The following is a 288,358-nucleotide window of genomic DNA, read 5'->3' as shown; positions in this document are numbered from 1 at the left end:
ATTTTGATATTATTATGTGGAGTAGAGAACATCTGGTCTTGAGAACACATGGTCCCAGGTTTTATTTTTTTATTTTTTTTTTAATTAATAAATTTTATTTTTATATTCCCCATACAATTGCAATCCCCCCATTCTGACCCCAATCCCTCCCCTCCCGCCCCCCACCCCCAAAAAGTGTCTCTGGTTCATAGTTTTTGTTGATTTTGATTTTCACTTTCTTATAGTTATTCATTTTCCTGGTCCCTTATTTAAGTTTTCTAGATCCCTGCTATGAGTGAGACCATCCGGTATTTTTCTTTTTCTTTTTGGCTTATTTCACTGAGCATGATCCCTTCCAGCGTCATCCATGTTGCTGCAAATTGCATGTGTTCTCTAGGATCGATCATATACTGGGGCACAAGACAAACATCAACAGATACACCAAGATTGAAATCATACCAACCATCTTTTCTGACCATGAAGGCATCAAACTAGAAATAAACCATAAAGAGAAGGCAAGGTATTCTCCTACCTCGTGGAGATTGAAACCCACACTACTGGAAGTCCACTGGACTAACGAGGAGATAAAAGAAGAAATTAAAAAATTCTTTGAATTGAATGACAAGGAGGACACCAATTTCCTAAATGTATGGGATGCAGCAAAAGCAGTAATAAGAGGAAAATATATAGCAATAGATGCTCACATCGAGAAACAAGAAAGAACTCAAAGAAACAACCTAATCTCGAAACTCAAAGATCTAGAAAAAGAACAACAAAAAAGCCCCAAAACCAGTAGAAGAAAAGAAATAATAAAAACCAAAGCAGAAATAAATGAAATCGAAACTAAAAAAACAATCCAAAAGATCAATGAAACCAAGAGCTGGTTCTTCGAAAAAATAAATAAAATAGATAAACCCCTTGCCAGGTCCCAGGTTTTAAATGATTTAACTTATGATTGTTTGATTTTGTGATGGTGCGAAGGCAAAATGCATTCAGTAGAACACATACTTGGAATTTTTATTTTTTCCCAGGTTAGTGATATGCCATACGATAGTGTGTCATGATGCTGACCAGTCAGCGATGGAACTGTGCCAAACAAGCTTCTATGGGTTATTTTTGAGCTGCTTCAGAAGAGAGAAATTGTGGACTCTGGTGCTATAGTAGCCCCATCATCTGGCAATTATTTTTTTTTAAAGATTTATTTATTTATTTATTTATTTATTTATTTATTTATTTATTTATTTATTTATTTATACAAGCACTGGGTACAGTCAGAAGTGCGGGAGGGTGAGAGAACTCACCAGAGCCAGAGCGGGGAGCAAAACAGGCAGACTGACAAAGTACAAAGCTGAGGGGAGCAGCGGGCAGCAGGTGAGGTCTGTGTGCCATGTGGGACCCTCCTCCGGTGGCTGGGGAGCAGCCGGGGATCAAACCGGCACTGCAGAGGCTGAGGGCAGCTTCGCAACCCAGCGCTCAACCGCTGCGTCACCGGGGAGGCCCAATTAATTTTAGTTGAATGTTTCAAACATTTTTCAGACCAAGAGTTCTTTCAGTAAATGGAAGCGCACATTTAAAGTAGACTGGGCAAAGTTACAGTGTTCAGAGGTTAGGAGTTTTAAATGCATTTTTGACATAGGATATTTTCAAATTGTCATTGGGATAAAACCCAATTGTACCCTAAGGAAAATCTGCACTTGACATAGCTGTGTCCCACCTTTAAGCGGGTGTTTGACAACTATGTGGAAATGAGCGAGGTCTGGGATGGAGAGGATGGTGGGGACCCATCAGTGAACCAATTTTGGTTGAACAGAACAATTAACATTAACATTCAACTAAACATTCAATCAACTAAAATGAATGCTCTGGGTGTTAAACAGAACACTTAACACTGTGACACAGTGCTTGCTCAATAAATGTTTAATTTTATTAAAAAATATTTAATCAGGGCTTCCCCGGTGGCGCAGCAGTTGAGCGCTGGGTTGCGAAGCTGCCCGCAGCCTCTGCAGCGCCTTTTCCATCCCCTGCTGCTCCCCAGTCACCAGAGGAGGGTCCCACATGGCGCGCAGACCTCTCCTGCTGCCCGCTGCTCCCCTCAGCAGTGGACCTCGGTTCTTCTGCCTGCTCTGCTCCCAGCTCTGGCTCTGGTGAATTCTCTCACCTTCCCGCGCTTCTGACTGTACCCAGTGCTTGTATAAATAAAAATAAATAAATCTTTAAAAAAAATTAATCAAAAATGCCAGGGCCTCCCTGGTGGAGCAAGGGTTGTTAAGGCTCAACCTATGAAGCTATCCGCAGCCACTGCAGCACAAATTCGATCCCTGGCCAGGGAGCAACCCTCATGGCACAGCAGACCTCTCCTCACTTGCCCGCTGCTCCCCTCAGCAGTGCATTTCAGTCAGTCTGCCTGTTCTGTTCCCCACTCTCTCTCTGGTGAATCCTCTCACCACCCCTACACCTCTGGCCTGTACCTCAGCTCTTATATGCATAAATAAATAAATCTTTTTTTAAAATGCCAAACTGTGACATAAGGAGGACCAGGTATTGCATTATATTGAAATTTCTGGGTTTAATAAAGTGAATAAGTGTTATATCACACTTATTGCAGTTGAAATATAAGTTTCAGATGTTTCAAACAGAGCTATAAATTGGGTGCTTTTGGGGAAATTGCTCATCTCCTCTGAGATGTTTGCCCAGTTAGTTTGTAACAGGATTTTTAAAGACCTCAGAAATTCTGTGCAGATCACCTGAGATAATGTGTGAGGAAGAGATTTTTAAGCCTTAAAATACTTTAGTCATATAAAGTGTATTAAGTGAGCAGCCAGGAGGAAAATTGTATGAAGGAAATGTTAAATATCCTAAAATCATAATCCAGGCATTGAGGCTGCACAGGAGGATCTTCTGGGTCAATTTAGCATTTTTATTTGCCAAAAATGGCTTCAGCTGTTGTCACTTTTGGTTCCCAGTAACAAAAGGTATTTCTTTCTGAAATTGATTTTATTTAGCAAGTTTAGCATTTCAAATGGAAAATTATCAGTTATTTTTCTTAATTCTCTAATAATTTCTGATTTGCCAATATTTGGTTGTGTTTTTCAAATTTAGGTTACTTCTCTTGGAGTTTATTATTATAAACTTTTCTTTCTACTTCTTTGTATTATCTCCGCATTGAGTGAAATCTGTATGACCTGACCAGACTAGATTTCTTCACATACCTGTTGTTCAATGTTAGCATTTTATAAGTAGCGAAAGATTTCTGGAAATTTATGTTTTTCTTCCTGATGATTTTTAATTTAACTTCAACATAACTGAAATTTAAATTTAATTTAGTTGTAAAAGCACATTCCTTTAAGATGCTTATGAATGAAATGTAACATTTCATTCACTTAAGTTAAAAGTAATTAAAATTAGTTGTATTTAAAGATTTCATTTGGATAAAATACTTTAGTTCCTCATTTGAATATATTATCAATTTAATTTTTTGTTTGTTTTACACTTTGTGTTTCTGGAGATTTAAATAAAGTAAACCTAATATTTGAGAAATTGTCAAAACAATATTAGAATTATGTGTTTTCTGAATAAATAGACATAAAATTTTAAATTTTACAAACAAATGAGATATCTGGAATTAATATTTCAAGTGGAGTGCCAAGATTTAGGTTAAAAAATGTCCTGTGAATATTTAATGTCATATATTTCTGCTTAGAGTTTTTTCTATGATTTTATGTGTATCTATCAGTTTAGTTAATATTCAGAATTTTAGTTTCAATGATTAAAATTTGAACATTGTGTCAATGCTGCTAAAACCACAGTAAGGAAATCTGGTTAATATGGAGATTTTTCATTTACTTAATTTGGAGATTTTATTTTATTTTTTTTTAAATAATAAATTTTATTTTTATATTCCCCATACAATTGCAGCCCCCCCATTCTGACCCCAATCCCTCCCCTCCCGGAGATTTTATATTCACTAACTAGAGATAATTCGATGTGGCCACCAGGGGGCGACAGAGTCAATGTTCTCAGATTGGCCCTGTTTCATTCTATTGGGTACATGCAAATGCAAGGACAGTTCATACCACAGATTACCATATTTTTGTAATTGAATGACCTCATCAAATTTCAGGATATTCAATTTCTAATCTATCACTCTGAAGTTAACTGTTTTAACCATTTTACTTGCTAAAAATTATAAGCCAAAGCTAAAGCTTTAAAAAGATAAAGGAAAGTTTGACTAATAGTCCTTAGATGGCTCTAAGTTCATTATATTCATAACTAAATCATTCTATAGTGCTGCCCACCAGCTAGAGGAAGATGTAAGAATCCATTTAAAGCTGTATTTTGGCTGAAATAGTGTTCTCGGGCTTAGGGAAAAATAGCCCTGTCGATGCACAATTTAGGACACAAAGAAGAAAAGTCCCACACACCTTCCCAGTGAGGGAAAGTGTTGTATCAGTATCTCGCACATCTCCCACTAATTGTTGGTTGAGAATTAACCAAATCCACTCACACTCTCTGAGCCCATGAGTACAACATTCAAAGTTCAACATAAATTTACTGTAGCATTGTAATTTCATGAAATGTTTTAAGAGAAATGAGAATCCCTTGAACAGGGTGAGTGTCAGACTGGAAGGATCTACCAACATCCAAAATAGGATAAAAATTCAAGGTGTCTCTGCACTATTGCCTCTATGGCCTAACTTGGATCCCTCACAAGGGGAGCTAACCCACACATGGGCACAGCAGACCTCTCCTGTCTCACCTGCTGCTCCCCTCAGTGGTGTATTTTGGTCAGTCTGCCTGTTCTGCTCTCTACTCTGTCTCTGGTGAATCCTCTCACACTACCCCTCTCCCCAAGCTCTGGCCTACACCCTAGTTTTTTGATGCAAAAAAAAAAAAAATCCTGCAAATTAATAAATAAATAATAAATAATGCCATTCATTGGATCCATATTATTAAAAAAAAAAAAGTTGGGTAGCATGACACATTGTGGTGGAAAGACTAGGATTTCTGATAGAGTCCTGATTAATGTTTTCACTTGAATCTAGGTGTGAGAAGACATATTTCATTTTCAAATATTCCATTTCTCTTTCTTTCTGCATTCTTCATTTTACCATCCCATGAAGCAGCTGTCATTTTTAAGTAAATGCATGTGATGAATAGGAATGTGTCCATAGGATTGGCCAGGACTGAGCAGGTGTGATAATTTTGAAGAATGGAGAGGTCTCTAAGTCATTCAATTCCTCTACATTTAATGCCTTCTTTGTCATAGAGAGAAGCTGAAAGGTACAGGACAGGCCAAATATGGTATGGAAATCATGGCAGCAATTGAAAGGAAAATCCCTTCTAGTAGCTTTTCCTGTCTTCCCTTGTCTCCACTCCTGAGTTATCTTTTATTCCTGACATTAAAACCTCCTTGCCATTTTAAGAAAGGGTACACAGGAACAGAAGGAAGTCAGACATAGGCCCTTGTGAATGATTACATATAAAGTGCATAGCATTGCCTTAAAAAAAGTATTAATTTTACCATTTATAGTATACAAGCCTTCCTTTCAAAAACAAATATCTGCATGCCATGTACACACTCAGATTTATTACCTGTTGCAGTTTCAACCTTTCCCCAAAGTATAATCTTTTTTTTTGTAAAGATTTATTTATTTATACAAGAACTGGGGTACAGTACAGAAGGGTGAAAGGATTCACCAGAGACAGAGTGGGGAACAGAACAGGCAGACTGACTGAAGTATACTGCTGAGGGGAGCAGCGGATGAGTCAGGAAAGGTCTGCTGTGCTATGTGGGTTGCTCCCTGGCCGGCCTGGGATGGAAGTCCTGCTACAGAGCACGTGGACAGCTTCACAGGCTGTGTCTTAACCCCTTGTGCCACCAGGGAAGCCCTCATTTAGTAACATCTTATAGTTCTTTTTGTTTACGTCTTTGACTTCCTTTACTAGTTGATTCTGAGGTTGATTCTGAGGTTCTTTTTGAAACAGTTACAAATGGAGATATTTCCTTAAATTCCTTTGCTTCTTGTATGTTGTTTGTATACAAATAAAAGCTATGCATTTTTGCATGTTGATTCTATGTCTTACTAGTTTGCTGTATTCTTTTATTGTCTCTAATAACTTTTGATGGAGACCCTTGATTTTCTACATATAATATCATATCATCTGTGAATAATGATAGATTTACTTCTTTTCCATCTTGGATTGCCTTCACTTGTGGTAGTTCTGGCTAAAATCTCTAATACCAATTTAAACAAAAGTGATGACGAACAAGTATTTTTGTCTCATGCTGGATCTTATGAGAAAACCTTGCAGTTTTTCAGCATTAAGTATTTTGTTGGTTGTTGGTTTGTGATATGGTCCTTATTATGTTGAGGTAGCTACCTTCTATTCTCATCTTGGTTACAGTTTTTATCATAAGTGAATGTCAAATTTTATCAAATATTTTTTCTGCATCTATTGATAGTATCATATAATTTTAGTCTTTACTTCTGTTGATATGATGTTATATTAATTGATTTACATGTATTAAATCATCCTTGCATCCCTGGATAAATCCAATTTTACCATGGTATAGAATCATTTGTGACTTATTGCTGAATTGGATTTACGAGTATTTAGTTTAAAAATTTTGCATTGACTTTCGTTAAGGATATTGGTCTTTAATTTTCTTGTGTTGCCCTTGATTGGTTTTTGAAATAATGATAATGTTAGTATCAATAGATATGTTATGGAACATTCCTTCCTATTGTATTTTAAAATCAATGAGCAAGGTAGACATTAAATCTTTAAATGTTTGATAAAATTAATTTATAAAACCATCTAGTCCAGGGCCTCCCCTGGTGGTGCAGCAGTTGAGCGCTGGGCTGCAAAGCTGCCTGCAGCCTCTGCAACACCTTTTCGATCCCCGGCTGCTGGCGAGGGTCCCACATTGCATGACAGACCTCTTCTGCCACGCCCGCTGCTCCTCTCAGCAGTGTATTTCGTCAGTCTGCCTATTCTGTTCCCTGCTCTGTCTCTAATGAATTCTCTCACCCTCCCGCGCTTCTTACTGTACCCAGTGCTTGTATAAATAAATAAATAAATCTAACAAAAAAAAAAAAAAAAAACAAACCTGGTCCAGTGTTTTGCTTTTCAGAAGAGATTTATTACTCTTTCAATTCCCATGTTGATGATCAGTTTGCTCAATTCATCTGTTTCTTCCTGCATTTTTTATTTAAATTTTAATTTTATATTCCCCATACAATTACAACCCCCTTACTTTGACTCCAATCCCTTCTTTCCCCGCTCCCCCACCCCCCATAGAGTGTCTCTGGTTCATAGTTGTTTGTTGATTTTGATATTTTCTTTCTTATAGTTATTCATTTTCCTGGTCCCTTATTTAAGTTTTCTAGATTCCTGCTATGAGTGAGACCATCCGGTATTTTTCTTTTTCTTTCTGACTTATTTCGCTGAGCATGATCCCTTCCAGCGCCATCCATGTTGCTACAAATTGCATGTGTTTATCTTTTTTGAATGCTGAGTAATATTCCATGGTGTATATGTACCACATCTTCTTGATCCAGTCATCTATTTTTGGGCATTTGGGTTGTTTCCAAAGCTTAGCTATTGTCAATAGTGCTGCTATAAACATAGGGGTGCAGGTGTTCTTTGGAATTGATGTTTCTGTGTCCTTTGGGTAAATACCTAGGAGTGGAATTGCTGGATCATATGGAAGCTCTATGTTTAGTAGGTCCAGAAATCTCCACACAGCTCTCCATAGTGGTTGGACCAGTTTGCACTCCCACCAACAGTGTATCTTCCTACATTATTCTTAGTACACTATATGGTTGTAGAAATTATCCAGCTTTTCAGGGTTATCAAATTTATTGGCATCTTGTTGCTCCTAGTAAACTCTTATGATCTTTTATTTATTTCCATGCTAAATGTAGTGACTTCTACACTTTCATTTGTGATTCTGTTTATTAATGTTTTCTCTCTTTTTTTTTTTGTTATATTAGCTAGAGGTTTGTCTATCTTGTTTATCTTTTACAAGAACAATCTCTTGGTTTTATTGATTTTTTGTATAATATGTTTAATCTCTAATTTATTTCCAAACTTATTTTTATTATTTAATTCCTTCAGTTAACATTTGTTCTTATTTGATCCTTTTCAAGTTACTACAGGTATAATATTAAATTGTTTATTTGGAATTTTTCTTGTTTTTTAATGTGGGCCTGTACTACAATATCTTCCTAAGACTGATTTTACTCTTTCCCATAGATTCTGGTAGCTTATATCATCATTTTCATTCATCTTAAAGCATTTTTTCATTTCTGCTTTGATTTTCTCTATTACCCAATCGTTACTAAGCAGCATGCTTTTTTAAAAGATTTATTTTTTATTTATTTATGCATACAATAGCTAGGTGCAGGCCAGAAGTGCAAGAGTGAGAGGATTCACCAAAGACAAAGTGGGGAGCAGAACAGGCAGACTGACTGAAATACACTGCTGAGGAGAAGAGCAGGTAAGCCAGGAGAGGTCCACTGAGCCATGTGGGTCAGCTCCCTGGCCAGGGATCAAACTCAGGCTGCAGTAGCTGGCAATAGCTTGATAGCACTGAGATTTAATCCCTGCACCACCAGGGAGGCCCAAGTAGTATGCTTTTTTTATAATTAGTTATAGCATTAAGTCTGACATAAGAGCAGAAACATCACAATAGCTGCTGCAGAAATTCAGACAACAGAGATTACTGTGACCATCTATCGGCTAACAAATTCAGTAACATAGAAGAGATGGACAAATTCTTAGACTTATACAATCATCAGAGACTAAATAGGGAAGAAATAGAAAGCTTGAACAAACCAATCACAGGCAATGAAATTGAAACAGTAATCACCATATTCAATAATTAATGAAAAATAGATTAAAGACTTGAATATAAAATCTGAAACAATAAAATTCCTAGAAGAAAACATATGTGGCAAGCTCTTTGACATCAATCTTAGCAATGCTTTTTTCTGAACTTGACCCCAAAGACAAGGGCAACAAAAGCAAAACATAAATAAATGGTACTATATCAAATTAAAAATCTTTTGCACAGCAAAGGAATCATCAGTGAGACAAAAAGGCAAGCTATTGAGTTGGAGATCATCACAAATCATATATCTGATAAAGGGTTAATATCCAAATTATACAAAAAACTCATACAACTCAAAAACAAATAGTAATTGGATATACATTTTTCCAAAGAAGACATATACATGACCAACAGTAACATGAAAAGATATCCAGCATCACTAATCAATAAGTTAATGAAAATCAAAACCACAACGAAATGTAACCTCACTCCTGTCAAAGTGGTTGTTATCAAAAAAGATAAGAAAAACAAATGTTGGTAAGGATGTGGAGAAAAGAGAACCCTTCTACACTATTGGAATGTAAATGTGTACAGCCACCCTGGAAAACAATATGTAGATTTTTCAACAACAACAAAAAAAGCCATTTATGTGGAACACTTCTCAGGCATAAGAAGGAATGGAATCTTGCCACTTAGTACAATAGGGATAGACCTTGAAGGCATTACACTAAGTGAAATGTCAGATAGAAAGAGCCAAATATTGTATATATTGTATGATTTCACTTATTTGTAGAATCTAAACAAACACAACAAAAATCATAGAGATAAAACCAGAGTGCTGGTTACCAAATGGGTGTAAGGTTGGGAGTGTAAATTTTACTCACTTCAAAATGAGTAAAGGGAAATAGGAGGTGTAATATATAACATGGGACTGTAGTCAATAACATGGTGTTGCAAATTAGAAAGGTGCTCAAAAAAGATGATACTTATTTTGATGCACATTTCACAATGTATGTGAATGTTGATTCATTATGTTGTACACTTGAAACTACAATGTTTGTGAATTATACTTTAAAAACCTTCAAAATAAAAGAACTAAAATGGTTTGCATTCACTTGGAATAGCTAATAACATTCATTAATCAACTTGCTCCAAGACTGTTACTATTCTTACCCTTTGTCATATTATAGTCCAAGGAAAAATAGGTTGCCTAGACATCCCTAACAACATGGTGTATTGTGCCAGTGATAGCTGGATCCACAATGATGTTGATCCAACTAAGGAACAAGAAGTGGCAAGTACATTGGAAACCTTTGTAAAGAGCATACAATCCAGAGGTGGTACGTAAATCTTTTAGTGATTCAGGGATCAACTAATCAATGGACTGGGCATGTTGAACATCTTGAAAGTCAAAAACAAAATATTGAATATCACATCTCCTGGTATTCAGAAGGAAATGCAATGCCAGTTAGAGTTTTGGGGTTCTACATACAGCATATTCCACACCTAAGAATACTGCTTCTACCCATATTCTAGCAGACACAAATGTTTACCAGCTTTGAGTGAGACCCAGAGAAAGAATCAATTCTGTTTCAAGCAGCCATGCCACTTAGGCCACATGACAAGATAGACCTCAAGACACAGGGGTATGTGATGTGGAAAGAGATGGTGTGTTGGGTTTACAGTAAGTCCCAATAATAGAATCCCAATAATAGAATCACAGTGCTGATTCCTAGGGTTTCAAAGCATAGCTTTGACATTTGCATTAGAGAATGAGTCATCTTTCAAATATTAGCTGATCATGGAATTTAAGAAGCAATGTGGCCAAAGTTGGTGATTATCAGCTAAATTTTGTTAGACCCATAAAATTATTGGAAGCAGCAATCCATCATAAAATGAAAGTGATCCATTTAGGATAAGATATTTGCAAAGCCAAAGTAAATTGCATTAGTGGGTGACCTAGACTTCCATTTGATTCACTAATAACACCTTCATGTTCTCCGTTTAGTCACTCTAATGCACATTGTGGTGGTGGGTCCTTTATAACCTGCTGACATGAGGAAAAGCCTAAATTCAATTCACAGATGAGTACCGAATGGACATAATGGACACAGTATATGGACTCAAAAAATGGGAGCACTAAAACCCCACTCAAAGTGTCCCTGAAAGTCAGTTGTGAGGGGGTATCCTTTCAGGCAATATACACAGTCATTCCTTTTGGGTAAATCTAGACACATGGACATCAGTACTTGTCTTGGTTGATTGACCAGGAACTGTATAAAGGCAACTTTAAAATTGGGGACTAGTAAACATAGGAAAGAGGTATGAGTTATACCTGTGGGCAAGACATGAAGAATAAAAAATTTATATAATACGCTAATGCTCACCTGTGAACATCCACTAGATTGATTTGGCCAGTTAAACAGCTAACTGACCATCACTACCCACCAAATCTAGGACTGGAACAATGAATGGTTGAAGGAATATTCATGTGGTAGGGGTGGGGGTGATTTATGGGATCAGCAGCATGGATTCCACCTTACCAGGTATGATGTAGCTAGCACTGCACTGTTACCCAACGTCCAATCACCTATCAAATGAAACTGAAGTCCTAATAATAGCACAGTTCCAATGAGACTAACCAGTCAGTGGAACTAGATAACAATGATTTCAAGGGCCTCCCTGGTGGCGCAGTGGGTTGAGTACAATGGGTTGAGTGCAGCGCTGGGAAGCTGTCCACAGCCTCTGCAGCGCAGGTTTGATTCCGTACTGGCCAAGGAGATACCCACATGGTGCAGCAGACCTCTCCTATCTCACCTGCTGCTACCCTCAGCAGTATCTTCTGTCTGTCTGTCTGTTCTGCTCCCCATTCTGTCTCTGATGAATTCTCTCACCCTCCTATGCCTCTCGCCCATAACCCAACTCGAGGTGTCCCTGAAAGTCAGTAGTGAGGGGGAATCCTTCCATTGAACAGAGTTTCAGGCAATATACCCAGTCATTCCCTTTGGGTAAATCTAGACACATGGACATTGTGGCAAGTACAGTTCTCATATAAATAAAATAAAATAAATCTTAAAAAAAATAATGATTTCAATTCATTCTGGAAGGAGCCAAATTCACCTTGACTGTAACAAACACAAAGGCATTCTATATATATATTTGTCTTTCTTGTGTGCAAGGCTTGGAAGGTACAACACCATATTGTAGTTGGGTACATTTCTATGTTAGCAGTTTGTATTTAACTTTTACAGAGAATGAATTATCTGCCTAGTGTTATGCTAGCTACTGGGGATGCACAGACGGGTAAGGTCTTGCCCTCAGTCATTTAATAACTACTGTGTGTTGCTTTTGTTTTTGGACTAGGAAAGCAAAACTGTCAGAATTACACTCATTTTGCAAGTTAACTAAGAAAATTGTGAGCTGAAATAATTTCATAATTCAGTGGCTAGTTAGGGACTGGGAACAAGAATAATTAATTTCCTTGATAATCTGTTTTCTTCCATGTTGACTAGATAAATAAGGTCTAACTGGAAAGTTGGTAGCATCTTAAAGTTTACTTGATGGTGCAAGTAAAAAATAAAATGGCATGAGAAAACTTTGAATTTCATCTTTTACCTTGAGATTGTAAGCTTTGCCTTCCCACCTGAGTGAGCCATGTCTGTGGGTCTGCTACTCCTAAGCAGCCTATTCAGCCATCATTTTGTCACCTAAACAAGGTCAAAATGGCCCAGCCAGTTAGGTACAGGCGCCCAACCCTTCAGCCTTTCAAATCAAAGAAGAGCACAAAGCTGGATCACGCTGGGAAGGTTATGCATCACGAGGTATGTCCGGAAAGCCTGGGATGCTGAGCACCTGATGCATAACGTGTGCCTCAAGAGGTAGGTCTGGAACGCGTGGGGAGGGAGGCTGAGGACTGATGCATAACATGTACTCCCAACCGGGAACACCCAGTGGGCCAAGGACAGATGTATAAGGGACCCCAGAAGCTGATCAGTGGAATGCCTTGTTGAGAAGATTAGAACCATGGCTGGGTATTAGGGTGTGTCATCAAGTAGATAAGAAGTGCCTGGAGGGCAGACTCACAATCCCTAATCTTCTACACCCTTCCCCTTTATTTAATCTCCTTCTCCTTAATCTCCTTTTGCTCCTCCCCTTTATAACCAATCCATGTGTTAATAAAAGGGCCAGGATCTTGCCTTTCAGCAGCATCCTGCATTATGTAGCTTGCTCCACGACTCCCGTTTCTTTATCAGTGTGGTGTTGCCTGATGCAACACATGTCGAAGCTGGGAGGTTTCAGACCTCTCTATGGTAGAAAGAGTACGTGTCTCCCACCTCTCCCATCAACCCCTTATGAAATCACAAAAATCCAAAGTTTACTGGAAGTCAGGTGACATTCTTTGGCAACCTTCAGAAACTCTCCTCTCTTAAATGGACACACTAAATCTCTTTGTTCAACTCAGTCCTCCAAGCTAGAGCTGCCTTTTATTGTAGATGTATGTATTCACTTCTATGTTGTTCTCTCGTGTTATTAGTTTCCACACCTCTTTGCTGTGAGAATCAGAGCTTGTAACCAGGAGGGATTGGGACAGGAAGGGTCCAAGGATAAGGACAGGGCAGGACTCAAAGACAAAGTTTTGTTGTCCCCATGGGATGATAAACAAGAGGTTAAAAAAGAAGAATCTGATGACTCGAGGACCAGACACCTTCTGCCACAAATTGTCCACTGTTTTTTATTACTACCATCCCTCCAACCTGGGCGTTATTTAGCTACCTTACTGCAGCTTATCAAGTTGACTATACGGGGCAAGGTAGGTACAGCACCAGAAGAGAACAGTCTCATATCTTGAAACCAGATTGTATCAAACTGGATTTGCAGGCAGGCAGCCTCCATGAGATGCACATCTTGGAGACGGTCACTAGCCCTGAACAACCACAAGACTAAGTTGACTTGTATCCACAATTAGTCACAATAAATGGAACTGAGCCACTTTCCTTGCTTTCTCAGCCAATAACCAAAGTCCTTTGTTCTCAAACCCCAACATTAAAATCTACATAGTGGGCCTCCCTGGTGGTGCAAAGGGTTAAAGCACAGCACTGTGACTCTATCTGCAGCCTCTGCAGCACGAGTTCAAGCCCCAGACTGCCAGGGAGATAACCACATGGTGCAGCAGACCTCTCCTCTCTCTCCTGCAGCTCCCCTCAGCAGTGTTTTCAGTTGGTCTGCCTGTTCTGCTCCCCACTCTGTTTCTGGTGAATCCTCTCATCCTCCCGCACCTCTGGCCTGTACCCCAGTTATTGTATGCATAAATAAATAAATATTTAAAAAAATAAAATAAAATCTACATGGCCACTAGTCCTGGCAACTTTAAAAGTCTCTCAAGCCCACAGAGGTCTCCCCAGGGGTATCTTTCTTGCTCTTTTGCTAGTCAATAAATGCTGACGCCTTGACTGCCCTCACTGAGGTGTGTGGTGTCCTCTTCAATTTTCATCTCAGTGGGGTCTCAGACTTAAGAGCCAGGGCCTTTGGTCCATCCCTCTAATTTCCAGCAGGTATAACAGTGGACAATGAGGTAGCTCTTACAAATCCTGCATAAGAAATGATTAACTTGTGAATAGTTTTGTGCAACAGACTGAAGATGTATTCTATGTTTATTCTGGAGTGGAAGTGGACATGAATACATGTGTGCTCAGTCATGGGTGAACTCCGGCCTGTGGAAGAGTGGACTAAATGGAGCCAGTGTAAATTTCATCAGGCTCATGGGGAGGAGGTGTGTATTGGAGAGCTTAATAGTACAGTTCCACAGCATTCACTTGATTTGATTATTCATCTTCTTTTTGGTCTGTCTATGCCACACAGAATTATGTCAATGTTGTAATTCTCAATATAGTGTTACTTAATCTACTTCAATGTTTACTATTTCCCCTTAGCTGTAGCTAGGTAAGCTTTTTTCTATTTGGTCCCCAGGATCCTTATTCATGGAGCGTTCCTCCTATATGAGCATCTGGCCAGAGCAGGGTAACTTCAGTTGCCTTGCTTGTGGTGGGTGGTGTTGGATTTCCTGCTGATGTATGACCAACCAGCTAAAACGCAGTGTTTAAAACCATCTCCACTTTATTATGTTCATGGAGTCTGTGGGCAAGAATTTCACACAAAGTTCACGGTTTCTGGGGATTCAGTGGGGGAGGCTAGAAAATGTGGGAGTAACTTGCACGCTGGGACCTGGTATCATCTGGAGACTTCTTCATTCCCTTAACTGGGTCCCAGGCTGGGTGACCCAATGGTGGACCCTGCAAGGACTGTAGACTCTCAGCAGGGATTTCATGAACAGCGGGAGACCACAAGATCAAAACAAACAAACAAACAACAAAGAGGCTAACCTATCTACAGGTATTAATTTCAGTGGGTTTTTATCTGAAATTTTTTACTTTATTTTCTTAGTCTCTAGTCAGGTACTTAAAATTAATTGGCAATTTGTACTATCAATTACAGTCATTTTATTTTAGGCTATTCATCATTGCCTAATGATTTTTTAAAAAGATTTATTTATTTATGGACACAAGAGCTGCAGTGTAGGCCAGAGGTGCAGAGAGGTGAGAGGATTCACCAGAGACAGAGTGGGGAGCAGAATAGGGCAGAACAGGCAGATGTACAGAACAGGCAGATATACTGCTGAGGGGAGCAGCAGGTGAGACAGGAAAGGTCTGGCCATGTGGGTTAGCTCCCTGGCCAGGGATCAAACTGTTGCAGTGGCTGCAGATAGCTTCACAGTGCTGAGATTTAACCCCTTGCACCACCAAGGAGGCCTGTTTTTTCTATTGATTTTTATAAACTCACAAGGTTGAATAATTAAGTTTGCATGCCATGTGCATTCAAAATGATTACTCAGTACCTTTGGATCTTGTTCATGGCAAACTTCCTCATGTAGATGATTTTTATTCCTGTGATCTTCTCTTTTGTGGCTTCTGAGGTTTACGATGTCCTTAAAAAGAATCTCTCAACTTCAATAAAACCATATGCTCATCCTTTATTTACTTCTAAACACTATGGTTTCATTTTGTTAATGAACAACTGGAATTTATTTTGGTAATAGAAGAAAATACCCAGTTTCCATTTTCCCAAATGCCTAACAAATTATCTATCATATGTACCTTTAATGAATGATCTATCCATGAGTATTTGAATTTGTGATTGTGTGTCTATGTCTTATTGATAAACCTCTCCTTCTAAGAACATGAACTGTGACTTTTTTTTTTTGGATTCCCCATGGCTTCCTGTAATGCTAAGCAAATGTGGTTAATTATGCTGGTGATAAAATTAGAGAAATTGCTTTGTCAACTTCAGAGGGAGGTAATAGATATTTTAGATTGTGCTATGAGTTGATAAATTGTTATTTTCACAGTGATTAACTCAGACAGGGAAACCATAAATCAAAGGAAATGAAATGATTCAGGACAAACCTCCCTCAAATGTGCCATTTTGCAATGTGGATTATTTTGATTTGAAGGCAATTAAGATCAGAAGACTCTAGTGCAAATCTTTATATCTCCCTTAATTACCTAAAATAATTTAGATAGGAAAGTTGACCCAGAAAAAGAGTGCTTACCCCAGATAACTTCTATCTTTCTGGAGGAACAACATCAAATTACTGAACATCAGCTTTTCTTATTGCTCTGTGAATTACCCTTCTCCCCTTTGAAATCCTAGACCCTTACCTCATTCCTTGACTTAAGATGGCATATAGGGCCTCCTGGTGGAGCAAGGGGTTAAGACCCAACCTATGAAGCAATCCACAGCCACTGCAGCACAACTTCCATCCCCGGCCGACCAGGGAGCTACCCACATGGCGTGGAAAACCTCTCCTGTCTCGCCCGCTGCTCCCCTCAGTGTATTTCAGTCAGTCTGCCTGTACTGCTCCCCACTCTGTCTCTGGTGAATCCTCGCACCTCCCACACCTCTGACCTGTACCCCAGTTCTTGTATGCATAAATAAATAAATATTTTTTAAAAAGATAGCATGTAAATTTACTTTTGCCTCATTGTCTTTGGCTCTGTCATGTGTATGTGAGGTTCTCATATATATATAGTTACATTTGTTTCTCTCTTAGTTAATCTCTCTATGTAAATTTAATTATTAGATCAACCAAAAGAAACTTCAAGGGTAGAGGATGATTCTTCCTTCCCTACTGTGTTACAGCAGATTTTCATTAGAGAAGCAGACAGCACTCAGACAGGAAGAGGGAAGCTCTTTATTTACTATGGCGGGTTTTATACCAGCAGGCCCAGAGGAGATCTCTCTCCAAAGTCTGAGCTCTGAGCATCTAAGGTATAGAGAATTTATTGACTAAAGCAAGGGGTACAGTCATCTGGAAATGCATGAATCAGGGTGCATGTGGCCTTGAGGGCATTTATCAGTTGTTCCCAAAAACTTTCAGTCTACAGGCTAGGTCCCAATTTTAGTTAATCAACAGGTCAGCCTGACATTTTCCACTTCATCAGGAACCAGATAAAAAATGCAACTGTGTTTACACCACAGTTCACCTGTATCTATAGCACCTCTACCAGTACCAGGAGGTCAGCAAACTACTGCTAGATCATCTGATTGGGGGCCCATTTTATAAATCAAGTATTGTTGGAAAACACTAATGCCTATTTGCTTACTATTGTCTCTGACTGTCTAAGAGTCGAATACTTGTGATACAGATAACTTGCAAAATCTAACATATTTACTGATCTTTAAGAGAAAGAGTTTGCTGACCCCCTACCCTAAGTTTACCTTGATAATTGTATCAAGATAACCTAATAAAATCACATAAATTTGCCTTCAGGTCATTAGACTACACAACAGCTACTGTAATTCAACATATCTAACTTCCCTTTTAATGTTCGTTTTCCAGAGGCAACTAAATTGCACATCCCTATCAGATGCAACTAAGTTAAAACACAAGATAAACATGTGCTAACATGTCTAACCAGCTGAATTTTTCCAAGTCATCCCTAGCTTTTCCCCTCTTTGACCCCTAGAAAACCAATCTTAGCCCACAGATTAAGATACAAATGCAGACTTGTCTCCTCTCCCCTTGTTAGTTAGCTTTACAATAAAATTCTTTTCTGAAATGCTGGCATGCCTGAGTGAAACGAGATCCCACAGCACAAGCCTCAGTTCAAGATCAGCTCTTTCCCACCCCCCTACCGGTGGCACGTGCCGCCATCTTGGTTGGCATGGCAAGCACCCAGCCCCCAAGCAAGTGCAGGCACTGGGAAAGGGCCAGATTTGCCTGGAGGCTTGTGCCCCAGGGATTTGGTTTCTTTAGGTACAAAGGTGTCTCAACAATGGCACTGTTGTCTCAAGTCTCCTCCATTACATTTCCTTTGCCTCTAAAATATACGTGGGACATTTCTATTGTGTGTTGTTTTCTTTCAAGAACAAAAGGAGCCATCACAGCAAATAGGTCCACATTATAAGAACAGAATTAGTGAGTCCAAGAGCAAGTTATGGTCAAGTAGGCAGCTTCAGGGACAGTACAGACAGGAAAAGGACAGTAAATTCTAAGAGATGCTAGCCAGAACTTACTCCAGAGATGAGGCCAGAAATCCAGGAGGGATAATGAGGGCAGTAAATTTTAAAGCTAAATTTTAAGGCTGATGAGAACAGTAGATTTTAAGAGACCTTGGACAAGGGAGGTAAAAGGAGAAACTCTAAGTTAGGGACCTCCTTGGTGGATCAGGGGTTAGGCTCAGCACTATCACTGCCACTGCCTGAGTTCCATCTCCAGGCAGGGAGCAATCAACATGGCGCAGCAGACCTCTCCTGTCTCGCCTGCTGCTCCCCTTAGCAGTTATTTCAGTCAATTGTCCTGTTATGTTCCCCACTCTCTCTGGTGAATTCGCTCAGCACCTCTGGCCTACACTCTAGTTCTTATATGCATAAATAAATAAAAATAATTTTTTTAATTTTTTTTTATTTTGTGCATACAAGAACTGGGGTACAGCCCAGAGATGGGGAGTAGTGAGAGGATTCACCAGAGACAGAATGCGGAACAGAACAGGTGGATTGATTGAAATACACTGCTGAGGGGAGCAGCCTGTGAGATAGGAGAGGTCTGCTGTACCATGTGTGTATCTCCCTGGCCCGGGATCAAACTCATGCTGCAGAGGCTGCGGACAGCTTCACAGCATTGTGCTTAACCCCTTGCACCACTGGGGAGGCCAAAAAATAAATCTTAAAAAAAAAAAAGAAAGAAACTCTCAGGTAAGAGCTGGGAAAATGGGCACATCTAGGAGAAAGAGCCAATCACAAAGAGGATGATGAGATTTTAGAACAGAGAAAACAGTTTGAATACCCCCAAGACATGAACCTGTATGATGTCTTTTGCCCTTCCTTGGCATTGCTGCCTTGGAGCCATTGCTTTTGTTCTTTTTCCTCTAAATAAACTTTTCTTTACTCTCTAAATAAAGATTTGCTTCTCTCCACCTGTTTATCTGAAGATTTGTCTATGATTCCTCTCTAAGGCTTCGTGGGACAAGAACCCATGGTGGTTCAAGGGCTAACACACTGGCTTCACTAGCAGTTTCTCAACCCTGTGATTGACATTTGAGCAAGTTTTGTGGTGGAGGCTGTGGTGGACGTTGCAGAATGTTCAGCAGTATCCCCAGCTTTTACCTACTAGGTTCCAGGAGCTTGCCTCCCCAAGCCCAGCAGTGACACCCAAAAGGTGTCCAGACATTGTCAGAGGTGTGGGGGTGGTGAGAGGGTAAAATAGCCTCCCCAGCTTGAAACTCTCTGAATATGGGGGATTATTTATGTCTGCAGTCGTGTTCTTGTAGTTGAATCTGCCCCTCCCTACCCTCCCTGCCCAATTTGTAGCTTAAACTTGTAGTTGGAAAAGTAGAAAGCAGAATTAAATACTAAAAACCATTTTTTCTCAGTTCTCCCTCACCCCTTGTGATTTATTCTCCAAAAGCATTCCTCGGAACATTGAGAACAGATTGCATTACATCTCTAACAAACTTCTCTGTGCCTCTCTGCACTTGATAATGTTAGGGGGAAAGGATGTCCTGAGCTAATCCCATGCAGGCTTTGTGGACTCCACTCCCACTCCAGACCAAAGCCATCAGGACATTGGGAAAGACAAATCCCATCACCACCAAAGGGAAGGTGGCTGGGACCTGAGGGTGGAGTTAAGCAGCCAGGTTTGGTATAAAAACCAGACACGTGGGCCTTGGGGTCTGGCTCTCACCTCTCGGCTTCACGGCTCGTGGCTCACCGCCAGCTCTCAGAGCGCCACTGGGATTCCAGATCGGCGGAACAGGTAGGACGCATTTAAGACTTTATCTCCCTGAGTTGTACATTTCCTCATTTCCCCTTCCCTTGTGAATAAATCTTTTATTAACCTATTGTGTGTGCCTGCAGCAGAGTATTAAGTCCCTTTTAAGCATGCAGGTGAGGACCCACAGTCAGGCAGCCCGTTTTCTATCGGGGCTGCCCTGTAACAATAACAATGGGGGGGGATAACATCTTCTGGGCTGCTAACCCAAAGGAACACTCTCTGCTGACAATGTAACTCATGAGCGGGATTTTCTGGCACCTTCTTGGACCTGGACTGCAAAGCTCCTACCTCCCTTCATATCTTGCACCTCCTCATATTCCTTTCCCCCATGTATAATCACAGCACCACTGCCATTTTGGATGATTTATTTTATGGTCTTAGCCCTCTTGACTCCCTTGATGGCTGCTTCATATAATAAACTCCTTTGTGTAAAAGTTTCTAGTGGTTCAGTTTGGATTTCTGGGCAGCCAGTAAAAGATATGGTTTGAACTTTTACATTCTTTATAAAAAAAATAAATCTCTAATTTGTACTTCAGAACATGAAGACCTACATCAGCACACTTTTGAAGTTTTTACATTATTTATTTAAGTTTCTCATAAGTGATGAAATTGCAGCAGATGCAATTTTCCAACTTACAGGACTATATTAGGATTTGTTTCCTTAACCCAGGAAACTGAGTTCAGTAGACTCCATTGACATTGAAGTCACAGCTGACAAAGTCCACCAGGTGGCACTGACCCCCCTCCCTTAGAATTAAATGTGGCCAGTTTGTTGTCAGTAAATATAAACCCCCAATCTCAAAGTTACTAATGAGTGTATCTGAAAGTTTGGAAAGGCTAACTTTAGACAACCAGGAGATGAGATATAGGTGTTGGAAGAAAGAGTAGTTATAGAACATTAAATGGGCCTTCCTGTCATGAATGCAAACTAGCCTGTAGAAAAGAGCAGCTGAGAGAATAAGAGAATCAAAACATTAGTAAAACCTTCCCCAATCCTGGTGCTACCATGGCAACTAGAGCCATCCTAAAAGCTTAAGTGACCTAGGTAGATTCTGGCTAGTGAGTACGGACTGCAGACTAGCACGTGGGAGAGGAAGTCAGGACAGGGATAGAGATTTTCTTCTAGCAGAAATTAAATTAAGTGCCAGATGTTGTTATATTACATTTATAATACTTTACCAAAAGATAAATGCCACATCAATTTTATTCATCATGAAGCTCCCAATTCAGATAGTACAGCTAAACTATGGCATTAGAATGGCTTTTCAGTTACCAAAATTTGATTAAAACTTGAAAGTCAATAGTGGAGACTCCTGGGACAATGGAAAAGAGGAATCTGAATGAGATGGGAGATCAGTGGGCACAAATCCTCTTTGAATTGATTCAGTTTACACAGAAATTTGAAATTAAGAAATGTCCTAGGTGGTAGACAGAAGATTTTCAATTATTGAAAATGACCAGGTCCGATCCCTAGCCAAATTGACAGTCTTGTGAATTTAAGTATTATGGTTGCTTCTCAGTACCCTAGCCTTCTGGAAGCAAGTCTTTGCTTTGGCCTTTAAACACATTGCCTTTTCTTCTAATTTCATATCTTTGTCTGCCACTTCCCATCAAACATTCCATGCATTGACTCATATTTTCTTGCTTGTGTTCTATTATTACTACTCTAATATTTCAGTATAATTGTTCATGTTTTTTATGGCTTGATTGTCCCTTCTACTTATCCTTTAACATTCAAGCCAGTCTCTTGACAGCATGTGCTATTCTTCTTCCAATTCTTCCTATTTTAAGGCTGAAGAAATCAAGATTAAGAAAAATAAAATAATGTCACTAAAGGCACACAGCCAATAAATCTACAGATTTGTATCATTCTTTGCCCCAAATATGATATGGAACAAACTTATACTAAATTAATAATAATAAAGTTAATCTGAAAATTAATTTAGCTGGGTATCCTGTGTTTTTACTTTATAAATTTGGCAATGCCATATGTGGTTCTAACATGGGCTGTGGATGACTTTATCCCTCAGGATTCTAACCCTTGCCAATGAGCATCAGGCCCCACCAGTTACGCTGGCAGAGAATGGGCAGGTACTGGCTGGGGAGACCCTGGACATAAATGTGGATGGAGACCCCAAGTCCAACAGACCCAAGGGGTTAAAGAAAACAGCATCTGCACCTACGGAGCCAAAGACAGCCTGCAATGACCATGCCTTTGACTGTGATTACTACCAGGACTCCTTCTAGGACAGGATTCTTTGATTGTCAAGGCCACCGGTCACTGGCACCCACAGTAGTCTCCATGAAGTAACCCCGGTCAGAGTGCCTGCCTGCCATGAGAGATCAAATGGACACAAAGAGACACAAGGGTCAAAGGGAAGATTGTGGTGGGGTGGGGAGAGGGAAGGGGTGGTAGAGGGTGTTAATGAAATAATTCACCAGAGACAGTATGGAAAGTAGAAAATGCAGATCTGTTGATTACCCAGTGTTGTGCAAGCAATGCACAAGGCAGGTTCTCTATGGATCCAGGCAGATGGGAAAAGTAGAGTCCTGGAGCCTCAGTGGCTTTTTCAGACTTATAATGATCTTTTTCAGACTTATAATGATCTTTCTACACCATTTATAGTGAGGCAACTGGGTGCAGGGCAGGCAGGGAGGCTGTGGGTGCTGGGAGGCTGGCAGGCTTCCCAGCCCTCAACTAATCTTTACTCTCTCTGGGCTTGCTCTGGTGTTTTCTTGTGGTCCCTCTGCTGCTCCCTGCCACTGTCTGCTGCACTCCACCAATCCATCCCCTGTTAAACCACCCTTAATGCTCAGCCTCCAGGTTCAGGTGTGCCCACTGAAAAACGGTCACACCACACTCCAGGTGCCCACTATCAGGCAAGCAACCCAAGCCCACGCTCCCAAGCACATCCTGTATTCAAGGCCACAGTGATTGCCACAGAGGCTAATGGCGTAAAAGCCTGAGCAATCTTCACTTACCCTATACCCCGTAGAGAAACAGGGGGCGAGATGAAGGTATCTGCGCAGCAAGGGAAGTTTGAAGCAGTTTTTAATACTCTGAACATGTGGGCTTTCTAAGATTAGGACACCGGTCTATGCTGGCTGCTGTCAGCACTGTGATTAGTCCCTGCATTTTTTTAGAATTTACTACAGCCTTTAACGACCACAGGTGGTCTTCATAGCCCTGATTCAGTAATAATCATTTGGTTCCCCTGTCTACCCAAGATCCCAGTCCTGGTTTCAAAGGTAACTCTTCAGTTCCCCTTACCTATTCAAAACATTCCATCCCTGTCTGCCAGGCAAGGTAGAGACTGAGTTTTTAACACAAAACCCCAACATTCCCCTTGGTCCAATGTATCAAAACTACCAACATGTCAAGCTCTTTGTCTGATCCACAACAGCTTAACCACAATCAATTATAGAGAAGTAAAAGCTACAGATCATCCAGAGATGATGCAGATTAAGTCCAACATGAAGACCTTATCTGGCCTCCTGGAGCAGATTTCTACCAACTCAGATGGCCTGAGAAGAAAGTGACAATTTATTACAGCATAGTGGTAATACTGGTGGCAGAAAATGTCCAATGCCCCCCTCCCAAGAGGACTAGAGTTCTGAGTTGGAAACACCCCAGGAAGAAGTTTGGAGACTAGATGACAATGGTGAGGATAAGCTATAGAAACATAGCATGGAATAGCTGGAGAACAGCCAAGACACAGCCAGAACACAAAGGATAGACCCTTGTAGAAAACAGCCTGACAAGAGTGATGACCGCCAGCAGGAGAAGAGGGCACGCTGTCCAAGCCTCAAGCAGAGTACCCCCACTGGATGCCAGGCCTACAGGCCCCAGAAAAGAGGCAGCAGCCTCCCCTTCCCAGGCATCTTCCCTGCCGTCACTGCCCAGGACAAAGACTCCTTGGACTCTGCCTCCCTGCCCAGGACACTCACAAACTAAGTGGAGGTGAGGGGTTCATAAATTTGGAGAGAGGAACCATATGGAGGTGACCCTGATAATAGAGATTAGACTCTCCCAGTCTCTCTTTTAACACTTAAAACGACTGAAAAAGACATGATAATCATTATCTCAGATTTAAAAATAGAAATTAAAAAAACAGAAACGGTACTAGTAGTAAATCTACGTGCCAATGCAACTGCAAGTGTATTACCCATATTATCTCATTTAATCCTCTCGAGACCCCTTTGACACAAGTACAATTGCTCTCTCCATTTTTTTTTTTAAGATTTATTTATTTATTTACACAAGCACTGGGTATAGTCAGAAGCGTGGGTGGGTGAGAGAATTCGCCAGAGCAGGGAACAGAACAGGCAGACTGATGAAATACACTGCTGAGGGGAGCAGCGGGCATGGCAGGAGAGGTCTGCGCGCCATGTTGGACCCTCACCAGCAGCTGGGGATTGAACCAGCACTGCAGAGGCTGCGGGCAGCTTCGCAGCCCAGCGCTCAATTGCTGTGCCACCAGGGGATGCCCTCTATCTCCATTTTAAAGATGAGCAAAGAAAAACAAAAACAAAAAAAATGAGCAGAAAAAGTAGAGATTCAAGTGAAAAGCACACACCGCAGACTGGTGACCTTCTCATAATCAGTAAATTGTCATGTGGACTTTATTCCTGGCAGTTCTCTCTGTACTCCCTCCCTTCCAGGTCCCAGGTGGGTGACTGCTGTAGGTGACTGATCTTGTCCCTTTGAGGGTCTTTCCAAATCTCATGTTCAGGTTTTACAGAGGAGCAAACTGACTCAAAGATGAAGTAACTTTTCAGGTCCATCTTTTAAAATTAGATCTGTTTGTTCTCAAAGCCCTGGCTCTTTACAGGCTCCTTCAACCACCCAGGACAATCTGGGTCAAGGATTTGCTCAAAATGCACTTGTTAAGTTGGTTTATTCAGAAATGACACTTAATGAGCCCAGATCCACTATAAATAGGGTACTTCTCCAATGTGTGGGAGGAAAAATAGGAGTAATAATACCATCCAGTACAGTCTAGAAATTCTGGGAAAGTTGTGTCAGGCAACACCACACTGACAAAGAAAAGGGAGTCTGTGGAGCAGGCTACACAATGCAGGATGCTGCTGAAAAGCAAGATCCTGGCCTTTTTTATTGACACACAGTATCATTTATAAGGGGGAGGCTCAAAAGGAGATAAAGGGGAAGGAGATTAAATAAAGGGGAAGGATGTAGAAGATTAGGGATTGTGAGTCTGCCCTCCAGGCACTTCTTATCTACTTGATGATTTGGTATTGTCATTGAGATCACACCCTAATCCCCAGCCATGGTTTTAGTCTTATCAATAAGATGTTCCACTGATCAGCTTCTGGGGCCCCTTGTCATACATGGGTCCTCGCGGCACCTCTCCCCTCTGCCCCCCCCACCGCCCCGTGTTCCCAGTCGTACTGTAACAGGGTGGTCTCCAGGAAAGGGGGAGGTTCCAGGTTTCCTGCCCCACCCAAGGGAGGGTAGAGCTGAGCAGAGAGAAGAAGCTGCAGAAGAGACTGAGGAAGGAAGGAAGCAGGATGGAGAGCCAGAAGGAGACCTGGAGGAGGCACATGGAGCAGAGAAACATGTGAAGAAACTATGCTTGCCTTTTGGTTGTGGATTGGTTGAAACAGATGTGGGTGAGAGACCCCTGGGGAGGTGACAATGACAGCTTTTGTCTTGATGTTGAATTTGCTCTTTTCCCTCCAGACTTGTCTGGTTGTTTCTGATCCTTTTCTGTGGAAAGGGATGCCACTGGAAGATGCCTTAGACTTGTGGCAGGCTTTAGGGCCTTGCTCTGGGCCAATCCCATTTGGATGGACTTTTACCCATGAGGGGACGGGTAACTTTGGGTGCTTGATTTAGAAACCATATTCTTTGTCTTTTCTGTATTGTTTCCTAATTGTATTAAAATTCCTTCCCATTAAAGTCTCATGTTTTGTGTTGATGCAATGCAGTGGATGGCAGAACCTGTTTAGAGCAGGCAGGTTTTTGGGGTCTGGAGTGCCCCTCTCCCTGCCCTGTAACAATACCTTGTGACACATAGCCTTCCCAGTGTGATCCAGCTTTGTGCTCTTCTTTGATTTGAAGGGCACCTTGAAGGATTGGGCTCCTGTATCCAACTGACCAGGCCATTTTGACCTTGCTTAGCATTTAGAACTCTAGGTGATAAAATGGTTGTCGAACAGGCTGCTTAGGAGTAGCAGACCCACACGGGAATAACTGGAAAGCAGGCAGAGTCTGAAGTGACAAAGAGTACCTGTTTAGAAATCTCATTGTGTTGCAGGGCAGGGAGAGGGTCAGCCCAGACCCCACAAACATGCCTGCTCTAAATAGGTTCTGCCATCTGCTGCATCAACACAAAACATATGAAACTTTAATGGGAAGGAACTTTAATACAGTTAGGAAACAATACAGGAAAGGCAAAGAATATAGTTTCTAAATCAAGCACCCAAACTTACCCGTCCCCTCATGGGTAAAAAGTCCATCCAAATGGGATTGGCCCAGAGCAAGGCCCTAAAGCCTGCCACAAGTCTAAGGCATCTTCCAGTGGAGACCCACAGAAAAGGATCAGAAACAACCAGACACATCTGGAAGGAACAGAGCAAAATCAAGACAAAAACCACCACTGTCACCTCTCCACGGGTCTCTCACCCACATTTGTGTTACCCAGTCCACGACCAAAAGGCAATCGCAGTTTCTTCATGTGTCTCTTGGCTCCATGTGCCTCCTCCAGGTCTCCTTCTGGCTCCATCCTGCTTCCTTCTTCAGTCTCTTCTGCAGCTTCTCTCTCTGCTCAGCTCCACCCTCCTTTTTGGGTGAGGCAGGAAACTTGGAACCTCCCCCTTTCCCGGGGGACCACCCTGTTACAATTGCAGGCCTTGACCCAGTGAAATTAACAAAGCGAGGGTTACATTTCTGTAAATATGACATCAACACGGGCTTTGAAAAAGTTTTTTCTTCATTTTTCAAATTTTTAACAAAATCAAGCAAATAAAAATTTTTTGTTGTGTTTTATCCCACTTGCCCAAGAAACTATTGATCATGACAGTAAGTCTTGTGAATGAAAAAACAGAAGAGTTTCTGAAGTAAACAGGAGCCACTAAGTTGGTTGTGGCTCACAGCTGTTGACTGGCTCACCATTGCGTGGTTTGGGGAGGATGAGGGTGGGGAGGAAAGAAGTGATACGTGCATTCAGCAAGGAAGGAAAGAGTCCATTCACCAAAAAGGTAATGTTAGGGGGAAAGGATGTCCTGAGTTAATCCCATACAGGCTTTGTGGACCCCACCCCCACTCCAGACTAAAGTCATCAAGACATTGGGAAAGACAAATCCCGTCACCACCAAAGGGAAGGTGGCTGGGACCTGAGGGTGGAGTTGGGCAGCCAGGTTTGGTATAAAAACCAAACACGTGGGCCTTGGGGGGCTCGCGATCGCTCGCCTCCTGGCTTCACGGCTCCTGGCTTGCGGCCAGCTCTCAGTGAGCCATTTGGGATTCCAGATCGGCGGATCGGGTAGGACTCATTTAAAACTTTGTCTCCCACTTTTCTCCCTGAGCTTTACATTTCCTCATTTCCCCTTCCCTTGTAAATAAACCTTTTATTAACCTTTCACATGTGCCTGCTATAGAGCATTGATAAGTCCTTTTAAGCGCGCGGGTGAGGACCCACAGTCAGGCACCCCGTTTTGTATCGGGGTTGCGCTACAACAGTAATACCCATTCTTCTTTTTAATATATTGTTAATACCATTGTTAAATAAAGCATTATACATACATTTTTTGAAAAGCTTTCTAAAAATAATTACTTTTAGTACATTAATACATGACAGTGCTATCCTTCAACCTTATAGATATGATCATTTCATCATCACAATAACCACTTTCTCTCTAGATGACAGCAAATTCTCAAATTTTACACCTGAGTACTTTTTGAATGCCTGAGATCTGCCTACTAACATGGAAACCCCAAGAGAAATATGAGACACTCTCATCCTTGAGGATTTTAGAAAGTTAAAGAGACAAAATATGATTATACCACATGTAAGTCATACTATCTATGTCAAAGGATGGATTATTTCATAATTACAGTTAAGAAAATGAGTTTGCCATTTGGAATAAAAGGGAAGCATGAGACCCAAAATCAAATCTTACTTTAAAATAAATTTCAGATGGATCAAATACTTTAATGTAAAAACAATGAAACTACAATGGCACTAGAAGAAAACAAAGCATGATAGGTGTATAATTTTACAATCTTGGAAGGGATATATTTCTCACCATGACACAAATGCTTGAAGGAAAAGACTACCAATCCTGAACACAAAAATTAAAAATTAAAACTCCAAGGTGAAAACCCTATGTTAAATACAATCAAAAGGAGGGCCTCCCTGAAGGTGCAAGGGGTTAAGATGCAACCTATGAAGCTATCTGCAGCCACTGCAGCACAAGTTCTATCCCTGGCCAGGGAGCAACACACATGGTGCAGCAGACCTCTCCTGACTCACCCGCTGCTCCCCTCAGCAGTGTATTTCACTCAATCTGCCTGTTCTGCTTCTTCAGTCTGTCTCTGGTGAATCCTCTCACCCCCCATGCCTCTGGCCTGTACCCCAGTTCTTGTTTGAATAAAAAAATAAATCTTTAAAAAATAAATAAATAAATACAATCAAAAGGAAATCCAGTAGGAGGCTGTGTTTATAACTTGTGAGATAAACTGCTCATTTCCATAATATACAAAAATTCAATTCAATTCAATAGAAACAACTTAAAAATTAAAGTTGTCTTAGTTCACAAAAGAAATCTGGATGGACAGCAAACACCAAAATGATTAATAATAATTGTAAAAATTCACGTTGAAATAATACTATGATTTTTCACATAATAATCTGGTAAATTCTTTTGAAATTGATAATATTCAGTTTTAATTATGGTGATGGAATAGGCACTTTTTTATTTTAAAGATTTTTAATTTTTTTATTTTATGCATACAAGAGCTGGGTAGCTCCCTGGCCGGCCAGGGAGCAAACTTGTGCTGCAGAGACTGCAGACAGCTTCATAGGTTGCGTCTTAACCTCTTGCGCTACTAGGGAAGCCCGGAATAGGCACTTTTGATGAGAATAGAAAATGATAAAACCAGTGCCTCCTTAAACATGAGCAAGAGAGGCCTCACTGTAGCTAAGAGGCCCTGGCCCTCATATGCAGCAGCCTTCCCTATTGGAAAGATGTTTCTGTGGGATTAAAACAGACCCACCTGAGGCCCACGTCCCCTTCTCTCTTTTAGATCACACTCCAGACATCTAGGACATCCTACTTCCCTGTGCGAAGGGCTTGGTATCCACATAAGGAATTATACAGGCTTCTTGTCTTTGTCCAGCTAGCCTGGAATGGCTAACTACAGGGCCATAGATGAAGCTCGGGTGTGATCCTTGAAGCTAGATGTGTTCACATGGAAATCTGGGTCTCTCTGACTTGTGAGATAGAGTCCGGGGAGAGAAGAGAATGGCAGACTGACTGAAATACACTACTGTGGGGAGCAGTTGGTGAGACAGGAATGGCTTGCTGAGCCATGTGGGTAGCTCCCTGGCCGGGATCAAACTAGTACTGCAGAGGCTGCAGATTGCTTCATAGTCCTGTGCTTAACCTCTTGCACCACCAGGGAGGCCCCAGTAATGTTCTCTTGTTTTCAGTGTAGAGATTTTATATTTCAGGTGGCATTATTTCTGAAATATTTGGTGACTCTTGGTGTTGTTACAAATGAGTTTGTTTCTTATTTCATTGTCTGTATGTGTTTCTAGCACCTCTAAGTTGGAGCAGCTGCTCAAGGATGTCATCAAGGACCAGTCTCTTGTTTTCCATAATCCTTTGCATGTCCAGGTCACAAAGGAACTCCTGTATCTCCAAGTTTGAAACCTGCTTTCCTGGGAGTGTTACAGGGCAGCCCCAATGTAAAACGGATTGCCTGACTGTGGGTCCTCACTCGCATGCTTGAAAGGGACTTAATACTCCACTGCAGGCACACACAATAGGTTAATAAAAGATTTATTCACAAGGGAAGGGGAAATGAGGAAATGTACAACTCAGGGAGATAAAGTCTTAAATGCGTCCTACCCGTTCGGCCGATCTGGAATCCCAAGTGGCACTCTGAGAGCTGGCGGTGAGCCACGAGCCGTGAAGCCGAGAGGTGAGAGCCAGACCCCAAGGCCCACGTGTCTGGTTTTTATACCAAACCTGGCTGCTTAACTCCACCCTCAGGTCCCAGCAACCTTCCCTTGCTGGTGATGGGATTTGTCATTACCAATGTCTTGGTAGCTTTGGTCTGGAGTGGGGGTGGAGTGCACAAAGCCTGTATGGGATTAGCTCAGGACATCCTTTCCCCCTAACAGGAGGATGAAGTACGTGACAAAGTGGAATGGATGTGTGGGACCCAGATCAGAAGAGAAAACCTTCGGAGAAAAACTCTACAAACTTTGTGAAATGGGGGCAATGTGAAATGTAGCAGACCATGCAAGGCCTAAGCTTGAGCCATCTTAGGAAGACAATTTAGGACTGAGGGAAAATTCCAGTCCAAAACAATAGAGGCTGGGTTCCCGTTAGAAAAATAAGATGTGTGTACCCTTTGTACTTGGAACCTGGGATGTGGTGAAATGCTTTGCTGCTTATAGCAGCACATATTGGCTTCTGTACTCCCACTTGCTCTGGCACCTGCAAACTCCCGGATGCGATTTCGGAAGGAAAAAGAAAAATATTGTATGGTTTCACTTATAGCAGGAATATAGGGAAATCAAATAAGACATCAGTGTTAAAAAATAGTAACAGTGCAAAACACAACAAAGCAAAAACAGACAATTATAAATCAGAGACACCCTGCAGGGGAGGAGGAGGGAGAGGGATCAGAGGGAGGGAGGAGCACAGGGGACTGAGGTGATGGTGCACGGGTGCCTTGGGGAAGGAAATTCTATGGGGACTACACCTGAGGGGGTGGGGGAAAGCAAATATTGTTTAAAATGAATAATGATGTAAAAAATTAATAATAATAATAAAAAACCCTTGTCACCCCCTGCTGGGGGCTGCCCCCCCCCCTCCCCACCACCCACCCCAAGAGGGACAGTCGCTGGCTGGCTAATAAAGACTTTCTCTAAAACTGATTCAGACTCCTCGGGTCTGTGTCTAGGGGGAGTCTCTCAATTTCTATTCCATTCCAGTCATTAGAACTGTGTCAGCTCTTCCTTGGTGCAAGGGCACAATGACTTTCTGAATATATTTTTTAATTTGCTGAATCATTTCAAAGCACATTGAAGACACATCTTAACCCTAAATATATCACCACACACCAAAACTGTATTCTCCAACATAACCACAGTACTCTTACTATATCTACAAAAATTCACAATTCCCTAAATATCACCTAAAATTAGACTATCTTCAAATTCCAGTAATTTTCCCCCCAAATGTCCTTACAACTATCTTTCACATTTTTTCAAACCATGATCTAATCAAAGTTGTAGCCACTCTTCAGCAAAAGACTCCTTGGAAACACACCTGGAATAAAGTTGGATAAGAAGGCTTCTTGGTAAGGTATTGAGGGACTAGAGCTTGACAAAAAGATAGGATTGGGGCCCTGGGAGACATGGGACTCCCCAGAGACATGGCAAGAGGGAAAAGTCAATAACAAGAGAAAAGCCCATGACACTGTCTCCGGTTCATCTATGTCTAGACATTGGCCAAGGTTGATTAGCCAAGAAACTGCACAGTCTCCAAGATTCATACCCTAGATCCAAAATATGAGCATAACTATAAAAACCCTGAAATTGTTTTCGCCAATGGCAACCCACTCAGGACCCCTCCCTATCAGGAGCTGTGCTATTATCTGTCCCTGTATAAATCTCCTCAGGCTCACTAGCTCTGACAGGAGTTAGCCTGATCTTTGACCCTGGGGACTTTGCTCCCAGGAGTTGGCCTGTGTCTTCAAACCTCCTGCTTGCTTGCTGCTATTTGCATGCAGCTTTTCAGGTTTGGTATATCAAGGCACATCTCATATTTGGGGGCTCATCCACAACAACCTGGGTACAACAGTGCCAGGAATATGGTGTTTTGCTCTGGAATGGGCATTCTCAAAAAAACAAGAGCAATCCTTTTGTTACCATATTTTTTTTTCCTAAAAATAATGGAGCAAAGCAGGAAAGATGGATGCATGGCCATCTTGTGGTTGGAACAATGTTCTTGTTTTTGTCCATTTTTGGACATAATTACAGTGGTTTTGTTTATGTTTCGCTCCTCATAGTCACAGAGTGACCTGATTTTTGGTGTTCTGTGACATTTTTTATGTTTTATAGGAAAACTGGTAGCTTGACCTGGATATTAGTCAGGCCAGCTCAGTTGACAGCAGCCAGTGGCTGCTTTTTTCTTTCTTAAATTTCATATTATATTTGGTTTTTATGTCTCGATGGCCAATATAATTTTGCCTACTTTTTAAAACATATTGACTTGGAAACCTGGCCTAGTTACCTTGTAGAAAATCTCATTCTCATTAATCTGATAATTTCTTTGTGATGGGATTTCACTTGTTCCAGTAAACTGGAAATTTGTTCTAGTAAATTCTCTGAGCTCCAAAGCTAAAGCTTTAAGGCAGTTTATAGTTTTGTGAGAAGGTCCTGACACACAGGAGAGAGCTCAGGCAAAAGACAGAGGAGAGACTAGGGATATCTTGGAACAGAAAGAAGTAGGGTAGAGGAGGGGGTGGTGTGGGGATGGGAGCGGTGAGGGGTAGTATGAAGTAAGCCTGGAGAGGCTGACAGGGACAGATATCCTGAAATCTGAAAAGCCATGGTAAGGATTAGAGATTTTATCAGAGAGCAATGGAGAAGCAGATGAATAAATTGGTCTAAGTTGCATAAATAGTCCTCTGACTGACTCCTTTTCAATTTTCAGCTCTCAGTATGGGTCACCTCATCATCCTTACTGGCCCATGGGATTGAGCTATCAGTGGAAACATCCCCAGTTCACCTTGGGTACCACACCCCCTCACCTCCAGGATAATCTCAACATAATGGCACAGCCTAATGTGACAAAACTTCTCACTCTAAATCATCAAAGGAATGCTTAGAAATTTATTGAAAGTTTCTTAGAGACAAAACAGGGGGTTATATGATACAATCACAACAAAAAGGAATGAATACTGCCTCCCCCAAAGTTCAAAGACATGCATCAGTGTGCAAACACTTCTATTTTCTCATTAAAAAATTGAAGATTTAACTTTTTTTTTTTTTTTTAATCACCCTCTCCTCTCACCTCTAGTTCTTTCCTTTGGCATCCCTTAGACTTAATCCCTTTTCAAAGTAGCAGTAATCTCATCATCCTGTAATTTAACCTTTGCTATCATTTTGAATTTGTCCTGGTGGGACAAGAGAGAACAGGGAGGAGAAAGCTGCCAGTCTTCCTGGGGAGACAGCAATGACTTTTGGTTTGCCCTGGATAAATAATAAATTAATGCTGTCTCACAATCACTTTTTAAATTATATATTCTCTTTTTCAATATAATTTATTTTCCTGTTTTATTGATATATAATTGATAAATACCACTGTGTAAGTTTTACAGTGTACAGCCCTGTATTTGACTTATATTTATCATGAAATGCTTACTTAACATCCATTATCTATATAGATACAAAAAAGAAAAACAGTATTTTTCTCCTTGTGAGCAAAACTCTCTTAGGATTTATTCTCTAACAACCTTCATGTATATCATAAGACAGTCATATTGTACATTACATCCAAGTCTGTCCCTTTTGACCATCTTCACCCAATTCCCTCTCCCCACCCCCTGCACATCATCCCAGACTCTGGTGAATGAAAATCTGCCCTTTTCTGTTGTTTACCTTTTACAGGTGTCTACATATACGTGAGACCATACAGTATGTGTCTTCCTCTGTCTGATACTTCCCTTAGCTTGGCACCTTCAAGGTCTACCTGTAGATGTACTATATTCTTCAGTTTTACACTTTATTTGATACTATTTTTACAAATGAAATATTTTAAGACAAAAAAAAATTCCTCTCTCCCTCACAAAAGTTATTTTTAACACATCCTTCAATTACAAAAAGTTATTTTTGATACCTTAAGGAAACCCAATCAAGACTCCACTTAAAATTGGTAAGCATGAGCTTGAGTGCCTTTGTCCACTGTTCCTCAGTGTTGCGGTGGGTTCTGATAGAATAGAATTTACCGCTGCCTCCAGGATCTTCCAACAGGCCTTTCTCTACATGAATCCTATAGGGGAAGCAGAGACCCAACTCGCCTTTCCCTGCCTCTTCCTTAAACTGCTGCATGCAGTCCAAAAAAGCCGTCATGGCCTGGTCAAATTTGTCATCCATAGAATTAGTCTTGCCCCCACCACAAAACAATGGCAGTTCAACGGAGTCCTCTGTCAGAGACTTCAGATAGGAATGGTCCCCGCAGGGCATAAGTTGATACCTCTGAAACTTCAGCCCAATTGTGTTGGACAGGGCAAGGAGCAGCAAGGCTGTCTGTCCCCAGGCTGCATTAATTTCACTCCAGCACACAGGGACAGTGGGCAGGGAGCCCAATCTGAAGTTATTGATGACGCCCAAGGGGCCATCCTGCCAGATCTCAAAGGTGGCCCTGAAAATGTTGGTTTTCTTCAGCCGGGCCTGCTGGTTTTGGGCACGACATAGCTGATTCTCCACACTATTCAGCTCGTCCAGCAGTTGCAGCTGTTGCCATTGCAAAAAGCTGTGCTCCCTCTGGTACAGTATTTCCTGCTGTTCCAGCATCTCTGTCTCAGCCCGGGCTGCCTTGAGACCTGCTGCTGCTCTATCACGGTTCCTCTCCACCTCCCCCAGCTCCTGGACCAGTCTTGCTTCCTTCAGCTCTAGCCCCTTCAGCTGGTCCTGCAGGGTCTCTATCTCACCCTCACCTATCTCCTCCCTGCTCTCCAAACAGCATCTATAGTTCTGACTCTCAGATTCTGTGATAGTAATTTCGGAGTCAAGTTGCTCTAGAAGTTTGTCAGTACATTTCTCACACAGGGGATGGTCCACATCTTTTTCACTAGAGAGGATATCAAAAAAGTCCCCTGTGAACTTCTGGATGCTATTAAGAGTTGTCATGGAGTCAAACTTTCCAAGCAGGATGTATTTTTGGGGTTTGTCCCTGGAGATCCTTCCACTGCCAGAGAAGGTCCTACCAGAGGCATCATATTGTATGTTTTCAATACCTGAATCTCTCCAGGAGATAGAGCCTCCCTCCTGGGCTTGTCCCGACTCCCACTGAGCTGAGGTGAGCTTCCAAGTTGCAGTTTTCCGGGTGGTTTTGAGACCCATCATCTCCAGGGACTGATTCAGCATCAGAGGCTGGTGGCAATGCTGGCAAATGAAGCGAATGGAGGACATGGTGGACTCTCTCTTGATTCTAATTTTCCTTTTGTTAGGGGGAAATGATGTCCTGAGTTAATCCCATGCAGGCTTTGTGGACCCCACCCCCACTCCAGACTAAAGCCATCAAGACATTGGGAAAGACAAATCCCATCACCACCAAGGGAGGGTGGCTGGGACCTGAGGGTGGAGTTGGGCAGCCAGGTTGGATATAAAAATCAAACATGTGGGCCTTAGGGGCTCTCTGGCTCGTGATCGCTCGCCTCCTGGCTTCACCGCTCCTGGCTGGCGGCCAGCTCTGAGAGCGCCATTTTGGGATTCCTGATCGGCGGATTGGGTAGGACTCATTTAAAACTTTGTCTCCCACTTTTCTCCCAGAGCTGTACATTTCCTCATTTCCCCTTCCCTTGTAAATAAACCTTTTATGAACCTTTCACGTATGCCTGCAGTGGAGCATTGATAAGTCCTTTTAAGCGTGCGGGTGAGGACCCACAGTCAGGCACCCCGTTTTGTAGCGGGGTTGCTCTACAACACTTTGGTTCCCCAGTACTATATATATATATAATATATATATATATATATATATATATATATGTATTTTTAAGCTCCTTCTAGAAACGCATATCCCATTTTGCCACTTTCCTACTTAAAATCTTATTTAACCTACTTAACCCTACTTAAAACCTTCATCCTTCATGCATTTTCCTATATAAAACTCTTATAACTCCTTTAACTCCTATGAAGAGTGATTCTTTCTAAAAGAGAAATGTGATCTCATTCCCCTTAAAGTTTTCAAGGCTTATCTTAATAGCAATCTTTCTATAACTAAATCTGATCTTAGTATCTCTCTCCTTAAAATGTTTAATGCCCTTATCTTCACTTAGATAAAATCCCATCATCTTAGCCTGATACAAAATCTGCCCATCTTTCCTGCTCTCCCCCCACCCCATTTCTGCCATTCTCACCCATGGACTCCTCCTTGTTCCTGCTAACAAATCATTCCAATTTTTTTTTTTTTTCTGACTTCCAGAATTTTATTTTTTTATTTTTTTTCATTTTTAGGACTTTATTTTTTTTTTTATTTTATTTTTATAAATAATAAATTTTATTTTTATATTCCCCATACAATTGCAACCCCCCCATTTTGACACCAATCCCTCCCCTCCCGCCACCCACCCCCCCAAAAGTGTCTCTGGTTCATAGTTTTTGTTGATTTTGATTTTCACTTTCTTATAGTTATTCATTTTCCTGGTCCCTTATTTAAGTTTTCTAGATTCCTGCTATGAGTGAGACCATCCGGTATTTTTCTTTTTCTTTCTGGCTTATTTCGCTGAGCATGATCCCTTCCAGCGCCATCCATGCTGCTGCAAATTGCATGTGCTTATCTTTTTTGAATGCTGAGTAATATTCCATGGTATATATGTACCACATCTTCTTGATCCAGTCATCTGTTTTTGGGCATTTGGGCTGTTTCCAAAGCTTAGCTATTGTAAATAGTGCTGCTATAAACATAGGGGTGCAGGTGGTCTTTGGAATTGATGTTTCTGTGTCCTTTGGGTAAATACCAAGGAGTGGAATTGCTGGATCATATGGAAGCTCTATGTTTAGTAGGTCCAGAAATCTCCACACAGCTCTCCACAGTGGTTGGACCAGTTTGCACTCCCACCAACAATGCAGAAGAGTTCCTTTTTCTCTACACCCTCGCCAACATTTGCTGTTGCTAGTTTTTTTAATAGTGCCATTCTCACTGGTGTAAGATGGTATCTCATGGTAGTTTTGATTTGCATTTCCCTGATTACAAGTGATGTTGAACATTTTTTCATATGCCTGTTGGCCATTTGCATTTCTTCTTCAGAGAAGTTTCTTTTTAGCTCTTCTGCCCATTTTTTGACTGGATTATTTTCTTTGTTGTTGTTGAGTCTCATCAGCTCTTTGCAGATTTTTGTGATCAGTCCTTTATCATTAGTGTTGGGTGCAAAAATGTTCTCCCAGTTGGTGGGGTTTCTCTTTGTTTTTGTTATTGTCTCTTTTGCTGTGCAGAAGCTCTTTAATTTGATGTAGTCCCAGCTGTTTATCTTTGCCTTCACTATCACTGCTTTGGGTGATGTGTCTGTAAAGATGTCTTTGATGTGCAAATCACGTAGTGTTTCGCTTATATTTCCTTCTATGTATTTTATGGTTTCAGGTTTTATGTCTAGTTCTTTAATCCATTTTGAGTTGGTTTTTGTGTATGGTGTGAGGTAGTAGTCAAGCTTCATTCTTTTGCATGTAGCGGCCCAGTTTTCCCAGCACCATTTATTGAACAGACTTTCTTTGCTCCAATGCATATTCTTTGCTCCTTTCTCAAATATTAGTTGACCATAAATCTGTGGGTTTATTTCTGGATTTTCTATTCGATTCCTTTGGTCCGTGTGTCTGTTCTTGTTCCAATACCATGCAGTTTTGATGATTATGGCTTTGTAGTATAGCCTGAAATCTGGGAGTGTGATGCCTCCATTCCCTTCTTTTTTTTCAGGAGAGCTTTGGCTATTCGGGGTTTTTGGTGATTCCATATGAATTTCATCAATAATTGTTCTATTTCTTTGAAGAATAACATTGAAATTTTTATTGGAATAGCATTGAATCGGTATATTGCTTTTGGTAGGATGGCCATTTTAATAATGTTTATTCTTCCAATCCATGAGTAGGGGATGTCTTTCCATTTCTTTGTATCTTCTTCTATTTCTTTTAACAGTGTTTTATAGTTTTCTTTGTAAAGGTCCTTTACCTCTTTTGTTAGATTTATTCCCAAGTATTTGATTTTTTTTTTGTTTCGATAATAGTGATAGTTTGACTTCTTCTTTTCCTATTTGGATTCCTTGTATGTCTTTCTCTTGTCTTATTGCTCTGGCTAGGACTTCCAGTATTATATTGAAAAGCAGTGGTGAGAGTGGACATCCTTGTCTTGTTCCAGATCTTAATGGAAATGCTTTCAGCTTTTCACCATTGAGAATGATACTGGCTGTTGGCTTGTCGTATATGGCCTTTATGATGTTGAGGTATGTTCCTTGTATCCCAAGAATTTCAAGGGCTTTTATCATGAATGGGTGTTGCACTTTGTCGAAAGCTTTCTCGGCATCTATTGATATTATCATATGGTTTTTATATTTCCTTTTGTTGATGTGTTGGATAACGTTGATTGATTTTCGGATGTTGAACCATCCTTGTGTCCCTGGAATGAATCCTACTTGGTTGTGGTGAATTACCTTATGGATACACTGTTGGATTCTGATAGCTAAAATTTTATTGAGGATTTTTGCATCAGTGTTCATTAGGGAGATTGGCCTATAGTTTTCTTTTTTTGTGTTGTCCTTGTTCGGTTTTGGTATTAGTGTAATGTTGGCTTCATAGAACGTGTTAGGTATTATACCTTCCTTCTCAATTTTTTGGAAGAGTTTGTGAAGGATAGGCACCAATTCGTCTCTGAATGTTTGGTAGAATTCATTTGTAAATCCATCAGGTCCTGGGCTTTTGTTTTTGGGGAGGTTTTTGATTACCATTTCAATTTCGCTAATTGTAATTGGTCTGTTTAGGTGTTCTATTTCTTCTTTATCTAGCTTTGGGTGATTGTAGAGTTGTAGGAATTTGTCCATCTCCTCTAGATTGTTGAACTTGTTTCCATATAACTGTTCATAGTAGTTATTAATTATTCTTTTGATTTCTGCTGTGTCCGTTGTGATTTCTCCTCTTTCATTTATTATCCTATTTATTTGTGCTTTCTCCCTTTTTGCCCTTGTGAGCCTGGCTAGGGGTTTATCTATTTTATTTATTTTTTTGAAGAACCAGCTCTTGGTTTCATTGATCTTTTGGATTGTTTTTTTTAGTTTCAATTTCATTTATTTCTGCTTTGGTTTTTATTATTTCTTTTCTTCTACTGGTTTCGGGGTTTTTTTGTTGTTCTTTTTCTAGATCTTTGAGCTTCGAGATTAGGTTGTTTCTTTGAGTTCTTTCTTGTTTCTTGATGTGAGCATCTATTGCTATATATTTTCCTCTTATTACTGCTTTTGCTGCATCCCATACATTTAGGAAATTGGTGTCCTCCTTGTCATTCAATTCAAAGAATTTTTTAATTTCTTCTTTTATCTCCTCGTTAGTCCAGTGGACTTCCAGTAGTGTAGGTTTCAATCTCCACGAGGTAAGAGAGTACCTTGCCTTCTTTTTATGGTTTATTTCTAGTTTGATGCCTTCATGGTCAGAAAAGATGGTTGGTATGATTTCAATCTTGATGTATCTGTTGATGTTTGTCTTGTGCCCCAGTATATGATCGATCCTAGAGAATGATCCGTGTGCGCTTGAGAAAAATGTATACTCAGATTTTTTGGGGTTTAGTGTTCTATATATGTCTGTTAAGCCCAAGCACTCTAGATCCTTATTTAGAGCTTTAGTGTCCTTACTTATATTTTGTCTTGTTGATCTATCCATTGTTGATAGTGGTGTGTTGAAGTCTCCCACTACGTATGTGTTTTCTCTGATGTCTGTTTTCAGAGATGCCAATAGTTGTCTGATATATTTTGGTGCTCCTTCGTTTGGTGAATATATGTTAATGATTGTTATTTCTTCCTGAAGTATTGTCCCCTTGATCATAATGTAATGACCACTGGGGTCTCTTTTTATCTTTTTAAGTTTGAAATCTGTTTTATCTGATATGAGTATAGCTGTTCCTGCCTTCTTTTTTGGTCCATTTGCTTGTAGAATTGTTTTCCATCCTTTAACTTTGAGTCTATTTTTATCTTTTGCAGCTAAATGTGTTTTCCGGAGACAGCAAAAGGTTGGGTTTTGTTTCTTAATCCTGCCTGCAACTCTGTGTCTTTTTATTGAAGAGTTTAGTCCATTTACATTTAGAGTTAGTGTTTGATATGTTAGCATCTGTATTTGCCATTGTGTTTGTCTTTCCTTTGATTTTATTTATTTATTCTTTTAATAACTTTCTTTGGCCTTCTTTTGTTGTTATTCGTCCCTCTGAGGTTCTGGCTTTAGGATTCCTTGTAGTATTTTTTGGAGTGGGGGTTTAGTCGTAATAAAATTCCGGAGTTTATGTTTGTCTGGGAAGGTCCTTATTCTTTCTTCAAAGAGGAAGGAGAGCTTTGCGGGATAGAGTATTCTTGGTTGGCATCTGTTTTCTTGGAGTCTGTTGACTATGTCCTTCCACTCTCTCCTTGCCCGTAGTGTTTCTTCAGAGAAATCTGATGTCAGTCTGATTGGTTTCCCTTTGAATGTTATCTGTTTCTTCCCTCTTGTTAGTTTCATTATTTTTTCCTTGTCTTGGATTCTTGGGAGCTTTACTATTATGTGTCTTGCTGTATTTTTCCTTTCGTCATGGAAGTTTGGTGTTCTTCTTGCTTCTTGTATATCAATTTTCAGCTCCTTCTTCGCGTTTGGGAAGTTCTCTTCAATTATATCCATGAATATTTTCTCTGTTCCTACGTCTCTCTCCTCTCGTTCTGGGATTCCTATAACTCTTATATTTCCTTTCCTCATGGAGTCAGATAGTTCCCGAAGTCTTTCTTCGGTCTTTTTCCTTTGTACTTCTCCTTCCTTTTCTGTTTTAGTTCTTTTTATTTCTGTGTCTTCAAGAGTACTTATTCGTTCTTCCATTTCATCTATTCTGCTTTCATTGCTTTTCCCAGAGTTCTTTAGCGTCTCCATTAATTCTTTGATCTCCTGCATTTCTTTTACTTCCCTCTTTAGGGACTCAATTTCATTCTTCTGGGATCTATTCTGGGATCTCATCTGGCGATGATGGTCATGAGGTTGGGTAGAGTTTATGACTGAGAATTCCATGGATGGGAGTGAGTTAGGGGCAGGGCTTCTGTGCCCTACTCTATGCAAGCACCTAGATGAATGGTCTTGTCCCCACTTTCCTTCCCAAACATGGCTCATTTTCTTGGGCTTTTGTGTAATCCTCCAGGAAATACTTATCTAAGCACACTTACTGTCTCCTGTTCTGCCTTCCTGTCTCCTATTCTATCTTAAACCCACCCAAATCTGACTTTCTTTTCTGTACTCCAAGAAACAACTCTGATCAAAGTATAAATGCTAACTGTGTTGCTAAATTTAATCTCAGAGGAACAGGATGCAAGGTCTTCAGCTAACAGTGAGATGGAGAAGAGGAAAATATATGTTGGGGGTTAAGGAGGAGTGGAGGGCACTGTACCTAGTATAGGAATCTGCGCACACAGCAAGGGCACATACACACCCAATTGTAATTGGTGGCTGAAGTCAATGACTGTTACAGGTGGTGCCCCCTGGAGGTGGGTTGCTGGTGAGGATAGATAGCCCCAGGGAAAATGCTGTAAAGTATCACATTTTGGGGTGGAACAACTAATAAGAAATATAAAAGACTGCAGAAGGGACTTTGGATTATTCAGTGTACCAGATTTGGCATTTGAAAATTCAGTGTTCTGAATTCAGAAGGCTGTTTGAGCCTCTGAAGGTGGAGGCCTCCAGCAGTCAATCTCAGAGAGAAATAGATTGGAGGCTTTGCAGGAAGCCTAGTGACTGAAACTGTTCCCATTTTGCTGCTGTTAGGGTCTGACAGAGGTGAAGACCTGGAGCCAGGCACCTTGCTGAGATATGTGAGTATGGCTGTTTGTTGGGTCATTTGGCTGCTACCGCTGCTGTTTTGAGTGTTGCTTGCCTGGTGATGTGCTGGGAGCATCTCCTGTTGTGTGTTGTGTCTTCTGTTGTTTTTGTGAGTTGGAACCTGAGCTATATTCTGGCTGCCATGTGTCCACAGAGGCACATGGCCTATTGTTTGGAAGAGGAGCTCTGCATCCTCAGTTGCAGGAAGACGCCATCTTAGATGCTTTTCTTTAGGACTGGAACATACTGGACACTGCTTTGGGTGAGGTAAGGGCTATTTTTGGCCTCAATAACTCTTTGTTTTCCCTGGTTTGTTAAATAAATCCCATTGTTATTGTTCTCTGAGCCTGAGTACTCTAGCAACTGTGCATGAGGGTGAAGAACTTAGACAGAGACCAGTAAATTATTTGGGCAGTGTCCTTGTCCTATTTTAGTGCCCCTTTCTGCCCTGTATCATATAATAAATGGTCAGTTTTCTTTGCACTAAAACTCTTCCTTTGAACTGAGATTCCTGCCCCAATGATGCCTGGGGAAGTGCTAAATATTGATGCCATCAGAAATTAACCAGGATCTACAGACTAGGTCAGACAACTGGGAGGCTAATAACAAGTTCTTGGGACTGAATGTGATGAATACTAGAAATATTGACTGTGGCAGATTGTTCTGATGGGCTGTTTGCTTATAAGTGTCTGTTTCTAACCCATTATAAAAAGACCAGCTTGAGACAAGATGTCAGAATGGTTTCTTCTGAAAAGCAAAAGTGCTTGTAGATTCGATACCTAGCTCTGCTTATAGGACAGGCAGCAAACCCCAGTCATTTCTGGTAATAGAGGAGATGGATGTGTGGCACCCATCTGCATGAGAGAAGTAGGACGCTTGCTCTTCGGCTGTGACTTGCCCTCATGAGCAGATGTACACTTTCTCCAGTCACTGTCACTTGCATGAGTGTCCTCAAGAACGTAAGGCAAAACCAGGGAGACAGGGAAGAGAAGGTGCTGGTAGGAAAATGGTTATGAAGATTGACTCTGAAGTGATACTAGAAAAGAGAGATGGTTTAAAAAGGAGAAACAGTATAGAGGCCATAGGGGCATTGTATTCCCGTGGGGTGGGGCATGTAATGTTAGCACTGGGGTACTGAAGCAGGAAGTTGCTAAGTCTGCTGCTTGGAGTCTGGGTCTTGGGTCAGATAGGCTTGGGTTTTGTTAACTCTCTACTTAGCCCATTTGACATTTGCATTCTTCATTTGCAAATGAATGAAACAGTGACCATTTCCCCCTGCATGAGTGTTCCCAGGCATGCAAGGCAAAACTAGGGAGGCAGGGAAGAGGATCGCTTTGATGACTAAACAAGATGATGTTTCAAAACTCAAATATTACTTTCCTCTCAATGCCAATTTCTCCCATTTACCCAATACCTGGATTACTCTGTCTCATATTCCTTGAAACTTCTCAAAAGAGGAGTCTCTACTCATTATTCTCAGACAGTCATCAAACATTTCTTAAATCTTTGCAAGCTCACATCTGTCTCCATAATTAATGGAATAAAATATTTCTTGCTAAGGTCATCAATTAACTCATATAGTCATCCTAGAACAATTCAGTCCTCTTCCTAATTAGCTTTATATTCTTTAATATTTGAGGTAATTTTCATATTCTCTTCATTAAAAGAAAAAAATATGAATCCTTATTTGAATTCCAGAGAATTGTTGCTTCACAATCTCCTAGATCTCTTACTTTCCTTTCCAGCTACAGCCTCTTCCTCCTTCAGCCACTAAAGACTTTTTTTTAAGATTTATTTATTTATTTATATTATTTTATTTATTATTTATTTATTTATTTATTAAGATTTATTTATTTATATTTATACAATATTTATTTATTTATTTATTTATTTATTTATTTATTTATGCAAGAACCAGGGTATAGGCCAGATGCACGGGAGGGTGAGAGGATTCACCAGAGACAGAGCGGGGAACAGAACAGGCAGACAGACGAAATACACTGCTGATGGGAGCAGCGGGCGAGACAGGAGAGTTCTGCCGCGTCAGGTCGGACCCTTGCTGGCCTGCCGGGATCGAACGGGCACTGCAGAGGCTGTGGACAGCTTCACAGTGCTGCGCTCAACCGCCTGAGCCACCAGAGGAGGCCCTAAAGACTTTATATTTAAAAATATGAAAATATTCCTCAGGTATGGACAACTAACTTCTTTGGGAGCTTGTAAAATCTAGACAAAAGTTTTTGTTTTCTTTAAAAATTCAAATTGTACACCCACATTTGTTCATAGATGCATTACTCACAAAAATTAAAAGGTAGAAGAAATTCAAATGTCTACCAATGAATGAGTGGATGAACAAAATGTATATTCATACAGTAGAATACCATTCAGCTTTAAAAGGAAAGTAGATTTTTATTCATATGACATGGATAAAACTTGAGGACAATATGTTAAGTGTAATAAAGGACAAATATTATATGATTCCCTTATATGAAGTATCTACAATAGTCAAATTTATGGAGACAGAAAGTAGGATGGTGGCAGGGGTGTGGGGAGGACTGGGGTCATAGTGTTTAATGAGCACAGAGTTTTAATTTGGGAGATTGAAAAGTCCTGGAGAAGGAAGGTGGTGATGGTTGCATAACAAAGTGAATGTTATTAATACCATTCATTCAATTGCACCTTAAAAATAATTAAAATGAAAATTTTCACATCATGCATATCTCATCACACTTAAAAAAAAAAAACAAAACAACAATCTTACACTGGCTTATGGCCTTTAGGATGCCTCCTATTTCCTTTATAAACTCCCACAGATTTTGACTGTGGTTTCACACAGGTCAGTGTGGAAGATTTGAGGTGTGTGTGTGTGGAAGGACTACTGCTTCTGGCAGAGGCTGGGCACCCCCAGACACAGACAGGACTCCGATAGGATGGGAAGATAATTACAAGGGAGTCAACTGTATGGTTCACAAAAAAAAAAAAAAAAAAGAAAAAAAGAAAAAATTTTAAACAAAAAAACTAAGTTTTATTTTGTTTCTGCTTCAGATTAACCAAGTGTCCTTTCAGGTCTTCCTTACTAAGCGTACATGAGCTAATTGAATCAAGGTATTGATAGAATGAGAATATTTTCTTCAAGACTCAAACCATTAAAGACTCCAGATCCTGCCAATCCACACCAGGGCAGTGCTCATTTAGGAAATCATGTAAACTCTCAGTCAGTTTAATAAACTTCTGTAGAATGGGTTTAATGCTAGCAATTAAAAATTCATACTAGCTACTAAGCAGTTGTAAGCAGAGCCATGTATACTGTGGCCCTCCATGTTTGACACAGCTTGTGGTGTTAAGTAAGTGTTCAAGAAATGATCCACAGGTTACCATCACTAAAGTGTAGAAGGAAATCAGGGACTGGAGCACCCACTTCCTGCCACTTATTATATCTAATCCATACCAGGACAATAAAATGCAAATTTACAACAAAGTAATGACCTTAAGGAAATTGTACACAGAAGATACATATTCTTTATCCAAAAAGAGTCACAGAATTACTAAAACTAGATTATTGGAGAATGGGTATTACAGACAACTGTGTCTTTACAATCAATATTAAAATATTGAGAGTAAAGGGGGCCTCCCTGGTGGCCTAGAAGTTAATTCTCAGTGCTATCACCATGAGTTTGATCCTGGCCAGGGGGCTAACCCACATATGGTACAGCAGACCTCACATGTTGCTCCCCTCAGCAGTGTATTTCAGTAGACCTGCCTGTTCTGTTCCCTACTCTGTCTCTGGTGAATCTCTCACCCCATGCACCTCTGGCCTACACCCCAGTTCTTCTACACACAAATAAAATGGAGCAGAGAGACATGTGAAGAAACTATGCTTGCTTCTTGGTCCTGGACTGGTTGAGAGACTTGAAGGGAGGTTAACAATGGCAGCTTTCATCTTGATTTTGATTTTGCTCTTTTCCCCCCAGACTTGTCTAACTGTTTCTGACCCTTTTCTAGGGGTCCCTAATGGAAGGTACTTTAGACTCGTGACAGGCTTTCGGCCTTGCTCTGGGCCAATCCCATTTGGGTGGACTTTTACCCACGAGGGGATGGGTAACCTTGGGTGCTGGATTTGGAAACTATATTCTTTGTTTTTTCTGTATTGTTCACTAATTGTATTAAAGTTCCTTTCCATTAAGGGTCTTTTATGTTTTGTCTTATAGAGGCAGATGGCAAAACCTATTTAGAACAGGCAGGTTTGGGGGTGCTGGGGTGCCCTCTCCCTGCCATATAACAGATTCTGATACTATCTCCAGTTACAAAGGGCTAATCTTCAGGCAAAGGGGAGGTTCCAAAATTTCTGCCTCACCCCTAAGGAAGGTAGAGCTGGGCAAGGAGGTGAAACTAGAAAAGACTGAAAGCAGAAAGACTGAAAAAGAGAGAGGACCTGGCTGAGAAGAGGCAGAGAGAGATGGAGAGCAAGAAGGAAACCTAGAGGAGGCACATGGAGCAATGTGACATGTTGAAAAGGCTTTGCTTGCTTGGCCTTGGACTTGTACCAGGAACTGGAGGGTATAGAAGGAGACACTTGAGGGCCTCCCCCAGTAGCGCAGTGGTTGAGCGCTGGGCTGCGAAGCTGCCCGCAGCCTCTGCAGCACCGGTTCGATGCCCAGCCACCGGCAAGGGTCCCACATGGTGCGCAGACCTCTCCTGCCACGCCTGCTGCTCCCCTCAGCAGTATATTTCGTCAGTCTGCCTGTTCTGTTCCCCGCTCTGGTGAATTCTCTCACCCTCCCGCGATTCTGACTATATCCAGTGCTTGTATAAATAAATAATCTTTTTTTTTTTAAAAAAAGAGACACTTGAAAGAGACTGACATGGGTGTGCGATCTGTGGGTATACTGACAATGGCAGCATTTATCTTGACTTGGGTTTTGATTTTGCTCTTCTTCTAGACTTGCCTGGCCCTTTCTGCTCCTTTCCTATGGGTTTCCATCAGAAGCTGCCTTAAGCTTTTAGCAAGCTTTTGGTTCTCAGCAGTTCCACTTTGGGCCAATCATCTTTGCCTGGGCATTTACCTATGAGGGGATGGGTCATTTTGGGTGTTGGAAACTATATTTTCTCTTCTCCCTATTGCACACTAGTTAGTTGTATTAAGTTATTTTCTATTGAAGGTCATACTAGAGTATGCTTTTTCTTGATGCAGCAGACGGCAGAACCCATTTAGAGCAGGCAGGTTTGGGAATCCAGGTTAACCCCCCTCCTGCTCTATAACACAGGTAGTGTCAAAAATGAATAGAATTGTAGGACACTTGGCTGGTGTCAGAGAATTTCTTGTTGGTATTATTCAGGCTCACATGATGGGGTTCGGTGTGTGGGGTTCCCGGGCCCCTCTGAGAAAGAATGCAGCAGACATTCCCTTTTATTAGCACACAGAAAGTTTATTGAGGAAAGGAGAAAAGGAAAGTGGAACACCCACATAGACACAGACAAGTGCTCTTAAAAGACAAGAAACTGCGGTTTTGGAAATGTTAAGAAAGAAACACACCTAAAAAGAGGGGGGAAAAAGAAAGAGACACCTGCATAGACACAGGTAGACAGTCTTAAAGAACAAAAACTGCATTTTGCCAGAGCAAGGGGTATAGTGTTCTTGGATGGAATTATTGTGGAAAATATTGCCTTGGGTTCAGATTGGATTGGTCCTCTAAGATCCATAATCTTCTCTGACCCCACCTCTGGAAAAATATAAGGGCTGGGACGCAGAGATTTTGTTCTGGGCACAGAGACATTCAGGCAGTGAGTGAGACCAGCAAGAACTAACCAATCACAGAGAGATTGATGGAGCTTTAGAGTAATTAGGGGAAGAAAGTATATATTCCCTGAGGCACAACTCCACTTTGGGTCCCTTGCCCCTCCCTGGCCTGGTTCCACTGGACTGGGAGTCCCACTTTATTTCTGTTCCTTTTCTCCTCAATAAATTTTTCTTTCTCCAAACAAATCTGCCTCTTTGTTTGCTTGCTTGCACGTCTGCGAAGTTCCTGCTGCAGCTTCATAAGACACCAGCCTGTGGTGGTCTAGTGGCTGGGATTCAGCTTGGGATCCATTCCTGGCTGGGAGACTAGGCCTGAAAACCTGCAATTTCGGTGTCAAGACCACCATTCTAAATTTTTCTACTCTAAGTTTCCATCACAATGGGTGGGAAACACTACCTCCCAAACACACAGTTTGGGACTGGATATAGAAAATTCACTGACCTTTTATTTTGCTATGTACTTACATATATGTGGTACATAGAGATATTCTTTAATGTAAATGAGTTTTACTTTTTTTTTTTAATAATGATTGGAACCCTCCAATGTTTGACACAGTGCTTATTATAGATGAATCATAATTTGTTCCACCAGTTCCCTCTGGATGGAAAACTAATGAATGGTAACGGAACAATTCTGTTCTATTTCTTTTTGATTTTTTAGAATTAGCTTTCATGTATTAAGAAAAATACAGCAGAGGAATTTGAAGACCTAATTGGCTTTATTATTTATGAATTTGGCAGCTTCCCATGTAGCAATGAGAAAAGAACTTCAAAGAGCTACAGATAGTGTAACAGGGTGGTGCCCAGGAAAAGGAGAGGTGCCAAGTTCCCTGAGCAGGGAGGGGAAGCTGGAGAGGAGACTAGAGGAGGAAGGAAGCAGGATGGAGAGCCAGAAGGAGACCTGGAGGAGGCGCAGGGGACAGAGAGACATGTGAAGAAACTGCTCTTGCTTCTTGGTCCTGGACTGGTTGAGAGACCCAGGGGGAGGTTAAGGATGGCAGCTTTTATCTTGATTTTGCTCTTTCCCCCCAGACTTGTCTGACTGTTTCTGACCCTTTTCTATGAGTCCCCAACAGAAGGTGCTTTAGACTCGTGGCAGGTTTTCGGGCCTTGCTCTGGGCCAATCCCATTAGGGTGGACTTTTACCCATGAGGGGATGGGTAACCTCGGGTGCTTGATTTAGAAACTATATTCTTTCTTTTCTGCATTGTACCCTAATTGTATTAAAGTTCTTTAAAAATCTCAATATGTTTTGTCTTGATGTGGTGGAGGGCAGAACCTTTTTAGAGCAGGCAGGTTTGAGAGTTCTGGGTGCCCTGTCCCTGTCCTGTAACAAAAGTACAAAATATATACCACCGAAATACTAATTTCCCCAAACCTGTATAGTTACATTAATACCAGACAAAATTGACCTGCTGCTCCCCTCAGCAGTGTATTTCGTCGGTCTGCCTGTTCTGTTCCCTGCTCTGGCTTTGGTGAATTCTCTCACTCTCCTGCACTTCTGACTATACCCAGTGCTTGTATAAAATAAAAACTTAAAAAAAAAAAAAAAAGAGACATACCTTTGTTATAGGGCAGGGAGACCTCTTCCCTGTAACATGAATGTTTCAACCATGCAGTCCTCTTAGCAAACCTGTCCCTTTGGGACAGCTCTTCCTGCCCGCCTGTGTCTATATACATATATATATATATGTATATGTGTGTGTGTGGGTGTATATGAAATCCTTGCTTTTGTTCATAGATTGCCTTTTTATCTTCTGGTCATTTGAACGTGTTATCATAAAGGTGTAACAGGGTGGTCCCCAGGAAAAGGGGAGGTTCCAGGTTCCCTGCTCACCCAAAGGAGGGTGGAACTAAAGAGAAAAGAAGCAGCAGAAGAGATGAAAGAAGGAAGCAGGATGGAGAGCCTTGAGGAGTGGCCTCCGCTGAGGGAGGTCAGAGAAGTGCTGGCAAGAACAGGTCATGGGCAGGCAGGAAGCTGCTGCCCTGCAGAGGGAGAGAGTTGGTGAAAAGAGGCACCTGCATAGTCACAGGTGGGCATACGGAGTGCTGCCAGTAAAGAAGGATTTATAAAAGCAAACTTGAGTCTTGGAACAAAACCTTTCTCCCAACCCATATTGCTGTCCTCCTGGACACACTTGTAGTTAAAGTTGAGTTTATTAACTTCTTGCCCCAGGGAGAATTCACACCAACCGGAGAAATGCAAAAACTCTAAAAGTGATAAAAGCAGGTCTAAGAGTGATAAAAACAGGTCTAAGGGTTGTGCTGGGTAATTGGTGAGTGTTCCAGGAAGCAGGGCTTTGCTATGTATTGGAACTATCTAAGTAATTATTATTTAGAAATTGGAAAAATAGATTGTTACTAAAACTATAGCTGATCTCAAAAAGCAGCAGTCACATTAGCCAGGATTAGGATATATCTGGTCATTTTTGTAGTTGGAGGACACCCTTGCTTTTATCTATTCAAACATGACTATGGAGTGGTCTTGGTTTTGTCTTTATCAAACTCTGTCATAGAGTAGTCTCTTTAGACGATCGATCCATACAATTGTGTTCACTGTAGAGAGTCACAGCCTCATTTTGTGTATGCAAACTGACTGCTCGTTGTCAGGGCTGCTCTTACACTGAAAGCTATCAAGGAGCAGAGAAGAGTTCTCAGGCAGGGTAATTTCAGTTGTGTTTTCCAGGAAATCTTGTGATTTCAGTGACAGCAGTGATATAATATACCTCTGTTTGTATCTTGCCTTGTCCTCTCCCTTACATAAGCCAGTTCTGCACCAAGACCTCATTTACATTTAATTTTTTTAATGCAATTAATTTTTCTTCAATCTTGCAGCATTTTTTTAATGAGGTTAACAACAATTGTGGTAAAACAATTTGGAAGGCTAAAATGAGTTTGCAGATATTTAGTATTATTACTGGCAGTATTATTATTAAGCTTGGGTTCTGGTGTTGGATTCTGCTCACTACAGAAAAGCAATGCGCAGAGACAGGACTTGAATCTATATTCTATTTTTCAGATCACTGGCCACTGACCTGAGAGAACTGTGGACACAGCACACTGAAGAAACTGTTCTGGCATCTAATCTCAAGCTGACCTTTTTACAATGAATTAGAAAGTGACAGTTGTACTCAGAACAGCCTATCATAGCTGTTTCTGGTATTTGTCATGTTCAGTCCCCAGAACTTCGTATCAGTTTCTAGGCCATCTTAACCTGGGCATGACTAATAGCATCAATGTCTGGCACTCATTCAGGCATCATGGGTTAGGACTCTCACTTCAAAATAAGTTTTAGTTCAAAGAAAACCAGTCATTATTCATATAGTGTGTACATGCTGCCTATGCTAGTTGTGTATGTGAAGATTCCTATAGTAGGTATGTTGGAACAGTATGTCCTGAAAAGACCCCACCCACTGATATTTTATGAACTCCATTCCTACGTCCACGCCAAAAAGATGCCAGGCGCTGGGCCTCCCTGGTGGCGCAAAGGGTTGGGACACAAACTATGAAGCTGACCACAGCCTCTGCAGCACAAGTTCTATCCCTGGCCAGCTAGGGAGCAACCCACATGGCACAGCAGTCCTCCCCTGTCTCGCCTGCTGCTCCCCTCAGCAGTGTATTTCTTCAGTCTGCCTGTTCTGCTCCCCATTCTGTCTCTGGTGAATCCTCTCACTTCCCGCATCTCTGGCCTGTACCCCCCATTCTTGTGTGCATAATTAAATAAATCTTTAAAAAGAAAAAACGATGCCAGGCACCAAGGACTACAACTCCCATCATGCCGAGAATGTCATTAATCTTGACTTCCTGAAGGGGGTGCTGCTGGAAACTCAGGGTGGAGTTAAGCATCCATGCTTGGTATAGAACAAACACATGTGGGTCTGTATTCACCTGGCGTTGCCTGCCTTCAGCATGCTCTCAGGGCCCCAGCTCAGACAGCATTACTGGTAGGAAGTATCGACCAACTGATCTCTTTCTGTGATCTCCCTCTTCTCATTTCCCTTGTAAATAAACCTTTTCATTAAGTTTTGCCTGTATTCTGTTCTTTGAGTATTGTCCTGAGTCCTTAAGAGTGTGGGTGAGGACTCGCACCCAGGATACCATTTCCCTTTGTGGCTGCCTGCAACAGGCCTAGTGCCCGGCCCTCCTTCCCTAGCCCTGTCAGTGCCAGCATCGTTCCTCATGCTAGGTCTCTCCCAGTATACTCTGTTCTCCATCAACATGAATGCTGACTCCACGGCAATGCTCCTAAGACAGGGCAACTGCTCCCTGAACGAGGAACTCTGTGAACAGTGTTGTGAAACCCTCTGATAAAAGACATATGCAGAAGTAAAATGAATTGTCTATTCCAGCCAAACTTCTGTTCAAGATTCTGTGGCTATAGCTGCTACTGACTATTCTGTTACCAGAAATCCTCTGCTTTTCTCTAGCCTTTCCCATTTCCTTCCTGGTGATTTGAGTCTTCACTCCAGACCCTGCTCCACCTGTCACTTGGGTCACTCCACTCACTGCCTCTGAGGTGACCTCATTTAGGTTCCAGTTGCCTTAACAGAAAGTGTTGAAAGGGCTCTATTGAAATTATGGACTTTCTTACTCTAAAGTCAGTGGTTCTTTTCTCTGGGTGACTAATTTAGAAACTTCTTCATTAGCATTCACATCAAAGACCCACGTTTAATGTTCCTAGTTACTCTAATCATATAGCTGTAAGTAATCACCCCTGCCCCATACCAGCCTTTCTGAGGATTCAGATACCCCATTAAGAGGTTTAAAATGGTTTCAGTCTTTAAAAACTGTTTGCTGGCCTACAATCTACAAAAGCTGGACAGGCGCCACCTGGTGATGGTGATTGAGTAGTTTCACCAAGAAAAAAAAACCGGCAACTATACAGAGACAAAATGACATTTTTCTCAAGGGAGATTTGAAAGAAGCAATTGCAATATCTCAGTTGAAGATACAGAGGCCCAGGGAGCCCTGTTCTTTTATCTAAGGTGTTATCATGACGTAGAACCAACTTGTAAAATGCATAAGGTATAATAACAGTGTAGTCTAAAAAGGGGAGGTTCTGTGTTCCCTGCCCCACCTACTAAATGGTAGAGCTGAGTGTTGAGGAGGCACTAAAAAGCATTTGGAAGAGAAGACTTGATGGGAAGACTTGGAGGGGGCACGTGGAGTAGAAGACATATGAAGAAGCTGTGCTTGCTTCACAGCCTTGGATTTGAACCAGGGACTTGGGGGACATGGAAGGAAATACTTGGAAAAGACATGGGTATGAGACTTAGGACATGTTGGGAGGTTGACAATGGCAGCTTTTATCTTGACTTGTATTTTGATTTCGCTACTTTACTTCTGGTCTTATCTGGCCCTTTTGGCCCATTTTACGGATCCCCACCAGAACGAGCCCTACACTTATGACAAGCTTTCAGGCCTCAGTGGCCCTGCTATAGTTCAACACTGTTTGACTGGGCATTTATCCACAAGGTTATGGGTAACTTTGAGTATTCACTGGAAAATTATATAATTTCTCTTCTATGCACAGTGATTCTATTAAAGCTCTTTTCTGTTGAAGGTCTTGTCTTATGCACTAAGAATATACTTTGGGGCCTCCCTGGTGGCGCAAGGGGTTAAGCACCACATTATGAAGCAATCTGCAGCCTCTGCAGCACAAGTTCGATCCCAGGCCAGCCAGGGTGAGGCAGACCTCTCCTGAATCACCTGCTGCATCCCTCATCAGTGTGTTTCAGTCAGCCTGCATTTTCTGTTCCCTGCTGTCTCTGGTGATCTTCTCACCCCCAGCATCTCTGGCCTGTACCCCAGCTCTTGTATGCATAAATAAATAAATCTTAAAAAAAAAATATATACTTTGTCTTTATGTGGTGAGTGGAAGAACATATTAAGAGCATGCATGTTGGGGGTCTTGAGCTGCCCTCAGTCTGCCAACTAACACAGGGACAGGAAATATAGACAGTTTTGTTAGATCTGATTTTATAAAAGATGGATAGGAAAAAGAAAATCCCATATGATTTGATCAGAGAAATAAAATATAAACTAGAAAAGGAGGTCAGTATCTAAATCACCCAGATAATTCCTTTGGCTATTGGGGACTCTTTCTGTGATTTATAAATTCTATAATACTTGTGTGTTGTCTTCAATTATTCTCTATGACCTCCATGACTATCTTTTTCTCACAGTGCATTGTAACTCCCTTGTAGAAGAGCCCTAAGATAATAACTGTAGGCAAATATAAGACTACTTTTCCTCCTTGATCTCTTTAAAATATAAATGACTTTTTAGAGCAAGGATTTATAACTGCATTATGTGGTGTAAAATATGCAGATTTATACATGTGACAACTGCAGAAAAGAAGTGGCTGGGAATGACCCTGCACAGCTTTAGGGTTTTTATACTTTATATGTAACACACATTACTAATTCTAGGTAGACTTGAAGTGTTGACTTTTTTTTAAGGATCACCAGGAGTTCACTGATAAAGGAATTGGGGCCTCAAAACTTCAAAAGCGAGCCCAGGTACAGATTAGTATGTTTGATTAGGGCCTCTCACAGTCTTAAGGCCATGGGGCTTTCACCTGGACACAGATGGCTAGTAGCTAGTTTGGTATAATTGATGCATTTGTCTGCTATTTTTCATTCCATCTAGTAAGCAAGTGAGGTTATCTCAGGCCCATACTCCTGCAGCAGTTAGAATCTGAGCAGGTCGGGTGTGAACACTGCTACTGTTTCCACTGGGTGTTGGGCATTTGACATGTGCAGTCAGTCCAGAAACTGTATGCCCACTTCAACTATCTGTCCTTCCAGGATAGGGTCTGATTAAGCAGTACTAAGACATCCCTCCAATTAAGGTCAAAGGAGATGCAGTTTTTAAAATCCTTTTATATTATCTGGATTGTCTGAGCACTTTCCAAGACTACTATAACTGTGGTTAGATCACTTAGAAAAGGGCACATTTACTTGGACTCGTCCATTTGGGCCAGATGCCTCTTGGAGAGGGCAGAGAAGGGAGTGAGAGGGCAACCTGGGAAGGATGCTAAGTTGGAGAGGGAGAAGGCGGCATGCAGAGGTGGCAGGAAAATGACTAAGCTAGTGCTTTTCATTCTCAGCAAGGCCTGGGGTAGGGAGGTTGCCTGAGAGGGGTCAGGGGTCTCTTCTGGGGCAGGTCCAAGGAGAGCCAAGGTATCGACACCAACCCGACAATCCTTACATAAGTCCAGGTTAGCCCTAGGGCCAAGAAGTTTCGAAAATAGAGACATCAGACCATTTTCCCTCATTAAAAAAAAAGATCAAGCTGCAAGATGGTGTAATACTCTAGGGTTCCATTTAGTGGCCACAATTTTCTCTCTGGCACTTTGTATAGAGGTTAGTTATAGTTGGGGGTCAGAGGTGTCCCAATGAAGGAGGATGCATCTCACAGGCATACCAAGGTATGGAAGTTGATCTTCCAACAAGGGAGAAAAGAGCACGTGGAGTGTATGGAGAATTAGTGGCGTCCCTTCAGGATTCTGCGGTACATGATCCTAGGTGGGGACAGGCACCCTTTCCTGGGCCCCTCAGCCTTAGCTGCCCCTTCTAGAGGGGGTTACCAAAGCAGTCTCTTTCCCGGATGAGAGGGACCACCCTGACCTGGAAAACAGTGACCAGAGAAATCATTCACTAATCCAGCAGTAGTTATACTGATAAAGAGACGATGTGACCAAATTATAAAGGAAGGGGGGCTGGGGGCCTCAGAGGAGAGGGGAGGAGGCGAGGGTTTTTGTGAAACTGGCAACATGTAAGTTGTTCTAAAGCTCTAAGAGTCCCTATGAAGGCAGGGGGCAGAGAGGTGGGATGAAGGGATTGGCAATGAGTCTGACAGTGCCCCGAGATTCAGCCGCCAACTTACAGGACCTCAGAGGACAGGAAACTGTGGAAAGGCAACAAGAGCGTGCAATTAGCAAGCCCAGACTATGAGGACAGGTGGATTAAATGCTCTGAGGCTGTAAGGCAAAGAAATGAGGGAAATTCCAGTTAAAAAAATGGACAAAGCTAGATCATGTAAGAAGGTACACTTTAGTGATAAAACAGAAATACACAACGAAGTACGCATTTCAGAATAGTGGTGGGGGTGGGTATTGACAGGACAAAGCACCTAGTGGAGGAGGCGTGGTGGGGATGGGATTCTGGGAATGGCTGGCAAATTTTTATGACCAAGGTGGTGTTTGCAAAGTTAATCTAGTAACAATATAATAACTTATTAACAATCTATAGCAAAAGCTAGGGCATTAGGGACTTAGTAATTTAAGCAATTAGCTGTTTTGTGAGGTTTTCCATATTTTAAAAATAATACTAGTATTAAGCTGAAGTTATATTTGATTGTAAGATGAATTATGTTATGTACCATTGAAAGAAAAAATGACATTCCATTAACTTCAAGACACAAACCTATACTTTTTTGAAAATTGTTACATTGTGTACCTCAGAATAGATGAAATGTAGTGATTAGACACCCAAATCCAGCATATTTCAAGCAACTATCTTCACTTTCAATGACTTGAAGTTTTTTTTTTTTTTAAATAGAGGCATGTTATTTATTTATTTATTTGTTCATTTTGTTTATACATGCACTGGGTACAGTCAGAAGCGCGGGAGGGTGAGAGAATTCACCAGAGCCAGAGCAGGGAGCAGAGCAGGCAGAAGACCGAAGTACACTGCTGAGGGGAGCAGCGGGCGGCAGGAGAGGTCTGCGCGCCATGTGGGACCCTCCTCTGGTGGCCGGGGAGCAGCCGGGGATCGAACCGGCGCCGCAGAGGCCGCGGGCAGGTTCGCAACCCAACGCTCAACCGCTGCGCCACTGGGGAGGCCCGACTTGAAGTTTTTTTGACAGTTGGCACCAGCAGGCTTGGTGGTGAAATTTTACAGGGACTACACCTGAGAGGAGAAAGCATACATTGTACAAAAATGAATGATGTAAAATATATATAAATAAAATATACTATATGAAAGAAACTAGACTTAAAAATCTACATATTATATGACTCCATTTACATGAAATGCACAGAACAGAAAAAAAAAAAAAGACACAAGGCACAACTAAGGGGAAGGTGAGGCAGGCACTGAAGAGAAGGGATAGAGCTTGAGTCTCAGCCCCATCTCCCTATTTAATGCTCTCTCTTTTGGGTTTGTTTTTTTTTTAAATTTATGCATACAAGAGCTGGAGTACAGGCCAGAGATGCAAGGGGTGATAGGATTCACCAGAGACAGAGTGGGGAACATAACAGGAAGATTAACTGAAATACACTGCCAAGGGGAGCAGTGGGTGAGACAGGAGAGGTCTGCTGTGCCATGTGGGTTGCTCCCTGGCCAGCGATTGAACTCGTGCTGCACAGGCTGCTGATTGCTTCATAGGGCAGTGCTCAACCCCTTGCGCCACCAGGAAGGCCCTCTTTCTGGGTTTTTAAAGCACATCTATCAGTCTGCTCAAATTGCCCTATAGCTCTTAATGCTGCAGTGTTTACATTCTACTGTTTTTCAATTTGTGTAATTTCTATTGATCATTTTCTTTTTTTTTTAAGATTCATTTATTTATTTATTTAGACAAGCACTGGGTACAGTCAGAAGCGCGGGAGGGTGAGAGAATTCACCAGAGCCAGAGCGGAGAGCAGAGCAGGCAGACTGATGAAGTACACTGCTGAGGGGAGCAGCGGGTGGCAGGAGAGGTCTGTCGCACCATGTGGGACACTCGCCCAATGGCCGGGGATAGAACCGGCGCTGCAGAGGCTGCAGGCAGCTTTGCAGCCCAGCGCTCAACCGCTGGGCCACCAGAGAAGCCCTATTGATCATTTCCAAGTTTACTGGTTCTTTCCTTGGCTCTTCATCTATGCTACTATATTTGTATTTCTAGCTTTTTTATTTTACTTACTGTTTCTGTGTCTTACTGACATTCCCTCATCTGCTCATACATCTTATTCACCTTTACCATGAGAACCATATCTATTTAAAGTTGTTTCTGGAATTTCCACTCTCTGGGTTATCTCGGAGTCTAGTTCTGCACCTTGTCTTAACAGTGCTTTCTTTTTTGTCTGTGTGTGTTTCAGTTTTTGATTGAGTGCCATCGGTTGATATGGAACATGAATGACTGAGGTGAACAGTATTTATGCATGGAGGTGAGCAAGACTCTCCAAGGTGGTTCGTGTGGGGCATTAGTAAAGTTCAGCAACAGGTTTAATTGGGTTTGTAGTTGCTGTAAGTTCTTCCTGTGTGACCTTTAGGAGAGGGCTGTGGTGCAGAAGTTTTATTTTGTTTTTTTGTATTCCAGCTCTCTCTTCAGTGCTCAGCCTTCTTCACGCACCTGTGGCTCACAGCCTTGCCCCTCTCCAATGGTGGGCGGTGGTTGCGCATCACTTGCTATTTATTTAATGATTAGCTTCAGTTTTGAGGGTAATATTGTTATGAACATATTAGTAATATTAAATTTTACAACCCACTGCACAATAGAAGCATTATTTTGTTTCTCAAATCCCAGGAAAATCCTACCAATCTGGTAGGATTTTTCTTCTTAAATTTGGTCTTCTCCACATTGACATTATTTTAATTTTTTTAAAAAACCTTCGATTACATTTTTTGTTCCATTCTGTCCTCTTTATTCAAGAGTCCTCTACTATATTTCATTTAAAAATTAAAATACTTTGGGGTCCCCTTCCTTTATCCTCTACATCTCATAAAACTTTTTGTAATTCCTCTACCAACTCTAACTTCACATCTTCCCTCGTGTAGTCAGTTTTCTCTCCAGGCATTCAGGCAAGATGTATGTAACAATGACTCTATGGCTTTAGTATCTTAAGTCACACATAGGGCAGTAGTCTTAAATACAGTGCACGTTTCAAAAAGATACATTAAGAAAAACACTATTATCAAGTTTAGGAATATTAATATAAGAATTAATATGAGAATTACTTTTGCTGAAAGTAATTTTCTTTCACTGTTTACCTATAACCCAGCCAAACTCTTGAGGGGTAACACCACTGTCCCATGTGTGCAATGGTCTATACCCTTCCCAACTACCCCTCCACCCCTAGCAACTTCATTTTCAATTCTACCCTGAAAGAGGACAAGCAAACAGAAAAAATTAAAGCTAGGAGAAAAACAGCGAATTCCTCTAAATAACATGATTACAGAATTGTGTTTTTTTCATTTACTCTCCTTGTACTTAACAAATATTTAGAGTAGATTTTTTATAAATTCCAGGAGACTTGCCTCGGTAATATTAACATTTTCAAAAACTGTCAATGATAAAATTAATTCTCTATGATCTTATGAAAATATGAAAAGAACATAAAAAACAATTATACAGCTAATATTAAAAATGTATTCTATTTTAAAATTGGCATAGATCTCAGAAGAAATCTTTCAGGCTGGTAACTGTCTCATTTCCAAACAGAGACTTCAAGTTGATAGAAATTCTCTTATAATAAGCAGTAGACTGCATTTATTGAAATATTGCTCTCTGAATATGCATACACTCAGATTTGTTAAATATATTCTCATCTGTTTCTGGAGTTAGTTGAATATTATCTTTGACTGGTGACAGGGGTTCTGGCTTCTTACAAGAAGGAAGTTTTTCTGAATTTCTGCAAAATAAAATGAAAAAATAAATTTAGTATTTTTTGGATCATGATTTTTAGAAAATAATCTCCCTGAACAAAATAAAAGGAATATGAAGCGAATAAAATTCTTTACTGTATCATCTGTTTCAACGTATTATATAATACATTTAAATTTTCCCCTGACCATGAAGAATAAAATATGAGTTCTTCTTCTTAGTGTCCCTTTCTGTTTTCAAAATAAGTACTAGACCATCACTATACATAGTAGCTATGAAAGAATGATTCCATTAAAGAAACTTTAGTTCTTTTCTCCTTAGTGGCCTTCTCAAGTCAAGCTAAGAACCAATATAACTGAAGCATGCACAAAAGTCTCTCCCCTCCCCTGCCATTCTCCTTTTTGCTGAACTGAAGCTCTATGCTTATACAAATTAATTCTATTTTAAAAACAACACAGGTAATTCTATCTCCTGTCAACAAGAATTCAACCTCAGTACGTCTTATTTTCTAAAAAGGATTTAAGAAAACTGTTGTTGTTCTCACCAATACTAACTATCACCAAGGCCCTTTTAGAGAGTTTGTAAGATCAACTCTATTTTCATATTTCACTTTATTTGCCTTTGCACTGACCATAATTGTATTCATGATCCAAAAGCAGAACCAAGTAAAGCTGCTAGCAGTTTAGCATGAATTAAGACAGTAGTACCAAACTGTACAAGGTACTAGTAGCATTTGTATTCTTCACTTGCGTGCATGTGTAGTTTTTTTTTTTTTAAAAAGGCATTCTCACCCTTAAGAACATTCTTGATGAAGTTTAGAAAAAATCATTAATTTTGTTAAATTGCAACCCTCTCAATGTCATAATACTCTGATAATATGGGAAACACATAAGTCACTTTTGTTGTATACTTAAGTATGATGGTTATCTCAAATGAAAGCATGTATATAACACTACGGTTACTCAAATTTAAATATCTGGCAAAGGACTTCTCTAAAATGAACAAAGATAACCAATTTGTTACAGCAAAGAAAACAACTAACAGATTTGTTACCAGGTATAAAATTCAAACTTTCAAGTGAAAACCAGAATTTTGGAGCATGTGTACTTGACAACTTCTCAATCTGGAAGCTAAACAGAATTAAACAAACCAATATTTTCCCAATGACAAATGCATGGCATAACAAAATCATGCATGAATGAAAGATGCAAGGTGCAAGAGAAACCAATGGATTATAATGTTACACAGAGTGAGACATTTCCAATTGAGGTGGTTTCACCTTCTACATTGCAATTAGCCTTTCAGAAACCACCAATTGTAAAATTTTACTTTAATAATGTAAAGGAAAATTTACAATTAGTCATTAAAACATACAGTTTCAACTACAAATATGTATAGAGCCAGATTTACTTCACATACTTTAACCAAAACATGTAATGCCCAAAAGATCAAAGACAAAAGCAGATAAAAGAATACAACTGAGCTCTATTAAACTAGACAGTAAACAAACAAACAAAAAAAGCAACTAGGCAATAAAGATTTGTAAATGACATTTCTATTAAGGGTTAATCCTATTATCATGTAATTTTTTCTTTTTTCTTTCATTTTTATTCTCAGCATATTTTCTTTACTGAGATCAAGAAAATTAACTATAAACCAGTGCCACTCTGTGGCTAATTTATAGTCTACCTGAAGGAAATATTGTGATTCAAAAAATAATGCAGATATATAGAAGGTCAATTATTTCAAAACAGCACTTGCTATATATAAGAAATCTGGTAAATTCATTATAGAAATTCTCCCCCTTTTAGATGTGATAGAGAAGCAAATTGCTTTAAATTCAGAAGTGTGCTTCTTACCCCAATGCCTAAAACAACTTTATTTTCACTATTTTCCTGAGAGATAAGAAAGCCTAGAAAAGAAATTTGCTTGACAATAAAGAGACTCCAAAGTCAGATTAAGAATTGAGAATTTTCAGTTTGCCATCCTCTTACTAAAAGAAGGTATAAAACTGAAGAGAAATGGATTCATATGAAATAGAAAGACAGGATTAAATCTACAGAGAAAAATAAATTATTGTATTTCAGAATAAGTAACAAGAAAACTCACTTTTTGAATCCAAAATTTTTCCAGAGCTCATTGATTTTTATCTGCAATCCTGGCGTGTTCTCAATATCATGATTTCTCTTCTGGATGTTGGCGGGCTTCTTACTCAGTCCACTGACTCTGGCAGGTACTAGAGGTTTTATCTTGGTTGTAGAAAGACTGTCCAGAGAACTTGATTTATACAGCCCAGGAATCTGAGGATTAAATGCCCATTTAAATACTATTATAACAACCATATTTAGTTAATTTAAAATTATTCTTTAGCCATTGGATAGAAAAATAAGCTATAAGTGATGTAAAAAATGTCATTTATAAATGTCTACTACAAAAATTGTCATAATAATTTTAACAGGCTATACATGAACCTTGCCCTAAATTTAAGTTATGGGAGTCCTGTTAGTTGGTAGCAGAGTGAAACCACAGAAGCTTGTCTCCTCCATATACTCACAACTAAACTGCAGCAGAACAAAGTCAATTCTTGAAGGAAAAACATATGACCACAGTATATACTTGGAACTAAGGTCCAGAAGAAAGGAGTAGGAAAAATTGTAAGGGAATGGTATTTATAGTAAATGCCGGGGCAGTACAACCACAAGAGCAGTGGCTATGGGAACCCCCTAGAGCTGCTGACTCAGGGGCATGTAACATCGGGGACTCGAGATCTGGCACTGCACTGAATAAGGGGTATGTGGAGTTAGTGCTCAAAACTAAGGGTGCACTTTTGGAGAGCTATAGGAGCGCAGGGGTGCAGTGTGAGGATTACTGACTTGAATCTGACTGGCTTAAAAAAAAAAAAAAATGCTGGATCACCTCACAGAGGAGGCTACTATTTGAAGTCTAGACTGGATTATTCAAAACACCTCCCATCTACTACTTCAGGGCTAAATCCACAAACATTCCATTATATCCAAACCTCATCAGAAACCCTCAAACAAAGGAAATAACACGAGACAGCTGAAAGGGAAACTAAACAAAACATAAAAGGAAGACCTCAAAAAACAAAACAAAAAAACCACCAAAAATCACAAATAGGTACTATTTCTCAATAATCACTTTAAATGTTAACAGCTTGAATTCACCAGTAAAAAGGTGTAGACCAGTTGAATAGATTTCAAAATGAAGTCCAACTCTTGTTTACAAGAAACCCATAATACCAACAAAGAAAAGCACAGATTTAAAGACTGGAAGATAATCCTACAAGAAAATGGCAACCAAAAAAAATCAGTAACAACTAAACTTAACATCAGATAAAGTAGATCTCTAGTTAACAGAGACAATAAAAGAGGACACTATATATTATAATTAAGGGCTTAATATAAGAATAAATAACACATTCATATATATGGAGCATTAGAATGGAGCACCAAGATACGGAAGACAAGTAGTAACATAACCAAACGGAGATATTGACAACACAATAACCCTACTAAGGCAAATTTACCATGTACAAAATGGACAGATCAAAAAAGACAAAGAATAAATAAGGAAACAGTATCTTTAAATGAAGAGTTTGATCAAACAGGCTTAACAGATACTTAACACTCCACCCAAAAACTGCTGCAAACACTTTTTTTTCAAGTGCACTTGGAATATTTTCAAGAATAGATCACATGATGGGACACAAATCAAATGTCAAAAATGCTATAAAGAGGGCCTCCCCTGGTGGCGCAGCGGTTGAGCACTGGGCTACGAAGTTGCCTGCAGCCTCTGCAGTGCCGGTTCAATCCCAGGCCTCAGGGCAAGGGTCCCACATGGCACGCAGACCTCTCCTGCCGCCCGCTGCTCCCCTCAGCAGTGTATTTCTTCGTCAGTCTGCCTGTTCTGCTCCCCATTCTGGCTCTGGTGAATTCTCTCAACCTCCCACGCTTCTGACTGTACCCAGTGCTTGTATAAATAAATTAATTAATTTTAAAAAAATAGCTGTACTTCATATCACACCTTTAAAAAAAAAACTATAAAGATTAAAATGATTATCAAGTACTGTCTCTGATCATAATGCCATAATAAAGTTAGAAATCAATTATAAAAAATAGCAACAGGAAAAGCTATTAATACATGGAAACTAAACATGCTACTAATAGCAACTGGATAAAAGAAATTAAAGCAGAAATAAAAAATTGCCTTGAGACAAATAATTCTGCTGAGGATACAGAGAAAAGGGAGCCCTATTATGCTATTGGTGGAAATGTGAACTAGTGAAACCATTATGGAAAGCAATTTGGGTTTATGTCAAAAAATTAAACATGGAAATACCCTATCACCTGGCAACTGCTCTGTTGGGCACATAACCACATACCATCAACAAAAATAATCCCACATAATCCACAATTTCACAGCAGGATTATTTACAATAGCCGGGGCATAGGAGCAACCTAAATTCCATCAATGAATAACAGGATGAAGAATATGTGGTATATCCACAATATGTATCCACATTAAGGCATAAAGAAAGATAAAATGTGACCATTGTCAATAAGTGGAGGGTATTTGAAAGAATGTGTAGTAAAGTATAGAAGAATGATAAAGACAAATATTGAACATTTACATAACAGATGATTCAATAAAGGAATATACTTACAGAAACTAGTGGACATCAATAAACACCATAAGGTTAGGAGAGGGGAACAGATACAGGGATAAAGGGATAGTGGTCAGGGAATAAAGTCAAAGAGTAAATAGTCTCCACTGGAGTAGTGGGAGATTTTGAAACCAAAGGAGCAGGCAAAGGTCCAAACCACGCAGACATGCCAAAATACAGCACGTGCAGTCAGGAGCAAATACAAGTAAGTCAAAGGCAGGTAAGAAATCTATCCCCCACCCTCCAAATTTAAATACCCACATTAAATTTTTGAGTGTATGAAAACATTTATAATAGGACTACTTTTTTCTTTAACCATATGCTGTATGTACTTTCACATCCATATTAAAAAGAAAAAGTTATAACAGAATAGGAAAAAGTCAGTCTCTTGCTCCCTCATTGCCTTTGTATTTTTTCTCATCTAACAATGTATTTTCTACTTAACAATGTATTTTGGAGATTTTTCCATTTCACATATAGGATGGAATTTTGTTTTGTATAGGCTGCCTTTTCTTTCATTTTATAAATGTGCCGTGATTAACTTCAGGGGTCTTTACTAACATATAGGTTGTTTCCATTGAAAGACTGATTTTTCTCCTATGGGAAATATGAAGTCATTAAAGTTTTGTTACTGTATTTTAGGACAGTAAGAGTGAGATATATAAAACAAGGGTTTAAAATTGAATCTGGAAGAGTGTATACAAAGAATGGAAAGGTTAAATATAAAAGATAAACTCTTGAATTAGAATGTTAGTTATGGAAAAAAGGGGAGAAAGCAAGAAACAAGGCAGAAAGAAACATTAGAATTTGGACAGGTACAGCTGTTTGGTTTATTATCTTTACCACGTGCAAGATAATGGAGGTGGTGGTTATAAAGATCAATCTTAAGATTTTGAAAGTAAACGACCAATAAAATAATATAGTTTCATATAACAAAACAATAAAAATGCTCTAAGAACTAGTTAGAGGTAAGAAAAACACAAGTGTGATTTTTAGATATTAAGATGGATATTGGAGATGAAGGGAGTGGAGTATTAGAGTTTTCACCAAAACAGTTAAAATTTTGACAATGTAAATTTCTGAGATCAAGAATAAGAGTAAAAAGATGATAATTAAGTCTCTAGACAAAACATCTTTTGGGGGCCTCCCTAGTGTGCAGGGATTAAGACACAACCTATGAAGCTATCCACAGCCAGTGCAGTACAAGTTCAATCCCAGGCCAGGGAGAAACCCACATGGCGCAGCAGACCTCTCCTGACTCACTCGCTGCTCCCCTCAGCAGTGTGTTTCAGTCAATCTGCCTGTTCTGTCCCCCACTCTGTCTCTGGTGAATCCTCTCACCCCCAATACCTCTGGCCTGTACCCCAGTTCTTGTATGCATAAATAAAATAAATCTTCAAAATGTTAAAAAAAAATTCTTTTGGGAAAGTTCCTTCTACGTCTGTAACTCTGTCACTGAAGGAAAACATACCATGCTACACCTATTATTTAATAACATAACTTTTCCTTTTCAAAGATTTTAAAGATGGTCTTATATTTACATATCTTAAATTTATATCTCTAATATATTTGGGATTTATATTTATACAATATGAGCTGGGGATCATCTTTCAAATAAATATAGACAATTTACTGAAAAATTTTAAAACTTCCATATGCTATTAGAAAAATAGTACAGGTTCACTAAAGAAAAGCATGAAAGATAAAAATGACAGGAAAAATTCACCTAAATCCCAACCACTTAAGAGTTAAAGTCAGTAATTTATTTGATAGTTGATTCCCTTATTTTTTTTAAGATTTATTTATTTATTTATGCATACAAGAGCTAGGGCCAGAGGTGCAGGGGGTGAGGGGACTCACCACCAGAGACAGAGTGGAGAACAGAACAGGGGGATTCACTGAAATTCAATGCTGAGGCGGGCAGCAAGTGAGACAGGAGAGTCTGCTGAGCCATGTGGGTTAACTTCCTGGCCAGAGATCGAATTCTTGCTGCAATAGCTGGTAATAGCTTGATAGCGCTGAGACTTTAATCCCTGTGTCACCAGGCAGGCCCTTCATTCCCTGATTTTTTAATAATTTCCAACTGTTCTAATTTTGCTATTGTAACCAGAGCAGGAATAAGTGTTCTTGTAGTTCTCATTATTTCCTTAGGCTTAAGTTCTAGAATGCACTTAACTAGGTTAAATTACTTGAACTCTTTCAAAATGCTTTCCAGAAATGGCAGACCAATATATACTCTTTTAAATATGTGATTATTCATTTCACTATATTCATTAAAAATAGTTCTCGGCGCCTCCCCGGTGGTGCTGCGGTTGAGCGCTGGGTTGCGAAGCTGCCTGCAGCCTCAGCTGCGCCAGTTCAATCCCAGGTCACCAGGCGAGGGTCCCACATGGCGCGCAGACCTCTCCTGCCGCCCGCTCCTCCCCTCAGCAGTGTGCTTCGTCACTCTGCCTGTTCTACTCTCCGCTCTGGCTCTGGTGAATTCTCTCACCCTCCGGCGCTTCTGACTGTACCCAGCGCTTGTATAAATAAATAAATATATCTTTAAAAAAAAAAGTTCTGAAAAATCTGAGGTAAGAAATTACATGTAATTATTAAAATTTGAAAATTTATTATGAATAAGATTAGGTATGCTTTTTATATGTTAATCAACCACTTGTTCTTTCTTTTATAGTCATATAGTTATATATATATTTTAAATATATATAGTTATATATTTTTTAAAAAACTAGCTTATCAATTTCTAGAAGACATTTTGGCAATATATATTCAAGGTTTTACATCACACATTCCTTTGGGCTAGAATTATCAATCCACTGAATTTATCCTTACAGAATAATAAAGAATGTACTCAAATATTTACCTCCAAGATCTCTACTGCAGTACTGTTTGCTATAGTAAAAAAATTTTAGGATAAATGACAAACACGAAAGGACTAGCTAATTCATATAGTGTCATATTACATAGCTATTATATATTTAGCTATGTAAGAACACAGATAAAGATTTTCATAATGCAGGAGTTTTCCTAATTTAAACATCTACACTTAAGAACATGGTCCTAGAAGATTTGAAAGTAGACGTTAAAATAAGAATACAGGCATTTCGATTTTTAATTATAGTTTTTTTTTTCTGGTAATAAGCATGCACTGCTTCTGAAGTTTAAAAATAATTGAATATTTTACCTTCTTCCTTAGAAGTATGTCCTTTTTTGAAAAATGAGATGAATGTAGCTTGGATTTCTGATTATCTTGATCACTAAGTGATTTAAAATTGCAATCAGACTCCTAGATCCCCCAGATCAAAAAATAAAATAAAATTAATTTTTATAACAAATTAATATTCAATAAAACAAAATAAAAACAGATCAAAGAAAAAGCACTGGATACAATCAAAGAAAATGAATCAAATGTAGAAAGAAAAAAATGCTATCAGTTTTACTTTAAGTTTTTTTAACTGAAGAACCCAACAAGATGTTTTAGCTAGAGAAGTAAATTGTATAAAACAAAGTATACATTTAAAATTGAAGGCTGGGCCTCCCCAGTGGTGCAGCGGTTGAGCACTGGGCTGCAAAGCTGCCCGCAGTCTCTGCAGAGCCAGTTCGATCCCCGGCCACGGGCGAGGGTCCCACATGGTGTGCAGAACTCTCCTGTTGTGCCTACTGCTCCCCTCAACAGTGTACTTCGTCAATCTGCCTGTTCTGCTCCCCGCTCTGGCTCTGGTAAATTCTCTCACCCTCCTGCGCTCCTGACTGTACCCAGTTCTTGTATAAATAAATCAATAAAATAAATAAAATAAAATTGAAGGCTTTTCTAAATTATTTCAGAAGTCTGTCAAATGTTATTTCAGATAACACAAGAGTCTCTTCCTGTAATACTGAGGCTTCTTTCACATTCAGCTAATAGTTTTCATAAATTATTAGCTACTGAAAGGCTAAACCAGTAATTCTATAGCTCTTTTTAATTGTATGACACATTCAGCATTAAAGAGATAAAAGGCACCGAACACTTTGAAGCAGAATAATATTGCACCAATGCACATTTACCTTTAACAATGACTTAAGACCTACTGTCTGCCTCATGGAGGGCTTTCCTATACAGAATAACCTGTATACAGAATAATCTATACAGAATAACCCATGAAATCAAGCAATAAAATAAAAAGACTATGAATAGAAATTCAGAAGACTTTACATTTCTGTATTTTTTAAGAGGGTTTCTTTTAAAATAATTGTACACAGCATTATATGTCTTAAAAACAATCCCATAGTGAAAAATACTCCATTAATTTAGAGTACTTTAATACTCGCTCACAGCTAACAGTAGTGGTGATGCTGGGCGAAATGGTTTCTTAAAATAATGATCATGATTGAGAGCCTAAGATTAATTTACCTCAAACATGGTCAATGAATTCAATGTATATAGAATCTATGGTTGTTGCTTTTTGATGAACTATCAATGGAAGTCTTGTATAGAGAAATATCTTCTTTAAAACTATACAATAAAAACTGATACTCTAAATGAAGCTCCAATGGTATGATGACTTTCTGAAACATTTTCTACATCAAAGAAAGATTACTTAGTTTTTAGGTTAACTGCCAGTGTGCCAACTCTTTGAGAATAATTGATTTATCCCAGTAGACATTTTCACATCTGACAGAAAGAGATGACTTAATGATTCCTAGTTCAGTGAAGTTTGCGTGTTTGTTTCGTGGAGCTAATACAAAATAATTAGTACAATAATTAATGATTAGCCCAGAAGACAGTGTGTGGAGAGTTCTGTCAACTTGCTCAGTCCATAGGCTGTGAACTTGGTAAGGTTTTCAACACGTGGTTAAAAACTTACAAAGTAAATGAAACAGGAAGATGTCTGCTGGCGGTATTTTTTGAAATAAAGAGGTTCAAAAGAAAGCATCTGGTGTGGTACCAAGATGTGATGATGCAGTATGAAGTGAAAAAATGAAAAAGATGATATAAAAATGGAGGAATCTATTAAAAGGAACAGTCTTCTAGACTAGTATGCATGAACTAAAGGCAAAGTGAGTGGGGGGGGGGGGAAAGCAAAAGCCTCAAAGGCAGCCAAGGATTTGGGTTGATACACTTACAAAAATTTAATAAAACTTACTACATGAGACAGATTTGGGATTCAAAAAATTGATCTGTTTTCTCCAAGCAAAAACAATGTTCCCACATTCTCACATGATATTTTCCTTCAATAAGGCCAATACAACTTGGGTTTCTTTTGTGAAAATATGTTCCTTTCGATAAGTACAATTCATACTGATTTATTATCATGCTGCTTGATATTCAGTATTATCAGGTATCAAAATCCTATTAAGTATTACCACAGCCATAATAGTCCTTACAACTTGGTAATTACAGTTGATAAAGATAAAATGAAGTATGCAATACTGCTAAATTTAAGATAATTCAGATTTAAAGAAAACTATGATGGTGTCATGTCTTTTTAAAATGTAGTATCATTGGGTCTTATGACTAGTACGTAGTTTTGATTTTATTTAAATCAGTATAAAAATTTTCTAAATAAGAAAAATGGTTAAGGTCTTTTTATAAAAAGTAAAAATGTAAAATTACTTGTATTAGTTTTGTTTCATTACAAAGGGGAAGCTTATCAAGAGTATGATTAGGGTGTTCCTGGTGGTGCAGGGGTTAAAGACAGCTCTATCAAGCTACTGCCAGCCACTACAGATGAGTTCAATCTCTGGTCAGTCAGGGAGCTAACCCTTGTGGCGCAGCAGACCTCTCCTGTCTCGCCTGCTGCTCTCCTCAGCAGTATATTTCAGTAGATTTATCTGTTCTGCTCCCCACTCTCTGGTGAATCCTCTCACCCACCCCCACCTCTGGCTTACACCCCTGTTCTTATATGCATAAATAAATAAATCTTAAAAAAATGTATGATTAAATAAATTTATAACAAGTTTTCATTCATAGCCTATCATTCTGTGATAATTATGAGTCAATTAAATGTACAAGGGTTTAGATATGATAGATATAAAGTCCCTCAGCGGAATAAAAAAGGAAATTCCAACAAAATATGATCTATAATAAAAATTTGAATAGCAAATTACTTAGAATGTAGGCAAAATTTCCTTGTCTGAATAGCACCCTATTTTCTCTTACATATGAATTTGAAAACAAAGACTTCATAATGTGACTTACCTCTGAATCTGAATCTTTATTAGAACACTGGGAAAGATTTGATGTATTTAGGCTTTCTTGAGATTGTAAAGAACAATCCACTTCATGTAAGTGATAAAATTCATCAGATGACTCATCACTCTTTGACTGGGATACATCAGACATCTTATGCTCAGGCAGCAAGGTGGGGGAATCACTCTTTCTACGGAAATGCTGCAGGGTTGTGCTTGGAGAGGAGTTTGAAGTTCTTGAAATATCTCCAAGATTCCCAGACCAACTAAAACAACTTCTTAGTGTCCCCAAAGTGGGTGGTGAAATGGTCCTTGTGAATCTGCTGGTCTTCAAAGACTGAGACTCTTCATTAGTAACCCCACTTATATCATCTGGAATCTGATCAGTTAAATTATGTGCTACATTTGTATCAATTAGCTTATCATTTAAGCAACCTGATTCATTCAGATTGGTCACTTTATCTGTGACAGCAGTTTCATTTAGAGGCTGACTACTTGTTTCCTTTGATGCACAGTCTGCAGAGTCTGGAGAACTGCAAAAAAACCTAAAAAAAAAACAGAAAAAAAACATTAGAAAGAATGCTAAGCTTTTTTAAGTGTTTTCTCACAAAGGTGACAAATTTCCAAATGGAAATTCAAGTCTTGTGAATTCATTATTTCATAAAGGCAAAATATATCTAAATTTTACTAATAGTTTAAAAATTGATTGTGCCAAATACACATATTTAAAAATTTATTTCATACAGTGAATTTTTAGATGAGACTTTCTAAACACACTCATCTATATATAAATGTATGCAGAGCTGGAGTATTTGTCATCATTATCTTATTTTTTATTAATTTTTTGTCTTTTCTTACATCATTGTAGTCCCTATAGCTCTCCCACCACCTTATCACCCATGAACTATCACCATATTCCCTTGTGTTTATCCCTTCCCTGTTTTGCTCCCTCCTGCCCCGTCTTTTATTGTATGCCTCAGATCTATGGTCAGCTTGTTAGTTCTGACTTTTTCTTGAGTTTGTTTGGTTTCTCGGTATTTCACATATAAGTGAGACCATCCAGAATTTATTTCCTTCTGACTAATTTCGGCTAGCAAAATCCCTTCCACCTCCACCTTTCTGACCCCAAAGAGACAATATAATTCTTGAGGACAGGTAATATCCATTCCTTTGTAACCTCTACAATACCTGAAACAGTGGCTTACACATGGCTGATTGTCAAATATTTAACAGATGTTGACATATGCAAAAGAAAGGACAATGCACAACTACTTCCTCTTATTTTGTAAAAGCAAGATGAAAGAAATAAACCATTTGCCTTTCATTTTTAGCAGAAATGCTAGTAGCAAATCATCTGGTATATTGTAGTATTATACTAATCCACTAGCTTTTTATGTACCCTATGAACATTACATTATTTAAAAAATTGAGGTAAATATTTTCAAATCAATTATTATATCCTGATTCACTGAAGAGGTATTTAGTGTAGCACCTTTTAAAAAATACTTAAGAACACTCCAATACAAATGAAAGATCAGTGTCATTATAGGGAATTATTCAAGGATAGTTTTTATGTCTAAAAAGAAAATCCTGGACCTCCCCGGTGGCGCAGTGGTTGAGCACTGGGCTGCGAAGCTGCCCACTGCCTCTGCAGCGCCAGTTCAATCCCCGGCCACCAGTGAGGGGCCCACATGGTGTGCAGACCTCTCCTGCCATGCCCGCTGCTCCCCTCAGCAGTGTATTTCATCAGTCTGCCTATTCTGCTCCCTGCTCTGGCTCTGGTGAATTCTCTCACCCTGCAGTGCTCTGACTGTACACAGTGCTTGTATAAATAAATAAATAAATCTAGAAAATAAATAAATAAAAGAAAAAGACAATCCTACAACTTATTAAAACATCTAACTATAAAAAGCATTATAGATATGTGAATGAAGATTTAAGCTTCCACAGGATATCATTAAGGTTGTGCAAGTCCTATAAAGACAAAAAATATTATTTATTTAAAGTCCTCCAAAGAAGAATAAAACATTAAGAAGTAGAAAATGGAAATTCTACTTTCACCCAAATGGAAAAAATGAAACACAGTTCCAAATATTTCTCCAAATGTGAGAAGTCAATTTTCTAAAAATGTATTAATCACATAGATCATGTAGGATGTTGCTTTCCATTTTGTGTGACCTACTTTTTTATCATTCCACTGTTAACAAGCACTATTAATGAGGAAGAATCAAAATGATGGAACAGGGTCTGAAACATCTCCTAATGTGAGATTATGGGATTACTGATGTTGTTCACCCCTTCATGCCCATTTCCCACCATCATGAGTAGACAAAACTGGTTACAGTCTGGTTTAAAAAACTTGAAAAACAGAAAATATGTATCGTTAAGTCTGCCAGAGAAATATAGGGGCTGATAAAGGTTCTCTTCTTTAGATTTACTATATTATGGCAAAATAAATTCTATCACTTAAAATAAGAGCTATTATTACATGTATGTTTACCACCGAACAGATGCTGTTTTAGGAACTTCACTTATAGAGCAATTTAATTTACTCAACATCTTGAGGTTGCTCAGGTCAAACATCTCATTAATGAAGACTATAAGATTCAAACCCAAGTAGTCTGACCAACCCCAGGCTCCAAATTCCTAACCAGTTATACTGCCTCTTCAAATTCTCATCACTGCTCACAGGGATAATGCTAACAGCCTAACCCCATATTTCCATCTTCATTATTTATTTATTTATTTGTTTGTTTGTTTGAGATTTATTTATTTATTTATACAAGCACTGGGTACAGTCAGAAGTGCAGGAGGGTGAGAGAATTCACCAGAGCCAGAGCAGGGAGCAGAGCAGGCAGATGGACGAAGCATACTGCTGAGGGGAGCAGCCAGGCAGCAGGAGAGGACTGCGCGCCATGTGGGACCCTCGCCTGGCGGCTGGGGATAGAACCAGCACTGCAGAGGCTGCGGGCAGCTTCGCAACCCAGCGCTCAACCGCTGCGCCACCAGGGAAGGCCCATCTTTCCATTCTTCTTTTGTGGTCTACAATTCATACTTCTCAGTGTACTCAGAGTGGTCTATCTAAACTAGGTAATTAAGACAATTAATACATCTTTTGGCTCTGATGGGTGAAAGTTACATCTTTTTACAAGCAATAAGAATGATAGAATTTTTCATTTCTTAGAAATAAAACCAAACAAAACGGTAGCGAGACAAACAAGAGTCTCCTCCTAATACCATAATACCGGAAAGCAATTAAGAATTCAATTGAATAAACCTAATCAAGTGCAGTAAAAGCATATAAATTCAGACTAAAACACTCCTAATAAAACTCCCATCTATATTTTATAGCCATTTTAATTCCGTTTTCTATATTTACTTTCTTTTTAAAAAAAAACTAGTATGTATGATAATATGCAAAATAATCTGCACATTCTACAAATGTACATTTATAACATTTGAGAATGAAGATGGTTTCTGAAAACCATCTTCACTTAACACATTCATTTAACATCTAACTGAATGTTAGAATAGTATTATGTCCAATGTGTCTCCTTACTAGAAAATACTAGACTGTTTGACTTCCATATGCAATCTGAAAATAGCTGTGTCTGGCATGACCTAGGATTTTTAAAATAGGAAAAGAAATGAATAAAAAACAAACCAGGATAAAAAAACAAACACACATCATGCCCTCATCATGCCCACATCATGCCCTGTGATTAAAAACCCTATTTTCATCCCTAATCTTCATCTCTAAAGACAAACAGTTCCTTAGCTTACAAGGAAGGCTATCATTCTTTTCCTGACCTACATTCTGAGAGTGGTAATAACAGCAGCAGCAATCAACAGCAAACAATTGCCCCCATGCCTCATGATGCCACCATCTCCATGTCTCTGCTTGGTCTGTTGGACCCCACCGGTTATTTAAACCCAGTAATGGCACCTAACACTTCTTCCTTCCCTCTCACCTTTCCAACCACTGATTCAGCATTAGATCCCCCTTTAGAGCCCTCAAAACACCTCATGGATGCTTTTATCACTATACTCACCGCAGTATATGAAGGAAATTTGCTTAGGAACCTACTTTTCTCTTTACCATCTTCTTAAGACCAGATGTTTTTCACATTTTTGTATCCCAAAAAGCTAGTATGTTGCTAGGGTATTAGAACACTACAACCATCTATATATATATCTATTTCCAAAAATACTTTGAAAATTATACTTAGCTCTTAAAAGAGACCGAGTAAAAACAAAAGAGGAGGCTCCCCAAAATTAGAGAATTTTTCTAATGTCAAATGTAATAGTATCTACAATTCTTGCATTTTGGCTCTGTATGGAAATTATGAAAGTAATGTAAGTTCAAGAAAACTGCAGGGCATTAAGTCACAACTAAGGCAACACATGATAAAAACAGCAACTAGATTATGGTATCTCCATTAGATTCAATGTTTATTCATGATAATTAAAATAAATATCAACAGAGTACAAAAGGCAAACTGTACCTGCTTCTGGTCCCTGGAACCACAACTGTACCACTTGCTTCATTTTTTCTCTGTAAAAATGTTGCAAATTTATTTCTTGTCGTAGATGGTGTGCTTATGTTTTTTTTATTAGTAGTTCCATTTATCAGGTCAGGCATGAACACTTCAGAAGAGTTCAATGATTTATTACCTTCACTACTATTTTTTTTGGCCTTCTTAGTAAATGAAGGAGAATACTGACTCAGCAGATCATCTTCTGAAAGTTCTTCTAAATAAAAACAAAATCAATTCTATAAATCATTGTTTCAAGTGCAATTAGAGATTTAGCTTAACATCATAGCCCATGTTCCATTGTCCTAGGAATGAAGTCTTATTAATTTTTTAAACTGTGTATGACAAAAGGAAACAAAAAAATTCCCTTAAGTCTATTTATAATTTCATAAATTAGTTGAGGCGTAATGCCAATATTTTTTATGATTTTATGTAAAATTACCAACATCAAAATTCCAGGATACAAACAATTCTGTAAGGTTTTATACTCATTATACTAAGGACCCAATTTTAAATGTGAAAAACAAATATAAGGCAGTGTTTAAACAGTGGTTAACTCACCGGTTTTTAGAAAGTTCTAATAAAACCAGCAGCTATTTATAGAGAACATCTATGTGATGTTGTTTGAAGTATGTGATCTCTGTAGCCACACGTCACTGTGTTCTACTTCTGATCCTCATTATCTATCTATAAAGCCCTAGAAATTGTTGGGCAGCAAATATTCTTTATAGTATTAGAATAAATCGTAAGGTTAAGCAGAAAGGCTAAAGCATGACACAGGCAAAAATACACAGATAGCAGTAGGGTTCAACTAATCCCTGGTCTGAGTAGGTTCTACTCCAGCAGGACTAAATAGTCACTATGCTAAGAGGTTGATAAAATGGTTGTGGGGGCGGGTACCAAATATTAGAGAAAAGAACAGCAAAAGTGATTCCGATCCTGACAAAAGCCTAAACATGTTTATTGTACAGGGAATTGTGCATCCTGACAAAGAAAAAAAGTAAATATCGGATTCAGGAAGGCTTCATCAAGAAGAAACACCAGACAAACCTCATTTTCTTTTCATTGTAAGGTTGTTAGCATAGTTATTTGGGGAAATTCCATAAATTTAGCTTATCTTTAATAAGCAAGACTCTTCTGCATTTCTCATTTTAGCCCAGGAGACAATGTGGAGCAAAATCTATACGTGGATTTGCAACAAGTTGAATAGTCTTAAAAAAACTACTGATGATTGTTAAGTTGAAAGGCCTTTCTGTCTCTAGTCTAATGCTTGCTCTGATTCAGCTTAACATTACATAAGAAAATACATTTTAACCAAAACTTATACACAAAGCCATACTTCTCAAATTTCTAGGTAACATGGATAATACCAAAATATTGGAACATGAGGATTCCAAAAATGAAAGAAAAAACTAATAGAATAATAGACTAAAATCAAAGATCACCTCAATAATGGATACTTCTTTCAGGGATAATCTACAGCAAATTAAAACAACTAAAATTTGGAAAAGGTTTTCATTTGTTTTTATTACTAGTCTTTCATAGATGTCTGAAGGAATCAAGAGAGAAGGAATAGATTACAAATACTCTTTATGATTTTAAACATGTTCTTTGGGAAAAAACCTTTTTCCAATACCTAGAATTCCACTCTCTGCACCTCTGTTAAATATTGTACTGGAGGTTCCAGCAGGCAAGAGTAAGAAATAAAAGGCATCCAGACTAGGGAAGGAGAAGCAAGACAATTTTTAGTTGAGGGTGACATAAAAAGAAGCTTCCGCAGAGTCCATGAAAAGGTTGAAACTAATATGTAAATTAGGCAAGGCTGCAGAATACAGAAATTAAATATATAAAAATCATATCATGCTTTTTTCTATAGACTGTGAGTAACTAGGAATCAAAATAATAAATATTTTCAACATCAAAAACCTGAAAGAAAGAAATTCGACAACAGATGTGTAAGACAATAAATGGTACATTGAAAAATTCAAAGTGTTGATGAAGTCTTAAAAAAAAAAATCAGAAAACTCAGTATCGTGAAGATGTCAATTCTCCCCAAACTGATCTACCGATTAAAAATCCTAGCAGAGGGCGGAGCAACATGGCGGCGAGTAGATGCTGCGAGTTAAGATCTCCCATTAAAAAAAGTTAATAGGGAGGAAAAGCGGCAGGTCCCCAGTGAGAACTGGGACACGGAAGATAAATGGACGACTCCAGCAAACTACCCGAAGAAGAAAGTTGCCATAAAAGAGGACTAGAAGGGAGGAAAGCGCAGAACCCTGCTCTCCTCCCCAACCCACAGAGTTGGCACTCTCCGACCAGCAGAGAGGAGGAAAAAAACAAACCAAAACGACCAACAAGAACAAACTAAGCATCAGGCAGGACTGTGAGTGGAAAGGAACTATTGCAGCCACCACACCCCATGAACTGGAGGTGTGGAGAACCCTGCAGGATTCACCACTGCGGTGAGCAAACGGCTCCGGGCGCCATTAGAGAATAGCAGAGACCCCCGGAGGAGACCTGCACACAGCCCAGGGCCGGCCCGTAAGCTTGCGCTGAAAAGCGGTGCGCTTGAAAAGCAAACGCGGATCGGGATCGCTGCTGCCCAGGTCCCCGCACCTGCGACCTAGGCTTGCGGGGAGACACGCGGGGGCCCTCACTGAGGTGAAAATCCCTCACTGAGTAATCAGAAACCAGGCGCCCAGACACGGAAGCGGGGTGCAAAAGGCGCCATTGCTGCAGCCACTGAACTGGGCTACAGCCCGCGTCCTGGACCTGAGGCTTCGGAGCGTGGGTCCTCCACATCGGTGGGGCACAAGGCAGACACAGCACCCCAAAGCCGTTGAGGTTTTCCCAACCATTCCCATTCTGTTCCCTGTCCCACGGGGTGAAGAAAAACAGCCCCCCACGGACTAGGAGAGATCTCTGCCGCCACCTAGTGACCAGAAAAAAAGTCACTAACACCCCATAGAACAGGGACCTTTCTTGAAACCTGCAGAAGGCTCCTGGAGGAACCCGTGGCCAGCTGGGAAGTTAGCCTACCCCAGGCCCTTTCAGACCAGCAGTCTGAGCCCACAGAGGGAGCGGGCACCCACAGCCGGGGCAGACCGGGCACGTAGAAGAGTGTGCCTGAGACCGGACGCACAGGGAGTGCATCCCACATTGCCATTTTAGAACAGGGATATTTCTTCAGGAAAGACTGCATGCAGAAGGCTCCCTCAGGAGCCAGAGGTAAGCGGGGAAGCTCGCCCACGCCAGGCCACTTCTGGCCTGCAGTCCAAACCCAGAGGGGGAGCGGGAACCCACTGCCGGGGCAGACCAAGCACACAGGGGTGTGTGTCCCCACATCGGCATTTTAGAACAGGGACCTTTCTTCAGTAAAGACTGCTTGAAACTGACAGATGGCTCCTGGAGGAGCCAGAGGGGAGCAGAGAAGCTCACCCAAGATGCCGGCCAGTCCCAGCAACACAGTGTCCCAATACATACGACAAATTAGAAAACAGACAGTAGGGAGATTTCTTAAGACTTCTTAAGAAATTTAAGATTTCTTAAATTTAAGATTTTAAGAAATTTAAGATTTCTTAAGAAAATTAAGATTTCTTAAGAAATTTCTTAAGACTGCTTGAAAAGGGCAGAAGGCTCCTGGAGGAGACAGTGGCCAGCTGGGAAGTTAGCCCACGCCAGGCCCCTTCCGACCACCAGTCTGAGCCCACAGAGGGAACAGGTACCCACGGCTGGGGCAGACCGGGCGCGCAGAAGAGTGTGCCTGAGACCGGATGCTCAGGGACTGAGTAACGCGTTGCCATTTTAGAACAGGGACATTTCTTCAGTAAAGACTTCCTGAAACCAGCAGAAAGCTCCCTCAGAAGCCAGAGATGGCTCCTGGAGGAGCCAGAGGGGAGCGGAGAAGTTCACCCAAGATGCCGGCCAGTCCGAGCAACACAATGTCCCAATGCATACGACAAATTAGAAAACAGACAGTAGGGAGTAGAAGAACCACACGCAACCTAACAACGCCTCAGGAAAAAAGCACACCACAAAAAGAAAACCACGCCCCAGATTGCAACGACAGTAACTTGGAAGAACTTCTGAGCCTTCCAGAAAGAGAATTTAAAATTGCCGTGATTAAAAAAATGACAGAACTCATAAAGGAAAACAATGATCAGAAGAAGGAAATTGAGTCCCTAAAGAGGGAAGAAAAAGAAATGCAGGAGATCAAAGAATTAATGGAAGAACTAAAGAACTCTGGGAAAAGCAATGAAAGCAGAATAGATGCAATGGAAGAACGAATAAGTACTCTTGAAGACACAGAAATAAAAAGAACCAAAACAGAAAAGGAAAGAGAAGTACGAAGGAAAAAGAACGAAGAAAGACTTCGGGAACTATCTGACTCCATGAGGAAAGGAAATATAAGAGTTATAGGAATTCCAGAAGGAGAGGAGAGAGATGTAGGAACAGAGAAAATATTCCAGGAGTTAATTGAAGAGAACTTCCCAAATGTGAAGAAGGAGCTGAAAATTGATATACAAGAAGCAAGAAGAACATCAAACTTCCATGACGAAAGGAAAAATACAGCAAGACACATAATAGTAAAGCTCCCAAGAATCCAGGACAAGGAAAAAATAATGAAGCTGACAAGAGGGAAGAAACAGATAACATTCAAAGGAAAACCAATCAGGCTGACATCAGACTTCTCCGAAGAAACACTACGGGCAAGGAAAGAGTGGAGGGACATAGTCAACAGACTCCAAGAAAACAGATGCCAACCAAGAATACTCTATCCCGCAAAGCTCTCCTTCCTCTATGAAGAAAGAATAAGGACCTTCCCAGACAAACAGAAACTCTGGAATTTCATTACGACTCAACCCCACTCCAAAAAATACTACAAGGAATCCTAAAGCCAGAACCTCAGAGGGATGAATAACAACGAAAGAAGGCCAAAAAAAAAAAAAAAAAAAAAAGTTATTAAAAGAATAAATAAATAAAATCAAAGGAAAGACAAACACAATGGCAAATACAGATGCTAACATATCAATATTAACTCTAAATGTAAATGGACTGAACTCTTCAATAAAAAGACACAGAGTTGCAGCCTGGATTAAGAAACAAAACCCAAACTTTTGCTGTCTCCAGGAAACACATTTAGCTACAAAAGATAAAAATAGGCTCAAAGTTAAAGGATGGAAAACAATCCTACAAGCAAATGGACCAAAATAGAAAGCTGGAACAGCTATACTTATATCAGATAAAACAGACCTCAAACACAAAAAAATAAAAAGAGACCCCAATGGTCACTACATTATGATCAAGGGGACAATACTTCAAGAAGAAATAACACTCATTAACATATACTCACCAAACGAAGGAGCACCAAAATATATCAGACAACTGTTGTCCTCTCTGAAAACAGACATCAGAGAAAACACCATACGTAGTGGGAGACTTCAACACACCATTATCAACAATGGATAGATCAACAAGACAAAAAATAAGTAAAGAAACTGAAGCTCTAAATAAGGACCTAGAGCATTTGGGCTTAACAGACATCTATAGAACACTAAACCCCCCAAAAACGGAGTACACATTTTTCTCAAGCGCACACAGATCATTCTCCAGGATCGATCACATACTGGGGCACAAGACAAATATCAACAGATACACCAATATGGAAATCATACCAATCATCTTTTCTGACCATGAAGGCATCAAACTGGAAATAAACCATAAAAAGAAGGAAGGAACTTTCCTACCTCATGGAGATTAAAAACCACACTAGTGGAAGACCACTGGACTAATGAGGAGATCAAAGAAGAAATTAAAAAATTCTTTGAATTGAACGACAAGGAGGACACCAATATCCTAAATGTATGGGATGCAGCAAAAGCAGTAATAAGAGGAAAATATATAGCAATAGAAGCTCACATCAAGAAACAAGAAAGAACTCAAAGAAACAACCTAATCTCGAAGCTCAAAGATCTAGAAAAAGAACCACAAAAAAAACCCAAAACCAGTAGAAGAAAAGAAATAATAAAAACCAAAGCAGAAATAAATGAAATTGAAACTAAAAAAACAATCCAAAAGATCAATGAAACCAAGAGCTGGTTCTTTGAAAAAAATCAATAAAATAGACAAACCCCTAGCCAGGCTCACAAAGGAAAAAAGGGAGAAAGCACAAATAAACAGGATCATAAATGAAAGAGGGGAAATCACAACGGACACAGCAGAAATCAAAAGAATAATCAGTAACTACTATGAACAATTATATGGAAACAAGTTCAACAATCTAGAGGAGATGGACAAATTCCTACAACTCTACAATCACCCAAAGCTAGATAAAGAAGAAATAGAACACCTAAACAGACCAATTACAAGCAGCGAAATTGAAATGGTAATCAAAAACCTCCCCAAATACAAAAGCCCAGGACCTGATGGATTTACAAATGAATTCTACCAAACATTCAGAGACGAATTAGTGCCTATCCTTCACAAACTCTTCCAAAAAATTGAGAATGAAGGGACAATACCAAACATGTTCTATGAAGCCAACATTACACTAATACCAAAACCAAACAAAGACAACACAAAAAAGGAAAACTATAGGCCAATCTCCCTAATGAACACTGATGCAAAAATCCTCAATAAAATTTTAGCTATCAGAATCCAACAATGTATCCATAAGATAATTCACCACAACCAAGTAGGATTCATTCCAGGGACACAAGGATGGTTCAACATCCGAAAATCAATCAACGTTATCCAACACATCAACAAAAAGAAATATAAAAACCATATGATAATATCAATAGATGCCGAGAAAGCTTTCGACAAAGTGCAACACCCATTCATGATAAAAGCCCTTGAAATTCTTGGGATACAAGGAACATACCTCAACATCATAAAGGCCATCTATGACAAGCCAACAGCCAGTATCATTCTCAATGGTGAAAAGCTGAAAGCAATTCCATTAAGATCTGGAACAAGACAAGGATGTCCACTTTCACCACTGCTTTTCAATATAATACTGGAAGTCCTCGCCAGAGCAATAAGACCAGAGAAAGACATACAAGGAATCCAAATAGGAAAAGAAGAAGTCAAACTATCACTATTTGCAGATGATATGATAATATACATAGAGAACCCCAAAAACTCCACAGAAAAACTAATTCAACTCATCAATCAGTTCAGCAAAGTGGCAGTATACAAAATCAACACGCACAAGTCAGTAGCCTTCCTATACACAAACAATAAATCTGAAGAAGAAATAAAAAAAAACATCCCTTTTATTATCGAAACAAAAAAAATCAAATATTTGGGAATAAATCTAACAAAAGAGGTAAAGGACCTATACAAAGAGAACTATAAAACACTGTTAAAAGAAATAGAAGAAGACACAAAGAAATGGAAAGACATCCCCTGCTCATGGATTGGGAGAATAAACATTATTAAAATGGCCATCCTACAAAAGCAATATACAGATTCAATGCTATTCCAATCAAAATTTCAATGTCATTCTTCAAAGAAATAGAACAATTATTGATGAAATTCATATGGAATCACAAAAAAACCCGAATAGCCAAAGCTCTCCTGAAAAAAAAGAAGGGAATGGAGGCATCACACTCCCAGACTTCAAACTATACTACAAAGCCATAATCATCAAAACTGCATGGTATTGGAACAAGAACAGACATACAGACCAATGGAATCGAATAGAAAATCCAGAAATAAACCCACAGATTTATGGTCAACTAATATTTGACAAAGGAGCAAAGACTATGCATTGGAGCAAAGAAAGTTTGTTCAATAAATGGTGCTGGGAAAACTGGGTCACTACATGCAAAAGAATGAAGCTTGACCACTACCTCACACCATACACAAAAATCAACTCAAAATGGATTAAAGAACTAGACATAAGACCTGAAGCCATAAAATACATAGAAGGAAATATAGGCGAAACACTACGTGATCTGCACATCAAAGAATTCTTTACAGACACATCACCCAAAGCAGTGATAGTGAAGGCAAAGATAAACAGCTGGGACTACATCAAATTAAAGAGCTTCTGCATAGCAAAAGAGACAATAACAAAAACAAAGAGAAACCCCACCAACTGGGAGAACATTTTTGCACACAACACTAATGATAAAGGACTGATCACAAAAATCTGCAAAGAGCTGATGAGTCTCAACAACAAAGAAAATAATCCAGTCAAAAAATGGGCTGAAGAGCTAAAAAGAAACTTCTCTGAAGAGGAAATGCAAATGGCCAACAGGCATATGAAAAAATGTTCAACATCACTTGTAATCAGGGAAATGCAAATCAAAACTACCATGAGATACCATCTTACACCAGTGAGAATGGCACATATTAAAAAAACTAGCAACAACAAATGTTGGTGAGGGTGTGGAGAAAAAGGAACTCTTCTGCATTGTTGGTGGGAGTGCAAACTGGTCCAACCACTATGGAGAGCTGTGTGGAGATTTCTGGACCTACTAAACATAGAGCTTCCATATGATCCAGCAATTCCACTCCTAGGTATTTACCCAAAGGACACAGAAACATCAATTCCAAAGAACACCTGCACCCCTATGTTTATAGCAGCACTATTTACAATAGCTAAGGTCTTGTAACAGCCCAAATGCCCAAAAACAGATGACTGGATCAAGAAGATGTGGTACATATATACCATGGAATATTACTCAGCATTCAAAAAAGATAAACACATGCAATTTGCAGCAACATGGATGGCGCTGGAAGGGATCATGCTCAGCGAAATAAGCCAAAAAGAAAAAGAAAAATACCAGATGGTCTCACTCATAGCAGGAATCTAGAAAACTTAAATAAGGGACCAGGAAAATGAATAACTATAAGAAAGTGAAAATCAAAATCAACAAAAAACTATGAACCAGAGACACTTTTTGGGGGGTGGGGGGCGGGACGGGAGGGATTGGGGTCAGAATGGGGGGGTTGCAACTGTATGGGGAATATAAAAGTAAAATTTATTATTAAAAAACATAAAATAAATAAAATAAAAATCCTGGCAGACAGTTTTTGTTTTCAAAAACTTGCAAGTTGATTCTAAAATTCATGTGGAAATGTGAAGAATACAAAATAGCCAAAACAACTTTTAAAAAAAAAAGAATCAGGGACTTATAGTACTTGATATAAAGACATGGTATACATCTACATTAATCAGGAATAAAGACAGGAAAATAGATGCATGGTATAGAATAAACAGACTGATACATAATATGGTCAACTGACTAAAAAATTGCCCAGGTAATAAATGGGTAATGGATCTTTTTTAACAACTGGATTATCATATACAACACAAATGACCCTTAATCCTTATCTTACATTATACTGAAAAAAATTAATTCAACTGAATCATATGCCTATACGTAGAAACCAAAAATAAAATTTTTAGAAGTCAAAGGAGAAACTATTAGTGACCTTGGGTTTAAATGTTACAAATACTGATGAGTATTTTATAAAACATGAAATACATACCATTTCTTGGTCTTTTTACAATTGATGACTTTCTTGGAAGATTTAACCCTTTAGTACTAATCACTTGTTCAATGCCCAGGGTACTTGGATTTTTTCTTGACCTTGTAGCATCTGAAATAATATCCAGTTCATGTCTAGGGCAATAATTCCTATGCCAAATGCTATTAACATTAGATGACTTTTGATCTGTTTTGTCATTCCAACTATGATGCCTTGATTGGGTAAGCTAAAATGGTAAAAATAAAAAGGTTACTTGAAGAAAGGTTAATTCATTTTCCTCTGTGTCAATATAAATTATAAGTAAATAAATTATCCTCAAAAAGAGTAGTTCTGGATGAAATATCTGTCCCCTAAATATATGTTCTACTTTCCCATTAAATGAGTTTAGTATTTATATGTTTTATATTTCTAGGTGTGCCTTTCCTAATAAGGGTCAAGAAAACTTGCTAGCTCATTTCTATATTCATACCATCACTAATAAGCAACACACAGAGACAGAAAACTGCTTGCTCTACACTGAGTTTTGTATAAGACTTTTTCTGAGAGAGGGCTATTGGCAGTATTAGTAAGCAATCATTTTTAAGACTAATATATTCACAATTACAACCTGTTTTGCATAACAACAACCTGTTAAGAAGATATCAATGATATTCCAAGAGAGCAGCGTAGTCAAAAGGAAAAATTAACAAAGGTATAAAAAATGTTACAGCATGAATTCCACCTTACAAAAATCCCACCTGAATTTGGAACCTAATCTTCCACTTAAAGATAAAAGTAAATAAAGTAAGATGATATTATTCAGTATCTGCTTTGAAAATTAATGAGGGGGCCTCCCCTGGTGGCACAACAGTTGAGTGCTGGGCTGCAAAGCTGCCCGCAGCCTCTGCAGCGCCAGTTTGATCCCCGGCCACCAGTGAGGGTCCCACATGGCACAGACCTCTCCTGCCATGCCCGCTGTTCCCCTCAGCAATGTATTTCATCGGTCTGCCTGTGCTGTTCCCTGCTCTGGCTCTGGTGAATTCTCTCACCCTCCGGCACTTCTGATTGTACCCAGTGCTTGTATAAATAAATAAATCTTAAAAAAAAAAAAAAAGAAAATTAATGAGGAATGTAATTTAAATAATTGAGGGAATGAGTTATGGAATGCAGTAAAAGCAGCACCAGGGAACCTTGTTGAAAGATAGGCCCATATGAAAACAAAAAAAATTTCAAACAATCTGAACTATAGCTGAAGAAACTTGGAAAAGATGAAAAAATGAATCCAAAAATAAACAGAAGGAAATAATAAAAATTAGAGCAAAAATAAATGAAATAGAAAATAAAAAAGACAACCCAAAAGATCAGTGAATTCAAGACCTGGTTCTTTGAAAAAATAAACAAAATTGATAAGCCTTTAACTAGGCATACTAAAAATAAGTGAAAACCCAAATAAATAGAATCAGAAATTAAAGAAGTGAAATTAAAACAGATGCTGAAGAAATAACAAGTATCCTAAGAACCTACTATGGCCATCTCTATGCAAACAAACTGGGCAACCTAGAGCAAATGGACAAATCATTAGATTCATATCCTTTCAAGAGTGAACCAGAATGAAATAGTTTAAATAGTAAATCACAAGTGTAGAAAATGAAAGAGTAACAAAAAACTCACTAAGAAGAAAAGCCCAGGACCAGAGAACTTCTCTAGTTAATTCTACCAAACCCAAACCCCAAATCCTTAAAGAGGAGACTTAATACCTATCCCAAACTCTTCAAAGAAAAACTGAAGCAGGTGGAAAGCTCATTAGCACATTGTTTTCCATTTTATTTTATTTTATAAAATTGAGTTAACATTGGTTTACAACATTCTATTAGAGTTACAGGATCATGTCCTCAGGCATACGTTACATCTCACCCACCAAGGCACAAAAAGTCATCCACCTAGTACAAAGTGCCCCCTCCCTACTCTGCACAAGCCTTTCCCTTGCTCCTCTGGAAGCCTCAATTTCACAAGGTTCTTGGCTTGGATGGATCTGACACTTTGTTTGGTTTCTCTATATTCAACATGGGGGAAACCCACGCAGTATTTGTCTTTTTCCTTCTGATTTATTTTTCTGAGCATAACCCCCTTCGGATCCAGTCAATGTGATGCAAAGCTCAGTTCTATCTTTTTTTATAGCTAACCATTGTGCATATATACATTTTCCTAATCTACTCATCTGTCTTTGGAAACTTAAGTTGTTTCCTTAGCTTGGTTATTGTAAATAGAGCTGCAATGAACATAGAAGTGCGTATGTCCCTTGAAATTAGTATTGTTCTCAGCTAGATGCCTAGGAATATAAATACTGGATCATATGGTAGATCTATTTTTAGTATTTTGAGAAATCTCCATACTATATTCCATTACGGGCTGGACATTGCACCAGGGTTTCTTTTTCTTCTCTGTAGCCTCTGTTCTTTTTGATATGGGCCTATCTCACAGGTGTGATGGCATTTCACTTATGTAGAGCTTCAAGAGAGATTTATGGCAGGGGGAGGGAGAAGTAAGGGGGCTGTTGCAGAGACTAGAATGGGTTAAAGCTGTTCGAATTCTTTGCATAAATGGCATAACTGAAGTCAAAAGAACTTACATAAGTAATAAATATGAACAGAAAAGAGAATGGTGAAAGAGAATACCTTAAGAAATACATATAATAGTGAAAAAGTGGAAGAAATGACAAAGGGCTCCATGACACATAGCAAGAAGAAATATTTGCTAAACTGCGAATGAGTCAAACAGCAGCTTTTATTCCAAAGAGCAATGTTTCTAGGTTTGAGTCTCTGACAATGCTGAATGTCAGAGGCTGAATACGCTGAGATGAGAAAATAGGCATTGGTATATATATATATATATCCTAAATGTTTGCTAATATAAACAATTACTTTTTAAGAAAATTAACCAGTATGCCTATATTTTAAGAGATAATTTCTTCAGCAAGAAGTTGTTTCCAAGTTATACTCTGCATAAGGCATGGCTACAGAAATGCTAAAGAGCTGTTTACTAAATGAAAATTTGCATTTAATCACTGTTCCTTACTGATTTAGTCTCTAACTAAAATGTGCTCTTTTACAAGGAAGTTATTAAAATGTTACCATAACAGTGTCTGGATTGTAGTCATCGATCTGTTCAAAAGTATTTATATCTTTATTTCCAAGTGCTATCTGAAGAGCTATAGAATCATCAACATACCTAAGTTGGCAACATTAAGGAAAACAGTTTTATTAACAACTTAATAAGCATAGTAAAATAGAAAAAAATACTTTCTATTGTTACTGAAAACTTTCAGATTTATTACTTAATTAATCTTATTTACTTGTTAAATTCAGTATTACTAAAACAACAGGCATTATTTATTAGTCTACTGGCCACCACAGGAGGTGACTGTTTTCTGAGGCAAAGCCCAAGTCATCGCTTAATCCCTTTCAAGGGAGATAGAGAGAAAAGATCTGGTCATCACCCAGAGTGCACAAGGCCACTGTGGGAAGGGTTTCTTTTCCTGATGATTTTACATACCCAAAAACACTATTATTAATAAATTAAGTTGCTTGCCACAAGGGCTTCATTTTAAATCCACCTTTGAAATATGTACCTTAAGTGACCACCTATGTTTCTGTCAAGCCAATTTAAGTAATTAGCAAATTATAGTGATTGAGTTTCAAATTTGGAAACTTGAAACAAAGTTATTCCAAATTCCCCCTAGTAGAAATTAATATATATACATATATAAATATATATACACACACATTCCCCAAAAAAACCAAACATAAAGGCAAACAAATAATTTGCAAGTTTTTTACCAAATGTTTTGCAAAAAAAATAGTACCATAAAATCACGTAAGTCATATAAAATTCTAACATTCAGGTTCAGAAAGGATACTGCCCAGCATAGCTTAGTGTTTCTGGATCAATGTCATCTTCATAGGCATTCAGAGGGATAAGTTTTCTTTGGATGGGATCAAAAACTAGCTGATAAAGGAAGGTATTGTTAGCCCGAATAAACCCTGTGATGTAATCTTCTGGTACTGTTATATTCATTTTCAGATAATGTCCAATTTTCTTGATAACCTAATAATGAATGTAAAAAAAAAAAAAAAAGAGTTATCTTCAAATAACAAATGGAGTATGTATATCCCCTGAGATAAATCAGTTTATATCAAAAGAGGACAAGGAAGTTCAGAAAAATCAATTGCTTTTGCCTACATTAAAAAATTTTACTGGTAAGGGGCCTCCCTGGAGGCACAGGGGTTAAACACAGCGCTAGCAAGCTATCGCCAGCAACTGCAGCATGAGTTTGATCCCTGGTCAGCCACCGCCAGGGAGCAATCCACATGGCACAGCAGACCTCTCCTGCCTTGCCCGCTGCTCCCCTCAGTAGTGTATTTCAGTAGTATCTACCTATTCTGCTCCCCACTCTCTCTGGTGAATCCTCTCATTCCCCCATACCTCTAGTCTGTACCCCAGTTCTTGTATGCATAAATAAATAAATCTTGAAAAAAAAAAAAACTTTACTGGTAAACATAATCATACACTAAAATGTCATATCACTTAAAATTGTAAATCTCTGTAACAGTATTTTCTTTGGTTTTTGCAATATGAATCCAAAGAATGAAAAATACAGTTAAATACAAGTTTCTATTACTAGGTGTAACTTTAAGATATAATCTTTACTTTCAGAGTTCCTTTTATCCAGAAAGCAAAAAGCAAACAACATACAAAACCCAAGAATTAAAAAACCCAAATATTCTTATATTTATAAGACTAAGATGATATTCTAACTTCTGTTAGAGTCATGGATGTGTATAGCTGGAAGGGATTTCAAGTATTTTAGGTCAAATTCATAGATGAAGGGAAGCTCCAGAGAACTGTAGTTATCCTGGAGTCATAGACTCTGTCACTATCACCAATCTTGAGATCCTATTATACTATATCACCCTTAGCCACGAGGACTCACACTTTGTATGCTTGGAGATAGAAAACTGGAATTATGCTCTGCAAATTCTAAAGGTGTTAGGGAACTTTGCAACAGGTATGGAAGTGGGGGAGATGAGAATCTTTAATGCATGATTATTTCTTTAAGGTAAAAATATGACAGAAATGGCAGTTCACTGCCCGCCTGTGTCTATGTAGGCTTCTCTTTTTTCTTTCCTTAATAAACTTGCCATGTCCTGATTTAAAAAAAAAAAGATGAGATAAATTATAGAGCACTAATACGTAGTGTCAGTTTTTCCAGTGTATACATGACACGATTTTCTATCAGATTAAACAAAGGAGTAGAATGAGAACCCAGCTGTCTTTGATTAAGTCTCATTAAAGCAATCTGGATAGGGCCTTCCTAGTGGTGCAGAGGTTAAAGTCTCAGCACTATAAAGCTATCGCCAGCCGGGCCTCCCCGGTGGCGCAGCGGTTGAGCGCTGGGTTGCGAAGCTGCCCGTGACCTCTGCGGCGCCGGTTCGATCCCCGGCTGCTCCCCGGCCACCACAGGAGGGTCCCACATGGCGCGCAGACCTCTCCTGCCGCCCGCTGCTCCCCTCAGCAGTGTACTTCGGTCCTTCTGCCTGCTCTGCTCCCCGCTCTGGCTCTGGTGAATTCTCTCGCCCTCTCGCGCTTCTGACTGTACCCAGTGCATGTATAAAACAAACAAACAAACAAGTAAAATAAAATAAAATAAAAGCATGCCTCTATAAAAAAAAATAAAAAAAAAAAAAAAAAAAAAAAGCTATCGCCAGCCACTGTGGCAAGAGTTCAATCCCTGCCCAGGGAGCTAACACACATGGTGCAGCAGAACTCTCCTGTCTCACTTACTGCTCCCCTCAGCAGTGTATTTCTTTAAATCCGCCTGTTCTGCTCCCTACTCTAAGCAGTTAAAAGTACAAAGGGATCCTTAGATCAAAAAGACTGAACCACTACTATAGAATAATAGGATCAAAATCAAAAGATCATGTTCTTTTAAGTTTTTTTTAAAGATTTATTTTATTTATGCATCCAAGAACTGGAGTATAGGCCGGTGTGTGTGTGTGGGGGGAGGGGCGGTGAGAAGATTCACCACAGAGTGGAGAGCAGAACGAGCAGCAGGGGAGACAGGAGAGGTCTGCTGCGCCATGTGGATCAGCTCCCTGGCTGGGAATGGATCAAACTAGTGCTGCAGTAGCTGCTGATAGCTTCACTGTGCTGAGACTTAACCCCTTGTGCCACTAGGGAGCCCCAAAAGATCATATGTTTCAACATGAATTCCACCCCAGAGTATATGGCCCTTAAGTCTGTATTAGCCTTCCTTTAAAACATTACTACTTTTTAACAATAGCTGAAACATGGTCCTCCAGCAGTCAAAAGTAAAGCTTTAGAGTTTTAATCATTTTCTCCTTTCAATGACATAATATAGGCTTTTGATAAAATACTTACAATCCGTATTCCAGATAATTTATTCTATTATTGAAGAAATGCTTCAGAAATTAAATGTGGCCTTCAGTAAATCACTTACCTTTACAATATCTGGGTTATTGGCTAGTCTTAGAACCTTGCAGGCCTTTGCTAATCCTATCCCACGCAGTGATGAGAGATAGTCACAGCCTGAGAGAATGCACATATAACGGAACTTCTCTTCTGTGAACACATCCCCAAGCTGTCTGCACATTCCAAGCCGAGCCTGATCAATTTCTAGTCCATTTCCAAACTGATCCATTTTTAAAATCACCTTCAAATGGAAGGAAACTGTTAATATCTCTAAGGGCCATTTTTATTTTTTATTTCTAAACCACTACAGTATTTCTAAGAAATCTTTCTTGTTCATCATCACACAGTGAGAGAAAAGGTAGGTCATTTGATTATAGTGAAATCTGCAAAACAATCATACTGAAGTCTAAGCACTGACTAGAAAAGGTCATATACCAGGGCTCTGTTGTAATTTCTCTGGTATAAAAGAATGCCCTTTCTGCACCTCTCTACTTCCTACCTACAATACAGGATTGTTATGGTGATCAAACAACAATTCATACATAAGCATTTCTCCTAACTTTGCACTTTCACATCTTAAAACTTTTACTTAATGGGCCTCCCTGGTGGCGCAGTGGTTGAGCCCTGGGTTGCGAAGCTGCCGGCAGCGCTGGTTCAATCCCCGGCTGCTCCCCGGCCACCAGAAGAGGGTACCACATGGCGTGCAGACCTCTCCTGCTGCCCACTGCTCCCCTCAGCAGTGTACTTCGGTCCTTCTGCCTGCTCTGCTCCCTGCTCTGGCTCTGGTGAATTCTCTCACCCTCCCGCACTTCTGACTGTACCCAGTGCTTGTATAAATAAATAAATAAATCTTTAAAAAAAAAAAAACTTTTACTTAAAATAATCCATGTTCATTGCCGAAAATTTAGAAACCATAGGAATTTAGGAAAAAACAGAAGTTGCTAGAAATCTCTCATCTATCACTGTTCATATACAATAATCTTTTGATATAGATCCTTCTAGCCACTTATAAAAATATATATAAATAAGTTTAAAAAGATACTAATAAAAAATAAGATTATCCTTTCTTTATCCTGATTTCTCCCCATAATGTAGCATAAAACTTTCCATTAAATAGATCAGTACATAATTCTAAATAACTGTAGACGACCCCATTAATAAATAACTTCATTTATTTACCTAATTTACTTGAAAAATTTAAAACATATAAGCTATCATTACTAAAACCACTATAATAAAGAATATGGACAAAACAAAAATAGAACTCTCCAACTTTAAGGGATTATTCTAAAAAAAGCAGATAGTCATACAAATGTCAAGTAGTAAAACCATTTCATTTTAAATAAAATAAAAATTAACATTATAAATAGATATTAATTATCCCTAATGGGAAAAAATTTTAGCTCCTTTATACTGTTTTCATCATTATAGAAAAGTAGCATGTAGTAGTTTTCAGTCAAATACCCTTTTACAGCCAAAAGCGAGGAGATCAGAATCTTCTGTAATTATAGCTTGTACAATACCAGCTTTGTTAAGATAGGCCAACTGCGCATCTGCTTCATATGGAGCCACAAGACAATCTACTCCTTGTGCCCGAGCAGCCTACAAGAGAGAATCACTGTCAATCTCCATCATGGCATCTGGAAAGCACTGAACAACTTCCCATAGCAAGCTTGTTTTATTTCTATCCTCAACATGCACATGCTAACAATATCTTCAGAGATAATTTCCTTTGAAGTTTTTCTACTTCTAGTGCTAGCATATATTAAGCTAGTCAAATAGGCACTAAGAAATCTTACTAAAAAAAAGTCAATATATAGATTTAGAGAAAAGAAATATTGTCCATTCAGCACAGGGGCTGAAAAGGTCTACAATCTACAAAACCTAACTATTTCAAAGCTTCCATATTAAGCTTCCATATTAAGAATGGCTATATTCCAAAAAGTATACAAGACATCTGTTTGAGCTTTGAATATATTTTCCCCATAAAAATAACAGGTTATCCTATTAGAGTACAAAGTCTACCTAACACTGTATTGATTAAAAACTACAGAATGTAGTCATTAATATTTAAGCCTACTGAACAGGCAGAATGCTTTTAAAATAACAATTCCAAGAAAGAGTACGTATCATAGCCCTGTCTCAAAATCCAGGCAGCTAGAATAGGAACTTCCCTGTTTCAACCCATGGGTCACAGCTCCCAAGGGTGAGGAGCAGTCTGGGGAAGTAAAAAACAGAACTGTCAAGATCTGGCTCCTATTAACTTGGAGACAGCTGGTAATCTGCTGTCTTTCTCATTTCTTCATCTTGCCCAGCAACTATCCTTCTCTCATTTTACCGCTATTTGTGTCCAGTCAGGATTTCTCCTAATTTTGTACAAAGAGCAGAATCACAGCCTCTCTTCTTATGGCTATAAACATGTTTTCTCTTATACTTCCCACCCTTCCATGCACCTCATCTTTTCCTTCCATCTGGACCCAAACAGAAAGGGAAATAAATATTCTTATATGATTTTTAAAAAAAAAGAAAGAATTTTAATATTTATTGCAGCTCAGGAACTGGACGGTGGAACTGCAACCGGAAAAAAATTGATTCTACCTCGATCATGATGCGTTTACTAGGTTCCAAAAAGGGAAAGTAAAGCCTGGGCTTGTGGGCACAAAAGATTTATGGAGATAGCAAAGAAACATCTAAGCAGAAGCAGATAAAGGAGACTAGGATCTGTAGCTCTTGAGATGGCAAGGCCAGTTTGAAATATTCCTCACAAAACCCAAGAATGAGGATTATAGAAAGTGTCAGAGATTATACCAGAGTGGGATAAGATGAATCCTCCAGGAACAATCCCTTCCATCTCTGTGGAACATGCCAATGGAGTCCACCTATATAAGCCACTTATTTAAAAAAGGACAGTACCACTTATTTCTTATAATTTCTTTCTTGGAAACTGTTGGATCCCACTACCCTATCTAAATATACTGTTCTCCTCTTCCTTGATATATGCCACCATTAAAGTTAGGCCTAGAGTAGTTTCCACCCTTTAATTTCTAACTCCCCCATTAATAAGCAATCTATAACTGGTTTAAATGAACGTAGCCATTTGCTACTTTGATTTTATTTCTAATTCAGCTTACTTTAATAACTTTGTGGGCCATCGCATGTGTGATATTGACAGAACGGGTAAAACATTCTCTGGCTTCTGAGACTTTCCCCTCACGAAGAAGCTGCTTTCCCTTAAGAAGATTGGTTTCTCGCCTTCTACAAGGGGGAAAAAAAAAAAAAAAACACCAAACTTCAGAGGCTAACTCAAGAAGCTACTATAAAACAACAATTTAAGAAAGTTTTCTAGAATAACAAAAGATGACTCATTTGAAAGTGCACTCCAGGTCCTTGAGAATATTAACCAAGATCCTTTGAGTTTCTAGACAAAAAGAACAAGTGTTTTATAGTGGGTACAGAAACATACATAATGATCATCAGAATTTTCATCAATACTCTGTGTCAAAAGAAGATGGAACAAACTTAAGAAAATGTGAGCCAAGGTTTTTTTTACACCATCAAAATTAATTTTCAGAGAAATAGAAGACAGAAATTAATGAAAAGACATCCCCTGCTCCGGTTGGAAGAATTAACATCAAAATGGCCATCCTAGCAAAAGCAATTTACAGATTCAATGCAATTCTCATAAAAATCTCAATGACATTCTTCAAAGAAATAAACCAAATATTGCTAAAATTCATATGGAATCACAAAAAAACTCAAATAGCCAAAGCTCTCCTGACTAAAAAAGGAGAATGGAGGCATCACACTCCTAGACTTCAAGCTATACTACAATGCCATATTAATAATTAAAATATTATGGTATTGGAACAAAAACAGACACACAGACCAATGGTATCAAAGTTAACCACCAGAAATAAATTCACTCATATACAGACAACTAATCTATGGCAAAGGAGCAAAGAACATGCAATAGGACAAGGACAGTCTATTCAATAAATAGTGCTGGGAAAACTAGACCACCACATGCAAAAGAATAAAACTAGACTACTATCTTATTCCATGCACAAAAACCATGCACAAAAACCAATGTATAAAAGAATTGAACTGAAGACCTGAAGCAATAAAATACATGAAGAAAACAGGCAAAACACCCCATGACAAAGACTTCAGAAACATCCTTGAGAGACTCATCTCCAGAAGCAAAGAAAGTGAAGGAAAAGACAAACAGCTGGGACTACATCAAACTAAAAAGCTTCTGTACAGCAAAAGAGACAATAACCAAAATAAAGAGACACTCTACTGATTGGGAGAAAATATTTGATAGGGACTGATTTCAAAGATCCCCAAAGAGCTCACACAACTCAACAAAAATAAAACAAACAATCCAGTCAAATAATGGGTGGAAAAGCTAAGAAGACACTTCTTCAAAGAGGAAATGCAAATGGCCAGCAGGCATATGAAAAAATGTTCAACATCCCACATAATCAGGGAAATGCAAATCAAAACCACAATGAGATACCCTCTCACACCAGTGAAAATGGTACATATTAAAAAAACTGGCAACAACAAATGCTGGTGAGGATGTAGGGAAAAAAGGAACTCTCTTATACTGCTGGGGGGAAATGCAAACTGGTCCAATCACTATGCAAAGCTGTGTGAAGGACACTCAGACTACTAAAAATGGAGCTACCATATGACCCAACAATTCCACTCCTAGAAATCTACCCAAAGGACACAAAAACTTTAATTTGAAAGGAAACCTGCACTATGTTTATTGCAGCACTATTTACAATAGCTAAGATATGGAAACAACCTAAATGCCCTAAAACAGATGACTGAATCAAGAAGATGTATATACATAATGGAATACTATTCAGCAATCAAAAAAGATAAACTCATGCCATTTGCATCAACATAGATGGAGCTGGAAGGGATTATGCTCAGTGAAATAAGTTAGAAGGATGATGGTTTCATGAGAAATATAGGAAAACCAAAAAAGGGGTCAGAAAAAAAGAACAACAATTCCACTATCATACTTTTCTAAGTAATTAATGGATCAAGTAGACATATAATAGACAAAGAAAAAGAGTAACAATATGGAAAAGCTGTATATCACAATATGTAGCATGATTTACGAAAAGAAGTAAAATCTTTCACTCAATAATTGGAGACTATACAGCCTTTCCAGTACACATAGAACATTTAATGGCATGCCATAAAGATTATAACACACGCTAATAATAATGTTCATGCTATAAAGATTATAAAAAAGGTCTCAACAAATTAGAATTTAAAACATTGTTATCATACATCTGACTTTAATGGAATTAACTTAGAGATTAAATAGAGAAAGAACTTACTGTCTTCTAGACTTCTCCACTTCCTTTTTAGAAGGTAAAGTACATCCATCAAATACGAGAATAGGCTTGATCCCATGAGATAGTAACATATTTACAAATTTCATACAAAATCCTACATACCTTTTAAAATAAATAAAAACATATTTATGTGCTTTGCATTATCGCAATAATTTTGCTCTTTTAAAAACAAGATGATAAAAGAATACAAGCAGAACTACACCAAAACAAAAAGCTCTAAACAGCAAAGGAAATCATCAATAAAACAAAATTTTTCTAACAACATATAGATGGCCAACAGGTAAATGAAAAGATATTCAACATAATTAATCAGGAAAATGCAAATAAAAATCACAATGAAATGTCACCCCTTATCTGTTAATACTATGAAAGTTCCTGATAAAATTAAAAATAAAACTACCAGGGCCTCCCCAGTAGCACAGCAGTTGAGCGCTGGGCTGCAAAGCTGCCCGCAGCCTCTGCAGCGCCAGTTCGATCCCTGGCCACCAGCAAGGGTCCCACATGGCACACAGACCTCTCCTGCCGTGCCCGCTGCTCCCCTCAGCAGTGTATTTCATCAGTCTGCCTGTTCTGTTCCCCACTCTGGCTCTGGTGAATTCTCTCACCCTCCCGCGCTTCTGACTGTACCCAGTGCTTGTATAAATGAATGAATGAATGAATGAATCTTTAAAAAAGAAAATCTTGTAGTCTTCAGCTACACTTTTAACTGTTGAAATTTAGTGATGAAAAAGAAACTGCTTTCAAAAAATGACCAGCTGTTCAAGTAGCAGAAGTGACCAGGTACCTTGAGATCCCACACCTAAGGTGCAGGTCACTTTTGTTGAAACTAACCTGATCAGCCTGAAAGCCTAATACATTCACCATTCAAAAATGTCTTTTCCCCTTTCTAGGAAACAAACAAGTTCAACACATTTTACCTATTACCAATTACACTTAAATAATTAATAATTGGGCCGCCCCGGTGGCGCAGCGGTTGAGCGCTGGGTTGCAAAGCTGCCTGCAGCCTCTGCAGAGCCGGTTCAATCCCCGGCTGCTCCCCAGCCGCCAGAGGAGGGTCCCACATGGCGCGCAGACCTCTCCTGCCGCCCGCTGCTCCCCTCAGCAGTGTACTTGGGTACTTCTGCCTGCTCTGCTCCCCACTCTGGCTCTGGTGAATGCTCTCACCCTCCCTCGCTTCTGACTGTACCCAGTGCTTATATAAATAAATAAAAATAAAAAATCTTTAAAAAAAAAAAAATTAAAAAAAAAATTAATAATTAAGATCTATGAGCCTTTCCTCTGGAAGGCAAATTATTAATACATATACAGAAAATACATAATAGTGCGAAAATCTGTAGAAAATCTCAGTCCAAAACCACTTATTTTTCTAATGTTTCTACTAACAAAAACACAGAGGACTTTCATCCATTGATCCTGCCTGAAATCATAGTTATTATTAACTTTTTTGGGCCCAAGTGAAGTAAAAGGGAGTCAGATGGTCTTGTTCCTTCGGACCAACTGCCCCATTCTGCTATCTATACCTAAGAAAATAAAGGTCTGAAATCACCATGAATTTTCAGAATATTGTTAAAAGGTTATTTTATATTAAAAAAAAAAAAAAAACTGGTCTTACTGGTCTTTGTCCATCAGTGCTCTGATATTCTAGCTTACCACAAAGAATATAAACTACACCTCTGTCTTGGAAGGAAGTAATCCCTTGCTACTTGATAAATGTGGCACTGAATGAAAACACTCCCTTTCTGAAAAAGAACTGTTTCACTCCTAATTGGCAAAGAATTAGCATAAGGTTCAAACTTACCTATCGGTAGGTTCACCTTTAGCTAGTTTTTCAGCACAAGCAATAGCTCCTTTGTGAAGCCAGCAATATGTATCTACAGCTACTACTTGTCCTTTATACTTCCTCACATGGATGGGTTCAGAAGCTTCTTTGATAAATTGCAGCAATCCTTGTATTCCCATTATGCCAAGTTAACTACATGACATGAAAGGAGAAGGATAAACAGTAATATTTAAAACAAAACATATTTGCCCAAAAGTTTTAGAAAATTAAGGGAAAAGAGCTTGTAAGCAGATATAGTAACCACTAGCGTTTAGATAGTGGTGCTCTAGCATGAACTGAGGTTATTGCTCTTTAATATTTTAACTGGACTCCTCCCTAACAATTTCTACAGTCTAGAATATCACAATAATCACTAATATTAACTCTAAAGCCACTTGAGAGTTCCTTAATGTTATTCTTTCCAAGGTGCTTTCACACTTGTAATCATAATATATGCCACAAAGCCCTTAACACAGTGCAAGGTACAGAGAAGGTGCTAACAAAGTATGAGCCTTCTCTCCAAAAAAATATTGTAAACATCTACAAAGTTGTACATGCTAGAGCACCACATTGCTTTTGTATATTTAAGGGTCAACATACAAAATAGCATAGGACTGCAAATTCAAAACAATTTCTAGAAAATGTAGGTATTTCAATTGAGAAATAAATAAATTAAATAATCAAACAGAAATATATAACCAGAGCTGCACTTGCCAGTGAAATTAACTGTCATCAGAATGCATTAGTCCAAGCAATGAACATTCTGTTCATTAGCAGTGGTGGTGCATAGGAGCAACTCTATCACTCTCTAAAAGTTACCCTAAACAAATGTGAAATTGCTTGTTGTGCAAATACATTTTAAAGACAATTGCTTGAACTTTCCACCCCCTTCCATCCAGGTTGTGGTACCTATGCTGTTTCTGTACAGAAATTCTGGAGCTGCCACAGGCCTTTCCAAGCAACTACTTTCCCCAACTCCACAGGACAAAAGGTAAAAGAAAGCCATAGGTACTGAGCAATTGTTTAGCACTTCACAACATAAATCTCACCCAGTAAACATAAAACTTGGGAGAAAGGTGAGAAGAAAGCACAGGATCATAAGTCAGTCTTACCCTGTTAACTACTGTATCCAAGCTCTGTTGCTTTACTCCAGCAGTTTGCAATTTTCAGAAATTCATAGATTCTCAACACATTCAGTGACTGTGTTCCACTTGTTCTGCAGTGAAGTGAGGAGTTCAGAATTTTAAACAAGCAGATAATTTGGATGCAGGTGGTCCTCAAGTCATAGTTTAAGAAAAACAATTAGTCTCCTCTGTCTCAGATAATACCACCAAAAAGCGTTTTCTTTTACTTCGAGGAAAACTGACAAAACATATCGTGAAACTAATGGAAGTTTCTTCGAAGCTAGGGAAATCGTCTAGGTAAGTATTTCTTCTTCAGCACAGTAAGAATAACTGCCGGCCATGCGGCACCTCTCATCTTAAGGAAATCACCTACCGCGCTCCTGGAAACCGCAGCAATTTCCCTTCACGCCTCTGCTTCACAGGCAGGTGCAGGGGGGGCCCGCGAGCTCATTCCTGATGACCCGTTCCCCTGTGCCTGCACAACATTAAGGTGAGATTTTATGTGTCGACACTTGCAAGGTCGGAGAGCGTATTCACGTAGACACTGCTCACTTTGGAAAAACTGGGTCCCACAAACGGGTGCCTGCTCCGCGGGGAACCGTCTGCACAGAGGGCGGGATCTCGTGAGGTGCGCCCACTGCATCCCTACCCAGGTGCCAACATCCCCCCACACCCCACAAGCCTGACTCAGGCAGAGCCCCCACCCTGCGCCTTCAGGATCGGAAAGCGCGCGCGGGACCTTCCCCTTCCCTTCCCGAAAGACTGAATCCCACGAGGAGAGGCCGCGGGACGCGCAGAGCCGACTCCGCGGGAGCCATCAGGAGCCCCGCAGCCCGCTCGCTCACTCTTGGGAAAGGGCCGTGCCCACCGCCCCATACCTAGCAGGCGGGTGCTCCGAAACGCGTGCCCAACGCGCCCCACTCAGAGCATCCGCGGCCGGCGACGCAGAACTCAGCCGGGCTGCAGCCGGGCGCGAAGGGCCGGACATTTCAATTTACGCGGGATAGCTGGAGGCCCCGCCCTGCGGAAGTGACATCACAACACACGTCCTGACGCCGGTTCAGCCTCCCGCGGCCCCCGCTTCCGGGTCCGGCTCCGGCCTGGTGGGCTTGGCTGCGGCTCCGCGCGGCACCTGCTGTGGGCCGGAACCCGCTGCCGCCCTCTGAAGGTGCGGGCGGAACTGGCTTAGGTGGGCAACTTCGGGAGCTCTCGCTAGGAAATTGAGAGTTTGGGCTCTCGCTATGACTGCTGGGAGTTGTAGTTCGCTCGTGACTTTTCTCGCCCCCAGTCAATTCTGACTGCTGACGATTAGCAAAGCAATCAGACAGCCTAGGGTTTGTGTTGAGGATTTTAAAAACCTGGAAAACGAGCTGTGCTGGAATTAGTCCTTTAGTTTTTGTCTCTTTGTTTTTTCTGTTAATCCTAAGGCTGGCAGGGTCCCAGGCAGGGACAGGACGCAAAGACAAAATTTTGCTGTTCCCACGGATTGGTAAACAAGAGGTTAAACAAGTCTGACAAATTCCCAGACACCTGCTGCCATAAATTTCCTTGTCCCACCCACACTGTCTTTTTACTGACTTTTCCCGAGTCTGAGCATCCTTAAGCTGTTTTTTCATTGCGTATAAACTTGGCTGCTATGGGAAGAAAAAGGAGTTGCAGACCCAGAAGAAAAGTCATTTTGGGAGCAAACCGGTAACGGGAGCAGCGGGCACCCACCCTCTATGAGAGTTGGCGTGAGTCTGCACAACCACCAAGGTGTAGCTGATAAGTGCCCACAATTAGCAACAATAAATGGACTTTAGCCAAGTGCATTCTCTTTGCTTTCTCAACCTATCGGTAAACTTTATTAAATTTAATTCCTTTGTCTTCAAACCACAGTCCTATAGACACCAGTTCACCTCGGAGAGTCTATGTCATGCGCAGAGAGAGCTCCTGGAAGCTCTCTATTTTGCCCTTTCACCAACCAATAAACGCTAACTCCTTGCCTGCTCTCACTAGTGTTCTGCAGAGGCCTCTTTTCAATATTGACCAGAGGGTTTCAAGAGCCATTCCCTGACCCCCCAGCTTGGGAGCAGCGCCCCGCGGTTTTCCGTAGGGGCTACATCAGTGTACTTTCCCAAATACATCGTGCCAGAGTTCCCCTCTGTCTGCACCATCACCAACACTTGGTTTCTTGTCTTTTTGATATGGGTCATACTCACAGGTGAGAGGTTGTACCTCATTTGCATTTCCCTGGTGATAAGTGATGAGGAACATTTTTTCATGTATCTAGTGGACATTCGTATATCTTCTTTGGAGAAGTGTCTGTTTAGCTCCAATGCCCAATTTTTGATTGGGTTATTTGTTTTGGTTGTGTTATTGGAGTTCTTTGTGAATCATAGGTATCAGTCAGATGTACATTATGAAAATATATTCTCCCATTGAATAGGGTCTTTTTTGTTTTAATGATAGTTTCTTCCGTTGTAGAATTTTTTTTTTTGTTTGATGTACTCCCAATTGTTTATGTGCTGTTGTTTCCCTTGCAGTTGGAGGCGAATACACAAAGACAAAACTGTGGCCAATGTTGATGTTTTGCCTATATTTTATGATTTTAGATCTTACATCCAAAGATCTTACATCTTATGATTTTGGATGTTTTGCCTTTTGGGCTTCCATAGATCAGAGAGTTAATCTTTCAGTTGCTGAGTCAGGAGGTGAGGCAGGGGCTTGGAGGTGACAAGACACCGGTGTGAATGCTCTGGGTGGGTGGTAAGCTTGCGTTTGTGTCACTCACTTCAGATCGTCTTCTTCTCGGGATTCCAGACCTGTGAGTCTGCTGTCCTAGACATTTTCAGTGAACATCAAAATGTCAGTGCCAGTGGTGAGTTGTAAAGGACGGGGAGTGCAGCTCAACATACTGTCCTCGCTCCTATCACACTGCACATGGCCAGTGGAGAACACTCAACTCCTTCACATTTATTTCCCTGAGTCGAGGATGTGTGAACCCACATCCTTTAGGTCTCCCCTTTGTGGTGCTGCTGCTGTGGTTTGTACAGCAGCCTCCTGGCCCCTGCTGTTGCACTGCCTGGGAGGTTGTTGTGGATGAGCCGCCAAACATGTGACATGACATGATATGACGAACCAGAACCGCAGCCTGTGTAACAAAGAATTGAAACACTGCACGCAGCAGTAAGAAAACCAAAGGAAGTTTATTCAAAGACACAGGCCAGCTCTCTAATGCAAAGCCACAAGGGTTGAAGAAACAGACTAGCACTCACAAGAGAAAGGTGCTGAATGGGTTGCCACTAGTGAAAACAACCTTGGGGTTTTCGTATTTATGCTCATGTTTTCCATCCAGGGAGATAAGCTGTGGTGATCATGCAGTTTCTTCATTGGTCAACCTTGGCCAATGTCTTAACATAGATTAACCAGTGATAGTGTCATGGACTTTTTTCTTGTTATTGAATTTTCTGTCTTGTTATATATCCCAGGGCCCAGTCTATCCTAGTCCCTCACTACTATGGCAAGGATCTCGATGCACTCATCTCTTGATCTCTCATACCAATGCTTATAGGTGCACTTTCAGTGAGACATTCTCTAACCATGCTATATTAAATTGCAATTCTTATTTGTACTTTACAACACCTGATTTTGCTTTCCCTGATTTATTTTTCTCTATGGTACGTAATTTGTCATACTATCTATCTTAATTGTTTATTTGTTGGCCATCTTCTATCCCAATATAATGAAAGCTCTAGAAGAGCAAAGATTTTCTGTTTGTCTTCTAAAACTGGTACATAACAGATTTCCAGTAAATACTGATTGATTGAATGAATCAATATTGAGATAATCTACTAGCCTAAATCCAAAATAGTCACTGACATTTTTAGACTCTGGGTAATATAGCTATTTGCAAAGCTATTTTACAGTCAAATTAAATAATGAAAAACACATCACCATCATTTATTTTATTTATTTATTTATTTATTTATTTATTTATGCAAGCACTGGGTACAGTCAGAAGCGTGGGAGGGTGAGAAAATTCACCAGAGCCAGAGCGGGGAGCAGAGCAGGCAGAAGGACCAAAGTACACTGCTGAGGGGAGCAGCGGGCGGCAGGAGAGGTCTGCGCGCCATGTGGGACCCTCACCTGGTGGCCAGGGATGGAACTGGCGCTGTAGAGGCTGCGGGCAGCTTGGCAACCCAGCGCTCAATCGCTGCGCCACCGGGGAGGCTTACCAATAGAACATAAGAATACAGAATTAATAAATGTTGGTTCCCATTCTCTACTATGGAGGAAAAATTAGTTTAAATGGCCTCTCTTTTTTTCCTTTGCAAAAAACTATGTAACCTATTAACACAAAATGATACTTCTAAAAGATAATATAGCTAGCCCAAAACAACTTAGAGAAACTGGCACAGGTATTTGGCAAAACTCTGTTTTAGGAGATTGAAATATTATGATAAATATCTATCTATCTATCTATCTATCTATCTATCTATCTATCTATCTATCTATTTCTATATCTCTATTCATCTAAAAGGTTTTACTATGAGAATCAGGAATTACCACTTAGGAAGCACTTAGTATCTTTCAGTTTTGTTGTATGTTTCACCTGCTTAACTCTTAACAATCTAATAAAGTTGTTCAATTTATTATACTCATTTTACAAAGGAAGCACTTAACTATAAAAGGATATATATAAGCCTGTAGATGTGAGAGGAAATTTCCACCAAACCACCTGAGTTTTTTCTCTACCTCATTGAATAATCAAATCAACATCAGACATACTAGTAGGAGAAAATTAGCAAATTTAATTACATATGTATGGAGAACCTACACAACTGTACATTCTAGAGTAAATTGCACAAAGGGTTTTTATCCTGAGTTAAAGAATGAAAGAGGGCCTTGGAATTTCAAGGAAAGAGCAGAATTATTCATGTAACAAAAATCAGATGCTTTGTAACTAGATGTTTGCCCTGAGAAAAGATTATTTTTGGAAATAAATCTGGATCATACCCCCAAATTGATTATTCTAGACTGTTAAGGTAATGGTTGCAGTTTTTCATGAAATCCTTACCTTGAAACAATCCAAATACCAAGGTGACACATCTTGGGAGGCCTAGGCTGGGTCCTTTGATGAGGTCTATCAAAACATTTTTGAAAGACTTATCCTTCGAGCCTAGTATAGTTTGGCTCCAGGGTCTGTGCTTTTAACCACTAATTATGGATGAATACTGCAGGTTTGTGTCTATAGAGAAATAGGTAGATATGTTATCTTTTCAAAATGATCAATTTAATGTTCTCCTTCAGAATTATTTTCATTTCTTTTTGCAGTTAAGTTGGGAAGAAGAAGGAAAAGTAAGAACTTTTATTTAGAATCTTTGTGTTTGTAGGTGTTACCTCATGCAATCCTCAAAATACTTCTGAAAGTTAACTCTCATTGCCCTAAGTACAAAAGAGAAAACTGAAGTGCTGAGAACAAGATGAACTTATCACAGTCCTAAAGCTACTATATGATATGAATCAAATGTGATTCAAGTCTCTGTCTTCCGCATTCCAAGTTCACATTCTTGCACACATAGTGTGCAAGAGTGGTCTTACCCATAAACAATGGAGATCTAGGAAAAGAGGAGAGAATCATGGTGGCAGACTGTAACTGGGCTGTGGAAAGAGAAAGACAGTAGACATAAAACCTAATAAGAATTTCTGGATCTACAGATGCTTCTTTCTGACCATGGACCTCAAAGCTACTTTCTCAGGTGAGTACTGGGTGAGTAAGTGGGACAGAATCTCTATGGTCACAGTCAAGCTCATTCTTCATTCTTTTGTGATATCTTTAACCCAGAGGCTCAGACGGAGGAGCTCCACTTCCTACAGTTGAAGCAACAATCACATTTCTAAGGATTCTCAGTGTTACTACAACTTTTTCATTGCCCAAGGGAATTGACTTTTTTCAATGTTGTGCCTTTTTTTAAGTTTTGGGGAAAAATTAAGTATACAAAAGTTCAGAGAATGCTTTCCACTCTCCTGGTGAGCTTGTCATCAGTCATGCTATGGGCACAAGATATGGGTGCCCTTTTGACTTCAGTAGGAAGTGAGACTTGCAAGAGTATATCAGAACAATAGTTCCAAGATGGCAAGCTGATAGAGGACATTCATCGAACAGACACTTCAATGGAAAAACTCAGTGAAGTATAAGCAAAAACACCAAAACAACATCAATATCTAAAGAGATGCTAAAAACAACCATTACAGACTGCTTAGTGAGCAGAAATACAAGATGGAGAGACTCAACTTGTGAAAGTAGTCACACTGATTATTAGGCAGGTAGTCCTTGTGCATAGAGAGCCAGTTGCTGTTTGAAGCTGTTGCACTCAGATGGAAGTCCTGTCCACATATTGGTCTTTCAGCTTCTAGAGGACTTACTCTGTCATCTGTTGTGTTTTCAGAACCAGAGGATAAGCACATGCTTTAGTCTCATTTAAAATGTAATAAAGGGACTTCCTTGGTGGTGCAAAGGGTTAAGACACAACCTATGAAGCTATCAGCAGCCACTGTAGCACAAGTTCGATCCCTGGCTGGCCAGGGAGTGACCCACATGGCACAGCAGACCTCTCCTGTCTTGCCCACTGCTCCCCTCAGCAATGTACTTCAGTCTGAAGTTCTATTCCCCACTCTGTCTCTGGTGAATCCTCTCACCCCCCAGACCCCTGGCCTGTACCCGAGTTCTTGAATGAATAAATCTTAAAAATAAATAAATAAATAAAATGTAATAAATATTGTCAAGAAGCATCTGTGACCAGTATTTTTACATTGTCCTTTTGTATAGTTAATGTGTATCTCTGTGAATGTATTCTGTGACTCCTTATATATCACCTCCCTGAAGAGCTTCAGCTCTGAATGTGCATTACTTGTATTCCAATCTGAATTACACAATTCATTGTTAATTGACTGATTTTGGAAATATTTCTTAGTCTCATTATTTTAATTTTATTATCTTAGAATTGAGATGAATAATAGATTAAACTGCTTCCTGAGATTGTGAAGATTGATATAATGCAGGTAAAGTATACACAGTTTTATCAAGTTATTTCAAAGTCAAAGACACTTTACTTCAAAGTATTTCAATATCAGTTAAGTGGGGGAAAAACCACAATACTTCTGTATAATGACCTATAGTTTGCCAAGGGCCTCACAAATACTTTTAATTAGGTTTTTACAATCACCCAGCTTTTCCCTTTATATAAATGAGGGACGAGATCTCTAGCTCTGTTCATGTGTTCACCCAGTATTATAAAGCAAGTGGTAGAATCAAAATATTTTTATCTAAATAGATATTTTCACCCTTAAAAATAATGTTATTTTATAACTTGATGCTAGTTCCCTTTAAAATGAACTCACTATTCCTTTTGTAGTTGAATTGGCTAGCTTCATTTATAATAGAATGATCACAATTAGAGTCCATATTTCCTTGTCCATATGTCATCCTGAACTTCTTATTTCTCTCAAGAACTGTGCAGAAGGAACCAAATTGGTTAAGTGAAAATTGTGCCTGTGCATATTATCACCCATTTCTGGAAATTTGCTGGCACGTAGATGAATATTTAATGACCTCTGGGATGGAAATTAGAATTTACTGACCAGAAAATATCTTTTGGTTGTAAATAAGAGAAACCCAGTGATGTTAGCTCTTGTAAAAAGAAAAAAAAAAACTATTACACGTATTTCAAGCTGAATTATGTCCCCCTCAAAAAATATATGTTGAGACCTTAATCCCTCATACCTCAAAAAGAGTTCTTATTTGGACATCGGGTTTTTAGAGAAAATTAAGTTAAATTGAGATCATTACAATGGACCCTAATTCAATTCAGCTGTTGTCTATAAAAGGGGACTTTAGACAAAGAAATAGATCAACAGAAGATGATGTGAAGAGACCCTAGAAGAATACAGCCAATCTATAAGCCAAGAAGAAAGGCTTGGGGCCTCCCCAGTGGCACAAGGGGTTAAGCCTCAGCACTATGAAGCTATCTGCAGCCCCTGTGGCACCAGTTTCAGGGAGCTGACCCACATGGCACAGCAGACCTCTCCTATCTCACCAACTGCTCTCCTCAGCAGCATATTTCAGTAGATCCACCTGTTCTGCTTCCTACTCTGTCTCTGGTGAATCCTCTCACCCCTCACACACCCGGCCTGCACCTCTTGTATGCATAAATAAATAAAATAAGCCTTTAAAAAAAAGAAGAAGAAGAAGAAAGGCTTGGACTAGATCCTTCCCCCATAGTCCTCTTAAGGAACCACTCTACTGATGGCCTGATTTTGAATTTCTATCCTCCAAAACCATGAGAAAACAAATTAGCTAAGTCAAAATAAGATCTAAGTCACTTGGTGTGTGGTACTTTTTCGTATACTTGAAAAGTTCAGGAATAACAAGGATATTGGCATTGGCAGGTGTAAAGGATCAAATTACATCATTCAAACTGATGAAGATGCTATCCTTCTGTGATGCTTCCCTCTGTGATGCTTTTATGTGATACTTTGTTAATTCTAAAATGCACTTTTTTCCCTCTCATCTTCACATTTTTGAAATCAATATATAACTTGTACTTGCATTTCTTAATGGTATTTAAATAATGGTATGTCTTACTACTAAGTAGCAAACTTTTGAAATAGAGTATTCACAGGCTGACTGTGCATGTGAATGATCTTGGCAGCTTAGAACTTCATATTAAAAAAGTGACAAGGAGGGGGACAGGTCATTATTTATTTGTGTTGACAGTTGCTTGCAAGACCACTCAGGCTTAGAGTGCAACAATAATGGGATTTATTTAACAAATGGGAGACTGGTGAAAAGGAAAGAGTTTCTAAGGTTTGCAGTGGCCAGTGTTTCAACTTAGTGTCTTCAGTGTCCAGTAGTCCAAAACAAAGGCTGCTCATGTAAGATGATGCTGTCCTTTCAGTGAGGGCCTGGAGCTGGTGCCTCACTGATAAGCAGTGGGCCAGGATCCAATTGATAGTGGCAGCTGGACGTAATTACCAGTGGGGTCACTCAGGTGGCACTGCAGCAGCCCACAGTAGTAGTTTGAAGGCCAAGCTGGATAGCACTGGATACCCAACTGACCAGAAATGAAGGAAACAGCACTAGGAGGTGGTTACAGATGATCAGAAGTGGTGAATAGCTCTCAGAGGTAGCCAGACAGAGTGCTGGTCACTAGTCAGCAATGCTAGTCTGCACTGGTCAGTAGTGCTGGTCAGCACCAGTCACCAGGAGTCAGTGTCAGAGACACCAGTGTTACAGCTCTTTGTGAGCTATTGGCATAAACCAATAGCAAACAGTTCTGTGAGACATTGAGCCTAGGCTGACAGTGATCTTGGCAGGTGATGTAAGAGGCAGGGCTAGAGGCAGGTGCAGTGACCCAGTCTTTGGGAAGATCTATGCAAGTCTGAAGGTCTTACAAGATCTTGGAGTCTGTGAAGGTCTGTGAAGTCTGTGAAGGTCTAAGAAGGGTCCACTGAATCTTATACTAAACTTTTCTGATGAATCCTCTTCAGAGTCCAAATACTGATTGTCTTCTAGCTGGGTCATTCTCAGTCTTATCTCATTTTCACAAACACCACCCTACAACCTGACTGGGCCACTTCTCAATCCTAAATATTTGACTTGTGCTGGTTAAGCACCAGTAAGCTTGCTCCATTTTCAATTCACCTGATGAACTAAAAACCATGAATGGGGTCCTCTCCTGGTGGCACAGGCAGTTGAGCGCCACGCTTTGAAGCTGTCTGCAGCTTCTGCAGTGCCAGTTCAATCCTGGCCAGCCAGAGAGGGTCCCACATGGCGCAGCAGACCTCTTATGTCACGCCCGCTGCTCCCCGCAGCAGTGTATTTCGGCAGTCTGCCTGTTCTGTACCCCTCACTCTCTCTGGTGAATCCTCTCACCCTCCCACGTATCTGGCCTGTATCCTGGTTCTTGTATGTATAAATTAATAAATAAATCTTTAAAAAAAAAAACTTGAATAGAGTTGGAGAGCTTAAATCTGATTGATTAATTGAGCTCAAACTTGAGTGGTGCATTAGCCATTGTGGTGGCAGATTAAAAATGGAGAACCCCAGTGGCTGCCCAAACCTGACCTACAGTGAGGTCAGGGCAGGCTTAGGGACCTATAGCCTCTGAGGAGCCACATCTTGAGATGACCTCAGTGGGGTCAGAGGCACCCTGCATCCATGGTGTTGGGTGTAACAATGCTGGGGGTGCTTCAGCGTTGCTGGGACACTAGAGTGCTTACAATTGTAAGCCATTCTCCCAAGGGATATATATATATGTATATATATATATGTATATATATATATATATATGAGAAATATATCCCTTGATATATATCCCTTGTGCATAAGGTGCTTAGAGATCAATGGGAAGATAGACCAAAACAACAAATAGCCTATTATGCAATAAAAAGATACTACAACAGAAATAGGAACATAGTACTATGAAATAATTACGTCTACCTTGGCAGGAAGGGAGCTCCAGTATGGAATGAGGTCTGAGTTCATTTCTCACTCTAAAAAATCCTTCTTATATTTGTAGCAAATTTTAGTACCAGATCACTTGGAAGTAATGATACCATTTAACACTGCAAAAAGCCTGATATGTGGGATGTATTTATTACATATTTATAGGATGGGTGATTGAAAGAGTGAATGGGTCATATCTGAGGACGCTAAATGTTGTTGGGACTTAGGTTTATTTTACAGGTTCTGAGTGAATTGCCAGGGTCAGTCATTACACCTGAAATATTCCAACTTGCTTATTTTCATATGATTTGCAAACAGGGGAGTCATAGCTCTGAAGTTTGTACAGAATTTTCCTATGAATTTTGACAAGTTTATTCTGTTATTTTTAGCTTTTCCATTATAAATCATTACCCCATAATAATAGAAACTTTTCCAAACATTTGCTTAATTTAGCTTTCTTTTAAAGACTTATTTATTTATGCATACAAGAACTGGGGTACAGGCTAGAGGTGTGGGGGAATGAGAGGATTCACCAGAGAAAGTGGGGAGCAGAACAGGCAGATCCTACTGAAATACACTGCTGAGGGGAGCAGCCGGCGAGACAGAAGACGTCTGCTGTACCTTGTGGGTTGCTCCCTGGCCAGCCAGGGATCGAACTGGTGCTGCAGTGGCTGCCAAAAGTTTAATAGTGCTCTCTTTAACTCTTGTGCCACCAGGGAGGCCCTGCTTAATTGATCTTTAAAAAAGATTATGATATATATGATATCATAAATAAAGATTAAGATATATATGATATGTTATTGCTCTGCTTGAATAATTTCCAAAAATAAAAGAGGTAATGATTTTATAAAACAGGTAGGATTCCATAAACTTTTGGGTCTTAGTCTGTAACAGGTTTATATTCATTTCTATTCTGAATTTAATGATCCTGTTTTAACACAGATAAAGAACAGTAGCTGACTTGCTCCCACATCAGTACCATCCCTTCCCCTACATTCTGGAATCAGTGTTTTCCGTCACTGAGGTGCTCACCACCTAATTGGACCTTCATGATGGCCAGTGTCCTTGGCAGAACTCTCAGCTACCACCACTGCTGGACAATCTCAATTGCCTTTCCAGAATAAAATTTTGAGTTTGTTGACAATCAGAGTTAATTAAGAGTTGTATTGCTTTTATATGCATACCAGTTATACCTGGTTTCTTAAATTGAGGTATTTCTGCTCAGTGGAGACTAGATAACCAGCTAGCCAGGCTTGGCCCAAGAAATGTCTCCATCATACTGAATTCAGCACATTCCACTGTGAGTTTGTTTCTATTAGGCATGGACTTATGTTTTCTGCATCAAAATTCCTGAGGGCTATGTAGAATCTGCAAATATTTTTGGCAAAATAATTTCTGGGCTTGCATAACTCATATATAAGATTTCTGAGTGATCAACTGTCATTGGTAATCTACATTCCATTTTATCTTTACAAATCTATATTCATAGCTCTTCACATGGTGTAATTAATTGCTTTTTCTGAAACTGGATTTATAGGTCTAAGTGTAATGTATTGTACTGGTGAAGTGCTGCTATACAGTTTCCTAGAAATTATCAGAATTACCTAGAAATGCCTTTTGAGTGGAAACATGTTTGAAAAGGGCACTGGCTCTATTCATTAAAAATCTCCAGATTGACTTTTTGATATTTAATAAGAGTGGAACGCAGACCATCTATTGCTCTGCAAATCACAGCTCCTAGAAATGATCTGGATATAGCAGTGGGAGTCTTAATAGAGCATGAGCCTTACTCATCTTTTCATTTTTAATTTTTCTGTGTGTGTTTTGTAAAGCTCTGTCCCCTAAAGAACAACAATTCTGAAATCATTCTTGGAAATTACTTTGTCATGCTTAGGTAATATTTCTGCTTTCATCAATATCATGTCCTTCTTCCACAGATTATCTATTCATTTACAAGTGAAGATGTCTTCTTGTGCCTCCTAAATCAATGTGTATTTTACAGCTGCAATCGAAATATCTTTGTAACAACTTTAAGAAAATACATAAATGTGGAGAGAAGAAAACAAAAATCCCTAGTAATACTGCTATGCAGAGATAATTACTGTCTAATCATAGCCTTTACACATTTTTCTATGTTTCCTTTTCGTTTTATGGTGTGTTTCCTATTGTTTTATGGTGAAAATTTTTATATTTAGAATTAGATAACTGGAGTCAGTTTAGATGATCCTAATTTTGTTAGTAACATCTATGCATCACAGCCAGGAGCCTGTGAAACACATGCCTTTTACTCTCCTTCTGGTGTGATAAAGGAGTTGACCAAATCAATATCAATGTCATAATGCTTATTCACAGCCTGTTTGATCTGGTGCCTGTGGACCTTCCTTGGCATCCTCATTGAACACAGTATGTGTCTTCTATTTTCTTCATGACTAATCAGATTTCAAGGGGAACTTGAGGATGCATGGTTCAATCTTGTTTCTCCTGGGGGCTATAGCCCAGAAGATTGCCCTTTGAACCAGTATCTTGGGTGACTGGAAGGTGAGTGACAATGTGTGGATCTCCTTTTTGTTTTTTTATCTGTGGCTACTTTCTTGGGCTTCAAACCTTTTTCCTTTGCTTTGGCTTTTGCTGGGCTAGGGGCTGCCTTCTTTGCTTTCTATGCCATTTTCATGAAAAAGTTATGTTTCCTGATTTTTTCTTATAGATTTTCAAGTCTCTTGTATGTTTTGTTGCATTTGTATGTAAAGTTAATGGAATGTTTTCTCTATTTAAAAAAATTAGTTTTGCTTATGGTCATTTGTACATTTCTAAGTTTTAAATTTATTATGCAGTTAAGTCCACTAATTATGTGATTTTATCCAATGGCATTTATGAAATTTGCCAAAATGATTTGTGTTTTCTTTTATTTTCTTCTGCATTAGCAATCTTTCTGTTGCTTTTCCAAAACACATTCTTCCCAGAATGTCATCCAGCTGCTCAACTTGTGTGTTGTAATTGTTAATCCACTAGGGGTCAACACTTCCTCAAAAGAAACCTTCCTAAAAACACACTTTACTCTTTGAACAGGAGGACTTTAGCTGAAATAGGCTTTATAGAAAACAAGTAATTTACATTTAAATAACAAGGTTGGAAATTAGATAAATCAGGAGAGTCTGGATAATTGAAGATTATTTTTTTTAAAAAAAATATATATAAAGGTTTTTAACTGATTTTAGTGAAAAAAGAGCAAAATACAAAGCAGTCAAAATTTTAAAATAACCTAGAAGAAAGTTTAAATTTCACAATAAAAATGATACAAAATCTACTCACATTCTATCTTGAAAACTTGTAAATGAGAAGTAGGGGGAAATAAAACCAGCTTCTTCTGCCTTTCCCCCTTCTTTACTCTGAAAGACCAATCTTTGGTAGTATAACTGGGTAGTCCCCAGGAAAAGGGGAAGTTTCAAGTTTCCTGCCCCAACCAAGGGAGGGTGGAGCTGAGCAGGGAAAAGAAGAAGCTGCAGAGGAGACCGGGAAGGAAGAAAAAGGATGGAGAGCCAGAGGGGGACCTGGAGGAATTACATGGAGCAGAGAGACACGTGAAGAAACTACACTTGCCTTTTGGTCATGTACTGGGTGAAACATGTGGGTGAGAGACTCATGGGGAGGTTAACAATGGCAGCTTTTATCTTGACTTTGATTTTGCTCTTTTCCTTCCAGACTTGTCTGGTTGTTTCCAATCCTTTTCTGTGGGTCCCTGCCAAAAGGTACTTTAGACTTTTGGCAGGTATTCGGGCCTTGCTCTGGGCCAATCCCATTTGGGTGGACTTTTACTCACGAGGGCATGGGTAACTTTGGGTGCTTGATTTAGAAACCATATTCTTTGTCTTTCCTGTATTGTTTACTAATTGTATTAAAGTTTCTTTCCAGAATGGCGGAACCTATTCAGAGCAGGCAGGTTTGGGGGCTCTGGGGTGCCCATCTCCCTGCCCTGTAACAGTTGGACTCCCCACACCCAAATAACTGAGTGGAAGACAGTCTCAAACTACAAATATCAGTTCTAATTCAAATGAGGTATGAAGGGACTGTGCTGACCCTAAGTTATAATTGACAGATACATTCCCTCTGAGGTCTGTTAACATTCCTTTTTTAAAAGATTTATTTATTTTTATACAAGAACCGGGGTACAGGCCATATGCGCGGGAAGGTGAGAGGATTCACCAGAGACAGAGCAGGGTACAGAACAGGCAGACTGACTGAAATACACTGCTGAGTGGGGCAGTAGGCGCAACCGGAGAGGTCTGCTGCACCATGTGAGATTCTCGCTGGCCAGCCAGGATCGAACCCACGCTGCAGAGGCTGTGGATAGCCTCAGCTTCAGAGCGGTGCTCAACCACCCGCACCACCAGGGAGGCCCTGTTAACATTCTTAAAATCATGTTTAGTGTACAAAAACTGACAAATCTATAAGGGAAGGAAAGAAAGAAGATAGGAAGGCAGAAAGTGTAGAAAGGAAGGAGACCAAGAGGGAAGAAGGGGGAGTTATGAATGAAAGGGGAGAAAGAGAGGGAAAAGGATCAGATAGCAGGACAGTTTAGAAACACTTCACTTACAGACAGCTGCTTATATCAAGACTGGAACAAATATCAAGATCAATTTATGTACTTTTTTTTGCAGAAATGGTAGTATGTCATATGATTTTTTTCACAACTGATGTATCAAGGATCTGAACATAATAAAGTGCCAAAATTACCCTTCAGAGGTATGGTAACAATTTATATTCCCTCTAAGAGACTATCTTTCCCACCACATTGTCTTTGATGTGTTTTTTTTGAGTCTGTGGGTTTGGAGTGCGGGTCCTTGGGTTCACTATGGGAAAGGTTTCCCCAGAACTGCCATTTCAGCGCCATGCAGAGAGTTACCCAGGTGAGTTTCTCCATGAGACAGAGACGTTAGTTATATTTAAAGAGCAGGCTTATTAGGAGAGGGACAGAAAAGTAAAATACACTTGTATAGATACAAGGAGGCAGGAAGAGCTGCCCTGAAAGGTACAGGTTTGCTGAGAGAGGCCTGCATGGTTGAAGGTGGGCGGCCTTGACAGGTCACGGATAGGCAGGAAGGCTGCTGCCCTGTGGAGGGAGAGGGTTGGTGAAAAGAAGCACCTGCATAGTCACAGAGTGCTGCCCCGTTCTGGGGGCAGTTTCAGGTTTTATCCTTTTCAGGGAAGGGCTCATCTTTGTGGGTGGATGGTTTGTGCTCCTGACACTCCCTGTAGCAGTCTGATAGTTTCTGGGTGTTGCACCTCCTGATCTGGGTTTTGGTGCCTAAAGGTCTTGTTTTCTATAACAGGGTTAGTGGCTTACACTATTCCCCTCTTCCCCTACCTCTTTGTGTGAGTTAGTTTCTTGACCTTGTATTTCCTTTCCAGTTTTTCTATTCTTATCCTCCACCACCTTCACATTGCTTTCTATCAATTCATTGTTCTTTTCCAATTTGTTTGGGTGGACACAATAACCTTGAGGCTATAATTTGCATTTCTCCATTCAACATCTTAATATTTTATTTTGTTTTTTTAATTTTTAATAAATTGAAGTAACATTGGTTTACGACACTGTATATAATTTAAGGGTTTAGGTTCATAACCTTTCAGATATATTACTGCACCATGCCCACCATGAAGGTACCAATAATCCTCTATTCCATGAAATTTCCTCCCTACTTTGATTCTCACACCCCCCCTCCCCTTCTGGTAGCTTGGATTCTGCAAATAGATTTTAAAGTTTGTTTTTGGCCTAGGTTTTTTTAATTAATATTTTTAATTGAGTACACACTGTTTCACATCATTGTTTATATTTTAGAAGTGTTTAATACCCTCCTTCAGGTGTTGTTGCTATAGTGCACTCACCCCACCACCACTATGGTTGCATTGATGCCTAAGGGTCTTGGTTTCTATGATTGGGTTAATGGATTACACTAAATCCCTTCTACCCCTACCTCCTGTGTGAGTTAGGTTCTTGACCTTGTATCTCCCTTCCTCCATCACTATGCTGAAGACTAGTGATGAGAGTGGGCATCCTTTTCGTATACCAGATCTGGTGGAAATTCTTTCAGTTTTTCACTCAAGAATGATGTTAGGGCCTCCCCTGGTAGCGCAGTGATTGAGCACTCATCTGCGAAGCTGCCCACAGCCTCTGTAGTGCCGGTTCGACCCCCAGCCACCGGCAAGTGTCCCACATGGTGCACAGACCTCTCCTGCCACGCCCGCTGCTCCCCTCAGCAGTGTACTTCATCAGTCTGCCTGCTCTGCTTTCCCCTCTGGCTCTGGTGAATTCTCTCACCCTCCCATGCTTCTGACTGTACCCAGTGCCTGTATAACTAACTACCTAATTAACTAACTAACTAACTAACTAAACAAACAAATAAATAAATAAATCTTAAAAAAATAAATTAAATAAAATAAAGTGATTAACCTCTCTAAAAAAAAAGAATGATGTTAGATGTGGATTTGCCATCTATGGTCTTTATTGTGATTCAGATATATTCCATTTATCTCCAATTTTTTCAAGGGTTGTTACCATCAATGGAGGTTGAATCTTATCAAATGATAAGATGCCAGGAGGCATCTACTGATATGATTATAGAATCTTTATTTTTGTTGCCATGGTGAATTATACTGATTGAATATTGAATATTGAACCATTCAGGTAACCCTAGTATAAATTCCATTTGGTCATGGTCTAAATTTTTGTTGAGAATTTTTGCATCTGTGTTCATTTGGGAAATTAGTCTGTCATTTTCTTTTTGTGTGTGTTGCCTTTGGTTTTGGGATCATAGCAAGGTGGTATAAAAATTGTGGAAGTATTGCATCTTTCTCAATTTTTTGAAATAGTTTGAGTGATAGGTATTATATTTATAAATGATGGAATCTTGCTTTTCAAGGCAACATGGATGAAACTTGATGTAATTATGCTAATGATGTTAAGTCAGAAAATATATATTATATTTGAAGGTTTGGTAGTACTCACTTGTGAACTTGTCTGTTCCTGTACTTTAGTTTTTGGGGAAAGTTTTGATGACTCTTTCAACTTCTTTGCTTTTGATTGGTCTACTCAGGTTTCCTATTTCTTCCCTAGTCAGTCTTGAATGATTGCATAATTATAAGGACTTGTCAATCTCTTCAAGGTCATTGATCTTATTATCATATCAATATACACAGTAATCTCGAATGAGCCCTTGAGTCTAACATGAATGTTGTAACTTTCCTTTTGTTTCTGATCCTATATGTCAGTTGTCTTATTTGTGAGCATAGCTAAAGTTTTGTCTATTTTGTTTATTTCATCAAAGATCCAGCTTTTGGTTTCATTAATCTTTAGGATTTTCTTTTTTACTTCTATTTCATTTATTTCTGTTACTTTTTTTTTTTTTCATTTCCTTTCTTCTACTAGCTTTTGGGTTTTCTTCTGCTTCTTTTTATGGTTCCTTGAGGTGAGAGGTAAGGTTATTTATTTGAGATAATCTATAAATAAGTAAAAAAGATATGGTGGTGTTTTTCCATTTTCTGACTTAACATCATTAGCATAATTACATCAAGTTTCATCCATGTTGCCTTGAAAAGCAAGATTCCATCATTTATAATTGCTGAGCAGTATTCCACTGAGTATACACACTTTATCTTTATCCTATCATCTACCCTTGGGCATTTAAGTTGTTTCCATGTCGTGGCTATAGTAAAGAGTATTACAATAAATATAGGGGTGCATACATCTTTTTCCAATTAGTGTTTTCAGATTCTTTGGATAAACACCTAGGAGTGGAATTGCTGGATCATATGGTATTTCTATTTTTATTTTTTAAGGAAATTTCCAACTATTTAATATAGTACTGCATTGATTTACATTCCTACCAACAGCATATGAGAATTTTTCTTCTCTATACCCTTGCCAACACTTGTTTCTGGTCTTTTTGTTGTTGTTGTTTTATTGCAAATTTTACTTTTTTTTAATTAAAGTACTATTATGTTACAACCATATGGTACAATTTTCCCCCTTCAGGTGTAGTGACCACAGCTCTCCCACCACTGAAGCACACAAAGTCTTGTACCATTCCCATTGTACACTCCCTGCATCCCTGTTCTCACGCCTCCCACTCCCTCTTCTGCTCTGAAAGCCACAGATCTATGGTCAGCTTTCAAAGGGTGGTTTTAAAGTTTCTCTTTGTCTGAATCTTTGTTTGGTTTAGCTATAGTCCACATATAAGTTATACCACCCACTATTTATTTCTCTCCTTGTGGCTAATTCTCTTAGCATAATCCCTTCCAGCTCCATTCCATGTTGCAGAAAATATCTTTTTGATTGCTGAGTAATATTCTATTGTGTATATATACCACATCTTCTTAATTGACTCATCTTTTTTGGCACTCAGGTTGTTTCTATAGCATGACTATTATAAATAGTGCTGCATTAATAAATGAGTGCAGGTATACATTTGAATCAATATTTTTGTTTTTTGGTTTTTTGATTCTTTGGCTAGATATCTAAGAGTGGTATCTTTGTGTCATATGGTAGATCTTTCTTTCTTTCTCTCTCCTCTTTCCCTCCTTTCTTCTTTTTCTTTCTCTCTTTGTTGTTATTTTGGCTTAGACCAGTGCCTGGTGCAAAAACAGTGGTCAATAAATATTTCTATTACTTCATGTGGGGAGATCCAATTCAAAGATCCAGATGTACTTGAAGCTTTTAATTTCTTATACTTCCCAGGCTCACAAAACAATTGTCTTTTTTTTTTTTTAATTCCCTATGCCAAACCATCAGTGTCCATACCACATTGGCATCCCTCTCCCAATTCCTCTACCTTTTCCCCTATTCTCTCTGATAACCATTGTCTTTTTGCCAAGTTCAAATTTTTATTTTTTCTATTGTTTGGGTGTAATTTCTTTTTTGGTATTTATATCTGTCTTTCACTTTTTGAATGATTTCACTTAACATAATAACCTCAAGATCTGTTTGTTTTGTCCCAAGTGCCACTGTTTCTCCTTGTAATATTCCGTTGAAATATGTGCTACAGAGTTAATTCACCTGTTGAAGTTGGGTTGGTTCCATGATTTGGCAATTGTAAGCAGTGCTGCTGTGTACATAGATATAGATTGATCATTTTGTATTATTATATTTTTCATATTATTTGGATAAATACCTAATAGCTTTATTGCTGGGTCAAATGGAATTTCCATTTTTATTCTTGAGAAATATCCATACATTTTTCACAGGGGCTTTAACAGCTTGCATTCCCACTAATAGTGAATAAGAATTCTTTTTCACTGCAATCTCACCAATATTTGTTAATTCCATCCTATTTTAGATGGGTCATTCTCATGGGGGTGAGGTGGTATCTCAGTGAGGTTTTAATTTGAATTTCTTTAATAATAAATTGTGTTGAACATTTTTTCATATGTTTGTAGGTTATGTGAATATCTTCTTTAGAAAAATATCTATTAAGATCTTTTGCCCGTTTTTTAATTGCCTCCTTTGATCTGTTGTTAGATTGTGTATTGGAGATGAATGCCTTATCAGATATTTGGTATGCAAATATTCCCATTTTGTAGGTTGCCTTTTTGTTTTTGCTTTCTTTTGAGGTACAAAAGCTTTAAGTTTGATATACTTCCACCTGTTTATCTTTGCTGTTGTTTCCCTTGCTGCTGTGACTGTATTCTCAAATACATCTTTTTTTTAAAAAAGATTTATTTATTTATACAAGAATTGGGGTCAGAGGCATGGGAGGGTGAGAGGATTCACCAGAGACAGAGCGAGGAGCAGAACAGGCAGATGAACCAAAGACACTGCTGAGGGGAGCAGAGGGCAAGGCAGGAGAGGTCTGCTACACCATGTGGGTATCTCCCCTGCCCGCCAGGAATCGAACCCATGCTGCAGAGACTGTGGACAGCTTCATAGTGCAGCGCTCAACCCACTGCGCCACCGGGGAGGTCCTCTCAAATACATCTTTTTGATAGATATTATGTAGTATGCCCCCTATATATATTTTTAAGTACTTTATGTTTTCGCCTCTTATGCCCAAGTCTTTAATTAATTTTGAGTGACTTTTTGTGTATGCTGTTAAATATGGGTCTTGTTTTATTTATTTATTTGCATGTAACTATTCATGTTTCCTAGTACCATTTATTAAAAAGGCTATCTTTTCTCCACTGTATGACTATAATTCCTTTGTTGAAAATTAGCTGTCATATCTAAATGGATTTCTCTCTGGATTTTTAATTCTGTTCCATTGGTCCGAGTTTCTGTTTTGGTTCTTGTACCATACTGGAAAGTATGACTAAATATTAACTCATAATCTGTAAAAACACCTTATTCTCAGAGCCTATTCAAGCTCTACACTGAGATTTGGATTATAGAGTTACTATCATCAGATTCTGAAATTTGACTTAATTAGGATTTTTAACATTCTTATTTAAACACTGGTGTGATTATTAACTTATATCTATATACAAAGGGCAAGAATAATGAATCCAAGTTGCCACTATGGTTAAAAATTTGTGTTGACTCTTTAAACACAGATCCATCTCCTGGGTTTCATTGTCATTTGTATCCAATAATCCCCTCTATATTTCCTCTTCCCCTGAAAAAGCTTGCTCTGTGGAATAATGTGTTGTTTAGTTGGAGAAGTATTAACTTCTGTGACTTGTCTTTAAACCTGATGACCATGCCCTTACAGTTTTACACATTACTAATCATGTTTTCCCTTAGATTTGCAAAGTGCCTCACATTTTTTAGCTATGAAGCAACAACTGATTCCCAAAATTGGGGATGCAAAACAACACTAGCATCAATAGCAAGGGTGATTAAAAGTATGTTAAATAGATCAATATGGATATAGATTGACATTGAGGGGAGAAGGCATTGCTTCATTTGTGAGTAATCTATCAAATTAGAAAGATTTTATACGTATAGAGCTCCCTCTATAAGTAACTGTGGAATGAATCCCATGCCTTAAGTACTATACTAATTAAGAATCACAGATTTATTCCATGCAGAGCTAGTATGTCTCTGAGCAGCCTCTTAAATCCAGAAGGCATGTTCATTACCCCCAAGATAAGTAGTTGAAGTATATTAATAAAATGGTTTAATTTCTATGCTCAAATGACTTTAGGAAAAGTCCAGGAAATGACTATTCAAAAGGAATGGATCACGTGATAAGGGGAAAAAAGTCTTTTATTACTTGACAGGATTGTGACAAAATCACTTGAGATTTTTCTTATTTTATCTGAGAAATGATTTAAGATTGTCCATTAATTGTGCTGATGTCACATAGTTTAATATGACCCTCTGAGGAACAATGTCAAATGCAGTTACCAAATCTCAAAATTGTTCTGGGGCTCAATAATTTCCTTATTTTTGTAATGTTGGGTTTTATTTTTTGGAATAACTTGGAAAAATGGTTTATACATATGCACGATGCTTTAACTGCTATGTATGCATGATACACAGACAAAAGAGACTGAGAGATGGAGGTCGGGGAGGGGGTGCTAGGGAGGATTCCTACCTTCAAATCAAGTACACAATATGTCTGGGGTATAATAATGTTATACAGAGCAGGGCAATCAGGAAAAACAATGTCTAAAAGACTCATGGGGGGTCAATAAAGAAAAACAAAGGTTGAGAATACCATCCTAACAAGCTACCACCATTATCGTTGCTTTCTCTCCTTCCCACTATAGCTCTGCAACACAGAAGCCAGGCTAAACATTTACAGTATAACTCAGATAAGGCTTCCCGCTCCTTAACCCCCATAGCTCTCTGTCCCAGACTATGTTAGAAGGCTCTAGACAACCTGTCCAAAGTCCACTTCTACTGTACTCTCCCTCAAGCCTCCTGGTCTTTTATCATCTCCCCAGTGCAGTCTTTACTGACCTATTTAAAATCACAGCATTGTGCCCCCATCACCAGATGTTCCCTTTCAGGTACTTCCGCTGCTTTACTTGCCAGCCTGCTTATGTAATTTTTTTCTGATAACACCTTCCACTGAGGCACAGGGCAAGTGGAGAGCCCTTATGGTCAGAATAGAATAGGAAAAACCGCAGGAGAGTCAAGGAAGTCTCCAGAGATAAGGGCAACAAATTCCAAAGGGGACTAATCACACACCCCAGGACTAGGGGATAACAGGACATTCCTCCACAAGGGTGATAATGAAAAAAGATAAGGACTGGGACAAGGAGACTTAGTTCTGGGCACAGAGGCATTTAGGCAGTGAGTGAGACCACTGAGAACTAACCAATCACAGAGAGACTGGTGGAGGTTTAGAATAAATAGGGAAAGAAAGTATATATTCCCTGAGGCACGACTCCACTTTGACTTCCTTGCCCCTCTCTGGCCTGGTTCTACCAGCCTGGAAGTCCCACTTTATTTCTGTTCCTTTTCTCCTCAATAAACTTTTTCTTTCTAACAAACCTGCCTCTTCTTGTTTGCTTGCCTGAGCGTCTGCGAAATTCCTGCAGCGGTTTTGTGAGACACCAGCCCGTGGTGGTCTAGTGGCTGGGACTCAGCGCTGCCACTGCAGCCTGGGATCCCTTCCTGGCTGGGAGACTAGGCCTGAAGACCTGCAATTTTGGTAACACCAGCACATATATACATGTACGTAAAACCCTGCATGAATGAAATTACTAGAAAAAACACTGCACAAGGAGATTATTTCTCTTTAAATACATTCTTGAGCATATACTGCTCAGAGGGAGTTAATTGTATGAAATATTAGATTGGTTATACAACTCTTGATAGAATAATCTATATAATTATTTTTAAAAGTATTAATATAACAATGCTATTGGTATGAGGACACATGCAAATTAAAATTCTTTTGCAAATAAAATAGCAAGAACTAGCTCCAATTTCTTTCAATTTGTATTTTTAACATTAGGATAGTGTAATATTCTAAGAACTGATATTTGTACCTTCTCATTTGTACTCTATTCTTTTTTAAGTTTGTGTAGTAAAGCTCTTCAATTGCTTGCTGAATTCTCTTTGTAATGAAGACTGTGGTGTGATTAGTTACAAAGATCAGCTAGGAGAATTAAACTGTAAGATTTGTTTTAAACAACAGATTTCACAAATAAAGAATCATGCAAAAATAATCTTTTAATAATCACAGACAATGTATTATATCATTGGCACTTGCATAAGTTGTTATTGCCACCACCAATCTACATACCTATATTATGCACAAAATACCCACATATTTTATTCTTGCGTTTCACTGTTCAAAGGTGGTAACTATAATAGCTGCCAAAGTAAAATATTCTTAGATATTATTTTTTCTGTAGACAGTGATAAAATCTGAAGATTGTTAGCAGATACAATACCTTCTCTTTAGCACAACTGCTAACATATACTAAAAGAAAGTGAATCTATTTTAAGATTCTGGATCATGGAGCTCATTCCGCTTAAAAAAAAGTCCAGTTATCAATAAATCAGTTACTAATAGGTTAATAGAGACATCCAATGACTAAATGTCTCCAAGAGAACTTAAAGATGGTACCTACATTGAAGTCATTGTAATAACCACATCTAATTACTCAGGAAACTATCCTCTAAATGAGAATATTCTGATGCCAAGATGAAGGCTTTTTCTAATTTTGAAAGTGCTTCTCTGAGCTTTCAAGGTCTTTGCTTCCCTCATTGGATTCTAGTTCGACCATTATGATGTTACTGGTGCCAGGAGTCTCTGGTTGCTTACCATCACCATCAAAAATTATGTCTTCTGGATTTGGAGGTGGGGGGCAGAATTCCTCACCTGGAAAGATCTCCTGAAAAAGTGTTTCAGCTTGCTTGACTGCATGCTCATTTCCCAGCCCACAGTCAGGTCCAGAGCAGACATAAACATTGGAAGGTAAGCCAGTATATGAACTTCTGCTGATTTCTGAGGAATCTCTCATATTAAAATAAAGAGCCCACAAGACTCTTGGCTTTGTAAGTTCTTCCTTGTCTTCCCCTGTTTCAGCATATGGGGTGAACAATTTCTTTACCACTGACTCTAGGTCTTCTTTTGCTGTTTTGGAAGATGAACAGGTCAGGTGCACGAGGTAGGTATTTTTCATGCATGTCATGGTTGAAGAACATAATTCAGTGACCCGAACAGCACAAGTTGCTGGTTCCAGTGGTGGCACTATCAAAATGGAAACCTGCTGATCTGAATCAGTCTTTAGTAAAGATTGATCTGTAATGAGCACTGCCCTGGATATCTGCTTATACTGCACATTCAAGCACGTTTCCTCAGAAAGATAACTATCCTCCACAATGAAATATTTAGCATTTATCCTTTGACCAAAGCAATCTATAATTGCTATACATCTTCCAGATTCTTTGTCGACCACAAGGCATTGTACTTTTCGGCGAAGACAATAGATGCCACCAAAAACTGCACACATCCTGCAGAAACACTGGGGAATTTCTCCTTGGCCATACAAAGGAAATAAAAAGGGAGTGTTGCCAAATCGTCCAAGACACTGAAGGAAGTTTTTTGTTGCTTTGAGGCCATCTATTGTAGTGCAAGATGAATCTGATGTCATTGCAATTGAGTGTAGTACAAAATGTTGGAGGTTAGGGGTCAAGTTTTTAGTTTTTAAGTACTCTGAAAATGAGCATTGCATGAAAGCTTGATATTCATCAGGATGTTGTTCATAGTCTAAACAAAAAGCCAGGAATTTCATTAGCATCCTCTTTTCAACCATAGTGAGTTCTTTGCTGTTAAAGACATCTGCTCTGGAACAAGGCACCTTCTCTACTTTTCCATTTTGAAATGCAAGAATCCTAGTGACATTTTTAAACTCTGCATAATGACTAACATTTGACTTGATTAAAAGATCAATTAGCAATCCTTGAGAATATAGCAACTTTGATGCCAAATCAATATTAAACTTCCTGCTTTCTTTAACTATTTGAGAGTATGTAATCCTATTTTTCTTTGATTGATCAGTATTGTCTTCCATTACAGGTTTGTTTTCATCTATAGCCCCATCTAAAGCTGTATGTATACATGTTTTATCTCCACAATACTCTTCTGCCAGGGTTTCCTCTACATCTGTTATTTCTGGTGAAATCTCTCCATCACTTTTTGGACAGTCTTTGGCAGGCATTTTGTAGCTTGAGATGTATGATGAGTGTGTTTCTTTAGATAAGTTTGCAAAACCCAGAGGTTTAGAGAGGGTGCTAGATGCCACCGGGAAAGGATTTTTCTGGAGCACATCAACCTCTTCAATATTATCATCTGTATCCTGACTGACATAACAAAAAACTTCTCTGTGTTGAATGGTTTCATCCTTCCTGCAAAGAGCAATGGCTGCTTCTGTTTCATGGATCAGATCTTGCCATGCAGCAGTAATTTCTCCCCCAAAGTCACTGTTTTGCTGATACTCATCCAACCAGGAAAGCAGTCCTGAAAAGCTGAAACTAGCCCAGTTTCCTCCATAGTAACTTTTTGAATCAATATGCAGAACCCTGTGGCCATTTCTTGAACAGGCGGCTGCAAGGATGGATTCAGGCAAACCCGTCCCTATTACAACCACATCAAACTCTGTGGGGAGACAGTCAGCCATCCTGGAAGATGAAGCATCTGGTGACAATGTGGCTGGTGAGAAAGTGCTCATGAACCAGGGTTGAAGGTTCAACTGAGGTGTGAATGGGCTATAAGAAATCTTCCTTTGATGTTCCAGCTCATCCAAGAAGTTAAACAGAAGGACCTTCTGTTGATACTTTTTTTTCCTTATTAATTAGTATCATAAAGTAGAAGATAAAGCATATTGAATCATGTCCAATGGTTGTGTATTTTCATTTCTGCATTTCATCTTATTGGCAAAAGTAAAAATGTATCACATATGCATTTGTGACTGAAACTCTGAAAGAAAATTTAAGAAAGAATGCAACTGTAAATAGTACAAAAGTAATTTTATATAACATCAATTATAATCCACTGGAGCCTGATTTGTCATTAGGCTACAAATCTATAAAAGCAAGTTATTAAATACTTTTTCAATTTTTTTTTTTAGTGACTGACAGAGAAATACCTCCCCCAAATCAGGAGATCAGTAATGAAGGGACATAACATCCACCTACCCCCATAACACACACACACAAAATTACATAATGCAATTCTATCACATTTGCTTTTAAGAAAACCAGTATTTGACAGAACTGTATCAACTGTGGGCTGGACTACAAGAATTGTGTGGCTCCACTGTTTTTATAGACACAGATTATGTACTATATAGACACTGTCATAATTAGGAATAAAGTCTGTGGGTGAGTCTAGAATAGCTGAATAGAAGACTTTTCTACATTCCAACCACCCTCAGGATCTCATAGTAATAACATGAGGCTATTTCAACTGAATAAACCAGTTAGGTTATTATAAAAAGTATTAATTTAGTGAAATGACTACCATTTTACTGAAAGGAACATGTACTGATAACAAATCTTTTTGTGAATGTACATAGGCACATGTGTGTTTTTGGGTCTAAGTTAAAAAGGAAAATTCCTGGGTTTATACGATTTCAACGTAAATACTTCTAAAATATGAACACAGTGATTTGCATTTTGCCAAACCCTAAATAACTGTATCTCAAGATTAAAGTTCTATCTAAACATCCTCTACCAAGATGAATATACACTCTTCTTGTTTTAAAGGGATAGAAAATGGTAGGGAAGGCACTGCTGTTAACTTTGAACATAACCTGTTACAGTCCACATGCAGAAAATCTGTGTGGCACTAGAGGTACTAGTGCCAGAGGTAGGACAGTCAAAGTGGCTAAGAGGCACATTTTCTCAGACACTTTAGACTAAAGCATGATACACACCACATGTGAGGGGGCCTTTCTATCACTCACCATTACACAGTGTGAGTTATCTGTGCTCTGATTTTGCCTACCACTAAACTTAACCGAAACTTAGATCAGTGAAAACTGGGCACACCTAGACTAACATGACTATTTTGGGTAGCTGTAAAATTCAAAGGAAATTTATTAAATTGATTAATTCACTGAACTAATAGTTTAAGTGAACAAGGGCAATCTCAATAGCCCTGTCTAGTAAAAACCTCTCTCAAAGATTATGAAGTATCTACTTGTTTTCAGCATTCCCTGAGAAACAAGGAATTGAGCACAGAACGAAGCTGTTGTCTGGCCTGCTCAGATATGTATGGATGTCTGAATTACTTATTTTGCCTTCTCCCCACAGGGTATGCAGAGGAAAACAGAACCCACACAGGTATATGAGGAAGTGTAACCACATCACATGCTTATTTTTGGCTAAGAAGTGGATAGAGTTGTGGGTGAGAGTAAGAGAAGCAGATATATGTTTAAATGCTTCAACCAGGCACCTCCTAACCTACAAAGATATTAAAGGCAGCTTCAAAATAGAAGGACAGGACAACTTTTTAAAAATTATTAGCTCAACTAAACTGTAACAGAGACAGAAAAATGGACGGCTGAAGAGAAACTGTTAAGAGTGGATTCCGGGAACATTCATTCACACCGTGGGTTAGCCGCAGATCAAGAATAGGATACACTATCTTGTCATCAAGTCAGTGGTCTTTCCACTTGATACGGCAGCTTCTTCAGAAGCCTCTCGAACAAACATCTACTTTCAACATTTTAAAATTTCTTCCCTCGTCAATACTCCATAATCAGTTTTTCCTAGTAATAATAGTGGGAGAAGCACCTTCCCTTTCTTCATCTTTAACCCTCACCTAGAAGAAAATTTTTGGAATTTATTTCAAAGAAATTCTTAGTCTTTGCTAAGGATTTATTTTTTTAAGATTTATTTATTTATGCATAGAAGAACTGGGGTTCAAGCCAGAGGTGTGGGGTGTGTGTGTGTGAGAGGATTTACCAGAGACAGAGTGGGGAACAGAATAGGCAGACTAACTGAGGGGAGCAGTGGGCCAGACAGGAGAGGTCTGCTGCGCCATGTGGGTAGCTCCCTGGCCGGGGATCAAACTCGTGCTGCAGAAGCTGCGGACAGCATCACAGAGCTGTGCTCAACCCCCTGTGCCACCAGAGAGGCCCTGCTAAGAATTTTTAAAGCTCCATCACAACCCCATAATTGACTTGCTCCCAGAACTTAAAACAGGTCTCTGAACCTCATGCCTCCTGAATTTCTACCTGTAATTAAAAAACAAGATAATGTCATGGTTGAAAGCACCAACTAAATGACCAGAGAAGTAAGAACAGCTGTCAGGCAACGTAGCACAAACATTTCTAGCAATCTTATAAAATTCCTTCTGATTAGGTTAGGTCCTGATCAAGAATGAAGAAGGTGGAGGGAAAAGGATGGAAAAGACAATACAGCCTGCCCTGCAGGGTCACAGAAGATGAGAAAGAAGGTGACTGCTGATGCTAACCAAGAACTCAATATACCCTTGTTTTCAAACTCGCAGACACAGAGTTGGGATAGAAATAGAATCTTCTAGCACAGAAAAAGCGATTCTGGAAAATAAACTTTCATGTCTGTGACTTCTAACACCTGTTGCCCACCCTAGGGGCCATTAGTGACAACACTTTAGACCTGAAATGGAATCACCCTCTTTAGAACTTAGCACTAAAAAATTGCCTGATTGGTATTTTCAGTAATTATAAAGACGGTCCCCACACAGCCATATATATATATATATATATATATATATATATATATATATATCGCAACACCTATATATATTTATAGCCCCCTTCCAAGTTTCAAATACTTGTACAAATGAAATGCTCATATTAATGCTTTTTGGGGAGGAGAGAGGTAGTATAATAATAGAATCATTGAGGTAATCAAACAGATGAAATCTATGACTTTTGTTTCCTTCAAAATATCAAAAAATGAAGCCTAGCATATAATAATATTTAGGTTCATTACAATATAGGAGGTTGGTGAATAAGCAAATAGTATTGATGATACAAAGATTTTGTTCTTAAAAACCTGCCAAGATAAAAGCCATAATTAAATTATCAGTGAATTTCAGGATTTTTTTAGAGAAGAAATTTAAGAATCAGAAACATACATTTCTATTTGAAATCTGTACAAATGAAATTTCGGAAACACATATAAAAAAGGTCATTTCTTTCCCACCCTTAAATCATGATTTTGTAATAATCTGATCATCTTTCACAATTTAAAGTCTCAGTGAGACATAATTATATGTTCCAGAGGATTAGGAATATTGTTGAAACAAATCTTCAATTAACAATCAATTGTAGGGGCCTCCCTCCTTGGTGGCCCAATGGGTTAAGCATCAGCATTGCGAAGCTGAAGCTTCTACTAAGCAGGAGCCCAACCCACATGGTGCAGCAGACCTCTCCTCTCTAGCCCCTTGCTCCCCTCAGCAGTGTATTTGGGTCAATCAGCCTGTTCTGCTCCCCACTCTGTCTCTGGTGAATCCTCTCACCCACCCACCTGCACCTCTGGCCTACACCCCAGTTCTTGTATGCATAAATAAATAAATCTTTTAAAAAATCAAGTTTATTTTAATGATATCTACTGGCTGCACAGCTAGTTGTTCAGGAGAGTTGGGGTTCTAAATCTAAGCCATTTGTAATTGCATCTTAGATTTATAAGAAGAATATGATGAAGGACAAGAATAGAAAGAAAAACTAAAAAAGGAGGTACTGCAAGACCAGAACCCTGGCTCACACAAGGAGGTGGGGGCAGAAGAGATTAGCATAACCAGTTGCAGAAACTAGTACCCTGAGGGACCACACTAGTATCCCGAGGCACAGTCTAAAGATATGGAGATTGAGTCCAACAGACCCCCAAAGGTAAAGATTTGGAGATTGAGCCCATTGTAGAATCTCCAGGTCCCTCTCAAATTCTGCATAGTTATCCAAAATTAGCAACCAACTGATGATAGCTCCCAAGGAGTGGCCCCTCCCAAAAAGAAGACTATCCGTGCCGACTCTGCACTGGCTGGGGCAGCAATCGCACTACCCACTATGCAGGTGCCTCTTTTCACCAACTCTCTCTCTCTCTGCAGGGCAGGAGCCTTCCTGACTGCTGGTGACCTGTCAAGGCCACCCGCCTGCAACCATGTAGGCCTCTCTTAGCAAACCTGTCCCTTTTGGGACAGCTCTTCCAACCTGCTTGTGTCTATGCAAGTGTCTTTCACTGTTTTATCTCTTCCCTAATAAACCTGCCCTTTAAATATAACTAATGTCTCTGTCTCATGGAGAAACTTGCCTGGGAAACTCGCTGCGTGTCGCTGAAATGGGAGCTCTGGTGAAACCTTTTCCAGAGTGAACCCAAGGACCCCGCACTCCAAACCCACAGACTCCAAAAAACGACAACACAATGTAGTAAAATTAGTTTATGGAGTACATGCATATTTGCATTCTAAAGACCTCAATAAAAATAAATGTTCACTTTCTAGGAAGCATTCAAAGGTTTACACCTTTAAAAAAAAATTATACATTGCTTCTTTTTCAGGTTCCTACTTATTTTAGGAAACAAATAGCATAGGAATTAAATCTCTTCTCATCACCCTCTTCAACTTTTATGTTACTTTTTTTAATCTCTTGACTCTATGATCAGTCCTTTCTTTCCTCATGTAAAAGTCCTTGTTTCATGCCCTGTAGAATTCTATTAGTAATCTAGAGAGGGCCCGGGGACCAGACGGGACTCAAGGAAAAACTTTGCAATAATTTGCCATTCAAATTTATTGTTCTCACTGGCTGGCAAACAAGTAGTTAAAAAATGTGACAGCTAGGGGCCTCCCTGGAAGCTGTCCACAGCTTCTACCTCTTGGTTCGATCACCACCCGCCGGGCAGGCGAAGGTCCCACTTGCCATGCAGACCTCTCCTGGCGCCCACTGTTCCCTTAGCAGTGTAATTCATCACTCTGCCTGTTCTACTCTCTGCTCTGGCCCTGGTGAATTCTCTCACCCTCCAGCGCCTCTGACTGTACCCAGTGCTTGTATAAATAAATAAATAAATCTTAAAAAAAAAAAATGTGACAGCCAAATAAGGGTTGGTGGGGGGGGGAAGTAATAATAAAGTGAAAATCAAAATCAACACGCAACTATAAACCAGAAACATTCTGCAGAGCAGGGAGAAGGTAGTAGCATCAAAACGGGTGGGAAGAGCATAAGGGACTATGGTGATGGTACACGTGTGAATTGGTGGTGGGAATTCCATGGGGGCTATACCTGAGATGATAAAGCGAAAGAAAAGAAAAGAAAAGAAAAGAAAGAAAAAGAAAAGAAAAAGAAAAAAAAAGAAAAGAAAAGAAAAGAAAAGAAAGAAAAGAAAGAAAGAAAGAAAGAAAGAAAGAAAGAAAGAAAGAAAGAAAGAAAGAAAGAAAGAAAGAAAGAAAGAAAGAAAGAAAGAAAGAAAGAGAAAGAAAGAAAGAGAAAGAAAGACATAAAAATTATATAAAAATAATTTTTAAAAATGTGATAGCTTTAGGCCTGGACACCTGCTGCCATCTATTTCCTGAGTTATCTTTCCACAGCTTATCCTGGTGGTTACTATGAGGGAAAGAGGAGTTAAAAGACCCAGAAGAAAGAGTCACAGACCAGAGACGTTCAACCTAGAGCACTGCACACAGGACAGTAGCCAGGAGATGTGCAGGTGGAGATGGTCAGGAGCCCTCCAACCCAGCTGTAGCTGACTCGTGCCCACGATCAACAACAGTAATGAACTTTAGCCAGTCCACCCTCCTTGCTTTCTCAGCCAATAAAGTTTAAGTCCTGTGTTCTCAAACTCCAGTGCTAAAACCTATATATTGACCCCATCCCAGGCACGTCCCAGAAAGAAAGCACTATTTCATGCTTTCTCTAACCAATGACCTTGCCTGCCCTCACTGGTATCCATGGATTCCTCTTTTCAGTTTTGACCAGAGAGTCTCAAGAGCTTGTTTGCCAGCCTGGCCCGAGGGCAGGACCCTTTGGCCCATTGCTCTGATTCTTGCGGGTGGTGCAGCGGCCAGCAGGCAGGCTGCTAGTTTATCTGCCTGTTTTGATGGAAGGATCGGATTAGGCTGAGGGCCTCGGCCCCATTCTCTCATCCGGTGGCATTAGGAGATGAAAACAGAGAAATGAGATGAGCTGGACCGCTAGAGACAGGAGTTGGAGCCAAAAGTGGTGCAGGGGCTCAAGGTAAGCTGGGGTTAGGTTGGGCTGGGGTAAAGAGGTACAGAGGCCAGGTCCGCATGGAGCAGGATAGAGGTAAAGTAGGGAAGAAAGCAGGACCAGCAGCTTGGGGAGAGGTCGCGAGGGGAGGCGTGACTAGTGCACAGCGAGTTGGCCAGATGAGGCCCTGTGGGAACCATTTGGGAGGCGGGGGGACTGAGTGGCAAGAGGACGCAGACGGTGGCAAACCAGGAAATAGGATTTTGCGGGAGGTGGGGGGAGTGCGGGGGAGAAAGACGCTTTCTCTTCCCAGTCCCACTCACCCAAGAGGTTGCTGCGTAACCCGTGGCCCGCGCTGTCCGGGCCAGCTCAGGCAGAACGCGAACGTAAAGGTGACCCCGAGGACGGACAGCAGGCAGTCGGGAGCTGGATGTTTACGGGGAAGCAGTGGGTGGGTGTGAGGGGGACGCGGGAACGTGTAGGAGACGAGCGCGGGTTGGTGCCCGCGCCCCACAGCCGAGCAGCAGAGGCGGGGCTCGCCGGCGGGCGCCGGGCTGAGAGGTGGCGGGGGCTGAGCGTCCCCTCCTCCCTCCCAGCAGCCCGGGCCTCGGCGCCCCGGCCCCACCCGCTCCCAGCAGCGCCGGCCGCCGCCGCGGTTCCCAGAGTGTCGGGCCCGGCGCTGGCGCTCTCAGCCGGCGGAGGTGCTCTGCCTACGGCGCAGCCATCCAGGGCGCGGGTCCGCCCGCGTCACTCCCGCCGCCCGCGTCACTCCCGCCGCCCGCGTCACTCCCGCCGCCCGCGTCACTCCCGCCGCCCGCGTCACTCCCGCCGCCCGCGTCACTCCCGCCGCCCGCGTCACTCCCGCCGCCCGCGTCACTCCCGCCGCCCGCGTCACTCCCGCCGCCCGCGTCACCGGCCCTTCCTTCCGCAGTGCCTCCTGGCCCCGCCCCCTCCTGGCCCCGCCCTTTAACGGGCGTGCCCTCGCCGCTCCCTCCGCCCCTCGCGAGCCCTCAGAGCCCCGCCTCTTCCCTACGTAGGCGACCACCTTGCCCGGCTGTGCTCTCCACGTGGCCCCCGCCCCATAGCCCCACCTCCTTGCGAGCCACGCCCTCCCGCCCAGGCCCCGCTTAGATAAAACTGTGGGCAGTCAAATCTACTGCAGTGGCTGCTCACACCCCACCTCCTCTCTCCCAAGTGGAAACCAACATGTCCTTTCACTCTGTCACTCACTAATTTACGCTTTCACTCATTCATATAATTTATGACCTTCTTCTGTTCCTACTATGTGCTATCCATAGGGTTGGATGAGGACCTCCCTCTAAAACATTTCCCCTTCCCAGGAAGCTGTAATGACTCACCTGTAGCCTAAATGGCACTCCCATCTCACAAGGACAGTGAAAGTCCCAGACTGGACCCATAGCCCTGCCAATTGTCCTTCCTGTCCTGATGTAAAGTAATGATAGATAGGGCCTGTTAGGGGCCTGTCAAAGTCTTTCACTGGCAGCGATTGCCTCTAAAACCTCAACCTACATCTAGCAGGTATAGAGGTAGGTACTTGATTTAGAACAGAATATATTTTGCACTTGGCCTTTTCTCTAATAGCATGAAAAATATAGTACGAGTCAAATATAGGTTGTGAATGTGACCACACTCTGCAAGTGCTGCACTGCTGTTCCTGCGCAGTCCCTAACAAGGCCCCAGTACAGCCCTAGGTAAAAGAAATTGCCATAGAGCTTGCAGCCCCAAGTCCTGTTTGAGTAGGTGGACTAAGTCATGGACTGAAGAGTCCTGTCCCAACATCCTGTCCAAACAATTTAACCCACCACAGGTACCATAAGGCGCCTTGCTAAACAAAGAGTGTTAGATCCTAACAAATGATTACTTCAAAATTTCCTGGAGGGAGAAGGCCAAAAACCCCTGTGCTTAGTTGAAAAGTAACCCTTCTGGAATGTAATCTGTGTGTGCATGTGCCCAGGTGCTGGATCCCAGCTCAGGTGAACAGGGTTGAGGAGGAATCCGACTGAACCGAGGAAATAGAAATGACAGACACAAAATAGAGTTTAAGAGAAGCAGGACTCAGGGTGCAAGGCTTCTCATTGGTGCTCAAGTGTCCTGAGTGCCCAGTGTAACTTGTTTTTATTGATAAAAACTGCTCCCCTCCCTCCTGGTTAGTTACTAGACAATAAAGCATTCTCTTAGCATTTGGCCTTGTCTGGGCACACATTTAGGCACACATTCACCGCCAAGTTTCTGTACAATCAGGTTATTCTGTTTCTTTTCTTTTATACATATTGTAGATATATATATATATTTAAAATTTCTTTTTTATTATTTTTATATATATATTTACATCATTTTTCATTTTTGCACAATGTATGCATTTTCATCTTGGTTATATTCCCCATACAATTCCCAACCCCCCCTTATTTTGAACCTAATCCCTCCTCCCCCATGCTAACCCCCCAGCGAGTCTTTGGTTTATAGTTGCTTGTTGATTTTGATTTTTACTTTATTATAATTAGTCTTTTTCCTGGTCCCTTATTTAGGTTTTCTAGATTCCTGTTATGAGTGAGACCATCCAGTATTTTTCTTTTTCTTTCTGGCTTATTTCGCTGAACATGATCCCTTCCAGCTCCATTCATGTTGCTGCAAATTGCATGCGTTTATCTTTTTTGAATGGTGAGTAATATTCCATGGTGTATATGTACCACATCTTCTTGATCCAGTCATCTATTTTTGGGCATTTGGGTTGTTTCCATAGCTTAGCTATTGTAAATAGTGCTGCTATAAACATAGGGTTGCAGGTGTCCTTTTGAATTAATGATTCTGTGTCCTTTGGGTAAATACCTAGAAGTAGAATTGCTGGATCATATTCTGTTTCTTTTCTAATCTAGTTTGTCCTCCAGACATAGTTTCGCAGACAAAAGAAAGAACACCCCAATCTGTACACAGGGCAGTCTTCCGACCCGAGCTGATCAGTCTTTTAGCCATGCCCAGTCTTCCAGCCACCACCCTGATGTTTTCCTTGTCTCAGCACTTTATGCCTTAGGGGTCTCCAACACTCAGGCATAGCCCAACCCAGAACAAAACTATGAGTCTGCTCTCCTCTGCCTTGCCTCCTTTAAATAGCTCCTCCTAACTTCTTTTGTGGAGGCAGGCTAATTTTCATTTCCAGCAGTGGTTCCCTGGTGCATGAACCTCTAATAAAGCCTTGCCTATTACAACTGCACTAGAATTCTCTGGTTAATTCTTTCTGGAGAGGGCAAAGGACCCACTCTTTTGGGTCATAGTCTATAACAGCCCCACAGGAGGTCAGAAGTCCTGAGCTAGAACCTGCAGGCTGTCCTGGGTCCTGATGACCAACTTGGTGTTTATGGAAGTAAAATAGTCTAGTTTAATTAAACTGTGAGTTGGTGGGAAGAAGCTATATTTGCTTTAACAACTGATGTATTTCCTGGCCTTTTGCTTTGAAGTTTCACCTGACAGAAGGGGGGGAGTTACTTTGTACCCAGCTTCAAACAGATGGGTTGTATCCTAGTTGGCAGTAATCCCTCACATTTTGTTTCAGCAACCCTGATATGCCCCATCAGATTAACAAATGGGTATATTTCAACACCAATCTCTTGCCAAATCTTGACCATATATCTTGGCAAAAGTCTTGATTGAAGCCAAATATCCTTGAAAGGAGTGGAGGCCCTGGACCTGTGTGCAAAGTTAACAGAGGCCCAGACAACAATCAGGATCTCATTACACACTCCTGGATGAAAAGCTAAGATGTTAGTAAAACATAACAATGTATGAAGAAACAGGATACACAGAGTAGCCCTGCCCATATACATTATGGCCACATCCCCCTCTATCTCTTTTACAGCTCCCCTCAGGCAGACAGCCCCAAAACTTTCCTTTCCAGGCTTCTTCCCTTATGCATGAGTCTAATCTAATAAGTCTTGTCTGGATGCTGTCTGTCTTGCCTTCTTGTTAAATTCTTTTACATGGAGCCAGAACCTACAAAGGAGAACCCTGCAGTCTGTAACAGAAGAATAAAGGAATTGCCCTCTCTGAAGATGTTTATGCTTCCCTCACCTGTTCAGAAGAGCAATAAAGAATGACTAGTTTCATTGAACCCCCAGTCCAAATTCCTTAGAGGAAAAAAAAATAATCATGGAGCGGTGTGGGTGTCTGTCTCTGCGAGGGTGCATGGAGCAGTAAATGGAGGGGCAGTGTGCTCTGCCTTCAGAAATGTCTTTTTTTTTTTTTTTAAGATTTATTTATTTATTTATACAAGCACTGGGTACAGTCAGAAGCGCGGGAGCAGGAGCGAATTCACCAGAGCCAGAGCGGGGAACAGAACAGGCAGACTGACGAAATACACTGCTGAGGGGACCAGCGGGCACGGCAGGAGAGGTCTGTCGCGCTATGTGGGACCCTCTCCGGTGGCCAGGGATCAAACCGGCGCTGCAGAAGCTGCAGGCAGCTTCATAGCCCAGCGCTCAACCATTGTGCCACCAGGAGAGGCCCCAGAAACGTGTCTTTATGAGACTATCCAACCCACCCACCCACCCTCTTCTTTAAAAATTAATTTATGTTTCATATTTATACAAGGATTTAACAAAATATGTATGTATAATGTGCAGTATTTTCAATATGGTGTTTAGTTTACAGTAAGTTCTCAATAAACATTAGTAGAACGATGGACTTACCGTGTATTTTTTCTAAAGTATTCATTTCACTTACTCATTCATTCTTTGGTTCTGTTCTCATAAAGCTTACTTTCTGGTGGAGTTGGGAGAGCAGGGGACAATCAAAACAATAAATTTTTAGTGTAGCAAGTGGTAGTATGTGTCATAAAGAAAAGTAAGATAGAGAAAGGGTAAAGGAGAGGGATGGAAGTGGTACTTGTTTTGCATGGGATAATTAGGGTTACCCTCACTGAATCCTGCATATGTATATGTACTGGTGACTGTATTCAGACTTCTTGACATGTTGGAGGAAAACCGATATCAATGTGGCTGAAGCAAAATGAGAATTAAGAAAAAAAGGGCAGAGAGATGTGTCAGTGACTTGCCAAATTTTGCAGGACCTCGGTCATTTTAATAAAATGACTTTGGACTCACTGTATCCTTCTGAATGGACTGTCCTTTATTTATTTGTAATTTTAATCATTTTTAAATTGATTTGCCACTTCCTTACAAAACTATATAATTTTGTAAGAGGAACAGTGAGGGTAACCTCTGAGACAGTGAGGGACACACATAGCCGCCAACTCAATGGCAGAAATGAGCTTTCCAGACTCCAGATGCTGAGCAGGGTCTAAAGGATCAGGGAAAAATGGATGAGAGCTAACCTTTTGGCAGTTGAAATCATTGGAAGGAGGGATATTCACAGAGAAGCTGCCAATTTACCACACACTTGTGTGGCTTTGACTTGGACCTTAGTTTCTGTCCAGCAGACACTACCTGAGGTAGGACAGATGGGATTTGCCCATGTACCAGACTATAATATTCTTTCTCCTTCTCTTCCCTCTTCTCCTCCTCTTTGTATCTGCCTCTCTCTCTCTCTCTCTCTCTCTCTCTCTCTCTCTCTCTCTCTGTCTGTCTTTCTCTTTCTTTCCCCCTCTCTCTCTCTCCTCTACTCCCTGTACTGTTTTTTTCTCCCCATGTGCCCACCTTTGGGTAGTATCTTGCATTCTTAAGGATGTGGTTGAGGGAACACAAACTGTATAAACTGTTCTTCCAGAGTTTGTCCTGTTTCAGTTTTGGAATTGCAACTTCCTATCTCCACACAGCCTATGTGCTCATGCTTCACTTACTCATGATCAAAGCTCCAGTGACACTGGGCCCTGGTGGTGCAGTGGTTGAGCCCTGGGCTGCGAAGCTGCCTGCAGCCTCTGCAGCGCCAGTTCGATCCCTGGCCACAGGCAAGGATCCCACATGTTGCGCAGACCTCTCCTGCCGCGCCCACTGCTCCCCTCAGCAGTGTACTTGGGTCCTTCTGCCTGTTCTGCTCCCCGCTTTGGCTCTGGTGAATCCTCTCACCCTCCTGTGTGCTTCTGACTGTACCCAGTGATTGTATAAATAAATAAATAAGCAAATAAACAAACAAATAAATAAATAAATCTTTAAAAAAAAAAAAAAAACTCCAGTGACACTAACCTCTCCTTCCCCCCTCCTTTCTTCTAGTAACTGCCATATTTATCAGAGTCAAGAATAAATTTTGCAGTGTTTTAGCATTGTCCTTTAGAATATGTATACATAGGAGAGGGGATTTCTTCAAGCCTAGTGTATTGAGGGATCTCTCCCAAGCCAGAAAAAGGTCCACCCTAATATCCTTTTACACTGAAGCATTAGGTCATCATAATCCCTTTATTCCTAAAAAGTCCTTTGAAATGTATGGGAGAAAGGCAAAAGGAGACACGTTTTATCTGCCATTCCCACTAAGAATCACTGATAACTGCATCAAGCATATGAGAGCTGAGAAAAAACTTCAATCTTAATCAAGTAATCTTCCAAGAGCTGAAATCCATTCTTCCCCAGTGAGAAGCAGAATAGCCCACACAGAAAATCTGATAAAATATATTTGTATTTTCTTCTGCCTTTTGTAATGTAATTTTAGGGATGTAATAAAACTTTATTATAAAGGAGAATCTGGTATTACCTGAGGTTCTGAATGTCAATTATTCTTGTGCATATATCTCCTCAGATATGTAGGAATCAGCTTAAAGTGTAAAGTGGATATCTGTCCATATTTTCCTTCCCAATAGTATCTTTGTTTAAAAATTACAGCCTATGCATTTACACACACATATAATATATATTAATATAATATATATTTTTAATATATATTATTATATATTTTATATAATGTTAATATATATTATTATATATTTTACATAATGTATAATATATAATAACATATTAATATAATAATATAATCTCCACTCCAATACCTATTTCAGTGAAATTTTGGCAAACTCAGGCCAACCAATACATTTGTAAGTTTCCTGGAAGTATGTATAAAGAATGACAGATCAGAATAAAATGTCATTTGCAATAGAAGATGATCAGAATAGACTTCTTTTAACAACACTTAGAAACAAAAAGACAATGGAACAATACCTTTGAAATATTGAAAGAAAACAATTTCCAACCTAAAATTCTATACCCAATCAAATATCAGTCAAATATAAGAGAAGAATAAATACATTTTCAGACATGCAAAGTATCAAAATTTTATCTTTCAGGTACTATTTCTGGATTTCTTTTTTAAGATTTATTTATTTATATAAGAACTGGGGTACAGGCCAGATGTGCAGGAGGGTGAGAGACAGAGCAGAGAACAGAACAGGCAGACTGACTGAAATGCACTGCTGAGGGGAGCAGTTGGTGAGACAGGAGAGGTCTGCCGCGCCATGTGGGTTTCTCCCTGGTCGGCTGGGAATTGAACCCATGCTGCAGAGGCTGCAGACAGCTTCACAGCACGGCACTCAACCGCCTGTGCTACCAGGGAGGCCCCTATTTCTGGATATTTGTAACCAACATAAGGAAATAAATCATGAAAAAAAAAATCATAGGATATAGGAGAGAAGATAGGGAACTTCCAAAACAATGGTAAAGGAAGATAATGAGATAACAGATGAGTGAACAAATATAAGAATCCATGTACAGATGCATCTTAAAGGTTGCTTTAAGATGTCACTATTCACTGCTTTGAAAACTCTAAAGGGAAAAGAGAGAGGACAAAATGAGTTAGTTTTTTTTTTTCCTACAGAAAAGTTTTATGTTGTTCTCCTGGTAATAAACAGAGAGAAACCAAGGAGATAATAATAGAACTACAGGAGACCAGCAGTGCTCTCTGCTTCACCTCTGAAGGCAAGTTCTTTCACAGGTTTTTAAAAACAGTCTTCTTTTAATTCACCTAAATAATAGGAAATTAAGTAATTGTTTTGTTATTTAAGCTGCCAATTTTTATAGTATTTTTTTTAAAGTTAAACTATATGAGGCTTTTTATTCCACATCTAAATAATTGTGGCTTCCTTTGGACACCACACACTATTACAGTATTATATGACAGGAAGTTAATTGTTGGTAAAAGATGGTACAATGTCTTCTTCCTAAGAAGAGTTGAAGATCAGAAAACTTAATTGAATTGAAATTAGATTAAGTTGTAATCAGTTATTGGACATAGCAATTACAGGAAACAAGATATGCAAAAAGTCCTCATGTTGCTCAATTGACGACACTGTAAAAATTTTTTCTTAATCAGGAATTACCCTTTCCCCATCCCTCTGGTTTAGTTGTTATATTTAACTAAGGAATAATGAATAGTGGGAGAAGAGCCATTTTCTTCTCAATGACCTATAAATATATCTTCATCTGTGATAGAAATGACACATGCTGAAGTACAATTTTATCTTTATAATTTCATGTTTCCATATCCAGCACAATTGCAAGAATAAAGGTGAACCTTACTTTCTATAGTATCTTGAGGTAGGCAAGAGGTTTGACTTGACAAGGATATGGGGTGGGGGATAAAATAACAGCCAGATTTCTTACTTGGTCTTTATCCTTCTCTCCACTTCTCAGTCAGTACTCATGTGCACAAAATTTATGGGGAAAGAGATTTCAACTTCCTCCTTATGTAGAATGTACGATGTTAAAGAGATATTATGATGCGATAAGGACCCTATGGTGGACACTGGTAACATTATGAGGTCAGGGATTTTCCTGAAATGTTTGCCTAAAAGTAATGCATTACATCTAAGTCATTATTCCTCCCCCTGCTAGCATTCTAGTGGCAACTCTTATTCCTACCCAGAATATGGGATTTTGAGATCAAAGGAATGAGACCTAGAGCAAAAATTGAAACAGAAGGGAGGCATTGCAACAACTGGAAGTTTTTCCAAGTTGACAAATTTGCACTATAATTTCTGTACATAAATAAATATCTTCATGGATATTGGGAAAGGAAAGCGTCTGAGTGTTTCACTTCAGGTTGACAATTTCAAATCATCCTTGAAGAAGTTTGAAAAATTAATTGAACGTACAGCAGCCCAGAAAAAAGATGAAAGAGCAGGCTTATTTACTCAAAGAGAAGGTAAGGTCAGTAATAACAGGGTAGTCCAGTTGGTTCCATTGATTGGAACTGGGAAATGTCTTCAACCATCAGAGAGAAGCAATCTAGCTTAAATAAATGAATGGGAAGTGAATGGGGGGCTGTGTTCTTATTCTGACTTTGTCCCAAAATAGCCAAATGGACTTGGGGGAGCTTTACTCACTTTTCTGAAGCTTAGCTGTATCACATGTAAAATTAGGGGATTGGATTAAAGGATATTTTTAAGGGTTCCTGTCAGATCTACCATTTGTTGGTTCACTGGTTAACTTGGCACTTTCACCCTAACATCTCTCTACCTGAGGGTGTCATGAGACCACAAAGACTTTCATAGCAGGACAGAGTTTCCTACTTTACCATATTTCATAATCTGTGCCTCTCCCCATGTCTCTAGATTGGAATGATTGCAGCCATGCACAGTTAAAGAGAATGCAGTGGACAGCAGTCTGGCAGGAATCTTAGCAGAGTCTCCTCCCCACTCCCCCCTCTGCTCTAAGCAAAACTGAAAGACTCCACCATGGTCAGGGCTCAAGGGGAGCAGTATAGTATGAATTTTCAGGGTTGAAAGACAGCAGTGAAGAGTAAATCTTAACAGGGTAAAAGACTAACAGAACAACTTCTGATGTTGTAATGAGAAGAACAGGTCTCAAATAGCTGCTAAAATTTCAGCATGACTGGTCTTTTAATATGTATTTATATATTATTTAATATGTATTTATATCTATTTAACATGCTAATCTGTATAGTTATAATCCAAAATTTTGATTTAGGTGTTCAAACCCAAATTGCTAATATTAGAACACTATTTAATAATTTGTAAGTCATTATAATAAATATAATTTAAATGATTCTTGTGACAGTACTATCAATAACAGACGGGTATTGTTATTTTGCTGTTGTCCTGGCTTTACTTGTGAAAAAGGAAAGGTACAAATAAATCATCTGCCCAAGTCACTCAGTTTTACATGTTAGAGCTAAGCTTCAGAATCGATAAGTCTTTCAGTTGATTATGTCCTTGGCTAGATTTTCTATACTACTTGACAAACCTTTCATTTTTATCTAGTCAGTTTATTTTGTCTCTGTGCAATTGATTTTCTAAACCCTTACCACTTTTTCTGAACTCTCTATGACTCTTCTCAGCCAAACTTCCAGCATTATAAGAGAAAGCAAGACCAAAAGACACAAATTCTTTACAACTCCCTTTCCTCCACTTCTAATTTATTAACATAATGCTTCACCTTCTTTCCATCCTTCTTCCTCTCCAAGGCTTATCACTTTGCTGCAGCAACTTCAAAATTTCCATTTCACTGAGTTTATCTCAAACTAAAAATATACCCTAAGATCGTGACTTTCCCATCCCTTCAGGTTACCACTGTATATCTTTTCCTCTATTATAAATTTCCCCACAGTGTCACTGAGTTTTCATTCTACTCAAGTTCTGCTTCCCTCATCACTTTAGTGAAAAAACTCTTACCAAGATATTTGATAACCTAATAATGGCTGCAAATTTTATAAATTGTTTGCATTTTCTAGCCTACTAGGTCATTTCATTGCATTAACAACTGACTCTGCTTCCAGAAAATTTTTCTTCCTGTCTTTATACAATCTCTGGCTCCCTTTTTTCTTGATATTTGCCCATGTTCCTTCTCAGACTTATAGCATAGACATCACATTCCTATAGTATCTTAGTCCAAATATCTTGGTATAATCTTGACTATTTGATGACATACCACTTGAGGGTTATTACAAGTTTATTAACATAATAGTCTTCCTATACTTCTGCCAAAATTTTTTCCTTTTAAATTTTATTTTAATCTGCCCACTTCTAACTCATTATCCCACTTCTAAAATTCATATACATTTACTTGGCATCCAGGGCTATTCGAGCTCTTGCCTCAAACTACCTTTCCAACCTTGGCTCCAGGAACTTTACTTCACGCATGTCTACCCTAAAATGAGCTTTTTTAAAAAAGCATTTTCAGATGTGTCATACTATTAATACTCTAATTTTGCTTATGTGGTTCCCCCAACTTGTACTGTCTTTCCTCCCCTTTTCTTTTTGTGCCTGTAAACTCTTGCTCATTTTTAAAACCCACCCCAAATGTCACCTCTGTAAAAACTTCCAAACTTTCCCCAGGAAAAACCATCCTTAGCATTGTTAATACGCTTAATTGCGATTGGAGGACTTTACAAGCTGCACTTAGTCGGCTGAAGATGCTGTGTGTGTATCTGTTGTTGCCCCTCCCCCATTACTGCACTGGGAGTGCTTGGAGGATTTTGTAACCCTAGGGCAGTCCAGTGTCCAGGAAATGCTCCTTACATGTGTGCTAAATGAAAATATCAACTTTGTTTTCAATTAGAGCTTGCAATCACAAAGCCACACTGGAAATGCCTTCCTCTTTTATATAAATGTGTGTATTTGTATATATATTAAATATATTTATAATTAACATATATATAATTGTATATGGAATATGGATTTTAATATATTTGATAAATTGAAATGCTATTAGATAAATTATCTTCCATGACAGAGGGATGGATAGTCCTGAAAGATTGAGAAGGGAGATATATAATCTTAACTTTTATCCTATTGCTAATACTAGCATAGATTCATATTCATTAATAAATACTGGAAAATTAGGTTTTCCTCTCACTATAAACTAAAAAATAAGTATAATGTTTTTAATGAAAAGTGTTACCTAAAAAACAGTATCAAATACTATTTATTTTTTATTATTTTTATTATTTATAGTGTCAAATACAACGACAGCATCAAATACTATTTTTCCATGAAGGATTTTTTTCCATGTAATATTGCTCCTAAATCTCATCAGTGTGCTTGATAGAAGTGAAACCATCTTAGGAAAGAAAATCTCATTATCTTCATCAAGTGGCATTTATAATGAGATGCATATCTCATACTAGTTGAAGTGAATTTAAACAGCCAAACTATTTGGATATCTCATAGAAATTTCAAACTTAATATGACCAAGATGGAATGCTTAGTTTTCCCTAGGAAACCTATTCTTTCTTTAGTTCCCCATGTTTTGGTAAGTAGTGCCAACATCTGTTGAGTTTGAAACCAGAAACCTGAGTGTCATTCAGTACAGTTTCTCAACCTTGGCATTAGTACCATTTGGGGCTGAGTAATGCGTGTATGGGAGGGGGCTGTCCTGTACACCGTATGGTATTTAGCAGCATCTCTGGTATCTACCCATTTCACATTAGTTGCACCTCCATCCCTAGTTGTAATAATTAAAAATGCTTGCAGACATTTCCTAATGTCGCTATTGGAGAGAAAGGGCAACATTACCCCTGAATGAGGATCATTAAATCTATGTTCCTGTCTTTCCTTTACTCATTTCTGCTCCCAACAACTTCCAATCTTCTAATGACTTGCAAGTCTTTGCAAATCTACTTCCCACAACATCTTATTATCTTCAATGGTATCTCTTGAGTGTCTATATCACTTATCACATGATTAATGACATTCTCAAGAATGAAAGGGGGTGTTATTTAATAATTGAGAAAATTGGGATAAATGAGGCATTTTTTTTTTAATAACAGCTGAGTTATAGATGATCTCTGTGCCTCCCTGGCCCATTATCTGAAATGTGGACTAATGTACTAACCTCTCCCTTGTTTTATAGCTTTCACTCATCTTACCAGATGAGAAAGCCAGAGTGCTTTCAAAAAATTTAAAGTCAAGTCATCATTTCCCATGTTTCAAATAAAATATAAACTTCTGACTCTAGCTTAGCACTCCTCTGATTTTATCTCACATCACTTTTTAACCAGTCTTCACTGTACTCCATACTTACTGACCTTCCCAGAACATTCTCAGTGTATTTTTTTGTTTGCTGGTCTCTCTCTGCCTAAAACACTCTTGCCCAGCTTTGTACATTGCTGACTCTTTCTGTTTATCGGCTTCAGCTTATTTATTTACCCATCTCTTTCAAGAAGGCTTTCCTGATGTTCAATACTACCCCGTTGGTTTCCCTTCTAGTACTTAATCTGTGATTAATGATTTTTATTTTGTTGCTAAGGTATGGTATTCATACAATAAAGTCCATGGAACACATTAATCAAAAATATTTAGCTTAATAAATTTGGACATCAGTCAACATGCCTGCATTACCAACCAGATCAAGATAGAGAGTATTTCTGGTATTCTGGAATATTCCTTGATGCCCTTCTCACTGCATCCATCCAGAACCACTAATCTAATGTCTAATTCTAACTTTGCCTGACATTGTCTGTAAACACTTTTTGCTCACTTGTTAATTTTCTGTTTCTCCCACTAGAACATGAGTTCCCTAAAAAAGGATCTATTAAAATCTAATGAAAAACAAACCCTAGAAATATCACTGCAAAACTGAGGCTACCAGATTGGGGATGAGAGATACAAAAATAATGAAATAAATTAACAAATACGAAAAGCAGCTGAAAATGCAGTTTGGAATTTGCAATTTTATAACAATACTCTTGTGCAATTGATTATACAGATGCAATTGATTATGAAAAGTTTTATGGAATGGTAAAGGAACTCTTTGGTCCAGAAGTGAAGAATCAAGATGTAAAATGTTTTTACAGAAAACTCTGCAACAACCCTGATGCATCTATCGACTGGTGTGAGGTAGTCACCTTTCATGTTTATATTATACAATCCAGGCATTATCCTTTCTTAGTCTAGAATAAATAATTAAATGAAATTCCTCCCAAAGGGGTTAAATCCACAAAGTGTATGTGGCAGGTTTAAATGCCTACACCTATAAAGTCTTTCCTTTCACAATATAAAACTTTGTCTCTTCTGAACAAATTTATCTGGTATAATATCTCTATTAATTTTCCTCAAGAAATTTTAGTCATTTGATGTTTTTAGTATCCCTTTGGAAGTTATTTATAATAAGCATTGTAACATTGTGCTATTACAAGTATAAGTGGCAACATTTATGATTTATTTTTACTAAACATTTTTTTTGTTAGTCATTTACATAACCACAAAATTTTGGGATCCAGCATCACACTTTCATCACCTGCTACCAGAACTCCCATTCTTTACCTTACCCCCACTACCTTTGGTTAACTGTAAATTTTTCATCGAGTCTAAGCACCATTTTTGCTGTGCTTTGCCAGTTTGTTTTCTTTGGCTATTTATATTTATGTTCCAGAAATAAAATTATATAGTTGGTGTCTTACTTTCTGACTTAATTCTCTATCCATATTGTACCATCTTTGTATCATCTTTTTGGAAGCTGGGCAGTATTCCATTGCATATATATTCTGTATTTCTTTATCCAGTTGTCTATAATTGGGCACTTAGATTGGTATCATGACTTAGCTATAGTGAATCATGCTACTATGAATATAGGAGTGCATATGATTTTCATATTAGAGTTTTCAGATTCTTTGGGTAAATACCTAGCAGAAGTATTGCTGGATCACATGAAATTTCCATAAAACCTGCACCAAATTACTTTCCCACCAACAGTGGATGAGGGTTCCTTTTTCTCCACACCTTCACCAACATTTGTTGTTTCCAGTCTTTTCATACAGGGCACTCTCACAGGGATAAAGTGTTATCTTTCTCTGGTTTTGACTTTCATTTCCCTTATAAGTGATGTTGAATATTTTTTCATGTGTCTTCTCTGAAGAATTGTCTATTGAGGTCCTTTGCACATTTGTTTTTAGGCAGGTAAATTACTTATTCAAGGTTATATATTCAGAAAGTTGTGGAATAGAGGATGGGCCCAGACATTTGTTTCTGAGATTCATCATTCAAAAATCAATCTGTGATTTTCATTCCTTTCAAATAGGACCATAGGAAAGTTAAAGTATTCATGTATTTCCAGGATTCTAGGGAGGCTCGAATAATGAAGAAATATGAATAATTAAGACTTGCCTGTCCCTTCCGTCAGGTTTGTTTCTGTTACTGAGTTCTGCTTCTTCTAGAATAGTTATGAGTTATAAAAATTTCCTAATCTATCTTTCCAAATTGCATAATTTCATAATGTAGATATATACACACATGTAAGCATACATATATGTTTATGTGATATATACATTACATAAATACACATATATCAGAGAATATAGAAACATCTCTTGTTACATCACTTGTTCTGTGCTAGGTAATATTCCAGTACCCATGTATGCATTTATTTATACTTAACTTTCCCCACAATTAGGTATGGTGCATTTTATTCTTAGCTTAAAGACTGGGAAATTGTGGTTCATAGTAGGGTTCTGGTTTTGTCAGGTTTTAAATATAATCAGTCCTTGATATACTCATCTAACCACTCCATATACCACAGTTTATATTTCTTATGATTTTTCTAGCTCCTGGCCTACACCAACATCGCTGTGTCTCCTGTCCATTACCTCACTGTAACCTCAAAGCAATGAGGATGTTTGTAGATGTGCAGTAGTTTCTGAAAGTATTTTACATTATAAAATTGTTGGGTTTTTTAAAAAGATTTATTTATTTATTTTATACAAGAACTGGGGTACAGGCCAGATGAGTGGGAGGGTGAGAGGATTCACCAGAGACAGAGTGGGGAACAGAACAGTCAGACTGACGAAATACACTGCTGAGGGGAGCAGTGTGCAAGACAGGAGAGGTCTGCTGCGCCATGTGGGACCTTCGCCGGCGGCCTGGGATCCAACCAGTGCTGCAGAGGCTGCGGACAGCTTCAGAGCGCAGCACTCAATCCCGTGCGCCACCAGGGGAGGCCCAATTATTAAATTGTTTTATGAATGTCCAATATTTGTTTTTATCATTCTGATATGTGTTCTTGCATACAGGAAAACATACAAGAGTGATTTTTTTCAAAACCACTCCACTTTGTTGACAATAGCTGTATTTCATCCTTTCTTGTGATTTTGCAATATTTCATGCATGTATATACTACATCTTTTTGACCCATTTTCCACTGAAAGAGATTTAGACTTCAGTGGCCTAGCTATTGTAAATAATGCTGCTGCAAGTCTTGTAGAACATTTGGATATCTGCCCAATAAATGGTTGCCAGATCATACAGGATTTCCTTTTTTATTTTTAAAGGTAAGTCTAGATTCTTTTCCATAATAGTCTCATCAGTTCACATCCCACCAACAGTGTAACAGGATTCCTTTTTCTCAGCATCATCGCCAGCATGTGTTGTTGCAAGCTTTTTAAGTGCCATTCTCACAGGTGTGAGATTTTAGTTTTATTTATTTATTTTTAAAATTTATTTATTTATACAAGAACTGGGGTACAGGCCAGAAGTGCGGGAGGGTGAGAGAATTCACCAGAGACATAAAAGGGAGCAGAACAGGCAGACGACCAAAAACACTGCTGAGGGGAGCAGCAGGCAAGACAGGAAAAGGTCTGCCCCGCCATGTGGGTATCTGCCTGGCCGGCCGGGAATCGAACCTGCGTTGCAGAGGCTGCAAACAGCTTCACAGCACTACGCTCAACCTGCTGTGCCACCGGGGAGGCCTGAGATTTTAGTTTTAATTTGCAATTGTCTTAGGAAAGATGATGAACATTTTTTCGTCTTTTGCCCTTCTGGGTGTCCTCTTTAGTGAATTGTCTGTTCATGTCTGCTGCTCATTTGTTAATTGAATCATTTGGGTTTTTTTTGTTGTTGTTGTTGTTATTGTTGAATTATATGAGTTTTTTCTATATATCTTGGAAATTAATCTTATCATACATATTGTGTACATATTTTTCTTATCCATGAGACTATTTAATAATCTTAAAATTTCTTTTGCTTATAGGAGCTTTTTTACTTCAGCTAGTCAAATTATATATTTTGTTTTAATACCTTAGTATAGGGGTTGAGTCACCAAATAATCTTTATTATTTATAACACAGAATGTATGTATGCCAATGTTTTCTTCTTATGTAATTTATAATCTTTAATCCATTTAGAGTTTATTTTTTGTGTATGGTATTGGCAAGTAATCAACCTTTATTCTTTCTTTGTGTGACTTTCCATTTTTCCCTCTACCAGTTATTAAAGAGACTGTCTTTTCCTCATTTTATGGTCATGGTGTTTTATTATAGATTAGGTGCTTGTATATTGGTGAATATAATTCCAGGCTTTCAATTCTGTTCCATTGATCCATGTACCTGTTTTTTGTGCCAGCACCAAACTATTTTTCATACTGTTGTTTGCTTTATAGTAAAATTTGAAATCAGTTAATGCAATATCTCTTTCTCTCCTTTTCTCTTAAGGTTGCTTTTGTAGTTTAAGGCCTTTTGTGAGTCCATATGAATTTCAATATGTTTTTGTTCAGTATCTTTGAAAAATATCACTGGGAATTTGATGTGGATGTCATTACATTTAGGCAAAAAACCTCATTTGATTACATTGATTCTCTTCCTTTCCTTACATTGCTAAGCCCTTTAATAACATCTTGTTCTCAGTGTATAGGTCTTTTACCTCCATTGTTGAGTTTATTCCAAGGTACTTAATTCGTTTTAAGCAATTGTAAATGCAGTTACTTTCTTAATTTCTTTTGGATTGTTCATTGCTTATATACGTATGTATGTAAAGAAATGGATTTTGTATATTGATTTTGTGGTCTGCCAATAGCCACTTCATTTATTGTTTCTAATAACTTTTTGGTCTTTAGGATCTTCTGTATATATCTTATTGCCTGCAAATAAGATTGTTTCACTTCTTTATCTCATATTTGGATTTTTTTATTTCCTGTCCTTGTCTGATATCTCTGGTCAAGACCTCTAATCCTAAATTAAAGAGAGGTGCTGACAGTGGGCATCTTTGTTTTGTACCAGATATTAAAGCTTTCAGTATTTGTCCATTGAGCATTATAATGACTGCTGGCTAGTGACGTATGGCCTTTATTAGTTGAGGTAGGTTCCTTCTTTTCTCATTTTGTTTATAATTTTTATCATAATGGGTGTTAAATCTTGTCAAATGATTTTTCTGCCTTAATTCATAATACCATGTGGTTTTTATCTTTACTCTGGTTGTTATGATATATTCCATTAATTGATTCACATATAGCAAACTATCCTTGCATTCCTGGGATAAATCCTACTTGATCATGGTGTGTAATTCTTGATTGTTGTATCTTGAAAATATTTTGTGTCAACCTTCAAGGATATTGGAGTATAATATTTTTGCCTTTGTATTTTTTGTTATCAATGTAATCTTGTTTGGAGTTTTTCTTGCTTTTTAATGTGGATGTATATTGTAATTATCTTCTCCCTTAAGACTGATGTTGCTGTATAGCATAGATTCTGGTAACTAATATTATCATTTTCATCCAGGTGCTTTGATCTGAATCAGCCTATAACTGTTTTGTGTTATGAGCCTCAGACTCAAGCCAATAATCTGAGCTCTATAACCCCTCACCTCTGTAGTTCTTCTGCATTATACCCTCTATCCTGGGTACCTCCTTTTCACATTGTTATCCTGTGTAGTACTGAGTTGTTGGAGACCCAGTCTTGGCATATGCATAAGTCATTATCTAGGGGGTTGAGGATCATAGCCACTTCTCCTACTGTGTGATGTACTGCCTTGTTGTTACTTAAACAAGGGTCACTTAGAGTTTTCCTACCACTTCCACTAGTGTTAATGCTCCTATTGCATGTGTTGATGATCAGGGGTTTTTACCTTTGTTTTGCATTGTTTTTATTGCTTCTGTCTGGAGGAAGCTTCACTCTGCTACCATCTTGATGCAATCTTTTTGTTTATTTTTTGATTAGGTTATTTGCTTCTTTGTTGTTGAGTTGTGAGTTTTTTACATATTTTGGAAATTAATGCCTTGTCAGATGTATGATGTGCAAATATCTTCTCCCAGTCCATATCATAATGTGTGTGTGTGTGTGTGTGTGTGTGTGTGTGTGTGTGTGGTGGTGGTGGTGATTTCTTTCATGGTAAAAAGGGATTTGGTTTCATGTAGTTACATGTTTATTTTTGTTTATTACTTACATTATTTATTATTGCTTGTTTTTGCTTTTGGTTCTCAGGCCCTTAGAATTGTATCCCCCAATACATCTCTGTAGTTGTTGTCCAGCAGTGTATCCCCTATGTTTTTGTGGTTTTGGGTCTGATATCCAAGTTTTCACTCCATTTTGATAAGAATATCACATACTATGAATGAAGATGCAAAAATTATCAACAAATTCTTAACTCAAATTCAACAATACATTAAGAGAGTTATCCATTTGAATAGTAAGGATTCATACCCAGGATACATGGTTGGTTCTACATGAGCAAATCAATCAATTACCAGATCAACAATAGAAAGCTAAACATTTCACCATCATTTCAATAGATGCTGGCAAATCTTTCAACATAATCTATACCCACTTATGGTAAATCTTTTAATAAAATGGGAAAATACATATCTCAACTTAATAAAGATATTGCATCACAAACCCTTAGCAAACATCAAACTCAGTGGTGAAAAATATTTGTCATTTTTATGAGAGCAGCTGTTTCACATGATGGCACCTACCTATATATAGATGTGACTATAAATACATGTACAGCAATGTGTGTGGCTGATGTGCTGTAAGATGGCAAAGCTGACCAGCTGTTTCCTAAACTGTCTCTTACAAAATTGGGTATTATATATTAATTCAAACATCAAAGGTGCCTACCTGGCAGTTGGTGAAATCCAAGTACTGTCTAATCTTCCTATTTACTAATTATTTCCATCATGTACTTCCTCATTTAATGACCACACAAAGGCATTAGGATGAGGATATTATTGATTATCCTTATTTTACCTGGGGAAACTCAGGTTTAGAGAAATTAAGAAAATTGCCTGAGATTCTGTGACTGGCAGGCAGTAGAATCAGGATGTGGACCCATGCCTAATCTAAAGCACTAAAGCACTAAATATTGTCTCTTATAAGACACTACTTGACTTCTTCCCATGTCTCTTCTTAGACACTTAACAAATATACTGTCACTATGTCCATAAAAATTACACCAAAATTATCAATCAGCTTAAATTACCATAAATTGCTCTTTAAATATAGGCTTCATAAACACATAAGATATCGTTTCCTAATGCAGAATACAAACTGCTATGTGATCACGTCCCATTTCCAATTAAGTGCAACACATATGGTTAGGAATTCCTCCACTCCTGAGAAACACTGGAATTTATTAGAAGAAAAATCATCATCATCATTTCACATTATTTTCTGAAAATTATTGCCTAATCTGTTTCCAAGGTGAAATTGACTGCTAACATTTGTCATTTTCTTATTGTATTTTGCACAAATTATTTATTTATTTATTTTAAAGATTTATTTATTTATCTATACACGCACTGGGTACAGTCAGAAGTGCAGGAGGGTGAGAGAATTCACCAGAGCCAGAGTGGGGAGCAGAACAGGCAGACTGATGAAATATACTGCTGAGGGGAGCAGTGGGCGGCAGGAGAGGTCTGCACGCCATGTGGGACCCTAGCTGGTGGCCAGGGATCGAACTGGCACTGCAGAAGCTTCAGGCAGCTTCACAACCCAGCTCTCAACTGCTGTACCACCAGGGAGACCCTGCACAAATAATTTAAATTGTACCAAAAAGCATTTGTAAAATGAGGATACAAGAGGCAGAATTCTACTATAGAGAAAAGTTTCCTTTTCCCTACTTATTTAATCAAACACCAATTTAGGTACTCCTGTGAAGGGAATTCACAGATGTAATTAAGTTTACTAATTAGCTGACCTTAATATGGGAAGATTTTCCTAAGTTATCTGGGTTGGCACAATGGATATCACATGAATCCCTGAAAAGAAAGCAGAAGTAAATTTCCAAGCTTGAGGTGAAATTGAAGCATTGTTATTGGTGCTGAAGTGTAAGGGACTGTATTATAGAACTGAGGAAAGGCCTCTAGAATGTAAGGGACCCCAAGCTGACGACAGAGAAAAGGGAACATTGGCCAACAGCCTGAATGAGTTTGAAAGCAGACTTTCCCCCAAGTCTTCAGTAAAAGACAGTTTTCTCATTGAGACCCATGTTGGGCATCTAACCTAAAGAACTGTGAGCTAACAAATAGATGTTTTTAAGGTCATGGCATTTGTGCCAGTTGCAATAGAATACTATAAAGAGAAGCGTTCAAGTTCAAAAAGAGCGTGTCTCTGCCCAGACAGAAAAGAATATTAAGAAGATGTCGTGTATTTATACACAATAGAATACTACTCAGCTATTGAAAAAAAAAGATAAACTCATGCCATTGGCAACAACATGAATGGAACTTGAGGAGATTATGCTAAGTGTAATAAGTCAGAAGGAGAAAGACAAATACTAGATGATTACATTCATGTTTAGAATATAGAGAAACAAAATACAGGAACTAACAAAACAAAGCCGGAAAAATCAGAAATAAGACAGCAAAACTGAGGTTACTCGAGGAAGAGGGAGGTTAGAGATGGGAACAAAGGTGGCAGTGAGCCCCATGTCTAGAGTAAAGGACTATGGGTGCTTTTGTGATGGGTGAGTGCAGTGATATTTATCTGAGGACATATGAACCTATTCCTCAAATCATGTAGTATTGTAAACCAATTTATCTCAGCAACAACAAAAATAAAATGAAGAGTATGTCTGACATTACAGGCAATGAAAAATAAAATGTAGTGGTGGTTAAAGGAATCAAATCTGACGCAGTAGAATAAGTTACAATGCTTGGGGAAAGACTTTGGAGAAAAGTAAGAAAAGGATAAATTATTATTTGTCTTTGCCTTTGAAATAATTGTTACATTTTTGTTTTTAAGATGGGAGAGATTTGAACATACTGAAAGATAAATTTAGTAAATGGGGCAAATAGAAGGCACTATGGGAAACAAAGTAGACAAGCTCTAAAGAGATGAAAAGGACTGGTATGTAGAGAATTAGTGAAGGGATTTGCGTCATAAAGGTTTCCTCTTAAAGGGAAGAAGAGAGCCTTCCTGGTGGCACAGGGGTTAAAGAAAGCTCTATCAAGCTATAACCAGCCACTGCAGCACCTGGTCAGCCAGAGAGCAACCCACATGGCCCAGCAGACCTCTCCTGTCTCGCCTGCTGCTTCTCTCAGCATTGTATTTCAGTCCACCTGTTCTGCTCCCCACTCTCTCTGGTGAATCCTCTCACCCACCCCCCCACCTCTGATTACACTCCAGTTCTTATATGCATAAATAAATCTTCAAAAACAGGGAAGGAAGGAAGAATGGATGAATGCAAAACCAGGTTGGTTTGAAAGTAAGGTGGCATGTTGCTGAGGAAACTCTTGTCTAGTGATTTCTATAATCATCTGAAGAAGGAGCTGTGAGCATCTGTTGAGAGTGACAGGAGGTGGAATCACATTTTATAAGAGTACAGAAGGTTTGACATAATTTCTGTGGACTATGAACAAAATCACTATGGGACACATGGGATGATGGCTGGTTGGCCCTGAAGACCCAGGAGCTCATGGATTGGTGGCCCATCCATAGAGCTGGGAAATTTTCTGTGTAGCTAATCAGCCACTGTAGCACAAGAGCAGGCAGTGTATTTACCAGCAGTGGGTTCTTTTGACATGTCAGTGCATGGATGGAGGACTGTGGAAATGTGTGATGGAGCTGGCAGACCACCAATTCTAAGTTGAGTAAGAAAAAAACAAAAGCAGGGGCCTGATGGACTAGAGGAACAAGGGGATGAATTTCCTTCTCATTTCTGATTAGCTGCTGAAATCATGTACATCTTTCCCAGTAAGGTTACACACACATCAGCTTATTACAGTGACGATCTGACTAGCCTTTTTTATGTAAGAACTAGTTCCATCCCTCAGTGGACTGCTGATTTAAAATATCATCACCAAAGAGAGCCTAATTTTCTCTATTAGTGGCTATGGTCTTCACATAATTTATTATTCATACTTTCTTCTGTCTTCCATTACGACTTCTTTTAAAAAAAAATTATTTATTTATACAAGCACTGGGTACAGTCAGAAGCACAGGAGGGTGAGAGAATTCACCAGAGCCAGAGTGGAGAGCAGAACAGGTAGACTGATGAAGTACACTGCTGAGGGGAGCAGTGGGCGAGGCAGGAAAGGTCTGCTCGCCATGTGGGATCCTCGCAGGCGGCCGGGGATCGAACCGGCACTGCAGAGGCTGCGGGCAGCTTCGCAGCCCATCACTCAAATGCTGCACCACCAGAGGAGGCCCCATTAAGCCTTCTTAATGCAAGCTTTCTAATTATATTTATGTAGATATATATAGTTGTGGGTATACTGCCATACACAATGTAGTTGTTAAACAATTACTCTGTGTTACACAGTACAAATGCATCATGTGACTCGTCACTTAAAGATTTTTTTTTTTAAAGATTTACTTATTTATGCGTACAAGACCTGGGATACAGGCCAGAGGTGCGGGGGCTGAGAGGACTCACCAGAGACAGAGTGGGGAACAGAACAGGCAGATTGACTGAAACACACTGCTGAGGGGAACAGTGGGGGAGTCAGGAGAGGTCTGCTGCGCCATGTGGGTAGCTCCCTGGCCAGGGATCAATCTCATGCTGCAATGGCTACATATAGCTTCACCTTGCTTTGCTTAACTCTTGCGCCACCAGGGAGACCCTAAAGATTGTTTAAAAACCTCAGAAGTTTGTTCTTTTATTCTACTTATAAGGAAATTTAGACCTAAGGAGATGAAGGTTTGTCCAAATTCTGAATACAAATTAACTATAACACCTGGACTCAGAAACAGGATTGTCTTGCTCCACAGTGTATGCTCCTTGCCATAAGGCCAAGCTGTGATTCAAATGATACAAGGCTAAGGTGTAGATCAATATTTGACAGTTAACTCATCAATGAGTGATGGTTAGGATATTCCAGTGACAGAAGTTTCCTATCCATTCCATCTTAGATCTATTGGAAGCTCTCTTCTTCCTCTTTTCTTAATCCTTCAGAGGTAATTTGATGCTAAATCCAGAGGTTCTGTACTCATTGAAAATGAACTGTGATTTCTGAAAAGTATTTATCCTAAAGTTGAGACGTATGAAAAACCATCCTTATTCAAGTTTATTTTGAATGCTGATTTCGTAGAAAAAATAAGAATGTCTAAATATGATGAAATTATTTTGCTAGTCTTTGCATGTATAAGGTCTGGATATAAAAGAAGAGGTAGTAACATTTGTGAAGCACCCAATGAATGCGCACATTAACATATAACACTGAGCCTCATTAGGATCAAATAAAGGAATGTCATTAAAACAATCTGATATATAGCTGGATTTGATTTCTTTTTAACTGAATCTTTTAGTTTTTTATACTTAAAGTGTGGCCCTTCATGGGGATCTTGTTAGAAAGGCACATTCTCAAGATCCCACCCCAGCTGAGTCAGAAACTGCAAATTGACAAGATTCCCTGTGGTTCATATGTATACTCACAAATGTCTCAGAAGCTTTCCCCAGTTTATTCTGCTTATCCTTCACCAGCATCAACTAGTCTCAAATTCATGAGAACTGCAACTGAACAGCAGTATTATTTTTTAATTTCTTGGAAATATATAACTTGACAACTTATTCACAAATAGACTTCTCCTCAGGCTCTTTCATAGAAATATACCATCTAGAGAGTAGGCTTTGGAACGGTTAGAGAAACTGCAGTCTCTGAAAAATGCCGTAACTACTCCTTAGGAGGGATGAAAAAAATCTTACCCAGGAAGACTTATGCAAAATGGATAGGAATAGTCAGGTGGGTGTGCCAAATTCAGCGTCCATGTTCTTATCTGGAATCCTGCCTGATGAAATATATGTGACTTCATAATAACTGCTAGTTCCTAACTGGACTATCAGTCTGATTTAGAACGCCAGCCTCAGTCCACGCATAGGAAAAAAAAAAAAAAAAAACATGACTGCACAACAATCACGTGCCTTTGGCACACAACTTGTTGAATATATTAAACTGCCTTCTCTTGATATGGGAAACCCCTGGCATTTACAAAGCTAAAATTAGATTTTAAACTTAACCAGATTAAATCTATAACAATATCTCAGCCATTTTCTGAGATATTGTGCATATTTATATGTGTGTGTGTTGTTTTTCTTTTAATTTTAGATCTTTGGATACTTCTCTGAAGAAGAGTCTCTTTCTTCCCAGATGGATGAAGAAAATTTGGTTTTCTTTGTTTCTAGAAAACAGCGAATTGTAATCTCAGGTGAAATTTTAATTTGCCATAAAAATTAATGTGAATTTTAATACTTTCTCAAAAATAAATATTGAACAACAACATTTCAATATAATCATTTTTTTCATTTTATTTAGTAGCTCAATACTTTGTAACTGGTTGGGGGTGGAAAGTGACACTTTGTTATGCAATATCAGAAGATAATATACTTGCAATTGAGAGTGAAATGCTCTTATCAGTTTGAAAGACACTAAGTAAGGTATGTGATGGGGAAAAATTCACTTTTTGCTGGAGGCTCATATCTCATTTTAAATCTTTCTATGGTGGCATCTTAATAATTCATGCTCTGGTAGTAAATTAAATCACATTTCATTTAAAAATATTCTAAAATTGAATTTTTACATTTTCACTAAGTAGAATACTGCCCTACATTATCACCCTTGATTGACTTCTGGAATTAAACCCTAAATCTCTCAAATTTAACTCTGGGCCAATCACAAAGTGTGCTATAGAGGGAACTCCCCAGTTTATGTATGATATTTATTTTAAAATTTGAATTGGGGACCCAACACATCCCTCACAAATGTTGACACTTTGATTTTCCTTTCCTTCCTTCTCTCTGGGGAGGATGAAGGACAAGAAAGGGAAAGGAAAATTCCTGGAATCTTCCCAGATTCTCCAGAGTTCACTTCATAAGTTGAGACGAAGTATGTCATCGAGCTCGAATCTGTTGATCCTTTAAAAGTTACCTGAACTTTCATCAGTCCTTTGTGAACTCAACTCACCCTTCCTTAGCCCAACCATGGGCCTCAATAGAACTCAACTTTGGCCATGGAAACTATTATCATAAATACATAAGCAGGTGTTGTCCCTGCTTCCACCACCATTTAGCTGAGGAGGGCCAGTGAGCTGGGAGGCAAGTTGCAAGCATGCTAAGTTAGAACATGGAAAGCATCTTTCTAGGAGGCATTTAGTTTCTGTAGTTTATTTATTTAATAAACAAACATTATTAAGGTCTATTATGTGGGGCCAGGTGCTCTTCTAAGTGTTGAGGACATAGCAGTGACCAATGAAAAATCTGTGACGTTATGGAATTTTACACTAATGAGTAATTTTACACTAAGGAGAGACAAAAATATGGAGATATATACATATATATATCTATACACGTGCACACAAACACATATATTAGGCAGTAAGTGCTATCAGAAAAAATTTACATAAGCAGGTTGCAGCATACAACAAAGCAGGAGTGCCTGAAAAACAACCATTCAGTGACAGGAGCATGATGCTGTAATCTATAAGGTTGGTAAGGGAAGACTGCACTGAGGAGGTGGTAAAAGACCAGGAGGTTTGAGGGGGGAGTGCGGTAGAAGTGGACTTTGGACAGGTGTCTAGGGCCTTCTAACTAAAGTCATCTGAGACAGAAAGCTATGAGAGGGTTAAGGAGCTAGGGGAAACCTTATCTGAGTTATACTGTAAAGGTTTAGCCTGGCTTCTGTGTTGCAAAGAGTCTATAGCAGGAAGGGGAGAAAGCAGAGATGATGGTGATAGCTTAGTTAGGATGGTGTTCTCAACCTTTTATTCTTTTTTTCATTGTTGACCTCCAAGGATCCTTTTAGGCATTGCTTTTCCTAACTGCCCCCTCCCCATGACATCATAATACCTCAGACATTTTGTGTATCTGTTTATGGACTGTCTGTATATCTAATTTATCTGCAAAATGGGTAAGGCTCATCCACATTCCCTCAAAACCCAATCCGCCCACATGTATAGGCAGGAAGGGACACAGTGCAGGTTTTCTATGATCCCATGCAGACAGGGTAAAGGAGAAAAGAGTCATGGAACCCTCACTGGCTATTGCAGGCTTTTATTTGGATTACCAGGTACATGGCAGGCAGTGCCGCTGGCAGCCTCCCAGGCCCCAGCAAGTCTTCACTCTGTCTGGGCTCTCTGGTGATCTCTGCTACTCTGCTCTCCTTCTGCTTTTCTGCTTCTCAGCTTCTACTGCTTCGCTTCTCTTGGCTTCTGCTGGCATCCCCATGACGCCACCCTTAAGAGCCCAGTCTTAGCCTAGGTGAATCCCATCTACCTAGGCCCACACCCTACTCCAGGTGCCCGCCATCAAGCATGCATTCAGGACCTCAGGGTTCCGTCATCTATCTTAATGGCAGGAGGGCAGAAAAGCCTGATACTTTTTACCTTACCCTACAATCCACCCCCTCAGGATTTTCTGCCATACAATCTACATATATACAATTTTGTTTCTTGGCAAACATAAACAATGCAGCCATGGCCCACAAAAACAAATACATCACAATATAACAACAAAATACATAAAGTACAACAGACCACAAATAATTCCAGGGAGGACACCAACCTAGTGGCAAAAGACAATTATTGGCACCAGCAGATGAGCCACCAAATCTGCTGCCAAAGGCACTGCTCATACAAGGGAGGGGAACCACTCACGGCATCTTACTGTCACACACCAGGAGCCATCATTCTTCCTGGCCTCTGGCTGTAGTCTAGGCTACAAGCCACACACCACATCCACCCCCAGGATGCACTCACTCCTGGATTGGCAATTCTATACTGTTGAGGGTAATCGCCAACCCTCAGGGTTTCTGTCTGCAGTCGCTCCAACACTTGGCTTTCATAGCCACCAATGCAACATGCAGACCCCTGCACCCAGGCCAACCCATTGCACAAGCATATGGGTTGGTGATCCAAACTCCACATGCGGCCTCTCTTGGGTCCCCTCTTTGGCTTGGGCTTCACCCCAAGCCATGTTCTCCACCCGTCCCCCAACGACAGGTTCCTCAGTTCATCTTCACTCAACAACAAGCAAGGCATCACCCACAGGTGATTTTATGAGACTCACTGGCCTTCCTCAGCTTACTTAGTGCTTAACAGCCACTCAGCACTTCCCAAACTTAGCCTCAGTACCAGATTTTGCCTTCTCAGTTGGCTTTTTCTCCTCTGCCTAGCTGCTGGACATACACAGACTGCTTTTGGCTATCAAGGCCTACTGATCACCCCCAGATTCCTGTGTCCTGGGGTTTACAAACAAAACTGTTCCACCCCCAGGGTCCCAAAACATATCAACCTGCAAGGTCCTCCGCCTTCTGGCAGGATTGTCAGTCCAGCTCCATTAGTCCAAGTTCATCAGGCCTCTCCCTGCATCAGCACTGGCAAGCTCTGAATTGCGGTCCTTTCTTTCCCCGATGATTCTGCTGCCTTAGGGGTCTTGGCTGGTCCTCTCAGGCTGTCTCCTTCATGCGAGGTCTCTTTCTGTAACTCCTGGATCTTGTCCATCTCCTGTGCCACCATGACGCCTCCAGCATTGTCACAGGCAAACACAGTCTGTTACTCCTTAGTCCCTCCAGGTCTTCAGAGGGCTCCATACCCATCTGCATGGATCATCCTGCCGACTACGCCGATTGTATGGACAGGCAGGGACACAGTGCAGGTTTTCTGATCCTGAAGACTGGGTAAAGGAGGACAGAGTCATGGAGCCCTCACTGGCTTTTGCAGGCTTTTATTGGGATTATCAGGTACACGGCAGGCAGGGCAGCTAGGGGGCCAGGAGGCTGGCAGCCTCCCAGCCCCCAGCAAGTCTTCCCTCTGTTTGGGCTCTCTGGTGATCTCTGCTGCTCTGCTTTCTCATAGTTCTGCTTCTGCTTTTCCGCTTCTCAGCTTCTACTGCTTCTCTTCTCTCGGCTTCTGCTGGCATCCCTGTGATGCTGCCCTTAAAAGCCCAATCTTAGCCCAGGTGAATCCCATCTACCTATGCCCACACCCTACTCCAGGTGCCCGCCATCAGGCATGCATTCAGGACCACAGGGTTCTATCATCTATCCTAATGGTGGGAGGGCAGAAAAACCTGATATTTTTACCTTACCCTACACCACACCTATGGCAAAATTTTCCTACTGAGAATGTATGGATTAGGGGGATAATACTAGAGTATAAGATCAGCTCATTTGTTATTCCTCAGACTTTAATAGAAACTAAACCACCCTGGGAAAGGACCAATATATGTGACTTCATCATTCAGTACAGAATTAATGAAGCAGAAAAGTAACTTAGCACTTTTTCAAAGTGCACAAAGTAAAAAGAAAACATTAATAACAGTAGTGAGATAGCTTTATTTTTCACACTGGAAAGCGTGAGATAATCTTAGGTTTTTATTTTGTATAAACCATGATAGTGACAGTTTAAGTAGATTTTCTTGAGATATGAAAATCTCAAAATAGAAATGATTGTAAAACATCTGTGGAAAACTCATTCTCTGTGAATGTGCACACAAATGTGTAAATTTGTGTATGTGGGGGCAGGTTTATTTTATTTTTTTTCCCTCGGAAATCATATACCACATTTTCTTAGACTGTGCTATCGACACAGATTACTATGTCTGGGAATAATTAAAAATGAATGACTAATGGTTTTTAGTCTACTTTGATTTTTATATAACTTGGAGCTTTCTAGATATAGGGGTTTGCTTTCTTTTTGTTTTCTATTTTTAAAAACAAGCTTAACAAATGAGTTTTAAGATCTTTGTTGTTGGAAATTGACATGACTTTATGCCATAGCAGGTAGTAGAAGACGGGATGTGATTAAGTGCATTGTCAAGATTCCTCAGTTGGATTTACTAATAACAGCTTCTCAGAAAGGACTAATAACAGTCTTTAATAACCAGGTAATTTGAAAACTTGCATTCCTCCTTTGCTCCCCAACCTCCAATTTTCTCTCCCCTTCCTCTCTCCATTTACCAGATACAGCATGTATAGACCATATTTCTAAGTTATTCCAAAAAATAAAGCCCGACATTACTTTAATTACATAATATCACATTAATTTCCTTATAAAATAAGGAAATTATTGAGCCCCAGAACAATCTGAGATTTTAGTAATATACTTGGTTGTTCCTCAGAATGTCATGTTAAACCATGTGGCATCAGCACAATTAATGAACAATCCTAGATCATTTCTCAGATAAAATCAGAAACTCTCACATGTGAAATGATTTTGCCACAATCTTACCAAGTAATAAAATGTCCCAACAAGAACCTTGGACTTGGAGTAAAAGAATTGCTTAAATTCTATCCCTTTTATTTCATTAACTATAATTTTAAATGGCAACTTAAAGTTCTTATATTTTCATGTCTCTTTTTAACATTTGTATAATGAGGACAGTAGGACCAATCATTTCTCCTTCAGAGGATTTGTAGTGAAAGTTAAATGAAGGCATTGGGATTGTCAGGCTTTTCTGCCCTCCCGCCATTAGCGTTGATGATGGATCCCTGCAGTCCTGAATGCATGCCTGTTGGCGGGCACCTGGAGTAGGGTGTAGGCATACGTAGGTGGGTATACCTGGGCTGAGACGGGCCTTATAAGGGCCGTGTCACAGAGACAAGAACAGAACAAGCCAGAGAGCAGAACGGAACCATAGGAAGAGAACCAGCAGAGAAGTAGGGGCCAAGAGTGAAGATTCTCTGGGGACTGGCAGGCCTGCCGGCCCCCTGGCACCCCTGCCTGCCATGTACCTGGTAAAATCCCAATAAAAGCCTGGAAAAGCCACTGAGGGCTCCAGGACTCCTCCTTTACCTGTCTGCGTAGGATCATAGAGATCCTGCTCTGTCCCATCCTGCCACTACAGAAGGTAATGAACCACTTTTTGAGTAGTAAATCCCCATATAATTGCAAGGCATTTCTGTTATATCATCTCTTTCCAGAGATCCAACTTTTTGTCTTCTACCTTGTAAGGGCAGGACTGGCCACAGTGCAGGTTTTCTGATCCAGCAGTCCAGGTAAAGGAGGAGTCAGAGTCCTCAGTGGTTTTTTGCAGGTCTTTTATTGGGATTTAGCGGGTACATGGCAGGCAGGAGTGCTGGGGGGGCGGGAGGCTGGCAGTTCTCCCAGCCCCCAGCAAATCTTAACTCTATCTGGGCTCTCTGACGTTCTCTTCCTCTCTCTTGGCTTCTGCTTCTCTTGCTTCTCTCTGCTTCTGCTGGTGTCCCCGTGATGCCGCCCTTAAAAGCCCAGTCTTAGCCCAGGTGAATCCCATCTACCTATGCCCACACCCTACTCCAGGTGCCCGCCATCAGGCATCCATTCAGGACCGGAAGGATCCAACATCTATCCTGATGGCAGGAGGGCAGAAAAGCCTGACATTTTTCCCTACCCTACAGACCATCCCCTCAGTTTTCTGCCATACAATCTACATATATACAATTTTCTTAGCAAACATAAACAATGCAGCCATGGCCCACAAAAGTAAATGCATCACAATATAACAAAATACAACAGAACACAAACAAGTCCAGGCAGGCCCCCAACCTAGTGCAAAAGACAATTATTGGTACCAGCAGATGAGTCACCAAATCTGCTGCCGAAGGCACTGCTCATACGAGGGGGGGGGAACCACTCACGGCATCTACTGTAACACGCCAGGAGCCGTCAGGCTTCCTGGCCTTCCCTGGCTGTAGTCTTGGCTACAAGCCACACACCGCATCCACCCCCAGGATGCACTAGCTCTGGGATTGGCGATTCTATTCTGTTGGGGGTAATCGCCAACCTCAGGGTTTCTGTCTGCAGTCGCTCCAACACTCGGCCTTCATAGCCACCAATGCAACTCGCAGACCCCTGCACTCAGGCCAACCCACTGCACAAGCACATGGGTCGGGGATCCTTGGATACAAACTCTACATTCAGCTTGGGCTCCAATCCAAGCCACGTTCCCCACCCATCCCCCAAGGACGGGTTCCTCAGCTCCTCACCCTCACTCGAGAATGAGCAGGGCATTACCCACAAGTGATTTTACGAGACTCACTGGCCTTCCTCAGCTTACTTAGTGCTTAGCAGCCACTCAAGGCTTCCCAAACTTAGCATCAGCACCAGCTTTTGCCTTCTTGGTTGGCTTTTTTCCTCCACCTGGCTGGTGGGCATACACAGGCTGCTTTTGGCCATCAAGGCCCACTGGCCACCCCCAGATTCTCAAAAAAAAAAAAAACATAACCTGCCAAGGTCCTCCACATTCTGTTGGGATTGTCAGTCCAAGTTCATTAGTCCAAGTCCATTAGGCCTCTCCCTGCCATCAGCACCGGCAAGCTCTGAATCATGGTCCTCTCTTCCCCGACGATTCTGTTGCCTCAGGGGTCATTTGCTGGTCCTCTTGGGCATCTCCTTCACATAAGGTCTCGTTCTGTAGCTCCTGGGCCTCGTCCATCTCCTGTGCCTCCATGACGCCTCCAGCATTGTCACAGGCAGTCTGCTACTCCTTAGTCCCTCCAGGTCTTTGGAGGGCTCCATCCCCATCTGCATGGATCATCTTGCCGACTTACACCAATTGTAGAGGGCAGGAAGGACCACTGAGCAGGTTTTCTAGGATCCAGCAGACCGGGTAAAGGAGGAGTCAGAGTCCTCAGTGGTTTTTTGCAGGTCTTTTATTGGGATTTAGCGGGTACGTGGCAGGCAGGAGTGCTGGGGGGCCGGGAGGCTGGCAGTCCTCCCAGCCCCCAGCAAATCTTAACTCTATCTGGGCTCTCTGACATTCTCTTCCTCTCGGCTTCTGCTTCTCTTGCTTCTCTCTGCTTCTGCTGGCATCCCCGTGACGCTGCCTTTAAAAGCCCAGTCTTAGCCCAGGTGAATCCCATCTACCTATGCCCACACCCTACTCCAGGTGCCAGCCATCAGGCATCCATTCAGGACCGGAAGGATCCAACATCTATCCTGATGGCAGGAGGGCAGAAAAGCCTACATTTTTCCTTACCTTACACACCTGTATAATACGAGAGATTTAAATGGAAACTATAATAACATACTTGAAATAGCATTACACTACGAAAATAAAGGGTGGCTGGTGTTAAATATCTAAAATAAACTGAATATTAGTTCAATTCCAACTAGAAACAAGCTTTATACAAGTAAAATTTATTTTAAGTAGTCATCATATTATTAAGTGTTAACATTAATTTTAGCCTTCCAATGATCCTGTTACAGGCAGAAGGCTGTGCCTGAGGAGCAGGACTGCTGGGTCCTGAGGAGATGGGGGAGGCTCCTATGCAGGTGTGGAGCCTGGCCTTCCTGCCCAGCATCAGCACATGCACCTGTGTGTGCTCCTGCTTCACTTCCATTCCCTTGTTTCTATTCATGAAAACCTCCCAAGGTAGTTATGTGCTTAGATGAGTTACTACTCACAAAGTGTTTATCATCATTGTAAACACAAAAAATATTGGCAGTAGTGATGAAGAAAAATGAGATGAAAACAAAAATGGATGTGCCTCATTTAAATAGGAAAAGCTTCTTCCATCTCTTTTTCTTTCTTTGCATTATTTTTCTTATTTACTACCTTTATTTCCTGAAAAACAGAACAAAGGTTGTATCTCAGGGAAAACGTGAGAAGGAAAATAGTTATCTGCATAATGAAATAGCTCCAGGTTATGTGAAATAAATAAAATAGCATTATATTACCAGAGATGTCTCTCTCTCTCTCTCTCTCTCTCTCTCTCTCTCTCTCTCTCACACACACACACACGGTGTCACACATGTCCATAGGTCACACATGTATATTCACAATCACATCTGTTTTTATTAATGCAATGGGAGAAGAAAGATTGCTAAAAATTAACTATTTGAAGACTTGTAACACCAGAAATAAGTAGTATTTTGAATGTTGCTTGCCTTACAAATAACATGTTCTCTGTGAAAGTAATTTGCAGGGTAGGTGACAGGAATAATTTATTACAAGGTAACTGTTAATAACTCAAAATATCTTTTAATAGGTTAATTCATAATTTAAGTTCTCTTTGAAGCAGAATACTGTTACCAGATTTCATGCTGCCCTCTGGAGACCATGGCAAAATAGACTAAATGTTAAAAAAAATCCTGAAAAAACAGATTTACAAAATTCAAAACAAACTAGAGGATTCCATAATAGTCAAAGAAAACAAGAGAACATTAAATATGTGACTTCCACTAAATATTGAGGAAGAAAAGTAGAAGAGAAAGCCACTGGTGTTATATTCTCTGCTTGGCAGATAGCTTAGAGCACTTTATTGTTCCCTTCTAGAACATTTTCCAAATTGGAAAAAGATGTTTTGAATTCCTTAGATGAAACACAGTCTGCAATGAACACTATTTATAATTTTAGTGCTCCTTCTGATTTTCTTTTTCTCTTTGTCATATCATCAATTCCTTTGGACAGACTCTTCCCAAGATCATTTGAGCATGTAAAAAAAAAAATCCATGTCAATATACTTCAACTACTCAGCTTGGGATTAATGAACATGTCTACTGGTTATAGAGGCTGCTCAAGGACATAACTGTGTGTGGGATAAATTGATTCTTAGCTAGCATAGTAGTCAGGGCATGGAATTCAGTTACTTTTAGAGGAAGCTCACTACTTAAATCTTTCTAATTTGAGAGATTACTTTCAAAAGAAACAATGCCTTTCCCCCTTCAACATGAATCTATATCCATATTGATCTATTGAACATGCTTTTAACCACCCTTGCCATTGATGTTAGTGTTATTTTGTATTCCTAATTTTGGGGAACAATTGTTGTTTAAAATAGCTAAATAATATGAGGCAATTTGAAAATCGAAGGGAAAACATGATTAGTAATGTATAAGACTGTAAGGGCATGGTTATCAGCCTCACAGACAAGTCATAAAAGTTAAAACTTTCCCAATTAAACAATACATATTCTACAGAGCAAGAGGGGATTTTTGGAGAGTAGAAATAACAAGCATGTTTAAATACAGGAAATGTATGTTTTAGAGTCAACACACATTTTTAATCTTAGTGCTGATTTGACTTCATTATTCTCTGTTTATAGATGAAAGTTCAGACCAGCACCAGTATTACAGTAAGTACATTTAAAAATTCCTAATTATGTCAAATTTAGGACTCTGATGGCGGTTCCTCTATAATTAGTCAAAATCTCAGTGAAGTGCTCAAAGACACAGAATAAGGTTTTTTTATGGACTATATGCTAAGGTTTATAGACTAGGATAAAACTAAACCTTGAGTCTCCCCTGGTGGCACAGTGTTTGAGCAATGGGCTGCGAAGCTGTCCACAGCCTCTGCAGTGCCGGTTCCATCCCTGGCCACCAGGGCGAGGGTCCCACATGGGGCGCACAGACCTCTCCTGCTGCGCCCGCTGCTCCTCTCAGCAGTGTATTTCGTCGGCCTGCCTGTTCTTTTCCCTGCTCTGGTGAATTCTCTCACCCTCCTGCACTTTTGACTGTACCTGGTGCTTGTATAAATAAATAAATAAGTCTTAAAAAAAACAAACAAACAAAAAAAAAAACCAAAAACTAAACCTTGAATAGCAGCATAGAAGACCTTGCTTTCTGGAGTTAAACTGCAGAGAATTGCTTAGAAACTGAGTACCCCTTGGAATCTTCTATTTAAAAACATCTAAGTTTTTATGGGTATGCACTATTGAAGAATATAAAAAATGGACACAACCCAAGATGTGAAAATAAGGAAAGAGCCAGTGAAAATAATTTGATAACATTTTATTTTAAACTTCAGGATAGCATAAAAATTCAAGTGTGACTTTATAATTTCTCTAATCATATTACACTTGGAAAGTATTCCTGAGGCAGATGATGAACAGCAATGAATTGCTTTCAGAATTTTTCCCTGACTTCATGGGGACATGTCTGTATTTTCTTCCCTACTTGCCTGTGCTGAGTACACTGAATTTCAGAGGAGGGTACCCAGCCAGTTGGCCCAGAACTCCAGTTCCTGTCTAAACCTTTGAGCCTGCTTCTGAAACTGAAACAACCTGCTAGAATTCCTAAGGGGTTTTAAGGAAGGATCCAAGGTGTACCTGAAAAACAGGCAGCAGTTTGTGGAAAAGCAAGCACTCACAAGTGGAGATGCTGGTCCTGCTCAGCATCTAGAGCTAGATTGGTACCTTTAGGCAAGACACAATCTGACTCATTTGCCAGGTACTGGCTGCCTCATCCTGCAGTTGACTGTGTGGAGAAACTCAGGTTGAGGGTGAAAAGGAAAAAGATCAGAGCCTTTCCTCAAGACATCAAAAGGAAGGCAATGTGAGTCTTCTCTGTTCATAAAGGAGCACATGGTGCTTTTAATGTAAATAACCTACTCTTTAGTAGTCTTCTCCATGTGATGGAACAAAACACATTATAACCCTTTCCCCAACTCTATGATTTTCTATCAGGATACCTCTTGGATTACAGGATGTGATTACCTCTCTCAGCTGAAACGAATTGTTGCCACTACAGAACGGACCATTATTGTTTGGGATTATAAATCGCAAGGGAGCTGCCAGGTACTTTGCCAAGAGAACTAATCAAAGAAATAAGATGCTCTTTCCCATACTGATAGGATATGAGCAATCAACTTTCTCTGTCGAGTATCAGTTTGCTCATATATAGAATTATGGGATATAACTAAGTAATCAAATTCAATATTGATATTCCATGAGTCTCATTAAAAGGATTCAGACGAACACGCAACATATTTTTTGTTTAATTTTCAGGGTTTTGTTTTGAGAGCGAGCCTATTTTCCCTCTTTCATACTCTTCTCTGAGTCCAAGTGTTATCTTTTTGAGGTTTTTTGATTATGTTCACATTATCAAGTTCAAAGCCTTTCTCTCTAATCCATCTTCATTCGCTAAGAAAATTAGAAGAAACTAATGTCTAATTTTGGCAAAAAATCTAATGGGGAAGATTTTAATGTTCATTCCTTCAGTGGCTGAGATGTTAACACTTCACAAAGATGTAGCATTTATTGAACATTTATAGACACATAGAAGTCGTGGGCATGCTCCCTGCACTCGTACTAATCTCAACAATCTTGAAGGAAGGCTCTTATGAATAGACATACTATGTAACATAATGACATGGCAAATTATACAGTATAAAAGAACAAGTCCAACAGGGACATAAGAAGTGAGATTTCTTGGCACTGGGGTTATTAAAAATAACCTCAGCAAACGGGTTGACATTGAAGGCCATGAAGGATTTAATATATATATATAGTATATATAAATAATATATACTCTCTCTCTCTCTATATATATATATATCTCCAGAAAAAAATACATATCCAGAAAACTCTGGATGGCCTTTACTCTGTCAGTACTTGCTGCTACAGGCGGCCCTGGTGAGCCGGCGCCATTGCTATGCCAGGTGAGGGGTGCTTCCTCAAGAGCACTGCAAAGCCTCCTAATTCTGTCTTTGTTGAATAACCCTCTTGTCTTCTGATGGGTTGGTAAAGAACAGGAAATGGGCAGATTTAGAGAGGAGACAGGAATTAATTTCAGCTAATGAAACTTATTCAGTCTGTAAAAAACGAGATGAGCTTACCGTTGATTATGTGAACTCAATCTCAATTGTGTAACATTTATTATTTAATCAATGGTAGAAATGGAGACAGAGGAAGAGATGCTAAAAGCATTTATCACTTTGGTTGTTATTGGAGTATATGTACCTGAGATGGCCATCCTTTTACTTGATAAAACTATAAAGCTGACAATAAAACCAGAGTTCCTATTTATCTGATTTTTAAAAATGTTACATTTAACAGTTTCATTACAAAAAGGTTGGATTATCAGCGGCAGTAGCTATCCAGGAAACGTTATGCTATGGTAAAATTTATTGAAAGGACATAGGGGGCCTCCCCGGTGGTGCAGCACTGTGAATCTGTCCTTAGCCTCTGTAGTGCTATTCAATTCCCGGCCAGCAAGGGAGATTCCCACATGGCGAGGCAGACCTCTCCTGTCTCGCCCGCTGCTTCCCTCAGCAGTGTATTTCAGTCCTTCTGCCAGTTCTTCTTCCTGCTCTGTCTCTGGTGAATTCTATCAGCCTCCCATGCCTCTGGATTGTACCCCAGTGCTTGTATAAATAAATAAATCTTTTTAAAAAAGATTAAAAAAATAAAATAAAAAGACATTGGCCATTTTGGCTTTTTAGATTCTTTTCTTTTTCTGACTTGTTCCTTGTGGTTTAGCTGTCATGTGAGAGTGATTTCCCTCCTATATAAAATTTAAAAAATTAAAGTAATTATATACAGTAATAAATAGGTAATTTGGATAATTTTTGGACTACTTGTTTGACTATTTTGTCTAAATATTGTGTTATCTATCAAAAATTCAAATTTATAGTAAATATTAAGAAGCAATGCTTTGATTTCAGAGAAAATTCTAATTTTGTAAGTCACATCATGATTGTGTTTTTAAGTTCTTTTCATTCATTTTCTATTTTGTTAATTTATTAAAATAAACCAATAAATTTAATTCTATTTTGTTAATTTCAACCAATATTTTTAAATTGGTTGAAAAAATTGAGTATAAGACTATTCCCTTTTCATAGTGATAATCATCTTACTTTTAAGAACCAGTATAACTATTATCCTGCAAGAGCAATCCTAAAAATCACAATGAAACTGTACTACCTTAGAAAACTTGTAAGCATTTGCCTCTCCCCTAAATTATCACATTTCCATTTCTTGGAGTAGTACATTAGAGACTGTGATTCCTAATTCTTCATTCTTTCAGTCAATAGAACATCCATGCTAGACAAGTTTTCGTTTGGTTTTAGGTCTTCGAAACCCATATATACTCATCTCATAAAACTCTCTTATGCAGAGTGATGAAAGCTATGTAAATGGTTGCCCTGGAAATTGTCAGTTATAATATTGTTATAGAGTGTTGAATGGCATTTTTATTTATAGAACATTTTTAAATAAAGTTATATTTAAATTAAATAAAGAGATGATTTAACCTTCCTCTGTGCTGCATTTGTCACTAGCCTTGGTGAAAAACTAAACTTTTCATGCTTGTCCCAATGTTGCAACCAACAAATGATGCTATCATGACGTAAAGAAGGCAGATGGAGGCTTCACGTTCTTTGTTATGTGATACCTTACTATCTACCATCCTGTGATAATGACTGCAAACTTTTTCTCCTTCACTTATCCTGTTTTCACTTTTGCTTTCCATTTCATACAAGCCTCCATTTCCTTGAATCATCTTCCACTTCTCAGTTCCTCTCCCTGTCCTCTTTTTCCCTTCCCACCTGCCCCCTGTGGGTGAATCATATGGACTGAATCATCCTCACCCTCCTTTCCTGAAATCCAAACTCTAGTTTTGGATAGATGCTATCATTCTTCTCTGTTCTTTCAGAGTGACTGAGGACTGTTGGAGGAAAGAACAAAGTTATGCAATTTGACATTATCAAAAATTCAGGGTCTGCAGGCTGACCCCAGTGCTCAGTGGCTTCCCAACAATCTCTTTCTTGTCCTTGCCAACTCACTTGCCAATTCCTGGCAGGTATTCGAAATTTCATTTTCTTTTTTCTGGTCTTCTCCCTCTTAGCCTATAGTTTTGCCCCTATATACCTGCAAAAACTGAACTTCCTCATTACTCTGAAGACAAAAGATTCTTGCATTTTGCACCCACAACCCCTCCTACCTGGTCAATTACAAGGATCCAAAGCCCCTTACCTCTTTTCTTGACATTAATCTTTCCTTCTAGGTTCCTTTCCCTCAAGCGATTCAAGTCCAGAACAAAGACCCATATTCCCTGATCATTGGCTGTAAAGTTATCTTTCAGTCACTCTTAATTTTAGCACTCCTGTTAAATTCCCATTAACTGTCTTATTCATCTATTTTCCCCCACTGGAATGGTAGATATACACAAAGTCACACATTTTTCATATTCATCACTGGCCCCTGCTTAGAATAGTTATTGGCATTTGATAGGTGTTCAATAAATAGTTGTTGACTTATTGATTGAACCTCTAAATACATTTAAGTCTAACTCATTCTAAAGGAAGCAAAATAAAATTATTATAAAAATAATTTTCCTTTCATTTTAAGTACAGGCTAAGCTCCAGAAGAGCAATGAATATATACTTAAGTGAATCCAGTTGGACAGTACAGAGTCAGCTTGACAAGTGCTTAATATTTATGGGAAAACTTGAATGTTAGAGTGCTTTTCTACTGATAACTCCTTTTGAAATAATTGAAATTTTTATTCTTGATTTTGCTATTTACCATCCTGTTTTATGTCAAAAGTCTGGTTACACCTGAACTTTTTAATTTGTTATTTATTAATATTTCTCAATATTAGTATTGCTATTGATATTGACATTTACAGTAACACAAATGTCTCATTTCTTGTTGAGCCAGAGCCTGATAGCTTAACATTTTACCCAGAAAAGACCCCAAAATATAATGCTAATCTCACAGTGAGTGTTCATTAACTTTTACTTGATTGAATTATCTGTAAGAGGGTCTGAAATGAGAAACATCTGAAAGTAAAAATTTAATCAAATTATATGGGCAATATTTGTATTTAATATTTTGATAGTTATAACAAAGTAATAGCTTATTAAAGCCTTTTTCTGTTTCTAGGAAAACTATTTTGTAATAAAGCCTATGGATCACTGCCTTCTCTGTGTGTGTGTTGCATCTCTGCCTGATCAGCTCTGCAGAGATGACATCCTTTTGGGGGATGATGGTGGTTTTGTGAACAGATTCACAGTAAATAGTGATGACTTTGGACTAAAGCAGGCAAAATCAAAAAAGAATTCACAAAATCAAGTCTTAGACTCAAAGAACTTTAAAAGGTAAGGGTACACTACTTTGACACAGACATTGTTCAAGTATTTATATAGTGACAGTGATATGCTACACCACATGGCAGAGATTTGAACTATAAAACTGAACAAAAATGCTTCTTGCCTGAATAATAATGAAGACAGACAGGAAAACTATCAACTGAAATTCTTATTTTAATTGCTATTGACAATTAAAATCTGCAGGTACTTGAATTGAATTAAGAGTTAAATTAAGAAATACTGGGCCTCCCCGGTGGCGCAAGGGGTTAAGCACCACACTACGAAGAAATCCACAGCCTCTGCAGGACGAGTTCCATCCCCGGCCGGCCAGGGAGCTACCCACATGGCACAGTGGACCTCTCCTGTCTCACCCACTACTCCCCTCATCAGTGTATTTCAGTCAGTCTGCCTGTTCTGTTCCCCACTCTGTCTCTGGTGGATCCTCTCACCCCCTGCATCTCTGGCCTGTACCCCAGCTCTTGTATGCATAGATAAATGAATCTTTAAAAAAAAAGGAAAAACTAATATATATAATTATTAGCACATGAATGTGGAAGTGTGCTGTGAATATAAAACCAATGTATACAGAATTAAATGTTTGATAAGAGACAGGTATCACTACACATTAAAAAATACCTTCTGGACATTTAACACTATAGAAATAACTAACTGGAACATGTATTTATAACAAATATGATGGACAATGGCTTAATATTAGATTTTAATTATAAAAAATTCCCTAAGAGAAAAAATGATTAAAGGCCATGAACATTTGATTTATACACACAATACAAATAGTCAGTAAACATTTCAAAATTATCATAAGAAAAAATACTAACAATTATCTCCAGCTGACAAGATTATGGGTGATTTTTATTGTCTTCCTTATCATAGCAATGTATTTGAAGTTTTTAGAATAAGACTAATTAAATGGTATTTTACTTTTATAGCAGAAAAAGAAATTTTATAGTAAATAAATTTTTTTATTAATCAATGAAGTACAACTTAAGTCAGATACAGCTTTTCACTTAAAACCTTGAGAAGCTTGATGATGGGGAAGATGCTGTGGGATGGGCATTCTCGCATATTGCTGGTTGTGGAAGCACCAATTAGGTCCCTTTCTAAAAGCAATTTGTACAGATGCATCAAATGTCTTAAACATACATTGAGTCCTGGGGCCCCTGGGTGTTTAAAATTATAAGTACAGTAACCACAACATTACTTATAATAATAAAAGATCTACAATCAACAATGTGACAATGATTAAAACTTTAAATAATACAGATAGTATATGAATGTATTAATATAGCAAGTCTATAATTTTTTTCATAACTTATAAATGTCTAAATATACATGATCTATTTTTAGGTAAAAATATTTGTGTGAGACTTCAAGGATATTCTATACGTCATAATTTAACCATATTAGAGAATGCCATGTACCCCCATTAAATTACATTTTAAAAGTATTTAATAATATGGACAATATTTATGATATAATCCTAGGTAGTTAAATTTATTTTTTTCTTTGTATGTATGAACTCAGTTTTATGGGAAAAAGACAGATGTATATGTGCATTTTTACTTAGAAAAATATTGAATATAAATATCCCAAAATATTAACAATGATTCACTAGTTTAGGTGATTCTTATTTTCTTCTTTATCTTTTCTGCTTCTAAATTTTGGCAATGAAAATTTTCTTTTCCTAAAGAAAATATAAGAAATACAGAATTATATTTTGCTGTTAATGCAAAAAATGTATTTTATCACAGAATATGCAATTAAAAGCTCACTGCAACTGTGACTATAGTAGAATTAAGACTAACCCTTTGCTGGAGTCCTAAGAATGGCATAATAGTGAACTGTTTGACTATCCATATAGCCATTTTCTATCCTTCATTATGTGCATTATTACTTTATTCCACCAAAGTAATAGACATTTCCAATATTTGGTGAGCTGCTCTATCAATTATCAGGCATTTCATTCCATTTCTGATAGGCTCATAGAACAGATGCTAAGGCATAGATCTCTTTACTGATGGCCTGTTTTCCATCCTTATTAAATATATATGTTAGAAATATGATAGATTGATCTGAGCAATTTAAGGAATCTGGGTACAGTTATTCATATTAGTTCTTTAAGTGAGTATATGAATTTTTTAAATTACATTTATCAGCCATTTGCATGTCTATATAACTTTGGGGTTGCATTTTCACATTCTGTATGTGCCCAAGCTTCATTCAGCCTCCACCAAACCTCTCATAGTCTATCCCTTTCTCCCTTCCTTCATGTATTCCCCCATTTCCTCACCCCTACCCAAGTTCTCTCTGGTAATCAGTAAATTTTTCACTAAGTCAAATAAATATTTTCATGTGTGCCAGTATTTTTAAAAACATTTATTTAAATTGAGGTAACATTGGCTTTTATTATTATTGGTATTTTGGAAGTATAGGAATCCCCCCATCCCCCAGGTAAGATTTGTCTTTGCTGTATTTTGCCAGTATGTTTTTTTTTCAGTTATTTTTATTCCACAAATGAGTGAAACCATCTCATATATGACTTTCTGATTTGTTTTACTGAGCATGATAACCTCAAGATCTATCCATTTTATCCCAAAAGACATTTCATTCTTTTTTAACAACTAAGTAGTATTCTATTGACTAAGTAGTATTCTATTGAAATTATTCCATAATTTCTTTATCCAGTGCTCTGAAGATGGGGACTTAGGTTGGTTCCATGACTTGAGAAATGTGGACAGCACTATTATGAACATAGCCATACACAAGACGTTCATATTAGAGTTTTCATATTCTTTGCATAAATACCTAGCAGAAGTTGCTGGATCATATGGGATTTCCACTTTTATACTTTTAGGTATCTCCACAGTGATTTTAATAGGGGCTGTACTAAACTGTATTCCCACTAACAGTGGATGAGTCCTTTTCTCCACATCCTTACCAAACCTGGTTGCTTTCAGTTTTTTTATACAGGCCATTCTTATGGGGTGAGGTGATATTTCATAGTGGTCTTGAGTTGTATTTTCCTTATAAAAAGTGATACTGAACAATTTTTCATGTGTCTGTAGGCAAACTAATATATTCTTTAGAAAAGTGTCTATTTAGGTCTTTTGTCCATTTTTTTTTTATTGAATTGTCTTAGTTTTGTTGTTGTGTTACAGGGTAGGGAGAGGAGTAACCCAGAACCCCCAAACCTGCCCATTTTAAGTAGGTTCTGCCAACTACCACATCAAAACAAAACATACTCTGATGCATAAGAACTTTAATTAAGAAAAAAAGTTAATACAATTGGTGTACAATACAAAAAAGAAAAAAAAGTTTCCAAATCAACCACCCAAAGTTACCCATCCCTTTGTAGGTAAAAGCCCAACCAAAGAGGGTTGGTCTAAAACAGGGCCACCGAGGCCCCAAAACCTGCCACAAGTCTTAAGGAACCTCCTTGTGGGGACCATAAGAAAGGGTCAAAAGTGGTGAGAAAGTCTGGAAAAAAAAATCAAATCAATATAAATGCTACCATTGTTAACCTCCATATGGATCTCTCACCCACATCTGTTTCAACGAGTCCAACACCAAAAAACAAATGCAATTTCTTCACATGCCTCTTTGCACCACGTGCCTCCTCAAAGTCTCCTTGCTCCCCATCTTTCTCCCTTCCTTCTCCCAGACCCCTTAGCAGCTTTCTCTCTTCCCTGCTCAGTTCCATACTTTCCTGGGTGGGACAGGAAACCTAAAACCTCCCTTTTTCCTGGGGACCACCCTGTTATAGCTGGACTGTATTAAATACTATGTACATTTTGGAAATGAGCACCTTGTTAGATGTGTGCTGTGCGAACATCTTCCAGTTTGTAGGCTACATTTTCCCTTTTGTGATAGTTCCTTGGAAGGTGCGAAAGCTTTTAATTTTGATGTAATCCCAATTGTTTATTTTTGCTTTTGTTTTCCTTGCAATTGGTGCTGTGTCCCCCAAATATGCCTTTACAGTAGGTATCTTGAAGTGCATCCTCTATGTTTTAAATATTTTATGCTTTCAATTCTTATCTCCAAATCTTAAATCCATTTTGAATTAATTTTTGTGTTAAGTATGGACTTTTTTTTTTTTTTTTTTTTTGCCTGAGGTTATCCAGATGGTTGTGGGTTTAATCTCTGAGCTTTCTACTCTATTCCATTGGTTTGTTTCTCTTTTTGTTCCAATACCACACACTTTTTATTACTGTTACTGTGTAGTATGGTTTGAAATCAGGGTAGGTAACACCCCTGTTTTCTTCTTTTCTCTTAGGTTTGCTTTTTCTATTGAGACCTTTTGTGGTTACATATTTTATAATTGCTATATTTCTTTGGGAAAAAAAGTCACTGGGATTTTAATAGGTATTGCACTGAATCCATAAATTAATTATTAATGGCCATTTTAACATTGTTTATTCTTCTATCCATGAGGACAGGATATCTTTCCATTTCTTGTGTCTTACTTTGTTTCCTTTAACAGAGTAACAGAGATTACAGTTTTTGATGTATAGGTCTTTCACCTCCTTCGTTTACTCCCAAGCATTTTAATTCTTGCAATTGTAAGTGGGATTTTTTTTTCAGTTTCCCTTCTGATACATTGCATACAGAAATGCAGCTGGCTTTTGTGTATTAATTTTGTATACTGCCAATTTTCTGTATTCATTAATTCCACTAGTTTTTGGCTAGAGTCATGTCATCTGCAAATGGTGATAATTTCACCTCTTCTTTTATAATTTTGATTCCTTTTATATATTTTATTTGCCTAATTGTTCTGCCTAGAACTTCCAAAACTATGTTGAACAGTAGTGATGAGAGTGGACATCCTTGTCTTATTCCTGATCTTACCGGAAATGCTTTCAGTTTTTTACCATCAAGTATGATGTTGATTGTGGGTTTGTCAAATATAACTCTTACCATGTTTACTTAAGTTCCATTCCCACTTTTTGGAGAGGTTTTTTTTTTTGTTTTTTTTTTTGTTCTCATAAATAGAGGTTGAATCTTGTCAAATGCTTTTTTAGCATCTGTTGAAATGATGATGTGCTGGGCCTCCATGGTGGCGCAGGGGTTAAACACAGTGATATCAAGCTACTGCAAGCAGCACCAGTTTGATCCCTCAGCCAGCCAGGGAGCAACTCACATGGTGCTGCAGACCTCTCCTGTCTCTCCCGCTGCTCCCCTCAGCAGTGTATTTCAGTACATCTACCTGTTCTGCTCCCCACTCTGTCTCTGGTGAATCTGCTCACCCCCTGCACCTCTGGCTTATACCCAGTTCTTGTATGCATAAATAAATCTTTTTTTAAAAAAAAATGATGATGTGATTTTTAAATTTTTTTTTTTGTTGATCTGATGAATCACATTAATTAGTAAGTTTACAAATTGTCTTGCATCCTGGGATGCAACCTAATTGATTATGGGAGGTCATTCTCTTAATATGTCATGTATTCAGTTTGCCAGTATTTTGGTGAGAATTTTTGCATCTATGTTCATCAGGGATATTGACCTACAATTTTTTTTTTTTATTTATGCTCTCCTTGTTTGGTTTTGGGATAAAGGTAATATGGCCTTATAGAATGTGTTAAAGAGGTCTTGAAGGAGATAGATATAAGTTCAACTTTGAAGGCTTGGTAGAATTCACTGGAAAAGCCATCTAGTCCTGGGCTTTTGTTTATAGTGAGACATTTGATTACTCTTTCAGTTTCTGCACTAGTGATTAGATTGTTTGAGCTGGTTTGGCCTTAGAAAGTATGAATCTAAATTTTTTTCCATTTCATCTAAGTTATTTAGTTTGCTTACAGATATTCATAGTAGGTTCTTATGATCTTTTTCAGTCTTGAAGCATTACTTGTTGAAATTTTGTCCCTTTAATTTCTTGCACTTTTTTTTGGGAAGGGCGTTCTCTCTTCTTAGTAAGCCTAGCTAAGAGCTTATAAATTTTATTTATTTTTTCCAAAGGACCAGCTCTTGGTTTCACTGATATTTTGTACTGTCTTTTTATATTTTATTTTATTTACTTCTGCTCTAGTTTTTATTATTTCCTTCATTCTACTTATTTTCAGCTTCATTTGTTATTCTTTTTCTAGGTAGTTCAACTGTAGAGTTAGATTGTTTGCGATTTGAGTTGCTTATATAGCTAGGTACCCCTGTGTTAGTTGCATAAATATTAATGAACTGCATCTTCTTGATGAATTGTTATATTGATCATAATGTAGTAACCATCTTTGCCCCTGATTATGATTTTTGAGTGCCAGTCTGGTATGTAAGGTATGAGAATAACTGTCCTTGCTTTTCTATTGGCATGAGCCATCTTGCTTCAGTCTTTCACTTTATATTTCTTTTTGTCTTTCTCTTTTCACATTTGCTTCTTGCACACATAATATATATGCTGAAACTTTTAAACCCAATTTGTCATTCTGTGTCTTTTAATTGTAGTGTTCAGTGCATTCACATCTAGGGTAACTATTGATATCAGTATATAGTACCAATTAACTGTCATTCTTTTTGTTTTGTTTCTTTTTAAATTTTATTTTTATATTCCCACATAATTGTAACTTCCTTATTTTGACCCCAATCTCTCCTTTCCCTGCACCACCCCATAGTGTGTCTCTGGTTAATAGTTGTTTGTTGATTTTGATTTTTCTTTCTTATAGTTATTCTTTTTCCTGGTCCCTTATTTAGGTTTTCTAGATTCCTGCTATGAGTGAGACCATCCGGTATTTTTCTTTTTCTTTCTGACTTATTTCGCTGAGCATGATCCCTTCCAGCTCCATCCATGTTGCTGCAAATTGCACGTGTTTATCTTTTTTGAATGCTGAATAATATTCTATGGTGTATAGGTACCACATCTTCCTGACCCAGTCATCTATTCTTGGGCATTTGGGTTGTTTCCAAAGCTTAGCTATTGTAAACAGTGCTGCTATAAACATAGGGGTGCAGGTGCTCTTTGGAATTGATGTTTCTGTGTCCTTTGGGTAAATACCTAGGAGTGGAATTGCTGGATCTTATGGAAGCTCTATTTTTAGTAGGTTGAGGAATCTCCACACAGCTTTCCATAGTGTCTGGACCAGTTTGCACTCCCACCAGCAGTGCAGGAGAGTTCCTTTTTCTTCATGTCCTCACCAAAATTTGTTGTTGTTAGTTTTTTTTTAATATGTGCCATTCTCACTGGTGTGAGATGGTATCTAATTGTAGTTTTGATTTGCATTTCCCTGATTGCAAGTGATGTTGAACATTTTTTCATATGCCTGTTGGCCATTTTTATTTCCTCTTTGGAGAAGTTTATTTTTGGCTCTTCTGCCCATTTTTTTTTTTTTTTAAATATTAAATTTTATTTTTATATTCCCCCATACAATTGCAAATGCCCCATTCTGACCCCAATCCTTCCCCTCCCGCCCCCCACCCCCCAAAAAGTGTCTCTGGTTCATAGTTTTTTGTTGATTTTGATTTTCACTTTCTTATATTCATTTTCCTGGTCCCTTATTTAAGTTTTCTAGATTCCTGCTATGAGTGAGACCATCCGGTATTTTTCTTTTTCTTTTTGGCTTATTTCGCTGAGCATGATCCCTTCCAGTGCCATCCATGTTGCTGCAAATTGCATGTGTTTATCTTTTTTGAATGCTGAGTAATATTCCATGGTATATATGTACCACATCTTCTTGATCCAGTCATCTATTTTTGGGCATTTGGGTTGTTTCCAAAGCTTAGCTATTGTAAACAGTGCTGCTATAAACATAGGAGTGCAGGTGCTCTTTGGAATTGATGTTTCTGTGTCCTTTGGGTAAATACCTAGGAGTGGAATTGCTGGATCATATGGAAGCTCTATGTTTAGTAGGTCCAGAAATCTCCACACAGCTCTCCATAGTGGTTGGACCAGTTTGCACTCCCACCAACAGTGCACAAGAGTTCCTTTTTCTCCACATCCTCGCCAACATTTGTTGTTGCTAGTTTTTTTAATATGTGCCATTCTCACTTCTGCCCATTTTTTGACGGGCTTATTTTCTTTGTTTTTGTTGAGTCTCGTCAGCTCTTTGTATATTTTTGTGATCTATCCTTTCTCATTAGTGTTGGGTGCAAAAATGTTCTCCCAGTAAGTGGGGTTTCTCATTGTTTTCGTTACTGTCTCTTTTGCTGTGCAGAAGCTCTTTAATTTGATGTAGTCCCAGCTGTTTATCTTTGCCTTCACTATCACTGCTTTGGGTGATGTGTCTGTAAAGATGTCTTTGATGTGCATGTCATGTAGTGTTTTGCCTTTTCCTTCTATGTATTTTATGGTTTCAGGTCTTATGTCTAGTTCTTTAACCCATTTTGAGTTGGTTTTTGTGCACAGTGTGAGGTAGTTGTCAAGTTTCATTCTTTCTCATGTAGTGACCCAGTTTTCCCAGCACCATTTATTGAACAAACATTCTTTGCTCCAGTGCATATTCTTTGCTCCTTTGTCAAATATTAGTTGACCATAAATCTGTGGGTTTATTTCTGGGTTTTCTATTTGGTTCCATTCGTCCTGTGTCTGTTCTGGTTCCAATACTATGCAGTTTTTATTATTGTGGCTTTGCAGTATAGTTTGAAATCTGGGAGAGTGATGCCCCTATTCTCTGCTTTTTTTTTTTTTTTTTTCAGGAGGGTTTTGGCTATTCGGGGTTTTTGGTGGCTCCATATGAATTTCATGAATATTTTTCCTATTTATTTGAAGAATGACATTGAAATTTTAATTAGAATAGCATTAAATCTATAGATGCTTTTGGTAGGATGGCCATTTTGATAGTTAATTCTTCCAATCCATGAGCAGGGGATGTCTTTCCATTTCTTTGTGTCTACTTTTATTTCTTTTAACAGTGTTTTATAGTTTTCTTTGTATAGGTCCTTTACTTCTTTTGCTAGGTTTATTACCAAGTATTTGATTTTTTTTTGGTTTCAGTTATAAAAGGGATGGTTTTCTTGATTTCTTCTTCTTCAGATTTATTGTTTGTGTAGAAGGCTACTGATTTTTGTGCATTGATTTTGTATCCTGCCACTTTACTAAACTGATTGATGAGTTTAATTAGTTTTTCTGTGGAGATTTTTGGGTTCTCTATGTATATTATCATATTGTCTGCAAATAGTGATAGTTTGACTTCTTCCTTGCCTGTTTGGATTTCTTGTATATCTTTCTCTTGTCTTATTGCTCTGCCTAGGACTTCCAGTATTATGTTGAAAAGCAGTGGTGAGAGTGGACACCCTTGTCTTGTTCCAGATCTTAATGGGAATGCTTTCAGCTTTTTACCACTGAGAATGATATTGGTTGTGGGCTTGTCATATATGGCCTTTATGATGTTGAGGTATGTTCCTTGTATCCCGAGAATTTCAAGGGCTTTAATCATAAAAGAGTGTTGTACTTTGTCAAATGCTTTCTCAGCATCTATGGATATCATCATATGGTTTTTACATTTCTTTTTGTTGATGTGTTCGATTATGTTCATTGATTTTCAGATGTTGAACCATCCTTGTGTCCCTGGAATAAATCCTACTTGGTCGTGGTGAATTATCTTATGGATGCATTGTTGGATTCCGTTGGCAAGGATTTTGTTGAGGATTTTTACATCAGTGCTCATTAGGGAGATTGGCCTATAATTTTCTTTTTTTGTGCCATCTTTGTTGGGTTTTGGTATTAGTGTAATATTGGCTTCGTAGAATGTATTTGGTAGTATTCCTTCTTTTTCAATTTTTTGAAAGAGTTTGTGTAGGATAGGCACTAATTCACTGCTGAACATCTGGTAGAATTCATTTGTGAAGCCATCTGGGCCTGGGCTTTTGTTTTTGGGGAATACTTTGATTACTGCTTTAATTTTGCTGCTTGTAATTGGTCTGTTTAGGTGTTCTGTTTCTTCTTTGTCCAGCTTTGGATGATTTAATTGTTCTAGGAATTTGTCTATCTCTTCTAGATTGTTGAATCTGTTTGCATATAAGTGTTCATAGTAATCTCTGATTATTCTTTTGATTTCTAATGAATCTGTTGTGATTTCTCCTCTCTCATTTATAATCCTATTTATATTTGTTTTCTCCCGTTTTTTCTTTGTGAGCCTTGCTAGAGGTTTGTCTATTTTGTTCATTTTTTTCAAAGAACCAACTTTAAGTTTCATTGATCTTTTGGATTTTTTTTTTTTTAATTTCCAATTCATTTATTTCTGCTTTGATTTTTATTATTTCCTCTCTTCTACTGGCTTTAGGGATTGTTTGTTGTTCTTTTTCTAGTTCTTTGAGATTTGAGATTAGGTTGTTTCTTTGAGTTCTTTGTTGATGTGAGCCAGTATTGCTATATATTTTCCTCTTATTACTGCTTTTGCTGCATCCCATACATTCTGGAAGTGGTGCCCTCCTTGTCATTCAACTCAAAGTATTTTTTAATTTCTTCTTTGATCTCCTCATTAGTCCAGTGGTCTTCCAGTAGTGTGGATTTCAATCTCCATGAAGTGGGAGGGTTCCTTGTTTTCTTTCCATGATTTATTTCTAGCTTGATGCCTTTGTGATTGGAGAAGATAGTTGGAATGATTTTGATCTTCATCTATCTGTTGATATTTGTCTCGTGGCCCAGTACGTGATCAATTCTGGAGAATGATTCATGTGCACTTGAGAAAAATGTGTGCTCAAATATTTTTGGGTGCAGTGTCCTATAGATGTCTGTTAAGTCCATGAGTTCTATGTCTTTATTTAGGGCTCTAGTGTTTTTGTTTATTTTTTGTCTCATTGATCTGTCCATTGGTGAGAGTGGGGTGTTGAAGTCTCCCACTATATGTGTATTTTCTTTCATCTGTTTTCAGAGTTGATAATAATTGTCCAATATATTTTTGTTCCCCTTCATTGGTGAATATATGTTGATGAGTGTTATATCTTGCTGATGTATTGTTCCTTGATCATAATGTAGTGTCCATCTATGTCTCTTTTTACTTTTTTAAATTTGAAGTCTATTTCATCTGGTATAATTATGGCTGTTCCTGCCTTCTTTTTTGGTCCATTTGCTTGTAGGATTGTTTTCCAACCTTTTACTTTCAGTCTATGTTTATCTTTTGTGGTTAAATGTGTTTCCTGGAGACAGCAAAAGGTTGGATTTTGTTTTTTAATCCAGCCTGCTACTCTGTGTCTTTTTATTCATGAGTTTAAACCATTTAAACTTAGAGTTAATATTGATATGTTGGCATCTGTGTTTGCCATTTTGTTTGTATTTCTTGTGATTTTATTCCTTGCTTTATTCTGTTCTTCTTGTTCATTCCTTTGTTGGTTTTGGCTTTAGGGCTTCTTGTAGAATTTTTTGGAGTGGGGATTTAGTTGTAATGAATTTCTGGAGTTTCTGTTTGTCTGGGAAGGTCCATATTTTTTCTTCATAGAGGAAGGATAGCTTCACGGGGTAAGGTATTCTTGGTTGACATTTGTTGTCTTGAAGTTTGCTGAGTATGTTACTCCATTCTCTTGTTGCCCGTAATGTTTCTTCAGAGAAGTCAGAAGTTAACCTGATTGGTTTTCCCTTATAAGTTATCTGTTTCTTCCCCCTTGCCAGTTTCATTATTTTTTCCTTGTCTTGGACTCTTGCAAGCTTTACTATTAGGTGCCTTGCTGTAGTTTTCTTTTCATTATGGTAATTGGGGGTTCTTCTCACTTCTTGTATGTCTGTATTCATCTCATTTTTCATGCTTGGGAAGTTTTCTTCAATTATCTTGTTTAATAATTTCTCAGTTCCTTTGTCTCTCTCCTTACCTTCTGGAATGCTTGTGACTCTTACATTTCCTCTCTTCATAGAGTCTGATAATTGTCTAAGAGTCTCCTCATACTGCTTCATTTGCTCTTCTCTCTCTTTTGACTCTTTTTATTTCTGTATCTTCCATAGTACTGATCCATTCTTTCATTTCATGGATCCTGTTTTCATTGCTTTTCCCAGAGTTCTTTATCTCCTCTAGTAATCTTTTTATCTCCTGCATTTCTTTTCTTTCCTTTCTTAAGGTCTCAATTTCATTCTTCAGTTCAGTGATTATTTGTCTCAAATCATTTTTTTCCTTTTTGTTTTCTTTCTGCTTTTTAATCAGGATGATTATTAATTCTCTACCTGATAGGCCAAGAAGTTCTTCCATGTCATTGTTGAGCTCTGGTGACTGTATTTCTTTTTGTGGTGTGTCTTCCTACTGGCTTACTTGGTTATTTATAATTTTTCTTTTCCCTGTTGTTTGCTTTCTAGTTAGATCTATGGGTTGGGTCGTTGTGCCACTGGTGTTGGTGGGCATCTCTTTGGAGTGCTCCTTTAGGGGTGTCGGAAAATGTTTACCAGACTGAGACCAGCACTGGTAGGCCAAAACTTCACCAGGGTGTTGATGCTGTGTTGCTGGGCTCTGTCTCTTACAGTTCTCTCCCTGTGTATTTACTCAGTTCCAACAGGGAATCAGCTAGTTGGTGATTTAGTTCTGGTCACGAGGTGGTGCCAGAGACCCGTACTTGCTGATCTGTGCTTTTTCCCAGTGATTCTCTAAGTAGCGGAGGGGAGCACCTCAACACAGGGGCTCTTATTCAAACCGGGTGCTGTGTCTACACTGTGTTCACCCAGTGTTGTGCCTGCAGCTGTATGGATGCCACGTCCTGAATTCTGCACTCTAGGTCTCAGTTCCAGGGTTATCAGATCCTAAATGCTGGCTGTCACCCTGTGCAGTGCCCGCTGCTATGGCACATCCCATGCCCCGGATCCTGTGCCTAGCTCTCAGGATGGGGTCTTGCTCAAGCCTTATTTCCCCCCTTACCCCCTTTTGCGTGGCCCACCCTCTCTTAGCGCCAGAGGGTGTTTTGGGGATCCCTGGTTTGCAACTATAGGGTGTTGGTGATTTTTTTCTGGTCACTAGGTGGCGCCAGAGATCTTTCCTAGTGTACTTTGGGAACTGTTTTTTTTTACCCATGGGTCTGGGGGAACAGAGTGGGAGTGGCGTGGAGAGCCTCAACGGCGTGGGGGTGCTCTGTCTGCCCTGTGCCCCACCATCGTGGGGATCCCACACCCCAAATTTCATGCCCCGGGTCTCAGTTCCAAAGCCCTCAGGTCCAGGACACGGCTCTAGCCCAGTTCAGTGTCCGCAGAAATGGCGCCTTTTGCACCCCGCTCCTGTGTCTGGGCACTTGGTTTCTGATTACTTGGTGAGGGACATTCACCTCAATGAGGGCTCCAGCGTCTCCCCGCAAGCCTAGGTCGCAGGTGCGGGGACCTGGGCAGCCGCAATCTGCGTATGCTTTTCAAGCGTGCTGCTTTTCTTTTTTCTTTTCTTTCTTTTTTCTTTTTTTTTTTTTTTGTGGGACCCTCGCCGGTGGCCTGGGAACGAACTGTAGCTGCAGAGGCTGCAGGCAGCCTTGCAGCCCAGCGCTCAACCACTGCGCCACTAGGGGAGGCCCATGTGCTGCTTTTCTGCACAAGCTTACTGGCTGGCCTTGGGCTGTTTGTAGGTCTGCTGGGAGTCTTTGTTTTTCTCTAGTGGCACCTGGAGCCATCCACTCACCTCTGCTGCGATTCCTGCACAGTTCTCCACAGTTCCATTTCAGAGGGTGCAGTGGCTGAAATAGTTCCTTTCCACTCACAGTCCCGCTTGATGTGTAGTTTGTTCTTGTTAGTTGTTTTAGTTTTTTTGTTTGTTTGTTTGTTTTCCCCCCTTTCTGTTGGTGGGAGAGTGCCAACTTTGTGGGTGGGGGAGGGTAGCAGGTTTCTGAGCTTTCCTCCCTTCTTTTATGGCAACTTTTTTCTTCGGGCAGTTTGCCAGAGTTACCCGTTTATCTTCTGTGTCCCAGTTCTTGCAGGGACCTGCCGCTTTTCCTCCCTATTAACTTTATTTTTTACGGGAGGTCTTACTTGCAGTATTTCCTCGCCGCCATGTTGATCCGCCAAGCTTGTTTTGTTTCTTTTCCCATTTATTTATCACTGTTCTTTCATTTGGGTGACTTTACCAAAGAACACCTAATTTCAATGTCTTTGTAAATTATCATTTCCTTACTGTCCACAGATTTTTCTTTATCTTTGACTTTCTGTTATTTAACAAAGATGTGTCTTGGATTGGTCATTTTGCCTTTAGAATTTGATGTGTTCTCTCTGTTTCCTAGACACTCTTGTTTACTTTATTGCTTATGTAACAGGGTGGTCCCCAGGAAAGGGGGAGGTTCCCTGCCCTCCCCCTTTCCTGGGGACCACCCTGTTACACTTAGATATGGGAAATTCTGAGCTATTATTTCCTTGAATAGAGTCTCTGCTCCCTGCTTTCTATCTTCTGGAATACCCATTATATTTATGTTTTCTCCTCTACGTGACTCTATATTTCTTATAGGTTTTTTCATTTATCCCAAGTCTTGTTTCTGTTCATTTTTCTTACTTGGGTGCCTTTGAGTCTTCTATTTCTGAAATTCTCTCTTCTGTCAGTTTAATTCTATTCAAAGTACTTTCCATATTTCTTCATGGTCTTTTTTTGTGTTCTCTTTGTGTTTCAATCTTTAAAGTGAGGAACTCTTTTTGTTCCTGGATCTCATTTCTAAGATTTTGTAACTATCTATCTCTCTTTGACTGACTTTCCAGTACCTCATTTAACATTTTTAATGTTGTTATTTAAAAGTCACTCTCTTCTCTCTAGCAGGTCTCCTTTTTCTATATCCTTCATTTGTCCCAGAATTTCTGTTCTTCTCTAATTGATTTTCTATCTTGTTTTCAGATATTCCATGCTTCCTAACACATGTGCTGCTACACACACACACACACACACACACACACACACACACACACTGTAGTTGGGGCACTGCATTTTGATTTTGTTTCTCATCTCTGTTTACCTTGGTGGCAGGTAGGGAAAGGAGGGGATGCTGGGGTTTAAAAATTTGGCCTCAATCTTATTGAGGAGTGAGGTTGACTTCAGGCCTCTTCTCTCTCCAAATCAAGTTCCATTCATTGCTTTAGTTTCTTAACTTTTTGCTCCACTTTCTTGCTGCTCACTTCTGTGATGTTCCATATTTCATCTAGCCTGCATCTTCTGGTAAAGGAGACTAGATTTGCACCACAGGGCACAAGCTCTTGGAGTGAGTTGGTCTTGGCAGGCAGGGAGTACCTGAAAGGACTCTATCCTGTTGAGCTCCTGTTGAGCTGCGGTGGCCACAGACAGTGCCACCACTGTTTCACACGAGAGAGACCTGATCTGTAAATGTTGTACCCACTTGATTCTTTCCAAGGGAATGGGAGTTCACTATCCCACATGTTCTTCTTTTGGGATCTTGCTAAAGTCTCTGTATTCTCTTACCACCAGGAGGGTGGTGAGGGAAACTTTCCTTAGCCATGCTGGCCACAAAACTCCCAGTGACCTAGGCTGAAACTACTATATGTATTACTGCACTCCTTTCCCAAAAAGTCCATTTGATGAAATTCACCAGATCCCATGTGCCCCACAACTCATGAATGGCTGACCCATAGCCTGTTCTGCATGCTGGAGTGTCTACTTTCCTGTGTCTCTCCCCTTTGCCTCCTCCCTCTCCTCCCATGCAGCAACCATCAACCTTAGTGGAAAAGTCCTGGAAATTGTCTGGGGAACTTCTGCGTCTTTAGTCCTGGAAATTGTCTGGGGAACTTCTGCATCTTCCTTTGAGCAAATATTTTATAGTTGTGTTTGGGCAAAAGTGATCTCAACCTCTCTATTCCACCATAATATGGGTCTATTTATATGTAGATGATTCAACTATGTAAATGATCATCAAGTCAAATATTTACATTATTTGAAACAAGATATCTATCTATCTATCTATCTATCTATCTATCTATCTATCTATCTATCTATCGAGAGAGAGAGAGAACAGAGGCATTTTCTTATACCAAGAGATATTCAAACCCAACAGAGTTAAAAGTATTAAGGTCAATTGAAAAAATTAAATCAAAGAGCTATCTTTAAAGCTTTCTTGCAGTTAATATCTACATAATTCACTCATATTGAATCAGAGGGGTGAGAGTGTGGGTAACAAATACTGGTATGCAAAACATTACAAAAATTAAAAAAAAAAACGCATGTAACAAACATACAAATTTCAAAACTTTTTTTTTTAAAGTCCCAATTCTTTTTTTTTTTTTTTTACATTTATTTATTTATACAAGCACTGGGTACAGTCAGAAGTGCAGGAGGGTGAGAGAATTCACCAGAGCCAGAGCGGGGAGCAGAGCAGGCAGAAGGACCGAAGTACACTGCTGAGGGGAGCAGCGGGCGGCAGGAGAGGTCCGCGCGCCATGTGGGACCCTCCTGGGGTGGCCAGGGAGCAGCCAGGGATCGAACCGGTGCTGCAGAGGCTGCGGGCAGCTTCGCAACCCAGAGCTCAACCGCTGCGTCACCAGGGAGGCCCACAAATTTCAAAACTTTATACAATCCAGCATAGAAAAATAAAGCTCTCTTTCTAGTGTTTTAAATCCTTTATTGTCCATCTTTTCTGTCTTAAGTTATAAATCTTTTTATTCCTCAAGTAGAATATTTGGAACTTGAAGTTACAAATTTTACTCTAATTATCTTTGTGTCCATGGTGACTGGGATATTATAGATTTTCAATTAATGTTTGTTAATGAGAAAATAAATATATTGTAAAATATGAGTAATTGTAACACCAAGGGATGGTTTCTTCAGGTTAAGACAAAAAAAGAAAAATAGCAGTTTTTGCCACTAATGCTGGAGTTGCTCACTCAGAGTCCTGTGAACTGAGTGAGGAAGTGTTTGATGAGTGTTTGATATGGTGGCTGTCCTAATCTCAGCCTCAACAGTGACTACAAAGCATAAATTTACCAATTCTTCAGTTTTGAAAGTATTTGTGAAAAATATAAAAATGAATCACCTAAGATATACAACTATATAGAGCACAGTCCTCCATTTCAATGACCAAAACTTTTTTTCAGTAGAGTAGTGAAAATAGTGCCAATATTGTATGGAGAGTCTTTGAGATTATTCCTTTAATTTTGTTCAAAATTTGATGATAAACTTATTTTTCCATTTTAAATATGGCATATTATGAATTTTCAGTTAACATTGTGTAATTCATAGGGCAATATTATGTGCAGGCTTCACCACAGTTCATAGTTCCAATCTCATTAAAAGTCAAAGAATACTGAATAGGAACTTGTGCATCTAACCTAAGCCTACTTTTGTTTTTTTAATTTCCAGTGTTAAAAGGAAACTACATAATGACTGGGTTGTGAAAATCAGATATATTTCAGCTTTAAAATGCTTTGGATCCTGCTCCATAGATAGTGTCCATTCATTAGTTTTGGAATCCTTGAAGAGACTTGAGGATAATTTGTAAGTACAATAACATGTAGTTAATATCCATAAGTATTTTGTGACTTTCAGATGTTGTATTGTTGATAAGTCCATGGTTGCCTTGGAGATTTTAAGTGGGTTTTCAGAAAAATCAGATGTTGATCATTTCATTTGTTTGACAGGATTAGCTTTTCAGGAGGAAATTGAAGTTACCTATGCAAATCTGAACTTGATGATCTGGCCAGCAGCAACTTTGCTTATTTTTTGTTTCTTGAGAATGATAATTCAACACAGATGTGTATATTTCCCAAATATAGTTATGTTGGTAAAACTTTACATTTTAAAAGTCATTCTTACAGTTCAGTTGGTTGACTAGCCCTGTGAATATTTGTATCACAATCATCATAGATAGGTTACTTTATATTGTGCATAGTTTTATTTCATATCTGGTTAAATTTTTATTAACTATTAATATTAATAAATATTTTACTAAGATTTTTATTAACTTTTAATAACTAAGAGTTATACATGCTAACTAATCATATACTAATACAACTTAACACATATTCTGTATTATATGTATATATGGTAACTAGAAAACACCTATTTAATTTTTACTTTTAAAGAACAAATTGACCATTTGCATTTCCTCTTTGGAGAAATATTTTTTCATATGCCTGTTGGCTATTTGCACTTCTCCAAGAGGAAATGCAAATAGCCAACAGGCATATGAAAAAATGTTCAGCATCACTTATAATCAGGGAAATGCAAATCAAAACTATAATGAGATACCATCTTACACCAGTCAGAATGGCACATATTAAAAAAACTAACAACAACATATATTGGTGAGGTTGTGAAGAAAAAGGAACTCTCCTGCACTGCTGGTGGGAGTGCAAACTGGTCCAAACACTATGGAGAGCTGTGTGCAGATTTCTTGACCTACTAAAGACAGAGTTTCCATATGATCCAGCAATTCCACTCCTAGGTATTTACCCAAAGGACACAGAAACATTAATTCCAAAGGGCAACTGCACCCCTATGTTTATAGCAGCACTATTTACAATAGCTAAGCTATGGAAACAACTCAGATGCCCAAAAATAGATGACTGGATCAAGAAGATGTGATACATATACACAATGGAATATTATTCAGCAATCAAAAAAAAAGATAAACACATGCAGTTTGCAGCAACATGGATGTAACTAGAAGGGATCATGCTCAGCAAAATAAGTCAGAAAGAAAAAGAAAAATACCAGATGGTCTCACTCATAGCAGGAATTTAGAAAACTAAGTAAGGGACCAGGAAAAAGACTAATTAATACAAAGTAAAAATTAAAATCAACAAGCAATTATGGACTGGAGACACACTGCTGCGGGTGGTGGGGAGAGGAAGGTATTAGGGTCAAAATAAAGGGGGGTGCAATTGTATGGGGAATATTACCAAAATGAAAATGCATACATTGTGCAAAAATGAAAAATGATGTAAGAATTATATAAAATAAAATATTAAAAAATAAATAAAGAACAAATTGAGATATATGCTACGGCATGGATAAATTTCAAAAAAAATATGGTGAGTGGCAGAAACCAGAAACAAAATACTGTATATTGAATGATTCAATTTATATGAAATGTCCAGTAAAGAAAACATTTACAGAGACAAGCAAAATAACCAGTAGAAGCTTAGGGCTAGTGGTGGGGGTAGGAATGCCAAGTGGGCTCAAGAGAACTTCTGAGTGTGGTGAATATTCTAAATGTTGTGCTGTTATATAATTCTATAAATGTAGTAAAAATAATTGAATTCTATACTTTAGTGTAGCATTTAGTAAAAAATAATTGAATTTCATGGTATATTAATTATATGCAACAAAAGTGTCTTTTAAAATGCATTGAGACTTTCAGTTTCCAGTTTGACATAAAAAGAGAGGAATTTTTCATTCAACACTAACAAGTAAATTAGCATTTTATTGTAGTAGTTCTAATACGAGGAGATGGGGGTTGAATCAAGATCTTATAATAGGAATGGGAAAAGGTAGTCAGATTACATTGTACTTTAGAGATAAAATCAACAAAACTTGACAGCAAGTTGAATATGGGTAGTGAGAGAGGAAAAAATGTTTAACTATATTCTTGACATCATATGCTACCAAACAGACCCACTTAGCCCCCAATATCCTTCCTGTATAAAAACATGATATATCCCTGCATATCTTTTCAACCAACATATTCACAACAGCAGAGTGGAGGACTGTATTCCTTTTAAAACAGAAATAATGCAAAGTGCTATGCTAATAGCACCACATTAGGGATTAAGAAGATCTCATGAGTCAGCAGAAATTTAATCATAATATTTTCTATGGATATAAGTGGATTTATCACCAACTTTGAAATGAGCCTATGAAACATAATATATTTCATAATATATTTATAAATTAAAGTTAACATTATAAAGAAAAATACACAAATTTTACATCTAATTTGTGTTTCCCAGGCCTGTCAGAGAATTTTCCATGCCAAGAGGAGCAAACACTTTTTGTTATTGTACAAAAGCAAATGTCATTGTCACTGGAGGTAAGAAAACAGTTCATGTTCTACTGAGATTTCTTGTTTCACAAACAATGCTCTCCTGGAGTAATCTAGTGGTTTTCATAATATATGACTTTACCGTTCGAGAATTTAAAAATTTGTAAAAAGTCAAATCCACTGGTCTTTTTCTGTGTGGCTTCTGGATTTTTGGAATGCAGAGAAACATAGCAAATGTTCAGTCAGTTCCAAATCAATAATAAACTGATTTCTTTCACATTTGCCTGGCTTCTGAATATCCAACTAGAAAATTACCTGGTTATCTTCTATACCTGACTGGCTTTGTATGGATAAATTTCTTGACATAAAAATTCAATTTATATTAACAAAATCCCTTTGTGTCTAATCAAATACTTGCTAACTAATTAATTAAAATGACCTTTTTGAATTTTAAAATTTTTGCAAATAAATTGTGACTTTATAACTTATTTTATTTATAAATGGTACTTTAGGTTATAATGCTGTTATACACATTTCCCCCTCATGCCCTAAAGGTATTTGGTAATAATAATTTATCACAGCATTAAAAAATATCACAGTATTCCTAATGTGATATTGTATTCTATATGCAATTCTATATGCGATGCTATATGCAATTTAAGTAATTTAATTTCTTCAAATCAAATAATTTATTTAAAACTATTTAATCTTTAAGAGTTATTTCTTTTGTCATATGAGAGTTGGATCATATAATTATTAGAATCCAAACTTAAAATGCTTTTTAGGTTTTTATGACTACACTTCCAGGATGTCATTTAATTATTTGTGAAATAGAGAATCCAATATTTTGAAAAGCTTCTATATTTTCCAAACTATTATTCATGGCTTGGTTTAGCTTTAAAAAAAAAATCACAATTAGATTACAACTATGTGTTTGTTCAGATAATGTTAGCTGCAAATAAACCCCTGAATGTATAATGGCTCAAATACATTGAAAATGTATTTCACCAGTTAAAAGAGAATAACCCAAGCATACCTCATGAAAGGGAATTTTGAAAAAAATTGGTACATATAAGATACATATATTTCTGTGTATCAGTAAGAGAGAATTCAGGTTTCATGACTAACTAACCAATATTTATCATAAAAACAAATGCATGTAAGTATATACATAATGATACTAAATTTTTATTAAATTTTAATTGTTAATCTCATCTGAATTCTAATAGATCATGAACAAAGGATATGGTTGAACAATTCACAGAAGGAGATGAGAAAATACTCAACAACGTTTGCTAACATATAAATTAAGTTAAAACAAAGTATCATTTTAAGCTTATTGGAATAGTAAGCATTTAAAATCATGATACTGTTCATGTGCTGGCCAGAGTTTTATGACACTAGTGTAAACATAGTTGATGACCTTGAATTTGGTAAAACCGTTTTGGAAAGCAACTTAACAGTGTATTTTAAAGTCATAAAAATACTGATGGCTCCTCCAACTCTTTGTAATTTATCCTCAGGAAATAATCCAAAATAAGAAAAAGGCTACATAAATAAAATAATTACTGCTGTTGATGACTAAAACAAAAAAAATTAGAACTAGGGAAGCCATTTGACAAATGGTTAAGAAATTGTGATATAGCAACTAAAATGATAATTATGAAGACTTGAACCCATGGTCATCTATAAATATAAAAATAGTGGCATAAAATGTATTAGAAATATATGTACCTTATATTTAAGTCATATTGAAGATATTGCATTTATTTCTATTATTTTAATCATATTTTAATTTTATATTAATTACATTTTATTATAGTGATGATATTAAAGATATAACATTTTTATCTTTAAGAGGGTACAAATACCTGTCTATACAATGAATAGGTTTTGAGCTTTAATGTATAGCATAATAACTATGGTTAATAATACTGTATTGGATGCCTAAAAGTCTCAAAGAGAATAGAGCTTAAAAGTTCCCACATCACAATCACATGCAAAATAGGCAACTGAGCTAATAAGTGTGCTAACTAACCTTATCATAATAATTTTGCAATATTTACTTACATACAGCATACATGCTATTTACAACATACACCATGCCATACACAATGTTATATAATATATGTCAGGTTACATTTCAATACCCAGAGAATAACTTTTCCTTCAATTTACATGTAATAACAACAGGACAAAATCTATCCTACAAAATTTTAATTCGACCATTCTTTCTGTGCAATCAATATAGAATGTTGTGATTTCTTTGTAAAAGTATATTTAAAAACTTATTTTGTATTTTGCCAACATTTATAATATATTTTGCATGTGTACCCCAAAATAATACTTACTGATTTGTTATTGAGAAACGGTTATCTTACTTAGTACTTCCTGAAAAAAATTCAAAGTATTTAAACATGAATAGAAATGTATTACCCTTAACTCTGAATATAGCCTATTGATAAGACAGGAAAAATGTTGACAGTGATTACCTACAGTGAAATAAGGGTCATGTGGGAAAGAAAACATTTTTTTACAAAAGTTATACTATTCCATGTTGTTTACATACATTGCCATGTACCCATGTGATTTTACAATTAAACAATAGTGTTTCTGCTATGATAGTAGCTATATATAAATAATATGGTTTTATGGGTATATGCTAGAAGGGATCATGAAAAAATTTCATTTGTTATAATGGGAGAGATATTTGAAAAGTTCCTCTTCCTCTGATTTGTTTTATTATTATTATTGTATAATTTAATAATGTAAAAGCAAGAGAACAGTGGCCTTAAATACTTTTGGGAAATAAATAAAAAATAAAATATGAATAATAGATTAATTCATGAATCAAATGAACACCTCATAAAACATTTATGAGAATTCACATTTGTATGTGTAAATACAATTATTATAAAACAGTCTCTATGAGAAGAAGCAGAGCCAAACTAAGAGAAACCTCTTAGCAAGTCAATCATAGACTGGATTCTGGAAGAATAATTTGATATCAGAAGGATGACAAGGATATGGTTGAGTGAGTGAGAGAGACTTTAAACTTTGACCATATGTACATCTGAGAAAATAAATATGCCCCCTTATTTTTAGGAGATGATAAAGTGCTCCGTTTGTGGCACCCAAATATCAGCACCAAGCCTGTGGGGAAACTTGTGGGACACATGTTCAGTATCACTGAGATTGTAACAAATGAGAAAGATCAACATGTGATCAGTCTTTCTTCTGCAAAGGTAACAAAAATGAAACAGAGCAAATTTTTCCTGTAAAATAAACTATAGGAACATCTAGAATAGATAGAAACTTGTACTGAAATAGTTGATAGTCACTGAGAAAAATATTGTCAAGGTAGAGAAGGAATTCATGAGTCATGTTTTCTGTTTCCACTGAATGTATAAGAAAGAACATTTTTAAAGACAAGGGTGAAATGATCACATTATTGGGAATAGCCAATATTATCCTCAAAAGAAAAACACAAGAGGCCTCCCTAGTATAGATATGAATATCATCATGAAAGACAGAAAAATTAGGGATTTCTGTTACCATCATCATCATCAGTGTTTCACACATTCTAGACATTGTAGTAAAACAAGAAAATATGAGTTATGTATATTTAAAATGAGAGTGTTGGATCATTATATATGCAAAAAAATATGATTGTTTGCTTGAAAATGTCAGTGTAGGGCCTCCCCGGTGGTGAAGTGTTTGAGCGCTGGGTTGCGAAACTTCCCGTAGCCTCTGCAGCACCGGTTCGATCCCCAGCTGCTCCCCAGCCACGGGAGGAGGGTCCCACATGGCGCGCAGACCTCTCCTGCTTCCCGCTGCTCCCCTCAGCAGTGTACTTGGGTCCTTCTGCCTGCTCTGCTCTTCACTCTGACGCTGGTGAATTCTCTCACCCTCCCATGCTTCTGACTGTACCCAGTGCTTGTATAAATAAATAAATAAATCTTTAAAAAAAAAAAAAGAAAGAAAGAAAATGTCAGTGTAATGAATTGAAAATTTTTATGTTATTTTGTGGTTTTTTTTTAATTGTATTTTTTTTTTTTAAATCAAGGTAATGTTGGGTTAAGAATCCTTATACTCTGTTGGTGGGAATGTAAACTGGCCCAGTGCATATGGAAAATGATTTGGAGTTAAAAAATATTAAATTGCATCTATCATATGATCCAGCAATTCCACTCCTACCTGAAGAATCTTTAAACTTTAGGACAGAAGTTCATAAAGATTTCAGGGCACAGCTTGCTCTGGGTCCTTCTTTATGCCTCTGGATGAACAAATTGCCCTCACAGATCAGTAGGAGAAAAAGTCAAAAGTTAATAACAAATGTATGGAGAATCTAAATGGTTTCAATTCCAAAGACTAATGGAGCAGCACAGGGATTATTTATTCTGTGTTTAAGGACCAGGAGAATAAAGGAGAAGGGGAGACATGATAGACTAGGAGAGAGTGTCTTCATCTTAGTAAAAAACAGTGTCTTGGAGAGCACATGTTTACATATAAGCCTACACTTGGATGATACCATGCAAACTACATTCATCTGGACAGAGTAGAGGTTCCTTTTATTGGGAAAAGGGAAAAATAATCTAGGGAGATACTATCTCTTTTTCCATTAGAGAAGGGACAAAGAACTCAGGCAAGAACAACAGTTTTTCCTCTGTTTCTAAGAGTGTCAATGTTTTTTAACTCAAAACAATCTGCATTCTTTAAGAAACATTAACAGGATTTTCCATGCTCACAGGGTCATGACTGACATTTAGTTAACAGTTCAAGTTTACCTTTATTGAACATAACCTCCTCTGGGCACAGTAGCCTCCTCTGGGCACTTTTGTGGGGGACTAACTCAAAAAAGTGACTGATTATAGTAGCAATTTATACAATAAATTTTATGTAAAAACACTAGTCAGGGAGAAAGTGGTCATAGGGGCAGCATTCATAAGAGCAAAATTATTAAATACCTTGAAGTGACCTTAAATGATATTATTCACTATTAATATAACTAAGATGTTCTTCTGAGGTACTTGTATTTAAAATCAAAATAGAGGGACATCCTAGATTACTGCATGAGAATATTACATATTACAGCCAGAGCAACCAGGCACTTCACAATATTCCACAGGACAACACTGGCCCCCACCCATAACAAAAGAATTCTTGTGACTCTGTGAGACCCTGCGGGCCCCACCTGGACTGGAAAAACTTCAGACCCTTATCAATGAGGAGTCAGAGTGGCCAGAGATGTCATGACCTTCTGTGCATTTCCCTGATGATAAGGGATGTTGAACACTTTTTCATATGCCTGTTGGACATTTGCATTTCCTCTTTGGAGAAATGTCTTTAAAGTTGTTCTGCCCATTTCTTGACTGGATTGTCTACTCTGTTTTTGTTGAGTCACGTGAGTTTTTGTATATCTTTGTGATCAGTCCCTTATCAGTTGAATGGGCTGCAAAGATTTTTTCCCAATCAGTGGGGTGTCTGTCTGTTTTGGTTAATGTCTATTTTGCTGAACAGAAGCTTTTCAGTTTGATGTAATCCCAGGTGTTTATCTTTTCCTTCACTATCACTGCTTTGGGTGATGAGTCTTTAAAGATGTTTCTGAGACGTATGTCTTGTAGTGTTTTACCTATATTTTCTTCTATATATTTTATGGTTTCAAGTCTTATGTCCAGTTTTGTTTTTTTTTTTTATCCATTTTGAGTTGATTTTTGTGCATGGTGAGCGGTAGTGGTCTAGTTTCATTTTTTTGCATGTGGAGGTCCAATTTTCCCAGCACCATTTATTGAACAAACTGTCCATTTTCCATTGCATATTCTTTGCTCCTTTCTCAAAGATTAGCTGTTCATATAAGTGTGGCTTTATTTTTGGGTTCTCTATTTGGTTCCATTGGTCTGTGTGTCTGTTTTTGTTCCAATACCAAACTGTTTTAATTATTACAACTTTGTAGTAGACCTTGAAGTTTGGAAGTGTGATATCTCCTTTCTCCTTTGTTTTCATCAGTAGGGCTTTCACTATTCATGGTTTTTTGTGGTTCCACATGAATTTCATCAGTATTTGTTCTATTTCTTTGAAGAATGTCATTGGGATTTTTATTGGAATAGCATTGAATCTGTATATTGCTTTTGGGAGGATGGCCATTTTAATAATGTTCATTCTTCCAATCCATGAGCAGGGAATGTCTTTCCATTTCTTTGTGTCTTCTTCAATTTCTTTTAACAGTGTTTTATAATTTTCTTTGTATAGGTCTTTCACCTCTTTTGTCAGGTTTATTCCCAAGTATTTAATTTTTTTGTTTCAATTATAAAAGGGATGTTTTCTTGATTTCTTCTTCAGATTTATTGTTTGTGTATAGGAAGGCTACTGATTTTTGTGTGTTGATTTTTTATCCTGCTACTTTACTGAACTGGTTGATTATTTTGAGTAGTTTTTCTGTGGAGTTTTTAGGGTTCTCTGTGTATTATCATATCATCTGCAAATAGTGATAGTTTTACTTCTTCTTTCCCTATTTGGGTTCCTTGTATGTCTTTCTCTTGTCTTATTGCCCTGGCTAGGACCTCCAGTATTATAATGAAGAGCAGTGGTGAGAGAGGACAACCTTGTCTTGTTCCTAACCTTGAAGGAAAGGCCTTCAGCTTTTCGCCATTGAGAATAACATTGGCATTGGGTTTGTCATATATGGCTTTTATTATGTTAAGGTATGTTCCTTCTATCCTGAGAATTTCAAGGGATTTCATCATAAAGGGATGTTGGATTTTGTCAAATGCTTTCTCAGCATCTACTGATATGATCAAACGGTTTTTATTTTTCTTTTTGTTGATGTGTTGGATTACACGTATTGATTTTCATATGTTGAACCATACTTGTGTCCCTGGGATGAATCCCACTTGCTCGTGATGTACTATCCCTTTGATGCATTGTTGGATTCTGTTGGCAAGGATTTTGTTGAGGATTTTTGCATCAATGTTCATTAGGGAGATTGGCCTGTAATTTTCTTCTTCTGTGCTGTCTTTGTTTGGTTTTGGTATTGGTGTAATGTTGGCTACGTAGAATGTATTTGGTAGTATTCCTTCTTTTTCAATTTTTTGAAAGAGTTTGTGTAGGAGAGGCACTAATACACTGCTGAACGTTTGGTAGAATTCATATGTGAAGTCGTCTGGGCCTGGGCTTTCGTTTTTGGGGAGTGCTTTTATTACTGCCTCAATTTCGCTGCTTGTAATTGGTCTGTTTAGGTGTTCTATTTCTTCTTTGTCCAGCTTTGGATAATTATATCATCCTAGGAATTTGTCTATCTCTTCTAGATTGTTGAATTTCTTTGCATATAAGTGTTCATAGTAATCTCTGATTATTCTTTTGATTTCTACTGAGTCTGTTATGATTTCTCCCCTTTCATTTATAGTCCTATTTATATTTGTTTTCTCCATTTTTTTTTTTGTGAGCCTTTTTAGAGGTTTGTCTATTTTGTTTATTTTTTCAAAGAACCAACTTTTTGTTTCATTGATCTTTTGGATTTTTTTTTAAATTTCCAATTCATTTATTTCTGTTTTGATTTTTATTATTTCCTTTTTCTGGCTTTAGGGTATTTTTTTTTTTTGTTGTTGTTGTTCTTTTTCTAGTTCTTTGAGATGTGAGATTAGGTTGTTTCTTTAAGTTCTTTCTTGTTTGTTGATGTGAGCCTGCATTGCTATATATTTTCCTCTTATTACTGCTTTTGCTGCATCTCATACATTCTGGAAAGTGGTGTCCTCTGTATCGTTCACTCAAAGTATTTTTTAATTTCTTCTTTGATCTCCTCATTCATCCAATGGTCTTCCAGGAGTGTGGAATTCAATCTCCATGAAATGGGGATGGGGGCGGTCCTTGTTTTCTTTTCATGATTTATTTCTAGCTTGATGCCTTTATGATTATAGAAGATAGAATGATTTTGATCTTCATCTGTTGATGTTTGTCTTGTGGTCCAGTATGTGATCAATTCTGGAGAATGATCCATGCACACTTGAGAAAAATGTGTGCTCGGATGTTTTTGGGTGCAGTGTCCTATAGATGTCTGTTAATTCCATGAGTTCTATGTCTTTATTTAGGGCTCTAGTGTCTGTTTATTTTTTGTCTCATTGATCTGTCCATTGGTGAGAATGGAGTGTTGAAGTCTCCTAATAGATACATATGCATTTTGTTTAATTCTGTTTTCAGAGATGATAACAATTGTCTAATGTATTTTGGTGCTCCTTCATTTGGTGAGTATATGATGATGAGTGTTATATCTTCCTAATGTAATGTCCCCTTGATGTTAATGTAGTGTCCGTCTATGTTTCTTTTTAGCTTTTTTTATTTGAAGTCTATTTCATCTGATATAAGTGTGGCTGTTCCTGCCTTCTTTTTTGGTCCATTTGCTTGTAGGATTGTTTTCCAGCCTTTTACTTTCAGTCTATGTTTATCTTTTGTGGTTAAATGTATTTCCTGGAGACATAAGAAGGTTGGATTTTGTTTTTTTTCATCTAGCCTGCTACTCTGTGTCTTTTTATTGATGACTTTAAACCATTTACATTTAGAGTTGAAATTACCCTATTTAATATCTATCTAGCTATCATATATTATCAGGTGGGATTAATGGTAAAATGTTAGTGATTACCTGTGTGGCAACATTGTGGATTTTTTTAAATGTCTTTGTTTTTTTGTTTCTCATCTATTTTTTATAATAAATATGCCTTCCTTTTATAATAAAGAAGTTAGTTTTAATTTTTAAAATGTTACTGGAAAGACAGTGAAGTTTTTGAAACTCTAAAATATGTTATGAATAAAGACCTGAAGTTTCCTGTAGAGAATTTCAAGGAAAATATATTTTTAGAAAAAGTTTTTGTCATTTAAACCTAGAAGGTGAAGAGACAGAGAGTTAACCTTACCAATTTCTTTTAAATATAAGATGCTATTCACTCAATCATCTCAAGAGCTCCACTTGGGCAAATGACTGAATTTCAACATGGTTTCTTTATCTGGAAAATGCTGAAGTGCTTAACCCACAGGGTTGTAATAAAGATTAAATGAGGACATTCATTTAAATTATTCAGCAGGTACTTATTTATTGAGTAATCTGTGTCAAGTATTACTCTGTGTTCTAGAGATAGAATTTTAGAGAAGGCAGGGATTAAAACCTTTTTACAGGAAGTTTACCTTTGTAGAAAGAGACAGAAAAAGCAAAGTAAGAGATGCAAAAGAAAATAGGATAATAAGTAGCATAAACTAAAATCAATAATTAAAAGGTTACCCCTATCCTTGGTCTCAGATAAGGGGTGCATGCTAAAGAGCCAAGGTACACTTGGACTGGCCTATGAAATAGAAGCCACATCAGCAACAACAAAATGTTGTCTCCTAGCAAACCAGTACTCAAAAAAAGGACAGTCTTTGAGGGACGGCATTTCTAATTCCCAGTTCTCAGAAGAAAAGTCTCTAAATAGGGTTTTCACAACAATTTTCACAACTCTCCTTGTTTTCCTCATTACACAGACGAGATCAAGTAAATGTGTTAACTGGACTCTTCCCCAGAGTTTCTCTGTAAAAATCTTTGAAAATGTAAAGTGCTTTCCTTGCAATCTATATAAAATTATAATTGTGATGCTTGGAATTCTGACAGCTTTCCCAGAGCCATCTGGAGGCTGTACCCAGGCTCAAGTCTTCAGTCTTGATTCTTTAGTAAACTCATTCTCTTCTGTTTGGCTCCATTTATTTAAGTCAATAGAAACAAACTAAATAGAAAACCCAAAAATGTGATGTGATTGAATATCACCTCTGATGAGGTTATCCAAGCTCTAAATGACCTGAGTAAATGAGGTCATCCAAGCACCAGAGTATGACCAGAGTAATGACCAGAGTAAATGAGCAATTTATACAGCATTAGCAAACTAGGCACATATGTGTTTTGTTGGAACCATGTCATCATCATCATTATCATCATTAATTACAACAAAAATGAATGCTTTTACACATTCCTTCAAATTACATATATAAATTAGCATTCATCAAGCTTTAATAAGTCACTGTGACTAGTCATGTGCCTAATAAATGTCTTTTCTTAAACTCTTAAAACAGATTATAATCCTTCCTCCTACCTTTGCAGACTTTATACCAGGATGTGTTTTGTTCTGCAACTGCAATACTTTTATTTCTATTCATTGAGCCCAAATGTTTAGCAATTATGCCACATATACTCCTGAAGAATTGACAAACATTGAAAAAGGAGAGTGAAATATAAACTTCACTTACTTTCATTTATTAACAAAATAAATGGAAACAGTGGTTGACAATGTTCTCAAGCCCAGCTGTTTGTTTTATTTTTTCTGTGAAAATGAAAAAAGTTTCTATTCATTGAGCGCAAATGTTTAGCAATTATGCCACATCTATTCTTGAAGAATTGACAAGCAATAAAAAAGGAGAGAGAAATATAAACTTCACTTACTTTCAATTGTTAACAAAATAAATGGAAACAATGGTTGACAATGTTCTCAAGCACAGCTGTTTGTTTTCTCTTTTCTTTGAAAACCAAAAACATTTTTTTTTTCTTCTCTGACTCTGTGTTTTTATTTTTTATTTTATTTTATTTTAATTTTTTTGCTGGGTATGTATCTTTTTTTAATTATAAATTTTATTTTTATATTCCCCATACAATTGCGACCCCCTTATTTTGACCCCAAGCCCTCCCCTCCCTGAGCCCCACCCCCTATAGAGTGTCTCTGGTTCATAGTTGCTTGTTGATTTTGATTTTTACTTTGTATTAATTAGTCTTTTTCCTGGTCCCTTATTTAAGTTTTCTAGATTCCTGCTATGAGTGAGACTATCCGGTATTTTTCTTTTTCTTTCTGGCTTATTTCGCTGAGCATGATCCCTTCCAGCACCATCCATGTTGCTGCAAATTGCAACCCAAATGCCAAAAATAGATGACTGGATCAAGAAGATGTGGTACATATACACCATGGAATATTACTCAGCATTCAAAAAAAAAACCAAAAACATTTATGCTTTGATGATTTATAACAGGCCACAAATGGGCATTCAAGAGTTATTTATCTTAAAATTTCACTTTGGAAGTGTTTTAAAGTAGCTCAGGAAAGTCAAATGTGACTGCTATGATGTCCCTTAGAGCATGAAGCAATGTTCTGAAATCAGTTGCCAAGGGGGGTGGATAATAAGTTTAGAACTAGACAGAAGGGTTATCAATCTGGCTTTACAGATTGGCTGAAATTCATCTAATTTATGACCTAAATCCTAAATGAAAATTATGTTACAAGTGAAGATACGCTACTCTTTTTCTTCTAGGCAGCATGCCAAAGGGAATAACCTCTAATTTAAGCCCAAAATTTGAGTAAACTTAAATTTAAGTCCTGGCACTGACAGTAACGGTCTGGGACTTTGGGTGAATCATTTGGGATGGTTAGAGAGGATAAAAGAGAATCTTCCCTTAAGGTTGATGTAAGGATTAAAGGAGATAATGCAAGTCAAGCATGTAACACTGTCTATTTATCCTTATTTTTTTCTGTACATCTAAAACCAAGTTAATTTTCCACTTCAAATTTCCTTTTCCTGACTTCTGATTATTCTCTGATATTGGTGTCTTCTTTCCTGGTGAACCATGTTCAACTTCGCAGTTGCTTCTGAATCTCCTAACTCCCTAACCATACCACCAATCTCCAAGACTCTGAAATGTCTCTTACATTGATCACCTAATTTTTTCTAGTAATTACCTTAGTTCAGACCCACCAATATGCTCTTAGTTGAAAGTGGCTTATTAGATGGTTAGTGTAGTCCTACTTCAGTCTCTTTTCCTCGTAATCATTCAAATATTATACTGTCATGCAAACCATCCTCTAACTCACTTATAACATTATGTATCTTCCAAGGCACCTGTGCCTTACAAATAAAGTTAAATTCTTTTCTAGTTTTGAAGGTTCTCTATTCTGAAACTAGATACATTTTAAGTTTTGTTTCTAATTGTTAACCTTCAGACAGTTGAGATTCACTAAATACTTCTCCAAAGACTGTTATTGTCCACCTTTGTCTGCAACAACTGTCCTCCCATATCTAGTTACTCTATCCACCCTTTATATCTTAATGAAATAGAATGTCCTCCATGAATCCTTCTATAGTGGAAGGATGGGCACAGATCAGGTTTTCTATGATCCTATGCAGACAGGGTAAAGAAGAGTCTGGACCCCTTGCTGGCTTTTTCAGGCATTTTTTGGGATTTTACCAGGTACATGGCAGGCAGGGGTGCCCAGCCTCCCAGCCCCCAGTGAATTTTCACTCTTCCTGGGCTCTTCAGCATTCTCTTGTGGTCTCATTCTCTCTCTTCTGCTTCTCTTTCATTCTGGTTCTCTTCTACTTGTCCTACTTCTTGTGGTTCCATTCCACTCTTTCACTTGCTCTTGTTTCTGCTCTGATTCTGCGACACCGCCCTTAAAAGCCCAGTCTCAGCCCAGGTGTACCCATCTACGTATGCCCACACCCCACTCCAAGTGCCCACCATCAGGCATGCATTCATGACCGCAGGGATCTGTCATCAATGTTAATGGCGGGAGGGCAGAAAAGCCTGACAATCATTTACCCTACACCTTCACTAAGAGAAAAATGGGTTTTGGCTTCCTTGGTGAATGAGAAATATAGGTACATAGTACATGAAGAAGAACTGACCCTTTATAATAAATTTTCTCTAGTTGTAAAAATCCGATATCTTTCCTGGAATTAGCTCCTTACCCCTTTACTTTTGTATGGGATTATTTTATATGGTGTTAGATTAAGCTGAATTTTTTTTCCTTATCTGGGTGGGAGTGTATTTAGAAGTGTCCATGATTGAGAGCCTACTTACAGCATTTTGCCACTTAGTGTTCTTACTATCCTACTTGAGACATCCTTTTTGGATAAATTGATCTGCAGCATTCTCAAGAGTAAGAGTTATATACCTCAAATCTTATTCAGAGTGGCTTTAGGAGAATTTTCTGGGAAAGAAATGTATTAGGAAATTTATAATATGTTAATGGCCATCTAGAAATAAAAATTATAAAAAATACAAAACTATGAAAAGAGAGTGAGGGCACATACTAAGGAATGCAGTTCTCAACTTGCAATACTTCTTGCTTATGTATATCCTTATTTACCTTCCAGCCTGTCAAGAACAGGGCAGCTCATTGATAATCTTGAAAAGAACTCCCTGTTGAAGTTCTGAACCATGTCTCCAAAGAGAATGAATAACTAGTCCCTACAAGAAGGGAAACATGAAGTTTCCTTCATGTTTATTTGTGGCTATCACTATCTGTGTGTATTACCTGGAATATTTTATTCTCATTGCACATTTACTTAAGATGAGCCATGATTTTTCTCATATTTGCCCTTTGTGACTTTGTGTCCCAGAGTGTTTCTATATTGTTACTATATACTATTATATACCTGTATTATATAACATACACTACATATAGTAATAATGCATTGATATATCAAATGTTATATGTCCTATATTTAATATAAAGTATACATTGTACAGCATATTGCATAATAGTATATGACATAGGTCCTCCCCTGGTGGCACAGCAGTTGAGTGCTGGGCTGTAAAGCTGCCCGCAGCCTCTGCAGCACCAGTTCTATCCCCGCTGGCGAGGGTCCCACATGGCACGAGAGACCTCTCCTGCTGCGCCCGCTGCTCCCCTCAGCAGTATATTTCGTCAGTCTGCCTGTTCTGTTCCCCGCTCTGGCTCTGATGAATTCTCTCACCCTCCCATGCTTCTGACTGTACCCAGTGCTTGTATAAACAAACAAACAAACAAACAAACATACAAATAAATAAATAGATAAATAAATAAATAAATCTTTAAAAAAATAAATGTATGATATAATGGCGATATGCTATTTTTATGTAATATATGTAGAGAAAGGATTTACACTATCCTACTGGCTTTCAGCTCAAACCAACCAATATTTTTCTTTTCACTAAGTTATTTGTGTGAAATTAATAACCATTAATTTTTATTTCAAATTCCCTACACAAATAATGTTGAATGCCTACTATTTTTATATTTTTTATTTTTTTAAAGATTTATTTATGCATACAAAAACTGGGGTAAAGGTCAGAAGTGTGGGTGGTGACAGGATGCACAAGAGACAGAGTGGGGAACAGAACAGGCAGAATGACTGAAATCCACTGCTTAGGGGAGCGGCAGCAAAACAGGAGATAACTGCTGCAACATGTAGGCTAGCATCCTGGTGGGGGATTGAACTTGTGCTGCAGTGGGTGCAGATAGCTTCATAAGTGTTGTGACTTAACCCCTTGCACCACCTGGGAGGAACCTTACTATTTTTATTGCACTATTAAACATACTTCAGTTTTCAAATTTATTACTCCCCTATGGTACTGTGTCAATTCTCAAAATAGTTTCATAAACTCAGATATCTCCAGGTTCTTCAATATAAAATCATGTAATCCTGATTTGATTAATTTGGGAACTAAAACATTTTTAACCACTTGTAGCCATTAGGCAAAATTAGGACAGGCAAAATCCATTTCCCTTGACAAATTAGAAAATTGTGAATTCCCCTTGATATAATCTAAAAGTTACTGCAATTCTCAAGATTCTGCCCATACAATTTTATTATGGCACAATGTGCAAGCTTTACTTCAGCTATTTCCTACAATATCTTGTAAATATTTGTTTACTAGCTATTTTACTGCTTAGATGAATACTTATTCAACAACAGTAAATAATAGTGTTCCTAGTGATCTTCAGCTTATAATCATTAAGCTCAGAGTTTCATAGTTATTTGATGCATGTCATGTTAGTTTTGCATATTTTTATACTCCCATTTTTTCTGTTTTTTTTTTAATTTTTTACATCATTGTTCATTTTTAAACAATATTTGCTTTCCCATTTTTGTGTCTGTAAGACCAACTTCAAAAAATCAGGTATTATATTCTAGTCATTCTATTAATGAATCAACAAATTTCAAAATGCATTTTATTACTATTTTGGGAAAGTAGAGACTGTCATAAATTTGCAAGAAGTAAAACCAATGAACATGGTTGAATATAAATAATCCTTATTATTGGCACATAGACATGCAGATTTTTTTCAAATGTTTCTACTTTGTCATTATTTTTAGCTATTTCTAATGAAAGACTTCATAACAAGTCTTTCTTACTATTTTGTTGCATTTAAAAACAATCCATGCAGCAAATCCCTGCATTCCTAACTCATTTGAAAACCATCATAATTTTTTATGTTACTAGAACTTGAATATTTGTCATCCAAAGATAAAGTTTCAAAACAAATAGTGGAAGCAATCCTACAATAAAATTGGACTAACCCCTCTCTAAAAATAGCAGGAAAAGACATACTTGTTACAGATAAAATAGACTTCTAGCAAAAAAAAAAAAAAAAAAAAAAAAAACCGGTAATAAGAAACAGCAGGGCCTCCCTTGGTGCCGCACTGTGAAGCTGTCCGCAGCCTCTGCAGCACCGGTTCAATCCCGGCCAGCCGGTGATGGTCCCACATGGTGCCACTGACCTCTCCTGTCACGCCCGCTGCTCCCCTCAGCAGTGTATTTCGTCAGTCTGCCTGTTCTGCTCTCTGCTCTATCTCTGGTGAATTCTCTCACCCTCCCACTCATCTGGCCTGTACCCTGGTTGTTCTTCTTTTTTTTTTTTTAAAGATTTATTTATTTATTATTTATACAAGCACTGGGTACACTCAGAAGCGCGGGAGGGTGAGAGAATTCACCAGAGCCAGAGTGGGAAGCAGAGCAGGCAGACTGATGAAGTACACTGCTGAGGGGAGCAGCGGGCGCCATGTAGGACCCTCCTCCGGTGGCTGGGGAGCAGCCATGGATGGAACCGGCGCTGCAGAGGCTGAGGGCCGCTTCGCAACCCAGTGCTCAACCGCTGCGCCAATGGGGAGGCCCTGTACCCTGGTTCTTGTATAAATAAATAAATCTTTAAAAAAGAAAAAAGAAAGAAAAGAAAAATAGCAATGTACATTACATAATGACAAAGGATCAAGGGATCAATACCCCAAGAAGACAGCACTCATCAATATATATGCACCAAATGAAGAGCAGCAAAATATATGATAACTATTTTAAAAAAGTAAAAACATACATTAACACAACATAATGGTGATAAAACATAAACACAAAACTTACATCTGAAAAATCAACCAAAAAAAATTAATAAAAAACAATAGCATTACATGAGCAATTAGACCATATGAGCTTACTAAACATTTATAGGGCTCTGAAATGCAAAAAAAAAAAAAAGCTGAATACACATTCTTCCAAGAGAATGTTCCATGTGGAACATTCTCCAGGAGAGACCACATATTGGGTCACAAAACAAATGTCAATACATTCTGAAGACTGAAATCATATCAGTTATCTTTTCTGATCACAATGGTTACAATGATCAATCTAGAAATCAATCACAAAAAGAAACCAGGAAAAACCTCTAATATGTGGAGACTGAGGAATGTATTACTGAATAACTGCTGGATCAATGTGGAAATCAAAGAATTAAAAAATAGAGACCGATGAAAACGAAGACAGAACCTACCGGAATTTATGGGACACAGCAACTACTGTACCAAGAGAGAAATACACAGCAATGCAGGCCTACATCAAGAAACAAGAGAGATCTCCAAAAGGTGATTAACCTTACTTTTTTTTTTTAAGATTTATATTTTATTTATTTATACAAGCACAGGGTACAGTCAGAATCACGGGAGGGTGAGAGGATTCACCAGAACCAGAGCGGGGAACAGAACAGACAGACCGACGAAATAAATACACTGCTGACGGGAGCAGCGCGTGGCAGGAAAAGTCTGCGCGCCATGTGGGACCCTCGCTGGCCGCCGGGGATCGAACCAGTGCTGCAGAGGCTGCGGGCAGCTTCGCAGCCCAGCGTTTAACCGCTGAGAAACCAGGGGAGACCCTAACCTTACATTTTAAGGCACTACAAAAATAAGAACAAATAAGGAAATAATAAAAATTAGGGTGAAAGTAAATGAAACAGAAGTCAAAAATTCATATGTCAATGAAATCAAAAGCTGTTTCTTTGGAAAAAAATAAACAAGACAGACAAATCTCTAACTATACACTCTAAGAAAAATGGGAGAAAACTCTAATACACAGAAACAGAAATGAAAGAGGAGAAGCAACAACAGATACTGAGCCCCCCTAGGCCCCACAACGGAAGATATATAGATGATCATGAAAAATTGTTCATCACTTATTATCAGGGAAATACCAATCAAAACCACATGACATTTCACCTCACTCCCTGGAGAATTGGCCATATCAACAAAGCAAAACAAACCAAAGAAGCCCCAAGCACTACAAACATCAAATATTGGCAATGGTTGGAACTCATAGGTTGTTGGTAGGAATGTAGACTGGTCCAGGTGCCATGGAAAGCAGAATAGAGGTTTCTCAAAATTTTGAAAATAAATAACCATACATCCAGTATTTACATTCCTTGGAATTTATCCACTGCATGAAAAACACCATTTTTAATGGATAATTGCAATCCTGTTATTGCAGCATTTTATTTACATTAGCTAAGTTATGGATAAAACCTAAGTGACCAATGGCAGAAGAATGGATAAAGAAGATGGGGTATAAATATACAATATATAAATACACATACTACTCAGAAAAAAAAAAAAAAAAAAGACAAAATCTTGCAATTTGAAACAACATGGATGGAACTGGAGAGAATCATACTAAGTGAAATAGGTCAGAAGGAGTGAGAAAAATTCTGGATGATTTCGCACACATGTGGAATATAGAGAAACAACAAATGAAGTGACAAATCAAAACCAAACCCTGGAAACATGACTGCAAAGAGGAAAAGTTGAAGGTCAAATCAAAAGGCAATGAGGATCCAGTGGTCTATGGTAAAAGACTATGGCTGATTTGGTGGTGGATGTAGTTGGCAATATACGCCTGAGAAGGTTTGAACCTGTTACCCTAAATCAAATACTTTTTTTTTTTGGTATATGGTATTGTAAACCATGTTGTCACAATAAAAACAAAACTTTAATAATAAAATTAATAAATACAATTTTTAAGAATATTATTGGGGAAAAGTTAACATATGTTAGGAAATGTAATTCCTGATCAAATATCATTGTAAGTTGCTTAAAACAAAACAGCTTAATGGAGAAGCAAAGATCAGTTATTTCAAATGAAAAAGGATAATATTTTTTGCTGAATTTGTATTTCATTGATTTTTTTTTGCTTTTGTTCAACTATTTTAAATTCTTTTTTAATTTAAATTTTATTTTTTATATTCCCCATACAATTACAACCCCTTTATTTTCACCCCAAGTCCTCCTTTCCCTGCCCCCCACCCCCCATAGAGTGTCTCTGGTTCATAGTTGTTTGTTGATTTTGATATTTTCTTTCTTATAGTTGTTCTTTTTCCTGGTCCCTTATTTAAGTTTTCTAGATTCCTGCTATGAGTGAGACCATCCGGTATTTTTCTATATCTTTCTGACTTATTTTGCTGAGCATGATCCCTTCCAGTGCCATCCATGTTGCTGCAAATTGCACGTGTTTATCTTTTTTGAATGCTGAGTAATATTCTATGGTGTATAGGTACCACATCTTCCTGACCCAGTCATCTATTCTTGGGCATTTGGGTTGTTTCCAAAGCTTAGCTATTGTAAATAGTGCTGCTATAAACATAGGGGTGCAGGTGCTCTTTGGAATTGATGTTTCTGTGTCCTTTGGGTAAATACCTAGGAGTGGAATTGCTGGATCATATGGAAGCTCTATCTTTAGTAGGCTGAGGAATCTCCACACAGCTTTCCATAGTGACTGGACCAGTTTGCACTCCCACCAGCAGTGCAGGAGAGTTTCTTTCTCCACATTCTCACCAAAATTTGTTGTTGCTAGTTTTTTTTATATGTGCCATTCTCACTGGTGTGAAATGGTATCTAATTGTAGCTTTGATTTGCATTTCCCTGATTGCAAGTGATGTTGAACATTTTTTCACATGACTGTTGGCCATTTGTATTTCCTCTTTGGAGAAGTTTCTTTTTGGTTCTTCTGCCCATTTTTTGACTGGCTTATTTTCTTTGTTTTTGTCAAGTCTCATCAGCTCTTTGTATATTTTTGTGATCAGTCCTTTACCATTAGTGTTGTGTGCAAAAATGTTCTCCCAGTCGGTGGGGTTTCTCTTTGTTTTGGTTATTGTCTCTTTTGCTGTGCAGAAGCTCTTTAATTTGATATAGTCCCAGCTGTTTATCTTTGCCTTCACTATCACTGCTTTGGGTGATGTGTCTGTAAAGATGTCTTTGATGTGCATATCATGTAGTGTTTCGCCTATATTTCCTTCTATGTATTTTATGGTTTCAGGTCTTATGTCTAGTTCTTTAATCCATTTTGAGTTGATTTTTTTGCATGGTATTAGGTAGTAGTCAAGCTTCATTATTTTTCATGTAGTGACCCAGTTTTCCCAGCACCATTTATTGAACAAACTTTCTTTGCTCTTTTGTCAAAGATTAGTTGACCATAAACCTGTGGGTTTATTTCTGGATTTTCTATTCAATTCCATTGGTCTGTGTGTCTGTTCTTGTTCCAATACCATGCAGTTTTGATGATTATGGCTTTGTAGTATAGTTTGAAGTCTGGGCGTATGATGCCTCCATTCCCTTCTTTTCTTTTCAGGAGAGCTTTGGCTGTTCGGGGTTTTTGGTGATTCCATATGAATTTCATCAATAATTGTTCTATTTCTTTGAAGAATGACATTGAAATTTTGATTGGAATAGCATTGAATCTGTAGATTGCTTTTGGGAGGATGGCCATTTTAATAATGTTGATTCTTCCAATCCATGAGCAGGGGATGTCTTTCCATTTCTTTGTGTCTTCTTCTATTTCTTTTAACAGTGTTTTATAGTTTTCTCTGTATAGGTCCTTTACGTCTTTTGTTAGATTTATTCCCAAGTATTTGATTTTTTTTTTGTTTCGATAGTAAAAGGGATTTTTTTTTTAATTTCTTCTTCTTCAGATCTTTGTGTGTATAGGAAGGCTACTGACGTTTGTGTGTTGATATTGTATCCTGCCACTTTACTGAACTGATTGATTAGTTGAATTAGTTTTTCTGTGGAGATTTTGGGATTCTCTATGTATATTATCATATCATCTACAAATAGTGATAGTTTGACTTCTTCTTTTCCTATTTGGATTCCTTGTATGTCTTTCTCTTGTCTTATTGCTCTGGCTAGGACTTCCAGTATTATATTGAAAAGCAGTGGTGAGAGTGGACATCCTTGTCTTGTTCCAGATCTTAATGGAAACGTTTTCAGCTTTTCACCACTGAGAATGATACTGGCTCTTGTCTTGTCATATATGGCCTTTATGATGTTAAGGTATGTTCCTTGTATCCCAAGAATTTCAAGGACTTTTATCATGAATGGGTGTTGCACTTTGTCGAAAGCTTTCTCGGCATCTGTTGATATTATCATATGGTTTTTATATTTCTTTTTGTTGATGTGTTGGAAAACGTTGATTACTTTTCAGATGTTGAACCATCCTTGACCCAAGACAAACATCAACAGATACAACAAGATTGAAATCAAACCAAGCATCTTTTCTGACCATGAAGGCATCAAATTAGAAATAAGCCATAAAAAAAAGGCAAGGAACTCTCCTACCTCATGGAGATTGAAACCCTCACTACTGGAAGACCACTGGACTAATGAGGAGATCAAAGAAGAAATTAAAAAATTCTTTGAATTGAATGACAAGGAGGACACCAATTTCCTAAATGTACGGGATGCAGCAAAAGCAGTAAAAAGAGGAAAATAAATAGCAATAGAAGCTCACATCAAGAAACAAGAAAGAACTCAAAGAAACAACCTAATCTCGAAGCTCAAAAACCTTGGAAAAAAAAAAACAAACCCAAAACCAGGGCCTCCCCAGTGGCACAGAGGTTGAGCGCTGGGTTGTGAAGCTGCCCGCAGCCTCCGAGGCACCGTTTCAATTCCCGGCTGCTCCCCAGCCACTGGAGGAGGGTCCCACATGGTGCGCAGACCTCTCCTGCTTCCTGCTGCTCCCCTCAGCAGTGTATTTTGGTCCTTCTGCCTGCTCTGTTCCCCGCTGTGGCTCTGGTCAATTCTCTCACCCTCCCGCACTTCTGACTGTACCCAGTGCTTGTATAAACAAACAAACAAATAAATAAATAACTCTTAAAAAAAAAAAAGAAAAAAAGAAAAAACCAAAACCAGTAGAAGAAAAGAAATAATAAAAACCAAAGCAGAAATAAATGAAATTGAAACTAAAAAAACAATCCAAAAGATCAATGAAACCAAGAGCTGGTGCTTCGAAAAAATCAATAAAATAGACAAACTCCTAGCCAGGCTCACAAAGGGAGAAAGCACAAATAAACAGGATCACAAATGAAAGAGGAGAAATCACAATGGATACAGCAGAAATCAAAAGAATAATCAGAAACTACTATGAACAGTTATATGGAAACAAGTTCAACAATCTAGAGGAGATGGACAAATTCCTACAACTCTACAATCACCCAAAGCTAGATAAAGAAGAAATAGAACACCTAAACAGACCAATTACAAGCAGCGAAATTGAAATGGTAATCAAAAACCTTCCCAAAAACAAAAACCCAGGACCAGATGGATTTACAGATGAATTCTACCAAACGTTCAGAAACGAATTAGTGCCTATCCTTCACAAACTCTTCCAAAAAATTGAGAAGGAAGGGACAATACCAAACACGTTCTATGAAGCCAACATTACACTAACACCAAAACCGAACAAGGACAACACAAAAAAGGAAAACTACAGGCCAATCTCCCTAATGAACACTGATGCAAAAATCCTCAATAAAATTTTAGCTATCAGAATCCAACAATGTATCCACAAGATAATTCACCACAACCAAGTAGGATTCATTGATTTTTTTAATTTTCTTTTATCAAACCAAGTTCTAGTTGAATAATTACATTGTTTTTTTTCCCCTCAAAAAAGAACTCTAATAACCTATTTCCTCATAATTTTACTATATCTATAGCATCCTTTAAAATTATTTTTATAATTTTTGCATCCTTGGGTAGGAGAAACAGAAAATTTTTAGAAACCTCATTTGGTAAGATTTCCATGTGTCAACAAAGAGCTATTTGAAAACCTCCATCTAAAATGCAAGTCTTTACATCTACAGTGTAGAGAGAAAACATGGCTTCCATTAAACAGTAAGTCATGATTGATCCCATGTTATTCTTCTGTAATTATAGAAGATTCTAGTTCCTTTCATCAAACTCTTCATCAGTGCTGCTACTTTTTCCCTGGTATCAATAAACAATAATTGAACCATGAACCTAGTTGGAATTTAGCATATGTGTGTTGATCATATAAATCCTAATTTATAGCATCTTTTTAAGAGTAAGTTGCAGACTGAAATTCCTTCATCTAATAGCTTTGAGTGGGAAAGAAACTGTGTATAATTGGCGAACTGTGTTCTTTAAAAAAAAAAAAAAAGATTCATTTTATTTATGCATACAAGAGCTGGGATGTAGATGAGAGGTGTGGGGGGTGAGAGGATTCAGCAGAGACAGATGGGGGAGCAGAACAGGTGCATTGACTGAAATATACTGCTGAGGGGAGCAGCAGGCAAGACAGGAGAGGTCTGCTGCACACTATGGGTTAGCTCCCTGCCTGGGGATCCAACTCCTGCTACAGCAGCTGTGATAGTTTGATAGTGCTGAGACTTAACCCCCTGTGCCACCAAGGAGGCCCTGAACTGTGTTCTTTATTCCCCCAGGTTTTCAGAGTTTGGGATATACAGACTCTTTCATTACTCCAAGTCTTCCATGACAGCCAGGGAGGACCAGGAGACATGCAGATCTATTCTATGATATATGATTCCAATCACAGCATGCTGATTACAGGTAAGTGTAGCCAGTTAATAGCAAACTAAACACATATCTTAATATAAAACCTGATTTTAACTAGCTTTGAGCTCCAGTTAGAAGAAAATATAATGAAGGGAATTGATGAACTCTGATTCAGCACAGTATATATTTAATTCAACATCATTCTTTCCTATCCTTCCATGGCCGGAGTATAAAATATGTAACTGCGCTTTTCTGAAAATACCAGGCCAGTGCTCTTAAGTCCTTGAATCTAGGGAGATGTGGTCTGGATTAAACAAACAAGTGGGATATAACCTATTGACACAAATAGAACAAATGCAGCAAATTCCTTTCAAAAGGGATATGACCTATTTTAGAGTGGCTGGACTAGCAAACTGAATCAATGCCTTATTCATCCAGAAAATTTGGCACCATGCATTTTGACACTTTAGTAATTAGTAAGGAGGATGCTAATGTTTCCTCCTGCTTTGCTTCAAGACAAAGAACAGTGGAGAAGAGCATAGAGTCCTGTATGACAGACACACAGTGTTGATGTCAATTGATTTGTTGCCTCATTTTCTTGTTGTCTCTTAGAAATACATATTTACTAAGAAGACAAAAACACTGCTATGCATTTAAGTTGAGCTCTGCTCATGTACATTCCCTCAGACGTTATTTATTTATTTATTTATTTATTTATTTTATTTATTTATTTATTTTATACAAGAACCGGGTACAGACCAGATGCACGGTAGGGTGAGAGGATTCACCAGAGACAGTGGGGAACAGAACAGGCAGACTGACGAAATACACTGCTGAGGGGAACAGCGGGTGAGACAGGAGAGGTCTGTCGAGCCATGTGGGACCTCGCCAGCCAGCCAGGATTGAAGGGGTGCTACAGAGACTGCGGACAGCTTCACAGTGCGGCACTCAACCACCTGCACCACCAGGGGAGGCCCCATGCCCTCAGACTTTAAAGAAAGATGTATAGTATTAACAATATTCTTCCTCTGGAACACCAATCCAGAATGCATTTCCTAAGTATTTTTCCACTGTTCACCTGCTCTGAGTTCAGGAGGATTAATTAAGAGCAGGAAGTGATTGGTGCTATTTCTACGGTTAAAGAATATAAATATTTTTGGCTTTTCTTTTTCAGTTTGGGAGTGCACTAGCACTTTATGCTTGGCAGATAATTTTCCACCTTGAAAAAAGAAGTTAATTCTAGTTTTCTATATAGTTCTCTATATTTTCTCTTCAAAAATAACATGGAAATGTCTGCAAGCACACTTTTACTTCCTGGTGCTCCAAATTGCATATTTAATTTCTTGGCTCAACATTTCTATAACTTTTATTATCAGAGAACTAGGAATCAAACGTCAAGACAAATATAAAAAACAGAAAATCAAGATTACTTCCCGAATTTATGTAATTATTGTAGTATTTTCTTTACAAAAATAGAGAAATCTGTGTATTGCTTATTAACTAAAATTGCAGGGACTTCCCTGGTGGCACAAGGGGTTAAGACATAACCTATGAAGCTATCCGCAGCCACTGCAGCATGAGTATGATCCCTAGCCAGGGAGCTACCCACATGGTGCAGCAGACCTCTCCTGACTTGCCCGCTGCTCCCCTCAGCAGTGTTTTTTAGTCACTATACCTGTTCTGTTTCCCACTCTGTCTCTGGTGAATCCTCTCACACCCCAATACCCAGTTCTTGTGTGCACAAATAAATAAATCTTTAAAAAAATAACTAAAATTTTATAGACTACAGCCTTCAATTTGACATCAGAATTATATGAAACTTATCATCAGATTTTAATTTGTGCTGTGATTCTGATGAAGCAACCATAGTCATCTTCTAAACCCCCATTACTGGAGCACCATTCTCTGTAAATGTTTCATAGAATATACTGTTGTCACTGTTATTGCTATTGTTATTATTGTTCCTATTATGTCAATTACCACTTGTATATTTTTATAAAGTGCTTTCATATATGCCTTATTTAATTTGATCTGCACAATCACTACTAAAGTTATGAATTATTATTTATCCTAGTAGATAAACCTGAGTATCAAATTATTTAACTGATAAGAAGGACATAAAATTGAAACATAGAGCTGAGATTAGATTTCAAAGCTTCTGACTTCAAAATCCACATTCCTCTGCTGTAATACATTGTTTCCATTATATATATAAAATATATATGCTATATATATAGCATATGCACTATCTATTACATATTTATATGTAATATAGATATATATAAATATAGCTATATATAATATATATAGCATATGTAATATCATATTAATAATATACTATTATATATATATATACACTAGTAATATAAATAGCCAAAAATATAGAGGGCTAACTTTTGTTCATAAGCATATTAAACTTTGTTGATGTCAATTCTGAATAGTCAGTCAGTATAATATAAAAATAACTACCAAGATGCTCCATCTTGTTTGATTATCTGGTTATCATATTCCTCTCATATTTCCATATCCAGTTGTTTAAACTGAAAGTTATTACCAGAAGAGTTATCTCAGTCCTTTCCATGAATAATTTTTTTCTTAAAATTAAACACCTTAGGAAAGTGTTTAATAACTACTAATGAAATTTTTCCAAAAGTAGAGGTTTCTTTGGAGAGATTTGAGAAACACAATGTGGTGGGTCAGCTACTGTATCTTAATCACCACATAAATAAAAGAAAGGGGAAAATTCAGTTTCGTTTGAGCTATGGAAAGCTTTCAAATTATTTTTATTTCTAGACATTACAACAAAACAAAACACATGGTTGATTTTGAGAGTTAAAGCAGACTTGCATTTTATAGTATTATTGTAAAACCAATCCAAACACCTTTGAATAAGTACAAATATACCTGCTCTCCATCTACTTCACCATGGTGATGTGGAAATTAATCTTATTTAATATTGATGCTGCAATCACTGGGTTGCAATTATTCTCATTCATTACATTTAGTAATACCAAGTTTACAGAGTGCCTTATTAGTTTTTTTTGAAAAGAGCTGTCTAAAATTAAATTCCACTCACAAATGGGACCTTATCTCTAGCAGGATCCTGGCCATCACCATCATCACCATATACCAAGTGGAGAGACATGCAATAGACACTCTATAGGAAGAAAAGTGTAGACTAAAATACAGGAAAATAGGGGTCACTGTAAAGAGGACATCAATGAAATTCAAATGGCCTGCACTTGAAAATTAATGAGACCTAAAATGAATGTTCTTTTCTGGTTGAATCACATTTGCTTCATTTATCAAAAATGTTTAGGGGAAATCAATGCCTTTTCACCTAAATTGATTTCTTAAGCGATCACATAACTTATCTCACTGGTTTGTTTTCAAACATAACTGGTTGGACAAAAGTTGTAATATTGGGTATTTATGAAATTCTTATTTCTGTTTCAGGATCTAGTGTTATAGACATGTATCCTTTAACTAGGATGATACAAGATACAAAACAGATTCCCCACACTCATGACCGAGAAATCAATGTTATGCTTTACAACAAATATTTTCACCAAGTACTTACTATCTGTTCTGAATCTGTAATTAAGGTGAGTAGACATTGACTCCTCAGAAAGTAAAAGGCAAAGCAGAAGGAATTTTTCTCTTTAAAGGTAAAGGCTGTGAATAACTTAACTAAGTAAATGTAATGGTATATATAATGAGATCCTCCAATACAACAATTTTTAAACTTTTATGAACCCATGAAAAACAAGTGAACCCAGACCATGTGCTCAATTAAAGAAATGAATCTAGTCTTCAATATCAAAATAGGAATTTTAAAATAAATATATATATATATATATTTTGACTGAGCTATGGAGAGAATATGTTAAGAAGAAAGGGAAAGAAATTTATAGATGTTTATGACAGGTATGAGATATGTGCAAAGTGCCTTAAATCCATGATCTTATTTAATCTTCACTCTGGTTCTCTATGGACACAAAGGGTTCTGTTTTTAAAATGAAGAAACTAGGATTCAGAGAGATCTAGCACTTTGCCCCAAAACATATAGCTAGTAAGAAGGACTGGGATATGAACCTAAGTCTATCTGGTGTGTATACCCTCTCTTTGCTCCTGGCCCTGTCACTGATGTTTGCTTAAGTCTGGGGTACTCAGCTATCCTGACTAAACCATTGAATCATCTGGCAGTGCTGGCTAGAGGTGTTTGCTTCAAGTGTTATCCATTTACTTCATGCATGATCTCCAAGAAGTAGACATATGTGTCAGTAGAGAACATTTCTCTGGAGATCCTGCTAATCCCCTCTCAATCTTTGACTTTCTATGCTCACCTGCTGGAGATATTTATTAAAATCTTTGGAGTTCAGTTCATTATCACTTATTTCTGGTAATGCCTACAGAGTGAGAGAAACTAAAACTAAAACCTGTCATGTTTTCATGCAGGGCTGCTCTCTTAAGTGTGAGATGTCTTCCCTCTGGCCCTTTGCTTCTGCTGCCTCTGTCCCTGAAAACCTTGAGTGTCAGCATTCTGTGATGCCAGTTCATTTAATTCACCACTAGTAGTTTAATTTACATATAATTTACATGGCAGATCCTTGAGAGATTCAGATAGAAAGACTAAGTTCTCAAGCCTTTACTGTGTTTCCAAAGATGATGAGTCTTGATATGTTTCTGAGTTGTCTGATTATATCCAACCTAATTACACACATGTCTGTGTCTCTCACATTTATTTTCTCTCTCTCATAGGGCCCATGTCCCTAACATCAACTCTCCTCCTTCCTTAGGATTCCCCCATATTCCATGCTGTTAATCATGCATTCTGTCCCATAACCCCTGGATAATTTGGATTAATGCCAGTAGAGAATATAGTTCCATATTTTTTGTCTGTTGAACTTGTGACATGACATGTTTCTGTCATGCTGCTGATCTTGCTTCATGCTTACAGTAGCAACTGACTACTTCCTTGACAGCCAGTGAATGCTTGGAATAGTCACTGACTATCTCAGTCACCCTCATGTGCAACACACATACTATTAGACAGCACTGCATTTTTTAGAACTTTCTTTGAAAGCAGCATTTATGCCAGAAAGCTGAAACAGAGTGGATATATATCATACCAATTTTGTGGCTGTTTTGGATATTGTAAGATTGATCAGAACTGAATGGCACATGGGTTATTTGATTTTGTTTTGGTCTTTCCTACAGGTGTGGGACCTTGACACTGGCCTCCAAATTTACCAGATTTTAGACCCTCATGGATTCAATATTGAACTGACTTCCGCAGCTATTGATGAAAGTGGATATCTTTTTGCCACAGGAGCATATAATGGTCAGATTAATGTGCAGCATATGGCCTACTGCTTTAGCGTCCTGTGAATTTGTGCTCGGAACATGTTACTTCTTTAGGTTAGAGGGAGAGTGTGATTCATGCTGGAATATTCAAGCATGGTAGTGAGATAATGGAATATTCAAGCATGATAGTACACACTGATATCCTGTGGAAATAATCAATGCCTTGCATTGCACTTATTTCTATACCTTGCAAAAGTATTTTACATGTACCATCTCATTCCATCTATGTTGGATTTTATGTGTTTCACTGACAGTCTATTTTGTGTACTATCAGCTAAGAGATGGACCTGAGATTTGGTGCATTCTGATAGTATTTTTACTGACAGAATTTTTTTTATTTTATATATATTTTTACATCATTTTTTGTATATTTTTTGTGTAATTTATGCTTTCTCATCTTGGTTATAGTACCCATGAGATTCCCACCACCAATTCACCCGTGTAGCATCACCCTAGTCCTTTGTGCTATTTCCACCCCCATTTTGATACTACTCCCCTCTTCCCCCTGTAGAATGAATGTCTCTGGTTTATAGTTGACTGTTGATTTTGACACTTACTTTATTATAATTACTCTTAATTAATTAATTTATTTTCCTGATCCCTTATTTGGATCCTTTATATTCCTCCTAAAATTGTGTGACCATCTGGTATTTTTCTTTTTCTTTCTGCTTATTTCACTGAGAATGATCCCTTCCAGCTCCATCCAAGTTGCTGCAAATGGCATGAGTTTATCTTTTTTGATTGCTGAGAAATATTCCATTGTGTATATGGACCACATCTTCTTGATCCAGTCGTCTATTTGGGGCATTTAGGTTGTTTCCTTAGCTTACCTATTGCAAATAGTGCTGCAATAAACAAGGGGTACAGGTGTCCTTTTGAATTAATGTTTTTGTGTTCTTTGGGTAGATCCTTATGAGTGGAATTGCTGGATCATATGGAAGCTCCAATTTTAGCAGTTTGAGGAAAGTCTGCACAGCTTTCCATAGTGGTTAGACCAGTTTGCACTCTCACCAGCCATGTAGGAGAGTTCCTTTTTCATCACATCCTTGCCAGCATTTTTTCTTGCTAGTTTTTTTTTTTTTTTAAATATGTGTCATTCTTACTGATGTAAGGTGGTATCTAATTGTGGTTTTGCATTTCCCTGATTATAAGGGATGTTGAACATTTTTTCATATGCCTGTTGGTCATTTGCATTTTCTCTTTGGAGAAGTGTCTTTTTAGCTCTTCTGCCCATTTTTTGACTGGGTTATTTACTTTGCTTTTGTTGAGTTTCAGCATCTTTGTAGATCTTTATTATCAATCCCTTGTCATTAGTATTGTGGGCAAAAATTTTCTTCCAATCGGTGGGGTGTCTCTTTGATTTGGCTAATGTCTCTTTTGTTGTACAGAAGCTCTTTAATATGATGTAGTCCCAGCTGTTTATCCTTTCCTTCACTATCTTTGCTTTGGATGATGTGTCTTTAAAGATGTTACTGAGGTGTATGTCATGTAGTGTTTTACCTATATTTCCTTCTATATATTTTATGGTTTTGGGTCTAATGTTTAGTTCTTTAACCCATCTTGAATTTGTTTTTGTGCATGGTGTGAGGTAGTAGTCCAGCTTCATTTTTTTAGCAAGTAGTAGCCCAGTATTCCTGGAACCATTAATTTATTTATTTAATTTTATTTTTATATTCCCCTTACAATTGCAACCCCTTATTTTGACCCCAACCCCTTCTTTCCCCGCCCCCCCCATAGTGTGTCTCTTGTTCATAGTTGTTTTATGATTTTGATTTTTACTTTCTTATAGTTATTCTTTTTCCTCGTCCCTTATTTAGGTTTTCTAGATTCCTGCTATTAGTGAGACCATCCGGTATTTTTCTTTTTCTTTTTGGCTTATTTCACTGAGCATGATCCCTTCCAGTGCCATCCATGTTGCTGCAAATTGCACGTGTTTATCTTTTTTGAATGCTGAGTAATATTCCATGGTGTATAGGTACCACATCTTCTTGATCCAGTCATCTATTCTTGGGCATTTGGGTTGTTTCCAAAGCTTAGCTATTGTAAATAGTGCTGCTATAAACATAGGGGTGGAATTGATGTTTCTGTGTCCTTTGGGTAAATACCTAGGAGTGGAATTGCTGGATCATATGGAAGCTCTATCTTTAGTAGGCTGAGGAATCTCCACACAGCTTTCCATAGTGACTGGACCAGTTTGCACTCCCACCAGCAGTGCAGGAGAGTTTCTTTCTCCACATTCTCACCAAAATTTGTTGTTGCTAGTTTTTTTATATGTGCCATTCTCACTGGTGTGAAATGGTATCTAATTGTAGCTTTGATTTGCATTTCCCTGATTGCAAGTGATATTGAACATTTTTTCACATGCCTGTTGGCCATTTGTATTTCCTCTTTGGAGAAGTTTCTTTTTGGTTCTTCTGCCCATTTTTTGACTGGCTTATTTTCTTTGTTTTTGTCAAGTCTCATCAGCTCTTTGTATATTTTTGTGATCAGTCCTTTACCATTAGTGTTGTGTGCAAAAATGTTCTCCCAGTCGGTGGGGTTTCTCTTTGTTTTGGTTATTGTCTCTTTTGCTGTGCAGAAGCTCTTTAATTTGATATAGTCCCAGCTGTTTATCTTTGCCTTCACTATCACTGCTTTGGGTGATGTATTTCCTTCTATATATTTTATGGTTTCAGGTCTTATGTCTAGTTCTTTAATCCATTTTGAGTTGGTTTTTGTGCACTGTGTGAGGTAGCAGTCAAGTTTCATTCTTTCTCATGTAGCGACCCAGTTTTCCCAGCACCATTTATTGAACAAACTTTCTTTGCTCCAGTGCATATTCTTTGCTCCTTTGTCAAATATTAGTTGACCATAAATCTGTGGGTTTATTTCTGGGTTTTCTATTTGGCTCCTTTGGTCTGTGTGTCTGTTCTGATGATTTTGGCTTTGCAGTATAGTTTGAAATCTGGGAGAGTGATGCCTCCATTCCCTTCATTTCTTTTCAGGAGGGTTTTGGCTACGTGGGGTTTTTTGTGGCTCCATATGAATTTCATGAATATTTTTCCTATTTCTTTGAAGAATGACATTGAAATTTTAATTGGAATAGCATTAAATCTGTAGATGCTTTGGGTAGGATGGCCATTTTGATAATGTTAATTCTTCCAATCCATGAGCAGGGGATGTCTTTCCATTTCTTGTGTCTTCTTTTATTTCTTTTAACAGTGTTTTATAATTTTCTTTGTGTAGATACTTTACCTCTTTTGTTAGATTTATTCCCAAGTATTTGACTTTTGTTGTTTCAGTTATAAAGGGATGGTTTTCTTGATTTCTTCTTCCTCAGATTTATTGTTTGCATATAAGAAAGGTACTGATTTTTGTGTGTTGATTTTGTATCCTGCTACTTTAGTAAACTGGTTGGTTATATTGATCAGTTTTTCTGTGGATTTTTTGGGGTTCTTTATGTATATTATCATAGTATCTGCAAATAGTGATAGTTTTACTTCTTTTAATATTCAGTTCCCTTGTATGTCTTTCTCTTATCTTACTGCTCTTGCTAGGACATCCTGATGAATAAGTCTGATTGTTTTTGTTTTTTAACAGGTGTATTTCTCTTCCATCCTTCCTTCCTTCCTTCCTTCCTTCCTTCCTTCCTTCCTTCCTTCCTTCCTTCCTTCCTTCCTTCCTTCCTTCCTTCCTTCCTTCCTTCCTTCCTCTTTCTTCCTTCCTCTTTCTTCCTTCCTCTTTCTTTCTTTCTTTCTTTCTTTCTTTCTTTCTTTCTTTCTTTCTTTCTTTCTTTCTTTCTTTCTTTCTTTCTTTCTTTCTTTCTTTCTTTCTTTCTTTCTTTCTTTCTTTCTAAGGTAGCATTGGTTTACAACACTGTATATGATTTAGAAATGTACAGGATCCCATCTCTTCAGGTGTATATTATCATACCAAAGCCACTAAACAGGCACCTGAATCTTCCACTAAGTCCACTGAGCCTCCTCCATCATTTCCTCTCCAAACTCCCATGCTCTTAAAGTAGTCTCTATTGTAAAGTCAGATTTCTTTTTTTTTTTTTAAGATTTATTTATTTATGCATTCAAGAGCAGGGGTACAGGCCAGAGGTGTGGGGGAGGGGGGAATGAGAGGATTCACCAGAGACAGAGTGGGGAACAAAACAGGCAGACTGACTGAAATACACTGCTGAAGGGAGCAGTGGGTGAGACAGGAGATGTCTGCTGCACCATGTGGGTTGTTCCCTGACAGGCCTGGGATTGAACTCGTGCTACAGAGGCTTCAGATTGCTTCATAGTGCTGTGCTTAACCCCTTGCATCACCAGGTAAGCACTGTAAAGTCAGATTTTATGAGAAAGCATTTGATAAAATTCAACATCCATTTAAGATAAATGCCCATGAAATTCTCAGCGTAGAAGGAACATACCTTAACATAATAAAGGCCATATATGATAAGCCTATAGCCAATATCATTCTCAATGGTGAAAAGCTGAAAGCCTTTCCCTTTAGATCTGGAACAAGACAAGAATGTCCACTCTCGCCACTGCTTTTCGATATAATACTGGAAGTCCTAGATAGAACAGATAATATGATATTATAGATAGAGAACCCCAAAATCTCCACAGAAAAAACTCTTTTGTTAGATTTATTCCTACGTATTTGATTTTTGTTGTATCAATTATAAAGGGATGGTTTTCTTTATTTCTTCTTCAGATTTGGTTCAATGGTGTCTGATTCTGCTTAGTTTCTCTATGTTTCATTTATGATCAAAGCAATGCTATATATATATATATTTCTGTTTCTGGTGTATTTCACTTAGCAGAATCCCCTCCAGTTTCATCCATGTTGTCACAAATGGCAAGAGTCTTTTGTTTTGTTTTGGTTTTAGCTGAGTGGTATTCTATTATGTGTATCTAGCACAACTTCTTAATCCACTCATACTCACCTGTCCTTAGACACTTGGATTGATTCCACAAATTGACTATTATCAATAGTGTCTCAATGAATATAGGTGTGTGTGTGTATCCCTTCAAACTACTTTTTTTTTGCTTTCTTCAGGTAGCTACCTAGGAGTGGAATTGTTGGTTCATGTAGTAAATCTAGTATTAATGGTTTGGAAACCATCATACTGTTTTCCAGAAGGAATGAACCAGGCTATATAACGACCAACAATGTACACGAGTAACTTTTTCTCCACATCCTTAATAATATTTATTTTGGACTTTTTGATATGGGCATTTTCAGAGGTGTGAGATTGTATCTCATTGTGGTTTAGATTTGCATTTCCCTGAGGATTAGAAATGATGATGATGAGTATTTTCCATGTTACTATTAGATACCTGTTATTCTTCTTTATAAAAGAAGACTTTAGGACTTTTACCCATCTTTGGATTGGTTCTTTGTTTGTTTGTTTATTTGTATCAGTTTTATGAGCACTTCATAGATCTTGCATATCATCTCCTTGCAGGTGAATGACATGTAAATATTTTGTCCCATTTGGTAGTATGAATTTTTTGTTTGAATTATGGGGTTTTTTTTTTTCTGTGCAGAAGTTTTTAGCTTGAATAAATCCCATTTTACTTTCATTTTTTATTTCCTTGTTGTAGGAGTCAAATCCCCCCAAAGATATCACTGAAGTTAATATTGTGGAGTGTTTTGCTTGTAATTTTTTCTATGTATGTTATGGTTTCAGGTCTTATGTTTAAGTCTGTAATCCATTTTGAGTTAATTTTTGTACATGGTGTGAGATAGTGGTCTGGTTTCATTATTATGCATGTGTCTGACAAGTTTTCCCAACACTATTTGCTGTGGATACTTTCTTTTCTCCATTATATACTATTTGCTTCTTTGTTGTTGATGAACTGTCCACTTAAGTCCGGATTTCTTTCTGAGCTTTCAATTCTTTTCCATTGGTCTGTGTATCTTTTTTTTTTTTAAAGATTTATTTATTTATGCATACAAGAGCTGGGGTACAGGCCAGAGGTGTGGGGGGTGAGAGAATTCACCAGAGACAGAGTGGGGAACAGAACAGGCAGATTGACTGAAATACACTGCTAAGGGGAGCAGCCAGTGAGACAGGAGAGGTCTGCTGTGCCATACGGGTTGCTCCCTGGCCGACCAGGGATTGAACACATATTGCAAAGTTTGCGGACCTCTTCATAGGTTGCATCTTAACCCCATGCACCACCAGGGAGGCCACCTGTGTATCTATTTTTTATTCCATTACTATACTGCTTTGATTATTGTAGCTTTGTAGTATAATTTGAAGTCTGGAAGTGTGATACCTCTGTTTTTCCTCCCATTTTTTTGTTTTTGTTTTTGGTCAGGAGTGCCTTGACTACTTCCTGTATAAATTTCAGTAATGCTCATTCTATTTATTTCAAGAATGCCATTAAAACTTTGATAAGGATTTCATTGCATCTGTCTATTACTTTGGTTAAAATTGTCATTTTAACTCTGTTACTTCCAATCCCTAAGTCTGGAATTTATTTCCATTTATTTGTGTCTTTATTACTTTTAACAATTTCTTATTGTTGTCACTGTAACAATCTTTCATCCCCATTAAGTTTGTCCCTGGGTAAAGTTTTTGATGATATGGCAGAAGGGATAGTTTTCTTGATTTCTTTCCCTTCTAGTTCATTGCTTACATACATTAACAAAACTATTTTTTATAAACTTATTTTATATTGGTCCTCCCCGGTGGCGCAGTGGTTGAGCGCTGGGTTGCGAAGCTGCCAGCGACCTCTGCTGCGCCGGTTCGATCCCCGGCTGCTCCCCGGCCACCTGAGGAGGGTCCCACAAGGCACGCAGACCTCTCCTGCCGCCCGCTGCTCCCCTCATCAGTGTACTTCGGTCCTTCTGCCTGCTCTGCTCCCCGCTCTGGCTCTGGTGAATTCTCTCACCCTCCCACGCTTCTGACTGTACCCAGTGCATATATAAACAAAAAAACAAACAAACAAACAAATAAATAAATAAAACATGCCTCTATAAAAAAAATATATATAAAAAAAACTTATTTTATATCCTGACACTTTACTTATTGTTTCAAACTGCTCTTTAGTGGAATCTTAAGGTTTTCTATGTATATTTCATGTTATCTGCAAAGAAGTGATAGATTTATTTTATCTTTCTTGATCTGGATTCCTTTTATATCTTTATGTTGCCTGTAAACTCCACCTAGTTCTTCCAATTCTATGTTGAGCAGCATTGGTGGAAGTGGATATCCTTATCATGTACCTTATTTTCGATAAAAATTTTCAGTATTCACCATTGAGTGTCATGTTGCCTATAGTTTGTCATGTTTGGCTTTCAATATGTTCCTTCTACATCTGTTTTTCAATTTTTTTAATATAATAAATGGATGTTGAATCTTATCAGAAGCCATCTGATCATAGACTCTTTTGGGGAAAGAGAGGTTTAGATTACTGCTACAGTTTTCTTCCTTGTAGTTGTTCTGTGCATGTTTTCTATTTCTTCCTTATTCAGTCTGGAAGGTTGTATATGTCTAAGAATTCATCCATCTTTTCTAGGTTGTTAAAGTTGCTTGCATAGAGATACTCTTTTATGATCCATTGTATTTTGGAGATGTCTGTTTTATTTTTTTTTTTTTTTTTTTATAGAGGCATGTTTATTTATTTATTTATTTATTTGTTTGTTTTTGTTTATACATGCACTGGGTACAGTCAGAAGTGCGGGAGGGTGAGAGAATTCACCAGAGCCAGAGCGGGAAGCAGAGCAGGCAGAAGGACCGAAGTACACTGCTGAGGGGAGCAGCGGGCGGCAGGAGAGGTCTGCGCGCCATGTGGGACCCTCGCTGGTGGCCGGGGAGCAGCCGGGGATCGAACCGGCGCCGCCGAGGCCGCGGGCAGCTTCGCAACCCAGTGCTCAACCGCTGCGCCACCGGGGAGGCCCGAGATGTCTGTTTTAACTCGTACTCTTTCATTTCTGAGTCTGTAGAGTTTTCTATAGATGTGTAGATAGATGTTTCTCTTTTGATGATTTTTTTTCCCAAAAAATAGCTTTTGGCTTCATTGATCTTTAGGACTTTTAAAATATTTAGTTTATTTCTGCTCTAATTTGTATTATATCTTTCTACTGGCTGTTGGAGTTTTTTCATCTTTTCCTAGTTGCTTAAGTGAGAGGCAACATTATTTATTTGTGTCTTTTAGTATTTCTTGGTGGGGCCTGAATTGTTGTATACTTCCCTCTTAGTACATTTTTATTGTGTAAATTCTGGTAGGTTCTCTCTCTCTTTACTCCAGTTTTTAAGTTTTCTTTGACTTCCTTACTAATCCAATGAGTAATGAGGTTTTTTTGTCTTAACATACTAGAGGTTTTTCCTGGGTTTTTTTTGTGTTTGTTTGTTTGTGTGTGTGTGTGTGTGTGTGTGTGTTTTATTTCTAGCTTCATACCTTTTTGATCATAGAAGAAAAGTGATATGATTTCAATGTTTATGAACTTATGTTAGTGGCCTATCCTAGAGAATGTTACAAGTGCACTTGAGAAGGATGTATATACAGCTTTTTTTGTGTATAATGCTTTATACATATGTATTAAGTTCACCTGGTCTAATTTCTCATTTAAGTCTACTGTCTCCTTCTCTATGTGCTTGGTCTAGCCAATGGAGAAGGTGGGGTATTGAAATTCTCTACTTCTATTGCATTGCTGTCAATGTTTGTTTTCAGTTTTGATATTAGTTGCTTTATAAATTTTTATGCTCCTACATTTAGTGCATATATATTGATGAGTATTATATTGTTCCATTATATTGATTCATTAATGATTCATTACATAATGTCTAGCTAGCTCTGTTTCTCATTATCATTTTTATTTGGATGTTTATTTTATTTATTTTTTTTTTTTTGTGGGACCCTTGCCCATGGCTGGGGAACGAACCGGTGCTGCAGAGGCTGCGGACAGCCTCGCAGCCCAGCGCTCAACCACTGCGCCACCAGGGGAGGCCCTGGATGTTTATATTTTCTATTATAAGTATGGCTGTTCCTTTTTTTTGTCCCACTTTCTTATAGTATACTTTATTTACATTGAGCCTATTCTTATATTTGTAGCCATGTTGGTCTCCTGGAGATAGCAGAAAACTTTTGTTTTCTGATCCAATCAGTTACTCGGTCCTTTTATATTTATGGTGGTTATTTATATATAATGATTTATAAAGTAAAAAATGAATCATTTATAAATAAATTATTTGCTACTACCATTTTATCTCTTGCTTTCTGGTACTATACATTTCCATTTTTTTTTGTTTTGTTTGTTTGTTTTTGTGGTTTTTCTTTGCTTTTAAATCACATAGGAGCATTCCTGTCAATATTTCTTTTAGGGTCAGTCTAGTTTGGCAAACATTTTTGTCAAACTTTTTTGTCTGGGAAGATCTTTATTTATCCCTCATATCTAAGGGAGGAACTTTAATTCTGTGGTATTTTTGGCTGTCAGTTTTTATCTTTTGTGTTTTGAATATGTCATTCCATTCTTTCCTTGTTTGTATGATTCCTTTAGAGAAATCTGACAAAGTTTATGTGACTATTTTTATAGGTTATCTGCTTCCATTCTCTTGTTATCTTCAATATTCTTTATTGGTCATCAATTCTAAGATGTTTTAAGACTATGTGTTTTTGTTGTACAACTCTTTACATTTAGATAACAAAGTGCTATATTTCTTTTATCTTTGTGGACTGGTATATTTCCCTCCCTAGATGTGGGAAATTGTTTTCTATTATTTCTTTAAATAATATCTCTGTTCCCTTCTCTTTCTCATCTCCTTCTGAAATACCCATTATTCTTATGTTGTGATCTTAATTAAGTCAGAGTTCTTAAAATTTTTCTACATTTTTTCCTTCTATAGATATTTTATTTCCTGTTTTTTTTATTTAAAACTTAATTTCTATTTTCTTTTAAAAATTTTATTTCCTTGGTTATTCCTTTGTTTCTCTGAATTTTCTTCCAGAGTGAGTTTTCTTTATCAGGGTGATTTTGAACTTTATATCTGATAAAAGGAAAATAATCTTCCCTGATTTTATTCAGGGAGATTGTTTTCTCCTTCTGATGACATATACCTTTGAGGTGTCAAGGTTTCATACTTTGTATTTATCTGTTTGACTTTTTTACTGCTTTAAATTTCCCATTTTAAAAATATACTATTACAGAAGCTTAGAATTAGCAGTACTTCCATTTTTTTCCAGCAAGTGAATCTGTGGTTATTTTTTAATATTTATGTGATTTTAGAGGTTTGATCTCTCCATAGATTCAGGACCTAATCTTGCAGCTGCTAAACAAGGGGTAAAAAAGGCTTGGAGAGATCCTAATATGAGTGGGAGTGGGTACAGGGTATAGACCAAAATCTCAATATACTGATCACTGTAAATGAATTACACAAGATCAGCTCCAGTTCTATGGGGGGTGGGGGGGTGGAGGAGGATGGAGAATGCAGTGCATATTCTTGTTGCTTTTATCAGGGATCCAGACCACTGGAAACACCCCAGCTCCTTTGCATATATCTTCCATGCCTCTATAATGTCACAGATCAGTGGTTTGCAAGGCTCTCTCCAGGTTGGGACCACAACCTCCAGGCATTTCTCTGCACCAACCTCTTATTTTAAGAAGCATGAAGTTCTTCAGTGTACCTGCTGGTGCAAACCATGCTGATCTTTGATGTCCCAAGAAGTGTTTCCTTTGCCCCAAGCAATGTGATTCTCTGGGTGCAGTCCTAATGTGGTTTAACTTTCAGATTATTCTCCCAGGAAAAAAATCAAGAAGCCTCTTCTGATGCCTTGAAGTCTTATTTTTAAAAATTTGAACAGATAACAATACACATAAAATAAACTTATGAATGTTGAGTTGATATGGTATGTATAAATGAATTGTTCTTCATGTAGGAGGGTTCTTAAGAAAACAGTTATTTAATAAATGCACACCATGCATACAGATGACATTTGTTATAAAAGAAATTCTGAACAATGTAAATAGCCATTGTTAGATATAAGCATCAGGAAATTCATATAGATGACTGAGATTTTATTATTTTCATATAGGAAGTCATATTTTGTTAGTGCTAGAATCTAGAATTCTTTTTATCTTAAAAGTTTTTTTAACTTTTCATTTTCATTTGTTTTTTTTTTTTAAGATTTATTTATTCGTACAAGAACTGTGGTACAGGCCAGATGTATGGGAGAGTGAAAGGATTCACCAGAGACAGAGGGGGAGCAGAACAGGTAGATCTACTTAAATACACTGCTGAGGGGAGCAGCAGGCAAGTGGATATCTCCCTAGTGGGCCGGGAATTGAACCAGCACTGCAGAGGCTGCGGACAGCTTCACAGCGCTGCGCTCAACCCCCTGAGTCACCAGGGAGGCCCTTAAAAGTTTGTTGTTCCCAGGTTACCTAAGTTAATTGGCAAAGATATTGGGTCTAAGACAGTCTGGAAATAGGCATTCTCTATCTCTCAGAGCAGCATTTCCCACAAACCACAGGTCCTCTCTCATTCCTACCCAGCATGTAGAAAAAGCTGAGAAGTTACTTACCTGGTTTCTTTCACACTAAATCTACCAAAGTGTTAAGTAGCAGAAAATCTGTGTCGTAAGACTTTGGATCACATATCCAGGAATTAAATGATCACTTCTTGGGGCCTCCTTGGTGGTCTAGGGGTTAAGTATCAGGGCTAACAACTTGATGGCCTGAGTTTGATCCCTGGCCAGGGAGCTAACTCACGTGGTACAGCAGATCTCTCCTTTTCACCTGCTGCTCCCCTCAGCAGTGTATTTCAGTAGATCTGCCTATTCTGCTCCCTACTCTGTCTCTGGTGAATCCTCTCACCCGCCTCCCCCACCTCTGGCCTACACTCCAGTTTTTATATGCAAAATCATTTTAAAACATAAATTATAACTTCTTGTAATAATTTGTGTGACTATTTTTCTATAAGACTATAACATCCTTGATATAGGAACTAAACCTGTCTAGTTTTTATTCCCAGTTCCTGCCACAATATTGGAGGCATAGTGATAATTTAATCAATGTTTAATGATATTCTTAGAGAAAAAGCATATGGCAGAGATTGTGAGTATGGCTAATGGAGAGAACCTGGCATGAGAGAAGGAAAACAACACTGTGAAAATATTCCATATGTACAGCAAGACAGAGCTGGAAGATAGGAAGCAGTGTTAGGATTGTATTTCAGGGAGGGAAGTGATGTTAGGGCAAGTTCATTGGTTCTAAAACTGAGATACCCACTATTAAAGCCCATGTTAGAAGATAATTCTCTATGTTGCATAATGACTTAAAACTAGACATTCAAAGACAACTCTGAAACTCATCCCTCCTTATCCCTTCATCAAGCTCTCCTAAGTCAAAAAAATTGAAGTTAATGGCAAAGAAGGTATGATTTAAAAGATAAAAAGAAATGTGATATCTCCTTTGCATTTCTTTCTAATAGCACCACTCAAAATATTAAAACTTAATATTTTCCTACCTGCTGGATTTCTATTAAATATTTTATTACCAAGTAGAGCTCAAGTCCTAAGCAATGTCAAGGCTTTAAGAAAATGACACCATTGGAATGATCTTTTACTATTAAATTTCAATATTATATTAGACATATAGATTGTTATTGGATATTTGGCAAACTGGAAAGCAGTGGGAGAATAAAGGCAGAAAATATCTAAGACAAAGTTCTGGTCTGAGAGTTTAAAAACTTGACATTCACAAATATCATGACATTGCCTGCTTGATCCTGTTAATTGTTTTTATCAATCTATGACAAATTAAGGCGTACAAAATATATTTTATGCACAGCCAGACTAGGGAGAAGCATACTTCAATCATAGTAGGAAACAAATATAAGGTACATATTGTCAGAAAACTTTCAACTAGATCAATTTATCTCAAAGATAAAGTCAAATTTTCTAGACATTATTTCTACCCACATCATCTTTTCTTTGTATACTCAGGAACAGTTAAAATCTGGGACTTTGGAAGTGGACAGGAGATGAAAGTTTTGCCAGAAGGGAAAGACTGGAAGGAAGAAGAGCATTGGCTGAAACGCCTGATTTTCCTGAAGACTCAGGAAAAACACCAGTGCTTGATCCTAACCTTGGAGTGCAATGGGAAGATGAAAATGATCCAGGTACAATCTCACTTTTATGCTTGTACTCTTTATGTTCTTCTTGGGAAAATTAATAGAATCAGTTGATAATCCCCATTTAACTTCTTGCCAGTTGGTTGAATATGATATACTCAAGCAACTTTCCCAGGACATTCCAAATTAAACTTGCCAAGGTCCAAGAAAAGAGAAGAAAGAATAGCTGCTCTGCCACAGCCTCCCATCCATCCAACATTTTTCTTAAGGAAAGTCAGAATCCTCTGGAGTATCAGAAAGATTAAATTTACACACAGATCCCACCTCTGACATTGATTTTCCCTCATTTGGGGATAATTCACTCATAGAGTTGCTCTCCAGCAGGGGTGGTTGTGAAAGAAACAATGATTTATTTCTGTCGCTGTGATCCATAATGCATTTAGGGATAATCAAGTCACTTTTACAGTTTTCACCACAGTTGCTCTGTTTACTTCAAGGTTAATGATGCAGTCTACTTAGGGTTGTTTTGGGAGCAGTGAGGTAGGTTAATTTAATTTTCCTGTGACTCTACTCATATCTAACAATGCTAATGCCTTCTTTATACTTAAACTAAAAGCAAGATTGTTTATCCTGCCTACTGAATAGATATTACCCTGACTAAAACTCAAATTAGCATTGTCTTTATTATTCCCTTTCTGAAAGGTAAGATCAGGTAAAAAAAAGTCGTGGGTTGAGTAGCAATCATGAAGTACCAGCATTAAGATGACTGATGGTCTTAATGTGGAAAAAAAAAAAAAACAAGAGTAAAAACTTCTATGATTCAATGTACTTCCCTAAACAACTTGAAATGACATGTAGAAAAGGACTTTCTTGGTGGTACATGCTAAAACACAACAGTGCATTGATTTTCCTTCTTTATGTTAGTGCAGCTGACCATCAAGATGTCCTGACTTACAGAAAATGTCTGTTTTTATAAACACTCCTTTATTTACATTTTATTCTATGTTTTATTTCTACCACCATCCTTTGTCGCTTTCTCCCACTTTGTGTCAAAAAAAACTCAATTATTTATTAATGTCCACTAGTTTTATCTGTATTTTGATTTTTCAAATTGTCCACTATGTAAATGTTCAATATTTGTCTTTGTCATTCTGACTTACTTTACATCACATAATTCCTTTGAATGCCTGCAAATTTGCTGTAATCACCACACTTTTTTCTTTATTGCTGAATAGTATTCCACTGGTAGATACGTCTTGATCCAGTCCTTTATCACTAGGCATTTACATTGTTTCCATGTCCTACCTATTGTAATTAATATTGAAATAAATATTACAGAGCATATACTTTTTTAAAGTTGATGGTTTCATGATCTTTGAAGAGAATATCCAAGAGTGGGATTGCTGGACCATACATTCTATATGTTTTTACTTTTTTATGGTAAGTCCAGATCACTTTCCTTAAAGGCTATGCAAGTTTACATGCCCACCAACACTGTAGTAGTTTCCTCTTATTATTAAGTCTTTGATTCATTTTGAATTAATTTTTATATATGGTGTGAGAAAGTGAGCTAGTTTCATTTGAGTGCATGTGACTCCAGATTTTCTCCAAAACCATTTATTGAAGAGATTTTCCTTTCTGTTTCACATACTTTTGGCTCTTTTGTGACATTTTAGCTGTCCATATAAATGTGGATTTATTCTGGGCTCTTAATTGCACTCCATTGGTCTGTCTATTTTTATTCCAATACTATATGGCTTTGATTGCTTTGATTGATAGCTTTATAGCATAATTTGAAGGCTGGGAGCCTGGTACATCCATTTTTTATTAAAAGATTTATTTATTTATTTATTCATTCATCCATTCATTCATTCATTTATTTATTTATTTATTTATTTATTTTTTGTTTGTTTATTTATACAAGCACTGGGTACAGTCAGAAGCGCAGGAGAGTGAGAGAATTCACCAGAGCCAGAGCGGGGAACAGAACAGGCAGACTGATGAAGTACACTGCTGAGGGGAGCAGTGGGTGGCAGGAGAGAATTGTGCGCCATGTGGGACCCTTGCCTGGTGGCCGAGGATTGAACCAGCACTGCAGAGGCTGCGGGCAACTTTGCAACCCAGCGCTCAACCGCTGCACCACCAGGGAGGCTCATCCATAATTTTTTGATTTTGTCAAAATCTCTTTGGCTACTTCTTTTTGAATTCAACTTACACTGAATTTTGTTGAGGGTTTTGCATATGTGTTAATCAGGCATATTGGCTTAGAGTTGTTGTGTTTTTTTTTTTTTTCTTTTGTGATGACCTTGTTTGGTTTTGGTATTAGGGTAATATTTGCCTCATAAAATGTATTTGGGAGCATTCTGTCTCATTTTGTGTGCGTGTGTGGGGGGGAAATATTTGAGAAGGGTAGGTAATAGCTTCTCTTTAAAGGTTTGGTAAAATTCACAATCAAAACTGTTTCATCTTGTGCTTTCTATTTTGGGAGATTATTGATTACTGTTTCAATTTCCTTGTTTGCAATTAATCTGTTCATGTTGTCTCTTCCTGATTCAGTCTTGGAACTTCTATGCTTCTACAAATTTGTCAATTTCTTCCATATTTTTTAATATGTAGAAACAAAGGCAATCATAGAAGTCTCTCGTGAATTTCTGTTTTTGTGTATGCCTGTTGTAACTTTTCCACTTTCATTTCGTTTTTTGTTTTATTTGTTAACGTTTTCTTGTCAGTCTAGGTAGACTTTCTTAGTTTAAATAGGGATTTACCTATTTTTGTTTATTTTTTTAAGAAAAAGTTTTTAGCTTTATTGATCTTTCAAACTGACTTCTATTTCATTCATTTCCACTCTAATTTTTATTATTTCCTTCTATTAGCTTTTGTTTTCATTTGTTCTTATATTTCTTTAAGGAGTAGTGGTAGTTTATTTATTTGAGGTTTCCTTGATTCTTGATTTAGTTCTGGAATGTTCTATACTTCCCTGTTAGTACTGCTTTTTTTTATATCCCATAGATTCTGGTAGGTTGTGTCTTCACTTTTGATTGTCCCCAAGCATTCATTAATTTCTTCTTTGATTTTTTTTAAAGATTTATTTATTCATACATACAAGAACTGGGATGCAGTCAGACGCAGGAGGGTGAGAGGATTCACCAGAGACAGAGTGGGGAACAGAACAGGCAGACTGATGAAATACACTTCTGAGGGGAGCAGCGGGCAAGACAGGAGAGGTCTGCTTTGCCATGTGGGAATCTCTCTGGCCTTCCGGGATCGAACCCACACTGTAGAGGCTGCAGACAGCTTCAAAGCGCTGCGCTCAACTGCCTGGGCCACCAGGGGAGGCCCTTCTTTGATTTTCTTGTTAACCTAATAGTCACTTATTAGTACATTTTTGAGTCTCCACATGAGAGGTTTTTTTCAGCTTTCTATTTGTGGTTTATTTAAATTTTGACACTATTGTGTTCATATGGTCTTAATATTCAAGAATTTATTGACATTTGTTTTGTGACCCAACATGTACTCTATCCTGGAAAATGTTCGATATGCACTTGAAAAAAAATGTGTTCTCATATTTTGGGAGGTGTAGTGTCCAGTAGATGTCTAATAGGCCCATAGCATCTAAATTTCTCATTGAAGTATATTATTTTCCTGTTTGTCTGTTTTTCAATCTTTGAATATAAGTAGGGTGTTGAAATCTACTATTATGTTTTTTTAAGATTTATTTATTTATGCATAAAAGAACTGGGGTACAGGCCAGAGCTGTGTGGGTGAGATGATTCACCAGAGAGTGAGTGGGGAACAGAACAGGCAGATATACTGAAATACACTGCTGAGGGGAGCAGAGGTTGAGTTTAGGAGAGGTCTGCTGTGGCATGTAGGCCACCTCCCTGGCTGGAGAGCAAACTTGTGCTGCAGTGGCTGTGGATTGCTTCATAGTGCTGCGTCTTAACCACTTGTGCCATCAGGGAGGTCCCTCTTCTACTACTATATTGCAGTTGATGTCTGTTTTTAGGGTTGTTGACTTACATATTTTTGTGCTTTTTCATTTGATGCACATGTATATTGATAAGTATTAAGTTTTCCAGATATATTGTCCCATAATCATTATGTAGTATCCACCTTTTGTCTTGAACTTATGCTAATTTCAAAATTATTTGTCCTGATGTAAGTCTTGTGTTTTGGTAACTATTTTTTATTTTAACTTTGTGGAAATTTTCCTCTATTATTTCCCTGTACAGACTCTCTGTTCCACTCTCTATCTCTTTCCTTTCTGGGATAACCACTATTCTTATGTTGGTTTTCTTAATGCCTTTGGAAAATTCTCCACATGCTCTGACAATCCTGCCACCTGTGTCCCCTACCTAAGACCACAAATCCCAGGTTCCTCTGTCCACCTACATCCTGTTTGATATAGCATGAGTCACCTCAGAGTCAAACTTGCTGAATTCTTCTCTGATTTTTACTCTCCAAGAGATATTCAATCACACTGTTATCTACAAGTCTATCTCTTCAAACAATGTCCCTCCAACTTGCTGTTCCAAGAGACACAGATATTTGGAATCAGACCCTGCCATGGTGTCCACTGGGCTTGTAAAATCTGTAACTTTGGGAAAGATTGCTTGTCTGCTTGCCAGGGCCTAACATATCTCTGTGGCTTCCTGGTCTTCTCCCCAAAGTTGCTGCCACCTCTGCTCTCTGCTCTCAACTTGCTGGATCCTACTGATTTCCTGGATCCTACTGATTCAGATCCATTTGCCATTTTACTCTTTTGCTTCTGGGCACTGCTGTGCCATCAGGACTGACCTTGCCCACTGTAGCTACCCACTTGAACAGTTCTACTGTTTGCTGGCACCCGTGCCCCTTCTTCAGATGTTACTCCTAGTGTGTGATGTACTGATTTTTTTTTCTTCTTCAGGAGTTATGCTTTTGTTCTACTGCAGTCTAGGTGTATTTAGAGGAGATAAGTCCAGAATCTTCTCTTGACTTCCATCTCACTACTCTCCTTCTAGGTTGTTTTTGATTTCTGCTTTAATTTCTTCTTCAATCCAATAACTATTAAACAATATATTGTTTAATTTCTATGTAAGTATGACTTTTCCTATTTTTTTATAGTTGATGTCTAACATTTTGTCTTTGTGGTTATAAAGAGTTTGATTTCAATCTTTGTATATTTATTGACAATTGACTTCTTTCCCCAAAATATGATCTAATATTGAAAATGTTCCAAGTGCACCTGATAATAACTATTCTCAGTTGTTGATCTGTCCATGGATCTGTAAGTGAAGTATTAATATCCCCTAGTATTACTGTGTTGTTGTAAATATTTTTTTTAGTTATATTAAGAATTGTATTTCTGTGCTCTGTTATTTTATTATATTTTATAAGTGTTAATTTTTCTTGTTGTATTAGTCCTAGTAATTCAATGTCTGTATTTTTCTCTTATTACCTTTTAAATTGAAAACATTTTTTGTGTGGTACAAATATAGCTATTCCTGACTTTTTTTATTTGCTATTTGTTTGTAGGATTATCTTCCAGTCTTTAAATCTGTGTATTCTTTTGTTGGTAAGATGATTTTCTTGTAAACAAAAGAGGTTTGATTTTGTTTTGATACATACTCAGCTGCTTTGAATTTTTCACTGGTGAATTCAAGTCATTTATGTTCAAGGTGATTATTGAGACTTATGTGCTCATTACATTATTTTTTTTAAGTATCTTTGTCTTTTTAATTTTTTTAATCTTCCTTTTAAACTTTGTTTAGATTTAGTATCTATTGTCTCATTGCTATTTATAATGATTTTTGTTTCAAGTTTTGTTAAGGGTAATTTGTGTGATCCTTGGGGAGCTGGTATCAAATTCGTTCTGATGGACCATGTTGTTATTTTTTCCCTTCAAATTATATAATTTAGATGTTTGTTACCTCTACTTTTAACTTTTTTTTATCTTTTAAGTTTTAAGTTACTTTATGGTATACACTTTAATTACCCTTACATTTCCTACTTGGTGTTGATAATTTCTTTAAGTTTTTGCTTTTATTCATGTTCATCTTGCAGGGTTGGATTTTAGATAGGAAATACTGTCCTTTGAGTACTTTAAATATTTCAATTCCTTCCATTCTTGCATGTTAGTCTTCTACTGAAAAATCATCAACAGTCTAGTTGATGTTCCTTTATAGGTCACTCTTTTTGCCTCCCAGTGTTCTTAATATTCTGTTCTTATCATTGACTTTAAACAATTTTATTATAATGTGTACCAGAGATGTATCTGGTATTTTGTTCATAACTTTTTGGACCTCTTGGCTCATGAAATTCATTTCACAGATAGGCATAGTTCTCATCAATTATTTATTTATATAAATTTATTATACATCTCTCATTCTCTTCTCCTTCAGAGACCCTCATGATATGGATGGTATTTCTCTCAAATTATTCCAGAGAACTTACACTCTTTTCATGTTTTTGATTCTTCGCAATGCTATAGTGTTTGTTGTTGATTTTCTGACTGTGCTTTTCAGGTTACTCATTCTCTGCAGTACTCATATTTATGTACTATTGATGTTCTCTATTGCATTTTTAAATTCAGCTATTTTTATTTTTTTAAAGCTTTATTTATTTATTTATACAAGCACTGGGTACATTCAAAGGCATGGGAGGGTGAGAGAATTCACCAGAGCTAGTCCTGGGAGCAGAACACGAAGACTGATGAAGTACACTGCTGAGGGGAGCAGTGAGCCCAGCAGGAGAGGTCTGCGTGCCAAGTGGGACCCTCGCCCAGTGGCCGGTGATTGAACTGGTGCTGCAGAGGCTGTGGGTAGCTTCTCAGCCCAGCGCTCAACCGCTGCGCCACAGGGAAGGCCCAAATTCAGTTATTTTTATATCCATTAGTTCTGGTTGTAACCCTGTCATATATTTTTCAAGCTTTGATGTATTCCAGTTTTACATTGCCCACCATTTTTCTTAATGAAATAAACATTGTTATAACTATTACCTTAAATGCTTCTTTGTGCATATTCCATAATTCTGCTGGATTGAGATTATTTCAGGGTTTCTTCTCTCAGCTTTTGTGATATGTTCTTCTTTATATTTTTTTCTCAATTTTATAGGTTGTAATAGGGAATTTCCTTTTATCTTTGTAAATTAATATTATACCCCTCCTCTAACAAGTTGGTTATAATCTTAGGTTTTTATCCAGGGTTTTTAGGTATTTATTATTTTACTTATTGCTCCCTTTTTTCCTTTATATCAGTTCACATGGTCAGAGTACTAGTGAGAGCTCGAACCAACCTTTGGCTGCCTCCAGTAAACTGATCTAATGACCAAAGATAAACATAAACTGAAAGTAAAGGAATGAAAAAAAATTCTACAGGCAAATAGCACCCAAAAGAAGGCAAGGACAGACATACTAATAGAGTTAAAATAGATTTCCAGCTTTAAAAGATATCAAGAGATAGTAATAGATGCTATTTAATCATTAAGGGGAAAACAAAATAGGAAGATATGATATATACTCAATATATACTCACCAAAATAAAAATGGCACTAAAATGCAACAAACAATATCAAATCTGAAAACAGACATTGGGGAAAATACATATGTGGTTGGAGATTTCAACACCCCACTCTCACCAACGGGAAGAAAATAAAAAGAACACAATCACCCCAAGCAAACATCTTTTGACATCAGAGGGCACTGAACCACTAAAAGACCAATACACAATTTTCTGTTGTGTTTATAGGTCATTCTCAGGATTGACCCGAGTCATAAGATAGAGTGGGTCACAAGACAATTTCCAAATACTGGGTCACAAGACACTACCAACAAATTCATGAAGCTTGAAATCATACCAAATATCTTCTTTGAGGATTAAGTTATTAAAAAGAAGACACAAAGGAATGGAAAGCTAGACCATGCTCATGGATTTGATAATCAATATTATCTAAATGTCTATCCTATTCAAAGCAATTTACAGATTTATGCAATCCCAATAAAAGTCCCAATGACATTCTTCAAAGAAATGGAACAAATATTACTAAAATATTACAAAATTTCCCAAATAGCCAAAGCTCTCCTGTTGGAAAATGGAGAGTATTGCAATAGCAGATTTCAAACTATAATATAAACCCATAATAATTTTAAATGGATAGTACTGAAACAAATCAGTGGATGCCAACGGAACAGAATTGAGAACCCCGAAATAAAATCACACATTTATGGACAACTAATATATAACAAAGAAACAATGTGTTTACATTGGAACAAGTAATAGTATGGGAAATGGTATGGGAAAATTGGACTGCCACAGGCAAAAGAATGAAACTAGACAATTCTCTCTAACCAAACGTGAAAATCGACTCAAAATGGATAAAAGATTTGGATGTAAGACTTGAAACTATAAAATACATAGAAGAATACATAGGCAAAACACTCAATATCTTCGGGGACTTATCTCCAGCATAAAGGAAATCATAGGAGAAAATAAACAACTGAGAGAGTATTAAACTAAAAATCGTATTCACAGTGAAAGAAACGGTGACCAACACATAGAGAATCCAATCAAAAAGTGGACAGAAGAGGGCCTCCACGGTGGTGCAGCAGTTGAGTGCTGGGTTGCAAAGCTGCCCTCAGCCTCTGCAGCGCCATTCAATCCCAGGCCGCTGGTGATGAGGGTCCCACGTGGCACACAGACCTCTTCTGCCGCCCGCTGCTCCCCTCAGCAGTGTATCATCACTCTGCCTCTTCTGTTGCCTGCTCTGGCTCTGGTGAATTCTCTCACCCTCCCATGCTTCTGACTGTACCTAGTGCTTGTATAAATAAATAAACAAATCTTAAAATAAAAAAAAAGTGGACAGAAGAGCTAAATAGACACTTCTTCAAAGAAACTTGCAGAAAGCCAACAGCACACACACACACACACACACACACACATTTTCATCATCACTTAACATCAGAGAAAATGCACATCAAAACCACAGTGAGACAACATCTCATAACAGTAAGAATGGCCCATATATAAAAACAAAGCAAAGCAAAACAAAACAAAATAGAAACAACAAATGCTGGTGAGGTTGTGGAGAAAAAGGAACACTCATAATATTGGTGGAAATGTAGACTGGTCCAGTCCCTATGGAGATAAATGTGTAGATTCCACAAAAGAATAAAAGTGGATCTGCCATATGATCCACTCCAAAAACACAAAAGCATTAATCCAAAAGGAAATCTTCACTCCTATCTTTATTGCAGCTCTATTTATAATAGCCAAGATACGGAAAAAACTTAAATGTTCCAAAACAGATCAGTAGATCAAGATGTGGCATATATACATAATGGAATACTACTCAGTGACCAAAAAGATAAACCCATTCTATTTGCAGCAACATGGAAGGATCTGGAAAGGATTTTGTTAAGTGAAATAAGCCAGAAGGAGAAAGATAAATATTGCATGGTTTCACATATATGTAATGTAGATAAAATAAACAAAGGGTCAAAGACAAATCTGCCTTTTACTGGCTTTTCGTTTTTGTTATTCTTTTCCTACTTTCTTAAGATGAGAGAAAAGAATGTTTATTTGGGCTATTTCTTCTTTCTTAATATGGGTCTATATGGCTATATACTTTTCTTTTAGTGATGCTTTTGCTCTATCCCATACATTCTGGCATTGTGTCCTCATTGTAATGTCTTGAGGTATTTTTAAAATTTTCTCTTTATAAAATAATCCTGTCAAAAAATGGGCAGAAGAGCTAAAAAGAAACTTCTCTGAAGAGGAAATACAAATGGCCAACAGGCATATGAAAAAATGTTCACCATCACTTGTAATCAGGGAAATGCAAATCAAAACTACCATGAGATACCATCTTATACCAGTGAGAATGGCACATATTAAAAAAACTAGCAACAACAAATGTTGGCGAGGTTGTGGAGAAAAAGGAACTCTCCTGCACTGCTGGTGGGAGTGCAAACTGGTCCAACCACTATGGAGAGCTGTGTGGAGATTTCTTGACCTACTAAAGATAGAACTTCCATATGATCCAGCAATTCCACTCCTAGGTATTTACTCAAAGGACACAGAAACATCAATTCCAAAGAGCATCTGCACCCCTGTTGATAACAGCACTGTTTACAATAGCTAAGCTGTGAAAACAACCCAAATGCCCAAAAATAGATGACTGGATCAAGAAGATGTGGTCCATATACACCATGGAATATTACTCAGCATTCAAAAAAGATAAACACATGCAATTTGCAGCAACATGGATGGCGCTGGAAGGGATCATGCTCAGCGAAATAAGCCAGAAAGAAAAGGAAAAATACTGGATGGTCTCACTCATAGCAGGAATCTAGAAAACCTAAATAAGGGACCAGGAAAATGAGTAACTATAAGAAAGTGAAAATCATAATCAACAAACAACTATGAACCAGAGACACTCTATGAGGGGTGGGGGGCAGGGAGGGGAGGGATTGGGGTCAAAATAAGGGGGTTGCAATTGTATGGGTATATAAAAATAAAATTAAAAATATATAAACTGGTAAAGAATGATATTCACCATCAAAAGAAAAAAAATTTTCTTTATTCCTCATTGACCCAGTGATATTTCAGTACTGTGTTGTTCAATCTCTACATAATAGAGGTTTTCCCGTGTTTATTTCTCTTTGTAGTGATTTCTAGTCTGATATCCTTATTGCCCAAGAAGATACTTTGTATGATTCCAATATTCATGAATTTGTTGATATTTGTCTTGTGTCCAAATAGATGGTCAATCCTGGGAATGTCTCACAAGCACTTGAAAAAAGTGTATAGTGTATTTGGGGTTCAGCATTCTATAGATATCTATTCAGTCCATGTTGTCTAATTATTTAATTAAAGCTATTAAATACCCATTAATTTTTTTGTCTAATACTTTTGTCCATTTGTGATAGTGTGATATTAAAGTCTTCTACTACAAATGTGTTTTTTCCCAATATTTTTTCTTAGTTGACAGTAGTTGCCTAATATGTTTTGGTGCTCCTTCATTTGGTGAGTGCATGTTGATGAATGTTATTTACTCCTGATGTATTGTTTCACTTTTTATTGTACAGTGTCCATCACTTTGGATAGACACTGCTAGCTGTATCTCCATCCCTACTATGCTGGGTTGGGGTACTCACTAAAGGCTGGCTGGTAGTTGCTGAGGCTTCAGGCAGGGACATGAACACCCTGACTAAGGCCTGAGATTGTTCCAAGGTGCTGGAGGGTGCAGCTACTGTTGGAAGTGCTTGCATCGCTGGTCTTGGGTAGAGCCCTATGAGGCCCAGACTGGGTCTTGTGCAGATTTCTGAGGTAGAGAGGGTTGTTGAGGGTTGCTGGTCTGTTTTTCATATTTTATCTCTTGATGAATTCAGAAAGTCAGACAGCCAGTGTTCCAAGTATTTCAACTGAAATAAGCAAAACAGCTAACCCTATTAAAACATCTATACTCAATTCAACCTTGATGGTGACATATTAATATAACTAAACTCTTACTTAATATATCAATATCTGATTACTGATTGGTTATTGCTGAGATTCTGGCTATTCACACAATGGTGTAAGCTCTCAACAAATAATCAAGAAGTAGGCAGGAGTACCATTGACCTATATTTCTTAATTAACATAGATTAGATATGAAGAGACCCTATATTATCTAGAAATATAAAGCGTTAAAAATGGGAGGACTCTTAGGCAGCTCTTCCTGTCCACTGGTGCCTGTGCAAGTGTCCTTTATTCTTCTGCCCCCTTTCCTAATAAACCCACTCTTTAAAAATATATGGAAAAAAGGGAGGATTTTTATCTATTGACTAGCATAAATTCTCATTTTATAAATAAGGAAAACATGGTCCAAAAAAATTTATATTTCCCAATCTCTCACCAGAACAAAGAGTAGAAATTTGTTGTTTTTGCATCTCAGCCATATTCTATCCACTTTACCATGGTAGCTTTCAACCTAAAAAGATCCGTACTCTGCTTATAAAACAAAAAACCTTAAAAATGGCTTTTATTCACTTATAAAATTTCAGAAGTCAACATCATCCCATCCAGTATAATTAAAATAGAATGATGATATTATAATAACATGCTAATAGCAATACCTCCCACATTTGGTGATTGTAAGAGTTAAAGAGAATTATAAAGCCAAAATATTCAATACTCAGTAAATACTACCTGATAAGCTAAAAAAAAAAAAAAGCCTTCCCATTTCAAAATGAACATATAGGTAAAAAAAATTTAACCAAGTTGTTAGCATGAATGTGAATAAGAACTCTCATCTACTTCTGGTGGTAGCAGAAATACAATTTTGAAGAGTCATTTGGCAATACCTAGTAAGTTGATAATGTTCATTTATATAATAACATAAAGCAACTAAAATAGATGAACTAGAAGTCATAGCACATGTTTTACATAACCTCAGAAATACATTATTAAATGAATCAAGAAAACTGAAGAAAAATCCTTTTGGTTTATAAAATAAATAAAATGTTTAAAAAGCTTAAAAGCAATATTATTATATCTATACATATATGCTTATATATGTACATATATGTCAAAATATTAAATTATTCATAACTAGTACTGTATTCGGGTTACTAGTTACATCTGTAGATGGATGAAGAGAGAAGAAATACATTTTGAAGGTGTAGACAGGGATTAAGATTTGATAAAGCTATAGATGATGAGTACACCACATTGTGTTCTATTTTTTCTTAATATCAAAACAGCTCAATATAAAATAATTAATTGAATATTGCACTGGATTTATGTTGTAGAGTAAGGAAGATGATATTTTCCTTGTGGTGATATGGGAGCTACCTGATGTTGTGCCTGTCCTACAAAATGGGAATGGTATTGTGCATCTGAAGAAGTCTGCTAGAAGCACCAACACGTCTATTCCAGATGTCGAGTTGATCATTGATAAAACCTTTACTCAACATGTTAATGTAAATTTAATTTCTTGATTATTTACCTTTTATTATGGAATATTATAAACTTATACAAATGTAGAGCAACTAATACAATGAATTTCTATGCATTATTGATTAGTTATAAAATTATTTATGCATATCCAAATTTATTCTTTTCAGTTTCCACCACTTTCCCATGATCACTACCAATTTATTATTTTGAAGCAACTTCCTCATACTGTGTCATTCAATCCTCAGCTACTTTGGTATTTAACTCTAAGTGAGGTTAAAAAAATGAAAATTATATTATTTTCTGTAATATTTTATAAAATAATTTACAAGAAGTCCCTATTATCATAACATTTTAATACTGTTCAAATATCCCAGATTTTCTCCTAGTCCTGTTTGTTTATTTTTTTTCCAATTTGTTTACTTCAAGCAGGATCCAAACATGGTACATATCTTACATTTGGTCAATAAATCTCTTAAATCTCTTAATCTCTAAATAATTGCATCTGTTTTTTTCCTTGCAATTTATTTATTGAAAATGTTGGGCAGTTTGGTACCAAAGTTCCCTATTTTTTGAATTTTGGTGATCATACTCAGTTATAATTTAAGTTCTTCATTCCCTTGGTCTGGCAGTTGTCTCTGGAGAATTATTTGCATCAGCTTTGAAATTTTTTAATTAAAAAAAATCCATGTACTCTATAGTACTTGATAGTCATCATAGTATATGATGTTATATATGTCCATTAAGATTCACATAATGACTGGTTGTCTTTTGAGGGGCGTTAATAGCCATTGACGATCACTATCTAGGTCTGTTATTTCATTTAAGTTGCCATTCTACCATCCTGATTCACTGTTAGCTAGAATGTGTCTTTGAAGAAAAAGGTCAACTATTTGGTTCATTCATATACCTTTCATATAAAATATCAAAACAACTGATATTTTTTCCTTTATATATATATATATATATATATTCAATGATTAAATGACATTTTCAGATTTCTGAGTTCTTTTTTCCCCCAATCTAAATGGGTGTACTTTTTTAATTAAAAATTAAACTCATGCAGATGTTTATATGTTTTATACGCACCTTCCAGGTATGACAAAATGCTCCAGACTCATCTTGGATATATTTCCTGATCTACTATCCACCATTTCTTTAAGTAATGTCAATTCATTGAATGGGAAATAGTATTAGGAAACTACAATCTAAGTTTTCAGGATCCCCAATAGATTGATCTTTATTTTTAAGTTTTTAGTGGACAGAGCTAGAAAAAAAAAAGATTAAAAGAAAATATATCATTAGTTGAAACTGATATTTCCACTCATATTTAAGATAATGTGGATTTTACTGATTTTATTTTATTTGATATCTTTTTATCTTTATCTTGGAAAATCTTTCTTCCTAATGATATTAGCATATTATTTATTCTATCTATATTATTTTTGTATTACATTATATCTAATGTAATACATAGAATTTTGTGTCATGTAGTGTATTATATTACAGTATATTGCATTATAGTTTCAGAAAAATAATAAAATTCTGGGAAATATGCTAGCTGAAACAGTTGCAGTTTTCTATGCAGGTCTTTGTCCTTAGAGTGTATGTCACTTAGAAAGTGCCATCAAATTGCCATATTTTAAAATTACTTGAAATAAATCTTTGTGCCACCAACTCTATACACAGCTAAGTTTATTCATTTCGTTGTTTTTTCAAATTTTTATTTTTTTCTAATTATTATTTAAAATATTTTAAATAGTTCCAATACATTCTGGAGATCATTTTAAGTAGTATATAGAAATCTTCACCTTTTTGTTAATTGTGGTAAAATATAAATAAATAAAAATTATCATATTAAAATTTTAAATGTATAAATCAGTGGTATTAAGTACATTCACATATATATATAAAGCACATATATATAAAGCATACACACACACACACACACACACACATATATATATATATATATATATATATATATATAAAGCACAACTTCACCTGTCATCTGTGGATAGGCATTTATGTTGTTTCCATGTCTTAGCTATTCTAAATAGAGTGACCATGAACAGAAGGATGCACATGCTTTTTTGAACTAGTATTTTCATATTTCATATATAGTAGAGGTATTGCTGGGTCATATGGTTTTTCCATTTTTAAGGAATTTTACATTTTCCATAGAGACTGAACCAATTTATATTCCAATCAACAGTGAATAAAAGTTCCTTTTAGACACATTCTCATCAACACATTTTGTTTCCAGTCTTTTTGATATAGGCCATTTTCATAGGTGTAAGGTGATATATCATTGGTTTTTCATTTGTATTTCCATAATAAGAAGTAAAGTTGAGCATTTTCCCACAAACTTGTTAGTCATATGTGTATCTTCTTTAAAGAAGTGTCTACCATGGTATTTTTAAAAGACTCTTGAAAGTTTTTGTGACCAATAAAGGTAAATAACTATGAACTAGAGTTTGAATGCATTTTAAAATATTTCAGAAGTATCCATATATATTGAATCTAGATGAATTAATTTAACATATTAAGAAAACTATTTTTGGAAGGTGCAGACACCTACTGAGTCAAGAGAATGTGCACATAACTGAAGGATGAAATGTATGGCATATTTTCAGTTCAAAAATATATTTAGTATAAATTATTTTGGCCCACTTCCTCAAACTCTACATAACACAGGAAACACTGGGCCAGCTGTGTGTTCCTTGTATATAGTCAATAAAAACAGAAAGAAGATGGATTCATAGTGAGTCAATCAAAGCAATTGGTGAGTGGGTAATGAGAAATGATTTCTTTGAAAAATGAAAATTGTTGCAATACATTATTGAAAAAATTACTGAAATACCATGGAATTGGCTTTTGGATTTTAATGAAAATGTAAATAACCTCTTATTTGAAGCCTTATTTTTTGTGTTTGTCATAATTGACATTATGTCTCTTCCTTTTGCAACAAAATTTAGAACTCTATAAATGGAAAATTTGCAAAAGTCACTTAGTAAAATAGTTATATTGTTTATGAAAATCCCCTTTCCTTAAAACTCATTTATGAAGCATATTGTATTGAACACCCAATTGAATGTAAAGATAAATGCAGTATGGTACCCGCACTACAGCACAGAACTTGGAGGACTAGACCAGAGGAGGTTCCTAAAGAAGATGAATGTTGAATTTGGTATTAAGAAATTATCAAAAGTTAGCTTTACCCGGACTGAGAGTTTATTGGGTAGTTAAGAAGACAAAAAGAATACCAAATGAATAAAATAATGTGATAAAAAGTCACAGATGTAAAAGATTGTATAGTTGTAAGGGATGAATCCAAGTGAAGCCTGGGAAGAAAGGTAGAAAATTGAGAAGGACAGATATGAAGGGACTAACCATACTCGCAATGTTAAGGAGCTTGCATATTCTATAAGAAACTCAGGTTATGTTGTGGGTGGTAACTGTGATGCTGCTTTGATGATAGATTTGAAAATAACATGACTGAGAGTAGAAGATTCCAACCAAAAATACTACTCTACTTTTTTGGGGACATGGAATGAGGCCATGATAGTGGGAATGGTCAAAGGAGAGGTTCCCTTTGAGTAATAAAAGCAGCAGAACTTGCAATTGATTAAATATTGATATGCAGTTGAGAGAGGAGGGTAGTAAAAGAAAGGAGAAGATCAAGGAGAACTTCAGGATGTGATGTTACCTAATGAGACATAGAATAAAATGAAAGAAATGCTTAACGGAGGTAAGGAATTAGACCATATTAACTTTCAGATACCTGTACAATTTCAAAGAAATTAAATATATAAGCTTGAAGTTTGTGGGAAGGGATTGGATTAGATTATGAGGTAATTAATATTGGGATGATTATTACAACATAAAGAAATGATATTGCCCAAAGAGAGTTGGGGAAAAGAAAAAGCAAATGAGATGAAAGTAAGTAAGGATATTAGTGGTTGGTAGAATGTTTTGCATTATATAAAATATTCAATAGCTATATTGTAATCTGAAATGAATATAACATTATATTTTTAATTATACCTCAATGAAAAGGACTGATAGAATGAGATGGCACTAAGAAATATAATGGAAGGATTTTACCGATACCAGTACAAACTAACTCTTGATAGAGCATGTATCAAGAATGGCAAGAGAAGGAAATTTCAGGAAGGCAAGAACAACAGAGTGACAAGAATAGTAGTTCAAAATCTCGTTTAGATGTCGCTTTTCTATTTTTCTGTAAAATCTCTTGCAAGCTTCCATGGGCCACTTTCACATCAGTAATCAACACTTCATCTTGATACTTTCATTATATTGTGTTTCTTCAGGTCACAGACATGCTACTTCACTTTCTATTCCAAGAATCTAACAGAGAGAGTTCTCAACAAATACAAATTGAAAAGAATCAAATAGCACTAGCAATAAAAAAATGTTTAGTGATCATTGGAAGAAGTTTGTTTCTTTTTTAGAGTGATATAGAGCAGAAGAAATGAAAGGAAGTAAGGAAGTTCAGTAAGGAAAAACAACTAATGTAGAATATTCTTTCAAAAAGTTTGAAGGACTGAGAAAGATAATGTAAAGGTGGTCAAGAAATAAGTCAGGGCCTCCCTGGTGGGCAGCGATTGAGCGCTGGACTGCGAAGCTTCCCTCAGCCTCTGCAGCACCGGTTCGATCCCCGGCCGCCGGGCGAGGGTCCCACACAGAACGCAGACCTCTCCTGCCGCCCGCTGCTCCCCTCAGCAGTGTACTCCGGTCCTTCTGCCTGTTCTTCTCCCCGCTCTGGCTCTGGTGAATTCTCTTGCCCTCCCGCGCTTCTGACTGTACCCAGTGCTTGTATAAATAAATAAATAAATCTTAAAAAAATGAAAAAAGAAATAATAAGTCCAGGGCCTCCCTGGTGGTGCAAGGAGTTAAGATGCAACCTATGAGGCTGTCCGCAGCCACTGCAGCACGAGTTCGATCCCCGGCCAGGGAACTACCCACATAGTGCAGCAGACCTCTCCTGACTTGCCTGCTGCTCCCCTCATCAGTGTATTTCAGTCATTTTGTCTGTTCTGCTCCCCACTCTGTCTCTGGTGTATCCTTTCACGCCCTCCCCACCTCCATGCCTCTGGCCTGTACCCCAGCTCTTGCATGCATAAATAAATAAATCTTAAAAAAAAAAAAAGAAATAATAACTCAAGGTTGCAAGGAGGGAGTCAGTAGAATAGGGAAATATATTTTACTGTTATAATGAATTCTAAAAACTAAAAGATTTTAATGGCAAAAAAGGAAGAAATCAATTTTACAAATTTCACTCCCTATTATATAAAAAATATATGAAGCATTTTGTTTTAATTTAATCATAGAATACCAAAGTATATACATAGCATTTATACTGTGGTCAGATATTGTATTTATGATGGCATGACTCTGTTTTCTTCCTTCAGAGTTCTACCAGCAGTATGGAAGTGAACTGCATTGATTTATTACAAATGGAAGGATATAATTTGATAGCTGTTGGAACCTTAAATGGTGTGATTATATTATGGAATTTTGTAACATCTACTGTCAAAGAAGTGTAAGTTTCATCTTTTATTTAAACAATATAAACTTTTAGGCCTCCCCTGGTGGCGCAGGTGGTTGAGCGCCGTGCTGTGAAGCTGTCCGCAACCTCTGCAGCACGGTTCAATCCCAGCCGGCTGGCGAGGGTCCCACATGGTGAGCAGACCTCTCCTGAATAGCCTGCTGTTCCCCACAGCAGTGTATTTCATCAGTCTGCCTGTTCTTTTCCCCGCTCTGTCTCTGGTGAATCCTCTCACACTCCTGCGAATCTGGCCTGTAACCCAGTTCTTGTATAATAAATAAATCTTAAAAAAAATAAATAAAATAAACAATATAAACTTTTTACTGCAGGAAAACCAAACATTTAATACTAAAAACAGGGCCTTCCCTGCTGGTGCAGGGGTTAAGTCTCAGTGCTATCACCATGAAGGCCTGCGTTCTGTATCCCGACAGGGAGCTGACTGACCCACATGGTGCAGCAGACCTCTCCTCTCTTGCCCGCTGCTCCCATTAGCAGTGTATTTCAGTTGATCCAACTGTTCTGCTCCCCACTCTGTCTTTGGTGAATCCTCTCACCCTCTTCCACACCTCTGGCCTACACCCGTTTTTGTATGCATAAATAAATGAACAAAAATCATTAAAAATATACTAAAAACAAATAATAAACAAAAGTGGTGATAGTTACTAAGGGAGGCTGTCCTGGAGGTTATATGATACCAACATTTCAGAGTCGGTTAGCTCTGCATGAGATATATGATATAAGTAGTATAAATTATGTAATTTTTAAATGCTTACCATGCAAATGTTTGCTTATTTTTAGGCACAGACCTGAAGAATGTACCAAAATGGACCTTGACTTGGATTCTAAACACTTCAGAATTAATGATATACTTTTCCTATTTCGTACCCCTGAATGTGCAAGGTAATTCAGTACCTCCTGATCAAGAAATATAAATGGGACTAATCTAAGTGATACACAATGATTTCTGCTGAGACAAGTGCCCAGGAAAGTACAAGAAGACATGAGTTGGGTTAACTGCCAGGCTTCAGCTTTCTTCCCTATAGCTGTCTTTTGTAGGGAGATAGGTGGTCCCATAGATCTAATTTCCAGGGAGTGCATCTAATTTCTTACCATGTCACTCTTATAACTTCCTTTACAACACTAGAAGAGATGAAAGGTTTTTACGTGACCATACTTGCAACCAAAATCTAAGAAAGCAATCTTCATTCATTTCTGAGCAAGTAGATAGATGATTGTTAAATATTTAAGAAAAAGGTATTTTTCCTATGTATATTTTTGCTAAAGAGCTCTGTATTTCAGGCAATAGCTAGTCATAAACACATCTCTGGAGAGAAACCAAGTTTTTTCTCTGGCGAGAAATCAAGTTCTTTGTTAATTTTAGGTCACTGAGTTTTGAGCCATAATGTCACACCTTCTCTAATCCTTGATTTTTTATTCTGAGAATGCTTTAAGAACTTCTGAGTATGTCTGTACCAAAATTCTAAGCCACTGTTCAGCCTGTTCCAGAAGATTGCAGCACAGACAAAACTCAAAACTGTAGAATAAATGCTAGCAAAATAAATGTCACGTAGATGTAATGTGCCTTATGATGTCTACAGTTAGCAATATTGTATTGTACATTTGAAGGTTGCTAAAAGAGCTGATTTCAAAAGTTTTAATCATAAGAAATAATTTGTAACTCTGTATGTTGATGAATGTTAACTTGATATGATTTTGAAATATGTACAGGCATTGAATTATTATGTTTATATACCTGAAACTTAATGTCATGTGTCAATTATACATCAATAATTGTTTAAAGTTAGCCAGGTTTGTCAGTCTCCTTAGCCTTCTCCCCACCACTGGACCTTCAACCATTTCACTATTAAAGCCTCTAAATCTAGCTTTAAGCTGTGATACAGGACAGATTTCTATTTCCTAGATCCAGGAAGCATTAAGATGCCTGAGGTTCTACAGCAGTTTCCATCAACACCAAACTGATGAACATGTATTATGTAAGATTTAAGATGTGATTTATCTCATGAGTGACTCAGTTTCCACATATGATTGAAAAGTAATCAACTGAAATTAAAGTAGTGAAGAGCACTCTTTGAGTATGACAGAAAATATCAACTTTTCCTCCTTGGGTTTCCTCTCTTTCTTATAGGCGGTTAAGTCAGGAATCCATATGTTCTTCATCCCACTGTGAGTCAAGTAAGGGTCCACAGAGTAGTAAGGTAAGCAAGAAATAGGGAGATTGTATCTTCTTGTCAAACCCAATTTGGTTCAAAATAGTGGTATTTATTATTTGAACCTCTCCTTTGATGGAAGGTATAGATGGAAAGATTGTCTATGTGTATGTGTTTATATACAAACATTTTTCAGTTTCCCTTAAAAGCAATGTCAAAACAGTTTTCATCATTTTTCCTACTTTTTAAACATTTTCATATCTGCAAATAATCAATACATAACAGAAATAAAGTAAATTGCACATGCAATTTTATACTGATAAAATAATAATTTTAGAGTATATCTTGCCAAAAAGTATTGCACAGTTTTCAGAGGATGGACAGATGGTATATAATAATATTAAAATTCATAATGTAAAACAGTAATTTTAAGGTATGTTCTAAGTTCCAATTTCATATATTTTTACACATTACATTTCTAGTTAGGATATTGTTTGAAAAGTTTTCACTGCCAAAATTATTTTAAAACTAGCATGGTGAAAAGAACAAACTTAGCATGATATAAAAATCACACAGGCATGTGCTTGAGTCCAAGCGCTTAATTCATCATCTGACTAGCTTTAGAGATACCACTTAATCTCTGAGTTTCTGTTTCTTCACGAGTGAAAAGACAATAATAAAGCCTAACTCATGTGGTTGTTAATAGAATTAGAATGTGGTACATATTAGGCACTTAATTATAATCATTATAATGCTATACCTGAGTTTACTAGGAAAATGTCCTGTTATAGCACCTCATTTATGGACATGAAATTCTCTGCAATGCATTTCTTCAAAGAATCAAATTAAAAATAATTTTAAGAAAATAAAGTTTAAGACTATGAGATCAATTAGTGGTTACCAGATGTGAAGAGGGAGGGAAAGTGCAAAAATTGGGTGAAGGGGTTAACAGTTTGCTGAAGGATAGAACACACTATAGATGAGTAAATTAATGCAGTACAAACACAGGTTGCTTTTCAGCGATGCACTCCTGAAATTTATATAGTATTATAATGCAATGCCACTTCAATAATTAAAAAAATAGGAAAAATGTTTTAAAATTAATGCTCAGAAATGTAAATTTAACTATCCAAAGTGTCTGTTCATCCAGTATACCTCCCTTCCTTACAATATCATAGAGGTTGACAATCTTACAATGTTTTCTCTTTTTCTTCCCTAATTCAGGGAAGCAAACAAAGCGTACATGACAGTGAGGTTAAAGGTCAGTATGACGTCACCTCCCTTCCTTATAGTACAACAATTCTTAGAGGATAGATTGTAGTGATCACTTCAAATTGTATACAAATGTTGGATCTTTAAGTTATGCTCCTAAACAAATATAATATAGGTCAATTATATTCCATTAAAATTATTATGCCATGGACAGGTTAAGTGACTGAATATTTTTTAAAAATATGTTTTCTTTTTGTGACTAATTTTGAGGCACTGCAGCATTCAGTGGTCTAAAAGGCAGAATTTCCATTATAATGATGCATTTTTAGATACTAATTGTGGATTTTGAAAATCCAAAATATTTCAGAGTTTTTTAGTCTACAATTCATTTTTCTAAGATTTACTTTAGATTCATAAGCCATTCTGTGTGTGTAAGACTTATACCAGAGGTATTACCTGGTTTTAGTTGTCATGTACTATGTAGGAGTTTTTGTAATAGCACCAAAAATAAGCTCTTTAGGCTTTCCAGTGATGCAGAATTCCATGTTAATTTTTATTTTGTTTTCTGCCCTGATTGAAGTTCCCTGGTATTCAAAAAATTCTAGGGATGATAATATGCTATTACTGTTATTTTCCTATTAGCCTCTAAATATTACATTGTATGAAATTCTAAGTATTACAAACAGCATAGTAATTTTCCAGTAGATGAGAAAACAGATGTCACAGTGGGACTTCGACAGCCATTGGACAAAAAGCATCCTGGAGGCAGCTACTTAACAGAAACTCAGGCACCTATTATCATCACTGCACATGAGGATGGACACCTCCGCTTGTGGACCTTGGAGGTTAGGCAGCTTATCTTTTACCTGGATACTAAGGAATGGCAAAGATGCAAAAGATTAATAAATGAATATAAGCCTTCTAATGTTCCGTACAGAGTCCGATTATAATATTTTAAACCTGCTAGCCAAATAATTGGTCTTACAACTTGTAAAGCTACACAAATTTTATATTTTTATTATTTTATTTAAAGATTTATTTATACATCCAAGAGCTGGGGTGTAGGCCAGAGGTGTGGGAGGTCTCTTCACCAGAGACAGAGTGAGGAACAGAACCAGGAGGTGTACTGAAATACACTGCTGAGGGGAGCAGCGGGTGAGACAGGAGAGGTCTGCTGCACCATGTGGGTTACCTACCAGGTTGGGGATCTAACCAGAGCTGCAGTAGCTGTGGATAGCTTCATAGTGCTGACACTTATCCCCTTGTGCCACCAGGGAGGCCACACATAAGTTTTATAATAAGATAGTTTTGTAACTTAGAAGATCAAATCACTAAAATTACTAAATTAACTATTTCAAATCTTTTTAAAAATTGTATTGTGAGAACATGCCGCTAAATGTTTCAGTAGGTATTTAACTAAGATTATATTAATGATCTATTATAATAAAATAATATAAAACACTGTGTTATTGAGTATACATCAAATTTTAGTTATTCAAACTTTTGGAAGAAGTTATTGCATTGTATTGCATGTCCCTAAATATTTACAATGAAGAGATATCTTTCTTTTATTGTAATATTCAAGTAACTTGCCAAAGCAAACCTCAAGGATAGCAATGTACTAATCACTCTCGGTGTTTCAGTATTTCAATAGTAAAGAAAGTTCTTTAGATAGATTATTTGCATAGAAACTTAACTCCAACATTAATATTTTACTGAATTTATTATTATACTTTATTAAGGGAAGACTACTGAAAGATATGCTACCTTTCACAAAATATTCTGCCATTTCTTTGACATCACTGTATACTGATCCATGTGCAAGGATACTATTGGCTGGAAATGTAGGTATGTTGTTACTCTTAAGTAGCCAGCTACAGATATGGGTATAAGAAAATATATGCCATTTACTGAGACAAGAGAAACAAGAGGGTATGTTGAGAATAGCATGAAAGAGAATATTATTGAAAACTTGCTGAATAAATATAACAATGAATGAATGTCAGAAGAACCTATTTAATTTCTTACCCCCCCAAGATTTTTTAAAGATTTTATTTATTTATTTAGTTAGTTAGTTAGTTAGTTAGTTATGAATATATACATACATACAAGAATTGGGGTACAAGCCAGAGTTGTGGGTGGTGAGACCCTAGGCCACCAGGGAGGTCCAAACTGCTTTCATTTCTAGTTCTTAGAGCAAGACACTGTGTTTTCTGACATCTTAACTTATATGTTGAGAAGAATGTAAATTTTTCATTTTTAATCTTGAAAATGTTGTGTTAATCTTCATTATTAAAGTAGTGGCATGAATGAGAGAAAGGAAAGATTATTTTCAATAGGGAATTTTGTTTCACACTTATTGTTATAACTAATATTGTTGATTTTAATTCTTTCATTTCATTCTTTTTTAATTTTCTATTTCTTTTCTTCTGTCTATTTAATTAGTCCTACATTATTTTATTTTCTTTTCTCTTACACTTTGAAAGATTATGTATATGTGAATGTTCATGCATGTGTAAATACAGTTTTTAGTTTTACATGTTTTTAAATTTCTATCCTCCCCAAATAAACAATTTTGATCAGAAAGATATTGGTCTGTAGTTTTCTTTTCATGTGCTTTGTCTAGTTTTAGAAAACTTATGCAATATTGGCTTATACAATGAGTTGAGAAGAATTACTTTTCTTCTAATCTTTTGGAAAAGATTACAACAAAATGGTATTTTGTAAATTTGTGATAGAATTCACCTTTAAGTACATTGTGATCAGGTTGTCTCTGTCTTGGAAAATTATTAAATATTAATTCAATTTCTTTGATAATGTATATCTATTCAGGTTATTTCTTGGGTGAATTTTGATAGACTGTGTCTGTCTTTCAAGGAAGTGGTCCATTTCATCTAGGTTACTAAATTTGTGGACATAAAGTTTGTAGTATTCCTTTACCACCTTTTTAATGCTCACAAGATTTATAATTTATTTTATTAGTAATTTGTGAGAACACAGACTATTATCCACTACACCACCAAGGAGCATAATATTAGTAACTCTGTCCTCTCTTTTGTTCTTAGTCTGCCTAAAAGTTTAACAATTTTATTGAATTTTCAAAGAACTAATATTTGGTTTCTTTGGTTTTCTCATTATTTCTTGTTTTCAGTTCCATTGAGTTGTGCTCCAATTTTTATTATTTACTTCTGCGTACTTGGATTCAATTTTCTCTTCTTTTTCTAGTTTCCTAAAGTGGGAAAAATATTATTGATTTTATATCTTTCTTCTTTTCTAATATGTATGTCTAATGCTATAAAATCCCCATGAATACCAATTTCACTACTTCTCAAATATTTTGATAAGTTGTATTTTTTTAATTTAGTTCAGAATATTTTTTAAAAATTCCCTTTAGATTTATTTTCTTTCATTTATTTTCTCTTATTTATAAACTATGTATATTATTTTATCTCTATGTATTTTTAGGATTTTCCAGCTATCTTTTTATTATTGACTTCTAATTTCCATCAAATCATGTCATACATTGAGAACATACATTTTATTTATGGCCCAGAATGTGATATCTTGGTGAATATTCCATGAGAACTTGTGAAAAATTGTTTATTCTGCTGTTGTTCATAAAAACATCAACAGGGGTCAATTATATACAACTGACTTAGAGATACTATTGATTTCAAAGATGTCCTTATTAATTTTCTGCTTGTTGGATTGGGGCTTTTCTGATAGAGAAATGTTGAATTTTCCAACTATATCAATGGACTCACAGATGTCTTCTTGTATTTTTATCAATTTTTGCCAACATGTATTTTGACAGTGATGTTAGGCATGTACATATTAATATCTTTTAATTGGTTTGCCTAGGCTATTGCATCTAAAGCAATTATTGATGTAGTTGACTTAATATCTACCATGTTTCTCACTGCTATCTGTTTGTTGCCTCCTTTTTTACTTTCTATTTTTGTCTTTCATGCTTTTTCTGATTTTTGTGGTTAAGTAAAATTTTTACATCATTCCATTGTTTCCCATTCTTAGTATACAAATTATGCTGCTTTTTTCCTTATTGAAACAATATTGGTTTATGATACTGTGTATGATTCAGAGATATAGGCTCACACTTTTTCAGTTTGATGTTACCACATCACACTTACCACTTTGTTTTTTTCTTTCTTTGTTTCTTTGTTTGTTTTACATTTTTTGGTGGTTTCCTCAGAGTTTGCAGTTATATTTACAACTAATCCATGCCCACGTCCAAATAACACCATATCACTTTACAGGTGACACATATATCTTATAACAAGATATAATAAAAAATAAGAATAATTTTAAATAAGTATTCCTAATTTTTCCCTTCAATCCCTTGTCATTGCTATTATTCATTTCAAGTATTCCTAAGTTACAATCATCAAATGCATTTTTGCTATTATTATTTTGAATAAATTGCTTTATTAGCTTTTACTGTGCTTTCATGATTCCTTCTCATATGTCCTTTCTTTATGTAAATCTGAGTTTCTGATCTATATAGTCTTCTCTCTTAAGAACTTTTATTAAACATTGTTTTGAAAACAAATTCTCACAATTTTTGTTTTTCTGAGAATGTCTTTATTTCTTCTTTCCTTTCAAAGGATAACTTTTTGGATACATAAAAACCTGGGTTGGTATTTTTTTTCTCCCAATACTTTAAATATTTCACCCTATTTTTTTTTCTTGCTTGCATAGTTTCTGAGACCTCAGATGTAATTCTTTGCTCTTCCATAAGAAAGGTATTTTCCTTTTCTGGCTTCTTTCACAACTTTTTTCTTTGTTTTTGGTTTTCTGCAATTTTAATATGATATACCATGGATAGTAATCACTGCCTTGCTTAAGTCCAGCTTTTGTAACTATCATTTTGGTTGTGGGATGATAGTCTCCATAACAGTTTGAACTACATTTGACAATGATTTATCCATTTCTAACTCATCTACCCTGATGTGTACAAGAACTTTAACTTTGAATGTACAAGATAATCTCATAATAACTTACTAAGCAGAAACTCAAATACTGCTTTCTTAAAACTGGGTTTCAGATTTCATTTTTCACTTCAGGTTTCTTACTATTTTATTTACCAATATAAATGTCTGAATCAAAGTAACTGCAGTCTGGGTAGAATGCAGGCAACAGAATATCTAATTAAGATCCCAATGTTTAAATTTCATGCAGAAGGACATGTTATTCTTTGCAGTATTAGTTCATTCCTGGATGCACCTCATGATGAAAAGGTAAGAACTTTTGTTTTAATTTGATTAATGAATTAGTACATATTTGTTGAGCATTTCTCTATGCTAGACACCACAAAAGATAGAAACAAAAGACAAAGCTCTTCACTGTCAAGTTATATATAATACTCTCGAAATATTAGCTATATGACAAAAAAGGAGACAAAATCTTAGTATAAGCCTAGTTCCCTTTAGTACTTTAAAGGCTAAAGATTGGCTAACTATGTCTAAGAATGTCTTAGTTTTGCATTATAGGTATTACATGAATACATAGATTAGGATTGTATGAATATCTTATAATGGTTATTACTAAAAACAAATTTTTATTTGATCAGTGGAGTTTACTTATTTTTTAATAAAGATCACATGTTTAGTTTTATTATGACTATTTCTACTTTGCAGGGAGGAAATCAAAGTGTGACTTACATAGCACCACCTAATTGCTAATGAAGTCAGAGTCAGAACCAGTTTCTTGTATTCTAATCCAATGTTCTTTCTAAAAGGAGCATGACTATCACACAGACAAATGATAAGATTCAACTTATGAAGCACAGTGCTTCATTTATTAACTATAAATGGCTTATAATCAAAGCACACTATTTGCTGAACAAAAGTTACACACTTGAATGATGTATAGGTAGAAGATTATTAAATTGCTTTATCTTACTTATGATAAATATCATTATTACTAATTTTACCACATAAAAATTATTAAAAATCTACATATTTGCAAATGGAGTTTCTACAAAGTGGCAGCTAAGACCTTTCAAAATTCAGAGAAAATCTTTAAAAAAAATTTATATATCAATATTAATATTGAATTAGATGATGATGGAATTGATTTTTAAAATATTTTACCCACTTAAGAGAATATATTAATAACATCTAAATTATTGCATATTCAACCTCAGTTCAAAATTTTCTGTATTTAGACAATATGATTTTCCCATTTGTGCATGGTTGCCTACTTATAAATATACTGGAGGATCTGCTTATAAGACATTCATTATTATTATTAGGCTTTTGTTTTTGCATGAAAGAACTGGGGTATAGACCAGAAATACAGGGGGTGAAAGGATTTACCAGAAACAGAAGGCAAAAAAACAGGCAGATCTACTGCAATATACTGTTAAGGGGAACAGCAGGCAAGGCAGGAGTGGTCTACTGCACCATATGTGGGTTAGCTACCTGGTCAGGATCAAACTGAGGCCACAGGGATGACACTTATCCCCTAGGCTATCAGGGAGGCCCCAAACACTTCATCATTACATAACATAACATATACCCTCCACTAAAACAAGTTCAGTTATAGAGGATAGTTACAATGTAAACTTAATATACCAGTCTATATATCAGAATTTAATCTGGTAAATTAATAGATAAATTAAAAGATCTGCTCTCTTAAAAGATAACTTTAAATGACACTCCATGGAATGCAGATATTGTAAAAGATAAGATAGCCAAAATATGTCCACAGAAAGAGAAATCAGGCATATGTATACATACATGACTACAGGAAAAAAAAGTCTTAGATCAGACTTTGTCAAAATCTAAATGAATAGGAGGCTCACAGGAGTTCTCCAAGCTGCCAGAATTCTAAACACACAAATGTGAGTAGGTAGCTGAGCCAGGAAGACATAAGGCCATCATCTGGGTTCATCAATAATCAAGAGGAGCACACGTGTAGGGCTCTGAAGAGGGCCTCTTCAGTTGACAACTCTAGCTAGTTCACACAGATGAAAATGTGTTCTGAGGCTCATTTAGAAACTCTAAACTTGAGGATAAGTCGCAGAGAGGGAGCATGCAAGTCAAACCTCATGATGAGAATGAGCCATTTCCTCTTGTTAATTCCTTGTAGAATATGCTCATTCTACCTTACTCCCCACAAAGAAAATAAAGAAGAAAATAACATTTTATTCTGGATAACATTTGTAAAATAGGGAAAGTCTTTTTGTCAGGCTTCCCTTTGATCTCTCTATTTTCTTTGGCTCCTGACTATATTCACTCTCAGTATCCCAACAATCCTTCCCCAGAAGATTTTTTTTCTCATTTCTTAATCCTCAACTAAATAAATTGCTTCCTCAGTTAAATGCCAAATCTCTAAAGACATAATAAGCTTCCTCTCCCAGGGATATGTGTAGATTAACAAAAACGAAAAATTTTGTACCTAAAAAAACAAGAGAAGAGCTAATTGGGGTAGGGATATTTTTGTCTTACACAGATGTTTCCACTCATTCATAAGCTTACTTTTTGATGATTAAAGGTTTTGCTTAAGGTTGAATTTTGATCAACACATACCAAAGGGTATGCTTTGTTGTTGCTATCTAGAAATTTAAGCAGCTGCTTTCCTGGCGTGCTCATTCTCTAGAAATTATTCAAGTAATCTATGTCGAAGACAAACAAGTGGTGCTTACTGCCTCCATCGATGGCTCAGCAAGGTACGAACCTTCATATTGTAAATTCAGGGTTTTGAGTATGAGAGATAAAGAATTTTATTTTATTTATTTAGTTATTCATTATTTATTTATATTTTACATCATTTTTCATTTTTTCTTTTTACAACGTTTGCTTTCTTTTCTCAGGTGTAGTCCCCATAGAATTTCCACCACCAACTCACCCCTGCACCATCACCATAGTCCCTTGTGCTCTTCCCACCCACGTTTTGATCCCTTTCCCTCCTCTTTCCCTGCATAATGTCTCTGATTTATAGTTGTGTTTATTTCTGTCTTGTTTTGTTATTTTTTATTGTTATTATTTTTTCCCTAATGCCTCATTTGTTTCCCCTATATTCCTCCTATAAGTGAAACCATGTGATATATTTTTCTTTGTTCTTCTGACTTACCTCACTGAGCATAATTCCTTTTAGCTCCATCTATGTCACTGCTACTGATCACAAAGATAGACAAAGAACTGAAATCACTCAACAAAAACAAAGTAAACCATTCAGTCAAAAAATGGGCAGAAGAATTTAAAAGACGCTTCTCCAAAGAGGAAATGCAAATGGCCAGCAGGCAAATGAAAAAATGTTCAACATCCCATATAATCAGGGAAATTCAAATCAAAACCACAATGAAATATCAACTTACACCAATAAGAAAGGCACATATTAAAAAAACTAGCAACAACAAATGTTGGTGAGGATGTGAGAAAAAGGAACTCTCCTATCCTGCTGGTGGGAGCGCAAACTGGTCCAACCACTGTGGAAAGCTGTATGGAGGTTCCTCAGACTACTAAAAATGACTCAGCAATTCCACTACTAGGACTATACCCAAAGGACACAAAAACACTAATTCTAAAGAATGTCTGTACCCCTATGTTTATTGCAGCACTATTTATAATAGGTAAGACTTGGAAACAACCCAAATGCCCCAAAAAAGATGAATGGATCAAGAAGATGTGTTATGTATACACTATGGAATACTATTCAGCAATCAAAAAGATAAAATTAATACCATTCGCAGCAATATGGGGATAAAGGATTTTTAAATTAAAGTTTAAATGTGTACCCCAAAGCAATCTTGACTAGCCGATTTTATTTATTTATTTATTTATTTATTTATCTATTAAGGATTTATTTATTTATTTATACAAGCACTGGGTACAGTCAGAAGCACAGGAGGGTCAAAGAATTCACCAGAGCCAGAGCGGGGAACAGAACAGGCAGACTGATGAAATACACTGCTGAGGGGAGCAGTGGGCGTGACAGGAGAGGTTTGTTGCGCCATGTGGGACCCTTGCTGGCGGCTGGGGATACAACTGGTGCTGCAGAGGCTGCGGGCAGCTTCGCAGCCCAGCGCTCAACCGCTGCTCAACCGCTGCACCACCAGGGGAGGCCCTTGACTAGCCAATTTTAATAAACAAATAAATGTGGCAAGAAAGGTTTTCCAGAAAATGGTTACTGAATTAGAATTCTTTTTGATGCCCAAGGAAATGAGATGCCATGCTTATCTATGTTAGAAGGTATGCTAAATATTTTCAACAAAAGAATTCTTGTAAATTTATTTAAAAGAAATGACCATGGTGGGTTGTTCAGAGAGATAGGTCAAAGTCCAGGGAAGGTTTCAAAATGACATATGGAATCAGAAGTTTTAAAAACCATAGAAATGAACAACGCATCCTGGGGAAAAGAAAGGTGAACTAATTGCTTCATTGATGATGTGATTGATCTTGCAAAGCCCACTTGTTTTTAATTGCTTAGCTAATGCCGAATACACACACACAAAATACTAAACATACATACTTATATAGAGAGAAAAAGGAGATGTCATGACAGTTCTTGAGACAAATTACTAATATTAAAATGTTTTAAATTAATGGTAATGAATTACCTCTTAAGAGAATAAAACTAGGTAAGATCAGGAGCAGTAGAGCAGCTTCAGATCATTTTAGAGAGTTGAAATATACTGGCGACAAAAAAAGGAAGGAATATTTTTGTTACATAAACTTTGGACTAAAATTAAAGAGGTTATAGCTAGACTTATGAGCTTGCAGCTGGTAAATTAGGGACAAGGCCCTGCAGAGTGTAGGAGGCATTGTTCAGTATTTGATCTTAACTTTGAAAGAAACAGTCACCCAAGAATTTTAAGTGAGACAAGTAACGTAAGCTTCATTTATATTACAATAAAAACACAATGCATGAGAAATGGATTTTGGAGCAGCAAAAGTGGAGGCAAATAGACCAATAAAAATCTGTGGTGGCTACAGTGTCTTCTTAGACCATTGGAGAGGTTACAGTGCTAGAAATAAATGTTTTGCATTAGAGAACAATATGGAAGTTAAAACCCAGAAAACAAGAGTTTTAGCAAAAAGAAAGTAACTGATAGATTTTAGGAATGACTCCTGATATGCACAACTAGGTGAATGTTATCATTCATTAAGAAAGGAGGCATGAAAAAAAGGAAAATATTATAATGAAAGAAACAGGAGAAACTTTATAAATGTTGAGTTCACAGTGAATACATGGGGATAAAGTCCTATATTGGGGAAATTAGAGTTGCTTTCTTAGACAGTAAGGAAATTTGTTGTTTCATTTGTAGAAAAAGTTAGGAACATGGGCCTCCCCTGGTGGCGCAGTTGCAGCCTCTGCAGCGCCAGTAGGATCCCCCGCCCACTGGGGAGGGTCCCACATGGCATGCAGACCTCTCCTGCTGCGCCCGCTGCTCCCCTCAGCAGTGTATTTCAACGGACTGCCTGTTTTGTTCTCTGTTCTGGCTCTGGTGAATTCTCTCACCTGCCCGCACCTCTGACTGTACCCAGTGCTTGTATAAATAAATAAATCTTTAAAAAAAAATTAAAAAAAAAGTTAAGAACATGATATTTGGGCATTATATTGTTTTTAAAATTCTGTTCCTTGGATCTCTGTTCCAGCTTATTTTCAATTACCTGTCAGCAGAAAGCTAATTGGGGATTGTAAAAATATGTGTATATACCACATTTATACATGCCTCTGGTATAATGAATATTCCCTGATCAAATCAGTTACCCTTGATATGAATAACTTACTTTTATGATTCCTTCAAATGAAGATCTTCCTAGAATTATTTTTATAAACTTACTTCTATTAATTGCCTCATAATACATAACTAAATTCTCTTCATAACTAATCCTTGTCCTTTTCCTAGCACTAGCTGCCACTTTTTAAAGGCAGGGACAATTTCAGCTGTCTTAATCTTGTTTGTCAAAAAGATTATGATTTTATAATACAGGAACTGTAATAACTGAATAACTGTAATAACTGTAATAACTGAAACACAGGCTAGAAGAGATGAAGTTTCCATATCTGAGACCCAGGAGATCAGAGCAAGGGGAAGAATCAATGATCAGGGAACATTCCATATGGGACAGAAAATGCCACAAAACAAGGAAACCAACAGTTACTTCAGTCCTGTCTAAAGCAGGACTGAAGAGTTACCCTCTAAGGGTGGCCTATTTCATTTCGGTAAAGACTCTGGCAAGGCCATTACATGCCATGTTAACTTATTTGGAGACAGTCAGATGTAAAGAGTCCTGATTGGACACTTCTGCACTGCCTTCTCCCCATCATCAACCTCTTTGATCTGAAATATCACTTCCACTTTGTGAAATCTATTCTAGTTCATTAAGCTTGCTTCTGGGTTATTGTAATAGGCACATGATGTTCCTTTCCATCATTTGTTACTCTAGAGTTGAAATCAAGACATAAAAGGAAGCTCTTCCAAATACTGTATTATCTTTTCACAAAACAAAACACAGCACAAACCCTGTTAATGATAGTTTGTATTATTTTAAACCACATAGGCTATTTAGAGAGACCTCTTGGAATGAATTATTGGTAAAATAATGCATACAGATAAAGAGGCACTACTTTTGCATTCTATTTCAGACCTCTGTTGAGAAAATTAATATGGTGTTTCCACAATAATAGGAATTGTGGATAATGGTTGAGAAGATGTTGGTAATAGTAAAAGCATCAGTGGCTATTTCATTCCACAGTTCTGCTGATGTGGACACAGACAGATAGCAGCTGATGTATAATTGTAATATTTTAAAGCTTACTTCAACTAACATACTGTCAGGCTACATGAGTTCTATTTAGCTGAAAGGGTAGTTTTACATTGGGAAAAATCTGTTTCTTATTTTCTGATTTTAATTAATGGGTATTTTATATATATTTTCAAACTGACATTTTCCAAAATTGTTATAGATTAGAATTCTAACTGATAAAAATGTTTATGTTATGACAGCTCAACATATTTAATAGGAAGAGCCCCAGACTTAAGTTTAAAATTCCTCATGAATCAGTTAAAATCTGTATAAATGATATAATAAAAATAACTTCCACTGAATTGTAGTTATTTTTCCTCCCTACCTTTGTCTTTCTTCAGAGTCTGGCATGCACTCAATGGTCATTACTGTGGATATTTTGGACAGCGGAGAATGTTTGACCTATCACAGTCAAGTGATTTCATTTTGCCTTGTGATGTTAAAGAATATTCCATAGAAATAAAGGAAGAAAACAAGTTCACAGAGAAGAAGCAAAAATATGAATATCCTCTCATATTTGACCAGCAAAAGTAAGACCATTGGGTTTTCTTTAAGTGGGTAGACAAAAATTAAACTATTGTGACCCTAGGCTGGACGTGGAAAATTCAAAGTTTAAAAAGTTCAGAAGTTTTCAGTCACATTGCAAACCAGTGAGGAGAAAAAATATGTAAACCAAAAGCTACAGTTTCATATAATAGCACTGGTAGGAACATCTAACTCACAAGGTTAATAATTTAAAAAAGCACTATGTAAAACTATTAGTCTTTTGAGGCTTGGAGTCCAGGGAGCAAATCCAAAGGATATTTGATAAGAGATAAACCAAGAAAAGTCTGCAGGGCCCAAAGCACAATGAGGATTTTTTTATGAGCCAACATAAGGATTTTAACTTTATAGAAATCACTGTGACAGAATACATATAAGAGGAAAAGCAGGTATGCAGAAAATATAGTTATTTTTGGACAGGTTTGAGCATGAGATGCTTGTAGAACATCCAAGTGTATGTATTTACTGAAAACTGATATAGAGCTATTTGGATTTCCCAAAAGAAGTCAGAGTTCTACCTGACAAACTCTTATTCACACTCTTAGTTTTAAGATCTGACACTGGATATTCACTTATAGTCTTAATTTTTGCAAATCTTATTTAGAATTTTTAAATGTATTTTTTACATCATTTTTCATTTTTGTACAATGTATGCATTTTCATCTTGGTTACAGTCCCCGTAAAATTCCCAGCACCCATAAGAGTTTGTCAAGTAGAGAAAGAGAGAAGGGGATATCCCTTGCAGAAGGGACAGAATTAGATAGAAAGAAGCAAAGACACAGTGAGGTATGTACTAATAACAAGTCTGGGAACTGAAAAAAATAGACAGTTTGAAAGTCTCATATGAAATCATGAGCAAAGCATCCAGAATTGATGAAGGCAGAAACAGTGATGCCTCAAAAAAAAAAAAAAAAAAAAAAGCCAGAGCTATAGATAAATATTTTGGAATCATCAGCAAAGTAGTAATTTTCACTGTGGATAAGTCACTCAGGTCCTGTGTATAGAGTGAGAAATACAGAAAACAAAGAAAGAAATTGAGAAATTATAACTTCTAAAGAGAAGGCCAAGGAGGAGGAACCAGTGAAGAGTGTCGAGAAGGAATAGTCAAGATTTTGAAAGGATTCACCTTTCACACCCAACCCCTCACCCACACACACATCTCTGGCCTGTACCCCAGCTCTTGTATGCATAAATAAATAAATAAATAAATAAATAAATAAATAAATAAATAAATCTTTTAAAAAAAGATGTTGAAAGGAAAACCAACAACAGATATTATGATGGAAATCAAAGAAAGAGCATTGAAAGAAAAATGGAAGAGAGGATATATTTTAAAACCTGGTGGTGTAAGTACATAGGGCAACAGAATAGTAAACTTTGAATATGGCAAGTTTGTTGAAATCTGAAAGACAACTAATGACTCTGAAAAGAGTAATGCAGTAATGAATGAAAATAATGTAAAAAATAATTTAAAAAATAAATAAAATGTAACATTCATCAAGATTTGACAAAATTCATCAAGAAAATCTTTATTATCCCAGTTCTTAGCTCAGTGCTTAGTGCACAATTGACACTCAACAGGTCTTATTCTGAATAAAGAATATTTGGCACTCTTCTCAATAGAGATTATTCAGATTAATGGAGAATATTATAAGCCAAGGCAATGTAAATGATTCAGAAGTATAAAAGAGCATGATATGTTTAGGATCTCTAAAATAAAGTATCATATATGTGTTAACATTCTAAGTAAATAATTGTGTCTTGTCTGTAACTAACTGGCCTTCTATAGAAGTACAATTAGGACATACAATTTATTACCTTCTAAAAATGTTATTAATGCTTAGTTAATGACTTTTAAATTATATGTCTAAGTGAGTTTTTACTATATTGGAAGCTGTCTATTATCAGTTGAAAATTAAGCGTTTGTTTTGTGAAACCGGAGGTTTACTTAGCTCTACTATACAGTTTCTTTTTTCCTAATGACTATTAATGAATTTAATTACATGAAATGTTTAGACTTAGTAAAAATTTCTGTGGCTTCTCTGGAAGGAAATCTGGAAACCCAAGTAGAATAATAATGAAGTCCAGAGGTAGCATCATTAGGACTGATGTCATAGGATTCAGAGAATCTTGGGGCTTAGAGAAAGAATGACATAGTGGATACTTTGGTATCTATTTGGTAGGCAGAGAATAAAAACTGTGTACATGTGCTTAACAGTTTTTCCTGTATCTTTATATGCAGATGGAATAAAATGAGTTCAATGTCTTTGCTTTTCAAACGTGCACCGGCTAAGCCCTTTGAAGTGCAACATGACTTTAAGTTTTTCAAGTCTCTTTCTTCTCCCAAGGTAGTTTTATTTTTATTTATTTTTTAAGACCTAAAATATCTTTTCCATGGGGAGCTCTGATTTTTTACCAGCAAGCTTGTTTTACCCATTCATTTTCAATTATGTAATATTTATTCACTTCTGGAAATTTCTTTTGACATTGTTATCAATAATATCACTATAGTGATACTTACATTGAATATCCACTTACCATATAAATTATCTCCTTTGATCCTCTTAAAGCATCAACAAGAAAACATATCTTGCCTAAAATCATATAGCTAATGATTGCCAATGGCAGGATTTGAACCCATGTATTTTGTCATTAACAGAGTGTGTGCTTTAATTCATTAAACATTCCTTCTGCTTTGCAGAATCGAAGACATGCCTTGGAAGGTTTCATGACTGAAAACAGAGAAGCAGGAATTGTCTTTGGTTCTCTGCCTATATATAGGGTGAGTTGGGGAAAGCTAGGATTAGGATTATAGAACAACAAGCAATCTGTTACCTCATTCCCGACACTGGGCTCTCAAGCAAAGCTAGAGAAAATAAAATTAACCAAGCAAATTGATGCTTCCATAAACATGTTCTGTCCATTCCCAGAAAAGTCTTCAGTTCTGTTTGTCTGTGACCTCCATAACTTGACTCTGCCACTACAAGAAACTATTTTGAACTTTACTCTGATTCTTCATATTTTGTAAGATAAAATCAAATGATTTTAGCCTGGCATACAAACTCTTCATGATTTGGCCTGTACCTGAACCAAATTCTTATCCATACTTCAAATCTTCACTCCAGGTAATGTCTCCTAAATAATCAGTTAATAAACCAAGAATAATAAACCAAAGGCCAAATATTTCAAGTTAATCTTATTATTTCTTAAAATAGTGCTTCTCCACCCATGAACATCTTCATTGTAATAGATATCAAACACTTAGCATACAGATCATGCTAAGGGTGAAATACGGAAATTAATAAAGGATAGCCAAAAAGGGTGGTATATGCTAAAGCAGTTGGTGTTTCTCACTTCCTGTCCCCCATCCCTGAATTCATACAATTGAAGTGATCATTTTAATTACTAGCTTTATTATGACTTTAGGTACCTAGCCCTCCTAGTCTAAGATACCTTCCACTAATTGGTTCAGAAACACAAAAGGACTCTACTGATGCCATTCAAACAAAGAAGAAGGGAGGTCATGTTCAACATGAAAAGGTAAATTAGTTCTTAGAACTACATAGTATATTCCATTTCTGTTTGGATTTATAATTTTTTGTTCCCAGAAACATCTTGACCTTAACATTAGGTCGATGCTGAATCTTTTAGTGAATATTCCAGGATGCATGTGGTTTAGTTCAAAGAGATGGAAATCATAAATTTGTTGGACAGACAAGAAAGGTAAGTAGGCTATCTGAGACTAAACAGATGAAACTTTCCAGAGTTAATTTAAGAATTAGTCTTTAAAACTAGGTAATGTTACACATATCTGAGGCAGCATGGTCATCTTTTTTTTTAATTTTCACTTTTATTTTTAATTTATTTTATTATATTGTTGCTAATTTTTGGACAGTATTTGATTTCCTCACTCAGGTGTAATGCCCATAGTTCTCCCAACACTATAGCACCTGTGATCCATCACCACATTCCCTTGTGCTCTTTTTCTCTCCTGTTTTGACCCCTCTCCTGTCCCCTCCCCTACTATATGCTTCAGATCTATTGTCAGCTTGCAAGTTTTGTTTTTTAACCTGACCCTTTGTTTGGTTTCTCTATAGTCTGCATGCAAGTGAACCCATCTGATATTTATCTTTTTTCTTTCTCACTTATTTTGCTGAGCATAATTCCTTCCAGCTCCATCCATGTTGCCATAAATGGCATGAGTTTATCGTTTTGGATTGCTGAGTAGTATTCCATTGTGTATATATACAACATCTTCTTGATGCAGTCATCTGTTTTGGGACATTGAGGTTATTTTCATACCTTAGCTATTGTAAATAGTGCTGCAATAAATAGAGGTGTGCAGATTTCCTTTTGGATTAGTGTTTTTGTGTCCTTTGCAGTGAAATTCTAGGAGTGAAATCTCTGGATCATATGGTAGATCATTTTTAGTATTTTGAGGATCCTCCACAAAGCTTTCCAAAGTGACTAGACCAGTTTTTATCACCACCAACAGATTAATAGGGTTCCTTTTTCACCACATCCTCACAAGCACTTGTTATTTCTTGTTTTGGGTTTTTTTGCTTGTTTGTTTTTGATATAAGCCATTCTTTTTGTTTTTAAGATTTATTTATGCATACAAGACTTGGGGTACAGGCCAGAGGTGTGGAGGGTGAGAGGATTCACCAGAGACAGAGTGGGGAGCAGAACAGGCAGAATGACCAAAATACACTGCTGAGGGTAGCAGCGGGCAAGTCAGGAGAGGTCTGCTGTGCCATGTGGGTAGCTCCCTGACCAGGGATCAAACTCGTGCTGCAGTGGCTGCAAACAGCTTCTGAGGTTGAGTTTTAACCCCTTGCGCCACCAGGGAGGCCCCAATATAGGCCATTCTTGCAGGTGTGAGGTGTTATCACATTGTGGTTTTGATTTGTAGTTCCCTGTTATTAATTGATACTCTGCATATTTTCATTTCCCTTTTGGTTATCTGCATTTCTTCTTTTGGAAAAGTGTCTTTTAGCTCCTCTCCCCAGGTTTTAATTGGGTCTTTTGTTTTGATTTTGTTGTGTAAATTCTTTGTACACCTTTCATATCACTCCCTAATCAGATTTATGGTGTGCAAATATTTATCTGGCTGTGACATCTCTTACCCCATGGATCACCAGGATTGACTCGGCTGATGCGGCACTCTTCAGGTGTCCCCTTCCTCCCTCACTGCTGAATGTGCATCCCTCCCAAAGCTGTGCACTTGGCCAAAGAGGATGACCTTCCCCAAATAGAACTGGACCTTTAGTTAGGGTATAGGAGTAGCTGCGTTCCCTGCTAGAACCTCCAAACAAGCTCTTAAGGTCCTTCTTTGCTTTTAATTTTATTGTACATATGGGATGGAGCCACAATATCAGCAAAGTTTCTAGATCATCATAAAAGTCAAGGTGAATTTTCCTACATATTAATAGGAATACCGAAGATGGTGATTGACTATTTTCATATTGTTTATATTATTCCCTTGATTTTCACAATAATTACCAACAAATGCTATTCCTGTCTTACCACTGGTGGGCGGGGGGAGTAAGCATAAAGGGAAGATAGTGACTTGCCAAAGATCAAGTAAGAATTAAGTGATAAGCTGAGGTCTTCTTGTGACTCCAAATTTCATGCTAATTCTGTTATACCAGGTAGTGTAAAAATCACTCTTCTGCTATTTCTAAAAGCTTGGGTGGGCCTAATTTAACTATGTCCATTCAGTTAGACATTAAAATTAATCAAACATTAACAAAAGATCTGATAGAGTAATTTTTATGTCTCCTTTCCATAGAATTAGACTAAAAACAGAAAGCAGATGGTTCATATTATCTGTGTCTAATTAACAGATAACAAACAGAACTACAACACAACAAAAAGTTGCTTTAATTAATATAGTAAACCATAATTTTTTAGTTTGTGCACTTAATGAGAATATGAATGATTCCTATTAATTATAACCCCCCCAGTTATTCAAACAAGAATTTTTGGCAATAGAAAAATGTCTTAGGGGCATCCCTGGTGGTGCAAGGGATTAAGTCACAGCACTATTGATACCGGAATTGTCAGGCCTAGTCTCCCAGCCAGGAACAGATCCCAGGCTGCAGGGGCAATGCTGAGCCCCAGCCGCTAGACCCCCACGGGTTGGTGTCTCACGAAGCCACAGCAGGAACTTCGCAGACGCTCAGGCAAGCAAGCGAGAAGAGGCAGGCTTGTTTATAGAAAGAAAAAGTTTATTGAAGAGAAAAAGAGCAGAAATAAAGTGGGACTCCCAGGCCAGGAAACCAGGCCTGGGAGGGGCAAGGAAGCCAAAGTGGAGTCATGTCCCAGGGAATATAGACCTTTTTTCCCTCATTATTCTAAAGCTCCACCAGTCTCTTTGTGATTGGTTAGTTCTCGTCTGTCTCGCTTAATTTGCTACTGAGTGGGGGAACTTCACATTCCTTATCCAACAGCTTTCTCTTTCCCCATTTGTTGCATCTTTATCTTTATGGCCCAGTCTTCTGGATGAACATCCCTGCATTGAAGTTAAACAGCTGCCCTTCTAAGTTGTCCATAAATTAAACTACTCTCCGATCTCTGCCTCCATTTCTCCAATCTCCGCCTCCCTTTACCACCTGAAGGAAACCAGGACCAGCTTTAACAATGTTGTCCTTGGTTCCGAGATGTTTGTTTTTCCTAGTGGAATTGGTTACATTCCCTTGGTTGTCCTTATCTCTGAAGCCTCCCTAAATTCTTCAGAGGTCCCCTCCTGCACTGTCCCTGAAACTGCCTAATTTCTAGCTTGCCCTGTGTCTCACTATGACTCTATCCACAGCCACTGAAGCACGAGTTTGATCCTGGCCAGGGATGTGACCCACATGGCGCAGCAGACCTCTCCTGACTCGCCCACTGCTCCCCTCAGCAGTGTGTTTCAGTCAATCTGCCTGTTCTGTTCCCCACTCTGTCTCTTGTGAGTCCTCTCACACACACCCCCACCTCTGGGCTGTACCCCAGCTCTTGTATGCATAAATAAATAAATCTTTAAAAAAATAGAAAATGTCTTAGAGAAATGTGTATGGTGAATGGTTTTTCAGGCTTTTCTGCCCTCCCACCATTAGGATTGCCCTGCCTGATAGGGCACCTACAGTTGTTACATTGTTGTAAGCTGACTTGTTTGCTTCTGTGGGCCATGAGAGGAGTATTGAGAGATAGTCACCAGGGGAAGCAGAGAAGCAAGAGAGAGGCAGGAGAGAGAAGGGGAGCAAGAAGCCAGAGAAGCCCCAAGTGAAGACTTGCTGGGGTCTTAGAGGCCCCCTGGACCCCTGGCCCCCCTGCCTGCCATGTACCTGGTTGTTGCTCTATATGTAACAGCTAAATAAAAGCCTGAGAAACCCACCGAAGGCTCCAAGACTCTCCTTTACCCTGTCTGCCAGATCATAGATAACCTACTCAGTGGCCTATCCTGCCACCACAAATGTCATTTGTTTTTAAGTAGTGGATGAAACCCAGTGGTATAAATAATCTAAAACTAATAAATAATCAAAAAACTATTTGAGGTTTTATAATTCATATAATTTATGCCCCAATCTTTCATTCTATTTGTTTTATCTCATCTGATATTAAATTAAATATACTTTACATTCTCTAGGTAAAAACCAAGTGACAAGGGAATGTTGGCCAAATGTATCCTAAGCACCAAGAGGAAGGCAATACAGAATTAAAATTTAGTCATTGTTTTTCTACCTAATGAATAAGCTACAGGCAGATAATCAGAAATTAATTCTACTATGACTAATTTTATCAGAAAGTGTGAAAAATGATAAATTACTTGTCCAAATACAAAGGAATTTTTAACATATCTATTGTTTTAGTAAGTGGTTAATTTCCTCTTAGTCTGTCTGAAAGATCTTCACTCACATAAGAAATGCAAAGGAAGGAGATGTTGTTAAGTTCGGTGCCTCTGGCACAAGGAGGAGCTCTGAAACTGCACAGAGAAATTCCACCTTTACCTCAGCTCCTGGCACCAGAGGCCTCCACCTGACTCAAACAGGACCTGATAGCGATCAACAAAAAACTGCCAACAAATAAAAAAACAGCTTTGGTTCCTGTACCCAGTTTCCCACTTAACCTTTCCTCACCCTATTAAAAGGACATCTCTCCCCCACAAGGGGCTCAACTTCTCTGAATCCCGTGGGGGTCGGTGAGCCTTGCCTGGGGGTGCAAATGAAGTTCCTGTCTGTCAGAAACTTGGCCTGGCTCTTCTCTTTACCACGCCAATCCTTTCATCTGTTTCTATTTGCTTACAGAAAAGAGACCACACAACCATGATTAAAATTCCCTTTTTGGTTTTTAAGTGTAGTCTGGAAGTTAAAGATATTTTCTAAAATAAAAATAGGGCCTTTTCATAATATTTTACGTTTAGCAAGATGACAATAAAGTCTGGAAACTGTATGGATTAAAGTACCCCTTTGTTGATTGCAATTTTAGGAATCCAAACAGCCTCAGTGTGAAAATAGTGGCTGAAACTGAATAAATCAATGCACATCAAATGTCTTTTTTCATAAAAAGAAGTTCCAGGAAGGTGAAAATTGTATATAAGCTATATCTAAATGATATTGTCATGATATTGGTTAACATTTATTTACATTCATCTATTTTTTTAAGGGAACACTGATTGGCAACTGTGATTTGTGTTTTAGGGTATAGCATCTTCCCCTTCAGTTGTCATTACTACACCACCCCCACCACCAAGGCACCCATTGTCCTCCAACATAGTTCATTGAGCTCCCTTTCTACCTTGTTCTTGCCCCTCCTACTTCCTATTTTGTTCTCACTCTGCCTACTTTTCTTTTCTGGTAGTCTCAGTTCTACAAATGGATTAATAGGGTTTGTTATAGATTTGGCTTTATCTGACCTTTTGTTTTATTTTTCTATATTCCACATTCAAGAGATACCATCCTGTATTTGTCCTTCTTTTGACTTATTTCACATATCATAATCCGCCCCAGTTTCATCCATGTTGTTGCAAATGACAAGCGTTTCTTTTTTTAACAGCTTAGTAGTATTTCACTGTATACATATATCCAAATCTTCCCGACCCATTCATCTCTTTTGGGACACTTAAGGTGTTTCCATAGATTGGCTATTGTAAATAGTGTTGCAATGATACAGGAATGCATATCTCCCTTCAAATTTCTGGTTTTGACTTCTTCAGGTAGATGCATAGGAGAGGAATTGCTGAGTCATATGGTAAATCCATTTTTGGTATTGCTATTTTGAGATATATTGTTTCCATTGGAGCTGGACCAGTCCACATACCTTCCCACCAACAGTGAAAGAGCATTCTTTTTCCTCCATGTTGTCTCCAACACTTTTTGTTTCTGGTCTTTTTGACATGGCTCATTTTCACAGGTGTGAGGTGACATTTCCTGGTGGTTTTAACTTGTATTTTCCTAACAATAAGTGATGACAAGAATTTTTACATGTGCTTATTGATTATTTGTATGCCTTCTTTGGAGAAATGTCTACTTAGTTCTGTTCATTTGTTGATTGAATTATTTGTTTTCTTTTTCTTGAGTTTCATGAGTTCTTTATAGATCTTGGATATGGTCCCTTTGTTGGATGTATGATGTGCAAATGACTTTGTGAACTCATCTAACAGTAAGGAAAAGACAAGAAAATACAAACAATTAGGACTATATCAAACTAACAATTTATGTACAGTGAAAGAAACTGTCACTAAAAGCAAAAAAACATTCTACCAATGGGAGAAAATATTTGCATAATGTATATACAACAAGGTTAACATTTATTTATTTAAAAATGTGATTTATTTATTTATGCATAGAAGAACTGGGATGTAGGCCAGAGATGCAGGGGTGGGAGGGGTGAGAAGATTCACCAGAGACAGTGGAGAGCAGAACAGGTAGATTTACTGAAATGCACTGCTAAGGAGAGCAGCAGGTAAGATGGGAGAGGTCTGCTGCACCATATGTGGATTAGTACTCATGCAACAGAGGTGATAGCACTGAGACTTAACCCCTATGTCACCAGGAAGGCCCAACATTTTCTTTATAATTAATGTTCCAGGTCAGACACCAAACATTTGATATGCTTTTACTTAAATATTCGCAACACTTTCATGTAGTCACAATTATCATTTTCATTTTACTGTTGAGAAAATGAACACAGAGAGAAAGATATTTTGTCTAAGATTGCAAACAGAGTAAGCAATAGAACTGGAATTTAAACCCAGCAATCCAGAATCTGGACACTTCAGTGCAATGCAATGTAACTCAGAGGCATGTGAGCTGTTGGGCCTCTCCTGCTTAGAATAACCATGAACATTTACAATATTAAGTAATGAAGAACCTTCTTCCTCATCACCACTCCTGCCACTACTTGAACTGATTTTATAAATATTCATTTATTTTTTAAATTGTATTATATTTTATTGAGGTGATGTTTTATATCACTTTATTTTATTTTAATCTATGCATAAATAAATTCATACATCTTGAGATGTACATTATGACACAACACCTACCACCAAAAAATCCATAATTTTCCACCATTGTCCATTGGGTCCAGTATCTCTTTTGCTCCCCATTCTGACCATCCTTTCTGGTAGCCTCCATTCTGCAGCCATATTTCTAGAGTTAATTTAATATTGTCTGCTCCTTCATTTTATTTTTTCATATTTCACATACGAATGAAATCATTCAGTATTTGTCTTCTCAGAAATCTGACTTATTTCACTTATCATAATTGTCTCCTGTTTCGTCCATATTGTTGTAAAGGGCAAGATTCTTATTTTTTTTTTTTTGTAATTGGGAAATACTCCATTATGTATATATTTACTAAAATTCCTTAATCCATTCTTTTGTTATTGGGTATTTAGGTGATTCCCACAGTTTGGCCATTGTAAATAGTGCTTCTATGAACATAGGAGTGCATATATTCCTTTGAATTTGTTTTTTTTTTTTAATCATTAAAATAGATACCCAGAAGTGAAATTGCTGAATCAGGCATTATATCTATTCTTAACAAATGAATCTCCATATTCTTTTACAGAGGTGCTAGAGCAGTCTCCATTTCCACCAACAGTGTAAGAGAGTACCCTTTTCTCAACACCCTTGCTAACAAATCTTTCTGGTATTTTTTGATGTGGGTCAATCTCATGGAAGTGAATTGATATCTTTTAATTTCAATTTGCATTTCCCTGATAATAAGTGATGATGCCCAGGCTTCAAGCTATACTGCAAAGCTGTAGTAATCAAAAGAGTATGGCATTGGAATCAAAACTGACACATGGAATGATGGAATTAATTAAGTGTCCAGAAATAAACCTCTGCTTATATTAAGAGTCAATTTATGACAAATGAATTAAAAGTATACAATGGAGAATGGAAAGTTTCTTTAACAAATGGTGTTAGGAAAACTGTATAGCCACATATAAAAGAATGAAACAATACCACTACCTCACACTGGATTCAAAAATTAGCACAAAATGGATTAAGAATTTGATGTAAGACCTGAGACCATAAATTAAATAGAAGAAAATATAGGCAAGACACTCCTTAATATTGGCTTCAGTGATTGTCCTGAAGGCCTTGACTCAAACATTAAGAGAAATAAAAGCAAAAGTTAACAAAAATGAATATCTCATAATAAATATTCATTTATCTTTATTGACTCTATCCACTAGGATGTAAGATCTATAAAGGCAGGAGCTTTGATTTATTCATCGCTGAAATTCCAGTGTTTAGAGCAGACAGTTTTATGAAAGTGAAGAAGAGGCAAAACTAACTAAAGTATTGTTTTGGCAAAAAAATAAGCATATAAGGTAAAGCTATGTAATAAAACAAGGGAATAAAGAGCACAAAATTGAAAATAGATGTTATGCCTGATGTCAGATGTCAGATGAAAAGAATTGAGGGAGAGGGCGGAGCAACATGGCGGAGAGGAGACACTGCGAGTAAGATCTCCCATTAAAAAAGTTAATAGGGAGGAAAAGCGGCAGGTCCCAGTGAGAACTGGGACACGGAAGATAAACGGGTGACTCCAGCAAACTACCCGAAGAAGAAAGTTGCCATAAAAGAGGACTAGAAGGGAGGAAAGCACAGAACGCTGCTCTCCTCCCCCACCCACAGAGTCGGCACTCTCAGAATCGGCACTCTCCAACTGGCAGAGAGGAGGAAAACAACACACTAAAACGACCAACAAGAACAAACTACGCAGCAAGCGGGACTGTGAGTGGAAAGGAACTATTGCAGCCACCACACCCCGTGAACGGGAGCTGCAGAGAACCCTGCAGGATTCGCCGCAGAGGTGAGCTCCGGGCGCCATTAAAGAGAGACCCCATCCCCCAGGAGGAGACCAGGACCAGCACACAGCCCCGGGCCGGCCAGTAAGCTTGCGCGGAAAAGCGGCGCGCTGGAAAAGCAAACACGGATCGGGATCGGGATCGGGATCGGGATCGCGCGGAAAAGGGGAGTGCTGGAAAAGCAAACGCGGATCGGGATCGGGATAGTGCGGAAAAGCAGTGTGGTTGAAAAGCAAACGTGGATTGGGATCGCGGCTGCCCAGGTCCCCGCGCCTGCAACCTAGGCTTGCAGGGAGACGCGCGCGAAGACCCTCACTGGGGTGAAAGTCCCTCACTGAGTATCCAGGAACCAGGCACCCAGGCACGGGAGCGGGGTGCAAAAGACGCCATTCTGTGGACACTGAACTGGGCTGCAGCCCGCGTCCTGGACCTGAGGGCTTTGGAACTGAGATCCGGAGCACAAAATTCGGGGCGTGGGTTCTCCACGATGGTGGGGCACAAGGCAGACACAGCACCCCAAAGCCGTTGAGGTTTACCCTACCATTCCCACTCTGTTTCCTGTCCCACGGGGTGAAAAAAAAAAAAAACAGCACCCCAAGGGCTCTAGGAGAGATCTCTGGCACCACCTAGCGACTTGAAACCAGCAGAGGCTCCTGGAGGAGCCAGTGGCCAGCTGGGAAGTTAGCCCATGCCGGGACCCTGCCGACCAGTAGTCTGAGCCCACAGGGGGAGCAAGTACCCAAAGCCAGGGCAGACCAGGCGTGCAGAAGAGTGTGCCTGAGACTGGACACGCAGGGAGTGTGTCCAGCATCGCCATTTTAGAACAGGGACATTTCTTCAGTAAAGACTGCCTGCAGAAGGCTCCCTCAGGAGCCAGAGGTGAGCCGGGGAAGTTCGCCCACACCAGAACACCTCTGGCCTACAGTCCAAGCCCAGAGGGGGAGAGGGAACCCACTGCCGGGGCAGACCAGGAGCACAGGGGAGTGTGTCCCCACATCGGCATTTTAGAACAGGGACCTTTCTTCAGTAAAGACTGCTTGAAACTGACAGATGGCTCCCGGAGGAGCCAGAGGGGAGCAGAGAAGCTCACCCAAGATGCCGGCCAGTCCCAACAACACAGTGTCCCAACGCATACGGCAAATTAGAAAACAGACAATAGGGAGTAGAAGAACCACACGCAACATAGCAACTCCTCAGGGAAGAAGCACACCACAAAAAGAAAACCAGCCCCCAGATTGCAACGACAGTAACTTGGAAGAACTTCTGAGCCTTCCAGAAAGAGAATTTAAAATTGCCATGATTAAAAAAATGACAAAACTCATAAAGGAAAACAATGATAAGGGAAAAATAATCAACGATCAGAAGAATGAAATTGAGTCCCTAAAGAGGGAAGTAAAAGAAATGCAGGAGATCAAAGAATTAATGGAAGAACTAAAGAATTCTGGGAAAAGCAATGAAAGCAGAATAGATGAAATGGAAGAATGAATAAGTTCTCTTGAAGACACAGAAATAAAAAGAACCAAAACAGAAAAGGAAAGAGAAGTACGAAGGAAAAAGAATGAAGAAAGACTTTGGGAACTATCAGACACCATGAGGAAAGGAAATATAAGAGTTATAGGAATACCAGAAGGAGAGGAGAGAGATGTAGGAACAGAGAAAATATTCCAGGAGATAATTGAAGAGAACTTCCCAAATGTGAAGAAGGAGCTGAAAATTGATATACAAGAAGCAAGAAGAACACCAAACTTCCATGACGAAAGGAAAAATACAGCAAGACACATAATAGTGAAGCTCCCAAGAATCCAGGACAAGGAAAAAATAATGAAGCTGACAAGAGGGAAGAAACAAATAACATTCAAAGGAAAACCAATCAGGCTGACATCAGACTTCTCTGAAGAAACACTACGGGCAAGGAGAGAGTGGAAGGACATAGTCAACAGACTCCAAGAAAACAGATGTCAACCAAGAATACTCTATCCCACAAAGCTTTCCTTCCTCTATGAAGAAAGAATAAGGACCTTCCCAGACAAACAGAAACTATGGAACTTCATTACGAATAAACCCCCACTCCAAAAAATACTACAAGGAATCCTAAAGCCAGAACCTCAGAAGGACGAATAACAACGAAAGAAGGCAAGGGAAAAAAAAGATATTAAAAGAATAAATAAAATCAAAGGAAAGACAAACACAATGGCAAATACAGATGCTAATATATCAATATTAACCCTAAATGTAAATGGACTAAACTCTTCAATAAAAAGACACAGAGTTGCAGACTGGATTAAGAAACAAAACCCAACCTTTTGCTGTCTCCAGGAAACACATTTAGCTACAAAAGATAAAAATAGACTCAAAGTTAAAGGATGGAAAACAATCCTACAAGCAAATGGACCAAAAAAGAAAGCAGGAACAGCTATACTTATATCAGATAAAACAGATTTCAAACTCAAAAAAATAAAAAGGGATACCAATGGTCACTACATTATGATCAAAGGGATAATACTTCAAGAAGAAATAACACTAATTAACATATACTCACCCAATGAAGGAGCAACAAAATATATCAGACAACTGTTGTCATCTCTGAAAACAGACATCAGAGAAAACACATATGTAGTGGGAGACTTCAACAATCAACAAACCACTATCAACAATGGATAGATCAACAAGACAAAAAATAAGTAAAGAAACTGAAGCTCTAAATAAGGACCTAGAGCATTTGGGCTTAACAGACATCTATAGAACACTAAACCCCCCAAAAACGGAGTACACATTTTTCTCAAGAGCACACGGATCATTCTCCAGGATCGATCACATACTGGGGCACAAGACAAACATCAACAGATACACCAAGATTGAAATCATACCAACCATCTTTTCTGACCATGAAGGCATCAAGCTAGAAATAAACCATAAAAAGAAGGCAAGGAACTTTCCTACCTCATGGAGACTAAAAACCACACTACTGGAAGACCACTGGACTAATGAGGAGATCAAAGAGGAAATTAAAAAATTCTTTGAATTGAATGACAAGGAGGACACCAATATCCTAAATGTATGGGACGCAGCAAAAGCAGTAATAAGAGGAAAATATATAGCAATAGAAGCTCACATCAAGAAACAAGAAAGAACTCAAAGAAACAACTTAATCTCGAAGCTCAAAGATCTAGAAAAAGAACAACAAAAAAACCCCAAAACCAGTAGAAGAAAAGAAATAATAAAAACCAAAGCAGAAATAAATGAAATTGAAACTAAAAAAACAATCCAAAAGATTAATGAAACTAAGAGCTGGTTCTTTGAAAAAATCAATAAAATAGACAAACCCCTAGCCAGGCTCACAAAGGAAAAAAGGGAGAAATCACAAATAAACAGGATCATCAATGAAAGAGGAGAAATCACAACGGACACAGCAGAAATAAAAAGAATAATCAGTAACTACTATGAAGAGTTGTATGGAAACAAGTTCAACAATCTAGAGGAGATGGACAAATTCCTACAACTCTACAATCACCCAAAGCTAGATAAAGAAGAAATAGAACACCTAAACAGACCAATTACAAGCAGCGAAAATGAAATGGTAATCCAAACCTCCCCAAAAACAAAAGCCCAGGACCTGATGGATTTACAAACAAATTCTACCAAACATTCAGAGATGAATTGGTGCCTATCCTTCACAAACTCTTCCAAAAAATTGAGAAGGAAGAGACAATACCAAACACGTTCTATGAAGCCAACATTACACTAATACCAAAACCAAATAAGGACAACACAAAAAAGGAAAACTACAGGCCAATCTCCCTAATGAACACTGAAGCAAAAATCCTCAACAAAATTTTAGCTATCAGAATCCAACAATGTATCCATAAGATAATTCACCACAACCAAGTAGGATTCATTCCAGGGACACAAGGATTGTTTAACATCCAAAAATCAATCAACGTTATCCAAACATCAACAAAAAGAAATATAAAAACCATATGATAATATCAATAGATGCTGAGAAAGCTTTCGACAAAGTTCAACACCCATTCATGATAAAAACCCTTGAAATTGGGCCTCCCCTGGTGGCGCAGCGGTTGATCGCTGGGTTGCGAAGCTAACCACAGTCTCTGCAGCGCCGGTTCGATCCCCGGCCACCGGGTGAGGGTCCCACATGGCGCGCAGACCTCTCCTGCCGCCCGCTGCTCCCCTCAGCAGTGTATCTGTCACTCTGCCTGCTCTGCTACGTGCTCTGGCTCTGGTGAATTCTCTCACCCTCCCGCGCTTCTGACTGTACCCAGTGCTTGTATAAATAAATAAATAAATCTTTAAAAAAAAAAAAAAAAAAACCTTGAAATTCTTGGGATACAAGGAACATACCTCAACATCATAAAGGCCATCTATGAGAAGCCAACAGTCAGTATCATTCTCAATGGTGAAAAGCTGAAAGCAATTCCATTAAGATCTGGAACAAGACAAGGATGTCCACTCTCACCAATGCTTTTCAATATAATACTGGAAGTCCTAGCCAGAGCAATAAGACAAGAGAAAGACATCCAAGGAATCCAAATAGGAAAAGAAGAAGTCAAACTATCACTATTTGCAGATGATATGATAATATACATAGAGAACCCCAAAAACTCCACAGAAAAACTAATTCAACTCATCAATCAGTTCAGTAAAGTGGCAGGATACAAAATCAACACGCAAAAGTCAGTAGCCTTCCTATACACAAACAATAAATCTGAAGAAGAAGAAATCAAAAAAACCATCCCTTTTATTATTGAAACAAAAAAATCAATATTTGGGAATAAATCTAACAAAAGAGGTAAAGGACCTATACAAAGAAAACTATAAAACACTGTTAAAAGAAATAGAAGAAGACACAAAGAAATGGAAAGACATCCCCTGCTCATGGATTGGGAGAATAAACATTATTAAAATGGCCATCCTACCAAAAGCAATCTACAGATTCAATGCTATTCCAATCAAAATTTCAATGTCATTCTTCAAAGAAATAGAACAATTATTGATGAAATTCATATGGAATCACTAAAAACCCCGAATTGCCAAAGCTCTCCTGAAAAAGAAAGAAGGGAATGGAGGCATCACACTCCCAGACTTCAAACTATACTACAAAGCCACAATCATCAAAACTGCATGGTATTGGAACAAGAACAGACATACAGACCAATGGAATCGAATAGAAAATCCAGAAATAAACCCACAGATTTATGGTCAACTAATCTTTGACAAAGGAGCAAAGACTATGCATTGGAGCAAAGAAAGTTTGTTCAATAAATGGTGCTGGGAAAACTGGGTTGCTACATGCAAAAGAATGAAGCTTGACCACTACCTCACACCATACACAAAAATCAACTCAAAATGGATTAAAGAACTAGACATAAGACCTGAAACCATAAAATATATAGAAGGAAATATAGGCGAAACACTACGTGATTTGCACATCAAAGACATCTTTACCGATACATCACCCAAAGCAGTGATAGTGAAGGCAAAAATAAACAGCTGGGACTACATCAAATTAAAGAGCTTCTGCACAGCAAAAGAGACAATAACAAAAACAAAGAGAAACCCCACTGACTGGGAGAACATTTTTGCACCCAACACTAATGATAAAGAACTGATCACAAAAATCTGCAAAGAGCTGATGAGACTCAACAACAACAAAGAAAATAACCCAGTCAAAAAATGGGCAGAAGAGCTAAAAAGAAACTTCTCTGAAGAGGAAATGCAAATGGCCAACAGGCATATGAAAAAATGTTCAACATCACTTGTAATCAGGGAAATGCAAATCAAAACTACCAGGAGATACCATCTCACACCAGTGAGAATGGCACCTATTAAAAAAACCAGCAACAACAAATGTTGGCGAGGTTGTAGAGAAAAAAGAACTCTCCTGCACTGTTGGTGGGAGTGCAAACTGGTCCAACCACTATGGAGAGCTGTGTGGAGATTTCTTGACCTACTAAACATAGAGCCTCCATATGATCCAGCAATTCCACTCCTAGGTATTTACTCAAAGGACACAGAAACATCAATTCCAAAGAGCACCTGCACCCTATGTTTATAGCAGCACTATTTACAATAGCTAAGCTTTGGAAACAACCCAAATGCCCAAAAATAGATGACTGGATCAAGAAGATGTGGTACATATACACTGTGGAATATTACTCAGCATTCAAAAAAGATAAACACATGCAATTTGCAGCAACATGGATGGCACTGGAAGGGATCATGCTCAGTGAAATAAGCCAAAAAGAAAAAGAAAAATACCGGATGGTCTCACTCATAGCAGGAATCTAGAAAACTTAAATAAGGGACCAGGAAAATGAATAACTATAAAAAAGTGAAAATCAAAATCAACAAAAAACTATGAACCAGAGACACTTTTTGGGGGGTAGGGGGCGGGAGGGAAGGAATTGGGGTCAGAATGGGGGGGGTTGCAATTGTATGGGGAATATAAAAATAAAATTTATTATAAAAAAAAAAAAGAAAAGAATTGAGACCAGGGAATGACAAAGCAAGAACCTAAAAGCTGAGGGTTTTGTATCACTTTGTAAAACAGAGCAGGGGAGTCCACTGATGTTCATTGTAATTCTTTCACAGTATAAGAATATTATACTTCATTTAATATTAATAGCTAACATTAATAGCAATATTTAATGCTTTCTTGATGAAGAATTTTCATAAACCCTACATTTCTTTACAAATAGCTGCTCCTAGAGGACAGGCAAAGACCCTGAAGAGGATGTAGTGTGTGACTCACTTAGGTTTAATTGAATATAAGTTACTTTTTATCTTTCCTCTGAAAACTCCCTCAAAATATTGTGGGAAAACATGCAGCAAGTACTTCACAAATACGCAATAATGTTTATTGTACTTTCCCCAAAGTCCCAGCCTCTTCCTGAAATAATGGATGAGTAAGAAGAACAAGAACTAGAAGGAAATGGAAGAGAAGTGGACAGAATAGAAGAAAGGAGACATGAAGAGTGCAACTGGGAAGTTGCCTCAGTTGATTAGCACATTGATCTACGGAACCAACCACCATGTCTCAGAGAGAAAGAGGAGCAGTCATGTGACCTATGAGTGTTCAAGCCTAATTTGACCATGGATTCGTACTATCATTTCTCTATTTTATAGCTCCCTACATCTTCTCTGACCTTTTTCTTCTTCTTATTCCCATACAATACCATACAATCAAATCAATGTTTGCAATAAATATTGAATGAATATTATTGACAAAATTAGACACTAAGGCTTCTGCTTTTCTGTCATTCCCTGCTGGAGTTCAACTTCCCGTATTAAACACATTTTTAGGTGAAGAGAGGAAAGTAGTTAAGTAAATAATTGTACTTTCTCTCCAGGAGGATTAAAATCTCTACAAAACTTAGTGGGGCAACTTGACTCTAGAAAATTACGTTTATCACATAATGATAGTTACTAACCGATATGTTCTTTATTTCAGCGGAAGAAAAATATTAAGAAGAATTTAGTCCCACAAATAAACCTGGCTTCTTCCTTCTTTCCAACCATACCAAAGTGAAGAAAGAAAATCCAGAAGTGGCTGCAGTGGCCTGAGCTGCACATAAAATAGAAAGTCTAAATGATATTCCACTCTTTATTTCAGAATAAAAATAAGGGTCTGCTGGTCACTGTAACCTTCGCTCCATTCTTTGTGTCTGCTGTTGAGGCCTTCCATTGTATTGCTTAATTCATTAATTCTAATTGTAACAATCTGATATTTGCAATCTTTTTGTCTTCCTGTTTTACATTATTCATTGTTTTCCTTAATTCAGCAACTGTTATTATAATTATTACCTTGAACTCCTATTCATATTCAACAGTTTTGCTATATTGAGACTTCTTGCAGTGATTTTTTTGCCCCAACATTTGTAATGTATACTACTCTTTCTTCACATTTAGTTTTTATAGTTTGTAATATGGATACAGTGTCAGACTACTGCCTTTGCACCTGTTCAGGTGGCTGTAGATTTAGTACTAGCAAGAGGTATAGATAGAAAGGAACCCAGAGCAGTAGGGCACTGATGGGTCACCTCTAGTGAGCATCAAGCTTTCAAGCTTCTCTCTGTGCTGCAGGTACCAGAGTGGTGTGGTGGGTATCCTCACCGAGACCCTCTGCCACCTCACAGAGCAG

General features: G+C 37.9%; 4 protein-coding genes across 12 annotated transcripts; 1 reads left to right on the top strand and 3 right to left on the bottom strand.

Annotated features, from left to right (window-relative positions):
- Positions 1–34,231: 34,231 nt before the first annotated feature.
- Positions 34,232–35,539, bottom strand: BECN2 (beclin 2). Its single transcript, XM_037509814.1, has one exon. It carries the CDS (start codon positions 35,537–35,539, stop codon positions 34,232–34,234), a length of 1,308 nt encoding a protein of 435 aa, XP_037365711.1.
- A 21,197-nt stretch (positions 35,540–56,736) lies between these two features.
- On the bottom strand, positions 56,737–100,197 carry EXO1 (exonuclease 1). Of its 2 annotated transcripts, XM_054694921.1 has the most exons (17): positions 100,081–100,197; positions 99,576–99,677; positions 99,191–99,294; positions 98,058–98,231; positions 96,242–96,361; positions 94,013–94,136; positions 92,346–92,483; positions 90,910–91,122; positions 88,309–88,496; positions 87,524–87,620; positions 84,414–84,639; positions 74,880–75,126; positions 70,385–70,919; positions 67,391–67,492; positions 61,632–61,822; positions 59,441–59,550; positions 56,737–56,851 (listed from the first exon to the last, which is right to left on the bottom strand). In XM_054694921.1, exons 4-17 carry the CDS (start codon positions 98,216–98,218, stop codon positions 56,760–56,762), a joined length of 2,544 nt encoding a protein of 847 aa, XP_054550896.1. In that variant the 5' UTR covers positions 98,219–98,231; positions 99,191–99,294; positions 99,576–99,677; positions 100,081–100,197; the 3' UTR covers positions 56,737–56,759. The 2 variants fall into 2 exon arrangements, with proteins under 2 accessions (XP_054550896.1, XP_037366183.1); XM_037510286.2 differs by lacking the exon at positions 56,737–56,851 and having other exon boundaries at positions 56,858–59,550.
- A 22,426-nt stretch (positions 100,198–122,623) lies between these two features.
- CHML (CHM like Rab escort protein) lies at positions 122,624–156,549 on the bottom strand. Of its 3 annotated transcripts, none has more exons than XM_054694919.1 (2): positions 156,529–156,549; positions 122,624–125,560 (listed from the first exon to the last, which is right to left on the bottom strand). In XM_054694919.1, the coding sequence occupies exon 2, from the start codon at positions 125,310–125,312 to the stop codon at positions 123,297–123,299; it is 2,016 nt and encodes a 671-aa protein (XP_054550894.1). In that variant the 5' UTR covers positions 125,313–125,560; positions 156,529–156,549; the 3' UTR covers positions 122,624–123,296. The 3 variants fall into 3 exon arrangements, with proteins under 3 accessions (XP_054550894.1, XP_054550895.1, XP_037366182.1); XM_054694920.1 differs by lacking the exon at positions 156,529–156,549 and adding an exon at positions 140,324–140,344; XM_037510285.2 differs by lacking the exon at positions 156,529–156,549 and adding an exon at positions 132,095–132,332.
- WDR64 (WD repeat domain 64) lies at positions 140,493–287,846 on the top strand. Of its 6 annotated transcripts, none has more exons than XM_037510282.2 (28): positions 140,493–140,864; positions 145,388–145,518; positions 156,929–157,028; positions 161,597–161,700; positions 166,841–166,870; positions 168,200–168,310; positions 172,400–172,614; positions 189,780–189,914; positions 192,371–192,450; positions 195,508–195,647; positions 215,217–215,343; positions 218,746–218,894; positions 220,510–220,633; positions 233,586–233,761; positions 246,483–246,653; positions 252,063–252,193; positions 252,998–253,099; positions 254,346–254,415; positions 255,592–255,628; positions 256,285–256,424; positions 257,322–257,427; positions 260,776–260,834; positions 263,160–263,269; positions 267,695–267,883; positions 270,139–270,244; positions 270,598–270,678; positions 271,323–271,436; positions 287,669–287,846. In XM_037510282.2, exons 1-28 carry the CDS (start codon positions 140,720–140,722, stop codon positions 287,744–287,746), a joined length of 3,261 nt encoding a protein of 1,086 aa, XP_037366179.1. In that variant the 5' UTR covers positions 140,493–140,719; the 3' UTR covers positions 287,747–287,846. The 6 variants fall into 6 exon arrangements, with proteins under 6 accessions (XP_037366179.1, XP_037366178.1, XP_037366177.1 ...); XM_037510281.2 differs by having other exon boundaries at positions 256,282–256,424; XM_037510280.2 differs by having other exon boundaries at positions 161,594–161,700.
- Positions 287,847–288,358: the final 512 nt, after the last annotated feature.

This window comes from Talpa occidentalis, unplaced genomic scaffold, assembly GCF_014898055.3.
Source record: "Talpa occidentalis isolate TD23 unplaced genomic scaffold, MPIMG_talOcc4v2.1 talOcc4.14, whole genome shotgun sequence".
Classification (NCBI taxonomy): domain Eukaryota; kingdom Metazoa; phylum Chordata; class Mammalia; order Eulipotyphla; family Talpidae; genus Talpa; species Talpa occidentalis.
This window is presented reverse-complemented; position numbering and strand designations above follow the sequence as displayed.

What these genes read in the sequence shown, in the direction of transcription:
- WDR64 (XM_037510279.2), top strand. Translation starts at nt 140,720, where the DNA reads ATGGATATTGGGAAAGGAAAGCGTCTGAGTGTTTCACTTCAGGTTGAC. An exon ending in CTTATTTACTCAAAGAGAAG is followed by an intron (nt 140,865 to 145,387) that starts GTAAGGTCAGTA and finishes TTGATTATACAG; the next exon opens with ATGCAATTGATTATGAAAAG. An exon ending in TCACAGCATGCTGATTACAG is followed by an intron (nt 215,344 to 218,745) that starts GTAAGTGTAGCC and finishes TTTCTGTTTCAG; the next exon opens with GATCTAGTGTTATAGACATG.
- CHML (XM_054694919.1), bottom strand. Translation starts at nt 125,312, where the DNA reads ATGAGCACTTTCTCACCAGCCACATTGTCACCAGATGCTTCATCTTCC.
- EXO1 (XM_054694921.1), bottom strand. Translation starts at nt 98,218, where the DNA reads ATGGGAATACAAGGATTGCTGCAATTTATCAAAGAAGCTTCTGAACCC. An exon ending in ACACTAAGCTATGCTGGGCA is followed by an intron (nt 87,621 to 88,308) that starts GTATCCTTTCTG and finishes TTGCCAACTTAG; the next exon opens with GTATGTTGATGATTCTATAG. An exon ending in ACAATCCAGACACTGTTATG is followed by an intron (nt 84,640 to 87,523) that starts GTAACATTTTAA and finishes TTACCATTTTAG; the next exon opens with CTTACCCAATCAAGGCATCA.
- BECN2 (XM_037509814.1), bottom strand. Translation starts at nt 35,539, where the DNA reads ATGTCCTCCATTCGCTTCATTTGCCAGCATTGCCACCAGCCTCTGATG.